The sequence below is a fragment of the Pongo pygmaeus genome, chromosome 2, assembly GCF_028885625.2.
Source record: "Pongo pygmaeus isolate AG05252 chromosome 2, NHGRI_mPonPyg2-v2.0_pri, whole genome shotgun sequence".
Taxonomy (NCBI): domain Eukaryota; kingdom Metazoa; phylum Chordata; class Mammalia; order Primates; family Hominidae; genus Pongo; species Pongo pygmaeus.
Window position 1 is genome coordinate 121,356,046 of NC_085930.1, and position 266,051 is coordinate 121,622,096.

The window sequence follows — 266,051 nt, forward strand, 5'->3', positions numbered from 1 at the left end:
CAGGAGCAGGCGCGTCGCGCGCGGGCTCCTGCAGCCACCTGCGCGGTGGGTTTTGTTTTCGCTACAGGAGAGCTGTGTCCAGCTGGGAGGAGTGGCAGCAGGCACAGCTGTTGGCCGGGGACCCCTGGGGCTCCCCAGGGAGGGCCTCCGCCCAGCGCGCTGCCCCTGGGTTCGCTAGGAAGCATCTGCCAGACCGGCGGGGCCCCGACTTCCCGGAGAACTGCCAAGACCCTGGGGCAAGGGCTTGAGGGCCCTCCCGGGCAGGATCGCAAACTGGGGCCGGCTGCTTCAGCTAGCCCCCAGCAGGTGTGTTTGGCCTGAAGTGTATCTTTGAAAAGATATTTGGCAGCATTTAAAAATCGGGAAATGTTTAGCGTGGAAATCCAGATGACCATTTATCTGGGTCACTTGGGGCACCTGGCAGCACTTGGCCAGCGGCTCGCTCCACACGCACCCCTGCCCGGCTGATGAGGTTTGTCACAGTTTGGGTCAAATCAGTATTCCTCGTGACCATTATTCTGGCTGTTATCCCTATTCATAACTGAGCCAGGTGGCACACTTCATGCTCTGGTAACATTTCCTTTTTTGCATAACTCTACGTGGAGTATTTTTTATTTATTTTTATTTTTATTTTATTTTTTTGAGGAGTTTCGCGCTTGTTGCCCAGGCTGGAGTGCAATGGAGTGATCTCGCCTCACCACAACCTCTCCGCCTCCTGGGTTCAAGCGATTCTCCTGCCTCAGCCTCCCGAGTAGCTGGGATTACAGGCATGTGCTACCACGCCCAGCTAATTTTGTATTTTTAGTAGAGACAGGGTTTCACCATGTTGGTCAGGCTGGTCTTGAACTCCCGACCTCAGGTGATGCGCCCACTTCAGCCTCTCAAAGTGCTGAGATTACAGGCGTGAGCCACCGCACCCGTCCTATGTTGTTTTTTATGTACATAGAATATGGCAATAAAACCCAAACAGTCCACCGGTTGTCGCCCCAGCCCTCCTCCAACCTGGGCCCTTTCCATCCACCTGGTGCCCAGTGGTTCCTGGCATCTCCCTTTATGTCAGTGGTTTCTGTCAGGCCTCTGAGCCCAAGCTAAGCCATCATATCCCCTGTGACCTGCACGTACACATCCAGATGGCTAGTTCCTGCCTTAACTGATGACATTCCACCACAAAAGAAGTGAAAATGGCCTATTCCTGCCTTAACTGATGATATTATCTTGAGAAATTCCTTCTCCTGGCTCATCCTGGCTCAAAAGCTCCCCCACTGAGCACCTTGTGACCCCCACTCCTGCCCGCCAGAGAACAACCCCCCTTTGACTGTAATTTTCCTTTACCTACCCAAATCCTATAAAACGTCCCCACCCCTATCTCCCCTCGCTGACTCTCTTTTCGGACTCAGCCCGCCTGCACCCAGGTGATTAAAAGCTTTATTGCTCACACAAAGCCTGTTTGGTGGTCTCTTCACACGGATGCACATGAAATTTGGTGCTGTGACTCAGATCGGGGGACCTCCCTTGGGAGATCAATCCCCTATCCTCCTGCTCTTTGCTCCGTGAAAAAGATCCACCTATGACCTCAAGTCCTCAGACCCTCCAGCCCAAGGAACATCTCACCAATTTTAAATCAGGTAAGCGGCCTCTTTTTACTCTCTTCTCCAACCTCCCTCACTATCCCTCAAACTCTTTCTCCTTTCAATCTTGACGCCACACTTCAATCTCTCCCTTCTCTTAATTTCAATTCCTTTCATTTTCTGGTAGAGACAAAAGAGACATGTTTTATCCATGGACCTAAAACTCCGGTGCCAGTCATGGACTGGGAAGGCAGCCTTCCCAGGGACGCCTCTCTGATTATTCACCCACGTTTCAGAGGTGTCAGACCATGCAGGGATGCCTGCCTTGGTCCTTCACCCTTAGCGGCAAGTCCCACTTTTCTGGGGGAGGGGCAAGAACCCCAGCCTCTTATCTCTGCACCCCGATCCCTTATTTCTATCTGGGACCTCTTATCTCTGTGCCCCAACCCCTTATTTCCATCTGGGACCTCTTATCTCTGTGCCCCATCCCTTATTTCCATCTGGGACCTCTTATCTCTGTGTCCCATCCCTTATTTCCATCTGGGACCTCTTATCTCTGTGCCCCAACCCCTTATTTCCATCTGGGACCTCTTATCTCTGTGCCCCAACCCCTTATTTCCATCTGGGACCTCTTATCTCTGTGCCCCATCCCTTATTTCCATCTGGGACCTCTTATCTCTGTGCCCCAACCCCTTATTTCCATCTGGGACCTCTTATCTCTGTGCCCCATCCCTTATTTCCATCTGGGACCTCTTAACTCTGTGCCCCCACCCTTTCTCCGTGTCTCTACTCTCTTTTCTCTGGGCTTGCCTCCTTCACTATGGGCAAGCTTCCACCTTCCATTCCTCCTTCTTCTCCCTTAGCCCATGTTCTCAACAACTTAAAACCTCTTCAACTCACTCCTGACCTAAAACCTAAATGCCTTATTTTCTTCTGCAATGCCGCTTGACCCCAATACAAACTCGACAGTAGTTCCAAATAGCCAGAAAACGGCACTTTCAATTTTTCCATCCTACAAGATCTAAATAATTCTTGTAAAATAGGCAAACGGTCTGAGGTGCCTGACGTCCAGGCATTCTTTTACACATCGGTCCCTCCCTAGTCTCTGTTCCCAATGTGACTCGTCCCAAATCTTCCTTCTTTCCCTCCCACCTGTCCCCTCAGTCCCAACCCCAAGCGTCGCTGAGTCTGTCTAATCTTCCTTTTCTACAGATCCATCTGACCTCTCCCCTCCTCACCAGGCCGAGCTAGGTCTCAATTCTTCCTCAGCCTCCGCTCCTCCACCCTATATAATCCTTTTGTCACCCCCACTCCTCACACCCAGTCCGGCTTACAGTTTCGTTCCGTGACTAGCCCTCCCCAACATGCCCAGCAATTTACTCTTCAAAAAGTGGCTGGAGCTAAAGGCATAATCAAGGTTAATGCTCCTTTTTCTTTATCCCAAATCAGAGAACGTTTAGGCTCTTTTTCATCAAATATAAACATCCAGCCCAGTTCATGGCTCGTTTGGCAGCAACCCTGAGACGCTTTACAGCCCTAGACCCTAAAAGGTCAAAAGGCTGTCGTATTCTCAATATACATTTTATTACCCAATCTGCTCCCGACATTAAATAAAACTCCAAAAATTAAATTCCGGCCCTCAAACCCCACAACAGGACTTAATTAACCTTGCCTTCAAGGTGTACAATAATAGAGTAGAGGCAGCCAAGTAGCAACATAGTTCTGAGTTGCAATTCCTTTCCTCCACTGTGAGACAAACCCCAGCCACATCTCCAGCACACAAGAACTTCCAAACGCCTGAACTGCAGTGGCCAGGCGTACATCCAGAACCACCTCCCCCAGGAGCTTGCTACAAGTGCCAGAAATCTGGCCACCAGGCCAAGGAATGCCCGCAGCCCAGGATTCCTCCTAAGCCATGTCCCATCTGTGCAGGACCCCACTGGAAATGAGACTGTTCAACTCACCTAGCAGCCACTCCCAGAGCCCCTGGAACTCTGGCTCAAGGCTCTGACTCCTTCCCAGATCTTCTCGGCTTAGCAGCTGAAGACTGACACCGCCTGATTGCCTCAGAAGCTTACAGGACCATCACAGACGCTCTAAGTAACTCTCACAGTGGAGAGTAAGCCCGTCCCCTTCTTAATCAATATGGAGGCTACCCACTCCACATTACCTTCTTTTCAAGGGCCTGTTTCCCTTGCCTCCATAACTGTTGTAGGTATTGACAGCCAAGCTTCTAAACCTCTTAAAACTCCCCAACTCTGGTGCCAACTTAGACAATACTCTTTTAAACACTCCTTTTTAGTTATCCCCACCTGCCCAGCTCCCTTATTAGGCTGAGACACTTTAACTAAATTATCTGCTTCCCTGACTATTCCTGGACTAAGGCTACATCTCATTGCCGCCCTTCTTCCCAATCCAAAGCCTCCTTCGCGTCCTCCTCCTCTTGTATTCCCCCACCTTAACCCACAAGTATAAGATACCTCTACTCCCTCCTTGGCGACCGATCATGCACCCCTTACCATCTCATTAAAACCTAATCACCCTTACCCCACTCAATGCCAATATCCCATCCCACAGCACGCTTTAAAAAGATTAAAGCCTGTTATCACTCACCTGCTACAGCATGGCCTTTTAAAGCCTATAAACTCTCCTTACAGTTCCCCCATTTTACCTGTCCTAGAACCAGACAAGCCTTACAGGTTAGTTCAGAATCTGAGCCTTATCAACCAAATTGCCTATCCACCCCATAGTGCCAAACCCATATACTCTCCTATCCTCAATACCTCCCTCCACAATCCATTATTCTGTTCTGGATCTCAAACATGCTTTCTTTACTATCCCTTTGCACCCTTCATCCCAGCCTCTCTTCGCTTTCACTTAGACTGACCCTGACACTCATTAGGCTCAGCAAATTACCTAGGCTGTACTGCCGCAAGCCTTCACAGACAGCCCCCATTACTTCAGTCAAGCCCAAATTTCATCCTCATCTGTTACCTATCTCGGCATAATTCTCATAAAAACACACGTGCTCTCCCTGCTGATCGTGTCTGACTAATCTCCCAAACCTCAATCCCTTACAAAACAACGACTCCTTTCCTTCCTAGGCATGGTTAGTGTGGTCAGAATTCTTACACAAGGACCAGGAGCGCACCCTGTAGCCTTTTTATCCAAACAACTTGACCTTACTGTTTGGCCTAGCCCTCAAGTCTGCGTGTGGCGGCTGCCACTGCCCTAATACTTTTAGAGGCCCTTAAAATCACAAACTATGCTCAACTCACTCTCTACAGTTCTCATAACTTCCAAAATCTATTTTCTTCCTCACACCTGACACATATACCTTCTGCTTCCTGGCTCCTTCAGCTGTACTCACTCTTTGTTGAGTCTCTCACATTATTTCGGATACCACACCTGACCCTCATGACTGCATCTCTCTGATCCACCTGACGTTCACCCCATTTCCCCACATTTCCTTCTTTCATGTTCCTCACCCTGAACACACTTAGTTTATTGATGGCAGTTCCACCAAGCCTAATCGCCACTCACCAGCAAAGGCAGGCTATGCTATAGTATCTTCCACATCTATCATTGAGGCTACTGCTCTGCCCCCCTCCACTATCTCTCAGCAAGCCGAACTCATTGCCTTAAGTCAAGCCCTCACTCCTGCAAAAGGACTAAACGTCAGTATTTATACTGACTCTAAATATGCCTTCCATATCCTGCACCACCATGCAAGAGGTTTCCTCACTACACAAGGGTCCTCTATCATTAATGCCTCTTTAATAAAAATGCTTCTCAAAGCTGCTTTACTTCCAAAGGAAGCTAGAGTCATTCACTGCAAAGGCCATCAAAGGGCATCAGATCCCATCGCTCAGGACAATGCTTATGCTGATAAGATAGCTAAAAAAGCAGCTAGTGTTCCAACTTATATCCCTCACTTTCAGTTTTTCTCCTTCACCTCAGTCACTCCCACCTATTCCCCTGCTGAAACTTCCACCTATCAATCTCTTCCCACACAAGGCAAATAGTTCTTAGACCAAGGAAAATATCTCCTTCTAGGCTCACAGGCCCATTCTATTCTGTCGTCATTTCATAACCTCTTCCATGTAGGTTACAAGCCGCTGGCCTGTCTCTTAGAACCTCTCATTTCCTTTCCATCCTGGAAATCTATCCTCAAGGAGATCACTTCTCAGTGTTCCATCTGCTATTCTACTACCCCTCAGGGATTGTCCAGGCCCCCTCCCTTCCCTACACATCAAGCTCAAGGATTTGTTCCTGTCCAGGACTGGCAAATTGACTTTACTCACATGCCCCGAGTCAGAAAACTAAAATATCTCTTAGTCTAGGTAGACACTTTCACTGGATATGTAGAGGCCTTTCCTACAAGGTCTAAGAAGGCCACTGCGGTCATTTCTTCTCTTCTGTCAGACATAATTCCTCGGTTTAGCCTTCCCACCTCTATACAGTCCGATAGCAGACCGGCCTTTATTAGTCAAATCAGCCAAGCATTTTTTCAGGCTCTTAGTATTCAGTGAAACCTTTATGTCCCTTACAGTCCTCAGTCTTCAGGAAAGGTAAACGGACTAATGGTCTTTTAAAAACACACCTCACCAAGCTCAGCCACCAACTTAAAAAAGACTAGACAATACTTTTACCACTTTCCCTTCTCAGAATTCAGGCCTGTCCTCGGAATGCTACAAAGTACAGCCCATTTAAGCTCCTGTTTAGACGCTCCTTTTTATTAGGCCCCAGTCTCATTCCAGACACCAGACCAACTTAGACTGTGCCCCAAAAAACTTGTCATCCCTACTATCTTCTGTCTAATCATACTCCTATTCACCATTCTCAACTACTCATACATGCCCTGCTCTTGTTTACACTGCCAGTTTACAGTTTCTCCAAGCCATCACAGCTGGTATCTCCTGGTGCTATCCCCAAACTGCCACTCTTAACTCTTAAAGTAAATAAATAATCTTTGCTGGCAGGACTATGCTGAATCTCTTTAGGCACTCTCTAATTAAATGTCCTAGGTCCTCCCAATTCTTAGACCTTTAATACCTGTTTTTCTCCTCTTATTCTGTTCAGTTTTTCAATTCATACAAAACTGTATCCAGGCCATCACCAGTAATTCTAAATGACAAATGTTTCTTCTAACAGTCCCACAATATCACCCCTTACCACAAAATCTTCCTTCAGCTTAATCTCTCCCACTCTAGGTTCCCACGCTGCCCCTAATCCCGCTCAAAGCAGCCCATTATCTCTCCATACCATCCCCCAAAATTTTCACCGTCCCAACACTTTACCACTATTTTGTTTTATTTTTCTTATTAATATAAGAAGACAGGAATGTCAGGCCTCTGGGCCCAAGCTAAGCCATCATATCCCCTGTGACCTGCACGTACACATCCAGATGGCTGGTTCCTGCCTTAACTATGACATTCCACCACAAAAGAAGTGAAAATGGCCTGTTCCTGCCTTAACTGATGACATTATCTTGAGAAATTCCTTCTCCTGGCTCATCCTGGCTCAAAAGCTCCCCCACTGAGCACCTTGTGACCCCCACTCCTGCCCGCCAGAGAACAACCCCCCTTTGACTGTAATTTTCCTTTACCTACCCAAATCCTATAAAACTTCCCCACCCCTATCTCCCCTCGCTGACTCTCTTTTCGGACTCAGCCCGCCTGCACCCAGGTGATTAAAAGCTTTATTGCTCACACAAAGCCTGTTTGGTGGTCTCTTCACATGGACGCTCATGAAAGTTTCCACACTTTTTTTTCAGCAGAGAAGTCCCCCTTTTCAATCTAAATTACGCATGAAACTCCATTATGTCAAATGGGAAATATGGTATGAATATCAACGACTAATTTACATTGATAACATTTACTTATTATAAAGTCAGTGCATAGGTACAACGGGATTAATTTGGAAAGCCCATAATTTGGATAAGTAAGGAGATAGCTACAGCTGCAGCTTCACGGTCAGATTCGTTCCACTGCTGCATCTGGGTTGCGCAGGATGGAGGAGCCCCGGCTTGCCCAGTGAGGTGGTGGCGGGGTTTTTAGCAGCTTGCTTCACACTCTGGGTGGCCTTGCACTGACGGCGGCTGCACGAGGTGAGTTACCCTGGGCAGACGGCATGGAGGCCGAGGGGCTCCCAGTGTCTGTGTTTGCTATTGAAGGTTGGAGAGTGTTTTAAGTGTTTGCATATATTTTACTCATAAAATCGGGTATCTGTGAGTCTGAAGCACCTCTGAGAGTTCACAGGATGCAGTTCAGAAACTGCCACAAAGGAGGGAAGTGGTGGTTGCTGAGGAGGGGCCCCAAAGACCTGCTGTGTTTCCATGGCAACAGAAGTTTGCTTTTCATGCTAGTGTAGAGGCCTGCAGGTGGGTGGCCCAGAGAATGGGCCAGCTCTGGGTCTGTCTTCCGCTACCTGGGGCCTCTTCAGTGGCCTGGCTGGAAGCCAGGTTGAGCTCAGCACAGGGCTGTGGCACAGGGGGTGCCTCAGGCCGGGGTTAAGGGGGCCCCCTTCAGGAACACACTTGTTCTCCCTCTGGGTCTGTCTGCAGACATCCAGCTCTGGCCCTGCCCTGTCATCCCAGCAGCCCGCAGTCGGGTGGTCCCAGGCCACGCCCAGAAGACAGCCAGGCCTGGGCTCACACTGGGCTCCATCACTAATCTCCCTTCCACTTGGCTTTTTCCTCGGGTCTCCCTGCTACACTGTCCTCAAAGATTGGGGGTTCTATTGCCACAGGCCTCCCTATTACAGAAAACCCCACAGATGCGGTAGTCTTCCAGAGCCTCGCTGAGCAACAGTTTTCTGCCACTCTTGTGGGTAATGAGAAAACCTGGCAGAGGCGTGCCCAAGGGATGGCACCCCCCTCAGCCTTCCTCCCTCCCCAAGAGCAAGGCCAGGGAACTGGCTGCTTGTGGTGGGGGATGTGAGCAGATGGCCGTCGGCCTCATCTCCCAGTGCCCCTTGTGGCCACAGGTGCCAACACCCTTTCCTGGGGCCTCAGGTTGCCATGATGGCTCCCTGGCTCCCTGCCCCTCCCCCACGGGTGCATCCTTCCCTCCTCTCACATCTTTGCTTGGACCCGCCTGGCTGTAACTGCTCTGGGAGCAGAGGTGGTGGGTACACAGTTTGGGTTCCACAAGGCCCCTGGGTTGAACAGCTCCCAGAGAGCCTGGATTAGAGAAGACAAACACACCCTACAGCTGTGTTCTCCAGGACCCGTAATGCTTAGCTTTTAGAACATGGGGTGGCTGCTGTTGGGCTGTGGGTTGCCATTTTGGGTTGGTGTAATTTTTGCTCTTTCAGCTACTCAGGTGCCTAGACATAGGTCCTGAATTGGCTTTTTCTTTCTTCTTCTTCTTTTTTTTTTTTTTTAGACAGAATCTTGCTCTGTTGCCCAGGCTGGAGTGTGGTGCTGCGATCTTGGCTTACTGCAACCTCCACCTCCCAGGGTCAAGGAATTCTCGTGCCTCAGCCTCCTGAGTAGCTGGGACTACAGGCGTGCGCCACCATGCCCAGCTAATTTTTGTGTTTTTAGTATAGATGGGGTTTCACCATGTTGGCCAGGCTGGTCTTGAACTCCCGACCTCAGGTGATCTGCCTGCCTCAGCCCCCCAAAGTGCTGAGATTATAGGCATGAGCTGCTGAACCCGGCCCTGAATTGCTTCTTAAAAAATTATGGTGGCTGGGTGCGGTGGCTCACGCCTGTAATCCCAGCACTTTGGGAGGCCGAGGCGAGTGGATCACGAGGTCAGGAGATCGAGACCATCCTGGCTAACACGGTGAAACCCTGTCTCTATTAAAAATACAAAAAAAATTAGTTGGGCGTGGTGGCAGGTGCCTGTAGTCCCAGCTACTCAGGAGGCTGAGGCAGGAGAATGGCTTGAACCTGGGAGGCAAAGCTTGCAGTGAGCCTAGATCGCGCCACTGCACTCCAGCCTGGGCGACAGAGCAAGACTCCGTCTCAAGGGAAAAAAAAAAAAGGTAAAATAAATAAAATTGACCATCTTAACTATTTTTAGGTGTACAGTTCAGAAGCATTAAGTGCATTCATTCATACTGTTGCAGAACCACCATGACCATCCATCTCCAGAATTTTTCATCTTGCCAAACTGAAACTGTACCCATTAAATAATAACTCCCATTCCCCCTTCCCCTGGTCCCTGGCAACCACCCTTCTAGATTTTGTCTCCGTGATTTTGATCCACCCTAGGTACCTCCTATAAGTGGAATTATGCAGTATCTGTCTGTCCATGTCTGGCTTATTTCACTTGGCATAATGTCCTCGGGTTTCATCTGTATCGTACCATGTGGCAGAACTTCCTTCCTCTTTAAGGCTGTCTGTATTGCTTTTGAGTAGTGCTTTATGTATTGTACAAACAGTACAAAATACGGAAATCTCGAGATCAGTATCTTCTTCAAACTCTACTCTTCTTACCTCCAGTGGGGCACAGAAACTCAGGGGTTCCCCCAGGTAGCATGAAGCAGCCCCTTCATTTCCGCAGCTGCTCCTCCCTGGGGCAGCAGGAGTACAGTCACCCTCCTTCCAGTGAGCTCCCTCTTCCTAGTTCACAAAGCTCTGCGATATCTGGCCTCAGTGGGAGGGGAGTGGAGCACGTTATTTTCTCACCTGTCCCCTGGGGCTAGAGTGTGGCTGTATGTGCCTCACCCCAGGCCCCAGAGATCTGGCCAGCCTTCCTCAAAAGCTCCCAGGATCCAGGGACTATGCTGCTCCCCAAACCCTCTGCTCTGCTTCTGGGTCCCCACAGTGCCCAGAGGGGCAAGGGTCTCTGAGGGCTGAAGCCAAAATATGGGAAGGGTCAGGAATTCGAAAATGGCAAGACAGGAGGCAGTGGGGGTGCTTTTTAAATTTTTTTAATCAACTTTTAAGTTCCGGGGTACATGTGAAGGATGTACATAGGTAAATATCTGTTACATAGGTAAACGTGTGCCATGGTGGTTTGCTGCACAGATCAACCCATCACCTAGGTATTAAGCTCAGCATCCATTAGCTACTTCTTCTTTTTTTTTTTTTTTCTGAGACGGAGTTTTGCTCTTGTTGCCCAGGCTGGAGTGCAATGGTGCCGCAATCTCGGCTCACTGCAACCTCTGCCTCCCAGGTTCAAGTGCTTCTTCTGCCTCAGCCTCCCAAGTAGCTGGGATTACAGGCATACGCCACCACACCCAGCTAATTTTTGTATTTAGTAGAGACGAGGTTTCACCATGTTGGCCAGGCTGGTCTGGAACTCCTGACCTCAGGTGATCCACCCACCTAGGCCTCGCAAAGTGCTAGGATTACGGGCAGGAGCCACCGTGCCTGGCCCATTAACTATTTCTTAAAAGGAATCTTTTTTCCAATGCAGCTGTGGATCCGGTGAGAAGTAGGGTTTACTTCAGACACCCGCCAACTGACACCATTTCTCATCTCCTTCCCCCTTTGGTGAAATCAGCCTCAGGGTTGCGCCCACCCTAGAGCATCTTTGATTCCAACAGTGTCTCACAAATATTGCAGTGCACACACACCACTGGGACTCGGTTATGATGCAGATGATTCTATTTTAGTTGATCTTTGTGGGGCCTGGGATCCTGCAATTCTAACCAGCTGTCAGGTGATATCCACTTTGTGGACAAGGCTTAGGAATTCCTGGCTCCCATTTCAGACCTATTGCATCTCAATTTCTTGCAGGAAGGCTGGTCGGCTTCCCCAGGCCATGCTACATTGTGATGAGTTAATGCCTGGGTTTAGAGGCTGGTCCTCCATGGGGCAGCTGAATGGCACTGCTCCCCTGGCTTAGATATTCACTCCCTAGGGTTGAAGCTGTGTCCAGAAGGAGTGAGTCACCATAGGGAAACCAGGGGGTCTCCTTCTCCCTACTGTCAACAGCATCCTCAATTGCCAATGGAGAGCCAGCTGTGTGCAGAGGTTGCCAAGATGACAGGGGCTCAAAGGTGCTGGCCCTGCTTCTAGAGCATCCCTGAGCGGCTGGGGCACCACCGGGGCTAAAAGAGCTGGAGGAGCAGAGGATCTGAAGGTCACTGTCATACTTCAAAAGTGAAAAGCCAGTGTCCCCTTCGCCAGGTTAGACGAGGTTAGTGGGACTCTGGCAGGGAGGACCCCCACGACTCAGCTCAGAGCCGGCTGCTGGGGATATGTTCACCCACCCAGTTCCCTACAGGTGTCCATCTTGCCCTCTGTCCACCATGGGTCCCAGCGCCCGGCTGAAAACTGCCCTCAGCTTCCAATCTTGACTTTAACAAAATTTAAGGTCCAGGAAACTAAAAGTAAATTATGTTCTCCAGCTCCCTCGCACCCAGGTGAGTCAATCACTTTTGCAACATTAACCTGCTCATTTCCTGTCATTCTGGTACCTCTCTGGGGAATTAAGATTAGAAAGATAACGATAAGGTAAGCACGCTGCTATGTTACTGAATTCCAAGAAGGTCCAGACAGGCCAGGATGGGCTTATTCTCTCCGTTATACAAAGAGGGAACTAAGGTTCAGCAAGATGACCTGTGCCAAGTCGGGGGCTAGTCAATGGCAGAGCTGGGCTCAACCCCATGTCTGCGGCTCCCAGCCTGACTTTCTTTCCACCATCCTTAGCTCTTTGCTTAAACATTTACTCCCTGGTGCTGGAGATGTGGCCATTTAGAAGGGATGGTTTTACCAGACAGTTTTTGGGAGGTCACAGAAACCCCAGTTTCTAAAAAGGCCCTGTGGTCTCAAACAGCCACCCCTCAGCCAAGCCACTGGCTGCATGGTCCGCTGCTCACTGTCTGTGGAGGCCTCACTTGGCTCTGCGTTTTGCTTTCCTTCCTCACTGAGCAGACTCTGGCTCCTGCTACTATTCCTCCAACTGTCCTCCACCCACCTTTGCCCTCCTAGAGGGAGGTTCAAATGGTCAAACCCGGGATCCTCATTGCTTGGCGAGGCCTGCATTGTCACTACACAGGCAGGGGGCTCCCAGACCCACTGCCTCACCTGGACCGCACCCTCCTCAGCTGAGACTCTTCCATTCCATTGCCCTAGAGGAGCTGACTGTGCCAGGGTCAGCTCAGCCGTGTTCCCGCTACGGTCCAGCTGGTACACAGGATCCCCTCCCATCAGCAGCACTAGGCTCCAGATACACCACAGGTGCTGCTTCCTTAGATCATCCCAGACAGAACCCAATGCCCCGAGCTGGCCAGCACCCACAAGAGTAGCCCCAGAGCTCCAGCTCAAAGCCCACAGGGGCTGCTTCCATTTCCGGCAACACTCAGCAGAGGCAAAGATGGGGCTGGGAGTCAGGCAGACCTAGATCCTGAGCCCAGCTCCTCACTGGCTTGCCCTGTGCCTTGGGATGGAGCCCCGATTTCATTTCTAAAAATGTGATCCTATAACCTGCCCCCTTGCAGTCACTACCATCACTATTAGATGTGGTTGTGAATGTAGGTCCTTGCACACAGGGTTGCTCAAACATTGTTCCATCCCTCCTTTTTCTAGCCAACTGAGCAGCTCAAGATCAGGGAAACAGCGCATTTAGGCTAAGATCATTAATCATCATAGTGTAAACACAACCCTTAGCTTGCTCTAGAGCTCTTTCCAAAATGAGAAGATTGGTGTTGCAGGAGAAGGAGGACGTGAATATAAATGAGAACCTGCATGTTTACCTAAAACTCTGCCCTGCTATACTATCCCCCAAGATGGAGACAAAACCTGAAGTCCAGCAGTTCAGCAAGGGGCACACACAGAGCATGGGTGGAGGGCCACGGGCCAGACACAAGCTCGAATGGAAACTGTTTCAGGCCAGGTTTTACAGCCTTCATCTGGTTCAATAAGAAATCCTTGTGCAACTGGCCGAGTCAATATTTTATTAAAAAACACACAAACACATGCACAATGGTAACAAAGGCAGAGACGGAGAGGAGATGCAAGATCTTCTTGGGGACAGGCTGACCACATAGTGTTTCTACAGGCACGCCTCACTTCAGGAAAGAGGGTATCTCTAAGACCGGACTGACAAGCTAGATAAATTAGGAGGGGGCTTTGTTTCTTAAGGCGCTTCACTCCCCTGAGGAGTGAAGTAGAAGGGATTTAGGCAGGAGTATTCACAAACCCCTTCAGCTGTGCTAAGTGGGGTTCATCAGTACCTGAGGTGGTTCTAGAAGCAGGAAGGCAGAAAACAGATTTCCCTGGAGGCTGCTTTCCTTTCCCAGAAGGGGAGGAATGTTCTCCCTGGAAGGCTGGAGGAAGTTTCCAGCTGGCTCAGGAGCTCAGGGAGCTGGCTTCCTGGGAGAGCAGGAAGAGGGTGCAGGCCTTTCCTGGTGCCCACCAGCCTGACAGGACTTTGGCACAGGAACACAGGTCCAGAGGCCTCGCCTGGAGTACACGTCCTCCTCTCTGCAAAGCTCCTGAGGGGCCTAGGGGTTGTGGCCTCATCAGACGGCTGCATCTTGGGAAGGAAATGGCAGTCAGAACAGCTTGCCAGGGATGTGGCCCACCCACAAGCCACACTCCACAGGTTTGACTCCAAGTTCTGCTCGGGGCCGGGGGGGGGGGGGCGGGGGTGCACCTGTGTCCTCCACCCAGCACCGACTTTCACTGAGATTATTCCATTTTTTAAAAATACATTTCCAAACAAGAAAAAAACTTCAGTAGTGCAGAGGTGACTCCCATCCGCACTCCCCCCACCTCAGTCTTACTCCTCAGCAGCAACCTCCCTAAGCCCTTTAGCTGTTTCTTTTGGTGATTCTTCCATAATCTAAAAAACCAATTTATACCAATATTTATAGATTTATCCTGTTAGACACCACCTATTAACTTCTCTTTTCCCCTATATTCTCTACTTTAAAAAATCATTCTTTTTTTTCTTAAATAGCTTTACTGGGATATTTTAATAATTCACATACCATACAATTCTCCCATCTAAATATTTTTCAGTATATTCACAGGACTGTGCAACCACAATTTTAGAGCCTTTTCATCACCTCAAAAAGAAGCCTCATCCTCATTAGCAGTCACACCTGAGTCCTCTCCCCCCAGCCCCAGGCCGCCATGGGTTTATCTTGTGTCTCTATGAATCTGCCTGTTCTAGACGATTCTTCTTAGTGGAATCCTACACTACATGGGCTCAGTGTAGGATTCCATAAGTAATGCCCTCAAATAGGAGGCAAGTTAAATAAACTGCACAGTCATGCGATGGACTTAATGCTGCAACCCACGGAGTTGCTAAGAATTCCTAATGATGTTGGGAAAATGTTTGATCAGTGGCTAAGTAGGAGAAAAAACAGATTATGAAATAGCACATGAAGTTTGATCCTTTTAATAAAAGCAACAGATATATATATTCTCAGAGAGAAAATATCGAAAGGATACTACTTCTGGGTAGTGTGATGACAGATGGTTTTTTCTTATTTTTTTTTTTTTTAAGAGACGGAGTCTGACTGTGTTGCTCAGATTGGTCTCAAACTCCTGGGCTCAGGTGATCCTCTTGCCTCAGCCACCTGAGTAGCTGGTACTATGGGTACACACCACTGTCCCTGGCTCAGACGGTTTCTATTAAACATATTTTTTTATCTGTATTTTCTAAAAACCTACATTTTATTTTTGTCATTAGGAAACTTAAGAGAAAGCTGGCTGGGTGCGGTGGTTCATGTCTATAATCCCAGCACTTTCAGAGGCTGAGGTGGGAGGACTGCTTGAGCCCAGGAGTTTGAGACCAGCCTGGGCAACATGGTGAGGCTCCATCTCTTAAAAAAAAAAAAAATTGAAATTAGGCATGGTGGTGCACACCTGTAGTCCCAGGTACTCAGGAGGCTGAGGTTGGAGGATCACTTGAGCCTGGGAGGCGGAGGCTGCAGTGAGCTCTGATTGTACCACTGCACCAGCCTGGACAACAGGGCAAAAGCCAATCTCAAAAAAAAAAAAAAAAAAAAAAAAGAAAAGTAAAGAAAAAGAAAGAAAGAAAGAAAGAAAGCATGAAAGAGAAAAAGCTTGGCAACTCGAGCCTGAAATGTTAGGGCATCCTTGGATGTGTGGAGATGGGAATGTGAGGGGAGATTCTGGGGTTACATCTTCCCCTTCGCTGGCCCCTGTGCTCTAATATTACTTTTAAAGTCCCCTTGGGACACAGCCTTCTCAACAGCAGGGTTCGTCCCTATGGCTGAAGTCAAGAACAAGCTGTCCCCCTGTTCCTGAGAGATCCTCTGTGCACGGATAACCAGAACTCACCTGTGGACTGGGATACACACGAGATTTTATAGGATAGCCATATGCTTGCCATGCAGAGGAAGGTGGCCATGAAACCAAAGATCTGCAGTGGAGAGAGGGGAGAGGAAGTTCACGGGCCATAGGGCCAATTACTCGGGCAATCCTGTCTGCTTCTCATCTCTGTGCTTGTTCCTTTCATGTCTCTGGCCAGAAAGAAGCTTGGAGAGTCATCTAACCCAACCACCTCATCCTGGATCAGGTGCAGAGCGGAAGACCCGAGAGGCCCAGCCACTGGCCCCAGTCCCCCAGGTTGGGCCAGGTCAGGGCTGGCAGCCAGGCCTCTCGGTCTTCACTCTTGGCAGCTCCAGTGCCTGGTCTGGGTTTACATTTAAAAGCAAGCTGGGGCTAAGCCAATGGACTTTGATTATCCTGGACCAACACAGAAGAAAAGGATGAAATTTTAATTTGGGTTAAAAAAATCTGAACGTTCCCATGATTTGTGGTGTAGTGGCGTTGTTTGCATTTCATTTGTAATGACTTTCTGTTCCATTCTGGCTTTATAGTTGTATAAGAGCCAGAAGCCGAGGCCTTTACATCTAGGTTTACGTTTGTACATATTAAACAATATTAGACTAAACTAAGTCAAGGCAGCACCCTTTCCCTTTCTCAGCGTCATCCAGCGCTCAAGTGTGAGGAAGGCTGACCTAGCCCAGCCCCCTCACTTGTAGATGAGATTCGGGTGCTGGGAGAGGAAGAGTGCCTGTGGGAGGCTCATCAAATGGTCGAGGCAGTAGCTTCTTCTGGAATCTCTGGGCTTTGAAGCCTGCAGCCATTTTCCTTGCTTGTGAACAACACTGGCAGCTGCAGTGGTGAAAACGTAGTGACCACTTTACTACATCCCTACCAGGGTGCGAGGCCCTGTGGGTGTATTGATTCCTTTAACCCTCACAACTCTGCTGGGCGGGCGCTAGGATTACCCACCCCTGCTCCTCCATTTCACAGCTAAAGAAACAGAGGTAGAGGCGGTCAACTGTTTTGCCAAAGGCCACAGAGCCAGCAAGGGCCAGATATGGGAGCCCAGGGAGCCTGGCTCCAGAGTCCGCACTCTGCAGTACTGGGTGCCTATGTGTTCTCAGACCCACACAAAGGCCTCCACTTCACTACACCGCCACCGGTGTCTGGTGAGAATGGCGCAAGGGCAGCTAACGGGTAGGATTTTCAACAAGATTTGGTTTTCTTTTCAAGCCCAGATGCTGCTTTACATAAACAGCTGCCCCCACCAGCCCACACCCACTTCTTCCCCGGGTTTCTTTTCCCGGGCTCCTTTTGTACCAATTGTCTGCAGCACATAATTAGCCTATTAGAGCCTGTCCCGGCCTCTCATTGTCTGTTCTGCACAATTAGCACATTATATACCATCCCGGTCCCCAACTGTCTGCATTGCATAATTGAACAGTTTATTATATCACTACAGAATGCTATTCTAGACTACAATGCCTTGTTTGCTAATTGTTTCATGTGTCTTGTCTCCTAAGCTAGATGACCACTTTCTTATAAGCAGGGACCATATTTTAAAAATTTCTTCTAACTTCCTCATAGCCCAGGTTTGGTCCTAGGCACACAGACAGCATATGATGAATGTTAGCCATAGAGATTCCAGGGCTAAACAGTTATGTGCAACCTGAATTACCAAACACAGTGGGAATCTCCTCAAGCGGGCCCAGAAACACAGTGGGCGCAGGTCTCCTGTGTGCCTCTTCCAGCACCCTGCACTGTAGCTGGGCAGGTGTTAAGCTTCAGGGGGCAACCATCCCTCTCTTCAAAGATGGCAGAGAGAGGGGTGTGATGGTGGGCTGTGGGAGGGCCATGTGGAGCATCAGTGTTGGGAGTTTTGCCCACCCTCTACAGTGACCTTCTGCCCCCATGCTGACCTTCAGAGGAGAGACTCCATCCCTCAGTGGAATTCCAGGAGCCAACCCACTCCCAGGCCAAAGTCTGGAAAATTTTGGTAAATATGTGTAAGTGAAAGACAATGAATGTCAAATACAGAGAGCTTTTCTTTTTCTCTTTTTCTTTTTTTAAGACACAGGGTCTCAGTATGTTGCCCAGGCCAGACCGAACTCCTGGGCACAAGCATTCCTGCCGAGTGCCTGGGACTACAGGTGCATGCTAGCTACCACATCTGGCTTGAGAGAGCTTTTCTTAAAACTCATTTTTAAAATCTTGTCTGCTCATCAGTGAAGCAAATCAGTGTTGGGCCACAGGCCACTGAACTATAAGTAGTTAGCTAAATCAGAAACCAGATGACAGGAATCTATGAATCTTTAAAAAATAGTATATACATCTGTATGTATATACGTATATATGTATGTATATATCTCACAGGACTGTATTTTTGTATATTTCCATCTACTTCTATTTATGGCTATCAGATGGATCAATTTTTGCCTCTGAAAGATACAGGAGTATTATTTCCTGGCCTGAATACTGTTAAAAATCAGGAATGGCAAAGCTCAGGCTCATGGCATGTATCTCTAATTGATCACAGTACATTTCCCACTGGGCCCAAAAGAGGCCCCAGAATCTGTCTCTGCATAGTGCTGAGGCAGCCAACGAGCAAACGATCAGAGTGGGTGTGTGAATTAAAACCCGCCTGGCCTCCTGATTTCAGTAGTGGCTGTAAGAGAGGCCTGGGCTGCTGGGGCTCTGTGAATTTGCTGGTAGCCCTGACAATCCACCTTCTGGGACTGTACGCCTCTGCTTAAGGCTCTTTGGAGAGAGCTGATGGCTGGATCAAGGTAGGTATTGATTCTATGAAAGGAATGCCCCAGAAACCAAACCCTTCTCTTCCCCCAACAGGAAGAAATGAACATTTTAAATAAGAATTCATTCCTAAAGGCTCCCCAAAACATCCTCACCGCTCCGGCTACCAGTCCACTCTGGTTGTAACTCTTGGAAGCTGCCACAATGGAGGCGATGAGGAGGAGCAGGGTACCAATTAAATAGTGCAGAAGTTCCTGGGGGCAGAAACAAAGCAAATAAGTGGGTAGGGCGGTCCATTTCTGGTCTGGGAAGAGCAACTGGGCATCAGAAGAGAAGAAAAGAAAGGGAGAGAGTGACGCTTCCTCTTCTCCCTTGCAACACGCAGATGGGATGAGCAGTGCCGCTCGTAGGCAGCCAACATGGGGGCTGACCAGGAAGAGGCCAAGCAAGACAGAAGTGATGCCGGGCAGGCAGGAAGGGAAGAGGACAGAGAGAAAGGAAGCTTCTGGTGTGAGCAGAGATAGCCACTAAGGACTCCTCTACTCCTGAGAGCAATCTGTGGACAGTGCCTTAACCTCTGGCTAAAGCTACTAAAAAGCAAACGAGCTTCTTGCAACTTCCAGGTTGGAGAGTTTAAACAAAGCTCCAGCTCGGGGAAGCAAAGTGATAGCAAAGTTAAAGAGGTATTTGCCTTTCTCTTCTGCTTTGGAGAAAGTTCTGGGCTAACAATGTGCTGGTCTTGTGTGACTGACTGGAGTGTCTGCCCACTCTGTGAATGGCCCCAAGTGTGGACCTGAGAGGTATTCATTCCCAGGGGCCCGTCAGACTCAGACTCTAGAATGAGGTCAGTGGCACTTCTGTGAGGTGCCTGTGGATGTGTGGTGGCAGCTGGCTTTCTCACTCCTGAGCCTTCCTGCCTTTTTTTTTTTTTTCTGTCATTCCCTCTTCTCTTTTCTCCAGAAGAGTGCCCTCCCGGCCAAGCTCTGCCAATGAATCCACTGGCAGGACTGGTTCCACCTTTGCTTCTCGCCTTGGCCCATGGGCCGTGCATTTCCACCCCACTGACTCATCATGATGAATCAGCATCCTTGCAAGCCCTGGATGAGATGGGTCTTTCAGTGGCGAGGGAAAGCTTCCATCTCACCCTTTCTCTTCCCCATTAAACATCAGATCAGAGAAGAACTGAGGCTGGGGGCCACTTCCAGTGCTTGCTCTGAATCCAGGGAGCATCCATTTTCAGTTGTCTTCAATGAGAGTTTAGAAATCATTCCTTCATGAAGTTCTGCCCCTTAGGGCAGGCAGCTATTAAATTTTGGAAAAGCATTCCAATTTAAAGCTGTAGTTCCTCTCAAAGCTATGTAAAATCAAAGACCCTGGTTTCTCCCTTAGTGACTAGAAAGGAATATCACAAGATAGATCACAGAGATTTTAACTAAAGAGCAGATGAGTAACTGCAAGTTCCCCACCTCCAAGATTCTCAACTATTAAGACAGAGGAGGATGACATGGGGCAGAGAAAACCAACTTGAGAGAATCCTAACCAGAAGTACCTAAATAGTATCTCAGCCAAAAATGTGTGGCTGAGTCTGTCCTTCCAACTTTCACTCCCCATGCAGCCCATTCTTGTGCTTGTCCCTGAGCTTTTGTTCTCTCCTTTGCTTGTTCAGTATCTGCATCAGGTAAGCCCCAGAAGAATTTGTTCTCAAAAGAAGCAGAAAAAATGCCATAACTTTGAAAGGGGCCTTAGAACTTAGAAATACAAAAGAAATTTCTCTCAAAATAACAGTGGGTAATAATGTTAAGTGTGAACAATTAAACAATCTAATCAAGATGCAGAGGTGGTCAGATTGGATTAAGAAACCAAAGCAAAACAAGAAATAACTACAGTATGTGCTGTCTATGGGAGAGAGACTTTATACTCAAAGATAAGGATATGGCATGCAAACAACAACCAAAAGAAAGCCAGGGTGTCTACACTGCATCAGACGAAATAGAATTGAACACAAAAAAAAGTTACTAGAAATAAAAAGGGACATTTTATAACAATGAAAAGCTGAATCCATAAGGAAGATATAACAATTATAAATGTATATGCACCTAATAAAAGAGCCAAAACACACGAAGTGAAAAATGAAAAAAATGAAGGAGAAAAACAGACAATTCAAAAATAATAGTTGGAGAATTCAATATCCCTACTTTCAGCAATGTATAGAACAACCAGGTAGAAGGTCAACAAGGAAACAGAAGATTCAAACAACACCATAAAGTGACTAGACCTAAAAATCCTCTATAAAAACTCTATCCAACAAAAGTATAATATACAAATATACAATGTATAAAAGTACATTCTTCTCAGATGTACACAGAACATTGTCCAGGATAGACCATATATCAGACCATAAAACAAACTTCAATAAAGGTAGAAGGACTACAAAATATGTTCTCTGAACACAATGGAATCAAATTAGAAATCAACAGCAAAGGGAAATCAGGGAAATATATAGAGATTAAACAACATATTCCTAAATAATTAATGGATCAAAGAAAAAAAATCATAAGAGAAATCAGAACATACCTGGAGATGAATGAAAATGAAGACACAATAAACCAAAATTATGGAATACAAGTAAAACAGTTATCAGGGGGAGATTTATAGCTGTAAATGCCAATATTAAAGGAGAAGGAAGGTCTCAAATTAGATGATGACCTTCCACATCATCTTAGTCTGTTTTGCATTGTTTAATAAAGGAATACCCAAGGCTGGGAATAAATAAAGAAAAGAGGTTTATTTGCCTCATGGTTCTGTAGGCTGTACAAGAAGCATGGCACCTGTATCTGTTTCTGGTGAGGGCTTCAGGGAGCTTCTACTTCCTGAAGCAAAGGTGAAGGTGAGCAGGCATCACACAGCAAGAGAAAGGAAGCAAGAGAGAGGGGAGTAAGGTGCCAGCCTCTCTTTCATAATCAGTTCTCATGGGAAGTAACAGAGCAAGAACTCACTTATTACCACTAGAACAGCACCAAGTCATTCATAAGGGATCTGCCTCCATGATCCAAACACCTCCCACTAGGCCCCACCTCCAACACTGGGAATCAAATTTTAACATGAGATTTGGAGGGGACAGATATCCAAACTATATTATACATTAAGACACTAGGAAAAGAAGATCAAACTAAACCTAAGGCAAGCAGAGGAAAGAAAATAATAAAGATTAAAGCAAAATTTATTAAGATAATAGGAAAACAATTAAAAAATCAATGAAACCAAAAACTGGTTCTTGAAAAGATCAACAAGATTGACAAATCTTCAGCTAGATTGATCAAAGAGAAAGAGAGAGAGAGAAGATGCAAATGAAAGAGGAAACATTACTACTGCACTTACAGAAATAAAAAGGATGTAAGAAATACAATAAACTATTGCATGCCAATAAATTCAATGACTTAGATGAAATGGACAAATTCCTAGACATATATATGACTAAAATTGACTCCAGAATAAATGACACAATCTGAAAAGATGGTAAAATTAGAGTTTGAATTAACAATAAAAAAAATTACCCACAAGAAAAGCCCAGACCCAGATGGTGTCACTGCTAAATTCTACCAAATAGTTAAGGAATAATTAATACCAATTCTGCACAAACTCTTTCAAAAGATAAAAAAGGAGGGAATATTTCCTAAATTATTCTGTGAGGCCAGTATTACCTTGATACCAGAACCAGATGGACATCAGAAAAAAAGAGAACTGCAGACCCATATCTCTTTTAAATACAGATGCAAAAAATCCTCAACAAAATATTAGCAAACTGAATATACCAGCATAAATAAAATGGGTTATACATTATGGCCAAATGGAATTTACCCCAGGAATGCAAGGTTGGTCCAACATATGCAAACAAACCAGGCCAGGTGTGGGGGCTCATGCCTATAATCACCACACTTCTGGAGGCCAAGGAAGGAGGATCACTTGAGCCCAAGAGTTCAAGACCAGCCTGGGCAACATAGGGAGACCTTATCTCTACCAAAAACAAAAAAAAAAATTAGCCAGGCATGGTGGTGCACACTTGTGGTCCCAGCTACTCAAGAGGCTGAGGTGGGAGGATCGCTTGAGCCTGAGAAATAAAGGCTGCAGTGAGCCATAATTATACCACTGCACTCCAGCCTGGATGACAGACCAAGATCCTGTCTAAAAAAACAAAACAAAAAAAACAAAAAACAATGTAAGACACCATACTAATAATGGGAGAAAAACTCATCACCTCAGTAGATATGGAAAAAGCATTTGACAAAATCTAATACTCTTTTATAATAAAAACACTCAACAAAGTAGTGCTAGAAGGGAACTTCTTCAACTTGATAAAGGGCTTCTACAAAACACTCACACCCAATGTTATATTTAATGATGAAAGAAGGAATGCTTTCCTCCTAACATCAGGAAAAAGATAATGATGGCTGCTCTGCCATTTCTATTCAATATTTGTCTAATTTAGTCAACTAATTTCTTGCAATAAGGCAAGACAATGAAATAAATGGCATCCAGATTATAAAGGAAGAAGTAAAAATATCTCTATTTGCAGATCTTGTTTATATAATATCCTATGGAATCCACTAAAAATATATTAGAAAAATATATTAGAACTACTAAGTAGTTCAGCACAGTTGAGGACACAAATCAATACACAAAAAGTAACTGGATTCCTATGCACTTGCAATAAACAATCTGGAAATAAAATTAAGAAAAAAAATTGATTTAAAATAGCATCAAAAAGAATAAAATGCTCAGACACAAATTTAATTTAAAAAGTTCAGGCCAGGCACAGTGGCTCATGCCTGTAGTCCCAGCATTTTGGGAGGCTGAGGCAAGAGGATTGCTTGAGCCCAGGAGTCTGAGGATGCAGGGAGCTATGATCTTGCCACTGCACTCCAGCCTGGGTAACAGAGCAAGAACCTGTTTCAAACAAAACAACAAACAAAAAACACTTTTACTCTGAAAACTACAAAACATTGAAAGAAATAAAAGATTATCTAAAAAAATGGAAAAACTTCCCATGTTCATGGATCGTAAGACTTAATATTATTAGGATAGCAATATTCTCCAAATTGATCTATGGATTCAACATAATTCCTATTATAATCCCAGCTGATTTTTGTAGAAATTGAAAAACCGATTCTAAAATTCACATGGAATTGTAACGATCCAAATCAATCCTAAAAAAGAAGAATAATTGGGAGGCTGCATATTTGCTAGTTTTACAACTTACTACAAGGCTACAGTAATCAAAATAGTGTGATAATGGCATAAAGATAGACATATAGATCAATGGAATAGAATTGAGAGTCCAGAACTAAATCCATGTATTTAATGGTCAACTGATTTCAACAAGGGTGCCAATGCCATTCAATGGGGGAAAGAATAGTCTTTTCAACATATGATGCTGGGATAATTGGATATCTACATGCAATAGAATGAAATTGAATCCTTACCTCACACCCTTTGCAAAAAACATTAACTCAAAATGGATCAGATACCTAAATGTGTGAACTAAAACTATAAAACTCTTGGAAGAAAACATAGAAGTAAATTTTCACAATCTGAATTTGGCAATGGCTTCTTATATATAAGAAAAGCATGAGCTAAAAAAGAAAAAAAATAAATAAACTAAATTTATCAAAATTAACAACTTGTGCTTTAAAGGACACCATCAAAAAAGTGAAAAACAACAGAATGGGAGAAAATATTTTCAAGTCATATAGCTGATAAGAGACTTTTATCCAGACTATAGAAAGAATTCTCACAACTCAATAACGAAAAGACAAATAACCTAATTAAAAAATAGGCAAAGGACTCGAACAGACATTTCTTTAAAGAAAATATACAAATGACCAAAAGCACATGAAAAGATGATTAACATCATTAGTTACTGGAGAAATGAAAATCAAAACCACAGGAAGTAACACTTTACACTCACTAGAATGGCTGGAATCAGAAAGTCAGATAATAAGTGTTGGCAAAGATGTTGTGAAATTGGAATCTTCATACACTCCTGGTGGGAATGTAAAACAGTGAGCCACTCTGGCATACAGTCTGGCAGTTCCTCAAACAATTAAACACAAAGTGACCATATGACTCAGTAATTCCCCTCCTAGATATATACCAGAGAAAAATGAAAATATGTCCACACAAAAAACTTGTATATGAATGCTCATAGCAGCATTATTCATAGTAGCCAAAAGGTAAAGACAACTCAAAGGTCCACTGAAGATGAATGAAAAACAAAATGCAGTCTGGTCTGTCCATACAATGGAATAACATTTGGTTATAAAAAGGCTGGCATGGTGGCTCATGCCTGTAATCCCAGCACTTTGGGAGGCCAAGGTGGGAGGATTGCTTAAAGCCAGGAGTTTGAGACCAGCCTGGGCAACAAAGTGAAACCTCATCTCTGTAAAAAAACACAAAAATTAGCCGGGTGTGGTGGCATGCACCTGTAGTCCCAGCTACTCGAGAGGCTAAGGTGGGAAGATCACCTGAGCCTGGGAGGTTGAGGCTGCAGTGACTCGTGATCACGTCACTGCACTCTAGCCTGGGTGACAGAGTGAGACCTTGTCTCTAAAAAGAAAAAAAGGAATGAAATACTGATACCTGCTACAACATGGATGAACCATGAAAACATTCAGCTAAGTGAAAGATGCCAGTTACAAAAGACCACATATACAATTCCATTTACATGAAATGTTCAGAGTAGAAAAATTTTAGAGACAGAAGATTAGTGATTGCTTAGGACTGGAGGGATGAGTGGTAGGGAGGTGACAGCTAAAAGGTATGGAATTTCTTTCTGAAATGATGAAAATATTCTCAAAAGTTGACTGTAGTAATGGCTGGACAACTCTGGAAATATACTAAACTCCACTGACTTGTACCCTTGAAATGGGTGAACGATACGGCATATGAACTGCATCTCAATGAAGCTTTAAAAAATAATACAGTGGGAAGAAAAAGTCTGGCAACTTCTGACTGTCTCCTCAGCCCCCACTAGTCCCTTTTAGCAAGAAAATCCTATCATTCAAGCCGCACAACAGCGTCAATACCCATCATCTTCACCTACAATTTCCTTCCGTGTTCCTTTTCCCAACTCATACACACACAGCCATTCTCTGTTGTTTGAGAAAATAAGCATGGGGCAATAGCCACAGCCTTCTTGTAGCTGGAAAGTGAGTTTTAAGAACCAGCAGGACATCAAGCAGAGATGTCCACCAAATAATAGGAAATTCAGGGCAGAGGCAGCAAAGAATGGTTAAAGAGGTGAGACGGGCAGACGGGAAAAACTCTTGTCAGGTCTCAGTACTCCAGCTAACATCCTGACTTGTGCATGCGGAGGACAGGGCCAGGCCACTCTCTTACCGACAGGGGCCAGCTGATACAGGTGAGCATGCGGTAGAAGCGGAAGAGGTGGACCAGGTAAAAGGCGAGGATCATTATCAAGTCGCAAATGGTGACCACTTCAAAGTAGCTGTAGGCGCTGTAGTCGGTCCACAGGGAGCTCCGCACGCAGATGAAGGCAATCAGCAGGGTGACCTGCCACATAAATAGAGACATCAGAGAAATGCTTGCCCAAGACGGGCACCCAGGGAACAAACAACGGAAAACAACCAAGCATCCCCCAGCAGGCCCACACTGAAGAACTGCTATTAATACAATTCAGGTTATTTCCATACACACTGGCTGGAAGGTTGGAAGACTGCAATTTCATGTGGTACACACTTTGAAACTACTGTCTGTGAACACTGATGATGGCAGAGACTGACTTTGTCCTCTCTGAAGTTTGTTAGATTGTGCCGGCAGGAAGCCCCCTCAGAAGAAGCAGGAAAACAAGAAAATAACAAAGCAGAACCACCCCTCTCATCTGCTGGATATCCACAGAGCAAAGAAGACAGCGTGATGGTGACCTGGGGTTTACATATTAGGCCCAATTGTATGAAGTTGCCAATATTTGATGGTTTTTGACCTACAAAGATGGCAATTCATACCTTACAGCTATCAACTGACAGATAACAAGTTACCATTTACTGATGTCTGACATACGTGATCTCGCTAAGGCCATGCAGAACCCTGCCAGGTAGACAAAATCATCCCCACGTTCATAAGGGGAAACTGAGGCATGCAGGTTCAATCATCGGTCCAAGGCTATCTGGCTTGTAAGCAGAAGTGGGATTTGAATCCAGGTCTGTCTGACTCTAAGGACCATGTTCCTCCATGTCAGATGCAGTTCTACCTCCCAAAAGTGTAAGCTCTGATCATAACAAGCCGAGAAAGGTGGACGGGTTCTCAACCATGTGGGAATCCTGTTTAAGAGGTGAGGCTGCTCACCATCAGGGCATGTGGTGAGAGCTCACTAAGAAATATCGCAGCACGAGTGAACATGCTTAACGGCCTGCTACTGAATTAATAACCAGATGAATATTATTAGCAATGCATGAGTACAAGAGAGTAGAATGAGTAACAGTCTGAGCTTCTGTGAAGGCCACTCAAAGAGAAAACCTGTCTACTCCATGCAGGGAACAAACCAGTAACACATGGGGTTCAATGTGTGTAAAATCTTAGAATCTATTTAGTTATTTAGTTATTTCGTTTTTGTTTTTCTGAGATAGAGTCTGGCTCTGTCCCCCAGGCAGGAGTGCAGTAAACCAATCTCAGCTCACTGCGACCTCTGCCTCCTGGGCTCAAGCCATCCTCCCACCTTAGCTTCTTAAGTAGCTAGGATTACAGGCGTGTGCCATCATACCTGGCTAATTTTCATATTTGTAGTAGAGACGGGGTTTTGCCATGTGGCCCAGGCTGGTCTCAAACTCCTGAGCTCAAGCAATCCCCCCGCCTTGGCCTCCCAAAGTGCTGGGATTATGGACGTAAGCCATTGTTTCCAGCCAGGAATCTTTAAAATGCACAACCAATTTAGGAAAAAGATTATTTTATACACTGCCTCTTTCCTATGGAGCAGTGATTCTTTTTTTTTTCTTTTTTTTTTTTGAGATGGAGTCTCACTCTGTTGCCCAGGCTGGAGTGCAGTAGCATGATTTTGGCTCACTGCAACTCTGCCTACGAGGTTCAAGCGATTCTCTTGCCTCAGCCTCCCGAGTAGCTGGGACTACAGGTATGCACCACCATGCCCAGCTAATTTTTGCATTTTTAGTAGAGATGGGGTTCCACCATGTTGGCCAGACTGGTCTTAAACTCCTGAACTCAAGTGATCTGCCTGCCCCAGCTCCCCAAAGTGCTGTGACTACAGGTGTGAGCCAACGCGCCTGGCCAGAGCAGCAATTCTTAAAGTGTGTGTGTGTGTGTGTGTGTGTAGTGTTAGTGTATGGGTGTGTTAGTGTATGGGTGTGCGACTTTGTGTCCTATGGGACATTTGGCAATGTGTGTATATATTTTTGGTTTACACAATTTTCGGGGATGGGAGTTGCTACTGGCATTTAGTGGGTAGAGGCCCAGGGTGCTGCTAAACACCCTGCAATAAATAGGAGAGCTCCCGTAGTAAAGAATTACCCATCTCCAGCCCCAAATGTGGCCCCTCAATTACAGTACTACTGTTGAAAAATTCTGCTATAGAAAATGTCAGTCTACAATGAGAATTAAATCACAAAATGGGGCCTGGTGCACGCCTGGCATCCCAGGCTCACGCCTGCAATCCCAGCACTTTGGGAGGCCAAGGTGGGTGGATCACCTGAAGCCAGGAGTTTGAGACCAGCCTGGGCAACAAGCAAGACCCTGTCTCTACAAAAGATACAAAAACTAGCTGGGCGTGGTGGCATGCACCTGTGGTCTCAGCTACTTGGGAGGCTGAGGTGGGAGGATCCATTGAGCCTAGGAAGTCGAGGTTGCAGTGAGCTATTATCACGTCACTGCACTCCAGCCTGCAAGACAGAGTGAGAGTCTGTCTCTAAAAAAATAAAAATCAAATCAAATCACAAAATGGATCTAACTCCAGTTAAAACAGTTGATGCTGAAATGCTCTTATTTTCTAAAGCCTCTTGTTGCTAGCCCACTATCAAGATCCTCAGCAATAGGTACAACAGCTAAAAGAGAACTCTCAGCTGGAAGCATGAAGCAGGTATGGAGAGTGCTCTGCTTACCAGATCGAAATAGAAGAGTGTGGCTGTGACACAAAGAGTCCCTCAACATTTGTGTATTTCCCTTTGCTAATGAACAACGCAAGTGTTTTCATTTTTTCGGTTCCTCTGAAGCTAGTCAGCCATGGTGATATAATGATTCACACCTCTGCCTTACTCAGGAGTGTGCATGATCGCCAGGGCTTTGCTGCTACGTTAGTCTTACTTCCAGGCCACATCTACACGGGGAAGTCTAGGGGTCTTCCCAGCCCCACACTGACCTCCTCAAGAACTCAAGTATCATTATTCAAGGCATGACTGAAAATGCAGATAATGTGAGATTATGCAGCGTGATTCCTAGGTAGAAGAGGCAATTTTGCATCTAGTTTAATGCAGAGATTAAAATAATTTTCCAACTCTTCGTTGAAGACAAAGTTAGCTCTTCTTCATGGTGACACAGGGATGTGGAAGTTTCCCAGCCAACAAAAGGGGCCTGTGCAGGTCTTCCTGCTCTGAGCTTCCAGGGCTGAGTACTGTGTAGTAGGAAGTGCATTCCTGCTCTGTCAGAAACATCTCAAACCTTTCTGGGAAACTTGCTCATGAAATAACACCTTCTGAATTCAGTTCACTTGGCCTATGGCCGTCTACCATATGACTTTCTTTAGGAAAGCCCAATTTTAGAAAATCTAATTTAGCCAGAGTATGGTGTGTGCTTATGCGTGCTCCTAAAAGCTTCCTTTTTGCCCAGGGATTCATTCATTCCAACTTTAAATAGCCAGCATCTTAGCCAGCACATTAAGTTAAAAAAAAAAAAAAAGATTTGACGGACATCAAACTTTTCAGAAATTCTTCTAAAGCCAGTAGGTAACTTCTGCAAATGCTGGGGCCCCCTGAATTATTTAGAAGCTTAATTCCTGGGTGACAAAATAATCTGTACAACAACCCCTCCCATGACACGAGTTTACCATATAAGAAACCTACACATGTACCCCTGAACTTAATATATAAGTTAAAAAAAAAAAAGCAAAGGTGAAGTAGAAGAAAGAACAAGACAATAGTGGGAAAAGGCGCTGGGGTGTTTATCCCTGCCAACTCCAACCCTCTCAGGTGTCTCTGTGTTCCCAGCTAGAAAAGCAAATGAACAAACAGGCCTGAATTCAGAGAGGACTGGAGGTAGGGGTTCTGACTTCAGGACGGAGTAAAGCAGCTGGGAGGCTCCTGGAAGACAGATGTTTCTGTGTAGAGTAACTTCAAAGTGATACTGTCCAAAGGGTTCACTTGCCTCTTAAGGTGCCTTCTAGCTCCTCTTGTAACGGTTTGTTCTTTTATATTGAACTGTCATAAAAATAAAATATCTAACATAAATGTCCAGGGGTTTATTTTATTTATTTTATTTTTTTGAGATGGAGTCTCACTCTGTCGCTAGGCAGGAGTGCAGTGGCAACATCTCGGCTCACTGCAACCTCCAACTCCCTGGTTCAAGGGATTCTCCTACTTCAGCCTCACAAGTAGCTGGGATTACATGCATGTACCTTAATTTTTAGTAGAGACAGGGTTTCACCATGTTGGCCAGGAGGGTCTCGATCTCCTGACCTTGTGATCTGCATGCCTTGGCCTCCCAAAGTGTCGAGAGTACAGGCGTGAGCCACCGCGCCTGGCCTATTTTTTTCTTTTGAGACAGAGTCTCGCTCTGTCACCCAGGCTGGAGTGCAGTGGCGCTATCTCCACTCACTGCAGCCTCTGCCTCCCGGGTTCAAGCGATTCTCCCGCCTCAGCTTCCTGAGTAGCTGGGACTACAGGTGTGCACCACCACGGCCGGCTAATTTTTGTATTTTTAGGAGAGACAGGGTTTCACCATATTGGTCAGGCTGGTCTCGAACTCCTGACCTCAAGTGATCCACCTGCCTCAGCCTCCCAAAGTGCTGGGATTACAGGTGTGAGCCACGGTGCCCAGCCATGTCCAGGAGTTTAAAAGTGACACTGCAAGAGCCCTCAGCTCAAAGCAAGGGTCCCACAGACCAGCCATCATACCACAGACTCACTGGAATTAGAATTCCAGGTAAGAAACATCACTCCCTGGAACCTGTGTCCTTTCTGACTCCATTCTGTCCGAATTCTTACTAGAAAGAAGACACAATTTTTTGGAAGGAGCAGAGGGTTTAAATTTCACAAGAGATGAAGGAAGCTGACATGATCTGAGAAAAGTGACGGTCCCCTGAGGACTCTGGAACCAAACTAGTCTGGTTGCAGCTTGAGTGTACACCCGCAGCCAGCCAGGTGCCAGAAAGTTTGCCCAGGTTCTCAGCCTGGCTGAGCATCCTTCCAGAAAGAAATGAGATTTTGAGGTCTACGATGAAAAATCTCTAGAGAAAACTCAAGAGGCAGTTTTCAAGAGACGCCTGCTTCTGAGCTGGGCTGGGGAGGTGTCTGGTGGTCTCAGGACCCTGTCTCCTGCCACCCATGCTTGGGAACATTTCCTCAGCAGACCCGAGCCCTCGTGCCTCTGCCAAGTCTGGTCCACTGAGTGTGCCTGTGTCTGGCTAAAGATGGCACCAGACACCTTTCATTTTGGAAGCCCTAGGCTGCATGCTGGTAGGTCACCCAACCCCACTGTCCCTGCATCTGACCTTGGAATGATACTTCAGTGAGAGAAGGCAGGAGCAGGAGAAGTAACTGATGAAAGCTAACATCAAAAGTCTCAGACCCAACTCTAAGAGGCTTTCCAGGAAATCCCCAGGAGATGAAAGCCAGGCTTGTTCAGAAAGTCAGAGATGTGGATGAGAATGCAGTGCCTGGAACCTGCATTTGTAAATGCTAGTGGGCCCATAAATGACTGCTTGGCAGTGGCAGACAGGAAGAGGAATGTGGTATTCTCCCAACTTTGGCTGAATTTTGCACTGAGTGTAAGGAGATTCACCCGTGCCTCCCTGTTAAAGTCATCATCATCTAATAGCCTTTGTGCAATCTCATTGACACCCACTGGCTGAGAAACCTGCCCCGCGGCTTCCTCTAGGTCCTGTCTCACTCACCAACATCAGAATCTTGCTCCAGAGTCCTGCCCATGCTCCTATTCCCCCCAGCACATAGTTTTGTTTTGTATCTACAAATGAAAATGCCATAGAAACCCAAGGGAGGGAGAATAATCTAGGAAATATGTCTGGGGTCCTGAGCTCCAGGCCTTGGGCAGCTCAATGATGCACCACTGGTTTCTGAATGTAACCGCACAGCAGAGTCACCTGTTTGCAGCATACCGAAAACCAGATTCTATGTTTGTCCATGCTGGGGGTAATTCTGGAAGGACACATAAGAAGCTGGTAACAGCACTTGCCTCTGGGGAGGGGAAGTGATATTTAGTAGTTTTAAAATCCACTTGTTTTGTTTTCTTACATTGTAAGAATCACATATTAAGTTTCAAAAAAGCAGTTTTAAAATGATACATCTTAGAGATCTTTAATGTCATACAAATATAATTTTACCTTTTTCTTTTCGTTGGCTATATAGTATTCCCCAGTATGGCAGTGGCTTTATTTAACCCAGGGTTTCTCAACCTTGACATTACTGACATTCGGGGCTGGACAATTCTTTGTTGTAGGTGACTGTCCTATAGATGGTCTTATCACAGCATCCTGGCCTTTACCTACGAGATGCCAGCCTTTACCCACTGCCCCCTTGCAACAACCAAAAATGTCTCCAGACATTGCTGTAGGTCCCCTGGGGGGCAAAATTGCCTCTGGTTGAGAATGACCTACTTAATCTTTTATTGGTGGGCATTTAGCACATCTCCAGTTTTTCATTAATACAAACAACCCTGCAAAGAATTAGATGTACTTCTTTGTATCTGTATGAATATTTCTTTCTTTTTTTCTTTTTTCTTTTGAGATGGAGTCTCTCTCAGTCTCCCAGGCTGGAGTGCAGTGGCACAAGCTCCGCTCACTGAAAGCTCTGCCTGCCGGGTTCACATCATTCTCCTGCCTCAGCCTCCCATGTAGCTGGGACTACAAGCATGCACCACCACGCCCGGCTAATTTTTTTGTATTTGTAGTAGAGATGGGGTTTCACCGTGTTGGCCAGGATGGTCTCGATCTCCTGACTTCGTGATCCGCCCGCCTCGGCCTCCCAAAGTGTTGGGATTACAGGCGTGAGCCACCGTGCCTGGTCTCTGTATGAATATTTCTGATAGATTCCTAGAAGTGAAATCACTGAGTGAAAGCATATGCACATTTAAGATTTTGTTGTTTGTTACCAAAATGTTATCCAAAAGAGATACCTGTCTCCCTCCACAGGGAATCTTGCCAACACAGATTAACAGTATTTAAAAAGAATGGAAATAGTATCTTATTGTTTGAATTTTCATTTCCTTAATTACTAGTGGATTGGATATCTTTTCATATGTTTATTGGCTACTGTCTTTTCACATTCTTGGCCTAATTTTCTATTGCTTCTATTTTTATTATGGATTCAAAGAACTCTTTATATTCTAAATACTAACTTACTTAGTCTCTTATAGACATTGCAAATATATTCTTTCCATCTCTCATTTGCCTTTATTTTTAGTCTTTTGTTTGACTAAAGTTAAAAGTTTTTATACAGTCAAATCTATGCATCATTTTTTATAGTTTTTGGGTTTTGTGTCTTGTTCGCTATCTCAAAATTATTTTTTAAAAAAAGAAAAGAGGCTTGGTGCAGTAGGTGTAATCTCAGTGCTTTGGGAGGCCAAGACAGGCAGGAGGATTACTTGAAGCCAAGAGTTCGAGACCAGCCTGGGCAACATAGTGAGACCCGCATTGCTACAAAAAAAATTTTAAAAATTGGCCAGGCGTGGTGGTATGCACCTGTAGTCCCAGCTACTCAGGAGGCCGAGGCAGGAGGATCACTTGAGCCTAAGAGTTAGAGGCTGCAGTAAGCTATGATTGGGCCACTGCACTCCAGCGTGGGTGACAAAGTGAGAACCTAACTCATAAATAAGTAAAACAGTCTCCTACATTAAAAATAAATATTTGCTTCGTTTAAAAATATACATACAATTTTTAGCTCTTTAGTCATCTGGGATTTTATTATTATTATTATTGTTATTATTTTTTGAGACAGAGCTTCACTCTTGTTGCCCAGGCTGGAGTTTAACGGCATGATCTCGGCTCACTGCAACCTCCGCCTCCCGGGTTCAAGCAATTCTCCCACCTCAGCCTCCCAAGTAGCTCAGATTACAGGCGCCCACCACCAGGCCCAGCTATTTTTTTTGTATTTTAGTAGAGATAGGATTTCACCACGTTGGCCAGGCTGATCTCGAACTCCTGACCTCAGGTGATTCACCCGCCTCGGCCTCCCAAAGTGCTGGAATTATAGGTGTGAGCCACTGCGCCCAGCCTGGGATTTATTTTTGTAGATGGCATGAACTAGGGCATATAGTAGGGTTCTGATTGTATCCAATCAGTCAATCGATTGTAATAACCTATCTTCTGGACAGCTCACTCTTTCCCCATTGGTTGAAATGCCACCTTTAATAAAAACTTCTATCAGCTCACTTCCAATCCACTGTCCACACAGCAATCATCATCAACTTTAAAACACCTTAAAGTCTTAACGTAAAACCCTTCGATAGTCCCATACTCTTGAGTCAGTTCAGCATCCTCTAATGAGGCACAATGGAGCTGCAGGTTCTGATCCCAGCTACCTCTGCTTCTCTAAACACATGGGTTCCTAGAGTTCCTCACACCCTGCCCCTCAGGAAGGTCCCGAATATTCTCTTAGGGTACCTTTGCAACCTGTACTATATCTATGTTTGTTGGTTAACTTGCTCACTGCTAACCTCCCCACCTAGAATGCAAGCTCCACGAGTGCAGGGACCCTGTTGGTTTCATTTGCATCCTTTATGTGCCCTGCACATAGTAGGTGCTCAATTCAACACTGGGTGAATGAATGGTTCCTGGGCTCATCCTGCCATCCTCTGTGACAGCTCCATGACACTCTCTTGCATTTAAAAAGCCCATCTCCCTCCTTCACTGGTCTGTAGGCCTTTAGGAGAGAACCGTGCTGTGTTTTTGCCAAACATCAATTAGGGACCCAGCACAAGGTCCCTTGTGACTAGGAGAAGAGGTGACTTTTGGAGGCTGCCCTCAGAACATCTTTACACTTGGTAGAATGTACTCATCAAATGCCCCCGGAGGGTGCCATTCAGGCTCTCCAGGCAGACTACCAGGGTGTGGCTGTGATGCAGGGATTCAGGTTCCAGATTCTTGGCTCGTGATGGGGCCAGAACATTCTCTGCTTGTTATTCAAGCCAGGCCATGTTCTCTTCATCCCCAACCGATTTCTCACAACAGGTGCAGCCCAGACAGATGGTCTATACCACAATCACATCACTGAGTCACCACTGTACTTCACTGGCAAAGGTCATCAGGATCACATTTAGAAAGATCGGGATAGAAAGCTCAACTTGTCAAAAACGTCACTGCATCCAAAAGGGCAAGAAGCACCATTGACACTTACTGTGTAGCAAACCTGGTGGTTTGGTGCTTGTGTTGAACTGAACTGAAATCACAAATTTTGGTTTGCAACAAGCAATGGTTTTTCTCTAGCTTGTTTCTCTTTCAGTGTCTGACACAATTTCCTGGTTTCTTTTTGGGCTGACTAAATTTCAAGACAGCAAAAAGAGCATTTTCTCCTGCTCACTCTTGTCATCACTACAGAAGGACATACTTCTTTAGATAGGCATGGGAGCGAAAGGACGGGGATGTGGACGGTCATCTCCACAAGAAAATCCCTGGAGGAGTAGGTCATCAGAGGGGACCAAGGGCAGCTGACACAATGTGAGGATGGCACAGGGCATTGAGGGTTGAACCCCAAAGAGAAGGGTATCTGCTATGGCTATCAACATGAATCCTAGGATGACAAGAAGAGCAAAAGTAATCACTAACCCTGACTGTACGCTCACCGTGCACCAAGCTCTATGTGCCTTACATCTGTGTGCCCATCTTATCCTCACAAGTTTACAAGGTAGACACTATTACTCTCCTCACTGTACAAAAAGGAAGGTGAGACACAGAGACATTGAGTGATTTGAGCTTATCATACAACTAGTGCATCCAGAGCCAGAGCTGGGACCCAGGCAGCCCAGCTCAGCAGGCACCCTCTTCAGGGCTGCTGCCTCTTGTTGCCATAGCAATGATGTCCCGCGCCATAGAGGCTGTGGCTCCAAAGGGTACCCCAGCCTCACCACTGGTTATTGACATGTGGTCACCAAAAGTGAACAGCATAGAGAGGAATGGGCGGGGAAGATGTCTGGGGGTCAGGGCCACGGGAACCCCCAGGGGCGAAGGAAGCGCTCGCTGAGGCAGGGCAGAAGGTATGGAAGGCCAGGGAGTGATTTGGGAAGCCTGTGGTGGGAGGAGGCAAGTGGAGCGGCAACCATCTACTGAATACCTGCTAGGTACCAAACAGTGCAATGCTGGTACATTTAATCCTCACAACTGTGGCCAGGTGGCACTCTGCCCAATTCACAGATCTGAAGAAAGTGAGGACCAAGGGCAGGTCACTTGCCCAAGGAAGATCACCTAGATGGCAAATGGTGGAACCAAGAAGCAAATCCAGGTCTATCTGGATCCAAGGCTCAGAAGAGGGAGCATATCCCAGAGGGAGGCCTCAAGAAGTGAGCTTGGGCTGAAACAACTCAGTGGTTTGAGCTTGTACCCACCCCCAGGGTAGGAGGTGTCTCCTCTGAAGTCAGCAATGTTGACCAGGCTGGTCTTGAACTCCTGGTCTCAAGTTATCTGCTCACCTCGGCCTCCCAAAGTGTTGGGATTACAGGCGTGAGCCACTGTGCCCGGCCTGAAATTTTTAACTAAGTTCATCACAACAGTCCTAGGAGGTAAGTACTCCTATCATCTTTTTATGTGGAAACTGAGGCACAGAAGGTCAAGTAACTTGCTCAAAGTCACATAGCCAGGTTAAGGAGCCAGGCCTGGGACCCTAGCCTGCAGCTGCAGAGTCCTTGTTCCTAACCACTATGCTGCTCCATTGCAGGCTGCACTTGCTTGTATACAGAGCCGCCTGTCCCAGCTTCTGGCCTCTGTTTTCGGTCGAGGGCCTAAATTCTGTCTGGTCCCACCTGGGAGTGAGCACTGAGAGCTGGGTGACAGAAGGCAAGTCCATAGTTTAACACTGCCTCAGATTCCCTCACACTGGCCAGCAGGGCTCTGGGACTCCAACTCACAAGGCTCAGCCCATTAGATATGTTGCTCATGTCAAGTCTCTTGCTTAAAAAAAAAAGTGTTATTCTAATTATAGAATCAATACTTGCTCATTATAGAAATTAATTCAGGCAGGTGTCTATTTAAGAAAACAAAAATTACCCATAATGCTACTCCTCAGAGATAACCACCTCCCCTGGCATTTCAAGGTATTTCTTTCCATGCATGTATGTTTCAAGCACATATGTACTATTTCCTCTTTTCAAAAATGGGATCATACTGTACATATAGTTTTACCTCTGCCTCTTAAAAAGATATTTTCTTATTTGTAGATGCCACTCAATTCAATCGTTCTGCTTCAAAGCCCTTATCACTGCCCAGGAAGTTGTATATTTTACCTGTCTGCTTACTGTCACCCCTGAACGTAAGTCCCATGATGATCTGTTGTGTTCACTGTTGTTTTCCCAGTGCCAGAAACCTTGAATGGTATATTGGTTCTCCATAGATATTTGCTGAATAAGTGAATGAATGAACAAATGCAATTTTATATCCTTTTATGGCCCAGGCATTGTGCTAGGCCACGTTCTTACTCCCTCTCCACGTACTGTCTAGAGGAAAGGTGAGTAAAGAAACACAAAACCATCACCCTGGTGCGAAGTCTTATCTCTAACACGTGGGATGAGAGCAGCATGTTACTCTCTCCTGTCCATCCTGAAACAAGTAGGGGCTTTACACTCAGAAGCAAAGGGTCATCAGGAGAGCTGTGTCTCACACACACACACACACACACACACACACACACACACACACATTCAGATGCAGATCAGGCCAGAATGATGCTTCGGTTGGAGACAAGCAGCCTACTAAGCGCACATCCCATCGAGGCTGCCTCTGACCACTGCATCATCAACTGTGTGTATAGTCTGACCTTATGTGCACACAGCAGAGACTACATGGATTCACTGCTGTGTCCCTAGTGCCCAGCACATAGTAGGCTGTCAGTAAGTCATGTAGAACTGAATCTGGGGTTGAATCGAATTCTCAACAGTAAAAATGGCCAGCAGGCTGAGTGCAGGCTCTCTGGGGTTTGTAATAGGGAGCAGCCCTGAACACATGTGCTTTTATAAAGGCATGAGCAGAATGGGGACTGCCTGAGCAGGCACCGCCATGACAAGCAGACATGCTGGCCAGCAATTTAGACACATTATGTAATGATTGCAGATGAGATGAAACAGCGCAGGATCTGCTTCACAACAATATGGGAGCAAACGAGTACGAGGGATCTTTTGGGGGGGTGACAGAAATGTCAAAAATTGGATTACAGTAACGGCTGCACAGCTCTGTCAGTTTACTAAAAATCACTGAATTGCAAACACTTAAAAAGAATTACTCTTTTGATATTAAGTTGTATCTCAATAAAGCTGTTAAACAATAACATGGCAGTGGAACCACAGCTCCACAAGGACTGACCATGAATTGGTGATTGTTGCAGTCGGATGACAGATACACAAGTGTTCACTGTGCTATTCTCCCTACTTTTGTGCATAGCTGAAATTTTCCATAAAACATTTCTTTAAAAATACACTGCTCGGCCGGGCGCGGTGGCTCACGCCTGCAATCCCAGCACTTTGGGAGGCTGAGGCGGGTGGATCACAAGGTCAGGAGATTGAGACCTTCCTGGCTAACACAGTGAAACCCTGTCTCTACTAAAAATACAAAAATTAGCCGGGTGTGGTTGCGGGCGCCTGTAGTCCCAGCTACTTGGGAGGCTGAAGCAGGAGAATGGCGTGAACCCGGGAGGCGGAGCTTGCAGTGAGCCAAGATTGCGCCACTGCACTCCAGCCTGGGTGACAGAGCGAGACTCTGTCTCAAAAAAAAAAAAAAAAAAAAAATACACTGCTCCAGCCAGCCGTGGTGGCTCACACCTGTAATGCCAGCACTTTGGGAGGCCAAGGCAGGTGGATCACTTGGTCAGGAGTTTGAGACCAGCCTACTCAACATGGTGAAACCCCATCTCTACCAAACATAAAAATTAGCTAGGTATGGTGATGCACGCCTGTAGTCCCAGCTACTCAGGAGGCTGAGGTGGGAGGATCACTTGAACCCAGGAGGTGGAGGTTTCAGTGAGCCGAGATCATGCCACTGCACTCCAACCTGGGTGACAGAGTGAAACCCTATCTCAAAAAAAAAAAAAAAAAAAAAAATACACTGCTCAATAAGCTTAGAGAAAGAATTAACAGTCATTAAGACAAAAGAGGGGAGGGGGAAAAAAGGATTCAGATTTGCAGTCATCACTCTTCCCATAAAGGTATGAGAGGAAGTTGTGAAATTATTCTTTTTATTTTTAAAACTATAAAATAATAATTCTGTTTAATAAGCAATTCGAGCAGTGTGATACACAATGGGGCTTCACTCAAGAGTAGACAACGATTTTTGGTTCCTTTCGATAAACTGAATGAAAGTGCAATAGTTCACATTCTGACCACAGCCAGACCAAACAATGAGGCTCTACGTTCACAAAAGTCACCAGTGCAAATACCAGCGCAGAGCCTCGGTGGGAGCAGGTCTGGTGCAGTCAAGCAAACCTTGGCTGGTGTCTGAGTGGGGCCAGGTGGGCCACAGGTGGGCAGCTGTTTATCTGCGGCTTTCCACGACTCTCAGGTGCAAGGTGGGCTGAACACAGCTCATCTAAGTCTCTGTGAAGAACAGAAGAAACCTTCTGGAGCAATGACGATCAGGATTGGCTGGAAAAACAACCAAGCTGCTTGGATCAACTTGGCAGAGAAAAGAGCCTGAGGTGTCTGGAAATATGTCTGGCATGGTATAATTTTACAAGCCAAACAAAGATGTTATGTAAGCAGAAAAAGGAGCAAAAGGGCTCACACCAAGATGAGACTGACTCCTTACAGCCAAAGCCCAGGCCGGCTTAGCCCCCAGCAGGGAAGCCACCCCACAACACCTCAGCTTCGCTCCTTTCTAAACCTCTCACCTGCCTGAATCTCACAGACACCCTTGACTTCCTGCTCTCTAGAGGCTCAGCAGACACTTAAACCCCTTCCTAATTGACAGTTCATTGAAACTCCTGTTTATTTTACATTTCTCCTCCATGAGGTATCCTGATCTGGTTAGTATTGAGATGAGGAAATGAAGGGAAAATTCAAGGTCAGGCAGGTGGCTCCAGGAGTCGGACTCTGAGGCGGCAGGGAGGACTGAGGCTGCACTCTGGCCACCTCTGGCAATGGGGTTTGTTGCAAAGGGCCTGGGGAGCCCTCTCAGCACCTCTCAGGCAGGCTTTGGAGAGAGCTGGCGGGCCTTCCTCACTGCTCAGGGTATAGCCACAAGTGGGCATCCTTCTCTCCTGCTCCTGTGTGTCCCTGCCATGTATTCTGGGACCAAGCCCCTCTCACAGCACACTCTCCACAGGAAGGACCGTATTTACCCGTCACTTCATGGGCCTCAGACCTTCCTTGTGTCCAGACTATGGATAATGCAGTCTCTGCCCTAGCCAGTTTGGCCCAGGGTTAGGTGATGCCACATACTGGCATAGCTTCCTCAGAAGAGGCTATGGGCATGATAGACACTTAAGAGTTTGATCTAATGAGACTTCCTATTCTAAACACTACAGAGGTCTAATACAAAGTCCACACAAAATGAAGCTCACAGATCACGCCAAGGAATAGCCCCAAACTCCCTTTCCAACGTCTGCTTCTACTTTCCCATGCATGACCCATGTCCAAATTGAGGTAGACTACAGGTCATTCTCCATCCTTTAATCTGCCCCCTGCCAAACTCCTGCTTCTAGATCAGATTTCCAATAGAACTTTCTGTGATGATGGAAATGTTCTCTACCTGTGCTGTCCAATATGGCAGCCCATGGCCTCCTGTGTCTACTAAGCCTTTATAATGGGCTAGTGTGACCAAAGAACTGAATTCTTAATTTGATTTTCATTAATCTAAATCTAAATAGCCCTCATGTAGCTAGTGGCTATGGTATTATACAGTCCCAGACTGTCTAAGAAGCACTCTCTGCCCTCTTGGTCCCCATACCGAGGGCACCTCTCCCGCCCACCCTTTCTCTAGCATCTGCCACAGCTCCTTCCAGTCTCATTCTCATGCCCTTCATGAGAAGAAACTTCCTTCAGATCCAGGCAGGGTTTGGGTTTCTTTGGATCTCACAAGGCAGCCACTCAATAAAAGAACTCACTACATGTTTGACCTACTCAGTGGGACCAGACCTTTGTCCCTCCTTAGATTAAGTACTGGGCTTCTAGGAATGGCTACTCAGAAGTCAGTAACCTTTCATAGATAGCAGCCAGGGAGTGGTCCCTCCAGCCATGCCCTGAGTTCATTTCTATGTAAACCCAGTTGTATTTCCACTCAGTTCAATGGCTGGTGACATTTTCTAGTGGTGTGGCCTTAACTTTATCATGTCTCAATTTCTTCACCTATGGAATAGAAGTGATCATATACTCTATTAGGAAGTTATGAGGGTAAAATCGGTCAATACATATAAAGCACTGTGCTTGACACAAAGTAAGTATATAATATAGCCCATAATAAAGTATATAATAAGTAGTGAAATAACCACTAACGTTTAAGGGTTGATGGTTGATCTTGGGTCTAAAAGGCACCTCTGGACTTAGCATGAAATTATCAAATAATCTTAAAAAATGCATATCCTTTGATCCAATAACTTCACCTCTAATCATTTTAAAACACTCATGCATATTGGCCAAGATTTAGTTACAAGAATAGTCATGACAGTGTTATAAAAGTGGAAAAATTACAAAACCTTTAGATATCAAATAGTACTTGCTAATTAGATAAATTATAGTTTAGCCTTATGACAAAATACTATGTAGCCATTAACAAAAATGTTCACCTAGCAAAGAAAAAAAAATCAGGCATAGAAGTTGTAACTCCACCCCTTCCACCACCCTAATAAAACCACAGACAATATATTTAAAGAAAAATACTACAGACAAAATGTCAACTGTGACTCTTTGGGGGTCATGGCATTATGGGTGATTATTTCCCCTTCATGCTTTTTCTGTGTTTTTTAAACTTCTGTATTAAAAATATTACTACTTTTGTAATTATGAAAAATGTAGCTTTAAATAATCTTGCTTTCATAACATGGGAAAATATTCATGACATAAATATTAAAAAGGTTAAGAAAGACTCATGGTGTGAAAATATAACCACTGAGAGAAGAAAATGGAAGCCAAGTGCCTGGTGTGTTAACTGTGGTTAGCTCTAGTTTTAACTCAGGGTTTTAGGTTAGGGGAGCAGATATTCTAGTTTGCTCAGGCAAATCCCAGTTTTTGTTTTGTTTTGTTTTGTTGCTGTTTTTGAGATGGAGTTTCACTCTTGTTGCCCAGGCTGGAGTGCAACGGTGTGATCCTGGCTCACCGCAAACTGTGCCTCCCAGGTTCAAGCAATTCTCCTGCCTCAGCCTCCCGAGTAGCTGGGATTATAGGCGTGTGCCACCATGCCTGGCTAATTTCATATTTTTAGTAGAGATGGGGTTTCTCCATGTTGGTCAGGCTGGTCTCAAACTCCCAACTTCAGGTGATCCGCCCACCTCGGCCTCCCAAACTGCTAGGATTACAGGCGTGAGTCACCATGCCCAGCCAAATCCCAGTTTTATGCTTGTGACCAGGTGCCAACCGGTGTCCTTTCCTGCTAAAAAATATCCTGCTAAAATTACACACTCAACCTAATTATAAGGAGTTCTAAGGTGTTTTTCTAGACTTCTAAATCCTAGTGAACTCAATGTGTTTCCTTAATTCCAATTTGTACCTTTCTACATTTTAATGTTGTTGAGATTGGAATGTACTATGCAACAGATTGGCATTCTTCCCCCACCAACCTAACAAGTTACAAAAATCAATGGTGTTAAGGTTGGTGGGAGCTTATATTGAGGAAACAGAGTATGTTAATTTACAAATGGGAAAAATTTAGAAAATACATTAAATGCTCTTTTTTTTTTTTTTCCTGGAAAGTCAAGATTCTAAGACCTGGGTAACTAGATAAAATCAGACAGATGAAATCCCTATATACAGCTAGGGCCTTACTGGGATTAGGAGCTCATGTTTCCCACAGGCTCCCTGATGAGGTCAATAACAAAATAAAAGGGTGTGACTGCCACAAAATCTTCTCCAGGACTGGCACAGGATCTACAGCCCTTGCTGAGACATAAGCTTTTTTTATAAGGAGCCGAAATAATATCAATAATGATAATTATTTTCATAAATGGCTAATACTCATTAGGCACTTATGTGCCAGGCATAGGGCTGTCAAATTATTATGACAACCCTATTATGCCCCTCATTCTACAGATGAGGACACTGAGGCACAGAGAGGCACCTGCTCTAGGCCACAGAGCAGGGATTCAGTCCTTTCCATCTGGCTCCAAGGTCTGCTTCTTAACCACTGACACTGCTTCCTGCCTCTTCTGTGTTTTCTCTACGTTTTTTGTCTCCGGCCTCTCTTTTCAGCAAAGCTCTAACTATAAAGGTTTCCCAGGACAGTGGCTCATGCCTATAATCCCCGCACTTTGGCAGGCCGAGGTGGACAGATCTTTTGAGCTCAGGAGTTCGAGACCAGCCTGGGCAACACGGCAAAACCCCATCTCTACAAAAAATTGAAAAGTTAGCTGGGTGCAGTGCACACACCTGTGGTCCAGCTATTCAGAAGGCCGAGGCTGGGAGGACTGCTGGAGGCCTGGGAGGTTGAGACTGCAGTGAGCCATGATCACGCCACTGCACTCCAGCCTGGGCGACAGAGTGAGACCATGTATCCCCCCAATCGCAAAAAAAAAAAAAAAAAACCTTTCCCCAAGGGCTCAGTGGTCTGGGAGAGGGGGCAAGAGGCTTAAACAAGCTCCCTGCAACCAGATATTCTGAATCCTTCGGCCTTGGTAATGGGATATAAAAGAACACCCAACACTGCGTTCATGTGCTGTGGCTGTGTTTTCCAAAAATGGCCACAGTGATACTTTTAGTCTCATATGTTCTTGCAGAAACTTGCCACTCCCCATCAAGAAGTAGAATCTGTTTCCTCTCCCTTTGAAGCTGGGCAGGGCTTGGTGGCCGCCTGTAATGTGATGGAAGTGACACGATGTGATCTGCAAGGTGAGGTCGCAGCCTACGATACCAGTTCTTTCTGGTCCGCACTCTCAGGCTGCTCGCCCTAAGAACCCTGGCACCATGTTATGAGAGGCTTAGAGCACTGAAGAGGCCATGTGTAGGTGTTACGGCCCATAAGGCCCCCAGCCAGCATCAACTGCAATGTGAGACAGTAAGTCTTCAGATGACTCTGGCCCCAGCTTTCAAGTCTTCCCAGCCAAGGCCTCAGACATTGTGGAGTAGAGATAAGCCTTCTCCACTGTGCCCTGTCTGGATTCCCTACCTGCCGAATTTGTAAGAATAAGTGGTTGTTTTACACCATTAAATTGCTGAGTAATCTGTTACAGAACAAGCACTTCAAGAGAAAAAGGTCCTATCTGGCCTCTATTGAAAGTAACATATGCACTGTTCTGGGTTTCATGTTTTGATTCTTTGCACAGGGAAGCCGAAATCTATCCAGAGGACAGTGACGGGCACAGGTGAGAGAGACACCATCTGTGACCTGCACCTGGGGGGCTGGCTTAAAAATGCGTCCTCAGCAGATACTCTTAGGATGGCTCAGCTAAAAGGCAGCTGTCACCTCTGAGAAGCTTGTTACTGAATATTATAGAATGAAACCACCCTGGTGGCCAAACCTTGAGAACAGCTTGATAAACCCCCACCTCCATACTACATCACTGCAGTTCTGCTCATTCTGAATCCTCTGCAGGCTAGAGGCTCTGACGGGGCTAACTGCTGGGCCTGGGGGCTCCACGCTCTCCTTCAGGTCAATGAAGAATGTCAGTGACAGAGACATTTTTGAGAGCTCTTGGTTTTGGCTTCCCAGTAGCCACAGAAACCGAGAAGGAGCAGTAGGAAGACGCAGAACTTCTGCCTCCACCCTCCTCTCGTCCCCTACCCCTGGGCAGCTTATAAGAATCATTTACTCATGTTCTCTGTAAGATTCCATTCGAAAAGAGAGTTCTACTAGCAAATATATCTACATATTGATTTTTCTTGAAATGGAATGTGGCCACTCTTCAGTGCCACAGCAGAGGCAGGTCCTTTTGAGTTTGGTGTGCTCATACCAACCAATGTGTGCTTTGTGACAATGCAATTATCTGACCACTTTTCTCTACTCAAGCTACTAGCCTGCTGGCCTCAGAAGGATGAGAGGCACGTGGACAGTGCTGTCACTGCAGTTACCCCAGCTGAAGCCAGCCCAGATCAGATGACAGCAGCCAACCCCCAGCCACAGAAGCAAGCCTAATTTATAATGAGCAGAGCCAATCCCCAGCTGACCTCAGTCATGTGAGCAATGAACTTTTATTGTTGTATGCCACTGAGGTTTTGTGCCTACAGTTATGATGGCTGGACTTACGATAGTTCAACTTATGATTTTTCAACTTTACAATGGTATGGAAGTGATATACATTCAGTAGAACATCAATAAATTACGTGGGTAATTCAATACTTTATTACTAAATAGGCTTTGTATTAAATGATTTTGCCCAACTGTAGGCTAATGTAAGTGTTCTGGGCATGTTTCAGGTGGGCCAGGCTAAGCTATAATGTTTGGTAGGTTGACGGTATTAAATGCATTTTTGACTTAACAGTACTTTCAACTTGCAATGGATTTCTCAGGAGTAACCTCACCATAAGTTGAGAAGTGTCTGTATTTGTTATCCAACAAAAGCTAACTGATACATCTGTTTTCAGAATTTTCCTGGTTTCCCAGTCAGGAAACCCTAGCTTTTAAAAAGGAAAGGAGAATGAAGTTATCCATTCAAGGATTATTTACTGATGGCCAAATACATGTCCAGCTCATTGCTTGGCATTAGGGCTACGAGACGACACTGGTTGCCATTTTGCCAAAGATAATCCTAAGGAACCTTGACACAGAAGAAATAGTTCTGCTGCTGAGTACTTTGGCCACTATCCTGGGGAAATAAATATTTGGAGAAGCTGTGGGGCCAGTCCCAGCAGGAGGCCTGGCACCCAGCCCTGGGCCCATGCCAGAAGTGAGTGCCTGTTGAGTTTCACAATGTGGGTGTAGGCCGCCTTGATTAAAACCCCAGGCAGCACAATGCCAAATAAGTGCCAGCCTGGGGAAGAAGAAATTAGTCTGGGATAAAAAACGACAAAGCAAGAACACAAAATCCATTAAGGGATTTGTAAGCACGTGTCACGGATGAAAAATCACTATTGTTGAGAACGTGTGATCATCATGTTTTGCCCTGTGGGGCCTGGGGAAGGAAGTCTGAGTGTTAGCCAAACGCTGGCCTTCCATCAGAGGAAGGAAGGCTGAACAGGAGCAATAAAGCATGGCTAGCAACCCCCACAGGTCAGTCACTCAACACAGCCAGTAGGGGCTAGTTCACCCTGTTGGGCCTCAGTTTCCTCATCTTTGGCATGAGGGATAATAATCAAATATACTACAAAGAGTTAATGAGTTAATACAAGGATTAAATGAACTTATTCAGGCAAAATATTTACAACAGCCTGGTACTGCTCCAGTAAATGCTCAACAAATGTTAGGTATTAAAACTCCTTTCAGAAGTTTCTTGGGAGGAACAAATAGGATAATGTTTGAGGTCTTGGCACAAAGTAGCACAAAAATGATGATTCCTCTAAGTGCAGTGTGTTGTCACCAGGAGATGAGCAAGATATGAGGACAGCTTAGACACGGACCCTGTCCTAAAGGGTAAGGAGCTTAACATCCAGACACAAGTAACGGCAACAAAACAGGATAAATACCACCAGAGAGCTACAATTTGTGAGGAATAGAGGAAGGAGAAGGTTAGGCATGTCCCCTATGAAGAGTAGACGTGGCCCTGGTGTGGACTCCACAAAAGCATTCCAACACACAGAGAAGGGGAATCAGAGGCTTCTGGCAGTGGGAACACAGCCACAGAAGGCATAGGGGTGGGAAAGCACAAGAGTATATTTGGGAACAAGAGGGTTGTTGTCCATGTTAGGCAAACTGCACAGGTATGTGAAGAGGTGTGATGGGAAGCAAAGCTGGCAGGATGGGGTGGGGATCAAGATTGCAGGCTGAGGAAGTAGATATGCTAGGTGGGCAATGGGGAGCCAGTGAAGGTTATTGAGCAGGGAAGAGCCACAGCAGAACTGTTCCTCAGGAAAATGAATCTAGTAGCGGGTGGACTGGAGATGGGAGAGAAAAGACACAGAAGTCAGTTTGTAGGAGGCTGTGTCAGTTCTAGCAAGGTAACGGGGACTGAAATCAGAATAGTGGCCAGAAGAAAAGGGAGAGGAGCTGGGTGGGAGAGGAGGGCAGCAGGTGGCAGGAATGTCCCAGGGAGCCTCCAGGGAGCCAGGCTGCATGGTGAGGCGGGGAGCAGGGTCGCCTCCAGTGGGAGGGTCCAGACAGCAGGTGAGACCAACAAAAAAAACTTCCCCGGCTGGCTTGGCTGCCTCAGATTGTTGACAATATGCTCAAGCGATTCCGTCTGTGCAAACTCTTCCACAAACTAAACCGCTGAGTCAAGCAAGCAGGCAGCAGGCCTTGCCACTTCTGCAGGCCATTAGCTGGCCCCCTCTCCTGCCCCCAGACCCAGTTCTGAGGAACAACTCCCCAGAGAGGGCCTCTCCCACCTGCTCTCTGGCCGCTGCATTTTTTAGGGAACAAAAAGCCAGCTGTGGTAAACCACCCTTCGGTCAGGCAGACAGTGGGACTGTGGCGTGGACACCTTGCCCCTTTCTTCCTCCTCCAGCCTTTTCAACCATGTCCTCAGTTCAAAGACATGATCATTGTGACCTGCAGGCCCAGGTACAGCTGAAGTCATTTCAGAAGGCTGGCGTAGACTCAGCCCTCCCCTGCTGCCTGCATTCTCCTCTGCTCTCTCACTTTTGAGTCATCTGAGTGCCAAGTGAAAACAAAGACCTCCCTTCAGAAAGTTCCCCACCTCATTGGGCTTCACTTTTTAAAAATAACCTGTTAGGCTGGAACCTGGCCACTCCCCACATTTCCCCTCGCCCGGCCTGCAGGGTCATTCTCAGGCCTCCTTGCCACTGCAAAAGCCTCCTGGTGGAAAGACAAAGAAGGCCTTTCAGTCCCCATGAAGCAGGCTCTGCTTCTGCCCTGATCTGGATGCCTCTGGAGGAAACAGGGAGGCCACAAAGAGACATGGACGAAAGGTTCATCCTCAACAACACCTTCTCTCATGTGCCTGCTAATGGAGAACTAGACTGCTCAGATAAACACAAATAAACTGTTCTTCTAAGGTGACAACAGGGACCCAGCACTTGGTAGGACCTCAGTAATGTGAGGCAAACCAATTTGAATCTAGCTACTGGACTCAAATACTTCTTCCTACATCCTGTTCCTGAATTGAGTTGCATAACTTCATCTTTTTCTAACATGTAGGCAAAAAGGAGAAACAGATAAACCCAAAAGAACACCAACCACACAGAGAGGAAAGAGAGACCAGGATTCAGAATAACCCACACTAGACTATGAATACATGAATATCTCAAAAGGAAGGATGCAAAGTGGGTTGAGTCATTAACAAGCTTACAGAGAAACTCCAGGCTATCAAAAACCCTCCATAAAATATTAGCATATCATATCCAACATATATAAGAAATATAAATGTACCACAGCTAAGGTTTATCACAGGAATGCATGAGTGGTTCAGTACTTCCAAATGTTTCAAATGTATATGCCTTATGAACAGACAAAACAAGAAAAGCCATATATTCGTATCGACTGAGACAGAAAAAGTGGCATTTGACAAAATTCAATATCCAGTCATGATTAAATAAACAAAACAAAACTTTCAGCAAGCAAGGATAGGAGGGAACTTCCTTAACTGAGAAACGGCATCTACAAACCAACCCACAGCTAACATGATACTTGGTGAGATACTGCATGCTTTCCCCCAACATAGGGAACAAGGAAAAGATGTCTTTTCTCACATTCTTATACTACTGGAAGTTGCAATAAGGTAAGAAAAAGAAATAGAGGCATATGGATTGAAAAGGAAGAAACAAAACTACTTCATTGGTAGACAACATAATGATCTATGTAGAAAATCCCAAAGAATCTACTAAAAACCTCCTTAGAACTAATAAATAACTTTAGTAATGTCATGAGATACAAAATCAATTTACAAAAATCAACTGCATTTCAATATCTTAGCAATGAACAACTGAAGTTAAAAATTAAAAACAAAGGAGAGGACTACTTACAATAGCAGCAAAAAGGGAAATATTTATTAGGTATAAATCTAACTTTACAATATGGTGAAAACGATAGAACACTGGTGAAAGAAATCAAAGACCTAAATAATTGGAAGGGCTCGCCATGTTCATAGATTGAACAACATGATATTGTTAATGAGCCAATTCTCCCCAAATGGATATGCAGGTTCAACATAATTTCAATCAAATCCCAGTGATAGGCTTTATTATTGTTATTTTTGTAATATTGGAAAACTGATTCTAAAATTCATATGAAAAGGGCAAGGAATGAGAATAACCAAAAACAATTTTGCAAAAGAGCACATCCAATTTCAAGATTTACTATTGAGTTACAGTAATCAAGACAGTGTGGTACTGGTGAAAGCTTAGACAAATAGATCAATGCAGCAAAACACAGTCCAGAAATAGACCCATATGAATATAATCAGCTGGTCTTTTGAGAAGTGTAAAGTAATTCAGTGGAGAAAGGATATCCTTGTCAACAAGTAGTGCTAGAAAAACTCGATATCCATATATAAAACAACGACCCTTGGCCCATACTTAACTCCTTATGCAAAAATTAATTCAAAACAGATCACAGACCTAAAATATAAAACTGTAAAACCTCTGGAAGAAAACATAGGAGAAAATCTTCGTGACTTGGATTAGGAAAAGAGTTTTTAGATAAGATACTGAAAACACAATCCATAAGGAAAAAAACTGATAAATTAGACTTTATCAAAGTTTACTTTTGGCCTGCTCTTTTGAGAGACTAAGAGAAAGAAAAGGCAAGATATAGAGTAGTGGAAACATTTTGTAAATCACATTTCTGACAAAGAACTTTATCCAGAATATACAAAGAATACTCAAAACCTAAAAATAAAAAACCAACAAGCCTATTTTTAAAAATGGGCAAAAAATGTGAATAGATACTTCACCAAAGAGGCTATGTGGATGGCAAATAAGCACATGAAAAGATGTTCAACATTATAGTCTTTAGGGAAATGGAAATTAAAACCACAATAAGGACAGGCGCGGTGGCTCACAACTGTAATCCCAGCACTTTGGGAGGCTAAGGCAGGTGGATCTCTTAAGCCCAGGAGTTCGAGACCAGCCTTAGCAACATAAGGAAACCTGGTCTCTACAAAAAATACAAAAATTAGCTAGGTGTGGTGTTACACGCCTATAGTCCCAGCTACTCAGGAGGCTGAGATGGGAGGATTGCTTGAACCCAGAAGGTGGAGGTTGCAGTGAGCTGAGATCGTGCCACTGCACTTCAGCCTGGACAACAGGTGAGAACCTGTCTAAATAAATACACAAATAAAAAACCAAAAACAAACCAAAGTAAGATATCATTACATACCTATTCGGATAGCTAAAATTAAGCAAAACCCAAACTAGAAAATACTGATAATATCAAATGCTGGCAAGTGTGGTAAACAACAAGAACTCTCATACACTGCTGTGGGAATGCAAAATGGTATAGCCACTGTAAAAAACAACTTTGCAGTTTCTTATACATTTGAATATATACTTAACATACGACCCAACAAAACTACGGATAGGTATTTACTTAAGATAAATGGAAACTTACATTTATACACACAAGAAAAACCTGTAAGTGAATGTTTATAGCAACTTTATTCATAATTGCCAAAATCTGGAAACAGATGTCCTTCAACTGGTGAACAGACACATATCCATATAATGGAACACTACTCAGTAATAGAAAGAATATTTTTATTATCCATGTGATAACATGGATTAATTTAAACCCCTTTTCCTAAGTGAAAGAAGCCAGTCCCAAAGCTACATGTTATATGATTCCATTTATACGACATTCTGGAAACAGCAAAACTATAGGGATGGAAAACAGATCAATGGTTGCCAGGAGTTACAAGGTGGGGAAAGGGCTGACTACAAAGGGGCAGCATGAGGGAACTTTAGGGTGATGGAACTGTTCTGTACACACTGTGGTGATGGATCTGTAACTCTATGCATTTGTCAAAACCGACAGAACTGTCCTAAGTGTTCTGAAATTGATTGTGGTGATGACGGTACACACTCTGTGTATAGACCAAAAACTTCTGAATTGTCACTTTGAATAGATGATTTCTATAGTATGTGAATTCTATCTCAATAAAGCTCTTATTTAAAAAACTTAAAAGAAAAAGACATCTGCTGAGAAATGGCACAATGACACTGCTGTGGAATGACAGTTAGATTGTGAAGAAGAGATGAAATTCAGAGGTCCCAGCCCTTAGTACATTTTGTAAAAAGTTCACTTCATTTCCATAGAAATGACTTTCTCTGCCCTGGAATTTCTTAATACCAAAAGAAAAACCTTCCAGCAATGCCACAGCCCCCAACACTCACAGTTCATCTACACCAGAGCCCAGGCTTTTTTGAGCTTGCCCAGCAATTCATTCTTAACAAGTACATATGGTTGGGCATGGCAGCTCACGCCTGTAATCCCAGCACTTTGGGAGGCCAAGGCAGGCAGATCATGAGGTCAGGAGTTCGAGACCAGCCTGGACAACATGGTGAAACCCCATCTCTACTAAAAGTACAAAAAAAATTAGCCCGGATGGTGGCGCACATCCGTAATCCCAGGTACTCGGAAGGCTGAGGCAGAATTGCTTGAACCTGGGAGGTGGAGGCTGCAGTGAGTCGAGATTGCACCATTGCACTCCAGCCTGGGTTACAAGAGCAAGACTCTGTCTCAAAAACAAAACAAAACAAAACAAAACACAAAAAAGTACTTATGTGCACATATATCCTAATTAGAACAATGCTGATCTCAAAAACTTTCCCCCTACTTCACAAGAGAAAATTGAGACCAAGAGAAGGGACGTGATTTACCCAAGATTACCTACCCATGTAGTGGGCAGCAGAGCCAAGAGCCAACCCAATACTCTTTCTTCATCACCTTGATGTCTATACTAAAGTCAAAAACACAAGCCTGGCATGTATGACATGCTCTACAGATGACAGCAAAATGCAAAATGAAACGTCCGAAATACCTTGAACAAAGACCAAATGGGCTCTCTCCTCATGCAGACACAGACCTGTGCTAATCTAATATTCTTATCAAAGGGACTAGCATAGATTTGCAGAGGCAAGTTGGAGATGTGCAAAGGGAAAAAGGAAATGAAGGCCTTGTAAAAAAATATTATGAATATGGAATAGCAAGAACAGACCCAGCCAACTTCTGGAGAAAAGATTAAAGATCTCACTAGACTACTGAAAGGAGGTAATAAAAAAATGACTAACATTCACTCAGAGCTTAAATAATTCAGAGAAGATCTGCACAGTAACCCTGAGCAGGTAATATTATCACCCCTATCTCACGGAAGAGGGAACTGAAGCATAGAGAAGGCAGGTAAAGTACCCAAGATTTCACTGAGGAGTATGAATCCAGCAGTTCCACTGCCTCAGTTTCCCTCCCTTATCAGGAGATGAAGAGTAGCATGAAAGAAAGTACTTAATCCCAACAGGAGGGCCTACTGAAAAGGCAGCATGACAGTGGAAGATGACCTGCAGGTGTCACAAAGGTGCTGATGGTCTCAGGTTCCTGCTGGTTTGCTTGACACAAGGCAAGGGAAGTTATGAAGGTGGCCTGTGATCTGTATGGCAGTGAAAAAGTCACTACTTGACATTCTCATCCTTTAGAGAGTGTATCCACAAGGGGATGTGTTAAAATGCAGGTCCCTGGGCCCCTCAGCCAGAGTTTTTATTATTATTATTACTATTTTGAGACAAAGTCTTGCTCTGTCACCCAGGCTGGAGTGCAGTGGCGTGATCTCGTCAGCCAGAGTAGTTTTTAATCCAGTGGGTCTGAGCTGGGGCCCAGGAATCTGCATTTTGAACAGGTTTACTTCCATCCCTAGCTAAAGTACTTTGGCTGGTCCCTGGGCTGGACTGTGGACAACCTTGGCCTCTACAGAAGAGAGGCAAGACAACACAGATTAAGAGCTTGGCTTTGGAGTCAAACAGTTCTGGGGTCAAATTCCCATTGCCTCTTAGCTGTGTAACCTGGAAAGGCTATGTAACCTCCCAGGGCCTGTTTTCCACCTGGAAAATGGGGGTGACAAATAGGACCCCACTTAGAGAGTTAGCTCTTCCAATACCTGAAAAGCACTACACACAGTTCCTGGCATGCATCACATGCTCTGCCCACAAGAGCTAAATGCAAAAGTAAAACTCTCACTGGGTCCCTGCAGCACTTCCGTTGTCGTAAAGAATTGGCAGGCTCCATATCATAACACTCTTGGGTTATCATTTCCTCTACCTTAGCTGAATTTTCTGGAAGGAATCTCTTCCTGTGTATGAATCAGAAACTCAAGAGAAGCCACACTTCCCCAGCATCCCTTTTCCTCCCATGAAGCTTCAATGGTAAAGTTTCTTCACCTCTCCCCTTGCCCCAGGGATGGAGATTGACATTGACTTAGAGTGGACATCTGTTCAGGGGCAGATGGTCTGTGCAGTTTGAATATTTATTATCTTGATAATTTGTACTTCACCTCTTCCTAAAGTAATGAGGCAATAAAAGGAGCCTTAGTAAGAAATGTCAAAGATGAGGGGAAGAGCAGAGACTTGCACCAAACAGAAGCTGTGAACGCAGTGCTGAAATAACAGCGGTAAAGAAGGTGCAAACTTTCAAAGTCAATGGAAAGTGAAGAATGAAAACTGAACCAAGAAAATGTAGCTTGGTCATTTGGGCCTGGGGTGGTGGAATTCCCTGGAAATAGACTCTGAGAAAGAGATCTGCATGCAAAAAGTGAACTGGGGAGTGCTCTCCAGGAGATAACTGTGGGAGAGTAAGCAAGACAGGACCAGGTGGAGGGAGGATTTGAGCAGTCATAACAAAGGCCTTGGCTGATACTCTGAGGAGCGCTGAAGCTAGGACTGCTCTTCAGAGTTTTCTCTGTTGAAGCAAGGCTGACTCTCCACTGACCACTGGACACAGGCTGCCCCTCCACTGACCACTGGATACAGGCTGCCCCCAGGGAGAGGTTAGGCATCATCTTGGGTGAGGTGAGTCCCTTTGGTGGACATCAATTTGTGGGGAGGGACTCAGCAGGCCACATTCTTGGAACCTGCGGGGGATGAATGCCTCAGCAATAAAGGGGATATTTGGGCACACACCAGTATGGCCACTGCAACTGTTTAAGTGGGCTCTTTCCCCAAAAAAGTAGTTTAAAAAGAATAGAAAAATCTTGGCCCAAACTTGAATAGCCACATAGGAAAAAAGCTGCCCACTGACCACGAACCCCCATGCTGGGGTTCCTAAATGGCTGAGGGAGAAAGTTATTGTGTCAAATCAGTAACGTTTGAGAGTTATTTGTTACAGCAGCTAGTGTTGCACTAACAAAAAAATTTAAAACTATGAGAAACACTGTGAATGAAAAGAACTGGCCTCTCCCCCTCCCCCTCCCCCTCCCCCTCCCCCTCCCCCTCCCCCTCCCCTCTTTTTTCGGTCTCCCTCTCCTTCTTTTTTCGGTCTCCCTCTGTTGCCGAAGCTGGACTGTACTGCCGGGATCTCGGCTTGCTGCAACCTCCCTGCCTCGGGCTCCTGTGACTCTCCTGCCTTGGCCTGCCGAGTGCCTGGGATTGCAGGCGCGCGCCGCCACGCCTGAATGGTTTTTGTATTTTTGGTGGAGACGGGGTTTCGCCGTGTTGACCGGGCTGGTCTCCTGCTCCTGGCCTCGAGTGATCTGCCTGCCGCGGCCTCCCGAGGTGCTGGGATTGCAGACGGAGTCTCGCTAACTCAATGCTCAATGGTGCTCAGGCTGGAGTGCAGTGGTGTGATCTCGGCTCTCTGCAACCTCCACCTACCAGCCTCCTGCCTTGGCCTCTTAAAGTGCTAAGATTACAGCCTCTGCCCCACCGCCACCCCGTCTAGGAAGTGAGGAGCGTCTCTGCCTGGCCGCCCATCGTCTGGGATGTGAGGAGCCCCTCTGCCCGGCCGCCCTATCTGGGAAGTGAGGAGCGCCTCTGCCCGGCCGCCCATCATCTGGGATGTGAGGAGCGCCTCTGCCCGGCTGCCACCCCGTCTGGGAGGAAGTGAGGAGCGCCTCTGCCCGGCTGCCCCGTCTGGGAGATGAGGAGCACCTCTGCCCGGCCGCCCCGTCTGGGAGGAAGTGAGGAGCGCCTCTGCCCTGTTGCCCTATCTGGGAAGTGAGGAGCGCCTCTGCCTGGCCGCCACCCCGTCTGGGAAGTGAGGAGCGCCTCTGCCCGGCTGCCACCCCATATGGGAAGTGAGGAGCGCCTCTGCCCAGCCGCCCCTTCTGGGAGGTGAGGAGCGCCTCTGCCCAGCCGCCCCGTCTGGGAGGCGAGGAGTGCCTCTGCCCGGCCGCCCCGTCTGGGAGGTGAGGAGCGCCTCTGCCTGGCCGCCACCCCGTCTGGGAGGAAGTGAGGAGCACCTCTGCCCAGCTGCCCCATCTGGGAAGTGAGGAGCGCCTCTGCCCGGCCGCCCACTCTGGGAAGTGAGGAGCGCCTCTGCCCGGCCGCCCACTCTGGGAGGTGAGGAGTGCCTCTGCCCGGCCGCCCCGTCTGGGAGGTGAGGAGCGCCTCTGCCTGGCCGCCACCCCGTCTGGGAGGAAGTGAGGAGCGCCTCTGCCTGGCCGCCACCCCGTCTGGGAGGAAGTGAGGAGCACCTCTGCCCAGCTGCCCCATCTGGGAAGTGAGGAGCGCCTCTGCCCGGCTGCTACCCCCTATGGGAAGTGAGGAGCGCCTCTGCCCGGCCGCCCACTCTGGGAAGTGAGGAGCGCCTCTGCCCGGCCGCCCACTCTGGGAAGTGAGGAGCGCCTCTGCCCGGCCGCCCACTCTGGGAGGTGAGGAGTGCCTCTGCCCGGCCGCCCCGTCTGGGAGGTGAGGAGCGCCTCTGCCTGGCCGCCACCCCGTCTGGGAGGAAGTGAGGAGCACCTCTGCCCGGCCGCCCACTCTGGGAGGTGAGGAGCGCCTCTGCCTGGCCACTCCGTCTGGGAAGGGAGGAGCGCCTCTGCCCGGCCACCCCGTCTGGGAGGTGAGGAGCGCCTCTGCCCGGCTGCCACCCCGTCTGGGAGGAAGTGAGGAGCACCTCTGCCCGGCTGCCCCATCTGGGAAGTGAGGAGCGCCTCTGCCCGGCCGCCACCCCATATGGGAAGTGAGGAGCGCCTCTGCCTGACCACTCCGTCTGGGAGGTGAGGAGCATCTCTGCCCGGCCGCCCCGTCTGGGAGGTGAGGAGTGCCTCTGCCCGGCCGTCACCCCGTCTGGGAGGAAGTGAGGAGCACCTCTGCCCGGCTGCCCCGTCTGGGAGATGAGGAGCACCTCTGCCCGGCCGCCCCGTCTGGGAGATGAGGAGCACCTCTGCCCGGCCGCCCCGTCTGGGAGGTGAGGAGTGCCTCTGCCCGGCTGCCACCCCGTCTGGGAGGAAGTGAGGAGCACCTCTGCCCGGCCGCCCCCTCTGGGAAGTGAGGAGCGCCTCTGCCTGGCCGCCACCCCGTCTGGGAGGAAGTGAGGAGCGCCTCTGCCTGGCTGCCCCATCTGGGAAGGGAGGAGCACCTCTGCCCGGCCGCCACACCGTCTGGGAAGTGAGGAGCGCCTCTGCCTGGCTGCCCCATCTGGGAAGGGAGGAACACCTCTGCCCGGCCGCCACACCGTCTGGGAAGTGAGGAGCACCTCTGCCTGGTCGCCCCGTCTAGGAGGTGAGGAGCGCCTCTGCCCGGCCGCCCAGTCTGGGAAGTGAGGAGCGCCTCTGCCCGGCCGCCCTGTCTGGGAGGTGAGGAGCGCCTCTGCCTGGCCGCCACCCCATCTGGGAGGAAGTGAGGAGCGTCTCTGCCCGGCCGCCCCGTCTGGGAAGTGAGGAGCGCCTCTGCCCGGCCGCCCCCTCTGGGAAGTGAGGAGCGCCTCTGCTCGGCCGCCCCCTCTGGGAAGTGAGGAGCGCCTCTGCTCGGCCGCCCCGTCGGGGAAGTGAGGAGCGCCTCTGCCCGGCCGCCCCGTCTGGGAGGTGAGGAGCGCCTCTGCCCGGCTGCCACCCGGTCTGGGAGGAACTGAGGAGCGCCTCTGCCCGGGCGGCCCCGTCTGGGAAGCGAGGAGCGCCTCTGCCCGGGCGGCCCCGTCGGGGAAGTGAGGAGCGCCTCTGCCCGGCCGCCCCATCTGGGAGGAGAGGAGCGCCTCTGCCCGGGCGGCCCCGTCTGGGAAGCGAGGGGCGCCTCTGCCCAGCCGCCCTGTCTGGGAGGTGAGGAGCGCCTCTGCCCGGCTGCCCTGTCTGGGAGGTGTACCCAACAGCTCCAAAGAGACAGCGACCATCGGGAGCGGGCCATGAGGACGATGGCGGTTTTGTTGAAGAGAAGGGGAGGAAGTGTGGGGAAAGGAAGGAGAGATCAGATTGTTGCTGTGTCTGTGTAGAAAGGGGTGGGCATAGGAGACTCCATTTTGTTCTGACTAGGAGAAATTCTTCTCCCTTGGGATGCTGTTGATCTATGGCCTTTCCCCCAGCCCCATGCTCTCTGAAACATGTGCTGTGTCAACTCAGGGTTAAATGGATTAAGGGTGGTGCAAGATGTGCTTTGTTAAACAGATGCTTGAAGGCAGCATGCTCTTTAAGAGTCATCACCACTCCCTAATCTCAAGTACTCAGGGGCACAAACACTGCAGAAGGCCGCAGGGTCCTCTGCCTAGGAAAACCAGAGACCTTTGTTCATGTGTTTATCTCCTGACCTTCTCTCCACTATTATCCTATGACCCTGCCATATCCCCCTCTCCGAGAAACACCCAAGAATGATCAATAAATACTTCAGAAATTAAAAAAAAAAAAAAAATAATAATAATAATAATAATAATAATAAAAAACAAAAAAACAAAACAAAACAAAACAAAAAAAAAAAGAAAAGAACTGGGTGCTATTAGAGGAGTTATAATGGAGATGAAGATTAGTTACCTCTGAGTACAAATGAAATGGACCAAAGGTGTGTTAATAATATCTTCTAATCACTCTAATCTTATAACAGTTAATAAATGAATGTATCCATGAATCAGCTAATTCATTTGTTCTGATATGTCACTGTCTTTAAGGTCATAATCATGTTACAAATAGAGGTTATTTTGAAATCAGCAAACTAAGTTATATATCCTGTGAATAAATATCCATCTCTCAGAATTTATCTTAAGGAAAATAATCTAAGTCAAAAGAAAACTCTACTGCATACCGTAAAACAGGGATTGGCCATTTCTTTTTGGTAAATGACCAAATAGGACATATTTTAGGCTTTGCAGGCCACACAATCTTTACTGCAACTCCACTCTGCAGTGCTAGTCTGAAAGTGACCATACGTAATACATGAAGGAATGGGTTTGGCTGTGTTCCAATACAACTTTATTTACAAAAACAGGTGGCAGGCCAGATTTGGTCTGTGGGCTGTAGTTTGCCAACCCCTGAAAATGTTCAATGTAATATCATTTATAGTAGCAAACCTACATGTTTTAAAGTGAGTGGTCACATAAATTTAAAAATATCCACTTAGATGACTGTACATATTATGTGCAATTATGAAGCTTTTATAGCAACAGGGACATTACCAAATATTAAATTTTGTAATAGAAAAATAAGCAACAAAGCAGAATCTATTATTGTCATCAGGGTAACAGTCCTGCAAACTTCACACATATTCTTAAACAAGGGCCAAAATAACATTCTAGAAACTGTGGAATGGTGGGCCCATGGGTGAATTTAGTTGTTTCAAATAACTTTCAGATTTAATTATATTAATATTTCCCTATTCATATTTGTGTAGTAATATAAACATCTCAAAAACTTAAAAAAAAAAAACTAGGTCTATAAAATCCCTTCAACTTAAGACCCAGATGAAAAAAAAAACTGCTGGAGGAATTAATGATGCAGTGTGTGTGCGTGTGTGTGTGTGTGTGTGTGTGTGTGTGTGTGTGTGTGTGTCAGTCTCAATCTGTTGCCCAGGCTGGAGTGCAATGGCATGATCTCAGCTCGCTGCAACCTCTGCCTCCTGGGTTCCAGCAATTCTCCTGCCTCAGCCTCCCGAGTAGCTGGGACTAGAGGCGCACGCCACCATACCCGGCTAATATTTTTGCATTTTTGGTAGTGATGAGGTTTCACCATGTTGGCCGGGATGGTCTCAAACTCCTGACCTCAGGTGATCTGTCTGCCTCGGCCTCCCAAAGTGCTGGGATTACAGGTGTGAGCCACCACACCCAGGCTGCAATGAATATTTTAATTTAGGTATATTAACATGCCCACTGCATCATTAATTCCTCCAGCAGCTTCTACGAGACAGTTAGCTATGGTGGGGATGTTGGCAAAGCCCAATGGAACCACTAACATTTTTGTGGCTAACAGATCTTCCATACTTCACCACTAGCAAAAAGCCTACTTTATGAACTGACCAAGAAGATCGCAAACCCTGTATTTTCTCTCCCAACTCTGGGACTTTGCAGAGACTGTTCTCTTCTCCAGGACACCCTTCCACCTTTTCCTCCTGCCTTGCCCCTTCCCGTGCATTACGTCTCAGCCTGGAGCTTCCTTCGAACTCCTGACCTCAAATGATCTGCCTGCCTCGGCCTCCCAAAGTGTTGGGATTACAGGCGTGAGCCACTGCGCCTGGCCAAGTCGGGGTGTTTCAATGGCCACTGGAAAAACAGTTGTGTAGTTATCACTGCCTATGCATGTGGCAAGGTCAGACACACCAGCATCAAAACGTGTGGCACAGGTGCCAGCAGGAGGAAGAAAATCTCAGAGACAAGAGTAGAGCATCAGTGTGGGACTGATGGCACAGACAGTGACTCAGGGGTCACTTAGCATCATTCCCAAAGTGGGAGTCAAAAGCCAGTGCACAAACCCAGCACTGATGGCTTTTAGTTTTTGTATGGATTCTTCTGAGAAATGCTGCATGGCTCACACTCTTGATAGCATAGAGGACAATAGCTTGTGTAGGAATATTCTAAAAATAAAAAGATTTAGAAGAGGAAGGCTCTGACTGTAAAAAAAGTTTTAGGGATATCTTAACCAATTTATTTTTCTTCACCTATTTTCCTTTTTATATATTCACAAAAATATATAAAATCTATATTTAATTAAATCTAAAAGAGTTCTTTCAATAAGCATAAGACAAAAATCCTAAACGATAAGAGAGATTTGTGTTACCACATAATTAATATTTTTCTTTGTTTCTTAGGGAGTGCCTAAAACAATGGTGCCTTCGATGTGATGAAATACCATCCTTGTTTAGGGTCTTGATTTTCAGCGACTGGGAAGCTGGCTCTGCCTCATTCACAGCTGTATCCCCTGCGGCTGACACAGAGCTGGGACAGAGCAGCCATTCAATAAACATCTGATGAAGTGACTTAAGGTAGCGCCTCTGCCAGGCAAAGGGCCACACCAAATGGCTAACACTCGAGTGAGGAATGGCATCACAAACTGAGCTTGCCACTTCTGGCATTTGATTCTTTTAGCCTTTAATCCAATATAGTAATGCCACTATTCAGTGTTTCCTGGTGTTGCTTTAAATTAGAAACCCTGCCCTGAGAGCTTGATGAGCTGACAGACACTCTGTCATCCCTCTGCTTGTCTCTGCTTCTGTTGTTTTGATTGTGAGTCTGCTGAAACCTGTCAGCTCAACTAAAGAAAAAAGAAAGGTGCTATCACAACAGGCTAACAGCTACTATGGAAACTGCATCTCTGTCGCAAACTGTGGGGGGTGCGGGTGGGCTGCTCCATTACAGGCATCCTAGCCTCTCTGTGCCTTCTCCCAGCTTCTTGGCCCACAGGCTTGAAGACATGTGCCCCAGGCCCCATGGCCTGTTCTGGGCCTGGCACAAGGGCTCTTTCCACTGCTGGGCCCAAACCCCAGCCCCCTCCCTCAGCAGGTGTCTGACACAGCATTATTTCCTCTTCTGGAGAAGACTCAAGTCTCTCAAGCACTTCATCCATGCTGACTCTTTGGAAAGGAGTGCTATTACCAAAGGGTTTGTCAAAGAAAATATGCATGTGTTCATTTGAAAAAGATTATGAGTATTTCCTGTGTTCCAGGCACCACCTTAGGAACTGGACACCCTGTGGTGACCTGAACAGAAAGGTGGCTGCCCCTCTGCAGCTCAGGTCTTGGTAGAGAAGATCCACCATAAACAGGTAATCAAGTGAACAAAGGGATTCTGGCTGGCAAAGTGCTGTAATGAAATCAGAACTGGGAAACAGGATAGAGTGATGGTAGCAGGGTGGTGCAGGGGACTACTTTAGCTGAGGGGCTGAGGAAGGCCCTCCTGAGGTAGGAGAGGGGGCAGTCCAGAGGGGAAGCAGAGCACCCTAGACCTGGGTTTGTTTTTGTTTCCTCACTATAAAATGCGCAAAATAAGAGTACCTAAATGATAGGGCTATTGTGAGGATTAAATGAGGTGATTCACATCAAATTCATACAATAAGACTTGGTAGTTAGCCACTGTCCCAAGGAGGTGACATCTGAGCTAAGGCTTTTTAAAAGAACAGGACATCCAGCAAAGCTCAACTTGAACTATTAACTATTAACTTCAGATAAGACATTTGCAAAAGGGACTTTTGTGAAGACAAAAGCATTCAAATTGAGACAAGTTATGCCAAATATGATTTCTTTTCTTTCTTTGTCTTCTGCCTCCAGTGTAGCTACAAAATGCTGAGAATCAGAGGGTCCCACCAAACTGACTTTGATATCCAATGAAGGGACCACTCTGTCCTGGACTCTCCACAAATGTTGAGGTCATGAAGAACAAGAAAGACTGAAAACCTGTTCCAGATTGAAGGAAATTAGAGATGTGACAACTGAATACACCTTATGATCTGGGATGGGATCCTAGACCCAAGGACATTAGTGGGTCAGTGGCAAAATCTGAGTGAGGCTTGTAGATAAGTTAATAGCATTTGTGTCATTAATTTCCTGATTTAAGTAACTGTACTGCAGTTATGTAAGAAAGGGTCTTTCTTCTTACAAAATGCATGCTGAAGTACTCATGGACAAAAGAGCATGATGTCTGCAACTCACTCTCAAATGGTTCTGAGAAAAAAATAATAGCATGCATACAAATGGAAAACGATCAAACAAATGTAAAATGGTAACAAACGGAGAACCTGGGGGAAGGGGATATGGGGAGTTCTTTGTCCTGTTCTTCAAAAGTTTTTGTAAACCTGGGATTATTTATAAATAAAAAGTTACGGCCCGGGCGCAGTGGCTCATGCCTGTAATCCCAGCACTTTGGGTGGCCCAGGCGGGCGTATCACGAGGGCAAGAAATGGAGACCATCCTGGTCAACATGGAGAAACTCTGCCTCTATTAAAAATACAAAAAATTAGCTGGGCATGGTGACGCGTGCCTGTAGTCCCAGCTACTCGGGAGGTGAGGCAAGAGAATCGCTTGAACCCCGGAGGTGGAAGTTGCAGTGAGCCGAGATTGCACCACTGCACTCCAGCCTGGCGACAAGAGCGAGACTTTGTCTGGGAAAAAAAAAAAAAAAAAAAAAAAAAGTTACAAAAATATATAAGAGACTTAAATCATCTGATACTTCTACAAACACTAAAAAGATAGCAACCAATTCACAAGTAGTAGATTAAGCAATGCTAATTTGACCACTTTAATACATATGTTTTTGGGCTGCAGTAGGTCATCTTTAAAGATTCTACTAGGATGCAGTAAGATTTATTTGGCATTCTGATGGTTTGGGGGAATCTGGGGATACTTTATTCATCGTCTGTGGAAGGCTAGAAGCATTGCTTCTTTGGAACGTCCTTTCCATCTTTTGCCCTCACCCTGCCATCTGAGAACCACTCTCTGATGTTTTCTTCTGTCTTTATTGTTCCGTTTTTCTCAGCAGAAATTCAAGGACTGCTTCTCTCATTAAATAAGCTATCAAGGAAAAAGATGTACTCAAAGTGGATGAGATGTCATTGCCATTCTGAGAGGCAGACAGCGTGGCCATCACCTCTCCGAAAGTTAATTCCTAGAAATGAGCAAAGCACCTCTAAAAGGAGAAAATATTAAATGTCTACAGTCTACAACGTTGAAGATTTTTAGAATCTGATTGTAATGGAAAATATTTAATTGATTATATTAATTTCTTGTGGCTACCATAGCAAGCGCACAGATTTGGTGGCTTAGAACAACAGAAATCTATTCTCTCACAGTTCTCAAGGCCAGAAGTCTGAAATTGCTATCACTGGGCTAAAGTCAACGCATCAGCAGGACAGTGCTCCCTCTGGAGACTCTGGGAGAGACTTCCTTGCCACATCACCACTCTCTGCCTGGCCTTCACATCACCATCACCTTCTCTGTGTGTGTCTTACAAGGGCACATGTCACTGGATTTAGGGTCCACCCATATAATCCAGGGTGATCCCCTTATTTCAAGATCCTTAACTTAATTACACGTGAGAAGACTGTTTTTCCAAGTAAGGGAACATTCTCAGGTTCTGAGGAAGTAAGATACATATTTTGAGGGGCCATCACTCAACCCACTACATCTGGAAAATAATCTTTTATCCTTAAACTACAGTAAGGCAACTATAAGTTACGGTAGTGATCACATCCATAAATTCAGGATATACGTCATCACAAACCTAGTAGACTTCCCGTCAGCACGCAGACCCCCATCAGGCCCAGGGGATGCATGTGATGCTACAGAGTTCTTTCCTTTGCTCAACATGGTACCAGAAAACAAGACGCACTGCTTGATAATGGGGACACTGAGGAACCCTTGAAAAACCAATGTCACATTATCAACACAAGGGTCTGTGTTGCCTCTTTCACCTTTCCCAGGTGAAAACAGTATGTGTCATGAAGGCCCCCACTCCAGAAATCAAATATCTGATCTGCAGGAAACTTTTTCTGTGGTTGTGGCCTTAGGGCTTTCCAAGGAGTTACAAAAGATGTGGTCGAGTTATTTGTGTTACTGTGACATTTCTTGTAACTCTCCTGTAAAAGGCTGCAGAAATAATTTTGCTTCCTATTAACTTTTATTTTCTGTTCAGTAAACATTTTTTTCCCTTCCCTTGTTTCAAATGAGAGTTGAAAAATATAACACAACTCTTTCAGTGGACAGGAAAAAGTAACACCAAAAATCTTATGAGATCTGTAAGGCAGCTGCCTGGCATGGCAGATCCAGGGGCATGCCTGGGCAAGAAAACAAATAAGCCAGGTTTGCAAGCAGAAGGAAGGTGCGGTCAGATTTGTATGTCCCCAAAGTACATCAGCTTAAAGCTTTGGCAGACACCAGATAGATGGGAGGCTATTCTACAATTCAAATGGTTCCTATGGAATATCAGCAGGGACTCCCTTGGTGCCCTGTTCAGATTCCCAGGTTCCCTTTCACCAGGTCTGTGCATCCATCCCCCAGCTACTGCGGGTGCTGCTGCTAACGCGTTATGCCTGCACCCTTCTGCTAGTGATTTCCCTTTGACAACTAGAGCTGTCTGATTCAGAGATCCCTGGGAGTTTATGTACCCTCCTTTCTGGTCTGTAGGCAACAAAAGGTATACAAAAGCCCAGCTCCCTTGCCTCAAAACAGGGCAATCTTTGTGGTGCAGTTCACTCTCCAGTGTTCCCCATAGAATCAGACTGAGGCTGGGCTTCTGAAACTCTTCTTTGTCTTGTTCTTTCTACCCTTGCTTATTTTCCTCGCTCAATAAACCAGCTGCACAAGAATCCCCATATCTACTAGTTCTGCTTTTAGGGAAGCTAACTTGAACACTCCCTGTAACGAACGTTGGGAAACACTAAGAAAAATGCTAGTCAAGCAGGTCTTCTTGTTCCCTACTTACACTCCGCTGGTTCCTAATATGCTAAAGAAATTTGAGTGGGATATGAGAGCAGTGGAACTCTGAACACTGTCTCAACACTAAGTAGAGTCCTTCTCCATGACAGCAGACATGGAAGACCCCTAAAGCCCACTAGGAGATGATCACAAGTTGATGTTTGAGAAGCTGAGTTTCAGAAGACATGAAAAAATGTTCAAAAGCATGCAACATTGGGTGCAGGTCCTCTACTTCCAGGAGTTGCTCCTTCTCATATTCTTGTACATACACAAGACTATGATATGTACAAGAGTAACCATTACAGCACGGCTAGATAACAAAAGGGAGAAATACCCTAAATGGCTGTCAGTAGGGGACTAGTTAAATAAATACAGTAAATCCATTCTCTGGAATACAATGCAGCTATAAAAAAGGAGGAAAAGGAGGACACTTTCTGAATGGATATGGAATTACCTCCAAGTCAGAAAGTTAGGTAATAAAAGTATAGAGCAGTGGGCGTAGGTATGCTCTTATCTGGCACAGGAGGAGAGGCACACACAGAAGTGTGAAATAACTCCTAAAGGTTACACAAGAAACTGGTATCACCAGTAGCCTCCTGTATATTTCCAGAGAGGAAAATTGATAATTGGGGGACTTTTGGTACATTCTGAATCTTGATCGTGTAAACATTATCTATTCAAAAAAGTAAATACAACTTAACAATGTACAACCATAGTTACTGTTGGCATCAGGATTTTGCTTTGGACTTGCTCCAAGAAAACACCACGGAGAAGAGGCTGACAGCTTGGAGATGGAGTCAGTTTGTATAACTTACAAGATATTTATTTGTTTGTTTATTTAATTTTTCAAGAAATGGGTTCTTGCTCCATCACCCAGGCTGAAGTGCAGTGGCATAGGTCATAGGTCACTGCAGCCTTGAACTCCTGGGCTCAAGCAATCTTCATGCCTCAGCCTCTTGAGTAGATAGGCCCACAGGAGCGCGCCGCCACGCTTGGCTCAGACAAGATATTTAAACTCCCTGCCTCAGTTTCCTCATCTGTAAAGTAGGAATACTAACATCTCATAGGGATATTGTAATGATGAATGAGCTCTTGCACGTAAAACAGGCCACAGGATGCCAAGAGCAATAACTTAACACATGGATTTACTCCACAGGAATCTAATGATATGTGACCATAGCCCAGTGATAAACATGGCCACTGCACCTGCTGCCCCCTGCACTGCTATTGCTCCATCTTCCCTTGCTAAGGAGCAGCCATCAGAGATTCAGCTTTGATGCAGGATAAAAAGGCTTTTGTGAGTCCATTAGTTATCTACTGCTGCACAACCAATTACCACAAACTTGGCACCTTAACACAACGTTCATTTATCATCTCACAATTTCCACGGAGCAGGAGTCTGGGCAGAAGTCCACTGTTCAGGGTCTCACAAGACTGCAACAAGAGGATGGCCAGGCTTGGGGTCCTCTTCTGAGCTCACATGGCTGTTAGTGGCTTTCAGTTTCTTGTAACCATAGGTCTGAAGGCCCATTTTCTTGCTGGCTGTCAGCTGAGGGCTGCTCTGGCTTCTAGGCATGACCCTTGGATGCTTGTGATGTGGCCCCTCACAGGCCCTCTCTCAACAAGGCAGTTTACTTCTTCAGAGCCAGCAGGAGACTCTCTCCCTTTGGGAAGGACCCAGTACTTCTTTTAAGGCTTTTACCTGATGAGGGCAGGCCCACCTGGGGAAAATCTTTTAACTCAGAATCAACTCCTTTGGGACTCTAACTGCATCTGCAACATCCCTTCACCTTGGCATATGACATCCTGCCACCTGTGCCATATTCCATTGGTTAGAAGAAAGTCAGAGATTCCACTCACACTCAAGAGGATGGACTTATACAGGATGTGACTGACTGGGAGTCACCCTCAGGTGTGCGTACCATGGTGGGCTAGTGTGGGAGACTGCTTTCCATACATGGAGAGACAGCACACCACAGTGGAAAAAGAAGACTTGCTGGACCTGGGTTCAAATGCTGGCTCCACACTTAACAGATGTATTCAACTTTGGACAGCTATGTATTTAACTTTTAACCTCTCAGCTTATGTTCAACCAAAAGGAGGAAAAACTGAATACTCCACAGAGTCATTAGAAGAGTTAAACAGGCCGGGCGCGGTGGCTCACACCTGTAATCCCAGCACTTTGGGAGGCCAAGGAGGGGGGATTACTTGAGGTCAGGAGTTCGAGCCCAGCCTGGCCAACATGGTGAAACCCTGTATCTACAAAATTACAAAAATTAGCAGGGCATGGTGGCGTGCAACTGTAATCCCAGCTACTCAGGAGGCTGAAGCAAGATAATTGCTTGAACCTGGGAGGTGGAGGTTGCAGTGGGCCGAGGTCGAGCCACTGTACTCCAGTCTAGGCAACAGAGTGAGACTCTGTCTCCAAAAAAAAAGAAGGAAAGAAAAGGTTAAACAAAGGGAAATTGCATGTAAAATCAGCAGACATAATAGAGCAGGAATTGAAACTTTAGATCCCCTCTCTCTTCCCAGTCCTTCCTGGAGGAACTTAGAACTTAAAAATGAAGATAATAATTATGTTGGGTAATGTGAAAATGCTTCCTAAAATATGGCATATACTTAGTCCGTTCAATACTCCAGTGAGGAGTTTTCCCCACTCCAGCTGAATTCATCTCTGGCAAAGGATGAAGTCATCACTAGCACCTGCTGTTATGTCCCATAGCACCTCCTTCTAGATCTGCCACAGCCTGCCCATCAAGGAAGAGCCAAATGAACAAATTATATAGTACGACCAAATAATGGACCGAATGCAGTGATCACAACACCATTTTCAAACAGTGTTTAATGACACAGGAAAATATACACAACATAATGATCATGAAAAAAAGACCCCAAATTGCCCTTTTAAGAGCTCAAGTGGTGGACTTGGACCACCTGGCCCCAAATCCACCTTCGGTATTTATGACTCTGTGCCTCAGTTTCCTCGGTGAGTTGGGGATAATGATTCGACCCACCTCATAATATTGTTGTGAGGATTAAACAAGGTAACACATATAAAAAACACCTAGCCCGGCCAGCACCATGGCTCATGCTTGTAATCCCAGCACTTTGGGAGGCCGAGGTGAGCTGATTGCTTGAGCCTAGGAGTTCAAGACTAGCCTTAGCAACACGGCAAAACCGTGTCTCTACAAAAAATTAGACAGGCATGGTGGCCTGCACCTGTAGCCCCACTTGTTAATACTTGGGAGGCTGAGCCGGGAAGATCGCTTGAGCCCAGGAAGTCAAGGCTGCAGTGAGCAGAGATAGCACCACTGCACTCCAGCCTGGGTGGCAAAGTGAGACCCTGTCTCAAAAACAAACAAGAACAACAAAAAGCAAAACAAAACAAAACAAAAACCACCTAGCCAAGTGGCTGTCACCTAAGGAGGTCAAAGTGCTATTATTTAGTTAAGTACCACTCTCATAACTTAAGAGGAAACGTTTAAAGAGTAGATTTTTTCACAAACAATGTTGAGAGCTGACGCTGGCTTCTCAGGGAACAAGGAAATCTGAAGAGGAAAAAGAGACTGAAAGTATTCAGAAGTCACGATACAGTAATTCTCTCTGCTTTCCAGAAGGCTCCACTTCACTCTGTACCCAAAAGCATTTAATTAACTTCTCCTTTTCCCCTTCCCATTTATTTCAGAAGGATCTTCATTTTTCTCTTTAAAAAAATGAGTGGCTGGGCGTAGTGGCTCACGCCTGTAATCCCAACACTTTGGGAGGCCAAGGTGGGCGGAACACAAGGTCAGGAGTTCGATACCAGCCTGGCCACATGGTGAAACCTGTCTCTAGTAAAAATACAAAAGTTAGCCTGGCGCAGTGGCGGAAGCCTGTAATCCCAGCTACTTGGGAGGCTGAGGCAGAAGAATTAATTGCTTGAACCCAGGAAGCGAAGGTTACAGTGAGCCGAGATCGTGCCACTGCACTCCAGCCTGGGCGACAAAGCGAGACTGTCTTAAAAAATAAAATAAAATAAACAAAATAGAATAAAATAAAATAAATGAGCATGACACAGCTTTTTTTCTGAAGCTTCAGGGCAACGCTTTGGGAGTAGTAAGTGGAAACTGCGGGTTACCGCCTCTCTGGTTATCAATCGGTCTTTCTAACCATCTAAAGTAAACTGGCTGGGCGCGGTGGCTCGTGCCTATAATCCCAGCACTTTGGGAGGCCAAGGCGGGTGGATCACTTGAGATCAGGAGTTCGAGATCACCTTGGCCAACATGGAGAAACCTCGTCTCTACTAAAAATACAAAAGTTAGCTGGGCGTGGTGGCGCGCGCCTGTAGCCCCAGCTACCTGGGAGGCTGAGGTAGGAGAATCTTTTTAACCCGGGAGGAGGAGGCTGCAGTGAGCCAAGATTGCACCACTGCACTCCAGTCTGGGCCACAGACTTAAGACTTTTTAGACTCCGTCTCAAAAAAACCAAAACCAAACAAACAAATAAACAAACAAAACCTTTGCTTAAAGTAAACTAAAGAGAGCGGGCTCAGCAGAGGGAGGAGAGTGACTGCCCCAGGAAAAGGAAGAGGCGCGTCACTGCCCTTGCTGATTTAAACACAAGCCAGGTGAGGCGCGTTTTCTGCAGGAGGCTGAGACGGGCTCTGCTCGCGATTTCCGCCCAGGAGCGCGGAGTGGCTGGAGCAGTGACCGCGTCCCAGCCCCCTTTCCCCTCCGCAGCCCCCGGGCTGCTGCCGGCGCTGGGCTCGAAGCCAAGCCCTTGCCGATCCCAGGAGTCGCCGCGGACGCCGCGAGCCCTGCCAGGGAATGAGCAGCGAGCCCAAGAAACCACTGAGCCAAAGTAGTAACAAAGAAGGCCAGCGTGCGCGGGCGGCGGCCGAGCCAGGCTTCCAGGGCCGCACGCTGGGCCGGGCGCGAGGCAGATGGCAGAGGGGAGGAAACAGATGGCTGTCCAGTGGCGCTGCACAGGAAGCGCCAGGGCTGGCAGGAAGGCAGAAGGGCGGCCTTCGCTGCAACGGGAATTTAAATAAATACACCGGCCCACACAGGGAATCCCCTAGGATTCCAGGGCCCTGGCGTGCTGGCGGGGGCGGGGGTCTCTAGGGCCCCTGCAGTGCCAGAAAACCTATGGGGCGCACACCGACCCCGAACCCCTCCTCTACCCCATTACGCCCTGGCTGCCTGCAGCCTGGAGGACTTTGGGCTGCTGTTTCCATCCCTATCGCCTCACTCTGGCCAGTGATTCCCAGTCGGGCTGTTAAGTGTTTATTTGAGGTGTCCTGGATGGGAATTCTTGCCGGTGATTACAAAAGCCTTAAGCTCTGCAGCCTGAATAGATAAGGTCTTCCACAAGAGTGGAACTTCCATTCTTCAAATATATGCAGATACTGTGGCCATTACTTAAATACAAGAGCATTTAAAAGCATTTTTGAATTTTCTAGTCTGTCTGTCATCTAGATCTGTCATTCTAAATCATCAGACACCAAAAATACGATTACAGCTTAAATACTATTACTATCACACTTGGCTCCTTGAAACTCTTGGATGATAAAGGGGCACTCATTAATTTCTAGATGTTAAAAAGTCTAGAGAATTGTTTTATGCCAGCCACCTGAGAAGGGCAAGAGGCACTTCATTTCTCTCTCTGCAAAAGGTCAGTGCCATTTATCTTGAAGAATTATTTACAGATCTGTACACCAGGATTCTCTACATGGAGGTTCATCACAGCCTCCTTTGTATGCAGGTAGAACTGGAAGCTCCCTGAGCCACAGTGTACCATGGTACACACAACCACGGTACCTCCATGACTGGCTATGACAGCACTGTTAGAAACCAAACTACAGACGAACAAAATGCACCACATACTAAACAAACTGCAAGAAAAGCATTTACAGCCAGGCATGGTGGGTCACACCTGTAATCCCAGCACTTTGGGAGGCCGAGGCATGTGGATCACGAAGTCAGGAGACTGAGACCATCCTGGCTAACACGGTGAAACCCCATCTCTACTAAAAATACAATAATTAGCTGGGCATGGTGGCGCATATCTGTAGTCCCAGCTACTTGGGAGGCTGAGGCAGGAGAATCGCTTGAACCTGGGAGGTGGAGGTTGCAGTGAGCCCGTGCCACTGCACTCCAGCCTGGGCAACAGAGTGAGACTCCACCTCAAAAAAAAAAAGAAGAAAAAAAAGAAAAGCATTTAGAAAATATGTATAGAATCATCCTAGTTTTGTTTAAAGAAAAACACCACCAGCCGGGCAAGGTGGCTCACGCCTGTAATCCTAACACTTTGGGAAGCCAAGGCGGGTGGATCACCTGAGGTCAGGGGTTTGAGACCAGCCTGACCAACATGGAGAAACCCCATCTCTACTAAAAATACAAAAATTAGTCGGGTGTAGTGTCACATGCCTGTAATCCCAGCTACTTGGGAGGCTAAGGCAGGAAAATCACTTGATCCTGGGAGGCAGAGGTTGCAGTGAGCTGAAACCGCACCACTGCACTCCAACCTGGGCAACAGAGTAAGACTCTGTCTCAATTAAAAAAGAAAAACAAACCACCACCAAAATTATGTGTATCTACTATAAAATAGTTTTACTTTTTAATCTTGGGAAAGAGGGAGTGGGTGAGTCTATTTTCTTCTTGTGCTCCCCAAAGTTTCCATAATGAACAAGTATTACTTTTGTTAGGAATAAAGCCAGTAACTTATTTTATTATATTTTATTTTTGCATTTGTTTGGTCACTGACAGTAGTTTCTTGTCAGGAATGGGCTGAGGTCAAAGAATCTTGGCAGTGAGGTTCTTTGCTGCTTGTTACTCTCCAACTTCCAGGAAGTAGGACATGGGTGTGCAGACTGCACTTGGGAACCAAACTAGACCCCTCCTCACCCCCCGCCATACAGGTCTAAAGCAGAACATAAAGGGGTGGGCCCTTCTGGATGATGCTGGGCTATTCTGTGCTAACAGGTCTATTCACAGCTAGACCAGAGGCTGACATCCCTCACAGCTGAATTCCACTTGGCACCTAAGCTGTGAATTCTCAAAGTGAAGCCTGGAGTTGCCCAGGCCTCTTAGAGGGTCTCTAGGACCCACTCTCCTGCCAAGAAACCTTAGTGTACTCCCCCTAGCACCCAGTCTGGGAAGGCTCCTTCAATCTTATTTCAGACAAAACATCCTTTTAGGATATAAAGTATTTTGCACTGTCAAAATTGCACTGTCGAAATTCCAGTTTGTATTACTATTCCGAAATGAATAAGATGTATATGTAATATAACCCTAATTCCTGTGACAACCAAAAAAAAAAAAAAAGGTTCCTTAAAATTCCAAAATAACCCCTAGGGGGCGGTACAGCCCCTAGTTAAGAGTCACCTCATGAATGGTGAGTTGATATGATGCTTTGCCGATTTTTCTTAGACTAAGGACTATATATTCACCAAGATTTGGCAGACCCTGGGGTCTGGTCCCTGCATACCTCCAGTCTCATCCCCAATACTCCTACCCTGTTCTCTCCCCTCCAGCCCTAGAGATACTCCTCCCTCCACTAAGAGCCAGGGTCTGTGCTCTTTCTTTTCTTTTTTGGGGGGATGGGAGGACAGGGTCTTGTTCTGTCACCTAGGCTGTATGGAGTGCCGTGGCGATCACCACTCACTGCAGCCTACACCTCCAAGCGATCCTCCCATCTCAACCTCCCGAGTAGCTGGGACTACAGGCACGTGCTACCACACCCATCTAATTTTTGTATTTTTTTGTAGAGACCGGGTTTCACCTTGTTGCCCAGGATGGTCTCAAACTCCTGGGCTCAAGCCATCCACCCGCCTCGGCCTCCCAAAGTGCTGGGATTACAGGCATGAGCCGCTGCGCTGGCCAATGCTCTTTCTTCTGCTTGTGATGCAGTTTCCTCATGCTCACATCAGATGTTTCTTCCTCAGAAACGCCCTTCCTAATCCCCAAAAGGTCATACCTCCTAGTATATGCTCTATACCACTGAGTACTTCTCCTTCATAATTTTGAACCGGTTTGTAATTACATATTCATAACCATTTTGATTAATGTTTATTTTCTCTATTTGAGTATAAAGAGGCAGGGGCTCATCTGTCTTCTTTCCACAGTTCCCTAGCACACAGTCGTGATCACCTACTAGTTAGCTGATCACAGTAGGTGATCAACAAATATTTGCCAAATAAATAAATGAACCTCCCAGAAGACATTTAGATTTCCATCATTGCCGCTTGTGAAATACATTCTGATTCTCTGTCCATGTTACGGTTATGTAAATGTCACAGTCTGTTTTTCTGCACAGGCAGAAAGAGTCTATCTTGTTAATAGCTGTATTTCACATAGCGTAAGATTAACAGCATAGCAGATGCTCAGTGAATAAGATGGCACCCATTTCTAAATGTCTGAGGTGAGAAGATTAAGATAATTACCCCAATTCTGGCTCATTTCTTGCTACATCTTTTTCCTTCCCAACCCTAACATATCACTTATCTCTAACTTAAACATATACTGAATAAAGGCACTAAAGGGGTAAATGAGCCACTCCCAACCTGAAAACTTAGACTCATCTGTCAAGATGCAATTTAAATATCACCTTTGCCCTCTGATCCTCTTCCATAAGGTGGGCAACTATCAGAACTTTTACCTTCCTGAGCAGCCAATTTTGGTACTTGTTCATCCCCTCAGCTTGTCAGAGGCATCCTAACCAGAGTGACTCCATCTTGAATAAAGGCCGAGAGAAAGCCAAATCTGCTGGGTTACATTCCCAGGGGGTTGGGCACTCTTGGTCACAAGATGTTCATGGTTGAGGGAATGAGTTAATAATTTTTTTTTTTTTTTTTTTTTTGAGACAAGTCTCACTTTGTTGCCAGGCTGGAGTGCAATGCCGCTATCTCGGCTCACCACAACCTCTGCCTCCCGGGTTCAAGCAATTCCCCCACCTCAGCCTCCTGAGTAGCTGGGAGTACAGGCATGTGCCACCACGCCTGGCTAATATTTTGTATTTTTAGTAGAGACGGGGTTTCACCATGTTAGCCAGGATGGTCTCGATCTCCTGACCTCGTGATCCGCCCACCTCGGCCTCCCAAAGTGCTGGGATTACAGGTGTGAGCCACCACACCCGGCCCGAGTTAATAATATTAACTAACTAAATAAAGATCTAGAACTTATGGAAATGTCCCAGTTCTTCAAGAAGAAAAAGTATTCTTAAAGAATAGGTTCTGCTTTTAAAATAATGGTACACTCGTAAGTTCTTGCTAAAATCAATAATCACATAGGAAAGTAACAATATTAATAGCTTGTCACAAGCTGACCACAAGCTTTTGTAATAAAGTACACTATTTTTAATAACCTATATAAGCAAGCATTGTATTTGCAATGGGTGCGTTCCTCCTCTTGCTTTCTGAAGACTCTCTACTCTGTAATTGAGTAGTGTCTAGTAAACTGCCTTGACTTCACTATACTCTACAACTTGCCCTGAAGTTTTTTCTGCACAAGATCCAAGAACCAGCTCTTGGGGTCTGGGACAAGACCCTCTTCCCATGACAAGCTGAACCACAGATTACTTGAGGGCAAGAACTTTGTCACAGTCATCTGCTTCTGCACAAATGGAGATGAATGTGGCAGTTATAAATGTCTGCTGAATGAACAAATAGATAGGAAGTGTTGGTAGGGCCACAAGCCCTATCCTGGGGTCTCCTTAATTCCACAGCAAGGATATCTAGACCCCTTCAGACCCCAGGGCATCCCTTTCAGCTCAGACCCTTCAGGCACTCAGGGGATGCCCTTCAGCCCAGCTTTTGTGACTCCTGCAGGGGACACTCCTTCTTCTAGGAGTGGATGTGGTGGGAACACCACAGGGATTTCCTGAAGTGTAGCTGTGGCCTCCCCACACCCAGTGGCTGCATGCAGAGCACCTTGCCCCCTCACACTCATCCACAGGTCTATTTACATAATTATATACCATCCAGTTACTTATTTAAAGTGTAAATCTCAGTGGTTTTTAATATATTCACAGAGTTGTGCAACTATCACCATCACCAATTTTTTTTGTTGTTGTTGTTTTTGAGACGGAGTCTCGCTGTGTCACCCAGGTTAGAGTACAGTCACGCAATCTCAGCTCACTGCAACCTCTGCCTCCCGGATTCAAGCAATTCTCCTGCCTCAGCTTCCCCAGTAGCTGGGATTACAGGCGCCTGCCACCACATCCAGCTAATTTTTGTATTTTTTAGTAGAGACAGGGCTTCACCATATTGGCCAGGCTGGTCTCGAACTCCTGACCTCAGGTGATCCACCCACCTCGGCCTCCCAAAGTGCTGGGATTACAGGCATGACCCACCGCACCCGGCACCATCACCAATTTTTTGAACATTTCCATCACCCCCAAAAGAAACCCCATACCCATTATAGCAGTCACGTCCCATTTCCTTTCAACCCCTGCTCCCTGACCTAGGCAACCACTAATCTATTTTTTGTGTCTACGCATTTGCCTATTCTGGACATTTCATATAAATGGAATCATATAACATGTGGTCTTGTGGTTGGCTTTTTTTCACAGCTTAGTGTTTTCATGATTATCTATATGGTTACATGCATCAGTACTTCATTCTCTCTTTTTATGACTGAATAATATTCAATTGTATGAATGTACCACTTAGTTTTAGTTGCTGTTTATACATTGATCATTTGATGGGCAACTGTGTTGTTTTCATTTTCTGGTTATTATGAATAATGCTATTATGAACACATATGAACATGTAAGTCTTCATGTGGACATCTGTTTTCATTTTTCTTGGGTAGAGCTGGGAGTAGGATTGCTGGGTCACATGGTAACTTTTGAGAAACTGCACAGTTTCCCAAAGTGGCTGTACCATTTTGCATTCTCATCAGCACTGTATCAGAGTTCCAACTTCTTCACATCCTCCACATCTTCATCACTTGTTATTTTCTATTGTTGTCATCTCCGTAGGCGTGAAGTGTTATCTCACTGTGGCTTTTATATCCCTAGAACTATGAACAAGCAACAATTCTGCCAGAGTTATGGGTTTTGGAGATCAGGCCATTAGGCCTGGATCGATTCCACCACTACTGCTAAGAGCTGTGTGACTTTAGTATCTCTTTAACTCTTTAGCCCGTTTCCTTACCTATCAAACATGTTACTTCACTGGATTCTTAGAAACATTTAACGAGATTATACACACATGGTATATAGTATGTAGTTACTAGAACATTATCAAGAACAATAATAGGGCTAAAAAAAATAGCTATTAAAAAAAAGAGTCTCATGCAGGCGCAGTGGCTCACGCCTGTAATCCCAGCATTTGGGGAGGCCGAGGTGGACAGATCCCTTGAACCCCCAAGTTCAAGACCAGTCTGGGCAACATAGCAAAACCCCGTCTGTATCAAAAAATACAAAATTTAGCTGGGCATCGTGGTGGGTGCCTATAGTCCCAGCTACTCGGGAGGCTGAGGTGGGACAATTGCCGAGCCCAGGAGGTCAAGGCTGCAGTGAGCCATGATAACACCACTGCCCTCCAGCCTGGGTGACAGAGCAAGACCCTCTCTCTCTCTCTCTCAAAAAAAAAAAAAAAAAAAAAAGAGTCATTTAGCCAGGCGCAGCAGCTCACACCTGTAATCCCAGTGTTTTGGGAGGCAGAGGCGGGGGCGGATCATGAGGTCAAGAGATCGAGACCATCCTGGCCGACATGGTGAAACCCCATCTCTACTAAAAATACAAAAATTAGCTGGGTGTGGTGGCGCGTGCCTGTAGTCCCAGCTACTCGTGAGGCTGAGACAGGAGATTTGATTGAACTCGGGAGGCGGAGGTTGCAGTGAGCCGAGATCACGCCACTGCACTCCAGCCGGGTGACAGAGCAAGACTCCCTCTCAAGAAAGAAAGAAAAAAAAAGAGTGCTTTAAAGTCAAAAGTCAAAACCTGTGACTGTGTCTCTACTCTAAAAAGGAAGACCAAAGAAACTGAATTATCACGGCCAGAGGATTATAAAAATTACACATGTATAAATGACATGTCAAGTACACACATTCACTTAGAAACTCATTTTCTAGTAATGGGGGACCCAGAAGAGGCCAAGACAAGGGAAGCCATTCTCCAGTGGAACAGCCTTTGCAATGATTTCTTAAGACAATGTGTTGGCAGATTTATTGATCAGATCATGATGAAAACATTTCATGAGAAGCTGAGGACAAAAGGGTCAACCTGTTCAGTATGCAACTGAGAAATCGATGGTCAAAATGAGAGATCCATAGAAAGAGAGCCCAATGGGTGGCATTAATTTAGCTGCTTCTGCCCTTCCCCAATGTTAAAACTTAGCTAAACAAGCATTTTCCAGCAAAGAAGATAAATGAACCTCAAATGCCCAAGCAGAGTCTTAGAAAAGAGGAGAAGTGGGAAAATAGGGAGGAGTTAGATAAGAGGCCCAAGTAGATAGCCCTAACTAGGACTAATATTGCCATCCTGCAAGGGCAACTTTGCTCCCAGAGGGTCTGATCAAACAAGCCTGCAGCAGTGATGGGGAATCTTCCAGGGCAGGTGTAAGACTCTTCAGCATGGTTTTAAGAGGAGCACATAGAGAATAAGCAGCCAGATAAAGAAATTCTTCAAGTCTTTGTTCTCTTTTTTGGAACAACAGGCCCCACTCTTGCCACTTGCAAATTGGCCCAAGGACCACAGGCCAGAGGCTAGCTGAGGAGCTTAAAATGAGATGGAGATTTCTCATCTCCCAGTATCTTTATTCATCAAAATCATGGACCACATGAAGGCTTCTCATCTCCATTACCTTTTCTTTGTACCTTTTTTTTTTTTTTTTTTTTTGAGACAGGCCTCCTTCTGTCATGCAGACTAGTGCAGTGGCACAGTTCACTGACCTTCTCCGCTCAATCAATCCTCTCACCTCAGCCTCCCAAGTAACTGGGACTAGAGGCCCATGCCAACCACACCAGGTTTTAAAATTTTTTTTGTAGAGATGGGGTCTTGCTATGTTGCCCAGGTTTCATCTCCATTATGTTTGCGTACCAAACTCATAGATCAACAAGGAGACTTTTCATCCCACAATATCTTTGTCTAGCAAACTCATGGGCCAAGATGGAGGCTTCTGATCCCATTCTCTGTCTACCAAACTCATCCCTTCCAATGCTCAGGTAGGATATGTCTCACCCCAACCCATCTTTTAAGGATGGTGAGATGGGCTGGTCTCGTCTACTTGGCTCATCAAATCTCTTAGCCTGGGCCAAAAAATGCCCTGCTCAAACCCAACAATGCTCAGCACCAGATTTTTTTGTACGTTGCTGAAATGCCTCTACATTCCTAACTTTTGGTCTATCTAGACACCATTCTTAGGGAGGCAGGAACTCAGCGCCCCTTCTCTTTAGGTCTGGCCCAATCAAGACATGATGGCCACCTTATGCACACTCAGTGTCTGGAATGGCAGTGCTATAGATGCACAGACGTCCTGTGCCCAACCCCCTAGGGCCAGTCCACCTTAGCAGGCCCCAGCTTCTGGGTCTGTGACCTTGTCCTAGCCCCACACTCCTTTCCCCACACCTCTTTTTGAAACTTACCGCTCCCCTCCCCACCATTCTTGGTGCAAACATTACAATGGTGGAGAGTCACAAACAGCCCAACCCAGTTTCAAAACACATCATACAAACGGAAAAGGTGTTTCAGATTACAAACTTTTAAAGAAGAAAAAAACGGGAGGGGAGAAAAGAAAAGAGTGGGGAACAAGAGAATTGGCCAGGCAACGTCTGCCCTGGCAGAAGGCCCTTGTGCTGAGTTGGTCACAATCCAAGCCCAGACACTCATCCTGCCTGGCTCCACGGGTGACTCCCATTCAACAGTCTAGCTCCCTCACATGAGTACCAGCCCCTGAGAACAGGCCTTTCCCAACTGACCACCTGCCCTCCAGAGCCCCCGAGACCCGGGCCCTCCCTCGGAACTTGAGGGCGCAGGGGACCAGGACGGCCGTCTCAACGGTCCCAGTTCTTTTTCCCCACTATGGAACGCGAGACCCTCTGACCTCCTCCTTCGAGCGAAACTGCACACAGAGCAGGGAAGCCCTGCCGCGCTGGGTTCGGAGGAAAGAGGAGGCCGTGGACGGGGAGGAGGTCGGGTTTCGCTGCCTCAGCGCCGCCGCCTGGGCGACTCTTCCACCCCCGACTCGGGTTCGAAGCGGCGCGGCCCAGAGAAGAGGAAGAAAGACGAAAAGGAACTTTGCCCGTGGTTTCAGTCAGTAGGCGGGTCAGGCTCCGCAGGGGGGTAGCCGGAGAAACTTGCGACCCTGGCGACCTGGGTCCGCGGGAGCAACGGCCGGGGCGGCTCTGGGGACTGAGCTCCAGCGCGGGGGACTGAGCTCCTGAGCGGGGGCTGCGGCAGCAACTTTCCCGGAGGAAGCCTGCCGCGAACTTTAGCGACGCGGTCCCCCGCCCGCTGCGCGATGCTCCCTGGGCTCCGGCCGGGTCCAGCCGCCCGGCGCGTCTGCTCCCGGACCCCTGCTTTCCCGGGACGCCCTGTAGGACCTCGGCCTCGCGCCCCGCGCTCACTTACCATCTGCGCCACTTTCAGCAGGGCCGCGTGGGTGCGGGGGTAGCTGGGGTCCAGCAGCCCCTCCAAGGGGCTCGCGCTGGGCTGGGCCGCGCCGGCCCCGGGTCCGAGCGCGCTGCCGCTGCTGCACGTGGTGCGGACGAGCCCGGCTCCGTGCGACATTGCGCGGCCCCAGCTCGCTGGCCGCCTCCCGGGGCAGCTGCCCAGGGGCCAGATACGGAGGGCGGGCCGGGGGCGGGCGGGGGCGGGGGCTGGGGCGGGCGCTGGCGAGGGCGGGGCGCCCGGGTCCCTGCCCCGCTGCTGGAGACGCGGAGCCGCCTCTGGAGGGATCCAGCCGGGGACTGGCCGGCCGGCGCCTTCCAGAAAGGTAGCGGCAGTCCCGGCCCTCGTAGATGCGCGGAAGTTGGAATGGAGCGAGAGGAAACCGGATGCCTTGGGTCGTGGCCTCTCCGAAGTGGGCAAGGCCCGGACCACAGCTGGTACTGAGCCTCCTGGGATTTTGTGTGGGTGCGGCTGCGGATGTGTGCTGAGAGCACTTTACTGAAGTTTAACTTACATACAGTGTGATGCCCAGACTTTACGTGTTCAGCTCCACTGATTTTTATATATGTGTACACCTGTGTAACCGTCGCCGAGATCAACAAATAGAACGTGCCCATGACCCCAGAAAGTTCCGTGGTGGGCCTTCCTATCCAGCCTCAGGCAACCACTACAGTGTATTCTGCTTTCTGTCACTGTAGGTTCATTTTGCCTATTCTTGGACTTCATAAACTTGAAGTAATACAGAATATTCTCCTTCAACATAACAAATTAGAAGATCCATCCCGTTGGGAATATAAGTAGTTCATATCAGTTCCTTCGTTTTTATTGCTGAGTAGTACTCCACTGGGCAAAGATACCGTATTTTTTAAAAGTTTACCCAGTTGATGGACACGTAGCTTGCTTCCTTCCTACCTGCTTCCATGCCTCTTTCCCTCCCTCCGTCCTTTCCTCCTCCCCCCTCCCCCATTTCTTTTCTGGCTGTAGTGACTATTCTGGTACACGTTTTTTTGGTGGATACAAACTCTCATTTCTCTGGGATAAATATCTGCAAGTGAACGTACTGGTTACAAGGGGAGCACATGTTTGCTTCTGTTAGAAGCTGTCTGTCTGGGCAACATGGCCAGACCCCATTTCTACAAAAAACAAAAAATAAAAATAAATTAGCTGGGCCGGGCGCGGTGGCTCACGCCTGTAATTCCAGCACTTTGGAAGGCCGAGGCGGGCGGATCACGAGGTCAGGAGATCGAGACCATTCTGGCTAACACGGTGAAACCCCGTCTCTACTAAAAATACAAAAAATTAGCTGGGCGTGGTGGCGGGCGCCTGCAGTCACAGCTACTCGGGATGCTGAGAATGGCGTGAACCCGGGAGGCGGAGCTTGCAGTGAGCAGAGCTTGCGCCACTGCATTCCAGCCTGGGCGACAGAGCGAGACTCTGTCTCAAAAAAAATAAAAACAAAAATAAATAAATAAATAAATTAGCTGGGTGCAGTGGCACATGCCTGTTCAGGAGGCTGAGGCAGGAGGAGCCTTGGAGCCCAGGAGGTTGAGGCTGCAGTGAGCCATGACAGCGGCATTGCACTCCAGCCTGGGCCACAGAGCAAGACCTTGTCTCAAATAAAAAAAAAAAAAAAAAAGAAAGAAAGAAAAAAAGAAAAAGCTGTCAAACAGCTATCCAAGTGACATTCTATTCTGTATCCCTTTTGGGTTGTTTTAAAAATGAAGAGGCCAGGCGTGGTGGCTCACACCTATAATCCCAGCACTTTGGGAAGTCAAGGCATGAAGATCCTTGGAGGCCAGGAGTTCAAGATTGCAGTGAGCTATGATCTTGCCACCGCACTCTTGTCTGCGTGACAGAGTGAGACCCTGTCTCTTAAAAAAAAAAAAAAAAGAAAAAGAAAAAAAACATAAAAACGAAGACAGGCCCTAACGGGACTACCAAAAAGAGGTATGTTATCAATGTTCCTTTTGAGCAGTGTCCCTGTGGCTATACTTACATTTATTCATTTGGAGATAACATCAAAAAATCTGGCTGGGCGCGGTGGCTCATGTCTGTCATCCCAAAGTCAAGCTCACAAGCCCAAGTTTGACACCAGCAAGGGCAACATGGCGAAACCCCATCTCTACAAAAAAATACAAAAATTAACTGGGCATGGTGGCACATGCCTGTAGTCCCAGCTACTCAGGAGGCTGAGGTGGGAGGATTGCTTGAGCCCGGGAAGTTGAGGCTGCAGTGAGTCATGATTACAACACTGTACTCCAGCCTGGGTGACAGAGCAAGACCCTGCCTCAAGAACAAAACAAAACAAAGCGAAACATAAAACTACCTTTGTGAGTTTATTCCCTGCCAGTGCTGTCTTGTCATCAGAAGAGTTTTTGATGTGGCCAAGTCCTAATAATTCTTGGTGGATGATACCCATGCAATCTCTGTTTTGGCAAGTCTTTTAGGTGATTCTGATGCACACTCAAATTTGAGAACCACTGTCATTGCCAGAGTCGACTGCAGTTGAAACATTTGGGAATTTATTACACTATTTATTCCACCCAGTCTGTGGTATTGTGTTATGGCAGCCCCAGCAAACGAATATACCATTTATGTTTTGCATTCAGAACCAATAAAGAATTCTTTCAGAAAACAAATCTCTTGATCATTTTCAAAATATCAAAAGCATTTGTTAAAAAATTAAAAACTGTTTTTATCCTTAAAACTTGGGAATACCTCTTTGCCTTATTTCTGAATGTAAATATATTAAAAAACTGTAAACGTTATAGTAACAATAAAAAGGAAACAAGCAAGAAAAATAAAAGCCTTTTAAATAAGGCTTAAACTTTTTTTTTCCCTGTCTATCTGAAACTTTGTGCCCTTGACCAACATTCCTCTCTCCTCCCCTCAGCCCCTGGCAACCACCATTGTATTCTGCTTCTGTGGAGTGTGACTTCTTTAGATTCCGCATATAAGTGAGATCGTGCAGTATTTGTCTTTCTGGTGCCTGACATTTCACTTAGCATGATGTCATCCAGGTTCATCCTTGTTGTTGCAAATGACAGGATTTCCTTCTTTTTTTAAGTGGAACAGCATTCCATTGTATGCCCACATTTTCTTTATCCATTTGTCTGTTGAGGGACATTTAGGTTGCTTCCACTTCTCGGTTATTGTGAATAATGCTGCAATGACTATGAAAGTGCAGATACCTCTTTGACATGCTGAGTTATTTTCCTTTGGGTATATACCTAGAAGTGAGATTGTTGGATCATAGGGTAGTTCTATTTTTAACTTTTTGAGGAATTTCCATACTGTTCTCCATAATGGCTGGACTAATTTACATTTCCACCAAGCGTGCAAGGTTCCCTTTTCTCCTTATCCTTCCCAATGCTTATCTTTTTTTGAGAATGGCTGTTCTAGTAAGTGAGAGGTGTTACCCAATTGTGGTTTTGATTTGCATTTCCTTGATGATTAGTGATGTTGAGCATTTTTTCATATACCTGTTGGCCATTCGTCTATCTTCTTTTAAGAAATGTCTGTTCAGGTGCTTTGCCCATTTTAAAATTGTGTTGTTTTTTTCTTGAGTTCCTTATATATTTTATTATATTTACCCCCTTATTAGATTTAAACTTTGCAAATATTTTCTCTCTAAACTTAAACGTTTAGTTAAGACCAAGTTTAAGTGCTCAAGCATTAAGGATCATGCCCTTAACTTGTAGGAGAGGCTGCCCTTCAGCGTGTGCCAGCTCTCATTTTATATACCATTCCAACGAGTCTGGTGAAAATTAAGAACACTTCATTAGAAGGGGGTAGGCTGCTGCAGAGGGGAGATGTATGATCATAAAAGACAGACTGTACTGTCAGTCTGGACAGTGAGGAAAGAGCCTATAAATCTATGAAAAGTAGACACAGGAATTAAGAATGAGGCCATTTGGGATGGGACTTTGCTGGATTACAGCACTATTCACAATGATCATCATCCCTTATTTTATTTTTTAAATTTTATTTATTTTTTAGAGACAAGGTCTTGCTCTGCTGCCCAGGCTGGAGTGCAGTGGCATGGTCAGAGCTCACTGCAGCCTCGAACTCCTGGGCTCAAGCAATCCTCCCATCTCAGCCTCTCAAGTAGTTGAGACTATAGGCATGTGCACTAGGCTAATTTTTCTGTTGTAATTTTTATTTTTTTTATAGAGACAGGGTCTTGCTATGCTGCCCAGGCTGGTCTCGAATTCCTGGACTCAAGCAATCCTCTCGCCTCAGCCTCCCAAATTGCTGGGACTACAGGCACATGCCATCATGCTCAGTTATCCCTTATTTTTAAAAAGTTAAAGTACAGTGCTATTTAAGAAATCACAGAAGACTATTACATGTTATACATTCTCTAAGTATGGTGAACGAATGTTCTGGAATTGTGTAAGACAGCAGAATAGTGTGAATGCAAGAACTTCTCTCCATGTAGGCTAGGAATACAAATGTAAATTCTCATAGTTTTTTTCCCTGCTATACGTAAGTATACAGATGTAAATTTTCACAATAATCTTGTTACTCAAAATTTGTAAATGAGTGACTTGCAGGCAGGCAGACTCTCTTTCTTACTTTATCCATGAAATCTTTCATAAATGAGATAAATGATGACCAAAGCTGACTACACTTCCTTCCGAAAAAAAGGCAAAGGCAACAGGTTCAGTCCTCTCAGTGGTCCTCGTGCAATTGCCCAGGCTGCTTGTTTGTCTTTGCAAAGAGGCTGGAAGATTTTAATTTTTCCACAAATAAGATACTGATCATTTCAACCTACTAAGACTACTGCTTTATCTTGTCTTTTAGTTAAAAATATTTATTTCTAGATTATGAATGTATTTTATGCTTACTGGAGAAAATTGGGAGAAATACAGAAAAACAAAATAAAAAATCACCTTGTGATCCTACCACTCTTTACTACTCAAGTTTGCTCTGCCTTTTGTAAATTCAAAGTTACACCATAAACATTTTCTACTAAAAACTCCTTGTAAACAGTTTTTAGTGCCACTGATATTTTTGTGTGCACAACTTTTCTCCATTATGTATTTTTAGAGAGACAACAAGTTAACTGATCTTCAATTTAATGACCAATCTAGCAACCATGGTTCAGCACTGCTTGAGAAATGTATCTGTTAAAAATACAAAGTGGAGTCATTAATAATGGTGTTGGCTGATTCTGATTCTCAATAATCTTGGGAGGGGATATTGTGAGTACATTAATTTCTAAAGGCTCACTGAGTAGATTTAACTACTTACTTTGGCTTTCTCCTACTGTTAGGGTTTTAGGCTGACTCCAGTTGTTTCCCTGGATTAAAGACAGGATTAACATTTTTGTGCATGAATCTTAAACTCCTGAGAGATACATCCCCAAATCAAGGGAACAAACATATATATGGCTTTTCATATATAATGCCACATAGATTTCTGGAAATGTACTACCTTATCCCCACACCTTGCAGAGTTTTCACCTGATTCCTTTCCTCACAGTCCAGATGTTTTCAGTAAACTAGGCTGGAGGAGTTGGGATGGAGTGAGAAAATCTCAGTGCCAGCCCAAGCTATTCTAACTGTGTAACCATGGGCAAGTCATTGACCACTCAGTGGAGCCTCCATTGTCTCTATGAGATAAATGGAGTGATGGACACCTGCCTAATGTAAGGCAAAGATTTTTTTTTTTCTTTTTTTTGAGATGGAATCTTGCTCTGTTACCCAGGCTGGAGTGCAGTGGCACGATCTTGGCCTACTGCAACCTCCGCCTCCCAGGTTCAAGAGATTCTTCTGCCTCAGCCTCCCGAGTAGCTGGGATTACAGGCGCCAAACACCACGCCCGGCTAATATTTTGTATTTTTAGTAGAGACAGGGTTTCACCATGTTGGCCAGGTTGGTCTCGAACTCCAGACCTCAGGTAATCCAACCGCCTCAGCCTCCCAAAGTGCTGGGATTTATGTGAGCCACCGCGCCCGGCCAAGGCAAAGATTTGAGGATCAACTGATATTATGTGTGAAACTCAAGTATAAAGTTGTAGGTTGAATCGTATGAAATTGCCATTTTTGTAGGACAGAGTCTAATAGTGACCATTTCACATGGCTCAACATAGTACCGTATCATTAAATGGCTGGAGGTTATTAGGCCCTACAGCTCATAAACAGTCATTTCTATGTTCCAGAAACCTATGTACTGGTTGTGTGTTTTCCCAGGTACCCAGTTCATTAGCCACTTGGTAGCTGCTATTTATCAAGCACTGTTCTGACAATCTATTTCTGGGCAACACAGATGCATCCACAGATTCAGCTCTTCACTTCCAGGTCCCTGCTGGCCTCATCACCCAGCTGTAGCCTCCTGCATCTCCCGGCAGTCTCCCATCCCCACAGCTCTCATTTTTCACAGACCTCTCTTAAGCTTGCCCTCTCTATTGGTTGACCTCTATTGTCTTCTAACTTGATAACCCTTCACAGTGTTCCAGGACTCTTCATTAACTTCCCAGTCTTTTCACTGCAGTAGACATTTAATTAAACACATACTACATTCCAGGCACTGTGCTGAGCTCCAGAGGGAAGATGGGGATGAAACCTCACCTTCCCAACTCTCCAAAATATCACAAACCAGATGGGATATAGGAGGTAATAAACAATTCAACAGCATGGCAGATGGGAGAAGGGCTACAGTGGACATTTTTAAATATTCCACTTTTTTACTTTTAAAATCAACTTTATCAAGCTATAATTTATATTGAAATACACCCATTTTACATAGTTTGTGAGTTTTCACAAATGTATACACCCATGCAATCCCCACCACAATCAAGATGTAGAATATTTCTGTCACCTCAGAACATCTCCGTGTGCCACTTTCTAAGCCAACTGCTCCATCCCTATTTCCAGGCAACCAATGATCTGCTTCCTGTCACTATAGCTTTGTTTTGCCTTTTCTAGAATTTCATATAAATAGAATCAAATGTTTTTTTGGTCTGGCTTCTTTTATTCAGCATAACGTTTTGGTGATTCATCCACATTGTTGCCTGTATCAGTAGTTTGTTCCCTTTTATTGCTGAGCAGTATTCCATTGTAGAGATACACAATGTATTCATTCACCATTTGATAGCCATTTGGGTTGTTTCCAGTTTGGGGCAACTATGAATACAGCTGCTATGCATATTCTTGTGTAATCTTTTTGTGGATATATTTCTCATAGGTGGATATCTTGGACTGGAATTGCTGGGTTACAAGTATTGTTTAACTTTATAAGTAATTATACCATTTTACACTCCCACCAGCAATGTATAAAAATTCCAGATGCTCCATAACCTCGCCAACACCTGGTATTTTTTTTTTTTTTATTTACCCCTTCTAGAGGGTGTGAAGTAGTATCTCATTGTGGTTTTAATTGCACCATATGTGATATCTAAGTTCTTTTTCCTAAATGCCAAGAGTTTAGGTCTAGTCCTCATTCTCAACGTTCTTTGGCACTTAATGCTCAACTTACCTAGAGAGAGAGAAGCCACCTCTCCAGTGACTATTTGCCTTTACGACAACACGGTGGAGTTCTCCTAAGTTAAAATGGCTGGAGGCCAGATGGTTCATGTTCCTCCTCCACACTCAGCTTTCCTATTGCAATGGCCAAAGACAGGTCATGCGGTACTCCTTTGAGTACCCATCCTCCCAGCTCTTTCTTTTTCTAGGATTTTCCCACGCTATTGCTACCTTCAGCAATAACTTTAGGAAGGCCCGTCACTCTCAAATGGGCTTTCAAAATTTCCCTTTTTCTACCCTTCTACTGCTAAATAGCATTGGTGCTAAAGTTGGCTCCTCTCATCATCACTACCATCTATACAGGCCCTTGTGGTGACTTGCTTGAAAGGTGTTTGCCAGGATGTCCTGTGTAATGGTTATGATGCATGTTGTTGCAAGTAATGGAAATTAGTTTAAGTGGGTAGAATTGCTCATGTAATTGCAAAGTCAGAGCTTGGTAGCATTCAGGGCTGAATTGATTCAATGGTTCAATGATGTTATCATTGATGAAGTTTCTCTCCACCTCTTAACTCTTCGTTACTGTTAGCCTATGACTGGCTCCCCCTTGTGGTCACAAAATTTTTGCAAACGACTTCCTGGCTACATATTTTTTCACCCAAGGAGAGGACTGTTGCTTCTAAGAGTTCCACCAAAAGAGCTGCAGGCCAGGCGCAGTGGCTCACATCTGTAATCCTAGCACTTTGGGAGGCAGAGGCAGGTGGATCGCTTGAGCCTGAGAGGTTGAGACCAGCGAAACCCTGTTTCTACAGAAAATACAAAAATTGGCCAGGCGTGGTGACACATGCCTGTAGTCCCAGCTACTTGGGAAGCTGAGGCGGGAGGTTCATCTGAGTCCAGGGAGGTCGAGGCTTCAATGAGCCGTGATTCTGCCACTGCACGCCAGCCTGGGTGACAGAGTGAGACCCTGTCTCAAAGGAAGAAGAAAAAAAAAAGAGTAAGCACGGATTTAATAATTCCACAATGTATACAAAAATCAAAACATCACATTGTGGTCAGGCACAGCTCATGCCTGCAATCCCAGCACTTTGGGAGGCTGAGGCACAAAGATCGTTTAAGCTCAGGAGTTCGAGACCAGCCTGGGCAATGTAGTGACACCTCATGTCTACGAAAAAAATAAAAAATTAACCAGGTGTGGTTGGTAGTAGACGACTGTGGTCTCAGTGGTCCCAGCTAGGCTGAGGTGAGAGGATTGCTTGAGCCCTGGAGGTTGAGGCTGCAGTGAGCCATTATTGTGCCACTGTACTCTGGGTAACAGATTGAGACCCTGTCTCAAAGAATATAAATAAATAAACAAAAAGTAAGAAAACCCCCCAAAGCCACATCACATTATACCAACAAAATACATGCAATTATTGTCAATTAAAACATTAAAAAAAAGAAGGGAAATCATTTATTGAGCACCAACTGTGTGCCAGGTGCTTTAAATACATAATACATTAACACCAGCAGTTAATATGTTTGCTCTCCACACTTGCTAGCTAGATGACTTTTATAACATTTTCTAAAATTGCTTAACCTCTTTGTACCTCAGTTTCCTCATCTGTAAAGTGAGGATAATCTAGTATCTACTGCGCAGCATTCCCCTTCTGAGAGTTAAATGAGATAATAGATGGAAAGCCCTTTAGTATAGTGCCTGGCATAAAGGGTCAATGTATATTAGGTAACACACACGTACACAGCATGCCCCTTTCCCAGAACTCCCGAGCAAGCCGTGGGTCACATGACCATCTCTGAACCAATCACTGCGGTGGAGGGTGGTCTCATGCTGATGAGCTGAGGCAGAGCCGTAGGCTCCATTCCTTGAGTCCTAATGGAGTCGGCCTCTCACAAAACACTGGGGCTATAAGAGGGTGGTCTGGATACTGAATAAAAACTAGGGCAGTTTGAGAATATGAGGAGGAAGAAAAGATGCTGGGGAGGGAGCCACAAGGTTCCCTATGCCCTGGGTTCATTTAGCTATTCTGAATATTCTAGCAAAAACAATTCTGCCATAGATAGGAAAGTTTTCTGAAAACGTATCTTCCGAATGGAATATCTTTTTAATCAACACCTTTCTTCCCACTTACCTTCCTAAGTTTCTGAAAAGTCATCACTCTGTGATGCCAAGCACTTTCTCCCAAACCCTATCTTCGTTTATATATACCAAAAACCCAAGTTTATATACCCCCCAACTTATAACAACATGCATTATAATCTTCCCCATTATTCTAGGTCATCATCAACACTGGAAGTTATCTTACCTTCCTTCACAGCTGTCTGCTTACAATTCAAATTTGGCAGCAGATGTTGCCAGCAGAACATTAATGTGCAGCCAAGTTAACAAATGCTCAGGCTGCTACCTTTCAGAGTGCAGGCGCTTGTGTGTGTGCGTGCATGTGCTTGCATGTATCATATGTCCAGATTTTTTTCTGTGAAAATTTATCTTTTCAATTAAATTTCAAGAAAACCAATTTTTTTCTGTGAAAACTCATCTTTTCAAAATAATAACTGTCTAGAGGACAAAAATATGGACTTTAAGTTGATTTTCTACCTTACAGAGCTGCATCTTCAGTTAGCATTTCTAAATGTCTACCTTCTATTATAGAGATATTTCATGTATTTATAATCTTTTGTGTGCTGATGCCCTGAAGGGATTTTCCTGTGAAGGGAGCAACTTAAAAATAAAAAATAAATTACTGATATCGAACATCCTCTTCTCTAGATTTTCTTGTAGTTTTCAAAGGTTGGCCAAATATTTATCTTTTGGGAGAAGTAAGTTGGAAATAGCAATAAAGAGAGATTAATTGCCCAAAGCATTTTATTGATTTGCCATGAGTGGGTAAATATATCAAGTTAAAAACTGACTCTGCTCCACCAAAGAGGACATGAAGGTTTTGGAATGGCTGAGAGGTGAATGCAGATGGCAAGCGCAGATGGCAGAGATGAATTTAAGTACCTTGTACACTATCGCTGTAATAATATTTTTCAAGCCCCTAGAAACCTATTTTTATGTTGACTGTCTTGTGTGTGGCTTTGTTTTCTTGTTTGTTAAGAGAAAAAAAATAAAGCAAACCCAATTCACAACTTACAGCTCCAATCTGAACAACGGAGAATCATTTTGTTGTCTAAAAACCTACACTTAAAGCTTATTCATGAATGAAGTCTCAGTATTCAAAAGATGAAATAATAATTTCTTTTCAGTGAAAAATAAATGCTTTTTGCTGTTATTGTTTTAGTGAACTCTCAGGGTAACACAAAGGATCATGCTTCTGAAAAAACACCAATAAAGACAAGACAGCAAGTGCCCCTGCATGGACACAAACTAGGCATTGTTCTTTTGAAACAGATGCCTTTGGTGCTACCAGTTCAAGAACTAAAATTACAGTCTACTTGAAGAACATTTCAAAGTGTGGTTTATGGCACTTTTCACCCCAGAAGTTACATTCTATAAATGTGGCCGTGATTATAGAAACGACACACACATGCTTGCGTGGAGCATAAAAGCAGGCTTCTTTCTGTTTCCAGAAGCAGGCCTCTGTAGGTTACTAGTTTTTTTCTGACTTTTATGGAGTGTTGTTTGCAACATAAAGTACTTGAAAAACCCACAGGGTATGTGGAAGGTGCACATGCTTTTATGAGTGTGAGAGGGAAAGCTGGATGGAAAGGCAGAGCATGCCAACTGTGACTAGTTATTTCAGCTTTTCTGCAAAATCAGTGATGACTGGGAATCAGCTCCCCAAAGATCACAGCACCAATTGCCTACAGGTCTGTGCTATGCAAGCTCAGCCTTCCATGGCTTGCTACATTTTGGGCACAGAGTGGCCTCCTGTGCCCCCCGACACCACCCACTCACACACATCTATACCCTACACTCACCTCTCATTTTTGGAGCTCCCCTCCCCACTACCTCTTTGGGCGGGCCTAGTCCACAACCCCAGAACATTCTTCATTGGTACTTTCAAAGGTCTGGGGTGGGTATGACTAGACACTGAAGAAATCTCAACTCTCCTATGTAGGGGTAATCAGAGCTTGGATGTGGAATTAGAATCAGAAAAAGAGAACCAGCACAAACAGAAAAAAACGGCACTGCTAAACAGGTGAGAGATGAAGAGGCAGAGGCCACGGGAGTCGTATCAACAGAGCGCACAGCTTCAGCTTTGTTCACTCTCATCGACTACACTAACGTTTCTGTGGTTTTTTGTTTTTCAAAAGCTCATATTGAAAAATCATCCAAGATACACTGCTGTACTAGCAAGCACCGTCCTACCTAAAAACACTTCCTCTAAGTACATACTGTCTTGCTGATGTGAGTTCTTCTCCTTACCTGATAATATCTAATAATGATGTTATAATATTTTTGCACTGGAGATTTGGAATATTGAAATCTTTTGTCCAGCAGTGTCTTATTATTAGTTTTTTTTTTTTTTTTTTTTTTTTTTTTTTGAGACAGGGCCTCACACTGTTGCTCAGGCTGGAGTGCAGTGGCATGATCACAGCTCGCTGCAACCTCCTCCTCCCAGGTCCAAGGGATCCTCCTATCTCAGCCTTCCAAGTAGCTGGGACCACAGGGGTGCACCACCATGCCTGGCTTATTTTTTGTATTTTTGATACAGGTGGAGTTTTGCCATATTGTCTAAGCTGATCTCAAACTCCTGACCTCAAGTGATCCGCCCACCTCAGTCAGGCTCCCAAAGTGCTGGGATTATAGGCATGAGCCACCGTGCCTGGCCTGGCCCAGTAGTTTTCACAAAAGATAGCACACATGTTACTGTGGTCAGCAATTTTTTTTTTTTTTTTGAGACACAGTCTTGCTCTGTCACCAGGCTGGATTGCAGTGGTGTGATCTTGGCTCACTGCAACCTCTGCCTCCTGGGTTCAAGCGACTCTCCTGCCTCAGCCTCCCAAGTAGCTGGGATTACAGGCACCTGCCACCACGCCCAGCTAATTTTTGTATTTTTAGTACAGATGGGGTTTCACCATGTTGGCCAGGCTGGTCTCGATCTCCTGACCTCGTGATCCGCCTGCCTCGGCCTCCCAAAGTGCTGGGATTACAAGGCATGAGCCACAGTGCCCAGCCAGCAAGATAATTTTAAGATATATTCAATATATTCAGATATTTATCCTTTTAATAGTTATATATTTTTTTATAATGCATATTAGAAAAAATTTCACAAGCACGTCAGTCACTGCACTTAGTAGCATAACTTCCCATGAGCTTATCACTGATGTCCAAGGCCAGGTCTGAATAGATGCTTTCTGGGGCAACCTGTTAGCATATGAAAATCATGAACACTGATCTATGATCCCCAGAATTGGGGAGATGAATCTCCCGCCTCTTTGCCCTGAGACTATGGATAAGTGTCACCTGACAATATCATACCATGCAGCCCTGTGAAGAGGGAGACTACCCAGCCTCCTGCCAGCCTTGACAGCCTACCCTCCGGCTTCAACAGTAGGTCTCCTTTCTCCAATCAAACACAACATTAGTTGGGATTTTGCAACATTTAATCAAAAAAGAATCTGGTATCTTAAAAGTTAGGTTTACAAACTTGACACATTCTCAATATTAGCAATTTATCTATTTAAACATTGTCTAAGAAAATATGATCTATGAAGACATTAATACATTAATAAGATACTTAAGAGTTCATTATAAGCTACAACACTTTGCAAATAAGTATCCAGTTTAATCGTAACAAACCACAATTTGTGAGCAAATTTAAGAATATAAAAAACATTAATTAGTTAAATACAATTCTCTGGGAATATACATTATACCTACAGCTGTTTTTACAGTGACAGTCTTCCTTTTTTTTTCCTTTTAATTATCAAAATGGTAAATCACTGTATGGTCCTGGATCTCCATGCTGTAAAGCTGAAATATGTATTTCCAGCGTAGCAGATGGTGACCAGGAAGGCAAAGAACTGGAGAAAACAAAGCATAATAGAAGTGGGGTTTAGGGCACATCCTAATTAGCAAAAGTTATCATTTCACCTCCATTGAATCATGCACTCACTACCTTCTCTTGATACCAGGCTTTGTCATCTAAAACTGCTTTATTGGTTCAATTACTATCCTTCTCAAATGATTTCTGGTCATGCTGTTTTTATTTCGGAGAACATCTGAAAGCCTGTAGTTTTGCTCAAATAACCTCAGGGAGTTCACTTAGGAGTGAATACGGCGGCAGTGCATCTGAGAAAAGTGTATCATTTCTAATTTAGCACAGGCAATCTAGGTCCGGGGTACAATCTTGGGTTGCTACAGTGTCAGTTCACATAAATGAGTCCAGTGGGCCAGAGTAAGCAATAAGCCCACATGGTATGTGAGGTGTGAACAGGGAGGAGGAAAATGCAGGCCCTTCTTAATTAATGGGGCAGCCTCCACCCAGTTCTAGTCCATTCTTGCTATGTGTTAACTTGAGCCCAGTCTTGACGAAGCTTGTGATTTTTAATGTCACCGGCATCCATGTGCTCTACTTTTATTTTATTTTGTTTTTTTGAGATGGAGTTTCGCTCTTGTTGCCCAAGCTGGGGTGCAATGGCATGATCTTGGCTCACTGCAACCTCTGCCTCCTGGGTTCAAGCGATTCTCCTGCCTCAGCATCCCAAGTAGTTGGGATTACAGGTGCCCGCCACCACCCCCGGCTCACTTTTTTGTATTTTTAGTAGAGATGGGGTTTCACCATGTTGGCCAGGCTGGCCTTGAACTCCTGACCTCAGGTGATCCACCCGCCTAGTCCTCCTAAAGTGCTGGGATTACAGGCATGTGCCACTGTGCCCGACCAATCTACTTTTAAATACAGATCTTCAAACAGAAATAAAAGTAAAGAATATGATGAACCCCCATGTACCATCAATCAGCTTTGACATAATCATTTTGGCATTTCTGTATAACTGCCTCCCTCCTTCCCCCGATAGCCTTCTTTTGGAGATGGGCTATTTTAAGGCCAATCTCACAGAGATTCTTAATAACAGTTTTTTTTAAATTAGAAAAATAATACACACTTATGGTTTAAAAATGCAAACAGAAGTACATAAATTAAAAAGTAAGGTCAGGCGCAGTGGCTCACGCCTGTAATTCCAGCACTTTGGGAGGCCAAGGCAGGAAGATCACTTGAGCCCAGGAAATCCAGACCAGCCTGTGCAACATAGCGAGACTTAGTCTCTACAAAAAAGTTAAAACATTAGCTGGGCACGGTGGTGCAGGATTCTAGTCCCAGCTATTCAGGAGGCTGAGGTAGGAGGATGGCTCAAGCTGAGGAGTTCCAGGTTGCAGTGAGCTATAATTATGCCACTGCACTCCAGCCTGGGTGATGGAGCAAGACCCCTTCTCTTAAAAAAAAAATAGAAGTTCCTTGTCCCACTCCCCTCATTTCCTGATCCCAGTCTCTAGAAGGAACCTCTACTGGTATATATTTTTCTAGGCATTCTCAATGCATAAACAAAACAAATATTTTCACTTAAAAAAAAACTAAATGGAATTATATTCTGTTCATTTTCTGCAACCTTCCCCCACTTAATACATTATAGGCAGTAGAATTATTCTTAGCATGCTTTAAACAGCTTTTCTCCCTTGAATACTTATCTTTTTCCAGTCATTCGGCATTCACTCAAGCAGTCTCCCAGCCTTTTCCCACTTCGGGCCAGGAGGGTCCCCTGCCCCCTGCCCCCTGCCAGTTTTAGATATTTTCAAATCAATAAGCCAATTGCTAATTTGTCACTACTGCAAGCGCTCCTTTTTCCTGCAGATGACTCTGTCTTCCCCAATCCCAAGTAAGCCTTGGAGACAGAAGAGGAGGATCATGTGGGGATGGAGGGCTACTCACCGATGAGGCCGCCCAGCTGTTGAAGTTGTGACTGTCCCTCTCAGGGGAGACGGAAGATGCATCTACAACAGCAGCAGAGAGGTACAAGACGAAGGCACTGCCGTTAAAGCACAGGCCCTGGGGGGACACAGGGGCAGAGTGTTTAGGGAGAGGGGAGGGTCTACACACCTCTGGACTTCAGAAGTGACGAGGGCTGTACCTCTGGTGTGGGAAGGGGCCCACGTGGACACCTGTGGGAGGGTGGGGGACAAGGCTGTGGGAAGGCAGCTCTCAGGGCCTTGGGGAGGCAGCAAGTTCAAGAGGAGAGGGTTTTACGGCAGCTCATACCAGATGCCACCCCCTGCCCCCACAAGACACTGAGATTGCATGCCGCCCCTTCAGTCATTTTGCTTCTTCGGTTTGCTCCTGAGCCTCATCTCATCCAGATGTCAGCCAAGCTGACGCTGTCTGAGGACTCAGTGGGCTCAGCCTCAGCCCCTGGCCCTCAGCCGCAGCTGTAGCCCTTGCATGTGTCCCTGACGTAGAGGCGCAATAGAGAGTTCCCCAAAACAGGCCCAGCTGACTCCCTAACCCCCCCGTTCCAAACAGGGAGGGATATTTAAATGAGCTCCTCTGTTCTAGCTGCAAGTTCTTAAAAAGGCGGTTACAGCCCTTTGGGAACTAATGTCACCCTTGGCTTCACCTTATTTGTTCCTATTTTTAGAGAAGATATGTAAGTCCTGGTAGGTATTTGGTTTTCAGTTATGTCTAAACTCTAAGAAACCATGCTCTGAACCATGCATAGGAAAACATGCAAAGCTGGGTCCTGCCTGAACACAGGGGAGGGGCAGGGGTGAGGTGAAACCAGAGCAGAAACCAACTGGGGAGGAAGGGGGATGCCTCTCAGGAGTGGGCCCTCTGTGGTCTAACATCTTTCCCTCAGTAACTTGGAGACAGAGGAAGGGGTAGGGGAAAGGGAGGAAGCAATCTCTATCTTCTCAGAGAAAAAAAAGCTACATAGAATTTTCCCATTGCAGGCCCTAGCATTGTGGCAGAGGTTGTATGTCCCTGTCGCCACCTCCACCTGTGCTCACACTGTCCCCAGCTCAGGGCACTTAACCTTTAAGATAAGGGCTTCATCACAGTCAGACCCAGGGTCAGGCTGCCGAAACTGTCCCCTAAGCAGCCCTGGTCTCACTAAATGACTCATTAGGAATGTTGGTTGTGTTTTTTTGTTTACTTTTTGGTCTAGAAACACATCTGTGCATTAACACACAAGCCCTTACTGGTATTTTTCCCCCATATCACCTCTTAGAATATAGAGTCACGCACATTTAGTACTTGCCAAGCCATTTAGTCTTGTCTTGCCACTAATACTTCATAATTTAATTTTCCCCTATTGATGGGCATTTCAATGTTGCTAATTTTTCCAGGATTACAAATGCTACTGCAACGAACATCTTTGAGGATGTGTTTCAGGGCTCTCATGCATGTCTAGTTCTTTATACAAGGAAAGAATGAGAATAAATGAAAGAGAATTCAGGGAAAGCTCAGCCTGGCCAGAAGTGCCCTGATGTCCTGGGCCTTGTGCATGAGCCCATGTGGACGAGGGGGCCAGAGAGGAGATGGGGAAAGAAAGACTCTCTGAGTCTACGACCTGTGAACATGCAATGACCCCATCTCTCAGTAAGTATGGCCCATTTTTTCTGAACTCTAAAGAAACAAGAAACTGCTATTTCCCTTGGAAAGAAATGGGGAAGGGGAAGAGGGTTGGTAGAGACGTGAGTAGAAGGCAGGGGCATTCTCCCGCTGCGCACCCCCCACACTGGGGGCTCTGCCAGGTTCTTACAAGCCTCTCTCAGGCACTATCTCACAGTGCCTAACTTTGTGACTTCCCTAGTCTTGTTTAACACTCCCAAAAGTAAACATGTCCGGGGAATGCCTGGGTTGGAGGAAATGTAGTGAAAATAGGTGGAGAGATGAAAGAAAAGAGAAGAGCAAAGAAACCAGGATCATCATAAAGGTTAAAAAAAGAAATCTGGGCTACAGAAATGAAGGAGGGATATGTGAAGCTTCAGAGGGTTCTAGAATGTTACTGAGCTTCATAGAAACATGAGATCTTGTTGCTATACAGAAATAGGCCCTGGATCAGAGACTCTTCAAGTTGAAAAACCTTATAGCTCCTCCAACTGAAATGCCAGTTCCCTGGGCCACGGTGAAAGAGAGCTACAAGGACAATATAGTAATTTAAAAATTCCGCTGGGTGCAGTGGCTCACACCTGTAATCCCAGCACTCTAGGAGGCCAAGGCGAGTGGATCACCTGAGATGTCAGGAGTTCGAGATCAGCCTGGCCAACATGGTGAAATCCCATCTCTACTAAAAATATAAAAATTAGCCGAGCGTGGTGATGGGCCCTGTAATCCCAGCTACTCAGGAGGCTGAGGCTCGAGAATCACTTGAACCTGGGAGGGGGAGGTTGCAGTGAGCCGAGATCATGCCACTGCACTCCAGCCTGGGTGACAGAGTGAGACTCCATCTCAAAAACAAAAACAAACAAACAACAACAACAACAACAACAAACACACAGAAAAAATCAGAAGGTTTTCAACTTCTTTTTTTGGAGGAATGGAGGAGAGAGAAGTCTACTCTTTTCTGAAAGTCAACCCCTCCCTTGGTATAAAAATGTTCTCTCTCTCTCTCTTTTTTTTTTTTTCTCAAATACTGGCTTATTTTTACGCAGCTATGCATAGTACTTGTGGACTATGCATATTAAGATAAATCTCAGATCTCAAGATAATGGAAAGAAGTCCTGAGATAATATACAGTTAGTAAATTTGGCTGTGGTGACATGACCCAAGATGGTGGCTTAGGAAAGAGAGTTTACTCCTATCTAAGGCTTAGGCAGCCAGAGCTGGTCTGGCAGCCTCAGGGTGACAGGGACACAGGCTCCATCCACAATACTTGGCCATCTCCAGGGTCTCACAATTCTCCGCATGGCCCAGGAGGTGTCCCACTACCACAGCAGAATCCCAGCTGCTAGGAAGGGGAGGAGGGGGAGGAGAAAAAAAGCAGCCCCACTTTAGGGCCACGAAGCTTCACACATCACTGCTGCAAACATACCCTCAGCTGGAACTCAGTCCCAGGGCCCACCCAGTGGCAGAGTGGCCAAGGCTCAACTGAAACTTCTATTACTACGGAAGAAAATGGATAGTGGGGGATAATGAGCAGCTCCTGTCCCTGGTGTTACATCTATTCAGACAGCTAAGAACGCAAGATTTTCAGGCATCTGATATTGGGTCCTCAAGAGTTTAAAGACATAGCTACCTAGGTTCACCATCTGGCATACCCAAACTGCCGAAAATTTAAGTGAACAGTTGGGAAGGATGGCTCCCCTGGAGCTTCACATGCCTCTCTTTTTAGCATTTATTTAAATATCCCTCTGTTTAGTGTAATCAGCCGTGTACACATCTTTTCCATCAGAGTCCATTTCTTTTCTGTCTTTTTTTTTTCTTTTGAGACAGAATCTTACTCTGTCATCTAGGCTGACTGCAGTAGCCTGATCTTGGCTCACTGCAACCTCTGCCTCTCAGGTTCAAGCGATTCTCGTGCCTCAGCCTCCTGAGTAGCTGGGACTACAGGCACATGCCAGCACGCCCGGCTAATTTTTTGTATTTTTAGTAGAGATGGGGTTTCACCAGGTTAGCCAAGATGGTCTTGATCTCCTGATTTCATGATCCGCCTGCCTCAGCCTCCCAAAGTGCTGGCATTACAGGCATGAGCCACTGCACCTGGCCTAATTTTTATTTTCAGTAGAGACAGGTCTTGCTATGTTGCCCAGGCTGGTCTTGAACTCCTGGGCTCAAGTGATCCTCCTGCCTTGGACTCCTAAAGTGCTGGGATTATAAGGCATGAGCCACTGCACCTGGCCCAGAGTCCATTTCTTAAGGGTGGTAGGGATGTCCTCTTCACCTGCGGCTTGCCTTTCTGGCTCTCTAGTCCCTATTACCATACATTGGTGGAAGAGACACTCATGCTTGACAGAAGAGATTGGGTCTGGGCAAAGGCTGAGGAAAAGGTACAGGCTGATGCTGGATAAGAATCCCCTTTTCCCTCCCCACCTTGTCTACAACCAGCTAGTAAAGGAGCTCAGTGCTACTCAAAGTGCAGGAGTGGTATCAGCACTATCTGGAAATCTGTCAGAAAAGCATGTTCCCAGGCCCTACCCCTGACACACTGAATCAGGTCTGTTGGGAATCTCCATGTAGGTTTCATCTAAAAAGCTATATTTTGAATCCACAACCAAAAAAGAAAGAAGGAAGATATGATAAGCAACTAGAAGAAGGGCTGCAGGATCCAGGAGATGGGCCAATGCAGTGCTCACAGCTATGTGGCTTTGGGGAAATAACCTCTTTAGCTGCTTCGTCTGTGGCAGAGCTGCTGGCTGTGCCCTGCTATGCTTCTCTCTTCTTATATGGTAACGGAGTTTCCAGCTGAGCACATGGCCACCTAAAGATTCCACCTTCCAGCCTCCTTTGGAAGGAGATGGGGTCAGGTGACCACATTTAGGCTAACAGAATGTGAGCAGATGTAACATATACAACATCAACACTGTGCCTTAAAGGGAAGAAGTGCCCTCCACTGCCCACTTTTTACCTTCTCTCCCCCTGACTAGGAATCTAGATGTGATGGCAGGTGCTGAAGCTGCCACCTTGGACCACAGGCCAACTGTTAAAGATGGCAGAGCCTCAAGAAAGGAGGAACCTGGGGCACAGGTGATCTTATAGAACAGGTGAGTTACTTCTGGACTATCACAGAAGAGAGAAATAAGTTTTAAACCAATGCTGTTTTGGACCTCTCTTATAGGGATTAAACCTACCATCAAACTGATTGTACTCAATTTACAAAATGGGAAAAACTATACAAGTCTCACCCATCTCAAAGGAGACCATATTGTTAAAGAGTTGTGTAAACTATAAAGTATACACAGTAACTTACTTTTCTTATTCCTGTTTAATGATTGTATCAGCTAGAGGCCGGAGGCAGTCATTTAGAAATTGACTGTGCCCGTCTGGCTAAGGCATTTGGATTGACTGGTTAAGAGGAGACAGGAAGACTCAATGGATCCTGGTTATAACATGATCCCACCAGGTGACAGCAGGGACTTAGGCCTGTAGGTTCAGGCAGGCTGGCTGGTGACAGAGCAACAGGAAGGTCCCATTTTCTGACTCTCAACCCCTGCCAATAAGTCATGTGCTCAGTTCTGGCACCATCATTAGAAGAAGGGTCTTTTGGAAGATTTACAATAAAAAATGGGACTCTTTAGAGCTGCTATGCTGAAAAGACTGCCAAGACCCAACATCTGGGCTGGCACTTCCTGCTCAGGATGGCACAGCGGAAATAGCTACTTCCAAGAGCAAGAGAAACTGGAATATCTGTGTATACTGGGAGCCAAACAGACTCCAAGGTTCACAACTGTGGTTGGTATTAGAGGACCTGCCTCCCATTCCTGGCTCTCAAGCATCCTCTCAGTGCCCCAGTTTCTTCATCTGCAAAATGGAAATAATGCATTCTATCTTTGCAGAGTTACTGTAAGGATTAAATGAAATGATGTAAAATATAAAGGACCCAGTGTGACATCTGGCACACAGTATGTACTTAAGAAATAGTAACTGCCGGCCAGGTGCGGTGGCTCTCGCTTGTAATCCCAGCACCTTGGGAGATGAAGGCAGGCAGATTACCTGAGGTCAGGAGTTCAAGACCAGCCTGGTTAACACGATGAAACCCCGTCTCTACTGAAAAAATACAAAAATTAGCTGGGTGTGGTGGTGAGCGCCTGTAATCCCAGATACTCAGGAGGCTGAAGCAGGAGAATTGTTTGAACCCGGGAGGCGGAGGGTGTAGTGAGCCAAGATTGCACCACTATACTCCAGCCTGTGCAATAAACTAAGACTCCATCTCCACAAAAAAAAAAAAAAGAAAGAAAAAAAAAAGAAAAGAAAATAGTAGCTGCTTTAACCGGTAAAAGGAGACAAACATCCCTGCTCTCTGGAGCTCACAAGGCTTGCAGTGAGGTCAGCAGGGATGAGCTACAGAGGACGAATCCTCAGGAAACACATGTATGTAGACCCTAGTGCTTGGTGCTATGAAGAAGGCAAATTTTATTGCTTTGAACTTTTAGCTTAAATCAGATTTGTTGGAAAACCTATCCAAGTCTCCCTGAATAAATGGTATCATAACAGTTGTGGCCTAGGAGCTCAGAGGTGCTAGTAGGAACCAGCTGTGGTTTCTGCTGCATATTAAAAATGGATATAGGTCACTTTCTATCTCTACAGACACATTAAGGGAATGAGCTATTGTTAAGATTCCAATGCAAAGTTCATGCCTTATCAATGAAGGCACTACACGTGAGATTATAAAACTCTGGTATCTGCAGTGGTCTCCCAGACAAGTTCCCAGGGGACTAAAACCAAGTCTACCAATCCTTTCTCTGCAATCTTAGATTCCCTAAATGCTCTGAAAAGCAAGAGTAAATTCAAAAGTCATTTGGTAGTTAAGAGCTGACCTGAGCTGACATGGGAGCAATGTGGTCTTCATTAGCCGTCTTAGCAGGAAAATCAATGTGTTCTTGCAGAAACATTAATTTGTCTCATTACAGTGCAGCCCCAGACTCAGGGGTACATGTCACATATTGTTGTAAATGCACCAAATTACCTTATTACCTTTCTAAAATTTGAAAAACAAACAAACAAACAAACAAAAAACTCTTAGGCTGGGCACAGTGGCTCACACCTGTAATCCCAGCACTTTGGGAGACCGAGGCAGGTGGATCACCTGAGTTCAGGAGTTTGAGACCAGCCTGACCAACATGGAGAAACCCTGTCTCTACTAAAAATACAAAATTAGCTGGGCGTGGTGGTGCATGCCTTTAATCCCAGCTACTCGGGAGGCTGAGGCAGGAGAATCGCTTGAACCCGGGAGGTGGAAGTTGCAGTGAGCTGAGATGGTGCCATTGCACTCCAGCCTGGGCAACAAGAGTGAAACTCCGTCTCAAAATGAAACAAAACAAACTCTTAATTCACATCTGACCTAAAGGTTTTGACTCAGGGATTATGAATCTATAACTATTTTCAAACCAGTGTTTCCCACATTTTAGATGCCTAAGAATTATCTGGAAATCTTGTCATAATGGAGATTCTGAAGCCCTCTACAGAATTTCTGATTCAGTCAGTACAAATCAGAATTAGAGTAGGGCCTAAAATTCTGTATTCCTAATAATCTCCCAGTGATGCTGCTGGTCCAGGGACCACACTTTGAGTAGCAAGAGTTTAGGCAGTCCAATTTGGCAGCAGGAGCCTGTCAGCTGCCTCAGCACAAAGTCCCAGCCTGACCCTTGCTACGCTCCTGATTTGTGCTGGGACACGACAGTTGGGCTGGCATCTGAATCCCCCACAGGCTGTTCTGTAAGAGATTCTGCTGGGCAGTGGAAAATATGGAAGTTTAGTCAGAGCCTTTAGTTGTTAACAGACGGAAACTTTTTCCAGTCTCTGCTCTGGATGTTTGGTTAACACCATGTACCCAACTCACAAATGCTTTGAGAAGTTACAAAGGTGTATTTAGTTGTAACAGTAAAAATAAACCCCAACCAGAAGTCAGACATGTTTGACCTGTAGCTTCTGCCAGCAGCAAAAGAATTCTAAGAATATGGCTGTAAGCATTTTAAAATTGGGAGAGTTCACACCAAAGCCCAGATTTCTAGATTGCCTTAGAAAACAAACAGAAAATTTGGCAATCCTGGGAGCACATTTCCAGCTTATTTATTTGTGAAGTGAAGAATATTCTCAAGTTGTTTAAGATGCTAAGAAAGTGTGTCTGGGTGGCAAGGTTCGATACCATGCTGAATTTACTCACTTGTACGACCTGACTGGTGCCTCACATATGTGAGTGTGCAACCCCTGACCTGGAGGCTGACAGCCTTGCTTAAGGGGGATAAATGATTAAACCCTTCTAAAGGGATTAGGAGTCCTGGTTTCCTGGTGTCTGGTTGCAGTTCTTACCTACCGCTCAGGCAGAGGAGGCCTGGAGCAGGATGAGATCAGAAAACAAATGCAGATGGAATTCAAGAGATGTGGACCCCTGCTGTGTGTAAATCTGTGCAAAGTCACAAGACTCCAAACCTCAGTTTCCTTATCTGTAAAATGGGGACACATCTTACGATAATAAATTCTGACAATGCAAATCAAAGCATTTTAAAGCCAGGGGTGCCGGAAGAAGGCATTGTTAATATTCTTTTTAAAAGTCCCATTAAAGGCAATATTTAAAAATTTTTAATGTAATAAATCAGTGAAGGAGTTTTAGGCTTGGAGAAGAGAAAGACTATATATGATCAAGACAAGAGGTCTGTAAACTATGGCCTGTGGGTCAAATCTGGCCCACCACTAGTTTTGTTTTGTTTTTTTGAGACAGAGTCTCACTCTGTCGCCCAGGCTGGAGTGCAGTGGCGTGATCTCAGCTCATTACAACCTCCGCCTCCTGGGTTCAAGCGATTCTCCTGCCTCAGCCTCCCGAGTAACTGGGATTACAGGCATGTGCCACTACGCCAGGCTAATTTTTGTATTTATAGTAGAGACAGGATTTCGCCATGTTGGCCAGGCTGGTCTCAAACCCCTGACCTCAGGTGTCTACCCAAAATGCTAAGATTACAGGCGTGAGCCACCGCGCCCGGACACCACCAGTTTTTGTAAATAAAGTTTTACTGGAACACAGCCATGCTCATTCATTTACAAATTGCCTATGGCTTCTCTCAATGCTGCAGGCAGAGTTGAGTGGCTGGGCCATAGGAGTATGGCCCAAGACGACTACAATACTTACTATCTGGTCCTTTACAGAGACAGCATGCCAATTGCTGATCTAGATAACATAACTAGAAATTGAGACTCATGCAAAAGAGGAAATAAGGGTACTGTCCATTCCTCCATCCCAACAATTTGCTCCCCTACTACACTGTCCAAGTTCCTCTTCTTCCAAGTTCACAGGCACTTTCTTCAAGATCCACCCTAGGACACAACTTTCTCCAAAATGGCATTCCTTAAATTCCAACCTACTTTGATTATTCCCTCATCCTGTGTTCCTATAGTTACTATTACTTCAAGGTGCTAACTTTTTTTGAATCCAGCATCTAAACGAGTCTTTCCCTCCTGATGCCCACCTGAGGCAGCAAAACACGAATTCTAACAAGGCTGCTTCCACCACCCTAGACAGTGATGAAGCACCGTGTTTGGAATTACTTTTCAAACTTGCAACGCTTTCTTGAAAACCTTAATAAAGAGTCCTTACTTTTGGATTTGGGGAAATGGTCAAGAGTCAGTCAATCTGCTTTGTGAAATAAAGTAAGACTTGTTTTCCTGGGGGACTTAGCAACACAGAAAGAACAAAGCCAGGTGCGTTTTGAACAATGATAGTGTTGTCTGAAAGTCTGCCAATTTAACTTAGTCTATAACCACAAATAGAGTATATTTCAAATTTGGTTCCTAAGTCAGTTATTTGGAACTAAATATTTTTTCTCACATATTGGTTGAAAACAGACAAAAAAATAGTATCACTGGAGAGCTGTTTTATACATAAACACATGTGGTACCACTGGGATTTTTTTTGTAAATCATTTAGCTACTTTGAATTTTCCAACCAGATTGTCAATGCTCTTAAGGCAAGGGGAACCCACTTTCCATCTCTGTGAATCCACTTAGGATGTCTATGTTCGATCTCCAGGATGAAGCTAAATGTCACTTCCTCTCTGAAGAGTTCCCAGCCACCCTAAGCTGAGGTGGCAGCCTCCATCACACTTTCTACACAGCTCCACTGCAGTGTGTGCCACAGGGTCTCGTATATACTCATTTTCTTATCTGTTTCCCCTGGACCACATGTTCACCATCCTGCATCCAGCATGGTGCCAGAGCCAGGATGAGAATCCAGTCATTCCTGACAATTCTCCTTTTCAAATATATAAGAACACCTATGTGTTCTAATGGCAATTTTCATTTGCCTTCTAACTCCATACACAATGTGCTCCAACATCAAAGAGCTGTGATGTACAAAGGGTTAAGGCCACAGCCCCAGGAGAGGTTTATAGGAAGCACGATCTGCAGAGGTTGGCGCCCTGACATATTTATTTCCAGTTGACATTGTTCACAGGGAAATAATAAAATGAGAGTCTAAAGGAGAGAACCTGGCTTTTCTTGATTCAGTCTTCTGAGAATTGGTTTGCAATTCTGCCTGAAAGGAATTTCTGGACCTTCTAATGTGCCCAGTTTCACACCCAGGTGTAAGCCACTTGAGAGGCAATTAGATGATGTTGAGATTATCTGCTGTGTTGGGTTCTCCATGGTATGGCCCACCTTTTCTGGGCAGAGAGACAGTCTTGGATTGACTAGTAGAGGACTAATGCCATCTACCGAGTGGGCACTGGACAAGACCACCACCCACAGCTTCCTTACCACTGTTGTCCAGGGCACCTGGGGAATCCTGGTGTAGGTCATTGTTATGTAGATAATGAGGAAGAAGACGGTGAGGACCCAGTAAAATACAGCTACAAACATGACCCAGCCAAATGCGGGGACCCGGAAGTACTCAGTTCCAGCGATAAGCGTCCATACCAGCAGCCCCAGAACCTGTAAAGTGGTAGAAGCAGTGGAGAGAGGAGGGGACGGTAGAAGATAAAGAAAAAGAAGGAAGGAGGGACAAAGAAAAAAAAATTATACAGAATGTCAATTACAACTTATTTATTTATTTATTTGAGATGGAGTCTCGTTCCCGTCGCCCAGGCTGGAGTGCCGTGGAGCAATCTCGGCTCACTGCAACCTCCACCTTCCGGGTTCAAGGGATTCTCCTTCCTTAGCCTCCCAAGTAGCTAGGATTACAGGTGTGCAGCACCATGCCTGGCTAAGTCAATTACAACTTTCATGCATATACCCCCACCTTCCCCTGCCATGACTTAAAAATATTACAGGGTTTGCAAACTCATGTGCCTACAAATGCCAGGAAGGTAACCATGGCAGTCCAGGCAGGGACCAACAATATATTGTTTTAGGGGGTTCTCTTAAAATTCAGCTCTAGCTGATAGTTGTGGGCTGGTTTTGCCAGGTCTTCTCCATCCCAGGAGAACACAGAAACTCAAGCTTGTACATAATAATCTTGATTTTAAATATTAGCACTAATCAGGGGTTTTTAAACACCACTTGGTGAAAAACAACATCCATGGCTGGAATTTGCTCCCAGGCTGATACTTGTCAAGGAAATAAGACTGCAGGTGCCCTTGGAGGTGGTCCCTGGAGCTGATCTCCTTTCAAGGGACGAAACTCTGGGCATTCCCTGCTCTTCTCACAGACGGCCAGTAACATGTGGTCTGAGACAGCTTTCAGAAGAGAGAATGAACAGCGGCCCAGTCCAGATGTGGACACTCAGTATTTTACCACACGTTGTGCATTTACCCCAGCAATAGTCATCCAACTGCTGACAAGTAAGACCATACCCAAAGCCAAATTAACAGTACTCATTGACTAAAGGAAGACTTCATCAAGGAAAAGGAAACTGACCGAAACTGTAGGTGTCTTGAGTCCTGGACAAAGGAAGGCTAGAGCAAGGTATGCACTCACATTCTAGCACCTTCCAGGTGGACTTTATTCCTAAGTCACAAAAAAGTTGAGATGTGAACCACATGCCCAGGACACAGCAACAGGAGTCCAGGGTGGGCTCTAGCCCTGCAAGTCCTGGCTTGCTGTGTGACTCAGAACAAAGAATTTCATTTCTGGTTTAGCTTTCTTTGTGGTATATGAAACAAAATACTAAAGTAACTGTAATCACCAGGCTTGGAAGACAGATTTCCTTTATTTGTTTAACACACAAGAGCACCTACAATATCTGGGCTTCCTGCTATCAGGCCCCAAGGACAGTGGTACACAAATTGTACATATCCTGCTTGTAGAGCACTAAAGTCTAGTGGAGGGAAATACCTGACCGATTACAACTGTGGCAAATGTTATAAGAAGGTAAATGGTATGATAAGGGTCTTTGATGAGGGAAATGACCTTGCTGGCAGGCACAGGAAGCACTGGAGAAGTCCAGGCTGAAGAATAACCAGAAGGCTGAAAGCACTAGCGAGACAGAAGCAGAAAGGCAACATTATAGGCAGAGGACACAGCGTGGGCAAAGGTCTGAAGGTGGGAAGGGCTCTGCTACCTTCTAGAACCTGTAAGAATGTGTAGTAAGTTAGGATATTGGTCCAAAATGTTAGAGAGCTGGGGAAGGTCAAATGATATGAGCCCAGGAGGCCTAGGGATTTTGTGCTTTATCCGAAGGGCAGTGGGAGAGTTTTAAGCAAGAGAATGTTAAGATTAGGCTAGATTTTTTTATAAAGCCACTCTGGCTGCAGGTAGAGAATGGACATGTGGAGGGGAAAGGGGGAGCAGTGGTGTGGAGACAAATTCAGAGAGCGTGCAATAATCCAAGTAGAAGAATATGAAGTCTTCAAGACCAATATGGTGGCAGTGAATATTGAGAAGTGAGTGAATTCAAGACAAATTTCAGCAGATGGGACTTTAATGGATTAGATATGGGGTTGGGGGAGGAGAAGGGAGAGGATACAATGGAATGATCCCCAGGTATCTAGAAAGATTTCTGGAGTAGATCAGGGTTTGACTTGTTCTGTTGGAACAATGGAAGAGGAACAGGTTAAGGGAGTGTTGTTCATGAGTTGAATTTTCAACCTACTCAGTCTGAGGTAGTTGGGGACCTTCAAATAGGGATTAGAAGAAGTGGATATTGAAGAGAGAAGACTTCAGGCCCTTCTTTAAGAAGAAGACTTCCTGTGAAGATCTTGAAGCCATCAGACAGGTTTCCAAGGGACATGTTAAACTGCTTCCTGAGAGAAGCCACTTTCCTGGTACAGTTTTGGTTCCTGTGCCAGGGAGCAGCTAAGACCCTAAATGTTGCTGTTTCTGCTCTTTAGAGTTGAGCATCTACATTCTTTTATCTGCTTGATGTTAGTATATTAATTCCAGAGGCAAGATGCTTAATGGAGATGTGCTTTTGTGTTTACATCTGTGGCAACAACATTTACTGAAAGTGAAGATACACAAAATGGGATATAATTCCAGAAAGTGCTAAGCCTCACACTAATGAGGTTTTTGGCCCGAATTGATTCTGACAGGTAATCTATACACATGTATTTGACATTCTGTTGGATCAGTAAGACTGGTAATAGATGTAATCCGGCATGGCAGCGTCTGAAACATTTCAGGCTTCTTGATTGAGATAGGGTCAAAACGGCCCTTTGTGGATGATTCACATAGGAAACATAACAGTGAGTGAAGAGGCACTGTAGATGTGTTGATAGTGTCTCTCTGCGTGATCACAAGGGCTTAAGAGTTTCCATCACAAGTCTGTATCCAGCTAAACAGGCTCAACTCACAGTTCTTGGCTCTGAATGCAAAAACGTTTTTCATTATTAACGCAAGTGAAGCCTGCTGTTCAGGGCTGCATTGTCTAGTTTGCTGGCTGTGGTTGTCTTTTACACAAAGGCACAATATTGTTAACTGAGCCGTCTTTCAAAGAACAGGAATACTTGACCCATGACCTCAAAAGCAAACAAAGTAAAAAGAATGTCTCTGTCAAGAAAAGAATTGTTCTACCCAAGTGAATTTCCTAGGTAACTGAAATATATCAAGAAGCAAACCTTTTATCTCCACTATAACCAATACTGATAAAAACCACTCTTCAAAAATGTTACTCATCTTTTGCTTTGTGTTTAAGATAAACCTGAATCTTTATTTGCTTAGACTACAAAAATACTGTTTGTTTTCCCTGATAAGCATTTTTTTTTTTTAGGCTAAGACTTTTTTTTTAATGGCAAAACTAAGACTTTTAAAATATTTCAAAGTGATAAATGCAGGTAAAAAATTAACACAGTGAGCCAGGCACGGTAGCTCACACCTGTAAATCCCAGCACTTTGGGAGGCTGAGGTGGGCGGATCATGAGGTCAAGAGATCAAGACCATCCTGGCCAACATGGTGAAACCCTGTCTCTACTAAAAATACAAAAATTAGCTGGGCGTGGTGGTACCTGCCTGTAGTCCCAGCTACTCGGGAGGCTGAGGCAGGAGAATCGCTTGAACCCAGGAGGCAGAGGTTGCAGTGAGCCGAGATCATGCCACTGCACTCCATCGTGGGTGACAGAGGGAGACTCCGTCTCAAAAAAAAAAAAAAAAAAAATTAACACAGAAGTATATAAAGAAATGACAACCCCCTTCCCTATCCGCCAGTTATAAAAATTCAAGAAAAACCAACATAAACAATTTTGTATTTACCCTTTCTGGCCTCTTTCCTTGCATTTATAACCATCGCCTGAACATCTTTCTCTTTCTCCCTTATAAATATGGATCACTCTGTTCACAGAGTCTATAACTTGCTTCTTTCAGTCAGTAATACCATGGAGGACAACCTTCCACACTACTACACACGCATCTCTGCCAATTTTAACAGTTGCTCAGTCTTCCATAATTCATGTAACCAATCCCCTATTGATGGAAATTTAGGTTGTCTTCTTTGTTTGTACAAAAATGCTCAGAAACATTTTTATAACCTATGCCTCTGTATACCTGAATTCCAGGACAGACTTCTAGGAGGAAAATTTCTAGAATACATATTTTAAGCTTTAGAGGTACTACCAAATTGTTCAGCAAAAGCTTGTACTAATTTACTGACCAGGCACAGTGGCTCACGCCTATAATCTCAGCACTTTGGGCGGCTGAGGCAGGCGGATCACTTGAGGCCAGGAGCTTGAGACCAGCCTGGCTAACATGGTGAAACCCCATCTCTACTAAGAATACAAAAATTAGCTGGGCATGGTGGTGCATGCCTGTAATCCCAGCTACTAGGGAGGCTGAGGCAGGAGAATAACTTGAACTGGGGAAGTGGAGGTTGCAGTGAGCTGAGATTGCACCACTATACTCCAGCCTAGGCGCAGAGCCTGGGTGCAGAGCGAGACTCTGTCTCAAAAACACAAACAAACAAAAAACCTTAGTTTACTCTGTTATCAGTATATGCATGCTTTTGCACCTTCACCAGACTAAATTTCTGTTTTAAATGGCTAAAAACCTGATTTAAAAAAAAAACAGAACCCATGTTTTAACTTTCACTGCTGTACTGAAATACAGCATAAAGAAAAGTATACAAATCCTAAGTGAACAGCTTGGGGAAGTTTCACTAACTGAACAAACCTGTGTAACCAGCATCCAAATCAAGAAACACTGCCAGCACCTGAAAACCTTATCCCCATTTCTAGTTACTCCTCTCCTCTAAGGGTGACAATTGCCCTGATCTCTATCATCCTTGATTAGTTTCTGCTTTTGATCTTCATATAAATGGATCCTATCGTATTCAGTCTTATGTCTGACATCTGTTGCTCAATACTGTGAGAGACTCATCGGCAATACCGAAGATAGTTCCTTCTTTCTCCTGGTTTCTCAAATTTGACCATCAGAATCACCTGGAGGGCTTGTTGAACCAAATGGCTAGGCCTACTGCTTGCCTGTGATTCAGGTCTAGGATGGACCTGAGAATCTGCACTTCTAACTAGTTCTCAGGTGATGCTGATGCTGCTGGCTCAGGGACTACACATGAAGAACCACTGATGAATAGCATCTTGTTTCTACTTTAATTTGCATTTTTCTTCATCAGTGTTGAGGACAGTAGAGCATTTTTTTGAATGCTTATAATGCTTATCAACCACTTAGAGTTCTCCTCTTATTTCTTGATAGTTTTTTTTCTCTTTTTTTTAATGAGTGTGTGTGTGGTTTTTTTTCAGACAGTCTCACTCCATCACCCAGGCTGGAGTGCAGTGGCGTGATCTTGGCTCACTGCAACCTCCGCCTCCCAGGTTCAAGCGATTCTCATGCTGCAGCCTCCCGAGTAGCTGTAATTACAGGAATGCACCACCATGCTCGGCTAATTTTTTGTATTTTTAGTAGAGACGGGGTTTCACCATGTTGGCTGGGCAGGTCTCGAATTCCTGACCTCAAGTAATCTGCTCGCCTCATCCTCCCAAAGTACTAGGATTACAGGTGTGAGCCACTGCACCTGGCCAACTACTGTGCCTGGCCTGATAGATTTTAAAAGTCACTTTCTGATTTGTAGAGATCTTTACATAAAAGAGATGGTAACCAACTATATATGTGGCAAATATTTTCCCCATCCAGTTTTATTTTTCAAAGTCATAGAGTCTTTTGTCTATGGAAGTTTTAAGTTTTTACATAATTTTTTTTTTTTTTGAGACAGGGTCTCACTCTGTTGCCCAAGCTGGAGTTCAGTGGTATGATCAAGAGTCACTGCAGCCTCCACCTCCTGGGCTCAAGTCATCTTTCTATCTCAGCCTCCTGAGTAGCTGGGATTACAGGAATGCACCACATCTGGCTAACTTTTTGATTTTCATTTCTTTGTAGAGATGAGGTCTCGCTATGTTGCCCAGGCTGGTCTCGAACTCCTGGGCTCAAGTGATCCTCCTGCCGTGGTCTCCCAAAGTGCTGGGATTATAGGTGTGAACCACCATGCCTGGCTGACATAATTGGTTTTCTTTAACTCTTTTATTTTTACCTTCTTAGCAAGGTCATTCTCAACAGAAGATTATAAAAACATTCTCCTGTATTTTTATAGTTTTGTATATATGCTTACATCTTTAATCCAACTAGCACTGAGTTATATATATGGGATAAAGAAAGGCAAATTTTATTTTTTTCTAGCAGATAGACAACTGACCCAATATCACTTATCAGTGTCTTCAGTGTCTTCCAATATATTGTGGCAGTTTCTGGAATCTTTATTCCATTCCATTCACCCATGTTCATCTGCTGTGTCAGTGCCAATGACTGTAGCTTCAACATGTATTTCATGTATTTTAGCATTATTGGAAAGTATATCAGACTGAACACCTAATTTTGCTCCCTCCAAAAACCCTTCTAAAATTTTCAAGAGGATGGGTTGAATAGGAAAGACACAACAGTAACATTTTTAGAAGCTTAGAACAGAGCCAGGTGTGGTGGCTCACGCCTGTAATTCCAGCACTTTGGGAGGCCGAGGCGGGTGGATCACTTGAGGTCAGGAGTTCGAGACCAGCCTGGCCAACATGGTGAAACCCCACCTCTACTAAAAATACAAAAATTAGGCTTGACGTGGTGGCTCACGCCTGTAATCCCAACACTTTGGGAGGCTTAGGTGGGCAGATCACGAGGTCAGGAGTTCAAGACCAGCCTGGCCAATATGGTGAAACCCCGTCTCTACTAAAAATACAAAAGTTACCCAGGCATGGTGGCACGTGCCTCTATCTAGTCCCAGCTACTCAGGAAGCTGAGAGAGAAGAATCACTTGAACCTGGGAGGCAGAGGTTGTAGTGAGCCAACATCACGCCACTGCACTCCAGCCTGGGTGACAGAGCGAGACTCTGTCTCAAAAAAAAAAAAAAAAAAAAAAATTAGCCGGGCCTGGTGGCACACACCTGTAATCTCAGCTACTCGGGAGGCTGAGGCAGAAGAATTGCTTGAACCTGGCAGGCGGAGGTTGCAGTGAGCTGAGATCACGCTGTTGCACTCCAGCCTGGGTGACAGAGTAAGACTCTGTCTCAAAAAAAAATAAAAAAAATAAAAAAATAAAAAGCTTAGAACACATATGAACAATGGATAACTGACTTAATGACCCTGAGAAAGCTGAGTTCTAAGGTGGTTAACAGGTAAGTCAAGAAACAAACCAACTTCACTGCAAGGTCTAAAAAGACTCAGGTAGTTCTAGGACAGGAAGCGAAGGTTGGGGGTGGGAGAGGAGCGGCTAAAATAAGGAGGATTGGTGGGAAGCTGTTTGAAAGTGGCTAAGTCCTTACCCTTTGCTCTACTGCAAGCTGCTGGGTGATTGCCCCACTTCTGTCATTAGTGTGAAAGTTTATTCTCTAGATTAGGATTCCTCAACCTCAGGCATATTGACATTTTGTGCCAATAAAATTCTTTTTTTTTTTTGAGACATAGTCTCGCTCTGTCGCTCAGGCTAGAGTATAGTGCCATGATCTTGGCTCACTGCAACCTCTGCCTCCCAGGTTCAAGTGATTCTCCTTCCTCAGCCTCCTGAATAGCTGGGATTACAAGCGTGCGCCACCACACCCAGCTAATTTTTGTATTTTTAGTAGAGATGGGGTTTCACCATGTTGGCCAGGCTGGTCCTGAACTCCTAACCTCCAGTGATCTGCCTGCCTTGGCCTCTCAAAGTGCTGGGATTACAGGCGTGAGCCACTGGGCCTGGCCTGGGCCAATAAAATTATTGATCTGGACTGCTGCCCCGTGCACTGTAGGATGTGTATAGCAGCTTCCTGTCCTCTACCTACTTGATGCCAGCAGCTGTGCTCCACCTCCCCACTCTTAATGGCAATTGAAAATGTCTCCGGATATTGCCAAATGTTCTCTGGGAGGCAAAATTACTTCTGATTGAGAAACAATGTAAAGAAGGTAAAACAAAATATTCTCTGGATTGAGGGGCACAGTTGAAGGTTTGAACATTATAGTGAAAACAAGGGGCTTAAATGACTAAGTATTCAGTATGAAGACTTCCTCATCTGTCCAATCCCTAACATTTCCCTCTGCTTGGATCTAAGAATACTGGCAGCCAGGTCTTCATTAGCATAAGAAAAAAGACAAAGATACTGATTTTCGGGACTCCCCAACACGCAGCCCAGCCAGGTCAATCTTCAATGAAGTTCAAGGGTCATAAGCCCCATCCACATGCTCAGAGCATCCAGAGAGCTTTGCACTCTTAAAACATAGGCAGATAACCAAGATTATTGGATCTATGAAGAAAGCAAAGCCTATATAACAGGGCAGAGAGCAAAAACCAAAAAACAAACTGGAAGAAAGTAACTTTGAAGGGGTAGAAGAAAACATTTCCCACCCCAAAATCATCAGTATCTTAGAGAGAAAAGATATTATAAAAGTGAAAAAGAAACAGAAGGCTGCAAGAAGGACAAAAAAATAGTCCTTCAAAACAAAAACTGTTTTTTAAATTAAAAATGGAATAGTAGAAATTAAAAACTCAATAGAAATGCTGCATGATAAAATCGAGAAAACTTCCTAGAAAAGATAACAAAGAAAAGAAAAAAAACAGGTGAGATAAAGTAAAAAAGTTAGAGGATGGGTTCAGAAGGTCAAACATCTGATTAAGAAGTTCCAGGGGCCAGGCGAGGTGGCTCATGTCTGTAATCACAGCACTTTGGGAGGCTGAGGTGGACGGACTGTTTGAGCCCAGGAGTTCAAAACCAGCCTGGGTAACACGGCAAAACCCCATCTCTACCAAAAAAATACAAAAATTAGCTGGGTGTGATGGCACGTGCCTGTAGTCCTAGCTACTTGGGAGGCTGAGGTAGGAGGATTGCTTGAGCCTAGGAGGTCAAGGCTGTAGTGAGCTGAGATCAGAGTCAGATCTTGTCTCAAAAAAAAAAAAAAAAGTTCCAGGAAGACAGAGTGAAGAAAATGGAGGGAAAGAAATCAGCTACTCAAGAAAACTCAAAATTTATGGATGTGAATTTCTATATAAAAGGACTCCTCTAAGTACCCAGCACAGTGGATGAAACAGACCCAAATCAAGGTACATCATGAAATTTCAGAACATCAAGTACAAAGAGAAGGTTCTTTAAACCACCAGAGAACAAACAGGTTTGCCTAATAAAAGAGGCAGAAACAAGAATGGCTTTAATCTTTTCTAAAAGTAAATAGAATGTTAGAAGACAATGACCAATGATCTCAAATTACTGAAAGAAAATTATTTTGATCTAGAAATTACCTGACAAAAATTATCAATGAAGGGCAAGTAGAGAATATATTTTTTTCAGATATGTAATATCTGAAAAATTTACCTTCCATGCACTCTTTCTTAGGAATCTACTGAAGGACATGACTCACCAAAAGGAGAGCATAAACTTTAAAAAAGGCAACATGGAATAAACCAACAAGAGAACTACAGAGAGAGGTGAAGGTTATCCCCAGGATGAAGGGAAATCCAAGCATGACAGGTGACTCAGACATAGAAGGTAACCAGATTGGAGTAGAGTGACTTGAAAGACAGCCAAGCCACGTTAAAGGCTCTCATCACCATGCCTGGTGTCATTTAACTTTATTTTTATCGATTGAAGCTATTAGGGAACTTGCTCCATCACAATGTGGGAGGAAAGCAAGAAAGACGACAATAAGACAATAAGGAAGATAAGAAAACAAGGAATTCAACCCAACAGAAAGGCAAAAGGAATTCCACAAATGACAGTCAAGGGAGGACCCCAGGAGAAATACATTCAAGATAAAAATGGGAACTCTGATTATATGATGTGATTGGTCTTGTTGGAAACTTCACTGAGAGGCAATTGGAAAAAATGGGAGACAAAATTAGCTACAAAGCCCGGCCCCTCAAGAGTACTGAAGCCCCGAGCCCCCCAGCACTTGTGTGTAAAGCCCCCGTCCCTGCCCCCTCCAAGCCCTGCCCGGCCGGACCTAACTTTTTTTATTGTCACAGCTGAGTGCTGTGCTGGGAGGTGGCCAAAGTACAGCCCACAATAGGCCTGTAAATAGTCCAGCCCCGTCAGCATGTGCTGGTCCAGCCAGCCAGCTGCAGGCGAGTTGTTTCTAGAAACAGAGTCTCTATAAAGAGAGAACTAACGCCAAAAAAAAAACAAAAAACAAAAAAACAAAAAACCTAAGCAAAAAAAAAAAAAAAGAAAACAAAACAAACCCACTCTATTATTAACCTTAGTAAAAACCAAAAGAAATCATTGTTCACTACAACACTCAGCTCTAATATTTATGTAAGGATAAGAAACACAGAATATTGACTTAAATCATAAACAAATAGGCTGAGCACAGTGGCTCATACCTTGGAATCCCAGCACTTTGGATGGCTGAGGCAGGAGGACTGCTTGAGCCCAGGAGTTCAAGACCAGCCTGGGCAACATAGGAAGACTCTGTCTCTGCATTAAGTAAATAAGCAAGCAAGCAAGCCAGGCATGGTGGTGCATGCCTATAGTCCCAGCTACTCAGGAGCCTGAGGTGGGAGGGTTGCTTGAGCCCAGGAGGTTGAGGCTGCAATGAGCTGTGATTGTGCCATTGCATTCTAGGTTGGATGACAGAGTGAGACCCTGTCTCAAAAAAAGAAAAAAAAAAAAAAAAAAAAAGAATTATAACATGGAGAAAGGAAGCTTCAATCATGTAGATGGTGCCACAGACCAAATGTGTGCTTCCCAAATCCATATGTTGAACCCCTAAATCCCAGTGTGATGGTATCAGGAGGTAGGGCCTTTGGTAGGTAATAAGGTTTAGATGCAGTCTAAACCTCTCATGATGAGATTAGTGCCCTTATAAAAAGGGACACCAGAGAGCTTCCTCTCATGCTTTCTCCACTGATATGCACCAGAGAGAGGCCATGTAAAGACACAGCAAGAAGGTGGCTGTCTGCACCCAAAGGAGAGAGCCCTCACCAGACACCTACCCTGCTGTCACCTTAATCTTGGACTTTGTCTACAGCACTATGAGAAATAAATTCCTGTTGTTTAAGCCACCCAGTCTATGGTATTTTGTTATGGCAGCCCAAGCTAAGAGAGAAGGTAACAAGAAGTGACTAGTTAACATGTAGAATTGAATCAGAAGATGGCAGCTCACATATTATTTATAACTATAGATACAGCTAAAGCCAGAGTAGCTGTCTCTGAGGAGAAACATGGGGAGTTATGGGAGTGAGAACTTCTGTTTTTCACAAGCCTTTTGGGTCTACAGGTATTTGACCACCCTACTGATGTCAGTTGATTTCTAGAATTTTCTTTTCTTTTTTTTCTTTTTTTGAGACAGAGTTTCACTCTTGTTGCCCAGGCTGGAGTGCAATGGCATGATCTTGGTTCACTACAACCTCCACCTCCTGGGTTCAAGCGATTCTCCTGCCTCGGCCTCCCAAGTAGGTGGGACTACAGGCATGAGCCACCACGCCCAGCTAATTTTGTATTTTTAATAGAGACGGAGTTTCACCATGTTGGTCAGGCTGGTTGGGAACTCCTGACCTCAGGTGATCTGCCCACCTTGGCCTCCCAAAGTGCTGGGATTACAGGCATGAGGCACTGTGCCTGGCCGATTTCTAGAATTTTCTGGCTAAGCCATCTGCAGTAACAGCAGCTTTGGTCCTTTCCAATATTTATATCACCTGTTTCTTTTTCCTGGATTATTGCATTGGCTTAAATCTCCAGAACCACCTTCCAGAACACAAGTGTGGTGACAATCCTTATTTTATTCTGTTTTATCATTTTAATGTTTTACATTTTTATGTGTTGTTGGTTTTTGATAGATGATGGATACCTTTTATGGAACTAAAAGTTTCTACTTTTTAGTGACCTAAGGTTTCTTTTCCAACCTCTCCTGTGAACAATAAGTTAATGAGCTCAATTAAATATATTTTCTGTATCTCCTTTTCAAAATTAAATACAGTATTACTAATACAGCTAAACCTTTTGATGACCCAGCATCATCACAAACATCAAATATTTCAATTGCTGCCTTGTGCTATAGAAGGAAATTGCTTGCTTCTATTTGCAATGGTACCAGATTATGTGTGTTTTTCTGTGAAGAAAAAAAAATTGTTGTCTTTTGAGACTGGTCTCATTTTGTCATCCAGGCTGGAGAGCAGTGGCGTGATCACTGCTCACTGCAGCCTCAACCTCCCTGGGCTCAGGTGATCCTCCTACCTTAGCCTTCTGAGTGGCTGGGACTACAAGTGTAAGTAGGTGAGACTACACCACCACACTCAGGTAATTTTTTAATTTGTAGAAACGAGGTCTTGCCATGTTGCCCAGGCTGGTCTTGAACTCTTAGGCTCAAGTGATCTGCCCACCTCGGCCTCCCAAATCCTATTATAGGATTACAGGCGTGAGCCACCATGCCCAGCCTAAAGAAATTTTTTAAATTGAAAATCAACTCACCTCTTGCAGCTCTCAGTGAGCTGATTTCAACTGCCCTCCTCTGTCCTTTGTGTGTACCCTCCTACCTCCACATCATCTTTATTGGAGTATTCTATGGACTAAGAAAACAAATGTCAGGTTTTTTGTTTTTGAGACAGGGTCTTGCTCTGTCACTCAGGCTGGAGTGCAGAAGTGCAATCACAGCTCACTGCAGCCTCGATCTCCTGGGCTCAAGCGATTCCCCCACCTCAGCCTCCAAAGTAGCTGGAACTACAGGTGCGTGCCACCATGCCCAGATAGGTTTTAAATTTTTTGTAGAGCCGGAGTCTCACTATGTTGCCCGGGCTGACTTCAAACTCCTAGACTCAAGTGATCCTACTGCCTCAGCTTTCCAAAGTGCTGGGATTACCGGTATGAGCCACTGATTCTGGCACAATTTTTAAAATCATCCAGAAAGACAATAAGTTTGTCCCTGAGGACTCCCTGTGGTGTCTATGAGCTTTGTGACAGCAGTTCTGCTCCTTAGAGGAATTATCTGATGGCAGTGTTAAAGAGTCTCATTTATTCAAATACCTACTGAGTATTATTGTGACACAGGTTTTCTAGGCACTGTTGGTGGGGCAGGAAATGCTACATTGCTATAGGACATAAGTTGGCTGATTTATTTTTGACTTTAGCCTTGACTGGCAGGAGCACCATTATTGAAAATGTACTCTAGCCTTGAAAACAGGTAACTTTTGACAATTAACTAGGCTAACCTAGAAGCAATGCACCAGCTGTTCCCACCTGGCTTAGCTCAGGGGATCTGCATTGTTCTGGTGAGATCTCAGCATACCTCTGAAATACACCTCATTAGATTTTAAATCATTTATCATACTAATTCCTTGCAATGAAGCGGCATTGGAAATAGTGATTACAGATTTGCTATTATGTGGCCTGCCAGAAGAGAACCAACCAATATTACCATACCTTGCTGTTCTACTTCTGGTGTACATTTAATGTGGCACATATGTGGCAACATTCATTCATTCAAAAACCTGAGGTCTTGGCCGGGCGTGGTGGCTCACGCCTGTAATCCCAGCACTCTGGGAGGCTGCGACGGGCAGATCACTTGAGGTCAGGAGTTTAAGACCAGCCTGGCCAATGTGGTGAAACCCCGTCTCTACTAAAAATACAAAAAATTAGCTGGGCGTGGTGGCACATGCTTGTAATCCCAGCTTCCTGAGAGGCTGAGGCAGGAGAATCACTTGAACCTGGGAGGCAGAGGTTGCAGTGACTTGAGATCATGCCATTGCACTCCAGCCTGGGTGACAAGAGTGAGATTCCATCTCAAAAACAAAAACAAAAACAAACCACCTGAGGTCTCAATGGCAGTACAACGATGGGGAAAAAAAGACATGGTCTTTGCCCCCAATTGATATTTAATTACAAGCTGTAATAAATCCTATGAAAAGAAACTATGGTGATACAAGAATGTGAAGCACAAGGACCCAACCAAGTCTGGAAGGTCAGAGGAAGTCAGAGACAAATAGGTGAATGAGAGTTAGCCAGGCAAAATTTGGGTGGTGGGAGGAATGCCAAATCTCTGAGACAGACACCCCAGCTGGTGACATGGCTCTTTGCAGGTCTTGACTTGACACATGAAGACTTTGCAGGTGGAAATCCACTTGCAAAGGAGGCCTGGCATCAGACAGCAGTCTCCAAGGATGGCACCTTTTCTTAAAGCCAAGACTTATCCCATAGTGGTTTGAAGGCCAGAGAATGTTAGTGTTGGATTGATTAACTCATTTCACAGATGAAGAGACGCTTACAAATGAAGAGAGGTCCAGGACACATTCAGAAGCAACCAGCCTAGGGTCATGGAGCCAGTCAGGGGTCAAAGCAGAACTAGCGTTCAGCGGCATCTTCCAATCTGGTGCTACTTTTATTTATCCCATAGTCTTCATTGTTTGATTCCCTGTTCCTTCCTTCTCTTTCCTCTCTGGCTGAGGTGACACTACCGCACATGGTAATAGCAGACTGAGAGGCAGAGTTTGCTTAGTGGGGAAAATCCTTACTGTGGAGTCAGTCTACCTGAATTCCATTAGCCCTCGGGCAAGTTACTAACCTGAGCTTCAGTTTCCTCAACTGTAAAATGGGGATACAGAGGCTTCCCTCCTAGGGTGTGGGAAGACAAAATGAGTTAATCAATGTATGCACAACAGTGCTTGCGAGGTGCTGTGTCAATTATTACCACTATGCTAATATTATTGCCAGGGTTTACAATGGCTCTTAGGAGGAACACCTCTCCTCTTTCTCAGGTAAAAAACCTACTTTTCTCTGTAACTGAAGCTTTTTACACTTGTGTGGAGCCAAGAAGTCTATTTCCAGCTCCCTGGATGTATGGACTGAGCTTGAGAGCTCTCTCATGAGTAATAATGCCAACACGATGTCAGGCTAAGTGAACCGTGAATGCATAACCCTGAAGCTCTGTCTTCCCTGCCCTGTGTGGACACCTGAATGCCACACGGTCCACCTCAATACCATAGTTAGCATGCCCCTGTTCCTGTTTGGTTAAGTGGTATAATCAAGGCCATCTGGCCTGGTAGGAAGAGCTGGGCTTTGAATTCTTACCACCTGTGTGACTAGGCAAATAGCTTTCATCTATTCAACCAATATTTATCGAGGACCTCTGTGCCCAAGCCCCAGTAACAGCAGAATATCTACTATGGAGTAAGGAAGCACTTCTTGTACCTTACCTCATTTGACCCACAGAGCTAGCCCCCTAAAATAGGTTTTTGTTTTTTGGGTTTTTTTGAGATGGAGTCTCATTCTGTTGCCTACGTTGGACTGCAGTGGTGCGATCTCGGCTCACTGCAACCTCCGCCTCCTGGGTTCAAGTGATTCTCCTGCCTCAGCCTTGCGAGTAGCTGGGATTACAGGCGCATGCCACCACGCTCAGCTAATTTTTATGTTTTTAGTAGAGACGGGGTTTCCCCATGTTGGCCAGGCTGGTCTCAAACTCCTGACCTCAGGTGATCCGCCCACCTTGGCCTCCCAAAGTGCTGGGATTACAGGCGTGAGCCACCATGCCCAGCCTTAAAATAGGTTTTATCATGATGATTTTATAGATAGGAAAACCAAGGCACAGTGAGTTAAGAAACTTAGTCCAAGTTTATTTATTTTTTTTGAGACAGAGTCTTGCTCTGTCGCCCAGGCTAGAGTGCAGCGGCAACCTTGGCTCACTGCAACCTCCAATCCCTGGGTTCAGGTGATTCTTCTGCTTCAGCCTCCAGAGTAGCTGGGATCAAAGGCACATGACACCACACCTGGCTGATTTTTAAATTTTTATTAGAGAGGGGGTTTCGCCATGTTGGCCAGGCTGGTCTTCAACTCCTGACCTCAGGTGATCCGCCTGCCTCGGCCTCCCAAAGTGCTGGGATTACAGGTGTGAGCCACCAGGCCCGGCCTCAAGTTTTTAAACTGTACTACACATCAACATCATGCCACAAGTAATTTAACTTTTCTGTGCCTCAGTTTCTTCATCAATAAGTAGAGATAATACATATTTTCTAAAATCCACATAAGACAATATGCCCTACAAAGGATAGTTGCTATTGTGATTAATACCTTAAAAAAAAGAGCAGTTTGGCAGACCATAAGCCTGCCTTAGAGGACTAGGCTGGTGTTTGAGACAGAGAAGCTGGCTCCTGACGTGTTCTTAGGGATGGGACATTACCTGGAATGCCACCAGCCAGTCCTTTCTCACATGCAAGATTCTGGGCATATGGAGATTCTAGAAAAGGCAGCAGAAGCCTCTATGCAAACCCACTCCCACATCTGCAAAACAAGATGCCCAGCAGCTGCCCACCACTGTTGGGCCACTAGGGAGTGCCATCTTCAGACTGAACAGGGCTGATCATGACAAGGCCTTTTGAAGTGCTGGTCTTTCACATGGCATCTTCGTTAAGGACAAGTACATGGAAAACAGGATGGCAACTAATCCTATTTGCTCTGATGGCTTAAACATCTAAGTTAGAGAGCATGCTGCTCTTAATTCAATGAATTCCAAGAAATCTTGCAAGAAAGGTGATATATTACAGAGTTTGACACAGGAGCCATATTGAGTCAGTAAACAGGCTATGGGCACCTGCCGCATGCTAGGCACAGTACTGAGTGCCCAGGGTACAAAGGGGAATGAGGCTTGGGTCTCTGCACAGGAGGAATTTGCCATCTAGTGCAAGAGACAAACACAATTCAGTTCTTTCTTTTTCACCAGGGGTTGGCAAACTTTGGCCCACGGCCACATGCGGCTCACTGTCTGTTTTGTATAGTCAACGAACACAGCCATGCTTATTCATGAATGTATTATCTATGGCTGTTTTCACACTACAACAACAGAATATGTGGCCTCTTGGCTACATAGCCTGAAATATTTACTATCTGGCCCTTTATAGAAAAAGTTTGCCAATTCCTGTTTACCACCACATACACTCTCTGCACTAGGAAATATACACACATGCACATATATGTGTACTTATGTTTTTGTTACCTGTTTTCCAAATCAGGTTATTAAATATATCAAGCCAGAGAAGATTATACAACGAAAGAGTATACCTCTTTCCTGGACCATCAAGGAGTTACATTATCCTCAAACTGACCTCTCCCTACATTTGCTTTCCAGAGTCACAGGGGCTCTTCAAGCCAGTCACCTCCACTCTCATCCCAGGTTCGGAGCCCTTCTGTTTAGCAAGCATGGCGACCATCTTCACTTATCCACTAGAGGGTATCCAAACACTGCTTATGAAAGACTAAGGTGATACAGCCAGACCCTGTTCAATGGAGAGAGATCAGAGTTTGCCATCTGGATGAGTTCCTACACTTAAAACGCCTTGCACAGAGGTGGCAGGGCATGGAAGAATAAACTGGACTCTCACCCATTAGTACCAGACATTGCCTGGAAACAGATCTGACAAGAAATGCATCAGCTGGCTGAGATAGGATGAATTAATACAAAGACTTGGAAGGGCAAATTTAATCCACAAATTCACAGCCTCCTCCTTCTACCCCTGCAAAGTTCTTTTTATTTATTTATTTATTTTTTTGAGATGGAGTCTCACTCTGTAGCCCAGGCTGGAGTGCAGTGGCGTGATCTCGGCTGACTGCAAGCTCCGCCTCCTGGGTTAACACCATTCTCCTGCCTCAGCCTCCCGAGTAGCTGGGACTACAGGCACCAGCCACCTCACCTGGCTAATTTTTTGTATTTTTAGTAGAGACGAGGTTTCATTGTGTTAGCCAGGATGGTCTTGATCTCCTGACCTCGTGATCCGCCTGCCTTGGCCTCCCAAAGTGCTGGGATTACAGGCGTGAGCCACCACGCCCGGCCTACCCCTGCAAAGTTCTCACTGAAGTATGTTTAATACTTTATAGGGGAACTGTGTGGAGCATCAACCAGCACAACCGAAGGGCTTCAGGCCTTGCTGCTTTCTCCAACAAGGCACTTGGCCTGTGGGCTAGAAAGGTAGTTTTTAATTGGGAATGGAGAGCTGGCCCTTAGCAGAAGCATGTCTGGATTGCCTGGGAGGATTTCAAACCATGTGGTCATCTTTCTGTTTTCAAACACAGCATGAAGATGGGCATCTCCTTCTGGTCCTCTCTGACCTTTTCTGAAGTCCAACTGTATAGGATTTCTTTGGGTACTCTAGAACAGAACAAAACTTGAGGCCTAGATGTTGCTAGTAATTTGTGAATTACCTTATTCTTGCTTAGGACTTTAGTCTTACGTTCTTCGATCAACTAAAGACCGGCACTGTGACAACACCACAGGACCCTGATTTTCCCAGCAGGCAGTGGAATGGAAATCGACTTACTGGGCTGGCTTTAAGATATGCCCACAAATTCTTTGATGCTCTTCTTGAAGGTAAGCTGGACTTACTGACTTGCTTTTGATGAACAGAATGTGGCAGAAATTATGCTATGTGATTTGGGAGGCTGTCTCATAAAAAGGAGATAGCATCCATGTTGTGAGGACACTCAAGCAGCCTTGTAGGGAGGTCAACATGGAACAGAAATGAAGTTTCCCACCAATAGCCAGCACCAACTTGCCAGCCACGTGAGTGAAGCTGATTCTGCAAGCTGAATCCTGGGAAGTGGATTCTCCAGCCCCAGTTAAACTTTAAATGACTGTAGCTCTGGCAGACATCTGATGGAGCCTCAGGAAAACACCTGAGCCAGAACTGCTCAGCCACGTTGATCCTGAATTCCATATGTACAGACACCGTGAGTGATAATGAATGTCTTCTGCTGCTTTAGGCTATGACATTTAGGGGTAATTTGTTACACAGAATTAGATGACCAATATACCAAGTACCATCCAATTTTGCCTTATATACAATAGGTAGTGTGTTAGGTGCAAAGCCTGGAAGACCTGGGTTTGTCACTAATTTGCTGTGTGACCACAGACATAACTATTTCTCCTGAGCCTTGGTTTGTACCTCCACAAGATGGGTACAGCACCACCTAGGTTGCTGCAGGGCCTTAAGGTGTTTTGTGATCGGCAAAGATATAGGTAAAAGCAGTGATATCAGTCTCATGTTTTTTCTTCCAGAGAACATGATTTAATGCTTAGCAGAGTTGGTTTATTAGCAGTAGTGGCCCTAGGGTATTCAGTCAGTGAAAGAAAGGAGTGGGAGGTGCCCCATGCCTGTAATTAGAACCACTGGGCTAAGAGTGCTGAGGAACCTCAAGGGCAGAGGTTGGCATGCTTTTACTATAAAAGGCCAGGCCGGGCACGGTGGCTTACACCTGTAATCCCAGCACTTTAGGAGGCCGAGGCGGGCAGATCACAAGGTCAAGAGATCGAGACCATCCCAACCAACATGGTGAAACCTCATCTCTGCTAAAAATACAAAAATTAGCTGGGTGTGGTGGCGCACGCCTGTAGTCCCAGCTACTCAGCAGGCTGAGGCAGGAGAATTGCTTGAACCTGGGAGGCGGAGACTGCAGTGAGCCAAGATTGCACCACTGCATTCCAGCCTGGTGACAGAGTGAGACTCCATCTCAATTAAAAAAAAAAAAAAAAAAAAAAGGCCAAATAGTAAATATTTTTGGCTTTGTGGGTCACATGATCTCTGCCACAACTACTCAGTTCTGCCACTGTAGCATGAAAGCAGCCATAGACAATATGTAAATGAATGGGAGCAACTGTGTTCTGGCTGGACTTGGCTGCTGGGCTGTAATTTGCCAACCTCTGCCTTGTAGCCTTGGATTCTCCAATGATGTCTGGTCCCAGGCCAGCAGGATCAGCATCCCCCAGAAGCGTGTGAGAAATGCAGACTTTTAGGTCACACCCAGACCTGCTGAATCAGCATTTCTGGGAAGGAGCCCAGCAAGGTGTCTTCCCAAGCAGCTCAAGTTTAAGAAGCCCTATTTTCTTCCCTCTTTCTCATGGGCTGCTCCACACACCAGGGATTTAAGAGGAATACTGGATGCTGATGACCCAATCCGAGATCTTCTCAGGACTCACAAAGAACACAAATCTTCCCCCAGAATCAGAGAAAAACACTTGGATCATGGTCCTGGGTCACCAATAAGTAAAGTTGCAGCCAGCCCCAGCCAAACAGCTTAGAGTCTTCAAGAACACTGAACAAACTGTGTGAAAAGACTCTTAGAGTGAGGGGATTGGATTTGGTGATATTCCAGGGCCACCTCTGTCTGTGCAGGCCTGGATGGTGTTGTCTGTGGTCAGATGCTAACCTGGCTCCCACATTTACTTACTTCTTTAAACACTTTTCCATTTCACATGTTGGTTTCCGCTGTGGTTTGAATGTGTCCCCCAAACTTTATGTGCTGGAAACTTGGTCCTCAAATGCAGCAGTGTTGAGAGGTGGGATCTTTGGGAGGTGACTGGATCATGAGGGCTCTGCTCTCACAAATGGATTAATCCATTCATGGATTAATGAGTTATCACGGGAGGAGGTTTGTTATCACAAGAGGGAGACTGTTTTAAAAGTCAGTCTGGCTGTCTCTCGTGAGCCTCCTTGCAATGTGATGCCCTGCACTGCCTCAAAACTCTGCAGAGTCCCCACCAGCAAGAAGGCCCTCACCAGCTGTGAACCCTTGGCCTTGGACTTTCTGCCTCCAAAACTGGAAGAAACAACGGTTTTCTTAATAGATGACCCAGTCTCAGGTATTCAATCATAGCAACAGAAAACAGACAATTTCCTTCTGTTTTGGTGAAGCATGGGGGAATAAAAGGCAAAGAGAAGAAGAAAAAAATGAATGCTATCTCCTAAGGAACAGAACTGAGATAAAGGCTTACAGGGAAGAGGCAAGAGTCCCTATAAAATCAGCTTCTTCCATTTCTGTGTGGGAGAGAGACGTTTATTGAATGACAATAAACGTCTTACCTCCAGCACCATCAGTATTTGTATAGGATATCACCAGTTACATCGCTCACATCTCATTTAGCCACACAACAGTTGTATGATGGAGATATGATTATCTTTATTTTAGAGAGGGAAACCGAGGCTCACAGCAGTGAAAGGCTATGTTCAAAACCATGTTCTGCAAAGCTGCTGGAGCCCTGGCTGAAAGCCAGGTCTAAGGACTCCTTTCTGCTACAGAGCCTCCCAGCACTGCCTCAGGTCCACAGCCCAGTTTGAGGTCAAGATAAAATCTTACATGTACAAGCCTTGATTTGTGCCGACTCCACTTTATCACAGGTCCCCTGAAGGGACTGCACAGAGCCTGAGAACCGGCTCTACTTGGGATAGCTCCACCTCTGTCCTTCTACCTTTAGGCACTAGGGAGAAAGGTGAGAGGAGGGAGGGACATCACACAAAAGGTTCAGATGCAGTTGTACAGCTGTGCATGTATCAAAAGTCACACAGCTACTCTTTAATGTCAATCTCAAAAGAAATGAAATAAAAATCAAACAAGGAGGATTATGAAATGCTTGCCTCCACCAAAGATGCCAAGCATTTGCCCCAGCACTGGCGTGTGTGAGAATCCATGCCCTCATGCTGAGAGTCGCTGCCCTGGAGGGCCTCTCCCACTTGGTCAGGGCTGCTTTCTGGAGTCTGTCATTCCCTCGGTCCACTTGCCCTCTGGATGTTTAACTTCCTCTGAGTGCAGGAAGTAAGACTGTGCGCTTCATCTTCGAGGGAGAGTTCTGATCTCCCGCCCTGCAAGTCTCCTTGCTTTTATGAAGCTGAAAGGGCCCTGGCAGACATACATGCCCTTTAGGAATCTGTATTCCTTTGTCATGTCCAGTCTTAATTCTGAAATTCCCGGGTTATCAGACCTTCTTTCAAACAGAAGAAAATTTGGGAGGGCCTTAAATCATAATGATCAGTCCAGGAAACACATGAGAACAGGTGACCTTCGACACATCTGTTCTACCCAATTAGCCTTTGCCCCCACGGCTGCAAGCTGCACCAGGCTCAGTAGGGTCCAATGGCCAAGGTCAGTAAACTCATGGCTGCAGAGATGGAGTTGACCACCTGGCCCCTGAAAACAAGTTTAGGAATGTCAAGCCCTCCGTGGAGGTGAGTCTGCCTGCACACATTTCCATGCTGCCTTTTCCCCAGGCTAGCCGGTCTGCTTCCAACCAGAGATGTATAGCTTACCAGAGAGTTCCACCACCCACCACCTAGTGCGTCTGACTCCAACATGCCACAGTGGTCCTTCTTTGTCTCCACCCGTCAGGAGATGAGCACAAATATGCTCAGGGTAGGGAGAATGACATGTACAGGAAGGCTTCATACTCTCTCAGCTCTCCCAGGAAAGGAGTGGGATGGAGGGCGCAGCCTGGTGTCAGCTTGGCAGACCCACTGGTGCCCCTGGAGACCAAGCCAGGTCCTTCCTTCCATCTCTGACAGAAGATCCCCGGCAGGACAGAGTTCTCGCCCCTGGCCAGGCCTCCCTACTTGGGCAGAGGATGTCAAAGGTATGCTATTACTAAGGGAACAATAGTAGGCACCGAGGCACTCAGGTAGACACTGAGAGACCCAGCCCCCAAATGTGCCAGCAGCTTCTCCCTTTCCTCCCTCCCTCACCAAGACGGCCCAGGGGCTAGGGGAGCAAGAGTGCAGGAGACCCTTGGCCTCACCTTCTGGAAGGTAGGAGTTGGCCTAGGATTGCAGTTTTCAACTGAGGCAGCGGAGGGCAGGCATGAGCGGGGGATGTCACAGGGTAGCAACAACACATCTTCCTGCAGCTTTCATTTTATACAATTTTTTTTAACTGGGGGAGGGGAGGTGAACTTTAAGTAGAAAGAAATTAAAATTGATTGTCACGTTAAGGCAAAACAATATGGCAAATACAAATTTGAATGTATTTTTAAGAGAAAACACGAGTTGGCTTCAAAAAGTTCAAATTGTGCCAAGTTGGGGAGCTTCTGGGACATGCTCCTTTACTTTTTTTTTTGAGATGGAGTCTTGCTCTGTCGCCCAGGCTGGAGTGCAGTGGTGCGATCTCAGCTCACTGCAAGCTCTGCCTCCTGGGTTCACACCATTCTCCTGCTTCAGCCTCCAGAGTAGCTGGGACTACAGGCGCCCACCACTACGCCCAGCTAATTTTTTGTATTTTTAGTAGAGACGGGGTTTCACCATATTAGCCAGGATGGTCTTGATCTCCTGACCTCGTGATCTGCCTGCCTGGGCCTCCCAAAGTGCTGGATTACAGGCATGAGCCACCACGCTCAGCCAATAGACTATTTTTTAGAGCAGTTTTAGGTTTACAGAAAATTGATTGGGCCAGGTGTGGTGGCTCATGCCTGTAATCCCAGCACTTTGGGAGGCAGAGGCGGGTGGATCACCTGAGGCCAGGAGTTTGAGACCAGCCTGGCCAAGATGGTGAAACCCCATCTCTACTGAAAATACAAAGTTAGCTGGGCGTGGTGGTACGTGCCTGTAATCCCAGCTACTCCGGAGGCTTAGGCAGGAGAATCGCTTAGAACCTGGGAGGCGGAGGGTGCAGTGAGCTGAGATTGCACCACTGCACTCCAGCCTCGGTGACAGAGGGACACTCTGTCTCGAAGAAAAAAAAAAAAGACAGGGGAAGATGGCTGCCCCAGCAGTGTCCGGGCTCTCCTGGCAGGTGGATGTTTCAGTACCTCTGTGGTCAGACCATTTGCCAAGCTTGTGAGGCCTCCTGTTCAGGTATACGGTATTGAAGGTCACTATGCCACCGCTCTTTATTCTGCTGCATCAAAACAGAATAAGCTGGAGCAAGTAGAAAAGGAGTTGTTGAGAGTAGCACAAATCCTGAAGGAACCCAAAGTGGCTGCTTCTGTTTTGAATCCCTATGTGAAGTGTTCCATTAAAGTGAAAAGCCTAAATGACATCACAGCAAAAGAGAGGTTCTCTCCCCTTACCACCAACCTGATCAATTTGCTTGCTGAAAATGGTCGATTAAGCAATACCCAAGGAGTCATTTCTGCCTTTTCTGCCATGATGAGTGTCCATTGCGGAGAGGTGCCTTGCACAGTGACCTCTGCATCTCCTTTAGAAGAAGCCACACTCTCTGAATTAAAAACTGTCCTTAAGAGCTTCCTAAGTCAAGGCCAAGTATTGAAATTGGAGGCTAAGACTGATCCGTCAGTCTTGGGTGGAATGATTGTGCGCATTGGAGAGAAATATGTTGACATGTCTGTCAAGACCAAGATTCAGAAGCTGGGCAGGGCTATGCGGGAGATTGTCTAGAAGTGTTGGTTTTCTGCCATCAGTGAAAATTCTTAAACTTGGAGCAACAATAAAAAGCTTCCAGAACAGAAAAAAAAAAAGGAAAAGAAAAATTGATTGGAACATGCAGAGTTCCCACATATCCCCTTCTCTCCTCCCTGAGCTCCCCTATAATTTATATAATTGATAAGCCAATTAATGACACATTATTATTGACCAAAGCCTATAGTTTACATTAGGGTTCACTCATGGTAGTAGGCATTTTATGGGTTTAGACAAAAGTATAATGACATGTATCCATCATCAGAGCCAGCACACAGTATTTTCACCACCTGAAACCATCCGTGCACTGCCTATTCATCTTTCACCTGCATCATTTCTAACCCTTGGCAACCAGTAATCTTTCCAATGTCTCTGTACCTTTTCTTTTCTTTTTTTTTGGTGGAAAAGTGAATATGTTAATACTGTGCTGCAGTTACAAGAAATGGATTAGATCTAGCAAAATGGTTCGGTCTTTAGAAGAGTGCTAAATGAGAAAGAATAAAAAAAAATGAAATGTAGCCCAGTGCTTCCCAAACATCAGTGTGTACACAATCACCAGGGGTCTTGTTAAAATGCAGGTGCTGACCTAGCAGGTCTGGGATGAGGCCTAAGGTCTGCATTTCCAACAAGCTTTCTGGTGATGCCCGTGCTGTTGGTCCGCAGAACATACTGAGCAGCAAGGAGCTAGATGAGGAATCACACAATTACAACCCAGTAGCCAAATCTGGCCACAGTGTTTTTGTATGGTCCACAAACTACAAGTGGTTTTAAACAGTTGGAAAAAAATCAAAAGAATATTTTGTGACATATAAAAATTATATGACATTCAAATTTCAGTGTCCATAAATAAAGTTTTATTAGAACATAGCCATGCTCACTCATTTGCATATGTCGTTGGCTGCTTTTGTGCTACAATGACACAGTGGAGTAGTTGCAAAAGAGTCCATATGGCCCATAAAGTCTAAAATATTTACTATTCTGGCCCTTTACAGTTTGCCAACTGCTGATCGAGACTGCTACCATCTATGTACATTAAAAAAACACACATTCCAAACCTTCCTGTTTTATAAGAATACATACAAACAGCATATACATCAAACACATATTAATAACGGTAGCCCATGGGAGAAGGGGAGGGGATAACAGTAAGAAATGAGGATAAAAGGCAACAAACCAAACAAGGGGGGCCTTTTGAGGACCAATGAGGGTACAGTGCCATGAACTGGGTGGGGAAGTTAACTCTTTTCCCAAGTCCAACAGAGTTTGAGAATCACTGACCAAGGCTGTCTCACTAAGCATCTCTCTCCTCTTACAGGAGGCCCCCAGAGGCCCCATCGAGTGGTCTCTATTTTCAGAGACTGGCTGCTTTATACAGATGCAAGAAGGATCGAGGCCGCTGAGCGTGCTAAGGACAGCATTAGAAGGCACTTCCCTAACCACCCCAAATTCATGTCTCAGCAACCTTGTTTCTCAGCCCCTTCCCATGAGGCCTTTACCCTACAAGGCCAGATCTCCTTTCCCATCGCCTCCTTCTGTGCCCTTCTCCAAGCTCCCCACCCCTCACCTCCTGACTCCTCTCTGCCACTCCTCAGGGATCAAAACCCACTGTGATTTTGCTTGAGATTCTATCCCAGCTAAGAAGCCCCCTCTCTCTTCCAGCTGGGTCTCACATGGCAGAGGTCACCTTCCTTATATACGCCTGAGGCTACTGATGCTCAGAGGTAACTGTCCCCACTGCAGGTCTGCAGCAGGTGGAACTAGCAACCAGCACCCCAGCTTTACATCTTGTTCTGCATCCACTGCGACGGGCTGCACCTAACCCAGCCTCATATGGACAATGCCTTGCTTTTCTAATTGTACTGTGCTTCTGTAGGATTTCAACTTTTCCATCCAAAATTTGCTTGAATCCTCATTTATTTTACAGTTGCCTCACAATTTAGGTGTTGCTTTTTTTTTCTTTTTATTCATGACTTACGTGTGTGTGTGTGTGTGTGTTCAAAAGAATGTAACATTTAATACCTTAATCATTTTTAAATACACAGTAGTGTTGACTGTCTGCAAACTGTTGTGCAGAAGATCTCTAGAACTTTTTCATCTTGTAAAAGTGAAACTGTAGATGCACTGAATAGCAACTCCCCCTTGCACCCTCTCTTTATCCCTTGGCATTCTACTTTCCATTCTACTTTCTAAGAGTTTGATTACTTTAGATACCTTATATAAGTGAAAGCATGCAGTATTTGACTTTCTGTGACTGGCTTATTTCACTTAGCATGATGTCCTCAAGGTTTATCCATGTGTAGCATATGACAGAATTTCCTTTTTTAGGCTGAATAATTCTCCATTGTATGCATATCCCACATTTTCTTTACCCATTAATCTGTTAATGTGCATTCAGGTTGCTTCTAACTCTTGGTTATTGTGAATAATGCTGCAATGAACATGAGTGTGCAAATATCTCAAGATCCTTTTTTTTTTTGCATGGTTTATTTGTTCAATGTTTTTTTTTTTTAAATCAGCTGAATTTAAGATTCAAAGATCCTGTCTTTAGTTCTTTTGGATCTATACCCACAAGTGGTATTGTTGGGTCATATAGTAAATTTTATTTTTAATTTTTTGAGGACCCCCCATACTGTTTTCCAGAGTGGCCTCATTATTTTACATTCCCACAAACAAGGCACAAAGGTCCCAATTTCACCACATTCTTGTCAATACTTGTTATTTTCTGTTTATTTGATAGTGGCCATCCTAACAGGTATGAGGTAATATCTCATTATGGTTTTGATTTGCATTTTCCTAATGACTAGTAATATTGCTCATATTACCATATGCTTGTTGGCATTTGCATATCTTTTTCTGAGAAACGTCTACTCAAGTCCTTTCCCCATTTTTACATTTGATTTTTATTGTTATTGTTGAGTTGTAGGAGTTCTTTATATATTCTGGATATTAACGTCTTATCAGATATATGGCTTGCAGGTATCTTTTCCCTTTCTGTAATGATTGTTTCCTTTGCTGGGCAGATGTTTTAAGTTTGGTATAGTCCTATTTGTCTACTGTTGCTTTTGTCATCTGTGCTTTTGGTGTCATATGCAAGAAATCATTGCCAAATCCAATGTCATGAAGATTTTCTCATTTTATTCTACGAGTTTGAGTTTCAGGTCTTACATTTAGGTCTATAATTTATTTTAGTTAAATTTTATGCATGGTGTCAGGTAAGGATTCATCTTCATTCTTTTGCATGTGGATATCCAGTTTTCCCAACCGTTTGTTGAAGAGACTGTCCTTTCTTTCTCATTGTGTAGTCTTGGTATGTTTGTCCATTTTTCCATAGACCATTTGGAAAATAATCTATTGTCCATAAATGACATATATTGATCATAAATTAGGAATGTCCATAGATCATTTGACTACATACATGAGCATATATTACTGGGCTCTCTATTCTGTTCCATTGCTCTAAATGTCTATCTTTATGCCAGTACCATACTATTTTGATAACTGTAGCTTTGTTTTATATACATATAAAACAAACATATACATATTTTTTGAAAGGGCCTTATTATGTTGCCCAGCCTGGAGTGCAGTGGTTATTCATAGGTGAGATTATAGTTCACTACAGCCCCAAACTCCTGGGCTCAAGAGAGCCTCCTGCCTTAGCCTCCCAAGTAGCATGCCATTGTGCCCAGCTTGTATCACCTTTTAAAATCAGGAAGTGTGGGGCCTGTGGCTTTATTCTTCTTTCTTACTACTGTTTTGGCTCTCTGGGGTCCTTTGTGGTTCCATAGGAATTTTAGGATTTTTTTTTCTATTTCTGCAAAAAAAAAAAAAAAAAGCCACTGGGATTTTGACTGGGATTGCACTGAATCTGTAAATCATCTTTGGTAATATGAACATTTTAACAATATTACATCTTCCACTCTATGAACATAGAATGTCTTTCTATTTATGTCTCCTTTAATTTCTTTCAGCAGTGTTTTGTAGTTTTCAGTGTAAAAGTCTTTTACCTAAGTGTTTTATTCTTTTTGATTCTATTATAAATATAATTTTCTTAACTTCCTTTTTTGATTGTTCATTGTCAGTGCAGAGAAATGCCAACTGATTTTTTTGTGTGTTGATTTTGTATCCTGCAACTGTGCTGAATTTATTAGTTGAACAGCTTTTTTTGTAGAATCTTTAGTGTTTTCTACATACTAGGTCATGTCATTGGTTAACATAGATAATCACTCTTTTTCCTTTCCTATTTGGATGTCTTTTATTTCTCTTTCTTGCCTGGATAGGACTTCTGGTCTTATGTTGAATAGAGGTAGTAAGAGTAGGCATCCTTGCCCTGCTCCTAGCCTTAGCCAAAAAGCTTTTTTGTACCACTGAATATGATGTTAGCTGTTGGCTTGTCATATATGGTCTTTAGTATGTTGAGGTAATTTCCTTCTATTCCAAGTGTGTTTAGTGTTTTTATCATGAAACGGTGTTGAATTTTGCCAAGTACTTTTTCTGCATCAATTGAGATGATCATGTGGTTTTATCCTTCATTCCGTTAATGTGGTGTATTACATCAGTCTTCATGTTGAACCATCTTTGCATTTCAGAAATAAATCCCAGTTGAACACGCATAATCCTTTTACTATGTTGAATTTGGTTTACTAGTATTTTGTTCAGAATTTTTTAACCAGGCCAGGCATGGTGGCTCACTCCTGTAATCCCAGCACTTTGGGAAGCCAAGGTGGGTGGATCACTTGAGGTCAGGAGTTCAAGACCAGCCTGATCAACATGGTGAAACTCCATCTCTACTAAAAATACAAAAATTAGCTGGGCTTGGTGGCGGGCACCTGTAATCCCAGCTATTTAGGAGGCTGAGGCAGAGAATTGCTTGAACCTGCGAAGTGGAGGTTGCAGTGATTGTGCCACTGCACTCCAGCCTGGGTGACAGAGCTAGACTCTGTATTGGAAAAAAAAAAAAAAAAGAATTTTTGAATCAATATTGATATTGGTTTGTAGTATAGCATCTTTGTCTACTTACAGTCTCTTTGTCTCATTTTGGTATGAAGGTAATGATGGCCTTGTAGAATAAGTTTGAAAGCATTCTCTCTTCAATTTTTTTAAGAGTTTTAGCCTCTCCCCTCTCCCCTCTCCCCTCTCCCCTCTCCCCTCTTTTTTCGGTCTCCCTCTCCTTCTTTTTTCGGTCTCCCTCTGTTGCCGAAGCTGGACTGTACTGCCGGGATCTCGGCTTGCTGCAACCTCCCTGCCTCGGGCTCCTGTGACTCTCCTGCCTTGGCCTGCCGAGTGCCTGGGATTGCAGGCGCGCGCCGCCACGCCTGAATGGTTTTTGTATTTTTGGTGGAGACGGGGTTTCGCCGTGTTGACCGGGCTGGTCTCCAGCTCCTGGCCTCGAGTGATCTGCCTGCCTCGGCCTCCCGAGGTGCTGGGACTGCAGACGGAGTCTCGCTAACTCAATGCTCAATGGTGCTCAGGCTGGAGTGCAGTGGTGTGATCTCGGCTCTCTGCAACCTCCACCTACCAGCCTCCTGCCTTGGCCTCTTAAAGTGCTAAGATTACAGCCTCTGCCCCACCGCCACCCCGTCTAGGAAGTGAGGAGCGTCTCTGCCTGGCCGCCCATCGTCTGGGATGTGAGGAGCCCCTCTGCCCGGCCGCCCTATCTGGGAAGTGAGGAGCGCCTCTGCCCGGCCGCCCATCATCTGGGATGTGAGGAGCGCCTCTGCCCGGCTGCCACCCCGTCTGGGAGGAAGTGAGGAGCGCCTCTGCCCGGCTGCCCCGTCTGGGAGATGAGGAGCACCTCTGCCCGGCCGCCCCGTCTGGGAGGAAGTGAGGAGCGCCTCTGCCCTGTTGCCCTATCTGGGAAGTGAGGAGCGCCTCTGCCTGGCCGCCACTCCGTCTGGGAAGTGAGGAGCGCCTCTGCCCGGCTGCCACCCCATATGGGAAGTGAGGAGCGCCTCTGCCCAGCCGCCCCTTCTGGGAGGTGAGGAGCGCCTCTGCCCAGCCGCCCCGTCTGGGAGGTGAGGAGTGCCTCTGCCCGGCCACCCCGTCTGGGAGGTGAGGAGCGCCTCTGCCTGGCCGCCACCCCGTCTGGGAGGAAGTGAGGAGCACCTCTGCCCAGCTGCCCCATCTGGGAAGTGAGGAGCGCCTCTGCCCGGCTGCCACCCCCTATGGGAAGTGAGGAGCGCCTCTGCCCGGCCGCCCACTCTGGGAAGTGAGGAGCGCCTCTGCCCGGCCGCCCACTCTGGGAAGTGAGGAGCGCCTCTGCCCGGCCGCCCACTCTGGGAGGTGAGGAGTGCCTCTGCCCGGCCGCCCCGTCTGGGAGGTGAGGAGCGCCTCTGCCTGGCCGCCACCCCGTCTGGGAGGAAGTGAGGAGCACCTCTGCCCGGCCGCCCACTCTGGGAGGTGAGGAGCGCCTCTGCCCGGCCGCCCACTCTGGGAAGTGAGGAGCGCCTCTGCCCGGCCGCCCACTCTGGGAGGTGAGGAGTGCCTCTGCCCGGCCGCCCCGTCTGGGAGGTGAGGAGCGCCTCTGCCTGGCCGCCACCCCGTCTGGGAGGAAGTGAGGAGCACCTCTGCCCGGCCGCCCACTCTGGGAGGTGAGGAGCGCCTCTGCCTGGCCACTCCGTCTGGGAAGGGAGGAGTGCCTCTGCCCGGCCACCCCGTCTGGGAGGTGAGGAGCGCCTCTGCCCGGCTGCCACCCCGTCTGGGAGGAAGTGAGGAGCACCTCTGCCCGGCTGCCCCATCTGGGAAGTGAGGAGCGCCTCTGCCCGGCCGCCACCCCATATGGGAAGTGAGGAGCGCCTCTGCCTGACCACTCCGTCTGGGAGGTGAGGAGCGCCTCTGCCCGGCCGCCCCGTCTGGGAGGTGAGGAGTGCCTCTGCCCGGCCGTCACCCCGTCTGGGAGGAAGTGAGGAGCACCTCTGCCCGGCTGCCCCGTCTGGGAGATGAGGAGCACCTCTGCCCGGCCGCCCCGTCTGGGAGATGAGGAGCACCTCTGCCCGGCCGCCCCGTCTGGGAGGTGAGGAGTGCCTCTGCCCGGCTGCCACCCCGTCTGGGAGGAAGTGAGGAGCACCTCTGCCCGGCCGCCCGCTCTGGGAAGTGAGGAGCGCCTCTGCCTGGCCGCCACCCCGTCTGGGAGGAAGTGAGGAGCGCCTCTGCCTGGCTGCCCCATCTGGGAAGGGAGGAGCACCTCTGCCCGGCCGCCACACCGTCTGGGAAGTGAGGAGCGCCTCTGCCTGGCTGCCCCATCTGGGAAGGGAGGAGCACCTCTGCCCGGCCGCCACACCGTCTGGGAAGTGAGGAGCGCCTCTGCCTGGCTGCCCCATCTGGGAAGGGAGGAGCACCTCTGCCCAGCCGCCACACCGTCTGGGAAGTGAGGAGCGCCTCTGCCTGGTCGCCCCGTCTAGGAGGTGAGGAGCGCCTCTGCCCGGCCGCCCAGTCTGGGAAGTGAGGAGCGCCTCTGCCCGGCCGCCCTGTCTGGGAGGTGAGGAGCGCCTCTGCCTGGCCGCCACCCCATCTGGGAGGAAGTGAGGAGCGTCTCTGCCCGGCCGCCCCGTCTGGGAAGTGAGGAGCGCCTCTGCTCGGCCGCCCCCTCTGGGAAGTGAGGAGCGCCTCTGCTCGGCCGCCCCGTCGGGGAAGTGAGGAGCGCCTCTGCCCGGCCGCCCCGTCTGGGAGGTGAGGAGCGCCTCTGCCCGGCTGCCACCCGGTCTGGGAGGAACTGAGGAGCGCCTCTGCCCGGGCGGCCCCGTCGGGGAAGTGAGGAGCGCCTCTGCCCGGCCGCCCCGTCTGGGAGGAGAGGAGCGCCTCTGCCCGGGCGGCCCCGTCTGGGAAGCGAGGGGCGCCTCTGCCCAGCCGCCCTGTCTGGGAGGTGAGGAGCGCCTCTGCCCGGCTGCCCTGTCTGGGAGGTGTACCCAACAGCTCCGAAGAGACAGCGACCATCGGGAACGGGCCATGAGGACGATGGCGGTTTTGTTGAAGAGAAGGGGAGGAAGTGTGGGGAAAGGAAGGAGAGATCAGATTGTTGCTGTGTCTGTGTAGAAAGGGGTGGGCATAGGAGACTCCATTTTGTTCTGACTAGGAGAAATTCTTCTGCCTTGGGATGCTGTTGATCTATGGCCTTTCCCCCAGCCCCCTGCTCTCTGAAACATGTGCTGTGTCAACTCAGGGTTAAATGGATTAAGGGTGGTGCAAGATGTGCTTTGTTAAACAGATGCTTGAAGGCAGCATGCTCTTTAAGAGTCATCACCACTCCCTAATCTCAAGTACTCAGGGGCACAAACACTGCAGAAGGCCGCAGGGTCCTCTGCCTAGGAAAACCAGAGACCTTTGTTCATGTGTTTATCTCCTGACCTTCTCTCCACTATTATCCTATGACCCTGCCATATCCCCCTCTCCGAGAAACACCCAAGAATGATCAATAAATACTTCAGAAATTAAAAAAAAATAATAATAAAAATAAATAAATAAATAAATAAAAAATAAATAAAAATAAAAAATAAAAAAATAAAAAGAGTTTTAGAAGGACTGGTGTTAATTCTTCTTTAAACATTAGGTAGAATTTTCTAGTGAAGCCATCTGGCCTTGGGCTTTTCTTTGTTGGGAGGTTTTTGATTACTGATTCAATCTTTCTACTAGTTATGGGTCTGTTCAGATTTTTCATGATTCAGTCTTGGTAGGTTGCATGTTTCTAGAAGTTTATCTATTCTTCTAGATTATCCAATTTGTTGGCATATAATTGTTCATAGTAGTCTTTTATGATACTTTAACTTTTTTTTCAGCAATCTCTTTTCTTTCATTTCTGATTTTTGTTATTTGAGTCTTTTCTCCTTTTTTCATAGTTGAGCTAAGGGTTTGTCAATTCTGTCAATCTTTTCAAAAAACCAACTAAGTGTTGCTTTTTTTTTTTCTTTTTTCTTTTTTGGTCCTGCTCTGTTGCCAAGGCTGGAGTGCAGTGGCACGATCAGAGCTCACTGCAGCCTTGACCTCCTGAGCTCAAGTGATTCTCCTACGTCTGCCTCCCAAGTAGCTGGGATTACTTTATTTATTTATTTTTTTTTGAAGACAGGGTCTCACTCCATCACCCAGGCTGGAGTGCAGTGGTGTGATCTCAGCTCACTCCACCTCCTGGGTTCAAGCAATTCTCATGCCTCAGCCTCCTGAGTAGCTGGGATTACAGGTGTGTGCCACCATACCTGGCTAATTTTTTGTATTTTTAGTAGAGATGGGGTTTTACCATGTTGGCCAGGCTAGTCTTGGCCAACCTGGCCTCAAGTGATCCACGTGCCTTGGGCTCCCAAAGTGCTGGGATTACAGGCATGGGCCACTGTGCCGTCACTTAATATTTTTTTTTTTTGTAGAAATGAGGCTAATTTTTAAATTTTTTTGTAGAGATGAGGTTCTACTATGTTTTCTAAGCTTGTCTCGAACCTCTGAGCTCAAGCAGTCCTCCTGCCTCAGCCTCCCAAAATGTTGGGATTACAGGCATGAGCCATTGCACCCAGCCAAGTATTGCTTTCTTGATTGCAAAAATCACATACCCTTATAGCACACAAATGTATATATGTATTCATGCATTCTAATATTCACTGATTATAAGTTCACCTGTTACTATAATAAAAAAAAATCTGCATGGAGAAGGTGGCCAATCTGCCATAATACTGAAGATGGAGCAGGCAGTTTCTCCTCTCACTATATTCTACACTTCAATCTTTTTGACCTGCCACATAAAAAATGAAATTTCTACCTACATTAAATACTAGGAGAGGCTGCAGCACAGTTTATACAATTTGGCAGATGGGAATGAAACCCTCCAGTTACCCTCTGAAAGCCCTGTATGCTGAATCTGGTATTTTGCAACTGAGAAAAATCCAATTTTGCTTGGGAGTCTCAAATTCAAATTCATTCCAAGAGGAGAAGAATCAAAACCTTCAGGCAATCAAAGTAGGGCAATTCCTTAAAAATAAAATCCTCCTTGGAGGATGATGAATTCTTGAGTTGTAGAAATATGTTTTATTTTTAAATTTAACAGCCATCAATATTGCCTTTCTAATATCTTTTAAAAATGCATCAACAACCACATTTTTAAATCTAGGTGAGCCCCAACATTTTAAGGGATTTTTTTCTAAAAGATGTTATCAAGTTGCTGTAAATCAAAATTTATTTTAAAAGCCTCGGAGAAGTACTATTCAGAAGAGAATGCATACAATCCTATTTGGAAGGACAATCATTTTCTAATTTAGTTTCCATGTAAACTTGAGTTTTCCTGGATTACACCTGTTTACAGCACCTTTGTGAAAAACTCCACTTTTTTTTTTTAACTCTTCTAGCCGCTGAATGAGGGTCACTAAGGTTACTGGACACCAGGACAACTAAGGAAGCCATGCACAAGGCCAGTGTATACAAGAAAGACGACATAGCCCCTTCCCTCGAAGAATGTTCAGTGTGGCCAGGGAGACAAATAGAAAACTAGCACTGCAAATGCAGCCAATGGCAAAGGCCCAGGAAGTGGAATCCCATCAAGACATGTTGAGAGATGCATTCTTGGGGTATCGGGGAGACTAATAAATGACTCTGGGTGCTCAGAGAGCTCACTGCCTCAAAAAGGCCAGACTGACTGTGCCTGGTGGCTCATGCCTGAAATCCCAGCGCTTTGGGAGGCCAAGGTGGGTGGATCACTTGAGGTCAGGAGTTTGAGACCAGCCTGGCCAAGATGGTGAAACCCCGTCTCTACTAAAAATACAAAAATTAGCCGGGCATGATGGTACACACCTGTAGTCCCAGCTACTTGGGAGGCTGAGGCAAGAGAATCACTTGAACCTGGAAGGCAGAGGTTGCAGTGAGCCAAGATCACGCCACTGCACTCCAGCCTGGGCGACAGAGCAAGACTCTGCCAAAAAAAAAAAAAAAAAAAGAAAGAAAGAAAGAAAGAAAAGTCAGGACCTTAGTGTAAGCAGTTGTACTCCAGGCTGGGATGAGGCTGGGATTTGGCACCTACCTGCTTTGAGGACAGGGTAAAAGGCCATAGAGTTGGCAACACTTTGGATGGTAATGTGAGATATAGAGGGAGAGGGTCGTTGGGGCCACACTGGAGTGCTCGGAATGGCAGGTTAAGGAGTTCAGATTTTATTCACTGAGCAGGCAGTGATAGAACTAGAGGCATTTTCAAAAACCTATTCTGGCATCAGTGTTTCAGAGTTGGCACATCTTCAAGATCTCCTTTGCCAATGGCTGTATGGGGAGACCCAGTCATGTGATCAAGTGTGATGAGTCAGCAGGATTTGCTACGACGCGATGTTGCCTAGAAGGCCAGTGGATGAGTGGTATAGTGGGGAGGGCCCTGCCAGGCTGGGTTCTGCACCTTTCCTGGCTGCCTTTGCCCCCTCTTGGGAGCAGACCTGCATTCCTGAGAGAAGGTTTCATGTCAGTCATCCTGAGCTGGCTGCTTCACAAGTCTCATTAATAAATGCCCCCATCCTGGTTGAAGCCACTGACACCACTGCTCCTGGGAGAGGAATATCCCTCCCCTTGGTGGGTTCGAAGGCTCCACTGGCATTTCACAGTTAGCTGCTCACCCCTTTGGGCTTCCTTTGTGACTACTGAGTGATGAGAAGGAAAACTGTGCAGTGCACAACTAATTTTGGAGATCTGCTGGACTATGAGGAATCAGTTTTATTCAAAAATTTGGGAGATAGGTAGGGAAGAAGCACTGTCACAGAGAAATAAATAAATACCTTTTCATTGAAAATCACAACCAGAAATATTGTAGGGGAGGAGACAGCTCACAGAAATTTAAAAAGTAAGACAAAACTTCAAACTAAAATTTAACCTGGGTAGTTTCAGGCCTCACCTTAAGACCCCTGAGAGAGTAAGTTCACTCTCAGAGGCGTGAGATAGTTTGGCTGAAAAGCTTAGAAAGTCCAGGCTTACGGAAACAAGACTTGTTAATTTAGATGCCTACTGTGACATTTCTGTTCCATTGAGTCTTATAAAAAGTGAAGTCCCCTCCCCTACTCTAGGAGCAAGTGATTATTCATGGCTCAGCATGGCCTTTTATCTGCACTGACAACTGTGGTGGCTTTTTAAGCATGCAAATAATAATGCATCTCTATTATTGGAACTTTCCCCCCTGTAACTGAGTTATACAGAAGCACCCCTTGGTCTATTTCACAATTTAAATAGGCATGTAATGACCCACCGGGGAGGGTCATAAATCAATGCCCCCACTAAAACTGGAATAAGTGCTGCTGCCAAAGGAGCTGAAATTTTAAATAGTTCACTGAAGGATGGCAGAATATGCTACCCTGAAATATGCCACTTTGGCATAGGATTAATTTGAGCTAAAGACACTTGAAAAACAACAGGTGCAAGAGGGGTGCTCTGACTGCCCCCTTTTCTTCCTGAAAGCAGGAGATAAAAAGATGCCCTCCCTGCACCAGAAGGAAAGGGAACATTCTTATCACCAGAAGTGAGGAGCTGAGGCCAAGAGAATTCTGTGCAAACAGAACTTCTTAACATAACTCTGATCTTCCTTTGGTCTCCCCTTATGTTACTTTTCCACGATTGCCTCTTTTTGTCCAACTTAGTATACAAGCACTTGGGCTTTGCCATTTCCTTGGGTCTTTGTTTTCCTATGGGGGCTCCCACATATGTGTAAAAATCTGTACACTTCCCTCCTGTTAACCTGTCTGATGTCAGTTTGATTCTCAGGCCCAGCCAGATGCAGGGGGTTGGCAGGTAATTCTGCCTCCTCTACATCACTGAGCTCCTTCCTGGGTAAGATGCTGCCAAAAGACGCTGCCATCTTTGTCCTTAGACAAGTTTAACAGTAATAATTCCCTAAATGAGAAAAAAAAGGACCATCTGCTACCTTTTCACCCTCTTAGAGAAGCATGGCATAGTTTTATGTAAGGGAAGGACATACCCAAAACAAGCCAATAAACCTGAGATAATTACACTAAATCAGCAGCTTGTGCACTGTAGACAAAAAACCTTCCTCTCAAATGTTAACAGACAGGTATTGATAATATTTATAACAAGTCTGCGTTCTCTTTTGGAAGGAAAGGCCCAGGGAACCCTTTTTCTCTGGGAATAACTTGAAAGCATTTTTGGATGGAAGCAGATTTTCCGAACTCACCAGATTCAGCTACCAGACTGGAAAAAGTTTTTTTTTTTATGTTATAAGCATACGACTTCACAACCAGACCTCTACTTTGTTGTTCTTAAATAAATGGGGTAATAGGTCATGTTGCAAACCACCAGTGAAATTAAAAGTCTGATAATTGTGAAAGACATGGAAATTAACAAAGGGGTTCAAATAGAAAAACAAAGCTCAGCCGACTCCACTAGCTGTAGAAACAGGAGGGCTGGCATATCAAAGTTTACCATCAATCTCCCAAATTCACTTTAACAGATTCAAAGCCATTTACTCCTTCCTTCTTCCACCCAATTTTTTACAGAGCTGTTGGCAACTAGCAGAACTGGTCAGTTTTGGCCCTGGCCTGCATCATTTTGCAGGGGAGAAAAAGAGAAACAGCTAACATTCTTCGAGTCCCTACCATTGGCTTCCTAAGTATCACCACTAATCTCTGCAACGACTTGATAGTGTTGATTTTATCCACGTTTTCAAAGTGGAGAAACACTTTGGCAACTTGCCCAAAGCAGGCAAGTAGAGGCAGAATCTGTACCTGCTTTTCTGACCTCCAGAGGTTTTACTCATTTATAAGATCTTTGGCCATCTATAGAGTTATGCTCAAAATGCCAAAGGAGATGCAGCAGTTCAAGGTCACAGACATCTTCTGTGTGAACCTGAGCAGGAAAGGGACTTTGCTACAAAGCTCTGGGAATCTCATAAGCTCCAAGGAAGCTTGTGATGATTCAGTCTCTGGTCCAAGAACAACAGGTAACTATTTATATGGAAAGACTATTGGAGGTAAAAGTTACAAGGTTACCTTATAGGTAGAAGTTACAAAGTATGAGAGCCAAAATCTGGCCATGCCCACATTAACTTAAAAAAATATTTTTTTATACATGGAGTAAAACAAGCTTGTTTTTGTTAACTACATAAGATAGAGATGGTGAGTTGGGGGAGAATGTGAAAACGGTTGTTTCACTGCTGCTGCTTGCTCCCAGAAATCCATGAAGGCATCTCAAGGAAGTGAGTGAACTGGGGACAGGAAGCTAGATGGATGCGTGGCTAGTAGAAAGCTACCCGAACAGGCCCTCAATAGCTGTCCAGCTGTCCCCATCCTTCCTTCCCCCAGCCAGGCTGGCCTCAGGAGCTCAAAAGCTGCCAGATGTGCAATTGGAAGGACTCACTCCCAGTCTTGTCATCAAAGCATCTGAATATCATCTCCCCTTGGCTGCAGCATCCCTGGTCCTCCAGCTGCTAGGCTGACCTCACTGCCTCCGTGCTCGTAGGAAAGGCCAGGCCTCAGGACTAGCACCTGGGCCAGGGTCTATGGCAAGAGCCTTTACAGCATCCCATGAGGTCTCACCCCACCCAAGCCATAAAATGCCTACTCTGGAGAAGCAGGAACCAGGATCTTCCAAGATGTCATGGGGAATGCAAGATGTCCCTCTCTGCTTTCTCTGTCTCTGGATTACTCTGTATCCCAGCCACATGAAAGAAAAAGGCAATCCAAATTGTAAATGTTAGAGCTCCGGTCACTCAGAGACAGACTTACAGCAACTCGGTCTCAGGTCTAATTTCCCAGGGAACACTATGCCACTACTTGCCCATCTTGGGCCAGGCACCCATTTTTGGACCAACCATCTATGCCATGGCTGGGGTGGGAAGGGGTGGGAAGATATCACAGTAAGTGAACACGCCCTTCCCACTGCCACCATACATGTTAGTCTGTTAGAAGGACTAACAATTCCTAGAAACACTGTGAACGAATAACTCAACAGGTATCCATTACCAGGGCAGCATGAGAAGCAGGCCAGCCAGGAAGCTACTTAGGTTATCAGTCCATGAGGAGATTACTCTCACCGGGAAACATTAAACTTGGTGTCATACAACTTCATCCTTTAGAAGCAAAATGTAAATTAGTCTCATGCCTGCTCCTCACTGACTCCAAATGCTCTTGTAATTAATAAACACACCACTAAAGAATATTTGAAAGATGACCAAATAATTACCTTCTTGACTACTCCAGGGAGGAAAAAAAACAAAAACAAGCCATCTAATGAATACACAGCCAATGTGCTGTGTCAGAATAATCTGAATTGGACTGCACACTCAGTTGGGTTCTTGAACCCCTAGGCATACAGCTCTGGGACCTGTGGTTTTCCTCACACACACAGTAGACTCAGATTCCAAGTACCACCAATAAAGGCCTCTTCAGGGACTCCCATGGGAAGGGAATTCCATCATTTAGCACTGAAGTCAGCAAACTTCCTCTTAGACAGGGCCAGATAATGAATGGTTTAGGCTTCACAGGACAGACAGTGGCGCTAACCCATCTCTGCTGTTGAGGCCCGAAAGTGGCCAACATATAAACAAATGGGCATGGCTGTGTTTGAATAAAAACTTCCAAAATCAGGGGCCAGTTGCCATGGCTCAAGCCTGTAACTCCCAGCACCTTGGGAGGCCAAGGCGGGTGGATTACTTGAACCCAGGATTTTAAGACAAACCTGGGCAACACAGTGAGACTCTGCCTCTACAAAAAATAGAAAAAGATTACCAGGTGTGGTGGCGTGTGCCTGTAGTCCCAGCCACTTGGGAGGCTGAGGTGGGAGGATTGCTTGAGCCCGGGAAGTCAGGGCTGCAGTGAGCCATGATTGCACCACTGTACTCCAGCCTGGGGGATGGGAGTCAGACTCTGTCTTTAAAAAAAAAAAATCTAAAAACTGGCAGCAGGCATGATCTGGTCCCCAGGCTGTAGTTTGCCAACTCCTGATTTAGCAGATTATGGTTGCAATTTCCCTTCACAGCAAATGGAGTTTGGGGGGTCCTAGGGTGGGGGCTCCCACTCGGGAGGGTACACTCCTCCTCAGCACAACATGGCACTGAAAAGGTCAGGCCTGCCCTCCCTGCTCCTCACAAGGCTCCACGGAGGCACCAGGGGTCCACGTGCACACCCAAGCCCCCGTCGCACGTGCACACCCGGGTGAATGTGTTCCTGCCCCTCTTGCCACCATAGTTTTCTACATTCAGCAGCTTTTCAAGTGAACAAGCTGACATGTGACCCGAGCCTCATCTAGTCAGTCCCCAGTGTTGTTTAACCAGCGTCGCGTTTCTCTGGGAAACAATGCTGGCCCCCCTGCCGCTTCACCCTAGGAAAGCACGCCGCTGACTTGGTGTTATTTTTAAACCCTGTCTGCTTGACAGGTCCTATAAATAAAAGGGCCTGTCTTTAGCTGATACCAATACTGTTTTTTGAAGACTAAAGCAATTTCTGACCCTGGAAAACTCCAGAAAAAGGAAAGTCATCGACTGTTGCCTATGAAGTACAAAGATGCTTTACATTTAGTTTGAGGGGAGTGGGTAGAGAAGGAAGGAGTTACTTTATTATCTGTTAAAGTAACTCCAAATGAAGAACTGGAAGTAAAATAAGATCATAGGGGCAAACAAAGTCACCACTGTTTCATGGGTGATTTTTGAGGAGAGACTCTAAGTTTACACAGAGTTTTAAAGATGAAAGGACACCAGTTTTCCTGCACCCTTATATTACCCAGCATACCCCCCACCCCGGTGCTGCACTGCACCCCAACTCCAAGAAAAAGATAAAAATAAATGCCAGTGAAGACCTCTGGGCATATCTTGAGGCATCAGTGTAAATGAATCCTATTTGTTACATAACAGTTTTATTGAGAGATAATTCATATACCATGAATTCAACCACTTAAAGTATACAATAGACTTTAGTATATTCATAGCCATCATCATAATCAACTTTAGAGCATTTTTATCACCCTAAGGAAATCTCTTCTGCATTAGCAGCTGTTCCCCATTCTCTCCCACCCCTATCACCCTCAGGCCAAGGTAACCACTCATCTATGGTCTCTATGGGTTTGCCTATCCTGGACATTTCACATAAATGGAATCATGCGAGATGTGGCCTTTTGTGTCTGGCTTCTTTCATACAGCTTAAAGTTGTCAAGGTTCCTCCTCGTTGTGGCATGTAACAGTGCTTCGATCTTTTTAATGACTGAACAATATTCCACTGTTTGGTATACCACGTTTTGTTTATAGATTCATCAGTTGACAGGCATGTGGATTGTTTCCACATTTTGGATATTGTAAATAATGCTGCAAAAGACACTTGTGTATAGTTTTTGTGTGAGCATATGTTTTCATTTCTCTTAAACCAAATACGCTTTCAAATGCACAAGGGAAGCTTGCTCAGGAGCTGAGGGAGTGGCCCAGCAAGGGGTCAATTTAGATTTTTAGATCATAGAATCATCAGGTCTCTAGTCGGAAGGAACACAAGTTTTTCCTGGTGCTGCCTCTCCTACAAGCTGCATGGAGCAGAGCATACCTACGTAAGAAAATACTGATGGGCCTCAAATTTCAAGTTCAATTTTTGCACAGTACTGACAGCAACCCCCAAAGACTTTTCTGTTAAGCATCCTGACATGAGCTGACAAACCAATACTTCCAAGGGTTGTTTCCTCAAGGGCTGTTTTGACATTTCTGCCATGCCTGTCTTCACAGCAGCACTGGTTTGCACAAATATCTGAATATTTTGTTGCCTTTCACCTTTACTAGCCTATTAAAGTGAGTGGAAGATGGAAAAGCAGAACTGCTGATGCTAGTGATAATATTGTTGATTACATGTTCACAGGATGAAAGTCACTGGACTGTTCAATTGAAAAGAACCACTTAACACGCAGGAAATGCTGGAAGTAATTCTCTAGAGAGCATCTAAAAAGCAAGGTGAAGTGACAGAAGTGAAGAAAACTTTAAAAGTATGCACTGAGGATTCGTATTTTAAAAAATAACCTAGCACGGCAAATTTTCAAGTATGATAGTATTGTGATTTTGTGGGGGCACAGGGAGAGAGGGAGGGGAGGAGGAGGAGGAGAGAAGTTAAGCTTAACTCAAAAATTTATATTTTAAGGCTAGATGTGGTGGCTCATGCCTGTAATCCCAGCACTTTGGGAGGGCGAGGTGGGCGGATCACCTGAGGTCAGGAGTTCGAGACCAGCCTGGCCAATATGGTGAAACTCTGTCTCTACTAAAAATACAAAAATTAGCCAGGCATGGTGGTGGGTGCCTGTAAGCCCAGCTACTCGGGAGGCTGAGACAGGAGAATCCCTTGAACCCGGGAGGCAGAGGTTGCAGTGAGCTGAGATTGCGCCATTGCACTCCAGCCTGGGCAACAAGAGTGAGACTCTGTCTCAAAAAAAAAAAAAATATATATATATATATATACACATATATATAAATAAATTTAATATTTTCAAAAAAGATTAAGGAAAATTCCTATTGTTTAGGGCTACTATGAAAATATTTATGGATGAAATGATATGCCATCTAGAATTTCACTTAAATCCTGCTGGAAGAAGAATAGGTAAGGACATAGATGAAACAATACTGACCATAAATTAATAATGAGTAGCCGGGTGCGGTGGCTCATGCCTGTAATCCCAGCACTTTGGGAGGCTGAGGTGGGTGGATCATGAGGTCAGGAGATCGAGACCATCCTGGCTAACATGGTGAAACCCCGTCTCTCCTAAAAATACAAAAAAATTAGCCAGGCATGGTGGCGGGTGCCTGTAGTCCCAGGTACTTGGGAGGCTGAGGCAGGAGAATGGCGTGAACCTGGGAGGCGGAGCTTGCAGTGAGCCAAGATTGCGCCACCACACTCCAGGCTGGGTGACAGAGTGAGACTCTGTCTCCAAAAAAAAAATAATAATAATAATAATGACTAAAGCTAAGTGGTGGGCAGATGTGATTTTATTGTGCGCAGTTTCACATTTCTCACAATAAGATAAAAATAAAACCAGCCATTCCTGAGACCTAAACACAGAAAGAAGCTCCCAGGGTCTCAGCCCTGCTAACAGGGCTACAGCTTGCTGCAAACATCTTTATAAGAGGAGGAAGGGTGGGTTGAATTCTTTCTAATTATTTTAATTCTTCAAATAGCTAACACACTGACCTGGTTAAAAAATGGAAAAGTATAAGAGGTTAGACAGGGAGAAATCTCTTTGTCCCTGGAATCACCCTTTGGGGTCTTCCTTGCCATGGCTTTTCCTGCCTACTCTCTAGAGGTGAAAATGTTCTTAGTTTCTTGTGTATCTTTCCAAAGTTATAATTAATCCCTGCTGACATTCCACAGGTTGCTTTCCTGATTTAACACATTTGCATTTGGGAGATCTTTTCTAAGAACTTAGAACGCATTCTTTTTTTTTTTTTTTTGAGACAGAGTTTTGCTCTTGTTGCCCAGGCTGGAGTGCAGTGGCGTGACCTGGGCTCACTGCAACCTCTGTCTTCCAGTTTCAAGCGATTCTCCTGACCCAGCCTCCCAAGTAGCTGGAATTACAGGTGCCCACAACCATGCCCGGCTAATTTTTTATATTTTTAATAGAGACGGGGTTTCACCATGTTGGCCAGGCTGGTCTTGAACTCCTGACCTCATGATGTGCCCGCCTCTGCTTTCCAAAGTGCTGGGATTACAGGCGTTAGCCAACCACACCCGGCCCTTATTTCTTTTTAAACTGCTACATAGTTGGTATTCCTGAGTATGACAGTGTGTCTACCAGTTTCCTATTGGTGGGCATTTTTGGTTGTTTCCAGTCTCCTCCTGTTGCAAACAGTGCTGCATACTATCACCTTTACACACGCCACTTTGTATGTGTTTAGGTTCACCTTAGGGTAAGTTTATACAGAAGTACTAGGTCAAAGGGTACCTGCATTCATTATTGTGATGGCTATTGTTAAACTGACTTTCATAAAGGTTAGGCCAATTTATTTTCCCACCACCAATGTGTGAATTCAAATATAAAATTCAAAGTTATGACCATTTACCTCCTTCCCTTTAGCAGTAAGTCTTTCTTCCAACATTAACGTTTATTTTCCTACTAAATGTCATTTCAAGTAAGATGGACCAAGGTCAATGTGAGGAATTTACTTTAGAAAAGTAATCACAATTGTCCATACTTACTGTTTAATCTATGTTTTAAGTATTTATATAAAAAATAAACTAACATTTACTGAGAAGTCCCTGTGGTCCAGGCAGCTCTGAGCCCTTTCCATGTATTGATAAACTTAATCCTAGCCTGGCCCTGAGGTCAATCCTACAACCAACTGTGATTTCAGATGAGGAAAGCAGCACAGATATGAGTCCCTGTCCCAGGTCCCACAGCTTGCAAGTGACAAGCAGATTTCAGATGCACTTCACCCTTTCCCTTGACTGCCTACCTGTGCAGAGCTCTCTGAAGCATTAGAAATTTAGATCCCAAGACACTTCCAATACTCAGCTCTCTTAGAGTAATATGTAAGTCTAGTGTTCAATTTCCAAACACTGGCTTGTCCTGCATTTTTAGGAATAAATTATATGCAAAAACAACCTCCTATCATAGGAAGATATCTACCATATTGGCAAATTGACTTTCAAGTCTGGACTTACAAACAGTCAGGGATTTGATCCTGCTGTGTAATAACTGGTTTCTAAAAACTTCACTGAAAAATTTAGCTTTCAACTCAAGTCATTCAACTCACCTTCCCATCTCACTCTCAAATATTATTTCCCCTGAATAAATCTGGAGTTTCAATGAAAATTGCTGCTATTTAAGGGGGAAAAAAAATCCCCAAACAAGCAGGATCTTTTATGTGCAGCTTTCATTTCATATTCAGGTAGCATAGAGCTCAACAATTGATTCAACATCTCCATCAGGCTCTATACATTTAGCCACAAACCTTTCAACAATAAAGGTTGCATTCTTGTCATGCCTTCTGTCAACCTTTTACTAAGCTGCTCTGAAAAAGTTGCCCATCTGTCAAGGCTCAGGACACAATGTGTAAACACTGAGGATCTGGGAAAGTTAGGATTATTCTCAGGGGAATTTTTTTTTTTAAGACAATGGCCAAAACTTCATCAAATCTGCTTAACTAGTGAATGGACTTGAGAAAGTAAAAAGGTGGAATCGGCTGGGCGCAGTGGCTCACGCCTGTAATTCCAGCACTTTGGGAGGCCGAGGCGGATGGATCATGAGGTCAGGAGATCGAGACCATCCTGGCTAACATGGTGAAACCCCGTCTCTACTAAAAATACAAAAATTTAGCCAGGCGTGGTGGCGGGCGCCTGTAGTCCCAGCTACTCGGGAGGCTGAGGCAAGAGAATCGCTTGAATCTGGGAGCCGAGATTGTGCCACTGCACTCCAGCCTGGGTGACAGAGTGAGACTCCAACCCCCCCCCCCAAAAAAAAGGTGGAATCACAGAAAAGATCAAGTAAAATTTTAGATCTTGGTAATTTTCTTTTGTAACTTTCCAGAGGATGTCTAGTTATTTCAAGGAGTACTAAGAGTTTCTCAAAATAGATCCAATTCATTAAAAACAGAGGGAATGAGAGGCATCTGGGTTTCTTAAAAGAAATAAAGTATAGGTTGTCAACTCTAGATAGTTTAGGAATTAGTATTTAATACTACACAAGCCACCAAAAAATATGCCATCTGCTCCATAAGTCACCTTTTTCAAAGCATGTTCTCAGAAATATTTTATGAAGCAAAGGTTCATGGTCAAATCTGGGAAAAGCTGGACTCAAGCCATCTCTTGGCAACGTGTCATATTAAAGCAAGGAGTCACATAATACAACATTAACTGTGATTAACCTGGCCTTCCAACCTTGCTCAACCACGGAATCTCTTTTGCTTTAACATTCCAGGGATCCCACTGTGGGTGCCTTCGCTGAGCACCTGGCCAGTGATGCCTCTATTCTAGCAACTGGTTCATCCTGCCCTGTTTTGTGGTTCAGTGTCCACATCTCTTCCTTGAACTGCAAAGTCTTTCAAAACAGGGCTGGGCGTGGTAGCTCACACCTGTAATCCCAGCACTTTGGGAGGCCGAGGTGGGTGGATCACTTGAGGTAAGGAGTTCGAGATCAGCCTGGCCAACATGGTAAAACCTCGTCTCTAATAAAAATACAAAAATTAGCCGGGTGTGGTGGTATGCACCTGTAATCCCAGCTACTTGGGAGGCTGAGGCAGGAGAATCGCTTGAACCTGGGAGGCAGAGGTTACGGTGAGCCGAGATCGTGCCACTGCACTCCAGCCTGGGTGACAGAGTGAAACTCCACCTCAAAAAAAAAAAAGAAGAGGAAAACAGAGGCTGTGGCTTAGTTACCTTTGTTTCCCCACAGCACTTAGTTCACCACTGAACTAATGACCAAAGCCTCACTGGGACACTCAAAAGTCAGGAAGTATGAACAGGGAAACAGGGACAACTGTGATGGGAGGTTTTTTGGCACTTATTAAGTTTTCACCTATGTTCACTAGAACGCAAAAAAATAAAGATCTGTGTAAAAGGCTATCAATATCTCCATCAACAAGGCCTCAACTAGACCCCTCCCCCTACCCTGAGCCCACCCTAGAAAATTTTCCTTCCTTACCAATAATGGAAAGAAAGAAAGAAAGGCATATTAACATTTCTAGCCCTAGCGTGGAGGCCTGCCATCCAAGCACTTTGGGAGGCCAAGACAAGTGGATCCCTTGCACCCAGGAGTTTGAGACCAGCCTGGCCCACATAGTAAAACCCTGTCCTACCAAAAACACAAAAATTAGCTGGGTGTGGTGGCGTGTGCCTGTAATCCTAGCTACTTGGGAGGCTGAGGCACAATAATTTATTGAATCCGGGAAGCGGAGGTCTCAGTGAGCTGGGATAGTGCCACTATACTTCTGCCTGGGCAACAGAGTGAGACTCTCTTTAAAAAAAAAAAAAAGCACACACACACATCAAATTTCTGGCTTACTCTGCCTACCCACCCTTCTCCCCAGTAGGACCTGCCTTCACACCCCTGGTGTCCGAAGGGCTGGCTCCTCTTGAACTAGGAACTTGCATCAACCCTCCCTCAATTTCTGCAGAGCAGCCATTGGTCAGGAGCTTCCAGCACTTACCAGCAAGTCCTCTGGTACCCCAACCAGCCCCCGTAGCCCTGATACACCCAACATTGCTCTCATGTCATATAACCACAGAATAACAAGGTTGCCCTTTTCTTAACTCACACTGCTCCCCTTTCTCCAGAGGGCCCAATGGTTGATGGAGAACAAAGTAATGATGCTTTACTTTTGTAGGGTGTAGTTGCTACTGCAGCTGTACCAGCCTCCAAAATGAGAAATAGATCCTGTAGAACCCTCTCCAGGAACTAGCCTCGACAGCTTCTCTGACACTGAGTCATCTTCCTTTATGATGCTTAGACTATTGGCATCCAAATCTTTTTTTCTGAGACAGGGTCTCGCTCTGTCACCCAGGCTTGAGTGCAGTGGTACGATCATGGCTCACTGTAGCCTCAACCTCCCAGGCTCAAGCAATTCTCCCACCTCAGCCTCCTGTGTAGCTGGAACTACAGGCTCATGTCACTATGCCCGGCTAATTTTTTGGCATTTTTAGTAGAGAAGGGGTTATGCCATGTTGCCCAGGCTGGTCTCGAACTCCTGAGCTCAAGCAAGGTGCCCACCTTGGCCTCCCAAAGTGCTGGGATTGCAGGTTTGAGCCACTAGGCCTGGCCCAGCACCCAAATCTCTTGGAGAAATTGTTAAAAATGCAGACATCTGGGACCCATCCCAGAACTACTGGGTCAGAATCTCTGGGGGTTTAGTGCTCTGGAATCCATGTTTAACAAGTTACAGGTAACTGATACACTTTGCAAAGCACTGCTGTAAAAGACCAGGTGAAGAGGGAAGAGTGGGAGGAAGAATGACTCATTGTGCTGTTATAGAAAAAATCCATGTTCTTGTCACACAACCAGGAAAGATTAGGCTCGTGGACACATAGAAGGGTGAGGAGTGGAATTTACTGTGTGAAAAGGAAAAAGGAAAAACAATTCAGCAAAGTCAGGTGGAGAGCCTGTTAGCAGGCTCTCCACCTCACTGACTGAATCCCAGCTCACTACGCAGGAATACGAAATGCCAGGCTCCCCCCTGCTGCAAATAGCGTGAACTTTCCAAGGCCCCACCCTGTTCTCCCAGTGCTCAGGTGGGCATTACTCAGAAAGAATCAGTTGGGAAAGAGCGGGCTTCATCCGGGACCAGCAGTCCGGTTTTTCAGCTTTCAGGCTGTTTTAGGCTTAAGGTGGGGTTTCACTGGGTGCAGGAGTTGGCTGCCTCCTGTCTCCATCGGTGCTAGGCAGAATAATGGCCTCCAAGAGATGTTCATGTCCTGATCCTCAGAACCCGTGAATATGTTACCTTACATGGTGTGATATTGTGATATAATAAGATATACATTTTGGTCTTCATCCACGGTTCTTGCCTTATAGCTCCTAAAACCCTTATAATTTCCTAAGTGATTAGAGCAATAGGAGTATCTTTTATTATAAGATTTGGTCTTTTGTCCTTGGTTCCTGGAACAGCACTGGACCAATAAAGGTGAAAAAAAGTCTTGTTATTTAATAACAAGCCCCTTTCAACCACACCTGAGTTTATGTTAATAAGGTGATTTCTGGAAAGCTACTAGATAACCACCATAGGATAGGGGGCGGTTGCTAGGGGGCACAAATCATGTGATTAGAGGGTTAGAACCTTCAGCCTGACATCCCAACCTCTGGGTAGGGAAGAGGGACTGAAGATTGAATTGATCACCAATGGCTGGTGATTTAATCTAGCGTGCTTCTGTCATGCAGCCTCCATAAGAACCTCAAAGGACAGAGTTTGCAGAGCTTCCAGGTTGGTGAGCAAGAACACGTTCACATGCCAGGAGGGTGGCGACCCCAACTCCATGAGGACACAGCTCCTGCTCCACGCCCCTGCCCACATGCCTTGCCCTGGGTACCTCAGCTTCTGGCTGTTCATCTGCATCCTTTGTAATATCCTTTACAGTAAATGTGTTTCCTGAGTTCTGTGAGCTGTTCTAGCAAGTGATTGTACCTGAGGTGGGGGTCACAGGAACTGCCAATTTGTAGCTAAGTCAGACAGAAATTGTGACTGGGGACTGAGAAAGAAAAGAAACTTTTTATCTGAGGGATGCGGGCCCCCTTTAAATTATCAAGCCTAGGGAGGCATTGAAATGAGACATTTCATTTCAGGGGTCACATCTTACCCCTCTGCCCTTGAACTAAGTAATCATCTCCGAGTTGCTTGCTATGAGGGCTCTAGACTGACGCCACAAATAGCTATAAATTAGCGTAACAATGCCATACACTGGATACCATAACCCATACCCTGTAGTTCAACAAAGTATAGCCAGTCACTCATCAATGTTACTTCTGTAAACCAAGGAGAATTCTTGAAAAACAATTTTTATAATCGCCCCTCCTCTGAGTCATCCTTTTTTCTTTAAAAGCTGAAGCCTCTCTTTTGTTCTCCAGAGGACTTCCCAGTGCTTCCCGGGCTGCAGTCATCAACTTATCCCAAACCAATTCTCTACTTGTGTTAATTTGGCTCAGTTTCTTCCTTTAGGTCAACAGGACCTACTACTTGCAACTGGCGTTTGAAGTGGGCGGAGGCAGTCTGGTGGGACTGAGACTTCAACCTGTGGGATCTGTGCTAACTCCAGTTAGTGTCAGAATTGAATTGATTTATAGGACATCCAGCTGGTGGAGAATTGGTTGGTGGGGGGGGCGGGGAAACTACACATGTGGCCAGAGAAGTGGGCTGATTATGAATACTAGATAGGAAACAGGAGTTTCACATGGCAAAGAGGACATTGCACATGTGATTAAGAATCTTAAAGTGAGGAAGTTCTCCTGGATTACGAGATGAGCCATATATAGTCACAAGGGTCCACAAAGGTGAAAAACGAGTCAGGAGAGTCAGATTTGAAGATGACTTTGAAGATGGAACAGGGAGCCATGAGCCCAGGAAGGCAGCTGGAGAGACAAGGGAACCAATTCTCTCCTAGAGCCTCCAGAAGGAGCGAAGTCCTGCCAGATGGCAAATATTTTAAGCTTTGCAGCCATACGGTCTCTGTCACAATGACTCAACTCTGTCCTTGGAGCACAAAGACAGCCATAGACAGTTCACAAGTGAATGGCTGTGTTCCAATAAAACTATTTGTAGACACTGAAATTTGAATTGCACATAATTTTTTACAAACTGCAAAACAGTATTCTTGTTTTAATTTTTTCCACAACCATTAAAATATATAAAAGTCATTCTTAGCTTGCGGGTCACACAAAAACATGTCATGGGCTGGGTCTGGCTTGTAGGCTGTGGTTTGCTGACCACCCCCGATACTGTATACACTCTTTTGTGTCTGGCTTCTGATTCAACACAATGTCTAAAATTCATCCAGGTCGTTTACATTAGTAATTTACATTGCTGTGCAGTATTGTTGGCTATGCCACAACTGTTTATTCATTCACCTGTTGAAAGAGAGATCCAATTGTTTACCTTGTCTTTATCATAATCATCATTAATTACTGAAATATTAAGCATATGCTCTAAAAATGTCCAGAATGAAAAGCAAAAATTATAGCAGCATAGGTGTTTAACATTTTTTTCCAACTTTGTATATTTCCAAATTTCTATGTTTTCCTCCAACTTTCTGCAATTCACAATTCTTTATACTTGTATAACATGAAAATGCAAACCAATCCTATAAAACAAGTCAGAGTATTTCCTAGTTTATTTAGACATTCAGAGTCGCACCTGGCACCACTCAAAAGCATGAGCCCATAGCTGACCATAAGGATAATCCTGGCAGAGAAATTCTCAGGTTCCTGGGAGGAAATGGCACACACGATTGCTGTGTTGAGCCTCGCAGTATGATTTCTTCCTCGCGCTGCAGGAAAATAACCCTAGGAGAAAGTAGTAAACGGCTATTTTTAAGTCCAGCCTAGTTTACTTGAACTCATTTCTTCCTTTGGCACCTCTCATTGGCAAGGACAAGGCCTCCCATTAAGATGTTATTTACTGGATGGGAGATTTCTAAAGCATCTCCAGACAGTGTATCTACAGCTCGGGTATATTTTTTTCTTGGAGCAAAAACACAGCTGAACTGTAAATTTAAGCCGAAGCCTGACAGTGCCAGCAAAATCCCTTTGCTCTAGAATTCTGCCATGCTGGAATCTGATGGGACCTTCCTTTGGAGAGCCATCTCCCAAATCTGCCCCTACAGTTGAGTACCTAATTTCAAAGCTACACTTTAGCCTTGATAAATTCGATTTACAGAAAAAAAAAAACCCACAAAATTTTAAAAATCATCCACAGCTCCACTACTCCTTTCTACACATGAGAACAGTAAAAGTCAGAATGGATGGATCTCCTGTGTTCACTTACTCTCATTTTGAGATGTCCTTAATTTGCTTCCTCTTTTCTAAAAACTGAGCTGTGAAAATAAAGACTGGCTGTGAGAACCTCAAATGGTCCTGCAGAAAGCAGGGCTGACCAGGCAAGGTTGAGGGTGACTGAACTCAGTCATCCGATGCCTGGGGGCAGTGAACAGACATTCCCATCGAAAGTTCAGGATGCCTGCAGTATGAGAGGGCCTCCCTGCATAAAGCTCCCATTCCCTACTGTGACTTGGGAAATCATAAACCCCAAGAGCACAGACAGGGCCAGCACAGTGTATGAACATCTGTTCTGGACTTCTGATGGACCACAGGCTCAATCAGAATAGCCAAGTTACTGAAAGCATGACCGACTTTGAGGAAAAGTGAGACACCTAGGTTCTATAAGTCTGGAACACTACGTGGACACAAGAGTCCAGTATGGGGGCATAAGAAAAAAATTGGTTGGCCGGGTGTGGTGGCTCATGCCTGCAATCACAGCATTTGGGGAGCCGAGGCAGGCGCATCACCTGAGGTCAGGAGATCGAGACCAGCCTGGCCAAGATGGCAAAACCCTGTCTCTACAAAAAATACAAAAATTAGCTGGGCGTGGTGGTGCACACCTGTAATCCCAGCTACTCAGGAGGCTGAGACATAAGAATCACTTGAACCCAGGAGGTGGAGGTTACAGTGAGCTGAGATTGTACCACTGCACTCCAGCCTGGGCGACAGGGCAAGACTCTGTCTCAAAAAAAAAAAAAAAACAACTGGTAAATTGGTTGAGAGCTCAGCCATGCTTGAGCCCTTCCAAGTTTAAACCCAAATCAGCTGGTCTTCCCACAGCACCAAGTCTAGAAAGGCCCAGGCAATGCTCTGCCCCACCCCCCCCACCCCCATTTCTATGAACCAGCAGTGAGTGCGTTAAGGATGCTTGTCTGGAGATGAGCAACTTGGTACACATGCGTACATATGACCCAGACTCAGCACTCCCCAGGACACCCAGTTCTCACTAAGAAACATTCAATGACCTTTCAAACCTCCTAATTCTCCCAACCTCATAATGCTATAACCTCAAGGACGATGGGTGTCTGAAGAGAGGGGCCAATCCCTTCCAGTCATGGTTGATACAGAGCTGCCACGATGACTTTCCAGCACAGGAAGGAGCATCTCTAACTGGTAGGGCTGCTGTGATGCCAAATTCTGAAAGAGTTTTGAACCTTAGGTTCCTAGAGATGTTACCACCTTATTTTCATGTAACAGCTGCACCATAGGATCTAATGGATAATGTATATTAAAATTCACTAAGCGTCATTGTGTCTATCAACCCATATTAAAATATATTAAGAGCAGATTATGTCAATTTTGAGTACTTCATACATAGCTTGCAGTGTTCTAAGGGCTTTCCATGTATTCTTATTTAATCCTTATCATGATTCTGAGGTAGGTACCATAATTAGTCCCACTTTACAGATGGAGAAACTGAGACACAGAGAGGTGAAGTCATGCTGAAGTCATGAACAATGATAGAGCCCCGATCTCCTCATGCCAGTGCCCTTTCCAACTCTAGTGCACCCTCCACTGTCCCATCCAAGTAGCTAAGTTCTGGAGAAGAAACTGTGGGCTGGAAATGCTTAGCTGTGTGCTCAAGAGCTCTCCTGCAAATCTGTTTTCTTTTAAGCATAACCATGCAGACATAGGGAGGGGGACTTCACATAATTGTTTTTCTCTATAAAGACAACTCAATATATTTTTCTGTAGCTTGATTTTTTATTTCTTCACAATATATCACTAGCATCCCTCACACTGTGGACATGAATCTGCTTCTACGTTTTCTGATGCTGTGGAAAGCAGGACCATTTAGTCTGAATGTCTCCTCCTCCCTGTGCTAAGTTAGAGACAAGGAGTCGGTAGAGTGTGAAGGAGGTGTGACTCTTTCATCCTGAAAGGATGCTTAAGTCTCTTATGATAACAATTAAATGGTAAGGAAGAATCCTCAACACCCTGTGGTGTCTTCTATTTTCTGCTCTCTTCTCCTTTTGAATTGAGCCGCTAAAAGGAATGGTCTTAACTGGGTATCTCAGTATTCTCTTGGCTTCTCAGAGCCTAAACTCTCTTAAATGCCTTTGCTGACTTATTTCCCTTTGCCCACTCCTTGAACACGGCCTGCCAGGGCCTTCTCCATTTGTACTTTTGCCCCAGACTGGCTCTCAAAGTGTGGTCCCAGACCAGCAACATCAACATCACCTGGAAGCTTGTTAGAATGCAAATTCTATGGCTCCACTCCAGATCTACTGAATCAGGAACTCTGGGGGTGGGGCCTGGGGAGCTATGATTTAACAACCTTCCAGGTGATTCTGACGCAGGTAAAGTTTGAGAACCATTGCCTTAAACAAACCCACCCCTAGCAGTCACCTCCTCCCATTGACTGGAAATTCCCACATCTTCATCTTTAACCTCAACTTCTCTTCAAGCTACGTACCTATACATGCAAGTATAGGTACTTGCTCTCTGGCCATTTCTGCCTTGCCACTCCACAGTCTCCTATACTCAATGCTGCCCAAAAAGGACTTACTTATCATCTCCCCGAGGATCTGTTCTTTCTCCCTCATTCCCAGCAACTCATGCCAACACCAACTCCCCAGCTATCCAAGACAGAAACCAGGAAGTCATCCTAGACTCCTGCTTTTCCCTCATCCAGTCAGTCACCAGGTTGGGTTGATTCTACCTCCTCTCTCTCTCTTTTTTTTTTTTTTTTTTTTTAAGATGGAGTTTCGCTCTTGTTGGCCAGGCTGGAGTGCAGTGGTGCAATCTCAGCTCACTGAAAACCTCTACCTTCTGGTTTCAAGTGATTCTCTTGCCTCAGCCTCCCGAGTAGCTGGGATTACAGGCATCCACAACCACACCCAGCTAATTTTTGTATTTTTAGTAGAGACGGGGTTTCACCATGTTGGCCAGGCTGGTCTCGAACTCCTGACCTCGTGATCCGCCTACCTTGGCCTCCCAAAGTGTTGGGATTACAGGCATGAGACACCGTGCCTGGCCTCTTCTCTCCATTTTTATGACCTTAACTCAGGTTCTCAGCTGGCCTAAGTCAGCTTCCAATGAGGCACCCAAGGACCTAATGTAGTACCCGTCTCTTCCAACCCTCACACTATTGCCAAGATAATCCCTCTAAAACATGAGTCTAAATGCATTAACCCTACCTAAAACTCAATGTTGCCCACTAAACCTTAGCACCAAGTCCCAACTTCTCAACAAGGAAGTCCCCAGTCTCATCTTCTGCTGTTCCTGTAGACATTCCAGATAGATGTAACCATTTGCCTCAGCAATCTTACTCCTGAGAATATAGCTTCCAAATTATCAAACGGCTCCATAAGGTGACATGTACAAAGATATTTATCACAGCATCCAGAGTTGGAATCAACTTTGGCTTCCATCATTGGAAGAGTGAATAGGTAAAAGGTGGTGGATGCATACTCTGACTAATCAATGGCTCTAATTAAACTCCCTATAACCATCCCTTTGCAATGTCGCTTTGCAGCTCCTCCCATCAAGTGGTGGAGTCTATTTCCCCACACTTTGAATCTAGACTGGATTTGTGGATTGGACTCGTGCCTTGGTTTAGCCAACAGAATATGGCAGAAATGACTGTGTTCAAGTTCCAAGTACAGGCCTTGCACAATTCTCCTCCCTTGGATTCCTGGCCTTGCCATCAGGTGACCAAGTTTAGGCCAAACTGATGAAGGATGACAACAATGTGCCATGGACCTCTTAAATCATGCAGTCTCCAGCAGATCACAGATGAATGAGTGACACCAGCTGAGATCAGCAGACCCAGACACAAATCAGCCAAACCACTCAACCAACCCCATAGACTCATGAAAAAGGAGTGACCATTGTTTTAAGTCACTAAGTTTGGGATGGTTTATCGCAAAGCATTCTAACTGCTACACACTCCAAGGAGTACCAGGAAAGCAATTCGAAGCACCAGAATAGATGGGTCCATAGCAATATGAATTGATTTTAATAGCATAGGGTTAACTGGAAAAGAACTGAATGAGATATCTTAACACAATTCCGTCTACATAAGTTATCTACAGTCAATACACATTTTATTTTTTAAAAACATGCAAAATTAAAGATTTCTATTATGTTTAACCCACGAATATGGTTGCCAATGGCATGGAGGAAAGGAGGCACAAATGAGGAAACAATAAGAGGCCTCCATGGACCAATGATGACGCTGTATGAACTGAAGAGTGGGATTTCTCAACCCTCCACACTTACTAATGCCTACTCATCTGGTAAGTCCCAGCCCAAATGGGGCTCCTATTTATAGCCTGCTGTGCCATCTTCTCTCAGATCATTAAGGCTTGTAGATGAAGAAGAAAGTGTATTTACCATAGTTTTGTGATTGTCAACAGCTGTGATATAACCAGCTTTGATGGCAGGGTCCAGGACTTCATTTTCTTGGAACACCCAGTATCTCATATACTGCACACATTTGTCAGTAAAATAACTTTCTATCCTGTAAAGCAGTTTTTCCAACCTTGCCATTAGTGACATTTTGTACCTGATGCCAATACCACCCTCCTAGTTGTGACAATCAAAAATTCCTCCAGTCGCAGGAGAATGGCGTGAACCCGGGAGGCTGAGCTTGCAGTGAGCAGAGATCACACCACTGCACTCCAGCCTGGGCGACAGAGTGAGACTCCGTCTCAAAAAAAAAAAAAAAAAAAAAGAAGCCTCCAGTCATTACCAAATGTTCCCTAGGGAAAAAAACCTGCACCCTGACTGAGAACCACTGCCTTAGCTGCTTGAGTCCGTAAAGCCACAACTCGAAGATGGCTTTGTAGAAACATTTAATATGTTTGAAACAAAAATGTTTGAGATTAGGAATTACATCACTCTCTACCTAATACTGCCCAAGGGAGATTTAGATTGCCAAAATATTTCTGTCTTAAAGAGATGGTTCTCAGCCACAGCCCAAAACTAATGTTTTAGTTCACTACCCTATGGGGAAAGATTAAATACAAAATTCACTTGAGCTTTCTCATCTAGGCAGAAATATTCCTCCTCATAAGCTTTAGTCAAACCTTTTATTTACAAAGTTTAAATCTGTCTCCTTAAGTCAATGGCATAGGCTGCTGATTTCTGTTATACTGCAGAAGCTGTTTATCTAGCTGGGGCTGCTAAAGCAGATGTTCCTACTCTGTACTATTAACTGGAACATGAAAAACCAACATGTAACCAAGCTGAAAGAATTCTGCCTCATTTATCTTGTGTGTGCCACCAGGGCAAACACCAGGCATTTTAATAACCTCATCTGGACCTTTGGTAATCATTGCAGGCTACTAACTCCAGACAAATATTTGCCTTGGAGGTTTCTCTATGGAGACACAGAAGGAAACTAAGCTTCTTTTGTTCATATAGATTGAGTATCACAATCTAGAAAATACAGAGCACTCACATCATTCATTTCTTGTAACTATACAAACAAAGGAGCAATGGAATTGATTCCACAAAGATCTGCTGGAATACATTTCCTTTATACTTTTCCTTTCCCTCATGCCATCTCCAACAACAAATCAAAGTACACACAGCTGAGAAGAACATCAGTGGATGTTACAATCAGAGAGGCCAAGGCTGTTGGGGGAAAATTCATTCTCCTTGTCTCAGAATAGGACCCCCATTTTCTCCCCCCTGCCAACACCCAAACTTTTACGTGAGCATAGGGTCCCTTTTATAAGACCTGGCAGATGCTACTGTAACTAAGTGACCAAACTTAGCAACACTGATTTTGGTACAACCAATTATCATGCGATCACAACCAGATACATGCCAGTACCACCTGGGCTGTATTCTTACCCAAATGGTCTAACACGCTGAGGATTTTTCTAGATTAAAGGTGACTAAAGAAACATGGCAACTAAAAGAAATGTTGATCCTTGACTGGATCCTCAAACAAAAGGCTGAAGTAAAGGACATTCTTGGGACAAAGTAGAAAATTTGAATATGGACTGCATCACATATTAGTGAACTGATGCTAAATTCCTTGAGTGTGATGAAGGTATTACAATTAATTTAAATAATTTAATAGTTATTTAATGATTTTTGGTAAATACATACTGAAATACCTAGGGAATAAATGTCAGGCCTGCAACTTCCCAGTGGTTTAACAACAACCACAACAAAAATAAGATCACACACATTCACACAGAGAGAGAAACCAGACGTAAAAAAATGTGAACTGGCAAATATAAGTGAGGACTACAAAATTTAAGCGAAGGAGTCTATATTGTTCTATTTTCCTGCAGATTTGAAATTTTTCAAAATTACAGTTGGGAGGGGGAGGGGGGAAGCTCAGTTGCCATCAATGTGTAAACAAACCAGAATGTTTCAGAAATGAAACATACGGAAAAAAATTATAAGAACCAAACAGTATTTCCTGCCTCAAATCTGAAGATAAGCGACCCAATTTACTTTTAAGTGTTTGGAGGCATAAGATAAAAACAAAAACGAAACACCTGAATCTAATCCAACACATTTGACCCTGTCACCACATTAAGAACGAGCTGAACTCAGACATTTTGATGCACCAGAGTTCTCAAAAATACTAGAAATATCTCACTGATATGATAATGGCCTTGAAGATTTATGCAGATACGAAATGAATTCCAAGCAGAGCATTAAAGTAATCTTCATAACTTGTTAACACAACTGCTCTCAAGAGAATGTTGAGAAATCTTGCCAGGAAAGGCCTACAGTTTCCAGCAAGCAGTAACTATCAGCAACTTAAGAAGACATCTTTTTTAAAAACCTTACTTATTTGCAACTTACATTTGTTTTGGATCCTAGACGCCTGCAATTTGGACATTCAATTTAGAGTTTATGTAATAGTGATCAAAAAGGATTTGCTTGAAGGAAGGGAGAAAGCTGTGCAATCGGGCATGTGATTGTAAGAGCTGGGGGTCAAAGAGACAAAATTGGTTTAATAAAACAAAATGGGGCCACCGAGGTATTTAAGTGTGAGACCAGGTCTCTCTCCAAAGACAACAAAGTTCTACATCTAATGCCCCAGGGTTCCTTTGTTCAAATTCAGCCAATCTCTTCACGCCATGGGTCTTAAAAGATCCTGAAGTTATAGACAAAACTTGGTGTGTATGCGCACAGGTTTCCAAGGAGAGAGACTTTAGCTTTCTTCTTTTCTCAACAGATCCCTTACCTCCCCAAATAGGTGAAAAACCCATGCCTTGTGAAATTTGCTCCAATCTCCTCTCTGGGCTTGAAAAATCCAGGGAATTCCGAGCACTCACAAGTTTACTTCTAAATTCAAAAGGGCCTCTGATTCCTTCTCTTCTACTTCCATCTGTCTCACCACTGTTCCAGCTTTGTCAGGGGGCCAGTCGCCTTTTGGGAGCCTTGTTTCATGTTATCCTCCCTTAGGCAAGGAACTCTTTGCTCTCAGACTTAAAACTAACTTTGAACTGGAAAGTGACCTAAGATGTCGGGAACAACCGTAAACTGAACAGCATACAGAGGCAGAAAATTCCATTTTGTGCTTTTCTATCCAATGCTGTGCTACTTGTTCCAATAAAGAATTAACTTCAAGGTAGTTATTTTGTGGGGTATTTTGTTTTGTTTCTGAGACAAGGTCTTTGTCACCCAGGCTAGAGTGCAGTAGTGCAATCATAGCTCACTGCATCTCCAATTCCTGGGCTCAAGCAGTCCTCCCACCTTAGCCCCCACCTCCAAGTAGTTATGACACGTGCCACATTCCAGCTAATTAAATTTTTTTTTTTTTTTGGTAGAGACAGGAATTGCCCATGTTGGTCTCCTGCCTTGGCCTCCCAAAGCATTGGGATTACAGGCATGAGCCACCATGTCTGGCCTATGCTATTCTTATTTAGAAAAAAAAAAAAAGTCAACAATCAGTGATCAGTCTTAATTCCACCAAAAGGAATTTGGGTCTATTCTACTTTTGTTGCAAAAATTTTAGCACCAGAAAGAATATTAATGACTATGAATTCAAGCTTTTCATTTGACTTATGCAAAAACAAAAGTACTTTGATTTACCCAATGTCACATGGTTGGTTAGCCAGACTTGAAACGGAAACCTCTTGACACTCAGTCCAATGTTCTCTGACATCACCTGCCTTTTCGCACTAATGCGCTCTGAAAAATACTATTTTTCTTTTTTTTTTTTTGTTTCATATCAATGATAAGAACTGCTGGATGGAAACCAAAATCATTCGTGGAAAACTGTATGAGATTTCAGGAATCCCCAGTGCAATGTCACCGATGCCGGGAGGAGTCACACTGCAGCTTGATCAAGTCCAGGTAGGCAGAGGACCCCTCCCAAGGGCTGTGTCTCCCCTATCCCTCTTCATCCACCACTCTCCCTTGACCACTTCCTGCACGACTGGTAGGAGGGAAAGATAAGGTGGAAGCCTTTTGCCCATATATTGAATGATTATTTAATTGCCCTGTTTCTAGTTTTAAAAACAAAAGGACAGAAATTTATATATTGTTATTTAAAATGTCTTATGTTGCTTTATATATATATATATATATATATATATATATATATATATATATATGGCTGTCAAAGAATTTTTTTTTTTGAAAAGGTCAGCTCTTGACTCTATATGCCAAAGTATGCATATGCCAAAGATTCTGTAACTTGATGAGTTTGTCAACGTAAGCAGAATGACAAAGCTGGCTCAAAGGTGGATGGCACAGAAACCTAAGTAGGGCAAAAAAATCTGTGGAAAGATGAATGCTGGGATAAGCCTGGAAACTTAGAAACAAACCTGGTTAATGTCCTACCTGGCATATAGCAGTACCCCTGATGCTCCTTTTCTGCCATAAGAAATCCTTCCCATCTTAACTGGACAAAAATCATTTGCAATTTATTAATCTCAGCCATTTGTTTTTATAAGACCTGCAAGTGAAGGATGATTTTTGTATTTTTAAATGGTTGAAAAAAATTAAAAGAATTTTTTTTTTTTTTAAGATGGAGTTTCACTCTTGTTACCCAGGCTAGAATGCAATGGCAAAATCTCGGCTCACCACAACCTCCGCCTCCCAGGTTCAAGCAATTCTCCTGCCTCAGCCTCCCAAGTAAATGGGATTACAGGCATGTGCCACCACGCCCAGCTAATTTTTTGTATTTTTAGTAGAGATGGGTTTCTCCATGTTGGTCAGGCTGGTCTTGAACTCCCGACCGCAGGTGATCCACCCGCCTCAGCCTCCCAAAGTGCTGGGATTACAGGTGTGAACCACTGCACCTGGCCTAAAAGAATATTTTATAACATAAAATGAAATATGAAATGCTATGAAATCCAAATTTCAGTGTCTTTAAATAAAGTTTTATTGGAACAGTGTTAGGGCTCAGAAGACAATACCCTAAAGTAAGGGCTCAGAAGCAGTTTTTCTCTGACCTTCTCCTGCTTGCCTCTCAGCCTCATTCCCCCTTTCCCCCAAAAAGGCAAGCACAGATATTAGAATCCCTCTTCCCCAGTGGAGATCATGGAAACCAAAACCCTTTTCCCCAAAGCCAGCCATAAAATCTAAAAATTTCCCCTACTTTTCTGTATAAGAATTGGCCACAAAGAAATAATCTGACCGACCTTGTTTGGTTGTAGTTCATAAGACCCCCATTCCAGAAAGGGTCCTGCCCCATAGCTGGAAGGAAATTATGCTGCAGAGAGTCCAAGAAGAATCTGAACAGACAGCCCTTGCTGGGTTTCCCCGCTCAGCCTATTAGCATTAGATCACACCCTTTTGGTCCAACCACAGTTCCACACAGCTATCTATTCATCATCAAACTTAAGCATAAAAATGGATAGCTTCCCCTGTATCTTTGGGTCTTCGATGTGAAGACTCCTGTGTCATGTAAAACTATGATCAAAGAAATGTGTTATGCTTTTGTCTGTTAACCTTTTTGTTATAGAGGTGCTGGCCATGATTTTCATGATGGAGAAGAAAGGCATCATCCCTTTTCAGCACCTACAGTGGCTGTATCCATTCAGTTATGTATTACCCCGGCTGCTTTCACACTATGATGGCAGAGTTAAGTAGCTACAGACAGTACATATTTTGGCCTACAAAGCCCAAAATATTTACTATCTGGCCGTCTGCAGAAAAACATTGCTACGTTTTTCCCTTGATTATCAGATGATCTTTGCTAGGTTTGTCAGACAATGTTCTAGTAGGATATTAAAAGGGCACTCAGTCATCTTCTTGAACTTTTTTCTAAGTTTCAAGTACATTTTTCTTGAAGACTATAGTCAATGATAATTTAATTATAAATTTAAAAATAAATAAGAATATAACTGAATCACTTGTAACTCAAAGGATAAACGCATGAGGGGATACCTCATTTTCCAAGATGTGATTATTATGCACTGCATTCCTGCATCAAAACATCTCGTGTACCCCATGTACATAAGCACCTACTATGTAGCCACAAAAATTAAAAAACAATTTTTCTTAAAAATGACCTAATACCAGTTTATATTTTCCTCTTGAATCAATGACTCCTATAAAAGGAAAGTTGATCTCTGGTGTAGAGACAGCTGAGCTAAATAGAATCTTGGCATTTCAATGGTTAAACCAAGTACTTCAACAAGTTTACAAAATACAGAGTAACCTAAGCCAATATTTTCATTGATTCAAACCAATGGTCCTTTTTAAATTCTTCTCCAAAAGGAAGGAGTAAAAGGAAGAAAAATTAACATTTTGAAATCGTGCCTTGAAGTTTTCTCACCTTACACTGTATGATAATACAGGCTCTAGGCCCATGGGCTGTTTTCTATGAAAATACGTCAGGACTCTTTGAGGTGTGATCCCAAGAGGGATCTGAAGCAGCAATCTGGGCCGGGCACAGTGGTTCGTGTCTATAATCCCAACTCTTTGGGAGGCTGAGGTGGGAGGATCATTTGAGCCCAGAAGTCTGAGAGCGGCTTGGGCAACATAGACTGGACCCCTGTCTCTAAAAAAAATATATATATATGTGTGTGTGTGTATGTATGTGTGTATATATATGTATGTGTATGTATATATGTGTGTGTGTGTATATATACACATATATATACACACACACGTATACATATATATTAGCTGGGTGTGGTGGTGCATGCCCCTAGTCCCAGCTGCTTGGGAAGCTGAGGTGGGAGGATTGCTGGAGCCCAGGAGAAGGCTGCAGTGAGCTGACTGCACCACTGCACTCCAGCCTGGGTGACAGAATGAAACCTGTCTCAAAAAAATTTTTTTTTAAAAGCAGCAATCTGATAAGGAGCTGAATGATAGGAGAGCAAGTGAAATATGAAGTCAGGATTGTTTCAATTTAATTAGCAGAAGCTGGATATAAGAAAAATATCTAGCAAGGATCGCCCTGGAAAGAAACCAAGAGTGTTCATTCTGACATTTTTTAAAGAGAATGAAAGATTTCAGAAAGTAAAAAAAAAAAAAAAAAGTGATATGTTTGTAGTATCTCTGTATTTTAGATCCTCAAATATTTATATAGAGTTTTTAATTAGGGCTGGATGTGATGGCTCACGCCTGTAATCCCAGCACTTAGGGAGGCCAATGTGGGTGGATTCTTTGAGATCAGGAGTTTGAGACCAGCCTGGCCAACATGGCAAAACCTGTCTCTACCAAAAATACAAAAATTAGCTAAGCATGGTGGTGGGAGCCTGTAGTCCCAGCTACTAGGGAGGCTGAGATAGGAGAATTGCTTGAACCTGGGAGGCAGAGGTTGCAGTGAGCCCAGACTGTGCCACTGCACTGCAGCCTGGGCGACAGAGTGAGACTCCAGCCACTGCCCCCACCCCCCACCAAAAAAAAAAAAAAGTTTTTAGTTAAGAGATTAGAGAGCTTTTGTTGGAGTTCTGAGCAATGGCTGCTGCTAACGACCATGAAACCTGTTGAAGAACACAAGCCAGACTTCTTTACCTTGGTCCTTGAGTTTCTCATCATCTCCAATTTTTAAAATGTTATTCTTATCCAGGGTTCCCTCATAAACACTTAAAGTCCTTAAATTAATACTCAGCCCATTTTCCCAAATCCTTCCCACACACAAACCTTATTTTCCCACCCACAGACCTGTATTTTAAAATGCCAAATCCCCCTGAGTTTAAGAACTTTATCTTTCCTTCACTTCCACAAGCTGGTAATTAACTTTCCAAATGAGGCTGGTGAACAATAGAAGAAATTGTTATCTTTCACCATCAATGTTTTGCACAAGATGCTGTGATGACACTGCTGGGATTTCAGACAGACAAAGCAGCCTGGAGTGTCTGCGCCACCCCAAACGGGGCTGCTGCTAGCCACAGCATTCTCTGTGCAAGGCTACCACTGTATTCCCCAAGGTGAGCTTTAGTCACAAATGTTGGTTCATAGATAAGAATGGCCTCATCAAAAGTTTAGGTACAGGCCAGGCACGGTGGCTCACGCCTGTAATCCCAACACTTTGGGAGGCAGAGGTGAGTGGATCACCTGAGGTCAGGAGTTGGAGACCAACCTGGCTAGCATGGTGAAACCCCACCTCTACTAAAAATGCAAAAATCAGCTGGGTGTGGTGGCGGGCACCTGTAATCCCAGCTACTCGGGAGGCTAAGGCAGGAGAATCGCTTGAACCCAGGAGGTGGAGGTTGCAGTGAGCCGAGATTGTACCACTGCACTCCAGCCTGGGCAACAAGAGTGAAACTCCATCTCAAAAATAAATAAATTAAAAAAATAAAGGTTAGATATCCCTAGACTGTGTACATTCAAGGTGAGGAAATGATGTTAATCTTTCTTCGAACCCAGAGGGCAATTTTTCTAAAATCATCTTTTTGCATCAACGAATCCTAAGGGGATGTTTTTCTCTCTGTTCAATGGCTAGACCACAAACCTTCCAGTAAAACAACCATCCTATGAGAGCAAACACATGGGGAGGGAGTGGAGAAGGCATCCTCAGGATCCCTTATTTACAGTAACGAAAATGTGGAGGTCATGGTGGGCGGCTCTGCTGCCCTCTACTGGCCATGTCAAGCATCATCAGCCACAATAACAGTCGGCCGCCCTGGTTTTTCCCTTTGTGGTTTAATTAGGCACTGCTCTTCCCAAGGAAAACCTGGGTGAGAGAGGCAGGAGGCCCTCACCCATGGAACCTCAGATCTGGATGGAACATCTAATGCAACATGGGCATATTACACAACCCTAAGGGGTGCCATTCCTGTGGAATACATCAACAGAGCCCTTGCACTTAAGCAATCCTGCAGCCCCAGTGGGTCATTTAATAAATGCCCCAGAATGGTAAGTGATCATTCCAGGGTCATCAGACCTGTGATGGACCAGAAACAGGACCTGTTGCTTGCCTCAAGGGAGTGGCAAAGGGAAACAAGATTCCTACAAAAGAAAACAGGTTCCGACTGGGCTGGCCCCAGTGAGGAGAGCCAAGTCAGAACATGTATCCACTTCCTATTCTACGCTTCAACTATCCATCTGTCTAGCCATAACTCATTGTGCCAGGTACTCATTGCAAATACATACCACCAGATGGGAGAGACATGCCTACTCTGGAGGGGGCTGAACAATTAGGGAGATTCAGACAAGTAAACCGGCAATTACCCTATAATGCTGTAGAAGTCTGGGTCAGGTGTGGTGGCTCATGCCTGTAATCCCAGCACTTTGGGAGGCCGAGGTGGGAGGATCACTTGAGCTCAGGAATTCAAGACCAGCCTGGGCAACATAGTGAGACCTCATCTTTATTTAAAAAAAAATAAAAAATAAAAGGCTGAAGCAAAGAAGTCCTGATTGTTACTGAGCACAGAGCTGGAGGGGCACATGACACAGACTGAGAGGTGGGAAAATCAAGGATGGTTTCCTGAAGACAGTGACATCCAAGAGAGAACAAAAGGATTTAAAGGATATATAGATATTAGCCAGGTGAGGTAGGCATGGAAACCATTACAGGCAAGTGGAATAACAGGTAGAATAAAGCAGAGATGAGACAGCATGGAGCATTCTAGGAACTGGAGGTCCAGTGGAGCTGGAACGTAGGGTGGATAGATATCCAGGCAACAAACAAAGCCAGACAGAAAGGCAGGCCCTGGACCACACAGGGCCTTGCAGTCCAGGAGAGGAGTCTGAACCATAGCCCGGAGGCCATGAGGAGCTGCTAGGGGTTTAAGCAGAGGGGAGACATTAATAGATGTGGGTTTGGGTTTCCTCCATCTTACTAGGCTCTGAAGAGGTTCCATGAAGGGCAGTCATCCTTCCTGCCCCCAAACTTAACAAAATGATATACAATAGTTGGATCTATGCTTACTACTGAATCATTTACTTCTATTCATTGGGTGTCTATCACACTAATTGAATGCAAGCTCCACAAAGGCAAGGATTTTCTCTTTCCACCGTTTTTTTTTTTGTTTTTTTTTTTTTTTTTTGAGATGGAGTCTCGCTTTATTGCCCAGGCTGGAAAGCAGTGTTGCAATCTTGGCTTACTGCAACCTCCGCCTCCCGGATTCAAACAATTCTCCTGTCTCAGCCTCCTGAGTAGCTGAGACTACAGGTGCATGACATTATGCCCAGCTAATTTTTGTATTTTTAATAGAGATGGGGTTTCACCATATTGCTCAGGCTGTTCTCGAACTCCTGACCTCAGGTGATCCACCTGCCTTGGCCTCCCAAAGTGCTGGGATTACAGGCATGAGCTACCGTGCCCAGCCTAAATCCTCAGTTTTGAGATCTATGCCTGGAACAAAATATGTGTTCAAATAATTGCTGAATAAATCACCATTCACTTCCTATAAAGTCTGTTGTTTTGTTTCGTTTTGTTTTATTTTTTGAAACAGGGTCTTGCTCTGTCACCCAGGCTGGATTGCAATGGCATGGTATCAGCTCACTGCAACCTCCGCCTCCCAAGCTCAAGAGATTCTCCTGCCTCAACCTCCCAAGTAGCTGGGATTATAGGTGTGCACTACCACACCCAGCTAATTTTTGTAGTTTTAGTAGAGATGGGGTTTTACCATGTTGGCCTGGTTGGTCTCAAATTCCTGGCCTCAAGTGATCCGCTCACCTCGGCCTCCCAAAGTGCTGGGATTACAGGTGTGAGCCACCGCATCCAGCCACAGTTTTGTGTTTTAAAGAATAGACACAATATCTTTATTCACTGCATGCAAGGGCACACGGAAGGTAGGGCAGAAAACAAGAAGACGGATCTGCCCTCGAGGAGCTGATGTTTATTAAATGCCTATCTGCTGCTGCATACTTTATACGGCTTCTCCTAGAGAAGTATAGTTCCCATATTATAGATGAGAAAACTGAGGCTCCAAGAAGAAATTTGACCAAGGATCCAGAGATAGTAAGTGGTAAGGCTGGAATTCAAACCAGACCTGCCTGACCGCAGACTCCCACCTGGCTCTGGGCAACAGCTATGTGAGTGGCAGCCACACAAGGCAGCAGCACTAAGCCAGAGGGAACGTGGAGAAGGACGAAAATGCAGCGTAAAGCATAATCGGAAAACGTTTCTTGGAGAAGAAGGCATCTGGAAGCCTCACAGGATGTGAAAATGTCTAAAGTGAAACGGAAGAGCATTCCTGACAGAGGGACAGCAAGCACAAAGACCTGGACACAGATGTGCACAGGACACTTGCCACTCAGGGAAAAGCAGACTAGGCTGAGTTCACTTAGCTCCTTGTTCACGATATGTAAGGCTGGATCAATGTTACTCAGGTTAAGAAACATGAGGCACTTCTCACCTATGGGATAGGCAAGAATTCAAACGTTTCACAATCCTGTTGGTGAGGCTGTGGAGAAACTGGCCTCTCAAGTCACTGCTGATAAGAGTACCAAAGGGCACGACTCTCATGGAGGAGAAATCTGGAGATGGCCACCAAAATGAGATGTATTTACCCTTGATCCTGCAACCCCAGTTCTGGGATCTAACCTACTGATACACCTGCACAACCAATACACCTGCACAACAGATACACCTGCACAAAGAAGAATGACACATGAACAGGCTTACTCACAGAGCACAGTTTGTTTGTTTATTTATTGAGGCAGAGTCTCCCTCTGTCACCCAGGCTAGAGTGCAGTGGCGCAATATCAGCTCACAGCAACCTCTACCTCCTGGTTCAAGTGATTCTTCTGCCTCAGCCTCCCGCGTAGCTAGGACTACAGGTGTGTGCCACCACACCTGGCTAATTTTTGTATTTTTAGTAGAGACGAGGTTTCTCCATGTTGCCCAAGCTGGTCTTGAACTCCTGACCTCAGGTGATCCACCCGCCTCGGCCTCCCAAAGTGCTGGGATTACAGATGTGAGTCACCGCACCTGGCCTATTTATTTCTTGAGACAGAATCTCACTCATTCTGTTGCCCAGGCTGGAGTGCAATGGCACGATCTTGGCTCACTGCAACCTCCGCCTCCCGGATTCAAGCAATTCTCCCATCTCAGCCTTCCAAGTAGCTGGGATTACAGGTGGGCACCACGCCTGGCTAATTTTTGTACTTTTAGTAGAGATGGGGTTTCGCCATGTTGGCCAGGTTGGTCTCAAACTCCTGACCTCAAGTGATCTGCCCGCCTCAGCCTCCCCAAGTGTGGGGATTACAGGCATGAGCCACCATGCCCGGCCTGAGCACAGTTTAATAGCTACAGATTGTAAACAAGTACCCAATTAACCACAGTGGACAAGTTCAATCAATGATGGCACCTCCACACCATGTACTGCTACACAGCCGCCAAAGTGAGGGCAGCCTCCACTGATTCAGAGATCTCTAGGATATCTATACACGTAAAAGTTAAATATGTATATATACACACACACATATATGCACATATATACACACATACATCATATATTCTGGGACACATGTATCAGGATATGGATAGATGTCTATCAGGATATGGATATACGTCTATCAGGATATATGCATGTCAGGAAGAGAAGCTATGTATATAGACTGCTCAAGGAAAAGAGTGAAAATCAAAATGCGTGTTCACATTTGCCTCTATTTGCATAAAGCAGTGGTTTTCAGCTACAGGTGATTTTGCCCTTCACAGAGCATTTGGCAACATCTGGAGGCATTTTTGATCACCATGACTCAGGTCAATGGGTTGCTACTACTGGCATCTAGTAGGTAGAGACCAGGAATGCTGCCAAGCATCCCACAATGCACACAACAGTCCCCTACAGCAGAGAATTATCCAGCCCAAAATGTCAACAGTGCCCAGGTGGAGAAACCCGGGCCTAAAGGATAAACAGTATCCTTTGTTTATCCAAAGAAAGAGAAATAAGAAACCTAAAGTTGTCATGTGTAAGAGGTAGGGTTAATGGCAGGAAGGCGGGGGAGAGCAAGATTTCTGTGCGTAGCTTTTCATACTTTTGAACCACGTAGATGGATTACGTAGTCTATGCCTATTTGAAAATTGAGTTTAATTGAGAAAAGAGAAACACAAAGTTGCAACATATGGGAAACAGGAGAGGCTTTAGATCAAGACTCAGCTGGGTTTCCAGAAACTTACAAAGTGTCCTTGTCTCTTGGCCCCTGTCTTATCTGTGAGGCATCTATACGAAAGGAGCTCAAGGTCCCTTTGAAATCTCCAATTTCGCAATCTCCTCTGATTTCAAGCTGCCCTGCATGATGAAGGTGGGGACAATCCAAGGTGGCGTGGGGGAGGCAGACATTTCTACCACACACAAACTCAAGCTCATGAATACCTGGATTCTTCTGAACGTTTTCTCCAATAATCTCTCCTTGAAACACAAAACATTCTGTTTCCAGGCCAGGTTGTTAAAACTCAAACCACAAGGTTGATCCGGATAGAAGGTAATGAGAGCTATAGATCTGTAGGAAGAGTTCAAGTAGATATAATCTCACCTAATTTATTTTTTCAACTTCCAAGAAAATATTTACATCCTATATGCAATCACCAAGTAATAAAAAACAACAGTAATACAGGCCATGAAACTAGTCACGACTAGTTATACAGAGTGGCAGGAAAGGACTCCCCCTCTAATCATACATTCTAGGAACTAGGTTTAAGGAGGCAGGGCTTGGGACCCAGCCATATAGTACCTAGATCACAGGCTTAACAGACCATACACCAGGCAGGTGCTGGGTATCTCAGGTTTTCTAGTGGGAAAAGGGCAATTCAAAAATAAGGTTTCCAGATTCATTCCTTTTTCTGGATTCCCCTGTGGCCATGCCAGAGTGGCTACTACTCATCCCTGTATTATAGCTTGGTAGAATGCAGTCTAAACTGACAAGCTACCTGCTTCACTTTCTAGCTATGTAGCTTTGGATAAGTTACTTAACATTTCTAAGGCTCAACTTCCTCATTTATATAAGGGAGAAATTATCTCATGGGGTTGTTTTGAGGGGAGTAAGTGCCTAATGACTTGTCAACAATTGACCTTCAATAAATTTTCTCCTCGGCTGGGCACGGTGGCTCACGCCTGTAATCCCAGCACTTTGGGAGGCCGAGGCGGGCGGATCATGAGGTCAGGAGATCGAGAGCATCCCAGCTAACACGGTGAAACCCCGTCTCTACTAAAAAAATAAAAAATAAATAAATAAATAAATAAATAAATAAATTAGCCAGGTGTGGTGGCGGGCACCTGTAGTCCCAGCTACTCAGGAGGCTGAGGCAGGAGAATGGCGTGAACCCGGGGGGCGGAGCTTGCAGTGAGCCAAGATTGCGCCACTGCACGCCAGACTGGGAAAGAGAACGAGACTCTGTATTAAAAAAAAAAATTCTTCTCTACTCAAACTCACCTTTGCCTCTCATCTCCCATTTATCCTACATATTGCTAGTGGTAAAATCTTGAAAATAAAATCGGCCAGGCACAGCGGTTCACGCCTGTAATCCCAGCACTGTGGGAGGCTGAGGTGGGTGGATCACTTGAGATCCAGAGTTCAAGATCAGCCTGGGCAACATGGCAAAACCCGTGTCTTGAAAAACTACAAAAATGAGCCAGGCTCGTAATTCTTCGACCATTTCACACTAGCTGCTACAAGCCTTTGCTGGGCTGTGAGATTAGTTGGCCTACACTTGGTCTAACCAGATGCTTATATAATCAGTCTGCCTTGTTCCTCTGTCATTAGCCCATGACAAATGATTGTAACTCAGTATAAATGTGACTGCAAACACAAACACAAGTGTCTAGCCTGAAATCACCCAGAAGCCCTTGGGCAAATTTTAAATTCCAGAATTTGCTTGTATTGTTAAAATAACAGAAAAAAATTGTTTTTAATACTTGAAAATACAAACACTGGCCCTAGCCTGAGAAACAGCAGCAGGTTGGATCAGGTCTAAACTCCATGTTCCAGCACCAAAGTCCTCCAAAGCTGGCCTTGGACTACCTGTTTCACATATAACACATTTTAGAAGTAGCTTAATATACATGTACATTATCCATACTCATACAAAATTGTGATTTGAATTATAATTACATTGAATGTGTTTATTTAGGAATTGACATCTTACAATACTGATGCTTCCCATTCATGAACATGGTACAGCTTCCCATTTATTTAGATCTTTATCTTTCAATGAAGTTTCATAGGTTTGCTCCATAAACGTAATATATAAAGTTTTAGAAATATTTGCAAACTGTTTATTGTTTGTGTACAGAAGTGGAATTGACTTTTGTATTATGATCTTATATTAAACAATCATGCTGAACACTATTTTGTAAATTCTCTTGGATTTTTGTTGTAGATAATACTGATTATGAATAATGACTGTTTGTTTTTCTTTTCTTTTTTTTTGAGACAGGGTCTCACTCTGTCATCCAGGCTGCAGTACAATGGCACAATCTCAGCTCACTACAGCCTTGACCAGGCTCATGTGATCCTCCCAAGTAGCTGGGGCTACAGGTGTGCACCACCACACCTGGCTAATTTTTGTATATTTTGTAGAGATAGGGTTTCACCATGTTGCCCAGGCTGACCTTGAACTTCTAAGCTCAAGCAATCTACCTGCCTCGGCCTCCTAAAGTGCTGGGATTACAGGTGTGCACCATCACGACTGGCCTCCTTTTTCCCCAATCCTTATATTTCTTATTCTTGTCTTACTAACTGGTTAGGGCCTCCAGGGCCTACGATGAATATAAATGGTAATAGGATCCTTATGTTCCTGATTTTATAGAAGAAAGCTTCTAATGTTTCATCACTAAGTATGGTATTTGCTGGAGGTTTGGGTGGCTGGTCCCACATTTTCTATGCATCTATTTCAGTTAGACTGGCTTTCTTGTTAATATACTGGCATACTGTCATCACTACTAATATTATTACCTCAGGTAATATTTCAGGTATTGTGCTCAGTACTTACTGTATATTCTCTCCCCTCTCCTAGCCTGGAAGGATCTCTCCTTTCTTTTCTACTATCCATCCTTCAAGGCTCCTTTCTGATCCCACCTCCTCCAGGAAGGCTTCTCTGACATCATGGCTCTCTGAAGCTTCCTGACTTCCTACTCATTTGGGGAAAAGCCATCGGAGTTTGTCTTAGAGGCCATAGAGTATACAGCAGAGTTCATTCTCAAACTTGAGGCCCAAAAGACAGTTTTGTTTAGCACACATAGTGTTGGTTAATTCAGTGTTTTGAGAATTTTTAAAGAGAAGGTTAATCAGGAGATTTTAAATTAAAATTCAGATTTAGGGCATCTCTGAACAATTAGATCTGTTATCATTGGGGCTTTCACTTCTTTATGGGCACAATCAGCTGTAGCCAAGTAGCAGTGCCCTCTTCAAACAGAAGTTTCAATCTCTGGTTCATCACAAACCCACTGCTCCCTGTTGCCTTATAATGTGCTTTGCTCATATATTCTGCCTTCCTGGCCCCTGTATGCAGTTGATTTTGTGACTTCTGGTACGAAAGAAACTGCCAAGACACAAAGTACCACACGGTGGCTTTGTCACTTACTGATATAATCTTAGGCAAGTCACTAACTCTTTGAGCCTTTTCATGGTTTCCTCACCATGAAAATGAGCTAATGGCATGTACCTCAGCTAATTCATAGTTATAGGAAATTCAACTGAGATAGCTCATTGGAAACCAAAAGGTGCTTTAGAAATGACAGCAATGGCCAGACACAGTGGCTCACGCCTGTAATCCCAGCACTTTGGGAGGCCAAAGTGGGCATATCACGAGGTCAGGAGATCAAGCACATCCTGGCTAACATGGTGAAATGCCATCTCCACTAAAAATACAAAAAATTAGCCGGGCGTGGTGGCGGGAGCCTGTAGTCCTAGCTACTCAGGAGGCTGAGGCAGGGGAGTTGCTTGAACCAGGAAGGTGGAGGTTGCAGTGAGCTGAGATTGTGCCACTGCACTCCAGCCTGGGTGATAGAGCAAGACTCTGTCTCAAAAAAAAAAAAAAAAAGACAGCTGTATAGCCTACTCAACACAGTGAGACCCCCATCTCTACAAAAAAGTTTTTAAAAAATTAGCTGGGTGTGGTGGGTCCCTGTAGTGCCAGCTACTTGGGAGACTGAGGTGGGAGGATCACTTGAGTTCAGCAGTTCAAGGTTACGGTAGGCAATCATGTCACTGAACTGTACCCTGGAGTGACAGAGTAAGTCCCTGTCTCTAAAAAATAAAGAAATGATAGCTGTATTTTCTTCTACTTACTCTCATATATGAAAGTCAGCTCCTCAATTAAGTTGTAAGCTCCTTGAGAGCAAGGACCCATCATCTAAAATCCTGTCAGCAGAGTCCTGAACACAGAGAAACAAAGATGTTGTCAAAAGACCATGGATTGCAAGTCAGGCCAACTGTGTTCAGATTCCAGGTCTACCTATGTGATATCTGGCAAGTGACTTAATCTTCCAGAACCTTAGTTTTATGATCTGTAATAAAACATGTCAAATAAATATAATGTATCATGTGAATTAAGATTTTGTAAATACTTTTTTTTAAAGCCATAAACGGATCATCTCTCTCTTGCCAAACTTCAAGCATGGAATACTGTCTTGTGAGGGGCAGCTGGCATATGAACATATTTCCAGATTCTTTAGTGGTTTTCCTTATAATCCTACCAGCAGCCTCCAGATAATTTTCCTATCTCCTTCACTCACAACCAAAGCCTGAATCAATATCTCTTCTGCCATCTCCATATGGTTGAGGGAATACATTAAATAATGGGGGACACATAAAACAATGTGCACTTTTATTCAAATAATAATTTTCTAAAATATTTATTTGGATTCTCACAATCTAATTGACCACAGAAGGCATTTATGTATTCTAATGAAGCCTTATTTCCCTAACTCTCATGTTTTCATTTAACTTTACTCTGAATTGGCACTTCCTTGTAATTCCTATTATACATAAAGACAAAATATACAACTTTTCTAGATTTCACCCAACCTATATTAAAATTTATTTGAACACTACAAAAATAAATCAGCTAGTAATAGTTTAATGGTATTAACAGCTGAAGGATTTCAAGATTTTAAGAGTGAGGGCAGTATCACATTGGTCCTTAACCTGTTTAGGAGCAAAATATCTGAGGGTTTTAGGTAAAACTTTGAAAACAAAATTTATGACTCTGTAACATTTTAATTCTCATGAAGACAAAAATTGAAGAAAAACTTCAAATTCAGAGAAGTAAATGGCTGTGTGTCTGAAAGAATGTAGATGATCTTACCTTATATAGATTCAAACATTATTAAGAAGGTGCCCAATAAAAATGATGGGTAAGTGCCAGACCCCTTAAATTGTTTCATTTTAGTCCTCAAAGCAACTTTGTAATAGATTGGGTCAGTATAACTACTTTAGACAAAAAAAGGAACAGCTATTAGCTAACCCCAAATTAAGCAAAGCAGCCACAAATAGGATGCCACTGCACCTCACCATTCCACCTTTAAAGCAGAAGAAACCAAGTGTCAGAGGGCCTGAGAGATCTGCCCATGCTCAGAGCTGAGAGGCTATCAGGCAGGGCTGGAGCCCACATCTATCTGCCCTTTCCCGCAGACAAGTGCACCTGGACAACACGCTACAGCAAGCTTGTCCAACCTGCGGCCCTTGGGCTGCATATAGCCCAGGATGGCTTCGAATGCAGCCCAACACAAATTTGTAAGCTTTCTTAAAACATGAGATTTTTTTGCGCCGTTTTTTTTTTCAGCTCATCAGCTACCATCAGTATTAGTGTATTTTATATGTGGCCCAAGACAATTCTTCTTCTTCCAGTGTGGCCCAGGGAAGCCAAAAGATTGGACAGCCCTGCTCTACAGCAAGCTGCCTAGAGCTGAGAACATGTGTGTTACGCCTTCCTATGGGAAATGGTGCCAATCCTATAAAGCCTCCCATGCAAAATGCAGGCTGGGTTTATCTGGGCCACAGGAGCAGCCTTCCTCCCAGCCCAGAGAGAAACTCATTGCACAGATCTGGTTTTGTGGGGAACATTAACTTTGCCACCAAATTATATAGTTTCCACAGCTTCTTCGTTTACCCCAGTGGCCAGCAGTGTGGAGAAGGAGCTTGCCAAAAGTGACAGTGCCCATCACAGTGCACAAACTGTGGACCTGAGGCCACATCTAGCCCACCACCTATAAGCTAAGAGAGATTTTTATATATTGAAATGGTTGGAAAGAATTCAAATTTCAGGTTCATAAACAATTATTTTTAATTTGCAATTTAAAAGATTTTAAGTTGCATTTTTAAATGCACCACACTCATTCATGTACCGATTGTCTCTGGCTGCGTTTGTGCTACAGTGGCAGAGGTGGACCGCTACAATAGAGACTGCATGCTCTGCAAATCCCAAGCCACTACTATCTGACCCTCGACAGGAAAAGTCTGCCGCCTCCGGGAGTTGAGTGTTTGCTTGCAGAAGGCCCTGAGCTTTAGCTACATTATACATATTTAATTCTCCCATCGTCCTGAGAGGGAAGTATTGACCTAACTGCAGACCGCCTGAGAGAATTTAAGTCACCTGTGTCCAAAGTTATTCCTTCATCCAAACATCTGACTTCAAAACACAGGTGCCACACACTGTGCTAGGAGACAGAGAATTTAGCAGTGAACAAAACAGACTCAGCTTCTGCTTTCTCCTGGGGGAGAAAGGCAAAGAGCAAATAGGTAGTTAAGAATTATGTTAAGTGCTAGGAGAAAAAAGTCACCTCTCAGCTGGGGTAATAGGGGATTCAACACAACTCTGTTGCCAATGCCCTGCTTTTTAATTTTTAATTATAGACTCATAAACAGTGCAGAGAGGTGTTACACATCCATCACCCAATTTATCTAATTAGTGGCACCTTATGTAACTACAGTACTTTATCACAACCAGGAAACCGAAACGAGCGCAATACACTTCACATAGATTTCACCCATTTTTACATGTACTACTACTATTATTATTAATTTTATTTTATTTTTTTTGAGACAGAATCTCGCTCTGTCACCCAGGCTGGAGTATAGTGGCATCATCTTGGCTCGCCGCAACCTGCCTTCCAGGTTCAAGCAATTTTCATGTGTCAGCCTTCTGAGTAGCTGAAATTACAGGTGTGTGCCAACACGCCCAGTTGATTTTTGTATTTTTAGTAGAGACAGGGTTTCACCATGTTGCCCAGGCTGGTCTCAAACTCCTGGCCTCAAGTGATCCATCCGCCTCGGCCTCCCAAAGTGCTGAGATTACAGGCATGAGCCACTGCACCCAGCTATACTTTTTTGTGGTATATTTTTTGTGTATAATTCTATGCATGGTCCCTGCTTTTTACTACTATATTACATAATCCCAAATTGAACCACCTCTAGCATGTACCCAAAGTGGTCCTGAAAGCAGTAACATTTAGGGACTGTTCTCTACCCTCCCTGAGGAATTTCCATTTGCTCTTGAACCAGGTCATATGACGAAAAGGTGTGTACCTTGATCACCTTCGCCGGGGCCTCTCAGAGTCTGCATTAAACTGCTCATCAAAGTCAGGACTTCAATTTTCCCCTTTACAAGGAAAGCCACATGAATCCTGTGTCTGCATTTCTCCCAATTTTCTTGAGAACAAGACCCAGGACACCACTCAAAATTCCTAATATAACCGCCCACATGAGAGAACTCTCAAAATAGAACCAGGAAAAAACAAAAACAAAAACTTTTCCCTCAAACAACTGACAGGCTTCTTCCTTTCTTGTAAGAAGAACTGTAAAGCCATTCATTTATACAGTAAAATATTTATTGAGTTCCTCCTGGCTTCCAGGTACTGGAGTACAAAGATGAATAGACACAGTTCATGCCCTCTGTGAGCTGTGATCACAGGCCGGTGCTGGAGACAGGCACCAGTCACTTAAAATGTCTACTCAAAGTCCTATGTCCACTTTTAAATGATACTATATAGTTGGCTACTCGGATTTTTCAATAGATAACCCAATGTGATGACTAAAGGGGAAAAATTATGAGATATAATGCAAAGGCTGGTAGAAGGTGAGGACAAGGTGAGGCAGCCCCACCTCGCTTCCCTGGGCACTGGGCAGGCAGAGGGCATCCAGCTGCATGTGATTCCCCTCGCAGATCCTGACTTAACCCTCAAGACTCCCTCACTGCTTCCTCCTGTTCTTTCAGGCCAGGTTTCTTGTTTTCCACTCTTGTTTTGTTAAATCTAAGTGTATATATTTTTTGTTATTGTTGTTTATTTTTGAGACGGAGTCTCGCTCTGTTGCCCAGGCTGGAGTGCACTGGCACAATCTCTGCTCACTGAAACCTCTGCCTCCCGGGCTCAAGTGATTCTCATGCCTCAGCCTCCCAAGTAGCTGGGACTACAGGCATGTGCCACCATGCCCAGCTGATTTTTTGTACTTTTAGTAGAGACAGGGTTTTACCATGTTGGCCAGGCTGGTCTCGAACTCCTGACCTCAGGTGATCCGCCCACCTTGGCTCCCCCAAAGTGCTGGGATTATAGGCGTGCGCCACTGTGCCCAGCCCTAAGTGTATATTTGTGTATGGGTTTATGTATACTCATAAAGCTACTTCAAATCCTTTTTGGAAAGAAGTGGGCTATAAATATTTACAAATGGAGTTTCAGAAAAGATACCACAGTCATCTGAACATACCTAGAGCACTGTTTTCTGGCCATAAACTAAGAGCACATCTGAGTGCCTGCCTGGATTGCCTCATTTCTTGCTTATTCCTCCTCGGGGCCTTCCTGACATCTTAGTTCACCAAGTGTGGAGGGTGGGACGGAGGGGAGGGGATGTAAAAAACTTGTTTTTTGTGTCAAGATAAATCCTGAAAGGCAGACACAGTAAACATCCTGCTATGTAGGAGAGACCCATATGACGGTCAACTGCCCGGCCTGAAATGCCTAGACGTGTCCCGGGATCAATGGCACCTCAGTAAACTGTCCCCATCCTGTTCCGCAGGCTCCAACTCATGCATGGGGAAGGAAGCTAACTCCCGGCCGACGTGCTGGTCACGTTACATGCGCCTGCGATGTGAGCTCCCTGACTGCAGCACAGAAGCCAGACAGCAAACGCTCAGTCTGAAGAGAAGAAACTCAAATGGCTTTTCCCCCAATTAGAGCCAATTCACAAAGTTTTGCTGTATGACACGTTATAACATGATAAAACGGACTATCCCAAGGTGGAAAAGACAGAGAAACGTAAATACAGTAACAACAGTAATAGCAGAGACAAGATGACCACATGCTTCCCAAGGCTAAAGCAGGGATTATCAACTTTTTTCATTATCATGCTCCCCCTAAGCATTTATAAACATTTCCTCCCCCTGTATGAAAAACTATTTTTCTTTCAACATTTATTTAGTGCCTGTTATGTGCAATTTAAGTACTAGGGATACAGCAATGAAAAATATAGTTTCTACTCTCACATAACTCATGTTCTAGTGGAAGCATCAGACCAAAAAACAGCACATACGTCAGATGGTAACAAATGCTATGGAAAAATATTAGGCAGGCTAAGGAGATAAGGGTTAACTTATTACATAGAATGTTCAGGGAAAGGAGGTGCTGAAATAAGACCTGGAGAAAGTGGGTTCTAGGCAGGGGGAAGAGAAAATACAAACACCTAGAGCTGGAGCATGCTTGCTGTGTCACAAAAGCAGCAAGGGGGCCAGAGCAGCTCACCCAGGAGTGGAGCGCAGGATATAAGGTCAGAGAGGTAAAGGAGGAACCCATGGGGTCTTGTAGACTGAAACTGAACAGACTGGTTCTCTCACTCCAAATGCAATGGGAAGTGGAATATCATGACACATCTTACCAGGATATCTCTGGCTGTTGTGCTGAGAGCAGACTGGTGTAGGGGGTCGGTTATAGGCAGGGAAATCAGCTAAGAGGCAATATAAAAATAATACAAGAGAGGATGTTAGCTTGGCTGAGGGTGATAATACTGCAGGTGGTAAGAACTGATAACATTCTGGGTATATATTTTTTTAACTTTTTTCTAATATTGCCAAATCACCATTCTCATAGCTAAAAATAATTAATGATAATATCCAATATCCAGTCAATATTCAAATAACCCTGATCATCTCATAATTATTTTATGGTTGCTTGGATCAATATCCAAATATGGTACATATATTGCAATGACTGACATTTATCTCTTAAATCTCTTTTAATTTATAGGCATCTCCTCTATTCCTTTTTCTTTAAAATTTGTTTTTTGAAAGAACTGGGTCATTTGTCCCGTACACACAATCTAGATTTTGCTGACTGTGTCCTCATGGGTCCTTTTAATATGTTTCTCTGTTCTCTGTATTAACCCAAAATTGATACTTAGCCTGAGCTGCCTATGAGACATATCAGAAGAGATGGTGAGTGGGCAGATACAAATCTGGGATTCAGGGGAGAAGCCTAGGCTGGGGCTAGAAATGAGGACCTATAGAGAGAGTTCAAACCCATGATTCTGAAGGAATGAGTGTAGACGGAAAAGAGGAATGTTCTAAGGCCTGAGCCCTGGCACTCTTGTATTTACAGTTGGGGAGATAAGGAGGCACCAGGAAAGAAGATGAGGTACACATCCAGTGAGATAAGAAAAAAAAATTAGGACAGTGACCTTTGAAGCCAAGAAAATAAGATATTTAAAGGATTGAGGGGAGGGGTCAACTGTGTCAACGTGGCCTTCAGGCTCAGTGTGATAAGCACTGAAAGTTGACCATTTGGCTTGGCAAAACAGACATCACTGGTGCCCTTGGTAAGAGCTGTTTGGGTAGACTAGTGACAAGGCTGATTGGAGAGGGTTCAGGAGCAGGTGGGATGAGAGGAATTAGGAAATAAAGACAACTCATTCAAGGAGTTTTGCTGCAAGGTGGAGCAGAGAAAAAAGGTGACAACTGTTGAAGAATGAGACCTGGAGGGAAGATCTGTTACAGTTTTCAAGATGGCATTCATCACAGGATATTATCTCCAGGAAATTTTAACATCACAGGTAAACTGTCTATTTAGATACTACATGTATATATGTACTTTATTCATTTAAAAAAGGTAAGATTTCCCTCCCTACCCCCAAGAACCAGTTTTTGCTCCCTTGCAAGCAGCAACGCCCCTTGATAAGAAGGCATGTGCTAAATTAACCAAAATGTTCCAACAGAAGAGACGAATCCGGCTGCCTGACTCTTCCAACTTTTATTAATGTAAAGAGTTCTTTTGATGGGTAAGAGAAATATTTTCAGGTACAGTGTAGCCACTAGAGAGGTGCCAGGGAAAACAGAGCTTACAGCTAAACATGGGCTCCTACACAAAATCCTGCCATGGTGGGCCTACAAGGTATCTCTACATACTAATAGTCATACACAGGAGCATCAAACCTCAGGATTGTCCCCATGCAGAGATGGGGGTTGGGGAGTTCCAGGATAACTCCCTTCAGAAATAGTTGGGTGCACTGAATTAACAGTCTACCATTTAGAGTCAGGAAGATCTGCTGTGAATCCCACCTCTGCCGCTTCCTGGTTGTGACCTTAGGTCACTATAATCTCTCTCACCCTCAGCTGCTTTATTTATAAAATGAGACAAAGGTAGTTCCAAATATAATTGTCACTTTTTTTTTTTTTTTTGCCTATTTTCTCTCGTGTTGGAGACCTACCTTTCCTTCAATGTAATTTGAGTAGGGTTGACTCCACCCCAGGTACCAGAAGTAGACAGATGACCCAGGTATGGCCAGAGTACTTATGTTACCAGTGACGGGTCTTGACTGTGAGTCATCCAGGTTCTTGGCACTTTGAGCAAAGAATTGGACAAAACACACAAATGAAGCAATGAAACCACAGATTTTTGAAACAAAACCACACTCCACAGCGTGGGAGTGGGCTCAAGCATGCTGGTTATGGAATTTTCTGGGGTTTAAATACCTTCTAGAGGTTTCTCACTGATTACTTGGTTACAGCCTATGTAAATAAAGTAGTGGCCCATGACCAGTCTGATTGATTGCGGAAGGCAACCAATCAAAGGCTGAAGTGAAGTTACAAAGTTATACCCCTATGCAAATGAAGACTAGGCCCACGACCAGTCTGATTGGTTGCAGGAGGGGATCAATCAGAGTACTTTCCATTTTCCATCTGCCACGAAGAAAAAGTGGGTGGGGGTGCAAAAGAAGTAGCCTCTGATCCTTTTGTTACTTGGGCATGGAAAGTTGGGGTTTTCCTTTTGATTCCATTCTACGAAATCAGCGCGAATCAGCCTTAGGTTCCCTGCTTCCAGACCCTATTCTCCCCCCTCATTTATGCCTGGCCACACTGACTGGATCGAGAATGGCCATGTGACCTCAGCTAGGTCAATCAGGGACTTCCTCCTGATTGGTGGCCACTACGAAGTGCTTGGTTACCACTATGAAGAAATAGATTTATGGTTTCTTAAAAAATCACTAACTATAAGAAAAATACAGAACCGTGGGTGGCATCTTTGTCATCATGCAGAGAAAGTCTTTCTAAGAATGAAGTTTATTCAGAAGAAAGCACAGCCAAGACACTGAGGAGAGAGACTGAGTCCTGCTATCTACTGAACTCCTGGTTCCAGCCATACCTGAGGCTTAACACATAGCTCAGCTTGTCAGATACACGAGCCAGTAAGTGCTCCTCCTTTTTGTTGTCATGGAAGCCAATTTAGCCAAGTTTCCATCATCTACAGCTGTACAGGCTGTGACTAATACACTATTTCACTGTTAAATATTAAAAATACTTTTAAGTTCTAGGAAGTGTCTTTCTCTGAATGAACACTCAGTAAACGGGACTGACCCTTAGTCTGTTATGTACCCAGTGCTGTTCTGGGCATCAAGTATATAAAGGTAAGTAAACTAAAAGGTATTACGTAAAATTGGCAGCTTATGTATTAGGATGTGTTAACAGAGATAACTCAGTTTGGGAAGGGAAACATGGGGCTGCGTTATCCTGAGAAGGAGTTTGCCAGGCCTGAAAGGGAGGCCAGGTAATTTTAAACAGAGGCGGCCACAAATATAAAAGCATGGAGGTGTGCTGAAAGAGATGATCAGGGCACAGCTGAGAATGCAAACTCAGATGCCTACAGGGACCAAGCAGGTAACATAAATGAGTGAAACACATCAGTTATAAGGCAATAAATGACAATGACTCTTGGCCTCAATTACAGGAAGACTGGAGAGAGCTGAGGATAGCAGCAAATAGGTGACTGCAAGGCCCCTCACAGCACAGAATATAGTTTGTCCATACCATCCGCTCTCAACTTCTGCCTTTAGTAAGAAGTGGGTTTTAACTATTCACATGGCCATGTAGATGAGGACCACATTACCCCAGCTTCATCTGCAGTCAGATGTGGCCACGCTGTACATTCTGACCAACAGGATGCCAGAGGAAATGATACATGTAACTTCCAGTTTGGATCTTGAAGAAAGGGATCCTCTACTTCTCCATCCTACTGAAGGCTGGAGCAGACAGGATGGTGGGAAATGAAGCAGTATCTTGGACCAGAAGATGGAACCCACTGCAGAGAACAGGGAAAACCAAGACAGAAGTGGGCGGCGTCTCTGACACCACGGAGCTATCATGTCTGCCCTCGGCAATTAGTGCTTTGACTGTCATGAGAGAAAAACAAGTTTCTACCTTTTTAAGCCACTTGTTTTGGTCTTTGTTACAACAGTCAAACATGCATCTTGACCAACACTCTTACATGCAGAGGGCAGCCACTTCTTGGCTCCAAAGGATCACTGCCATGAGGAACTATGGGCTCAGTATTGTGTATTTGTCCAATTTTCCAAGAGATCATGGAAATCTATATTTTCTTATAATATCTGATATTTACATACTGGCAACCAATTCTGATTTTCAACACTGTATACGACAACACAACTGGTCTGGGGCCCGGTATCATTTCTGGTCCACAGGCCTCTCCAAAATAAAGACTTCATTGGAACAAGTAACATAACTTAGGGTAATAGAGTCCTTTGAGTTTGGACAACACAACACAGTTCCTGCAAAATCTCATTACCCTCAAATGCAGTCCCATTCCCTGGAGAATAAGCCAGATGTGGTGGCACACACCTGTAATCCCAGCTACTTGGGAGGTTGAGGCAGGAGGATCACCTGAGCCCAGGAGTTTGAGTCTAGCCTGGGTAACACAGTGAGACTCTGTCTCAACAAAAAAGAAAATAAAAAAAGAAAGAAAGACAAAGGGAGAATTGGAAAATGGACAGACAAAGCCTCTAAGTCAGCAGCAGCAACAACCGTGGGGCCTTACTTGCCCACAGCCTCACCATGTAGGGCCTCCCTGGACACCAGTAGCCTTTACCAGGATTAAACTCTGTTCCTTTCTCTTCTCCCTTTCTCTCCTTTTCAAGACTAATTTCTCAGGGCTGGGTGTGTTGGAGCATACCTGTAGCTCCAGCTACGTGGAAGGCTGAGGTGGGAGGATTACTTGAGCCCAGGAGCTCAAGACTGGCCTGGGCAACATGGTAAGACCCCAATCTCTACAAAAAAATTAGTAACTTAGCCGGGGATGGTGGGATGTGCCTGTAGTCCCAGCTTCTTGGGAGGTCGAGGCAAGAGGATTCCTTGAGCCAAGTTCAAGGATGCAGGGCACTATGATTGTGCCACTGCACTCTAGCCTGGGCGACAGAGTGAGACCCCATCTCAAAAAAAAAAAAAATTTCTCAGGAGACAGGGCTAGATATTAGAATCATGAAGCAAAAAAACAGCAGGTGAAAAAGGCATCCCTCAGTTTGATATGGAAGGTCTGGCAGCCTCACCAAACAAGTTCATGCAGACAAACAGCTTCATGAAGGAGGAGTGAGAGGTGGCACAAAGGAAGACACAGAAGGTGCAACATCCAAAGCTCATTTTGTGGGAACCACTGACGACACGGGTTACAAGAAAACAACCAAAGTGGCATCAGCATTGCCTGGGGCCCCAGCTAATACTCCCCTCCAAAGAACAAAGATCTTGTGTGGCACAATTTCAGCTGAGCCCAGCTTTCTCCTCTGGATTCAGGTAAAGCACCCATGCAAAGGTCCACGGTTAGCCACAGGCAATTACTCTAATTGCCAGCCAAGCAGTGCCAGCATGAAGGTATTTCTCATACAAGTTCAAACCACTTGCTATCCTCTCAAGTCAAAATAAACATCAAGGAAATATCCACGGCATTGCTGTTGCACAATGAGAATAAAAACAATCATGTTACAGGAAAAGAAGTTCCTGTTTATAAGGCCCACTGCCCTCTAGGGAGCTGTTTCCAGTTTGGTGAGAAGTCTTTTCTCTGCAGCGCCCTCACTGAATTAAGATACACAGTTTGGAGGTAGGAGCTGGAGAGAGTTTCCCTGAACAACAGAAGGAGAAGGATTTGGAGAGGAGGAGAATGAGTAATCCAGGAGGGAAGGGAGATAAAACACAAGGGGAGGAGAATGGAATACGAGGTCGGTCTGCATTCTCTAAGAGCCTCTGTACCCGTCATTGGTCAACATCTAAAACCAACCCACCACTGGGACCAGTGAGCTTTTTACGGACACCAGAGATGGATGACAGCAAAGGATAAAGGAGGTGGGTGAGAAGGCAGAAAAGGGCAAGAGAATACGGGCTCTTTGGGAGTTAACTGAAGTACATAGGAGTGGTAACTCACGCCTGTGATCCCAGACTTTGGGAGGCTGAGGCAGGCAGATCACTTGAGGTTAGGAGTTCAAGACCAGCCTGGCCAACATAGCGAAACCCCATCTCTCCTAAAAATACAAAAATTTGCCGGGCATGGTGGTGCACACCTGTAATCCCAGTTACTCTGGAGGCTGAGGCATGAGAATTGCTTGAGCCCTGGAGGCGGAGGTTGCAGTGAGCTGTGGTCGCATTATCGCACTCCAGCCCGGGTGACAGAGCAAGACTCTGTCTCCAAAAAAAAAAAAAGCAGGAAGTACATAGGAGGCCTTTGTGCTCCTCACACAGATTCTGAGCGATTTCACCAATACCTTTGAGGGACGGAGAGGCCCCCATGCCATTTGGATACTCATCTCCCCCAGAACAAGAGTTATGAGTTCTTACAATGTGCCAGTGCTAAACAATTTACATGAATTTGAATTTGATTCTTTCAATAATCTTAAGAAGTGGGTATTATTAGACATATTTTACAGATGCTTTAACATGTTAAATAGTTAGTTCGCTTAGGATCACAGAGCTAATAGCAGCAGGGCCAAGACTCAAAGCCAAGTCTGTTTGGCTCCAAATTCTGTGTCATTCTGCTCAGAAAAAGATCACATTTAGCTTGCAGAAAAGCAGCACTTTGGGAGGCCAAGATGGGTAGACTGCTTGAGCTCAGGAGTTTGAGACCAGCCTGAGCAACATGGCATAACCCTGTCTCCACAAAAAAAAAAAACACCCAAGTTAGCCAGGTGTGGTGGTGCACACCTGTAGTCCCAGCTACTTGGGAGGCTGAGGTGGGAGGATTGCTTGAGCCTTGGGAGGTCGAGGCTGCAGTGAGCCATGATTGCACCACTGCACTCAAGCCTGGGCGAACGAGTGAGAATCTGTCTTTTAAAAAAGAAAAGTGATTATAGTTTTATTCACTAATCACAATATACACTGACATCCCAAGCCCCTTGATGTATGGTACTAAGAAGGACAAACATCACTTCAGTGGGATTTCTGCCAACAACACATAACCTGAATCTACTCATGAGGAAACACCACACACACATAATTTTCAGAGCATTCCCCAAACAGCTCACTTGGATTCTTCAAAATTGTCAAGGTCATGAAAGACAAAGACTGAGTATTCTAGACTAAAGGACACTAAAGAGACATGATGACTATATATAATATGTGATCTTGTGCTCTATGTTGGACAGGGAAAAAGAATATAAGGAACATTATTAGGACAATTTGGTAAAATTTGAGAATGACAGTTACACTGTGGTTATGCAGGAGAATATTTTTGTCCTTTAGAGATGCATGCTGGAATAGCTAGGGTATTTAGGAGCGTGATGTCTGCAACCTACTCTCAATTGGTTCCATAAAATATTAAGCAGACAGACAGGAAGGAGGAAGGATGAAGCAGGATATTTACATTTGAGAAATTACAGTGAATGTATGAGAAAGTTCACTACACTGTCCTTACAACTTTTCCTAGCACCTTGAACTTTTTTAAAATAAAAAAAATTAAAGGAATTCTGACTTCGATTTCTAACACTGTGACAGACTGGGTATCCTCCCAAATGAAACAAGTATGGGTAAAACATGAAATTTTTTTTTCGAGACAGGGTCTCACCCTGTCACCCAGGCTGGAGTGCGGTGGCATGATCACTACTCACTGCAGCCTTAACCTCCTGGGCTCAAGCAATCCTCCCACTTCAGCTTCCCAAGTAGCTGGGACCGCAGGCATGCACCACCATGCCTGGCTAATTTTTGTAATTTTTGTAGAGATTGGGTCTCGCCATGTTGCCCAGGCTAGTCTCAAACTCCTGGGCTCAAGTGATTCGCCTATCTCAGCCTCCCAAAGTGTTGGGATTACAGATGTGAGCCACCGTGCCCAGCTAAAACATTTTTAAACATGTTGCTGAGCTGGCATGAAAAAAAAATATCCCAAGAAGCCAAGAATTAAATAAAACAAGAATCCTAGGAGTCATCAAATGCCAAAACCAGTTTCCACCCTGAGAGTTTGTTAAACCTTGAGGACTCTTAAGCTTCCATCTTTTTTTTAAACCACTTCAAGATATAATGCATACATCATAAAATTCACCGTTTAAAAGTGTAGAATTCAGTAATTTTTAGACTATTCAAAGAGGTGTGTAACTACCACAACTATCTGATTTCGGGACATTTTTATCATCCCCAAAAGAAACTCCATATCTATCAGCAATAGCTCTCCATTCCTCCCTCTCCCAGCACGCACTAACGCACTCACCTACTTGCTGTTTCTACGCATGTGCCTATTCTGGACATTTCCCATAAATGGAATTTGACAATACGTGGCCTTTTGTGTCTGACTTCTTTCACTTAGCATAATGTTTTCAAGGGTCATCAATACTATAGCATATATCAATATTTTATTCCTTTTTATTGCCAAATAAGTTTCCATTGTATGGGTATTCTGTTTATCCATTCATCAGTTAGTGGGCAATTGAGTTGTTTCTACCTTTTGGCTATTATGAATAATGCTGCGATGAACATTTATGACCTTGAAAAAGCATGTGTGTGTGTGTATATATGTGTGTGTGTGTGTCATCTTGGGATACCTTCTTTTCAAGCCAGCTCAGCAACATGTTTAAAAATGTTTTAGCTGGGCATGGTGGCTCACATCTGTAATCCTAGCACTTTGGGAGGCTGAGATGGGCGAATCACTTGAGCCCAGGAGTTTCAGACCAGCCTGGGCACGTACACACACACACACACACACACACTTGTTCCAATTTCTCCACACCCTTGCCAATACTTGTTACTGTCTTTTTAATTATACCCATCCTTATAGGTGTGAAGTGGTATCTCATTGTGATTTTGGATTGTATTTCTCTGAAGACTAATGATGTTTAGCATCTTTTCATGTGCTTATTGGCTGTCTGTATATCTTTGGAGAAATATCTACTCAAATCCTTTGTCAAGCTTTCATCTAGGTACAGGGTGGTGGGAGACAAAGCAAAGGGCCCATTTAAGGTGAAAGTCTAACAGGAAACCACCCATGTAAAGCTGGGATCTTAAAAGGCCATCCCTTCAATGTGAGGATGGACAAGAAATTAACTCAGTGTCCAGAGGGAGCAGCAAATTAACTTGGGCATCTCAATCCTGGCAATGAGTGGAGGGTGAAAAGATCTCCCTTTCAATTTATAGCCACACGTATTCTCTCATTTGGGTTGGGTCTGAGTTTATGTAGGCCATAAAGAACACAGTAGATCTGGAAAAGTTCAAGAATTTCTAGAAATGTAAGAGAATTGAAATTCAAAATCCAATGATAGATTAAACAGCTAAAAAAAAGAATTAATAAAATTAAAGTTATATAAATAACTAAAATGCAGCCCAGGAACCCAGAGTTGAAAATTATCAGTTTAAAAGACATGGAAGATAGAGTCTAAAGATCTAATACACATTTAATTAGAGTTTTAGAAGTAGATGAAATAAAATGGGAAAGACAATATTCCCAATGTTTTAAGAGATAATGGCTGATAATTTTCCATTATTGTTGAAAGAGTAGTAATTAGATCTAAGAATCTCAAACAAACCCAAGGATAAATAAAAAGAAAACCTTAGCTAGACATATCATAATGAAGTTGCTGTATACAAAGACAAAAAATTTTTAAAGCTAAAGTAGCTAAATTTAAAAAAAGAATGGCAATCTGCAATTTTGACTGCCAACATCAACAACCATGGAGATCAGTAAGATAGAAGAATGATACTTTCAAATGCACTGAGACAAAAATAACTGCCAACTTAGAATTCTATAACTTGTATAATTATCTTTTAAGAATGAGGAAGAAAAAGATTTCCAGACAAAAATAGGTGTGAGGTGTAAGAAGGAACAATGAGCAAAGATATCAGGCAACTTTGTGGGTTGTGAGTAAAGCTAAATTGTTGACTATGTAAAACAACTAGAATGCCTAATTTGTAGGTAGAAAAGTAGCTAACACTAAACAACAAGAAAATACTACAAATTGTGAAGAATTTTATCTGATTTAGAGTTCTGAGGTCTTTGTATTTGTTTAGGAGCAGGATAAAAATACTGTTTAATTTTAGCCTGTATAATAGACTAAGTATGCATGTTAAGACAGCTAAAGATCTACTAAAAGAATACACCATAACTTCCAAACAAACAGAAGAAAGAGAATGAGAAACACAAAAGGGAAAATTTAATCAGTTCAAAAGATGGAAATCCAGGAGGCCATCAACCTAGAAGGGGCAAATTATGGCACATTCATAAAATAAAATATAGTAAAACTTTAAAAGTTAAGGAACAACAGCTACCTATGTCAATATGGAAAAAACACTCAATGATGAATGGAGGAAGCAAGTCAGAGAAGGAAATCCCATGTGATTCTATATTCTGTAAGGTGCAAAATGAGACAAGGTCAACAATACTTGGAAAATTTTGAACTTTATAGAATACAGAATGCAGCCGGGCGTGGTGGCTCATGCCTATAATCCCAGCACTTTGGGAGGCCTAGGCAGGCAGGCCACCCGAGGTCGATGAGACCAGCCTGACCAACATGGAGAAATCCCATCTCCACTACAAATACAAAATTAGCCGGGTGTGGTGGCGCATGCCTGTAATCCCAGCTACTCAGGAGGCTGAGGCAGGAGAATCGCTTGAAGCCAGGAGGCAGAGGTTGTGGTGAGCTGAGATCACGCCATTGCTCTCCAGCCTGGGCAACAAGAGCGAAACTCTGTCTCAAACAAACAAACAAATAAAAAAACAGGATAGTGGTTACCTCTGCAGAAGAGGGCAGGGGCTACAAGGGGCCTCTAAAATATGGTAATGTTCTATTTTTTACTTTTTTTTTCTGTATGATTTTATTTACATAAAAATAAAAACAGGCAAAACCAATCATTTTAGTAGAAGTTAGGATAGTAGTAGTGACCTTTGGGGAATTTGGAAAAATAATGTCTAAGAGAGCACTTAACGATGGTTTCTGGGGTGCGGGTAATGTTATGTTTTCTTTTTTTTTTTAATTATACTTTAAGTTTTAGGGTACATGTGCACAACATGCAGGTTAGTTACATATGTATACATGTGCCATGTTGGTGTGCTGCACCCATTAACTCATCATTTACATTAGGTATATCTCCTAATGCTATCCCTCCCCGCTCCCCCTATCCTACAACAGGCCCTGGGGTGTGATGTTCCCCTTCCTGTGTCCAAGTGTTCTCACTGTTCAATTCCCACCTATGAGTGAGAACATGCGGTGTTTGGTTTTTTGTCCTTGCGATAGTTTGCTGAGAACGATGGTTTCCAGCTTCATCCATGTCCCTACAAAGAACATGAACTCATCATTTTTTATGGCTGCATAGTGTTCCATGGTGTCTATGTGCCACATTTTCTTAATCCAGTCTATCATTGTTGGACATTTGGGTTGGTTCCAAGTCTTTGCTATTGTGAATAGTGCTGCAATAAACATACGTGTGCATGTGTCTTTATAGCAGCATGATTTATACTCTTTTGGGTATATACCCAGTAATGGAATGGCTAGGTCAAATGGTATTTCCAGTTCTAGGATCCCTGAGGAATCGCCATACTGACTTCCACAATGGTAGTAACGTTCTATTTCTTAACCTCAGTGGCTGCATATGGTTACTTGTTCGATCATGATTTAAATTCTAGGCCAGGCACAGTGGCTTACATCTATAATATCAGAGCTTTGGGAGGCAGGAGGATCACTTGAGGCCTAGAGTTTGAGACTAGCCAGGGCAACATAGTGAGACCCTATCTCCACAAAAAAAATTTTTTTTAATTAGCCAGGTAGCTTGGTACAGTGGCTTATGCCTGTAATTCCAACACTTTGAGAGGCCGAGACAGGAGGATTACTTGAGTATAGGAGTTTGAGACCAGCCTGGGTAACATAGTGAGACCCCCGTCTCAAAAAAAAAAAAAAATTAGCGAGGTGTGGTAGTGCAAGCCTGTAGTCCTAGCTACTCAGGAGGCTGAGAGAGGAGGATTGCTTGAGTCCAGGAGTTCAAGTTTAGAGTGAACTATGATCATGCCACTGCACTCCAGCCTGGGCAACAGAGCAAGATCCCATCTCTTAAAACAAATAAATTGTATACGGGTTTTAGTACTGTATGATATTTTACACAAAAAGTTTTAGTGAAACAAAGAAGGAATCTTAGTTCTGGGGGCATGCAGAAGACATCTCCCCACTTCTCAGTTATGTAAATCTGCAAACTAACTCTTGTGGACTGACCTTTTTCATACCTTGGGAGATTGGAAACAAAACCATCAGCTCCCATCTGAGCTCTTGTTCCACAGGCTAGCCGCTAAACTAGCCTGGTAGTAACCAGTGACCTAGTTAACTGAGCTTTGGTCTTCCACCTTTCACAAAAGCAACCTAATCACATAAAGGGAAGTTTAAAAATCCGACATTAGCTTCCCAGGAAGGTATGAACATTAGTTCATGATGTGAAATGTGAATGAAAAGGAAAACTGCTCAATATTCATGTCACAATTAAAAGGAATCTTAGACATAATTTCCAAAGTATAAGCTAGTAGAATATTAAATATAACTGTTATAGATCTCTTCAAACATGTCTCGCCCTGAGGAAATTCCCTGAGAACAGAAGAAGGTCAGAGCTTCAAAGCACACAGACATTTCTCCCCTCTAAAACTAAAGTTGAAGGGAGATTAGCTGACAAGTCCTCAGTATTGTTTACTCTGAGACTGCTGTGAACAGTGTCAGGCAACATAACTGCTTTCTGTCTCTAAAGTGACTTATCTGAGAATATCCCTTCAAGTCTGCTCAGTGTTTAGTGCTTCAAACAAAGAGATATTTGATGCTTTTCAGTTATTGATTGATGTAGATTTCTTGTTGCATCCTTTAAAACCTAAATTTAAAGATTTCTGTCCTACCTGAAGCCCTTTCTGGAAACAAGGCAGGTTATAAATACACAATAAAGATCCCTATTTTCCCCCCAGAAAGCGGCACCTGTTATGATTTTGAATAGATGAAGGAAAGGGCAAAGCAAGACAAGGAATGAGATCAGAGCTTTGCATGTTTTCCAACACAGGTCATTAAACTCAGACTTCTGGAAAATTGACCACCCCATAGCTTTTTAGGACTTCTTTCAATAAAGTCTATAGGAACATAAATCAGTGGAATCTTCCCACTCTACCTACAAAGCTGGAATCACTCATGATGGTGTCTAGATCATTCTACTAATCATTTACATAGACTAAATGAACTCGTCATGTTCAAAGTTCAAAGAAGCAGGTCTCTGTGTTTTGTTTTTTTTTATACTTTAAGTTCTAGGGTACATGTGCACAACATGCAGGTTTGTTACATATGTATACATGTGCCATGTTGGTGTGCTGCATCCATTAACTCATCATTTACATTGGGTGTATCTCCTAATGCTATCCCTCCCTGCTCCCCCCATCCCACGACAGGCCCCAGGGTGTGATGTTCCCCTTCCTGTGTCCAGGTGTTCTCACTGTTCAATTCCCACCTATGAGTGAGAACATGCGGTGTTTGGTTTTTTGTCCTTGTGATAGTTTGCTCAGAATGATGGTTTCCAGCTTCATCCATGTCCCTACAAAGGACGTGAACTCATCATTTTTTATGGCTGCATAGTATTCCATGGTGTATATGTGCCACATTTTCTTAATCCAGTCTATCATTGTTGGACATTTGGGTTGGTTCCAAGTCTTTGCTATTGTGAATAGTGCCACAATAAATATATGTGTGCATGTGTCTTTATAGCAGCATGATTTATAATCCTTTGGGTATATACCCAGTAATGGGATGGCTGGGTCAAATGGTATTTCTAGTTCTAGATCCCTGAGGAATCACCACACTGACTTCCACAATGGTTGAACTAGTTTACAGTCCCACCAACAGTGTAAAAGTGTTCCTATTTCTCCACATCCTCTCCAGCACCTGTTGTTTCCTGACTTTTTAATGATCGCCATTCTAACTGGTGTGAGATGGTATCTCATTATGGTTTTGATTTGCATTTCTTTGATGGCCAGTGATGATGAACATTTTTTCATGTGTCTTTTGGCTGCATAAATGTCTTCTTTTGAGAAGTGTCTGTTCATATCCTTCGCCCACTTTTTGATGGGGTTGTTTTTTTCTTGTAAATTTGTTTGAGTTCCTTGTAGATTCTGGATATTAGCCCTTTGTCAGATGGGTAGACTGCAAAAATTTTCTCCCATTCTGTAGGTTGCCTGTTCACTCTGATGGTAGTTTCTTTTGCTGTGCAGAAGCTCTTTAGTTTAATTAGATCCCATTTGTCAATTTTGGCTTTTGTTGCCATTGCTTTTGGTGTTTTAGACATGAAGTCCTTGCCCATGCCTATGTCCTGAATGGTATTGCCTAGGTTTTCTTCTAGGGTTTCTATGGTTTTGGGTCTAACATTTAAGTCTTTAATCCATCTTGAATTAATTTTTGTATACGGTGTAAGGAAGGGGTCCCGTTTCAGCTTTCTCCATATGGCTAGCCAGTTTTCCCAGCACCATTTATTAAATAGGGAATCCTTTCCCCATTTCTTGTTTTTGTCAGGTTTGTCAAAGATCAGATAGTTGCAGATAGGTGGCATTATTTCTGAGGGCTCTGTTCTGTTCCATTGGTCTATATCTCTGTTTTGGTACCAGTACCATGCTGTTTTGGTTACTGTAGTCTTGTAGTATAGTTTGAAGTCAGGTAGTGTGATGCCTCCAACTTTGTTCTTTTGGCTTAGGATTGACTTGGCAATGCGGCTCTTTTTTGGTTCCATATGAACTTTAAAGTAGTTTTTTCCAATTCTGTGAAGAAAGTCATTGGTAGCTTGATGGGGATGGCATTGAATCTATAAATTACCTTGGGCAGTATGGCCATTTCCACGATATTGATTCTTCCTACCCATGAGCATGGAATGTTCTTCCATTTGTTTGTATCCTCTTTTATTTTGTTGAGCAGTGGTTTGCAGTTCTCCTTGAAGTTGGATTCCCTTGTAAGTTGGATTCCTTGTAAGTTGGATTCCTAGTATTTTATTCTCTTTGAAGCAATTATGAATGGGAGTTCACTCATGATTTGGCTCTCTGTTTGTCTGTTATTGGTGTATAAGAATGCTTGTGATTTTTGCAAATTGATTTTGTATCCTGAGACTTTGCTGAAGTTGTTTATCAGCTAAAGGAGATTTTGGGCTGAGACGATGGGGTTTCTAGATATACAATCATGTCATCTGCAAACAGGGACAATTTGACTTCCTCTTTTCCTAATTGAATACCCTTTATTTCCTTCTCCTGCCTGATTGCCCTGGCCAGAACTTCCAACACTATGTTGAATAGGAGTGGTGAGAGAGGGCATCCCTGTTTTGTGCCAGTTTTCAAAGGGAATGCTTCCAGTTTTTGCCCATTCAGTATGATATTGGCTGTGGGTATGTCATAAATAGCTCTTATTATTTTGAGATATGGCCCATCAATACCTAATTTATTGAGAGTTTTTAACATGAAGGGCTGTTGAATTTTGGCAAAGGCCTTTTCTGCATCTATTGAGATAATCATGTGGTTTTTGTCGTTGGTTCTGTTTATATGTTGGATTATGTTTATTGATTTGCGTATGTTGAACCAGCCTTGCATCCCAGGGATGAAGCCCACTTGATCATGGTGGATAAGCTTTTTGATGTGTTGCTAGATTTGGTTTGCCAGTATTTTATTGAGGATTTCTGCATCGATGTTCATCAGGGATACTGGTCTAAAATTCTCTTTTTTTGTTGTGTCTCTGCCAGGCTTTGGTATCAGGATGATGCTGGCCTCACAAAATGAGTTAGGGAGGATTTCCTCTTTTTCTATTGATTGGAATAGTTTCAGAAGGAATGGTACCAGCTCCTCTTTGTACCTCTGGTAGAATTCGGCTATGAATCCATGTGGTCCTGGACTTTTTTTGGTTGGTAAGCTATTAATTATTGCCTCAATTTCAGAGCCTGTTATTGGTCTATTCAGAGATTCAACTTCTTCCTGGTTTAGTCTTGGGAGGGTGTATGTGTCCAGGAATTTATCCATTTCTTCTAGATTTTCTAGTTTATTTGCATAGAGGTGTTTATAGTATTCTCTGATGGTAGTTTGTATTTCTGTGGGATTGGTGGTGATATCCCCTTTATCTATTTGATTCTTCTCTCTTTTCTTCTTTATTAGTCTTGCTAGCGGTCTATCAATTTTGTTGATCTTTTCAAAAAAACAGCTCCTGGATTCATTGATTTTTTTGAAGGGTTTTTTGTGTCTCTATCTCCTTCAGTTCTGCTCTTATCTTAGTTATTTCTTGCCTTCTGCTAGCTTTTGAATGTGTTTGCTCTTGCTTCTCTAGTTGTTTTAATTGTGATGTTAGGGTGTCAATTTTAGATCTTTCCTGCTTTCTCTTGTGGGCATTTAGTGCTATAAATTTCCCTCTACACACTGCTTTAAATGTGTCCCAGAGATTCTGGTATGTTGTATCTTTGTTCTCGTTGGTTTCAAAGAACATCTTTATTTCTGCCTTCATTTCGTTATGTACCCAGTAGTCATTCAGGAGCAGGTTGTTCAGTTTCCACGTAGTTGAGCGGTTTTGAGTGAGTTTCTTAATCCTGAGTTCTAGCTTGATTGCACTGTGGTCTGAGAGACAGTTTGTTATAATTTCTGTTCTTTTACATTTGCTGAGGAGTGCTTTACTTCCAACTATGTGGTCAATTTTGGAGTAAGTGCGGTGTGGTGCTGAGAAGAATGTATATTCTGTTGATTTGGGGCGGAGAGTTTTGTAGATGTCTATTAGGTCCGCTTGGTCCAGAGCTGAGTTCAATTCCTGGATATCCTTGTTAACTTTCTGTCTTGTTGATCTGTCTAATGTTGACAGTGGGGTGTTAAAGTCTCCCATTATTATTGTGTGGGAGTCTAAGTCTCTTTGTAGGTCTCTAAGGACTTGCTTTATGAATCTGCGTGCTCTTGTATTGCATGCATATATATTTAGGATAGTTAGCTCTTGTTGTTGAATTGATCCCTTTACCATTATGTAATGGCCTTCTTTGTCTCTTTTGATCTTTGTTGGTTTAAAGTCTGTTTTATCAGAGACTAGGATTGCAACCCCTGCCTTTTTTTGTTTTCCATTTGCTTGGTAGATCTTCCTCCATCCCTTTTTTTGAGCCTATGTGTGTCACTGCATGTGAGATGGGTTTCCTACAGCACACTGATGGGTCTTGACTCTTCATCCAATTTGCCAGTCTGTGTCTTTTAATTCGAGCATTTAGCCCATTTACATTTAAGGTTAATATTGTTATGTGTGAATTTGATCCTGTCATTATGATGTTAGCTGGTTATTTTGCTCATTACTTGATGCAGTTTCTTCCTAGCCTCGACGGTCTTTACAATTTGGCATGTTTTTGCAGTGGCTGGTATGGGTTGTTCCTTTCCACGTTTACTGCTTCCTTCAGGAGCTCTTGTAGGGCAGGCCTAGTGGGGGCAAAATCGCTCACATTTGCTTGTCTGTAAAGGGTTTTATTTCTCCTTCACTTATGAAGCTTAGTTGGCTGGATATGAAATTCTGGGTTAAAAATTCTTTTTTTTAAGAATGTTGAATATTGACCCCCACTCTCTTCTGGCTTGCAGAGTTTCTGCTGAGAGATCAGCTGTTAGTCTGATGGGCTTCCCTTTGTGGGTAACCTGACCTTTCTCTCTGGTTGCCCTTAACATTTTTTCCTTCGTTTCAACTTTGGTGAATCTGACAATTACGTGTCTTGGAGTTGCTCTTCTCGAGGAGTATCTTTGTGGCGTTCTCTGTATTTCCTGAATTTGAATGTTGGCCTGCCTTGCTAGATTGGGGAAGCTCTCCTGGATAATATCCTGCAGAGTGTTTTCCAACTTGGTTGCATTCTCCCCGTCACTTTCAGGTACACCAATCAGACATAGATTTGGTCTTTTCACACAGTCCCATATTTCTTGGAGGCTTTATTCGTTTTTTTCATTCTTTTTTCTCTAAACTTCTCTTCTCGCTTCATTTCATTCATTTGATCTTCCATCACTGATGCCCTTTCTTCCAGTTGATCGAATCGGCTACTGAGGCTTGTGCATTCGTCACGTAGTTCTCATGTCGTGGTTTTCAGCTCCATCAGGTCCTTTAAGGACTTCTCTGCATTGATTATTCTAGTTAGCCATTCGTCTAATCTTTTTTCAAGGTTTTTAACTTCTTTACCATGGGTTCGAACTTCCTCCTTTAGCTCGGAGAAGTTTGATTGTCTGAAGCCTTCTTCTCTCAACTCGTCAAAGTCATTCTCGGTCCAGCTTTGTTCCGTTGCTGGTGAGGAGCTGCGTTCCTTTGGAGGAGGAGAGGCTCTCTGATTTTTAGAATTTTCAGTTTTTCTGCTCTGTTTTTTCCCCATCTTTGTGGTTTTATCTACCTTTGGTCTTTGATGATGGTGACGTACAGATGGGGTTTTGGTGTGGATGTCCTTTCTGTTTGTTAGTTTTCCTTCTAACAGTCAGGACCCACAGCTGCAGGTCTGCTGGAGTTTGCTGGAGGTCCACTCCAGACGCTGTTTGCCTGGGTATCAGCAGCGGAGGCTGCAGAACAGCGAATATTGGTGAACAGCAAATGTTGCTGCCTGATTGTTCCTCTGGAAGTTTTGTCTCAGAGGGGTACCCGGCTGTGTGAGGTGTCAGTCTGCCCCTACTGGGGGGTGCCTCCCAGTTAGGCTACTCGGGGGTCAGGGACCCACTTGAGGAGGCAGTCTGTCCGTTCTCAGATCTCAAGCTGCGTGCTGGGAGAACCACTACTGTCTTCCAGTCTCAGTTGGAAATGCAGAAATCATCCGTCTTCTGCGTTGTTCACGCTGGGAGCTGTAGATTGGAGCTGTTCCTATTTGGCCATCTTGGAACCGCCCTGCTCTGTGGTTTTTAATATAGCTTTTAAGCTTTCTTTAGTTACAGGTATGATCCTAATCCTAACCCTAGTATATACCAGAAAGGCTAAATTCTATGTTCCCGCTCACTGCTGAGTGTGTGAAAACTCACTAGAAGCTGATATGACCACTCATTCCAAATACAGCCCAGTCCAGGCGGAATTAATCTACAATATCTAGACCAGCTGATTAAAAAAGGGAAGAAATAAGCCTACAGTAACCCAAGAAATAAGCTAACATTTACCTCTGAGACAGAGCTTCGGTGTATTTTTGCTCACTTTATCTTCTACTAACATGTGACATCGTCATTATCTTTCTCATTATTACAGACGGAAGTTCAGGAAGTATCAGGTCAGTTGTAAAGGTTACATAGCTAGAAATCAAATGTGTGTCTTAACTGAAATAGGGCAAGTCCTTAGAATGTTTTAGAAGCACCACAAATCACAGGTGGCCTTCCACCTCCAACACAGTGACCTAGGTAGAATCCAATGAAGTGGATGTAGTAAATACTCCATGTGGATCCACTCACCTCTGCCACATTCCCCTTGCAGAGTGCCTTACTGCTCACTAGAGGCTGGAAAGCTGGACCACAGCTCAGGTTCCACACAATGATGTAGCTTCAGCAGACACACCCATCCTAGACTTAAAAAGAAAAAGACAATGCCATGGTCCAAAGGACATGCTTTGGATGCCTCTTTGTTCCTGCTGGCAGACATAGCCAAGGAGGTACTTGTTTTTCTGTGGCAGTCCACAGAAAACTGAAATCCCAGCATCCCATTCCTTGCTTCGTGGTGTTGAGAAGCAAGTCAGGGGGCAGCCATGTGATATCATGACTCGCAATGGGGACAATGGACATCCAGGACCCAGCGGACATGAGAGTAGATCCTGCTTCCTCGCCTTCCTTCTGATGCCAGGCCAGTTCCATGGTATGATTCCAGTAGGTGCTCCTGGAAGCTCAGCCTAGAGCCTGCTCCTCCAACCCTACCAAAAATTTTGGAAGCCAACTAATGATGCATAATAAATCCCTTGTGGCTTCAACCAGCTACAGTAGATTGTCATCTTCAGTTGAACTCTAAGACAATGAATATTCTACTTTCCCATGAAAGGGACATATGACTAGGCTGGCACCATGAATCTCATGGGTGTGTACAGAGGATGGACAAGCAATCAGATGGCATTTGTCTCACGCTGAACTCCACAAGGGTGTGGTTGACTCATTCATGTGTTATTTAAGAACTGTTTCCTCAAATCATGGGCTCAACTAGAAATGGAAATGAAAGAAAGGAGGGATTCCCCACAACCTGGGACTGGTTTATTATCAAGTGAGATAATGAACGTGAAAACCCTTTAAATGGTAGAGTGCTCATCTAAGGAAAAGTACGGGCACCTTCCTAGAAAAGTGCTACTCATAAATCTTAGCAAAAACAAACAAACAAATGGTATTTTCCTGTCAAATTTTAGATTTAACTCTCTCTATGGGGTGAATAAAGGACCAAATGCCTACAAGGAATAAATGCCTCTTGAATTTCACCTCAAATTTGAAAACTTGAGTTTTTCCTACTATAATTTAATATCTTTTAAAGTATATTTTTCTTTACATGTCTTAATTCCTATAATTGATCATCTGTTTAAATAAACATAGAAAGGTGCTATTTACCACTATATTCTAAGGGCTAGACACAGATCTGGCACACAGTAAATATTTAACACATTTTTATGACAATAAACAAGATACGTATTATTAACTTGCCTGTAAAACTCATAGCATTTTGTTTTCTTAGTTTTTATTCTTTTTTTTTTTTTTTTGAGATGGACACAGTCTCACTCTGTTGCCCAGGCAATCCTCTTGCCTCAGCCTCCCAAGTGTCTGGGACTACAGCCATGCACCACCACATCTGGCTCATTTTAAAATTTTTTGTAGAGACATGGTCTCGCTATGTTGCTCAGTGTGGTCTCAAACTCCTGGCCTCAAGCAATCCTCCAGCTTTGGCCTCCCAAAGTGCTGGGGTTACAGGCATGAGCCACTATATCCGACGTTCATAGCATTTTAGACTGGGAAAGACCTTGAGGAGCTTAAGAATCAATACTAAGACATAACCTGAGACAAAGAAATAGCTGAAAAGTTTCCCTCTTAGGAACTAGAGTAGTATAAAATGATTTTCCCAAAATTAATCTATGTGTTATATAAAAATCCAATATAATCTAACAAAGGAAAGGAGGCACCAGCAGTGACTGTGAAAAAAATTATAAAGGTCAACTTGAAGAAGAAACGTATAAACATGTGAAAATAGGGGAAAAAAAGAACTTTAAAAAAATCACAGCTAGGATAGATTATCCTATCAGATGTTAACATGTAATCTAGAACTACAGGTATTAAAACATGGAAACAAAGAGTAGAACAGACTAGAAAGTATACAGTTGAACCCAAGCACGTACAAGTAGTAAATGAAAAACAGAAAGCAATCCAGGTAAGGGAATGTACAATGAATTTACCGATATGAAATGCTGGTACAACTGAGTAGACATTTGAAAACAAAATTAGAGCCCAACTTTATATTTCTGCTGAAATGCATTTCAACATTAAAGTTAAATATTTTAAAGCACAAGAAAAATATAGGTAAAATATTAACATATAGTTCATTATATTTAGCTTTGTTAGTGAGATAACACTTTTTTTTTCCAATGACCTCTGAACTTTTTATTGGCCTCCTGATCCCCAAAGGGTACCCTGCTTCTGCTGGCTTAATGTCTCAGAACTTTGGTGTCGTTGTTCTCAGACACCACTTTGCCATCCACTATCCGGCAGGTGGTGGTCTTTTGGATGGTTTGCATGGAGTTGCTGCTGTCCAGGGCATCACCAAGATTGAAGTCCTCGCCATCTTCCAACAGGCGATGGTAGGTGGCGATCTCAGCCTCCAGCTGATGTTCAGCAGGGCCTCGTACTCCTGGGCCTGGTGCTGTCCCTCTGCCTGGGTCAGTGCCAGCTCTGACTCCAGGTGCAGCAGGATCCCGTTGAGCTGCTCCATCTGCAGGGTGTAGTGGGCCTCCACCTCCCTCAGGCTGTTCTCCAGGCTGGCCTTCACATTTCTCATGGAGTCCAGGTCAGTCTCCAAGGTCTGGACTGTAGGTCTCGGCTCCGTGAGAGGCATCTCAGCAGCTCCAACCTCAGTGGACTGTGTGGTGACCACTGTGGTGCTCTCCTCAATCTGCTGAGACCAGTACTTGTCCAGCTCCTCTCAGTTCTTCCGAGCCAGCTCGTCATATTGGGCCCGGATGTCTGCCATGATCTTGGCGAGGTCCTGAGATTTGGGGGCATCTACCTCCACGGTCAACCCAGAGCTGGCAATCTGGGCTTGTAGGCCTTTTACTTTCTCTTCATGGTTCTTCTTCATGAAGAGCAGCTCCTCCTTGAGAGCCTCGATTTCTGTCTCCAGCTGCAGCCAAGTGACACTGGTGTCATCAATGACCTTGCAGAGCCCATGAATGTCATTCTCCACAGACTGGCACATGGCCAGTTCTGTCTCATAAAGTCATCAGCAGCAAGATGGGCATTGTCAATCTGCAGAACAATGTGGGCATTGTCCACAGTATTTGAGAAGATCTGAGCCCTCAGGTCTTTGATGGTCTTGAAGTAATAGCCCAGTCTCTGACCTGGGGTCCCTTCAGGGGATTTTGCTCTCCAGCCTCCGGTTCACGGTCTCCAGGCTCCTTACTCTGTCCAGGTAGGAGGCCAGGTAGTCGTTCAGGCTCTGCATGGTCTCCTTCCTGTTCTGGATGCCTCCCATTCCTGCCAGACCCCTGGCCGTCCCTGCGGCCAGGTCCCCGGACCCCATGCCACCCTGGAAGCTGGTGGAGCAGGACACGGCGATCCGGGAACCAGAGCCCCCCCGCCCTCCGGCGCCTGCATAGATGCTGGCTGCACTGCTGACTGGCTGGATGCCAGTAGCTGGGCCCCTGGACAGAGCCCAGGGACCCGTAGTTGGAGGAGAAGGTGGAGCGAGTGGTGAAGCTCACGCTGTCCACGGGTGGTGGGGTGGGGAAGCGAGGGGACAGAACTCAGGCTTTGCCGACATGTTAATGAGATAGTACTTTCTAAGGATGACACCCAATGTGGGGAAAACAGTAAGACTGAGAGATCTGAAGATAAACTTTAGATTTTGTAAATAAAGTCACTATGGCACTTTGGCAGGCCAAAGCAGGAGGATTGCTTGAGCCCAGGAGTTTGAGAACAGCCTGGGCAACAAACTGAGACCCCATCTCCACAAAAAATTTAAAAAATCAGCTAGGCATGGTGGCACGTGACTGTAGTCCCAGCTACTCAGGAGGCTAAAGTGAGAGGCTCACTTGAGCCTGGGAGGTCGAGGCTGCAGTGAGGTGTGATCATGCCACCACACTCCAGCCTGGGTGACGGAGCAAGACTATCGCAAAAAAAAAACAAAAAAAAAAACCAAAAACCAAAAACAAAGCACTGTAAATAAAACAAGGGATAAGCTAGAAAAAATATTCACAACACAGAAAGAGGGTCATTATTTCTTATATACATGTAAAATGTCTATAAGTGAATAACAAAACTACTGAACTTCTTTGTAGCTAGGACTTCTTTATCCTTCCCAAATTCCACTGAAACGTCTCCCACTCCCAAATTAAAAAAATACATAGTGCTGAAAAGCTAGAAAGTAGCAACAGCAGTCTGGAGCAGTGAGAACTTCCTGGAAGGCACTTGAGAACAAACTAATGATAAGCAAGGGAGTTTCTTGTCTGCAGCTCTGGAGCGGAAAATAGAGGACCTACTGAAAAAAGCAAGCCTCCAAACAGACCCCTAGATAAACCAAAGATTAGAAGCAATAACAAAAGTTGGAGAGGGAATGAGTTAAGGGTAATCTGCTAAGGAGTACATTTAAAGGCTAAGAAACTACCGAGTTAATTATCTTCCCCCTCCCTCCAGCAGCGACTTCTGGAAATAGCCCCTAGGATAAAGATTTGAGATTTCCAGATGCTTCAATAAGCTATTTGCACACATCTTAAGAAAGCCCATGCAGCCCCACTACCCCTAGTTTCCCCCTCCCAGCCCTGTCAATATTTCCCTTCCTCTGAAAAACCACCAGATGCAGATCACATGATGAAAACCTGTATTCACTGCCGAGGTACAGGGATTCTCACTTAAGCTGAGCAAACAGGCTCCAGTCATCTCATCTACTATTTACAAACATGGACAACCATTAATCACCAAATGACTGAAGAAAACAGTACAGGAGAAGCAACAGATTCAACAAGCAGAAGTGGTCTCTCAGTAAACAAAGAAAATACACTCAAGATCCTTAAAGTGATTCAATAAAAAAGAGATCAGACTAAAAGCAAACATTTTAGAATGACTAATTGTTGGGAATTAAAACTATCAAAGCCATAATAAAGCAATAGATGGGTTGAAAGGCAGGGCATATTTAACTGGAAATTTGAATTTGGGCTTAAAGTATAATTTTTCTAGAAAATTATACTCTTTGCAAAGTACAAAGAGAAATATGAAAGAAAAATTAGGAGATACTGAAGACAGTTTAATCTCTCCTGGAACTCCCGGATTGAATAAAGATTCCTTTAAAGGAGAAAACAAAGAACCAATGCAGAAAATAAGAGAAATCTCCCTAGGCCGAAGCTAGATTTTTATAGTACTTATAAAGAGCCCAAAAACTGGCAAGGAGGACAAATAAAGAATGCCTTTCCAGGCCAGGTGTGGTGGCTCACTCCTGTAACCCCAGCACTTTGGGAGGCTGAGGTGGGTGGATCACTTGAGGTCAGGAGTTTGAGACCAGCTGGGCCAACACGGCAAAAACCCATCTCTAATAACAATACACAAATTAGCCGGGCATAGTGGCCATGCCTGTAATCCCAGCTACTGGGACATAGAATTGCTTGAACCCAGGAAGCAGAGGTTGCAGTGATCCGAGATCATGCTTCTTCCAGACATATATAGTGGTATCTAGGGAGATATCGCCATAGATCCCTAAAGATAGGGAAACAATTTCAAAAGCTTCTAGGGAGGGAAAAAGACCATTTAGTTACTTAAAAGGAAAAGAGAACCTGATTCCCACAGAGGAGTGGATTTGAAGCCCAGTGAAAGCTAGCCCTCTGACAAACATTATAGAAGTTACAGTTTACTGTAATAGATGCAAGGAATATATTCTCAGCAGGGAACACCAGGAAATATCAGGCTAGAGCTGTCCTGAGAGAAGCACCTTTGTCTCCCTAAGTCCTCCCAGATTAGAGTGAGGGCAGGGAGAGATCCCACCAGGACTTGGGAAACTCCAAGGAAGGCCTTAACAATCTTTTATTCCAAACCACATCAACCAGAAGAAACTTCCCTATAATTATCTTACATAGTTACAAAACTGCCTTTCATAAGCCATTTCTCCTGTATATAACACTCCCATTTCACCTACAATTTATTGCTACACCACCAGTGCTACATTTGCGTGGGTAGTAATGCAAGACATCATTCACGCAAGACTCTACTGCAACGAAGTCTGTGGAAATGCACATTCATGAATGGACAAGGTCTGGAAGGTACTGAGCCTAACAGGCCTGTTTAGATACTACCAGACCATCAAGTCTCTTATTAACAACACTGAATGCAGCCAGGTACAGTGACTCACACCTGTAATCCCAGCACTCTGGGAAGCCGAGGCAGAAGGCTTGCTTGAGCCCAGGAATTGGAGACCCACCTGGGCAACAAAGTGAGACTCCTATCTCTACAAAAAATAAAAAAAATTATCCAGGCATGGTGGTGCACACCCGTGGTCCCACCTACACAGGAGGCTGAGGCTGCAGTGAGCCATGTTTGAGTCATAGCATTCCAGCCTAGGTGACAGAGTGACACCCTAATAACAACAAAACAAACCAAAAAACAAAAAACATTGGGTGTTAGAAGACAATGGAACAATATCCTCAAAGAATTAATTTAAAAAAATTTTCTTGGCTGGGCATGGTGGCTCATACCTGTAATCCCAGCACTTTGGGAGGCCAACACAGGCGTATCGCTTGAGCCCAGGAGTTTGAGACCAGACTGGGCAATGTGGCGAAATCCTGTCTCTATAAAAAATACAAAAAGTTAGCTGGGCATGGTGGCAAGTGCCTGTAGTCCCAGCTACTCAGGAGGCTGAAGTGGGAGGATCACCTGAGCCTGGGGATGTTGAGGCTGCAGTGAGCCAAGATCATGTCACTGCATTCCATCCTGGGTGGCGGGGTGAGATTCTGTCCTCACCCCTCCAAAAAAATAACTGAGTAAAAATTAATGAAAAGAAATTTTGAGATCTATAGCTTTATACTAACCAAATTATTATTCAAGTATGAAAGTAAAAGAAAGATGTAATGGATGTGCAATGATTCAAAAAGTTTACCACTTTCAAACGCGTTCTAAAATAATTACTCAAAAAGGTACCTCCAGCAAAATGAAAAATCAAGAAAGTACGTGACACAAAAAATAACATGAAAAGTAATAGTGTGAACAAATTTAAATTTGTGGCTAAGTCTAAATAGTTGTTCAGTAGTATGGGTGGGAATCTTAAGATGACTGCCAAGCAATGATTCCTAAGAAATCATTTTTTAAAAAGTAATACAGGGATTGTAAAATGGCACACATACTTTGAAAAATAGTCTGGCAGTTCCTCAAAGTTAAATGGAGAGTTACCATATGATGATAGCAATTCCACTCTTAACAGCATGAAATATATTCAAGAGAAATAAAAATATATATCCACATAAAACCTTCTACATAAATATTCTTAACAGCATTATTAATAACAGTTAAAAGGCAGAAACAAACAAATGTCCATGAACAGATGAATAAAATGTGGTATTTCTACACAATGGACTATTAGCTGGTTAAAAAAAAAGAAATGAAATACTGATACATGGCACAACATGGATAAATCTTGAAAATACTACGCTAAGTGAAAGAAGCCACAAAACTAAGTCAAAGAAGACCATATATTATAGGACTCCCTTTATAGGAAATGTCCAAAACAGGCAAATTTATAGAGACAGACAGTAGATTAGTACCTGACTAGGGCTGGTGGAGGGAGGATTTGGGAAGAAATGGAGAATATATGTTAGTGGGTATGAGTTTTCTTTTTAGGGTAATGAAAATGTTCTAAAAGTAGTTGTAGTGATGACTGTACAATGCTATGAATATTCTAAAAGCCACTTAGTTGTATACTTTGAATGGGTGAACTTTACAGTATGTAAACTATATCTCAATAAAGCTGTCATTTTTTTTTTTAATCCAGAGAAAGTTGGCTGACACAAAGTACATGGCCAGGAATAGGTAAGGAGGAAAGTATTGTCTTTTGAATGGAATCATATAATTACATATCTTGATTAATTATCTGGATATTTAGAAAAATATTAGCTTAAAATTTGGGGTAAAAATTTTAAAGTAACTCCAAACAAAATAGAATTTATAACTTTCAATCACTAGAAGAAAAAATAAGGAAAACTAAGAATTCTAAATAATCACAATAAATATAAATGTGTTAAATTCCCATATTGGAAGACAAGTTCTCAGACTGGGTATACAAATAAAATCTAACTATATGATATATATAGAAGATGTATTTATAACAAGATGACAAAGAAAGGTAAAAAATAAAAGGGGTGTCTCCTTTTGGAGAGCATGAAGTGTTTTGGAATTAGAAGTGGCAATTGCACACATTGTAAATGTAGTAAATGCCACTCAATTGTTCATTTTAAACTGGTTAATTTTATGTTATACAAATCCCACTCAATTGAAAAATAAAGGGACAAGGCCGGGTGCAGTGGCTCACGCCTGTAATTCCAGCATTTTGAGAGACTGAGGCGGGTGGATTACCTGAGGTCAGGAGTTTGAGACCAGCCTGGCCAACAGGGTAAAACACCGTTTCTACTAAAAATACAAAAATTAGCTGGGCATGATGGTGTGCGCCTGTGATCCCAGCTACTTGGGAGGCTGAGGCAGGAGAATCACTTGAACCCGGGAGGCAGAGGTTGCAGTGAGCTGAGATCGTGCCATTGCACTCCAGCCTGGGCAACAAGCATGAAACTCCAAACTCCCCCCTGAAAAAAAATAAAAACATAAAGGGACAAGCTGGGCACATTAGTGCTCACCTGCAGTCCCGGCTACTTGGGAGGCTGAGGTGGGAGGATTGTCTGAGGTCATTAGTTCAAAGCTGAAGTGTACTATGATCTCACCTGTGAACAGCCACTGCACTCCAGCTTGGGCACATAGCAAGACCTGGTCTCTTGAAAAAGAAATTGGAGAAATGCATGGTGAAAATAAATTACCACGATTAGTTTAAAAAGATGAAGAGGCCGGGCATGGTGGCTCACGCCTGTAATCCCAGCACTTTGGGAGGCTGAGGCAGGTGGATCACCTGAGGTCAGGAGTTTCACACCAGCCTGGCTAGCATGGTGAAACCCTGTCTCTACTAAAATAAAAATACAAAAATAATTAGCCGGGCGTGATGGCAGACGACTGTAATCCCAGCTACTAGGGAGGCTGAGGCAGGAGAATCACTTGAACCTCAGAGGCAAAGGTTGCAGTGGGCCAAGATCGCGCCAACTGCACTCCAGCCTGGGTGACAGAGTGAGACTTTGTCTCCAAAAAAAAAAAAAAGATAAAGGGACAAGAAAATAAATAAATGCTACAAAAAAAGCTGGTCTGACAGTATTAGAATCAGACAAAATGGAATATAGCACAGGAAACTAAGGCTGATTTTACATATGCACATAGCCATGATATCCCTAGATGTGATATTAATAAATCAAATCCAAGAGTAAAAAACATTTAAATTCAATAGTTTATCAAAATAATACAACTAAGTAGAGGTTACCCCAAGAGTACAAGAATAATTCAACATTAGGTTTCCTAATACAATTCACTACATTAGCCAATTGCAGTAAACAAACCTCAAATGATCACCTCAATAAAAAGCACTTCCCCACCAAAACAATCCTATCTCCTAGGTCCATTCCCATTCATACTGCTCAAATCATTCCTAATTAAAAAGGGTACACAGTTAACTTCCCTTCCTTAACTCAATAAAGAATAACAGACCCTACAGTTAAAACTGTACTATCATAATACTGCAAATATCCAATTAAAGTTATGAGCAAGCCAAGGATATCTACATCATCCCAATTATTTGACATTATACTGGCTATCTTAGCCTATGCAATAATGGAAAAAAGTATAAAAAGAAAATGAAAACCACCCATATTCAAAAAGTATGAGAATAACTCAAGATAGCTACACACAAGACCAAAATTTAAAAATTAACAGCTTTCTTATAAATCACAAATAATCAGAAATGAGTGAAATCCAATTCATTTTTGACAAATCCCATTTATCAAAAATTGAAAATACTTAAAACTGAGTAAGAAATGCCTAAGATTCATCTGGAAAAAACTCAGCACTTTAAGAACATAAAATAACCTGAATAAATGAAGAGATACAACATTCCCAGACGGTAAGATTTGGCATCAGAAAGTCAACTCCTCAAATTAGTTTATAAATATAATGAAATCACAATCCAAGTTGAAATGGAATTTAAGAAACATTGATTCTAAAAATCACCTTGAATGTTAGTATAAGTATACAGCGATAGCAAAGAATTAGAAAATTGTGTATGGCTTACCCTATTGGAATATTAAAATACATGATAACACTATAATAACTAAAAGGGCCTGGGAATTCACACAGGAATAGAACAAAACAGGGTTAAGAAATAGTTCTGCATATAAGGAAATAAAATATGATTAATAGTGATGCAACTGGATATCCACTTGGGTAAAGAAGTAAAATTCTTACATTATACACACAAAAAGACTTCTTAAAATTTAAGACGGTAAATATTTTTTAATTTTTTCTGAGACAGGGTCTGGCTCTGTTGTCCAGGCTGGAGTGCAGTGGCAGCACGATCACGGCTTACTACAACCTCCACCTCCTGGGCTCAAGCCATCCTCCCACCTCAGCCTCCCAAGTAGCTGGGACTACAGGCACACGCCACCATGCCCAGCTAATTTTTGTGTTTTTTGTAGAGACGGGGTTTCATCATGTTGCCCAGACTAGTCTCGAACTCCTGAGCTCAAGCCATCCGCCTGCCTCAGCCTCCCAAAATGCTAGGATTACAGGTGTGAGCCACCACACCCAACCAAAAAAGTAAATATTAAAAAAAAAATTCCCCTATATTTTCTTCAAATATTTGTGTAAAGTTGGGGCTGGGGAAGCCCTGTTTAGCTAAGTAATGCCCAGAAGGCTAAAGGAAGATAACAGTTTAGATTTCATACAAATTAGAATTTCTGACAAAAAAAAGTGGCATGAATAATAATAAAAAGCAACAGATGTGGCTGGGCATGGTGGCTTAGGCATGTAACCCTAGCATTTTGGGAGGCCGAGGCAGGTGGACTGCTTGAGCCCAGGAGTTCAAGACCAATCTGGGCAACATGGCAAAACCCTGTCTCCACCAAAAATACAAAAAATTAGCGGGGTGTGGTGGCATGTGCCTGTAGCCCCAGTTACTTGGGAGGCTGAGGTGGGAGGATCACCTGAGCCCAGGAGGTTGAGGTTGCAGTAAGCAATGATCACACCACTGCACTCCAGCCTAGGCAACAGAGTGAGACCCTGTCTCAAAAAAAATGAATTAATTAATTAAAAATAGATGTCTAATAAGCATATTTAAAATGTTCAACTTTAATGATCACAGAAATGCAAACAAAAACAATTTGCTCTTTTTCACATGTTCAGGCTCCCCTGAATATTATTTATAGCTGGTGTTCTCTCTGACTAGTTGGTGCCCATGCCAAATTGGTTTTGATTATTCCAAATATCTCCCACCCCAAACAAGCTGGCAAATATTAAAAGAAAATTTGAGTATTTGCAGAAACAAATCTTGTTATATGCTGAAACACCATTAGGATGCAAACTGGTATGAACTTTTTTGCATAACTTTGGCAGCAACACCAAAAGCCTTAAAAACATATGTCGAACCACAAAATAATTATTAGAACTAGTAAATTAGGTCAACAAAGTTATAGAATACAAGAGAAAGGATATAGAACTCATTTGGAGGCTGGGCATGGTGGCTGACGGCTGTAATCCCAGCAATTTGGGAGGCCAAGACAGGTGGATCATTTGAGCTCAGGGGTTCGAGACCAGCCTGGGCAACATGGTGAAACCCTATAATTTTTTTTGTATAAATTTTTTATATAAAATAAAAGAAAGAAATAAAAAAGAACTCAATTGGAGTTCTATAATCTGGCACTGAACAATCCAAACATGAACTTAAGAAAATACTGCCAATTGTAATAGCATCAAAAAGAATAAAATACTTAGAAATAAACTTAACAAAAGAAGGCAAGACATGTATACTGAAAACTACAAAACATTGTTGAAAGAAATTAGAGAAGACCTAAATAGATATAAAGACATCCCATGTTCATAAATTATAAGACTGGATTTTGTTATGATGGCAGTACTCACCAAATTGATCTATAGATTCAACAGAATCCAGACTGAAATCCCAGCTGCCAGGTTTTTGGTAGTTTGTTTTGGTACTATATGACAAGCTGATCCTAAAATTCATTTGGAAATGCAAGGGGCCCAGAATAGCCAAAACAACTTTGAAAAAGAACCAAGTTGGAGGACTCGCATTTTTAATTTCAAAACTTACTACAAAGTTACAGTAATCAATACAGCATGGTGCTGGCATAAGAGTAGAGATGTGCATCAATCAAATATAACTGAGAATCCAGAAATAAACCATTATATTTATGATCATTTGATTTTTAACAAGAGTGCCAAGATAATTCAATGGGAGAAAAACAGTCTTTTAATAAATGGTGCTGGGACAATTGATATCCATACGCGAAAGATTGAGGTTAAACCCTTCCCTCACATTATATACAAAAATGAACTCAAAATGAATCGTAGACCTAAATATAAGACCTACAACTTTTAGAAGAAAATAGAGAGTATATCTTTGTGACCTTGGATTAGTCAAAGCCTTCTCAGATATGATATCAAAAGCACAAATGACAAAAGAAAAACTATAAAAATTGGACTTTTTCAAAATTAAGAACCTTTGTACTTCTAAGGACATCGTCAAGAAAAGTGAAAAGATAACAGACAGAATGGGAGAAAAATACTTTCAAATCATATATCTGATAAGGGATTTATCCCAGAATGTATAAAGAACTTGTACAACTCAACAATAAAAGACAAATTAACCCATTTTTAAAATGGGCAAAGGATTTGAATAGTCAGCTCTCTGAAGAAAATGTACAAATGACCATTAAGCACATGAAGATTACTCAATATCATTAGTCATGATGAAAATGCAAACCAAAACCACAATGAGATACGATCTCACATTCACTAGGATGGCCAGAATCAAAGAAAATAAGTCTTGATGAGGATGTGAAGAATTAGAACTCTCATGTTGCAGCAGGGATTGTAAAGCAGTACAGTCCCTTTGGAAACAGTCTAGCAGTGCTTCAGTTTTTTTTTTTTTTTCGTTTTTTGAGGTAAGAACTTACTCTGTCACCCAGGCTGGAATGCAGTGGCACAATCTCAGCGCACTGCATCTTCAACTTCCCTGGCTCAAGTGACCCCCCAACTTCAGCCTCCCGAGTAGCTGGGACTATAGGCATACACCACTGTGCCCAGCTAATTTTTTCTAATTTTTGTAGAAATGGGGTTTCACCATGTTGCGTAGGCTGGTCTTGAACTCCTGGGCTCAAGCAATCTGCCTGCCTTGACTTCCCAAAGTGGTGGGATTACAGGCGTGAGCCACCACACTGAGCCACTTCAGTATTAAACATAAAGATTCCACATTACCTTTGGGAGGCCAGGCCTGCAGTGCGGCCTGGGCAAAAGAGTGAGACTCCGTCTCAAAAAAAAAAAAAAAAAAAAAAAAAGATTCCACATTACCCAGTAACTCCATTTCTTGCTAAATGCTCAAGAGGACTGAAAACACATGTACACATAAAAGCTCATACATGGGCTGGGCAGAGTGGGCCATGACTGTAATCCAGTACTGTGAGAGGCCAAGGTGGGAGGATCACTTTAGGCCAGGAGTCCAAGACCCTGTCTCTACAAAAAATTAAACAATTAGCCAGGCATAGTGGCCCACACCTGTAGTCCTAGCTACTTGGAGGCTGAGGGGGGAGAATTGCTCAAGCCCAGGAGTTTGTGGTTACAATGAGTTATGATGATGCCACTGCACTACAGGCTGGCAACAGAGTGAGATCATGTCTCTAAAAAAAAAACTTTTAATTAAAAAAAGAAACTTGGGCCAGGTGTGGTGGCTCATGCCTGTAATCCCAGCACTTTGGGAGGCCAAGGCAGGTGGATCACCTGAGGTCAGGAGTTCGAGACCAGCCAGGCCAACGTGGTGAAACCCAGTCTCTACTAAAAAAACACAAAAATTAGCCAGGTGCTGTGGCGGGCGCCTGTAATCCCAGCTACTCAGGAGGCTCAGGCAGGAGAATCGCTTAAACTGGGGAGGCGGAGGTTGCAGTGAGCCGAGATTGCGCTACTGCACCCCAGCCTGGGCAACAAAGTGAGACTGTGTGTCAAAAAAAAAAAAAAAAAAAAAAAAAGCTTGTACATGGAAGTTCACAGCAGCATTATTCGTAATAGGCAGTATGAACATCCCATGTTCATAGGTTATAAGACTTCATTTTGTTATGATGGCAGTACTCACCAAATTGATCTATAGATTCAACAGAATCCAGATTGACATCCCAGCTGCCAGGTTTTTGTTTGTTTTAGCAGTATATGAATTTGGCATCCATTATAAGCTGCACCCTGATTCAGATATTAAAACATGAACACAAAGTACCTATTATAACTCCATCAACTGATGAGTAAAAAAAAAAGTATACATCAGTTAAATATTTGACAATTTAAAAATAATGAAGTACTGATACATACTACAACAAGGATGACCCTTAAAAACTTGATGCTAAGTGAATGAAGTCAGACCAAAAGGGCCACATAGGATTCCATTTATGTGAAATGTCCAGAATAGGCAAATTCATAAAGATAGAAAGTAACTTGGTTGTTACCAAAGGTTGAGGGAAGGGTGGAATGGGAAGTGACTGCTAATAGGGATGAGGTTGTTTTTGAGGGATGAAAACATTCTTTGAATAAGGATAGTGACAGTAGGAAGACATTTTTTAAAATTTTTAAAAGAGAAAATATTCAGCTGGGTCTGGTGGCTCATGCCTATAATCTCATCTCGGGGAGGCCTAGATGGGTGGATCACTTGAGGCCAGGAGTTCGAAACCAGCCTGGCCAACATGGTGAAACCTCATCTCTACTAAAAATACAAAAATTAGCTGGGCATGGTGGTGCACGCCTGTAATCTCAGCACTTTGGGAGGTCGAGGTGGGTGGATCACTTGAGGTCAGGAGTTTGAGACTAGCCTGGCCAACATAGTGAAACTCCATCTCTACTAAAAATTCAGAAAAAAAAGAAAAAATTAGCCAGGTGTGGTGGTGCACACCTATAATCCCAGCTACTCAGGACACTGATGCAGGTGAACTGCTTGAACCTGGGAGGTGGAAGTTGCAGTGAGCTGAGATTGTGCCACCGCCCTCCAGCCTGGGCGAAAGAGTGAGACTCCATCTCAGGGGAAAAAAAATTCTAAAATAAGACAGTGGTGATAATTATACAACTCTGTGAATATCCTAAAAACCCCTGAGTTGTAGACTTTAAAAAGGTCAATTTTATATGTAATTATATCTCAATAAAGCTATTTTTCAAAAACACAAATGCCAAAACTCATAGAACTCTACACTAAACAATGTGGATTTACTGTATATCTTAACAAACTTATCTTTTTTTTATTTTTTTTTTTGGGACGTAGTCTCACTCTGTCACGCAGGCTGGAGTGCAGTGGTGCGATCTCGGCTCACTGCAACCTCTGCCTCCCAGGTTCAAGCAATTCTCCTGCCTCAGTCTCCAGAGTAGCTGGGATTACAGGTGCCTGCCACTACGCCCGGCTGATTTTTGTATTTTTAGTAGAGATAAGGTTTCTCTATGTTGGCCAGGCTGGTCTTGAACTCCTGACCTCAGGTGATCTTCCCGCCTCAGCCTCCCAAAGTGCTGGGATTACAGGCGTGAGCCACCATGCCCGGCCAATAAACTTATCTTTAAAGAAGATTCATATACCCTCTTACCAATTCTAAGTAATCATCCTCAGAAAACACTAAAGAACATCCAGAAAGATTTAGCTTAAAAGATGTTATGGAACCGGTAAAAGGAGGAAATAAACATACATTGAACAGTAGGAGCCTGGATATTTATGGAATACTATGTGGCCATTATGAATGCCATGAGAAATTAATCATTGATGAAAACAGGTAATATATCAGGTCTCAGCAGGAAAGCAGGCACATTCAGATTGGGTAATCTGAGTAGGGTTTAATAAGGGTGTTGTTTATACAGCAGGGTACAGGAAAACCAGTAGCTATAGGGCAGTACTTGGCAATCAGAAGCAGGGGTGAGCGAATAGTTATCAAAGTCAGGGAAAAGAGCAGTGTGCCGAGAGCTGCTAGGTAGCTTGTCTTCTGTGAAGGGATGCAGACAACCAGCAGAGACCCAGCAGGGAGGAACCCTGGGGAATGAATGTCCAGACCTGCTCTCCTCTCACCCGACAGCCTCATGCTGATGACACCAGTAGATGCGGCCAGTGGGACATCAGAGGGCAGGGGGGCCCTTAATAAGTCCATGCAGGAGCAGGGTGGAGAGGGAATGTGAAGGACAAATGGAAGGTATCCAGCACAGATGGTCACAGCAGGAAACAAAAAGAGTAGTTTACAAGAGACTTATGCTTTAAAAAACAATTACAGATAATATATAACTTAAATTCTGGAACAATTGTGAGGCCAAGATGGGTGGATCATTTGAGGCCAGGAGTTTGAGGCCAGCCTAGCTAACTTGGTGAAATCCTGTCTCTACTAAAAATACAAAAATTGGCCGGGCATGGTGGCACGCATACCTGTAAACCCAGTTACTCAGGAGGCTGAGGCATGAGCATCGCTTGAACCTGAGAGTCAGAGGTTGCAGTGAGCTAAGGTTGCAGTGAGCTAAGATCACACCACTGCACTCCAGCCTGGGGGACAGAACAAGACTCTATCTCAAAATAATAATAATAATAAATGCTTTTTCTACAAATGTCGGGTATTGCTTTTATGAAATGGAAACTATGTTCACTATTTTTTGAAGGAATTCAACAGGGCAATACAATAATTAAAATTCCAACTCTCAGTAAACCCTATTTATCCTTCCCCAACTAAGTTTGCTCAAGACAGTAAATAAATAAAAGGTGATCTAACATTATTACATGGATACTATAATTCATTTTGAAGTCATCAATAACAGGAAGGGCACAATTTACTCAGATTCTTACAAATCACTTTCATTCTTCAAGTACTTGTAATAGTTATGAGATCACAGCATCCTACAATTCACAGGTCAAGTACTGGATTGCTTCTAGCTTGTTATAAAACTTTAAAAAGAAGGAAACTACCATGATTTGGTTTCCACATGATGTTACATTGGCACAGCCTTGAGTGTTTTAATAGGTACAGCTACTACCACTCACCCCCAAAGCCAGAGCAAGCGATTTTGACAAGTGATTTGAAAAAACACTGTTTTGTTCTCTGCGTAATTTCATTTCCCCAGGTTCAGGCAGGAAGTCAGGTTCTTAGTAATCCTTTGTCTCAGTATTTTGTTTTCACAAGGCAGAAAGTAGTATTTTTCTGGGGGTAGGTATATCTTAGTCTCAGGGATGGGACTGCAAAGGTTTGAAACAGACACACTCCTGTATCCCCAGATAAAGAATCAATGGGTCCATATTTCATGACATCCAAGAAACCATCAATTATAAGCAGTGTCCTGATTCAGATATTAAAACATGAATAAAAAGTACCCATTATAATCAATAAAACACAGTACATTATTTAAGGTGATCCTTAACATTTGGAATTTTTTAAAAGTATTTTTAGTTTAAAAGGCTCATACTACTGATGACAGTTTCAACCAGTAGAACTTTGGGGAAGGTAACTTCAGACTATGTCACAAAACCCTTAGATTTATATACCCTTTAGCCCAACAATTCTACCTCAAGGAACTTTTCCTCAAGAAAAGCACTGGACAAATGTGGAAAGACAGACAAAGAAAAAAGATTGCTACAGCACTGGTTATGCTAGTAAACCCTAGAAACACATTAGTTTTAAAATAGAAAACTGGGGAAACCAGGTATGGTACTTCTTTAAGACAGAAAACGGTAATAATTCAAAAGATCCAAGACCTTGAAAAATGTTCACGGCATAGTAAAAGCAAACAGCAGATCACAGATCAGTTAGAAAAAAATCATGAGAAAATATATGCAAAGAAAAAAGTATAAAAGAAGTTTTAGAAAGAACTGAGAAAATGAAAAGAGAAAATTCGAATTAAACAAAAATCTTCTGGCCGCAACGGCTCATGCCTGCAATCCCAGTGTTTTTGGAGGCCTAAGAAGGAGAACTGCTTGAGGCCAGGAGTTCGAGGCTAGCCTAGGCAACATAGTGAAACCCCCGTCTCTAAAAAAAAAAATTAGCTGGGAATTGGCGGTGCATGTCTGTAGTCCCAGTTCCTCAGGAGACTGTGGTGGGAGGATTGTTTGAGCCCAGGAGTTCCAGGTTGCAGTGAGTTATGATTGTGCCACTGCACTCTCCAGCCTGGGTGACACAGTGAGACTCTGTCTCAAAAAAACTCCTTAGGTAAGGTCTTGGTTTGTGTGCAGGGCAAGTGCAGGTGGTTCTGCAGCCAGAAACTATCAAACCTTCTAGCTCCCTGGACCTGACCTTCCACAGCTCCCTCTCTTCACATACTTGTCTGGGGCGGGGCAGGGGGCGGCTATGTTGATCAGGAGTGAATTCAAAGTTGGTCTACCATGAAATGGAAGATGCTCGAATACTCATCCCTGCTGCTATAATATCTTGGCAGAGAAACCATTAATTCTCTGTCTGGCATTTGCTGGAGTTAAAATATACCAAAGGAAAAGGCTGGAAGCAAAACAGCAAAACTGGAAGCTGAAGAGAGGCATCAATGAGAGAAGGAGATAACTGAAGAGTAATCCAGGGTATTTTGCTAAGCATTTCATGCACAGCTGTGTTGTTTGGGTCCTGACAACTCTATGAGATACTTTCAAATTGAAAGAATGGCTCACACTGTACATGGTGAAGAGCAGAACCAGAAACTGAACACAGGTCAAATGCATTCAACCACAGTGAGCTGAACTGCCTTCCTGAATTCGCAATGTAAAAGTCAGTCTGAGTGGACTGCAGCTGAGAAGAGAAGACAATTATCCAAAAATGTGTCCAAGGATACACTCCCAACCTATACTTTTAAAAGAATGTGATTTTTTTTTTTTTTTTTTTTTTTGAGACAGGGTCTCACAATGTTACCCAGGTTGGAATGCAGTGGCGCAATCCCAGCTCACTGCAACCTCGACCTCCTGGGCTCAAGTGATCCTTCCGCCTCAGCCTCCCGAGTAGCTCAGACTACAGATGCCCACCCCCATGCTGGGCTAATTTTTGTATTTTCAGTAGAGATGGGGTTTCGCCATGTTGGCTGGGCTGGTCTCAAACTCCTGGGCTCAGGCAATCTGCTGGCCTCAGCCTCCCAAAAGTGCTGGGACTGCAGGTGTGAACCACCATGCCTGACCAACAATGTATAAATGTTTATTTTTATAAACTTTTAAAACAGCTATCATTTTATTTTGGTTAGGTGAGGTGGCTCACACTTGTAATCCCAGCACTTTGGGAGGCTGAGGCAGGTGGATCACTTGAGGTCAGGAATTCGAGAACAGCCCAGCCAACATGGCGAAACCTTGTCTCTATGAAAAATACAAAAATTAGGTAGGCGTGATGGTGCACGCCTATAATCCCAGCTACTTGGGAGGCTGAGGCACCAGAATTGCTTGAACCCAGGAGGCAGAGGTTGCAGTGAGCTGGGATTGCACTACTGCAACTCCAGCCTGAGTGACATTATGAGACCCACTGCACTCCAGCCTGGGCAACTGAACCAGACTCTGTCTCAAAAAAAAAAAAATTGTATTTTGATTAATAAAATACCTTTGTAAAAATGGGGAGGAGTCTCCTGAAACTTACGTGAATTTTCCTTATTTGAGAGAACACACCAGGTGCCCAGTACACTGGGAGAAAACACACTCATATGAAGGCACATCATTGTGATATTTTAGATCTCTGTGAAAAAGAAGGTTCAACACATTTCCAGAAGTCGGGGGGTAGAGGGAGATAAATAATTGAAATAAAAATTTTTACAGCCGGGTGCAGTGGCCCACGCCTATAATCCTAGCACTTTGGGAGGCCGAGGTGGGCAGATCACTTGAGTTCAGGAGTTTGAGACCAGCCTGAGCAACATGGCGAAACCCTGTCTCTATAAAAAATACAAAAAAATCATCCACCAGGCATGGTGGCCCATGCCTGTGGTCACAGCTGCTTGGGAGGCTGAGGTGGGAGGATCACTTGAGCCCAGGAAGGGTAGGTTGCAGTGAGCTGTGATCATAAGACACCGTCTCAAACAAAACAAAACAAAACAAAATTAAATCAGAATGGCTAAAGGACAATAAAAGAATACATTTTAAATTCTGAAGAAAAACATTTTCAGTCTAACACTCTCTACCTAGTCGAACTAGGAATTGTGTACAGAATCGAGATACTCTGAAAGGTGCAAATTTCCATTTCCACATGCATGCTTTCTTAGAAAACTACAAGAGGCTGTGTGTCCCCCCAGTGGGAGCAAAGCAAGACAGAGGACACTGGACATGGGAAGCAGAGGATCCAACCTAGGAGAGAAAGGAAGAGAATCTTCAGAGTGACGGTGCAGGAGAGCCCAGTCGGCCAGCTGTGTGCAGGCCACCAGGCCAGAGGCTCCCAGAGAGGGCAGTCATGAAGATGATTCTGACAGAATACCCGATGTCTTTCAGCTTCTTGATAGACTTAAACAACTAGGGTTAAATTAGTGACTAAATATCTGGAGAAATTATGAAACGAGAAAAGAGAATTACTAACACCAGGGCAAACAAGAAATTGGGCAGGAAAGGAAAAGCATTCATAGTCTACTCAGTGGGTCAGTTGTAAGGAGTATTTATGGTGTCATAGGTCAACACTGGCTGCTGATCTAACCCAAATCACCTGAAGACTATACAGATGCCCCTGGACTTAACAATGAGGTTACATCCTGATAAACCCATCCTAAGTGGAAAGTATCCAAAGTCAAAAATGCATTTAATACCCCTAGCCTACCAAACATCATAGCTGAGCCTAGCCTATCTTAAACGTGCTCAGAACACTTAGGTTAGCCTATAGCTGGCAGAATCACCCGGCAGCACAGCATGCTGGAGAGGATGGGTGGTTTGCGCTGGTGATGGCGTGGGTGGTTGAGAGCTGACCAGCATCATGAAAAAATATCTACCGAATATCACTAGCCCGGGAAAAGACCAAAATTCAAAATTCGAAGTATGATTTCTACTGAATGCATACTGCTTTTACAACATCTGTAAAGCTGAAAATTCCTAAGTTGAACCATCATAAATGTTTGGACCTATATTGGGAGACAGGAAGAGGGTATGTATAATTGGAAGCAGGGAAGAGGGCATCCCTGCTAAAGCCTCATCTTTCAGAGTAGAAAGGCAATGGATAATGTCTATGACTGGGTGGGTGAGGGAACACCAAAAAACAGCATTATAAACACGTTGTTTAGAGCTCAAAGAGATGAAGACAGTGGGAGAAACTTATATTTCTGCCTGTAGGACCCAATCTTTAAAATATGTGCGTAAGGTGGGGCACAGTGGTTCATGCCTACAATCCCAGCACCTTAGGAGGCCAAGGCAGGAGGATTGCTTGAGCCTACGAGTTTCAGACCAGCCTGGGCAACACAGACAGATCCTGTCCCTAGACAAAAATTAAAAATTATCCAAGTGTGGTGGTGCATGCCTGTGGTCTCAGCTACTTGGGAGGCTGAGATGGGAAGATCGCTTGAGCCCGAGAGGTCAACGCGGCAGTGAGCCATGATGGTGCCACTGCACCCCAGCCTGGGAGACAGAGCAAAACCCGTCTCAAAACAAAACAAAACAAACAAAAAAGGTGCATAATTAGCTCTGTCAAAAATAAAAACTATAGTAGTAATAAGGGTGATTTTGCTTACATGTTTTCCCATCTTTTTAAAAAAACTTAATGAAATCTAAAAGGATACATGCTAACATGTCAACAGTGATTATTTCTAGTAATGGGATTGTGGGCCATTTATATTTCTCTCACTTTTGTATTTCCTGAAAAAGTGCAGTACACAGAGCATATTGATCATAAATCAGAAAAAAAAAAAAACAAAGGCGTTATACTTCATGCCTGGCCCAAATCCACCCCAAGGTAGAAGGCCCGTCTCCGTCATTTTAGCTTTTGTTTGCGCTGCTGAAGCAGAGGAGCCTGCCAACTCCTTCATTTGCACAGCAAATATTTGTTGAACTCCTAAAAGCCAGGCCCTGCAAGTCGATTCCAATACCTCCAGCTTTTGAGTCTCCTGAAGTCCTCAATACCCGCTGAGGGAACCAGCTGGGAGAGGAGCTAAGCCAACACTTCTCATACCTTATGTGTACTATGTGACCACCAGGGGCTTCGTAGAGCAGGTCCGGGTGGTATCTGAGACTGGGGGAGCAAGCAAGCTACTTGAGGTACACAAGATTTACTTCAGGTTTCTCAAAGGAACTGCCCAGGTCTTCAGTCACTTCTGCACCATGATGGCGTGCCCATTCTCTAACTCCCACATAGGCTCGATTTCAATTCCCAAATATTCAACAAAAGTCTGTGACAGATGACAGAGGGGCCCTGTCTCAACTGCTTGCAGTTATGAGCAGGGCCCTGCAGAAAGGCAGGCCTGGGTTTGAATCCATGCTTCACCATCCACCGGTGTGATTTACGTCCCCTCTCTAGGCCTTCACAGGGGAGGGTGGTCGTGTGGATTACACGAGGGTATGAGGACATCTAAAGGGCTTGACAAGATCCTGGTACACGAAGAAGACTCAAACAGTGACCACCTCTAGCTGCTGACAGGACTCCAGTCCTTTCTCAGCCATTAAGGACTGGCTGGGACTCCTGGGGAGATCACGTGAGTTTTCAGCCTCTATGCCCTCCAATGAAGAGAAGAACGCCCATGCCCTGCCTCATTCCCAGGAATGTTCTGAGCCTAAACCAGGATGTGCACAGCACCATGCAAAAGACCTCTTTGGTCCTAAAATACGTTATGGCACTCAGATTTTATTCAGTAAATTTTCCTGACTCACCTCAATGTTACTACCGGGGAGATAATTAGGAAAAGAAAGAATCCGTTTCCTCTTCCCCTTATCTTAGGAAGCTTTATTTTCAGGGAGGAGGCCATCCACGTGGAGATCAGGTGAGAAACGCACCAGGTGTCCCTGACACTCAACACAAACTCAATAGCCACTAAGCCAAGCATCCTGCTCCCAGGATCTGCCGCTGCCACCGAGAGGACCCAACAAGCTGAATTTCTCCCACAACAAGACATCCTGAGGATCACAACCCTTTCTTCCCAGGACAGCCCGAGTTTCTTGAACCTTGTTTAGAGTCTTGCACTTTGGGAAGAAGGCGAGGCTGAGCAAAAACGGTTCCCTAAAGCCCGCGGGAAGATCTGAGGAGGCTCCATCCTGAGAAGCACGGCGGAAGCACGCGCCGGGGCCCAGCTGAGCCCCCCGCCACCCCCGGCCAGTCGGCACTCACGATCTCGGCCACGATGAGGAGGCCGGGCAGGGTGCGGAGGAACTCCCGGTCGTAGGCGAAGCTGCTGCTGCTGGTGGAGAAGTTCTCTGCGAAGGAGCTGGCGGTGGTGGTGACGGTGTGCGACCGGGCGCGCTGCGGCTCCTCCATCGTCGAGCCACTGCAGGGCTGGCGCGTCCCCAGGGACCCCTGGCGGGTCTGGGGCTGGACGCGCGGCCCTGCGCCCTGGGGACACAGGCGCGGGGGAGGGGAGCGCGGCCCGAGCGGGGCAGGGGGTGCGAGGGGGCGCCCGCCGGGGGCTGTCCAGGCGCGGCGCGTGTCCCTCGAGTGCGCGGCGCCCCTAGCGCCTCGGTGCGCCGGCTCCCGAGCTGCGCTGGGGCCCTAGAGGAAAAGGAGAGCGAGCGACGGGAGGCTGCGGGGCAGCCGGGGAAGGCGGTGGAGGCCCGGAGGAGGGGAGGGGGCGTGGAGAGGGGCGGGCGGGAGGCGGGCAGGAGAGGGACCGCCCCGCGGAGGCGCCGCGGACGCCCGCCCTCTTCACCTGTTGCCCGACTCCCGGCGGCGGAGAAGGCGCCGCGTCGCACCCAGGGTGGCTGGGTTGGCAGCCTGGCTTGCGGCGCGGAGGAGAGGGCGCAGGGGTCCTCCTGGCCGTCTTCCGCTCCCCCTCCCGGCCTTTGCCTCTGTCAGGCCCCGCCTGGCCCAGGCCCGCAGCCTGTTTCTTTCCACCTGGGCGGGTCGGGGGCTGCGGGCATTGGGGCCCCTTAAGGAAACCCAGGCCTCCAGGGACTCCGCCGCTCCAGGAATCGGCGCGGAGGGAATGACTGAGCGACGACCCAGGCAGGGGGTGATGTGGTACCTTGAATGTTGGGGAAACGGCAGGAATGATGACCCGGCCGGACCGATGACCCGGCCGGACCGATGACCCGAGATCGATGAGAGGCCGCCAGCACTGCCCGGGAGACGGCCCGCGCTTCTCCCCCTCCTGCTGCGGCCGCCGCCAGAGCCCGGTGTTATTTCCTGCCCCTCCTGTCGGGAACAATTTGAGGAACCAACTTAATCGCTTGGCTTTGAGGGCGCGACGCTTCCAGGCGCTCTCCGCGGCTCTGTCCCGCGGACCCGTGGAGCCTGGGTGACGGCGCCTGGGCCGGAGGAGGGGAGATGTTTGGGGTCCCTGGCCAAGATGAATCAGCGTGACCGTCCCGTCACCCTTGGGGAAAAAAAATGTTTCAAGAAGGCTTGAAGGTGTGATTTGTGTAATGTTAACTTTAGGACAAATGAGCTGTGCTTTCCTGGCATGGGAAGGGGATGGGGGTCCTCATTTAGTGAGGCAGTTTGTAACAGGGTCAGGGAAGAACTGAGCTCGGCTGCTTGCGTTTATCGGCTGCATGACCCAGAGCGAGTGGCTCTAGTTTTTGGACCTCAGTAATGCCGTCTCTAAAATGCAGGCTTTGACAGATGGACCTCTGAACAAAAAGATTATCTTCCGCTTGGTCCCTCCTTCTATTTTGTGAAAGGGTAGCAAGGAACATTTTATCTGGAAGCCACCAAAATAAAAGGAAATAATCTTTGGCTATAAATCGAGGGTATCTTTGATTCACAGTGAAGGCATTTCTGCTGATCTGTTCCAAGACAGGTTAAAAACGAGATCAGAAGGGACATTTTCTTCACAGTGTCTTATCAAGTGTGCTGAGAAGAAAGCAAAAACGACAATCTAATAAAATAAAACAAGGAATTAGTGTCTTTTAAGTCTAGGGCCTAGCCAGGAAGACCTCCGGGAGTAAAAGTTAAGGCTTCAAAAGCATGGCAAAGATGTAGATTTGGAGAAATTCCATCCATGTGCATTTGGTAAGCACCTTGGGCTGGTGGGTAAATTCTTAAAATTTAAAATATAGCACTTCTCCCTGGAGCAGTAGTTCTCAAAGTGGTCCTTGGACCAACAGCAGGTAAGTTCCCTGGGAACTTATCAAAAATGCAAGTGTTCAAGCCCCACCCCCAGACCCGCTGAATCAGAAACTCTGAGGGTGGAGCCAGGAAGCTGTGTTTGAACAAGCCCTCCAAAAGACACTGATGCATGCTGAAGTTAGCTGCTGCTTTAGAGAAACTGTTAATGAGTTTGGGGAAATAAGAGATACATACATGAAATGACTGGAGGAGACTCAAGCATCATGCATGATATTTAGTGAAAGTAAAAGACAGAGTCTAGACAACTCTATTTCCATAATATTAACAAAGGACAATCCTCTCTTAAAATTCCTGGGGTCAGATGAATTTCTAAATTCAGATTTTGTTTTTCAATTTAGAAAGGTAAAATGTGCATGTACCATATATTACATACTACCTTTGGTAAGGTCTGGGGTGACACTCTAATATACTAATTTTCTGCAAGGAAAATCATGAATGACGTAAGTATATGCTTGGATTATCTACTGCAATGTAACAAATGTTCACAAAACATTAGTGGCTTAAAATCACCATTTTATTTGCTCAGAAATCTGTTGTCAGGAATTTGGGAAGGGCTTGGCTGGCAGGTTCTTCTGCTTTCATGGTGTGATTGGAGTCATTTACTCAGCTGCTTTCAGTTGGTGACTTGGCAGGGCCGGAAAGTCCAAAAAGTCTTCATTCCCATTTGAGCATTTCAGTGCTCTTTAAACTTGCCTCTCTCTCCGTGCAACTTGGGCTTTCTAACAGTATGATAAGCTCATGGTGGTTGGACTTCTACCTGGCAGCTGGCTACTGGAAGAGACTTTCTAAGAGGGGCAAATGCAGAAGCAGATCTCTTAAGGCCCAGCCCTGAAGGCTACACAGACTCATTTCCACCACATTCTGTTGGTCTAAGCCAATGAATGACAAGGCCAGCCAGAGTCACGCAGAGGGGAAACAGATACCACCTGTGGATGGGAGGAGCAGTAAAGAATTGTGGCTGTCTTTTAATCTAGGTGAGATAAAGACAATAAATAGCTTCACATCAGTTTAGGTTATGTTTTTCTACCAACCTAAACTGTGTTTTCTGCAAGCACAGGAAAAAAAAATTTGGTTTTCAGCTTTTGGGATTTCAGAATTACAGAGAAAAAATTATACACTTGTTGCTTGAAAACTAGCTGCCCCTTTCCAACTGCTGCGTACATTTGGGTGATTACCTTCCACCTGAAACTCTACTGATTGGTGCCCGTTCTTCCAATAACACCCTTATCCAGTTCACCTTCCATCTTCCTGCAAGAATTATTGTCCTGAAACCCCAGACTAAGGTACCGCTGTGCGCAGCATAAGGGCCTATATAAGATAGTTCAGCCCCTTTTCTCAACCACTCTAGAATGCATACTGTTTCAGCCCCAGATACACTTTGCATATATCTCTGTAAGTGTGACCACTTTATGCCCATAGCCAGCTTTTCTCTTAGCCTACAAAGCCTCCCACCTTCACACACAGCTCACAATCTGCAGTCTTCATGGCCCATTTTAAATGCCACCTTTTCTGTGGTTTCTTTGGATTTCCATGAGCTGTTGTTATTTTCTTTTTTGTTTTAGAATTCATTGACTTTATGCACTTCTTTTTACAACTTCTCAAGATATATGAATTACCCTTCCTTGTCTGCCCCCTGCTATAGGAGGTGTTGAACGAATGCTGAGGCCCAAACTTTTTTTTTTTTCGGAGACAGGGTCTTGTTCTGTCACCCAGGCTGGAGTGCAGTGGCATAGTCACAGCTCACTGCAGCCTTGACCTCCTAGGCTTAAGCAATCCTCCCCACTCAGCCACCTGAGTAGCTGGGACTACAGGCAGGCACAACTATATCCAGCTAATTCGTTTTTTATTCTTTTGTAGAGATGAGGTCTCACTTTGTTGCCCAGGCTGGTCTCAAATTCCTAAACTCAAGTGATCTTCCCACCTCAGCCTCCCAAAGTGCTGGGATTACAGGCATGAGCCACCATGCTGGCTCCAAGCTTCATTCTTAAGTGCAGAAAAATGTCAAAAGAAAAGCTAAGCCCTGTGCCCCCATAATGACTTAACGCAGAAGACAGCTTCAAACTGAGACTTGTGGGAAGTATTTGATTTGTAAAAATGGAGAAGAAAATGGAAACAAGTACAGCCCAAGTGATACCACATGTGCCAGGATGAGCAGGTCCTGTGCAAATTGGTACAGAAAAATCTAAGATCTGTTAGCATGGACTGTAGGGTTAAGGGTTTATGCAGAGTCTAAAATATGGATGCCACAAGGCCATATTACTCAACCAGCCAAAGTTATGAGACACAGCACTCTCAAAAGTCTGTAGGGCCCAGGCCATTCAGTGGAAGCCCAGGACTCATTAATAATTGAAAGACATAAATGGACAGCTTATGACTTCCACCTGCTCTCTGGGAAAGAGAGGACCAAGGGACATTCCCATTTTTTAGGTAATTTTCATAGGTTTATGTTTCTCTTCACTGTTATTCTAGTTTTAAATTATGGTAGTTTCATGCAAGAATCATCAATGGATGTTAAAATTAGTGGGTGAAAGTGTGATGAGAAAAAGGATATTTACATCATCTCTTAAAAAATAGAAGTAACGAAATAACAAAAAGATATATAATTTCAAAGTCTTCAGAAGATACTATTCTTCCTTTGAAATGCGTAACTGTACAGTGGAGAAACATTTGGGATATCACCAGACATTATGTACCTCCTAATATGATGTAGTGAGATGGATACAACATCACTTCTGTGATATTCTTACCAAATGCATAACCCGAATTTAATCATGAGGAGGGAGCAGAGAGACTGAAATTGAGGGACAGTTTATTAAGTGTCAAGTTCATGAAAGACAAACACTGAGGAACTGTTTCATACTAAAAGAGACTAAGGAGACCTGACAATGAAATGCAATGTGACATCCTGGATTAGAGCCTGGGCTGGAAAAAGAACAATAGTGGGACAATTGGTGAAATTAGAATAAATTGTGTAGATCAGATAAACGTTGTATCAGTGTTACATTGATACAATGTGTGGGGAAAAGCAAGAGAGATCAGATTGTTAATATGTCTGTATAGAAAGAAGTAGACATAAGAGACTCCATTTTATACTAAGAAAAATTCTTCTGCCTTGAGATGCTGTTAATCTGTGACCTTACCCCCAACCCCGTGCTCTCTAAAACATGTGCTGTGTCAAACTCAGGGTTAAATGGATTAAGGGTTGTGCAAGATGTGCTTTGTTAAACAAATGCTTGAAGGCAGCATGCTCCTTAAGAGTCATCACCACTCCCTAATCTCAAGTACCCAGGGACACAAAAACTGCGGAAGGCCGCAGGGACCTCTGCCTAGGAAAGCCAGGTATTGTCCAAGGTTTCTCCCCATGTGATAGTCTGAAATATGGCCTCGTGGGAAGGGAAAGACCTGATCGTCCCCCAGCCCAACACCCGTAAAGGGTCTGTGCTGAGGAGGATTAGTGTAAGAGGAAGGCATGCCTCCTGCAGTTGAGACAAAAGGAAGGCATCTGTCTCCTGCCCGTCCCTGGGCAATGGAATGTCTCGGTATAAAACCCGATTGTACGTTCCATCTACTGAGATAGGGAAAAACCGCCTTAGGGCTGGAGGTGAGACTTGCGGGCAGCAATACTGCTTAACAAAGCATTGAGATGTTTATGTCTATGCATATCTAAAGCACAGCACTTGATTCTTTACCTTGTCTATGATGCAAAGACCTTTGTTCACGTGTTTGTCTGCTGACCCTCTCCCCACTATTGTCTTGTGACCATGACACATCCCCCTCTCTGAGAAACACCGACAAATAATCAATAAATACTAAGGGAACTCAGAAGCCAGGGGGATCCTCCATATGCTGAACGCTGGTCCCCTGGGTCCCCTTATTTCTTTCTCTATACTTTGTCTCTGTGTCTTTTTCTTTTCCAAGTCTCTCGTTCCACCTAACGAGAAACACCCACAGGTGTGGAGGGGCAACCCACCACCTTCACAATGACATTGTATTAGTGTTAATTTTGTGATTTTGATTCTTATACTCAAGTAAGTGTTAACATTTTGAGTATCGGTAAAAGTTTATATAAAATCTCTTTACTATTTTCGCAACTTTTTTTTTTTTTTTGGAGATGGAGTCTCGCTCTGTTGCCCAGGCTGCAGCCTCCACCTCCTGGGTTCAAGTAACTCTCCTGCCTCAGCCTCCCGAGTAGCTGGGACTACAGGCGCCTGCCACCATGCCCCGCTAATTTTTTGTATTTTCAGTAGAGATGGGGTTTCACTGTGTTGCCCAGGCTGGTTTTGAACTCCTGAGCTGAGGCAATCCGCCCGCCTCAGCCTCCCAAAGTGCTAGGATTACAGGTGTGAGTCACCATGCCTGGCCTATTTTTGCAACTTTTTAAAGACTGAAATTGTTTCAAAAAGAAAAGTTAAGAAAATAAAAATAATTACTTATGATTGATTAAAAATAGAGCTGTCTAATCCGAACAGTAGTTCACACTCTCCAGGCACATTGGATTCTGTGGTTTATCCATCTTAGAACTTCCTGCCTCCCTTCATCTTGCTATTAATACTTGTCTTATAGCGAAAGAAAACAGGAGCTTGGCTGAGAAGTAAGAGTATTCTTCCCACTCCAGTCCCCAAAGCCACCAGTCAGCCTAGTCCATCTTCAATTTGAAAATAGGAAGAGATGGAACCTAAATCCATTCACTAATGAACTTTTGGATCTCGGGTGGGTTTGAGTTCCAAGAGGCTCTGTCAATTTGACCAGAGGTTTTAAGCCCAAATGACAACAGGGTTAGGCATATAAGGTAAGAAAATAAGTGAATTGGGCCAGATTGTTTTCAGAATGGCCTCTTGAATTGTATTCTTCTGAACCAGACACATTTGGGCTTACATATTAACTTTGTATCAAATTCTTCACTTACGCAAAGAGTACATTCATTTTATTTTTCTCAAAACATATGACCTCCTGGGTCTCACTCTCATTTTTTTCTTTAGTTTGAGACACAGGGACAAGAAATATTTCACTTTCCTCTTCCTATAAGGAAAATAACACTTGGAGAAACTGTGAATGTCATGAAATCAGCTCCAACATTTGAACTGAGTTGGGGCAGAATAGGGAGTTGGGGTGGGCTCAGGGGGGTTTGTGGCAAACAGGAGCACAAATGCTCAAAAGGGGCCATCTCAGTTTCTGCCCCACCTGATTATTGCCTTGTAAGAATTTGGGCCTAGTGTTGACAGAAATCCCAATTTTTATTAATAAATATTGGCAGTTAGTATCCTTTATTTTAAAACACAGTGTGTCGCCTTTGTGGGCCAAACAAACATATCTGAGAACCATCAGTTGATGCCTTCTGATTCAGGCAAAGCAAGAAGACTTTCTCTTCTCTCTCCAGCTGCCTCAGACCCCCACCTCCCTGCAAGGCCCTCCAGAGGCCTCAGAGGACACAAAATTTGGGTCAAGAGGGTGACGCTTAAGAGCAGAGTAGCTGGAGGAAATATTTAGAAGAGTGGTGAATAAAATGTGAAACAAATGGGATGCTGCTAATGGCAGGAGAGGGCTTTCTGAACCAGGGAAGTTTCAGATTGGAAGACTATGGAGGGACGTTAAGAATTAACTTATTTAGAAGTAGGCCTTCTTAGGAGATGTAATAATAACTAATTTATTGTTGGCCTATTTTGTGCCAAGCACTATCTTAACTCTTTGAATAATTTTATTAGGTCACTGATTTAAAAAAAAAAATTCTGTGTTGGGGCAGTGGCTCATGCCTGTAATGCCAGCACTTTGGGAAGCCGAGGTGGGCGGATTGCTTGAACCCAGGAGTTCAAGACCACTCTAGGCAACATGGTGAAACCCTGTCTCTATAGAAAATACAAAAATTAGCTGGATGTGGTGGTGCATACTTGTAGTCCCAGCTACTCACTTGGGAGGCTGAGGTGGGAGGATCGCTTGAGCCCAGGAGGTTGAGGCTGCAGTGAGCCATGATTGTGGCATTGCACTCCAGCCTGGGAAACAAAGCAAGACCCTGTCTCTTTAAAAAAAAAATCTTAGGAGTCTTGACCTTAATGAGAAAGACGGATTTCTCAAAGTTCTTAGCTGCATCCATTGGCTCAACATTTATTTATCTAATATGCTACTCACTATTAAAATACACAACTCAATACGACACTATCCCTTCCCTTAATGAATAGGTCATCAAGTGAATGAGAGAGACCAGTACATCAGTGATGGGTGGGACCCCTGCCAGGCCACAGGTGGGCCCAGGGCTACCCCCATGTAAGGAGAAGATGGTGAGGTCAGCCTGGGGCTCAGGCAGTTTCCTCAAGGAGCAGCCATTTGAACTATTTTCAAGGGCCATTCAAAGTTAGCTAAGGAAAGAACAAGGGGACAGAGGAGGAAATTCTAGAAGGAGGGACACAACCTGTCCCAACAAGACGCATTATGACCAGTGTGTTTGCTGAGAAATGCAGCTAGAGGGAGTTTCAACCCTCTACCCCCGCAGCATAGGAGACAATGGGCCATCCCTGTTCCCTCTCCATTCCTTCAATGAATGTTCACTAAATTGTACTTGGCAAAAGGCAAGACGTGGAGAAATTCCATCAATGAGCATTTATGAAGCTTGAGGTCAAACCATACTCACATCCTGTTCCAGATAGGGAAAGGGCACAGGGTATGTGTGTATATGTATGTACATATATGTGTGTGTGTGCGTGTGCATGTGTGTGTGTATAATCTTAGAAGGGTGAAATACTTCAGTCTTTTCCTGGTCTTCAGACTTTTTACTTTTTTTAGCAATTACTATGACAAATCAGTAGAAAATTTAAATTTTTATGTATATTTAAATGTATACACACATACATTTTTCCACAAAAATCAATAAGAGCACTGGAGGTTGGGGTGGGGGTGGGTGGATACACACAGTTAACTTTGTCCTTTGTAGGGTGGCTTAGTTCACCCCAATCAGGTTGCAGAGCAGAAAATAACTGAGGTTTATTGAAGAAAGGGCAAGTTTACCTGAAACATGTCTTGAAGGGGCCCATTCAAAGAAGGAAACAGCATAAATGACAAGCGGATGGAAACCCATGAATGACCGTGTTTGAGGATGAAGCCCAAGTGAGATGGACATTGGTTTTAGAGAAAAGATCATCTGAGTTTGGAGGAGCTGCCCTAGGAGTTCTGTGGAATGATGGGAAATCGCAAGGCAGTGGCTGCTAAAAATACCTTGTGCATGTTAATAGCACCTTGTCGAAAATCCATGGGCCAAAACCTACAGGCTTTATTTGTATTTTACTCACAAAAATTCTAGGCCCCCTTAAAAGTTCTTGGAAAAGGTGAATATGAAGGTCCTAATGCCAACACCTTTTTCTGCCCAAGGAGGAGCAGGAGCCTGTCCATCCAAAGCTGACAACCTCTAAAGAAGTGCCACGATAGTTGCAAATTGAAATCAGAAGCACATCAAAAAACTGGACAGCAGACGAGGCATGGCAGCTCATGCCTATACTCTCAGCACTTTGGGAGCCTGAGGTGGGCTGATCGCTTGAGCCCAGGAGTTTGAGACCAGCTTGGACAACATGGTGAAACACCCATCTCTACAAAAACAAAAACAAAAACCCCAAAAATTAGCCGGACATGGTGGCGCATACCTGTAGTTCCAGCTACTCAGGAGGCTGAGGCAGGAGAATCGCTTGAGCCTGGGAGGTTGAGGTTGCTGTGAGCCACAGTTTCACTACTGCACTCCCTGGTGACAGAGGGAGACCCTGTCTCAAAAAAAAAAAAGCCCAAAAAAACAGAGTAATTACACCCATAACATGCCTCACCAGAAGACTCTCCGAAAGGAACACATTAGGCAAGCAATTTATGGAGTGGTTATTTGCTTACCAGGTTCTTTTGCTTTAGAAGGAATTAATTGGAGGGCTTTTCTGAGCAAAAGGAGCCAACAAACATTTAAGTGTTTGTTTAAGGACAATAAACTATTTGAGGAGACAAGATGGAGCTGAGAAATTAAAAGGTGGCTAGGGTCTTTATCTAAAGAGTCACCACCAAGCAACATCAATATAACATCAACTTTGTACAAAAGATATATTTAAGTATGCATTCTTGAAGAGTTACTGGCAAATAAAAGGTAAAATGTATTACAGGGTTTTTCTGGAAATTCTATTGCCTATCTTTTATAATGCCAAGAATCACTCCTTTGTTTTTTAATTTCCATGTTCAAATCCACTTTGCTGGAAGGTAAGTAACTGGTCCTTCGGGCCCAGCCTGTGGTTGCTTTCGGAGCTGGGGGGGAGGCTTTGGGCTGGGGTAGCAAGGCCTCCATTGCACAAGCTGAAGTAATGTTAGCATTAGGTGTATGACTGCATGACAAAATGTTCCTCCCCTCCCTTGACCTGGTGAATCTGTAACCAGAAAAGCCAGTTAGATCTCCTGACACATTCGGAGGGTGGAGGCTGGTGGGGAAAGAGCAGGGGATGCCTTCATGGGAGCTGCGCTATCACAGTGGTGAGTCCTGATGCCTTGCCTGTGAGGGCCTTCACAACCTTCAGAGCATGATGGCACTGCCAGAGAGAAGAGAATTCACCATGGACACCTAGCCTAGTGCCCGGCAGATGGTAAGCATTCAACAAGATCTGGAGAGAGAATGGGGTTTAAAAACGTGGTACTTTTCATAAAGTCAGAATATTATGAGGCCTCCAAACATGGCATTGTGGACAGGTGAGATCCAGCTGGGCACTGAGCCTCACACATTGTTATTATTTTTCTTCTCTCAATCTCTAGGAATGGTGCACATTCGCTTTATCACACAAGGAGGAGTTTTATGTAGGGTTTTTTTGTTTGTTTTGTTTTTTTTTGAGACAGAGTTTCACTCTTGTTGCCCAGGCTGGAGGGCAATGGCAGGATCTCCCCTCACTGCAACCTCTGCTTCCCGGATTCAAGTGATTCTCCTGCCTCAGCCTCCCAAGTAGCTGGGATTACAGGCATGCACCACCAAACCTGGCTAATTTTTGTATTTTTAGTGGAGACAGGGTTTCACCACATTGGTCAGGCTGCTTTCAAACTCCTGACCTCAGGTGATCCACCCTCCTCAGCCTCTGAAAGTGCTGGGATTACAGGTGTGAGCCACCACGCCTGGCTGTGTTTTGTTTTTGTTTGAGACAGAGTCTCACTTTATTGCTCAGGCTAGAGTGCAGTGGTGCAGTCATAGTTCACTGTAGCCTCGACCTACTGGGCTTAAGCAATCCTTCCACATCAGCCTCCCAAGCAGCTAGGACCACAGGCATGCACCACCATGCCCAGCTAATTAAAATTTTTTGCTTGTTTGTTTTTTGTAGAGACAGGGTCTTACTATGTCACCCAGGCTGGTCTCAAATTACTGGCCTCAAGTGCTCCTCCTGCGTCAGCCTCCCAAAGCACTAGGATTACTGGCATGAGCCCCCATGCCTGGCCTTATGTAGGCTTTTTGTTTTTGTTTGTTTGTGTGTTTTGAGACGGAGTTTTCTCTTGTCACCCAGGCTGGAGTGGAATGGTGCAAGCTCGGCTCGCTGCAACGTCTGTCTCCCAGGTTCAAGTGATTCTTATGCCTCAGGCTTCAGAGTAGCTGGGATTACAGGCACCTGTCACCACGCCCGGCTAATTTTTTGTATTTTTAGTAGAGATGGGGTTTCACCATGTTGGCCAGGCTGGTCTCGAACTCCTGACCTCAGGTGATCCACCCGCCTCAGCCTCCCAAAGTGCTGAGATAAGAGGTGTGAGCCACCACGCCTAGCCTATGTAGGCTTTTTAATACCCGAATTAGAGATTACAATCACGTCCCTTCTGTAGTCTTTTCACTTGTTTTAACTACCCAGATATGGCAGAAACTCTGGTTGTTTGCTTGTGTCCACTCTTCCCTCCTTCAAATATAGAATTCTAAAACTTTAGCTGGACAGGCAGCCACCTGATTAAAGATATTTCCCAGTATCCCTCACAATTAGGTGTGGGTAAGTAGCTACACAAATAAAAATAATAATAGTTTATACTCTTATGTGTGCTGAGTAATTATCCTAAATGCTTTAGATTTACTAACCCATGTACTTTTCACAATAACTTCATGAAATGTTTAAAAATAGGAGCACAAATATGTTAAGTGACTTGGCCAAGGCCACACAGATAGTAAATGGTAGAGCTGGGGTTTCATCTGAAAAACCGGGCTGCCGCATTTGCAATTAGCTTACATTTAGCCCAATGGATGAGAGCAGAACTTCTAGGCCATGCCCTCAAAGACGAGAGGATTGCTGTCCATTGCCCCTTCTCTCTTTCCTCCTAGCTAAAAATCACCATCTTAAACTACAAGATGGATGCTCCATATTGAAGTTGGCAGGACCACACGATAGAAAGTGCCTGGGTGCAGTGGGGTGCAGTGGTCTGTAATCCCAGTGCTTTGGGAAGCTGAGGCAGGAGGATCACCTGAGGCCAAGACCAGCCTGGGCAATATGGGGAGACCCCATCTCTACAAAAAACAAACAAACAAAAAGTTAGCCAGGTGTGATGGCATGACCATGTAGTCCTAGCTACTTGGAAGGCTGATACAGGAGGATTGCTTGAGCCTAGGAATTCAAGGCTGCTGTGAGCCATGATCATGCCATTGCACTCCAGCCTGAGTGATGGCATGAGACCCTGTCTCTTAAAAAAAAAAAAAAGCCTAGGGTTCCCAAAGCCACAGAACTATCCATCAACCTGGATTCCCAATGTTCAGATTGTTACATGAGAAAGAAATAAATGTTTAGCTGATTTTAGCCATTGTTATTTGGAGAGGAAAGGTAGTCTTTTATCACAGCCATACTGTAACAAGGGGTATATCCTAACTAATCTAGGTCACAGAGGGAAGGGAAACATATCTTTGAACACCTACTGTATATCTGGTGTCTTCATACATTATCTCATTCAATTCCTACAAAAGCTCTGCAAAATAGGCATTGTTAAGTCTGTATCTGCAATGAGGAATCTGAGGCCCAGGGCGGTAATTCGTCTAAGATCACATAATTGGATAGTTGAATAGGCTGGGATTTCAATAAATCTTCACTAAAGGCCTCTTTTTCACTATTCTACAGCAATGCCTCCTGGAGATGGTGACTCATTCATAAGAGACACTTCCATGTCTGTATCATGATTCATAACCCTTTTATTATTCTTCAAAGCAATCTGATCAGATTGGAACTCTTAGTTCCAGTTCATAGATGAGAAAACAGGCAAGATATGCAATTATACACCCAAAGTCAACAGAGAGCCTAGATTTAGAAGTTGCAGCTGCAGAAATTAAAGACTGATGATTCCTTTACAAATAGAACCAGTTTGAGACCCCAAAAGCCCTTATTCTTGAAGCTTGCAAAATATCTGCTCATTTTTTATAAATTTTAAAGGAGGTGGATGTTGCTATGACACAGAAATGCTGTGTTTAATCTGATTTTTAGGGATCTTTCCTAAAAGGTTTGACTATTCCAGGTTTGTGGGTCACCTTAGACCTTCTAAGCTGCAGGGACAGTTGCATGAAGCCCCTCAGCCTGGAAACTGGCCCTCTTCCAGACAAAGGTGGTAGTTACTGAGATTCTCTCATACTCTGCCATGTATAACACCAAGGTGGGAGACCTGGAAACCTCCCCACCGCCCAGCCCGAGGTCCCAAGTCCCACTGTTTTTCTTCTTTGGATTCCTGTGCCAGAGCAGCTTTCTCTGTTATCAGTCTACTTGGGGGAAATGGTGACCAACTGCTCCCCACTACATATTTCCTGGGTTAACAGGATGATATGGTTTGGCTGCGTCCCCACTCAAATCTCATCTTGAATTGTAACTCCTACAATTCCCAGGTGTCATAGGAGGAACCCAGTGGGAGGTGATTGAATTATGGGAGTGGGTCTTTCCTGCACTATTCTTGTGATAGTGAATGAGTCTCATGAGATCTGATGGTTTTAAAAATGGGAGTTTCCCTGCACAAGCCCTCTCTTGACCTGCTGCCATCCATGTAAGATGTGACTTGCTCCTCCTTGCCTTCCACCACGATTGTGAGGCCTCCCCAGCCATGTGGAAGTGTAAGTCCCATTAAATCTCTTTCTTTTGTAAATTGCCCAGTCTTGGGTGTGTCTTTATCAACAGTGTGAAAATGGACTAATACACAGGAATAGCCAAATCAAGCTGGGTCTCACACCTAATTTCCCAGGGAAGGGGCACAATGTTGTAGCTTAAGCCCACTGCCTGCCCTTCATCCAATCAACAATGCCCAGTGAGAATATAGCCATGGGGATTTGGGAAAAGGGCTGTTCTGATAGAAACTGCAGGAGCCAATGACTTAGGACTTTGTCACAGGGACTTAGGACAGGGTTCTCAACCCTGGCTGCACATCAGCATCACCTGGGGAATCTTAAAAATCTACCAATGTCCAAGCCCTACCCTAGAGACTACGATTTTTTGGTGCTTTGTCAAAAGTTGCCCAGGTGATGATTTGTAGGCCATAGTAAGATGTTTGCAATGTATCTTAACAGTACAGAGGAATCCTCTCAGAAAGGTTTTAAGTGGGGAGCGGTGTGTTCTGAAAAGTGGTTTGCTTTGTTCTGTGACTTGTTAGTGGCTCCATTCCCTTCAGGTGTTAAAGAAACATCCGAAGGTGTTCCACAGACCAGTGACATCATCATCACCCGGGAGCCTGTTAGAAATGCAGAATCTCAGGCCCCACCCCTGACCTGCTGAACTGGAATATGCATTTTAACAAAATCACCAGGTGCTTTGTGTGCACGTTAGATTCGAGAAATGCCACCTTGAGACCCTCATTCTCAAACTTGGTTGCACACTGGAGTCATTTGGGGAGTTTTTTAAAACACTGAAGCCAGATCCTATCTCCAGGGATTCCAATTTAATTGATCTGAAGTATAGTCTGGGAATTGAGCTTTTTTGTTTTTCTTTTTTTTCTTTTTTTGAGACGGAGTCTCACTCTGTCGCCCAGGTTGGTGTGCAGTGGCATGACCTTGGCTCACTGCAACCTCTGCCTCCAGGGTTCAAGTGATTCAAGCAATTCTCCTGCCTCAGCCTCCCAAGTAGCTGGGATTACAGGCACCCGCCACCATGCCCGGCTAATTTTTTTGTTAGTAGAGATGGGGTTTCACCATGTTGGCCAGGCTGGTTTCGAACTCCTGACCTCAAGTGATCTGCCCACCTCGGCATTCTAAAGTGCTAGGATTACAGGCATGAGCCACTGCGCCTGGCCGGAATTGAGCTTTTTGAGAGCTTCCTGGGTGACTGTAAAAGGCAGCAAAATTTGAGAACCATGGCCTTACGGGTCTTCCCTTCCCACACCCTCCACTCCACTTCTGTCCCTGCCCCCAAATTAACTAGAGTCAGTCCTGAGAATCTCCTTTCTGTTAGGACAGTGAATTCCAAGAAAGCAGTATCCTAGTTATCCTATTGTGCTATTTGATTTAGGTTTAAGGTAAATAGCTCCAGGCAAAAATACAGCCCTAAAGATTCTACTTGAATCTTTTGAAGAATTGATTGAAAAATTTTATGCCTGTCTGTTTCTCTACCCCTTCTGTCTCCAGAACCACACCCCTAGGCATCAGCCTGGACTTCTCTCTCTCTTCCAAGCCACTTTTTGAAGGCAGGGAACGGAAAAAAATATTAGGCTTCCTGATGCTCACCTTGGTGTCGACAGCACAGAATGCTATTTGTTATTGATTCGGTGTCTTAACCTGGGGAAGTTTTCCATTTTGCTTAACGTCTCAGCCTTCTGGGCTGCTCAATTTATGCTTTGCCCCTGCTGTGAGCAGCTAAACTAAAAAGCTCTCCAGAACCCGTCAAAGCCAGTTCAGGTTTTCTTTAGCTAGATAGCATCAGAGGGAAATAATTGAAAGCTGCTGCAGAACAATTGTCCTTTTATGTCAAGGCAGCTTTCACGGAGGGAGGGGACCCCTTTGCTTTATTATTCTCAAAATTTGCCTCACGGAAAAGGGTCTGTGCTCTCTCCCCGAATGTCAATCATCACCCCAGTCCAGAGCTTTTCAATGTCACCTCTCAATCTCCCCAACTCCTTTATTTTTCTTTTCTTGAGTAATAATAATCATGTTTCCTAAAATTAATCGAGGGAGATGTTGAAACTCAAAACCAGAGAACTTAAAATCTGTGGGAGGTAGGAGGCTTTTCAGCAAGCAGTGACTGGTGAAATAAGGCAGAGTCAGATATAGAAGACTGAACCAACCAGGACCTTGGTCATCTCCTCAAATCTAGGGAGCCACCAAATCAAACAAGCAGCCACCTGGAACTATGAACACATGCCACAGTTCCTCAGAGCCTCCTAAACCACATCTTGAAGTTGAAAGATGAGTTCCTGTATGAAAAGAGGGATTTGATAGCCATTGAGATTTCTTCCTCAACATCTATCAACCCCTCCGCTATGGGGGCCATCATGGAAGAATGAGTTTGATCCCACCCCCAGCTCCATGGCGGGACCATGATTGGTTCAGGACAATTGGGGGTTATCCCACTTCCCTTTGCCATCGTGATTGGTATGGAGAAAGCTGATCTGAGGACCAAGCCAGTATGTTGGGGAAAGATAGAAAAATGGAGATGCAGCCCTCAACGATAACTCTCAATGCTCAGGAGTCAGTGTCTACATACCCTAGCTTCATTATCCTGGAGTGAGATAATTCTGAGCCACGTGTTGTACATCATTTCCCAGAACTTCCTCGTGGGTTAACCTCCAGGTGCCCAGTGTCTGTAAGTAATTTAGCAATGCCCCCTCTATTGGCTGCCTTCTATACTCCTCATTACTTCACAGTTCTCTTCCCATACTCCCTTCAGATCCCCAAATAAATGACTTATGCTCAAATCCTTGATGCAAGTCTGCTTCTAGGGGAAGTCTAAACTAAGACAGTTTTGTTGAAGTTGAATTTTTAGACTACATGTGTGGCTTTCTCTTTGTGGATGCCAGGATGTTTGCTGGCCCTTTGCCTGTCTCACCCTTTCTCCCTGGTGTCTGCCAGACAAACTCCTACTCGTGCTTCAAGACCCAATTCAAGCCTATCCTTCTCTGTGGGTTCTTCCTAGGTCACCTAAGAAAAGTTAGTCATGGCATCCCTTAGATCTTCATTGAACGATGCACAACACTTCAGTTTTGAAGTGATCTTATTAGAGTTAGGTGTTTACCTGGTGATGTTTCTTCTGGTCTATGGGCCTTAAGAGCAGACACCTCTGTTCCCCTAGCACAGGGGCTTAGCACAGAGCTTATCACACAGCTGACACTGAACAAATGTTGGTTAAGTGGATAAAAGAATAATCTAAATAACTAGAGACCTGACTCGAGTCTAATTAGAGATTGACATCCAACTCTCTAGAATTCAGAGGTTAGACTTCCTGACTTTTGAAACTGGCACTCTAAAGCAGAGGCTCTTAACTTGCATGGACACATGAAATCTGGGGACTCCCAGAAACTGTCTGCAAAACAAGGCCTGTGCAAGTATTGATCTGAACAGGAGGTCTCTGCTGTCATCAGATTTTTAAGGAAGTCAGTGATTCAATTCATTCAATGACATTTGATAACTATTATATGCCTATTACACACTAAATATTGTGCTAGGTGCTGAGGATGAAGTAGTAAAAAAAAAAAAAAACCAGACAAAATCCCTTCCATACAAAGGGGGAGACAGAAAATAAATCATAAATGAAGATAAGTGCAATGTAGAAAGACACAACTCAATAAGGAGGAAAGGTTAAAGGAGGCCTGTGCTGTTTATCTGGGATGGCCAAGAAAGGCCTCTCGGCAGTGGCAGTAGGCAACGGGGCAGGAGGCAGGGAGACCAGTGAGGAGGTGACTGCAATAATCTAGACAAGCGGTGATGGTAGCTTGATCCTGGTGGTCACAGGGGAGGAAATAAGAAGTGGTTACATTCTGGATATATTTTCAAGATAGAGTCAACAGGATTTGCTGATGGATTGGATGGGGATATGAAAGAAAGGATTGGCAATGACTCCAGAGTTTTTGGTCTGAACATGAGGATGAATGGAATTGCCATTAACTGAGATGGGAAGTCAGTCTGTAGGCAGGCAGTAAAGGGCACTTTAATCACTGTCCCAGAGAGACTTCACAACTGGTGACAAACATCTCTCTTTCCCCAGCTGCTTCCTGTCTTTTGTGAACCCCAGAGAGATACAACCAACAAACAGTTTTTTCCAAGACCTTTCTGAAGCTGAGGCTTCAGAAGCTAGGCCACATGTAGGTACCCCACTCAACTGTCCCAGTAGAGCCCAGGCTTCCAGCCATCTCCACCAAGGTGCCAGACATGCGTGACACCATCTTGGATTCTCACAGCCAATCCATCCGCCAGCTGTGCAACCTCAACTGACACCACAAGGATCACATAGATGATCCAGCCAAGTCTTGCTCAAGTCCAGCTTCTGGTGGTGGCTGCTGGAGTCTAGCTCTACAGCCTGTGGGAGAGGTATTTGTTTTCATAATTAATTATCTTGGGACCAGCCTGACCCAGACAAAAGCATGAGAGACATTGCTTCTCCTTAGCATTCTGCAGATTTTTCATCCAGGTTCTCTCTTGCCCATCAGAAGGAACATGTGTTAGTCAAAGCAGCAGAGATTGCCTGCTCAAAAAGATCCGAGTTATAGCCCTAACTATCAGCTGGCCAGTGCTAGGCAAGTTATTTAATTTCTTCTCCCCTGGTTTCCTAATCTGGAAATAAGAATGATTGTCATAAAGATTACAGGAAATGAAGGCATGTGTTCCATTACACTTGCTGCATGACAAACTACCCCAACAGGTAATGACTTAAGACAACCACCATTTTATTAAATCTCACAGATCCTGTGGGTCAGGAATTTGAGCAGGACTTGGCTGGATCATTTATGTGATCCTTGTGGTGTCAGTTGAGGTTGCACAGCTGGTGGATGGATTGGCTGTGAGAATCCAAGATGATGTCATGCATGCTTGGCACCTTGGTGGAGATGGCTGGAAGCCTGGGCTTTACTGGGACAGTTGGGAGGGGTACCTACATGTGGCCTATCTGGAATGACAATCTTAGTTGACTTTTTCTTTTTTTGGGATGGAGTTTCACTCTTGTTGCCCAGGCTGGAGTGCAATGGCGCAGTCTTGGCTCACTGCAACCTCCTCCTCCTGGGTTCAAGCTATTCTCCTGCCTCAGCCTCCCAAGTAGCTAGGATTACAGGCATGCGCCACCATGCCCAGCTAATTTTGCATTTTTAGTAGAGACAGGGTTTCTCCATGTTGGTCAGGCTGGTCTCGAACTCCCAACCTCAGGTGATCCACCCACCTCTGGCTCCCAAAGTGCTGGGATTATAGGCTTGAGCCACTGCACCCAGCCCTTAGTTGACTTCTTACGTGGCAACTGGGTTATCCCAGAGCAAGCATCCCAAGAGAACCATGTAGAAGCTGTACGGCCTTTTCTGACCTAGGCTGGGGAGTCAGATGGCATAATTTTCTTCACATCCTTTTAGTTGCAAGTGAGTTGTAAAGCCAGCCCAGACTAAAGAGTATGGGAATTAGACCCCAGCTCTCATTGGAAGAGTGACAATATCAGATTGTACAAGAGCATATGGGATGGGAGATAATGTTGTCGTGTCTTTAGAAGTGTTAAATGAAATGAGGAAAATAAAGCATCTGGCATAGCCGCAGGCTCATAGTATGTCTTTTAGTGGTGGCATTTCCTCTCCCTTGACCTTTTTGTCCTTGTCACTTAAGCCCCTTCTGTTTCCCAGCAGGGTTTTGCCTTAAGTCATGCCCTAAGGAGGAGAGACAGGTAATTGTTCATACTCATCTTATGCTATTTGCACACCGCCAAAAGCAGTGATTCCTTCCAAACCCACAGGAATCAAACTTTAATTGTTAGAAGAGATGTTTTTGAAAAGTGGTTTAACTGGAGCCTCTGAATCACAGCCCAAGCTACTTGCTATAGTCAAGACCAGTGTTTACAGGAGAGAGCCGTGGACTTGGGTTCGGGAGGTCAGAATTACTAGCTATTTGGCTTTAGGCAAGTTACTTAAGTCTCAGAGCTGCTTTAGTTTCCTTAACTGTACAACAGGGATAGAAATACCAGCATAAGTTTCACAAATCAAGCAATTGATTTGTAAAGTGTAAAAGACTATACAAATCTCAGGTGCTGGATTATATTTTTTAGGTCATTCCCAATGAAATGGTGGCTAAACTGAGGCATTGACTAGGGTCAAATTTGTGTTTCACTCTGATGGTTTTTAAACATGGCTGCAAATTCTTTGACCCTCCCCCCATCAAGATGTGAAGTCTATGTCCTGTCATGTATATTGTACCCTTGAATGTGGGCGGAAGTGATACCATGTGACTTCAGCTAGATCATAAATGGAGATAATGTTTTTACCTTATTCACTGGAATAGTCACTCCTAAAGCCCTGAGCTACCATGTAGGAACTCTAACTACTCTGAGGGTCTCCATGCTGTGAGGAAGCCCAAGCTACATGAAGAGGTCATATGCAGACACTCTGGTTGGCTGTCCTAGTGAAGCCCAGATGGTCAAGTCATCTCAGCCCAAGTGCCAAACATATGAGTAAGAATGCCTTCAGATTATTCTAGCCACCAGCTACCCAAGTCTTCCCAGCTGATAGCCGGACATTATAGAGCAAAGACTAGCCAGTTCTCTGGAGTCCTTGTCTGAATTCCTGACCATTAGAATCCCTGAGCACAATAAAATGGTGGTTGTTTTACACGAGCAAGTTTTGAAGTGGTTTACTACACAGCAGCTGATAACCAGAACAGCCACTATTAGAATTTTTTGCCTTGTGCATGCTACTTACACACTCAGATCCCTTGTCTGAAAAATGGGGATGTAATAATAGTACTCACCGTCTAACTGGGTTTTTGTGAGCATTGGATAAGTTAAGAGACTTGTGTCTGGCATAGTAAATGCCCAAGGAATACTTTTACTGTTGTTCTTACTGACATTCAGACACTTAAGGCTGTGATCTTGTAGAGCTGTTTGAGAATGAACACTGTCGGTTTTCAGGTGGGATCATTTTAAGCAGCTTCACATCTAACATTAATGCCTCTCCTGGAGGCCCTGCTCCTCACCTGTCACAGGTGTGTTACATCTGCTGGCTTGGGGACTCAGTGATGGTGCCCTTGGGAAGTCTGGGCTTCAGGGGAGGGGCTTGTGGCAGATGTGCTTTTCCCTCTCCCTACTGAAAGCCCAGCTGGCTCACTTTAACTATCAGTAGAGAAAGCAATTTTCCAAATTTCCTTTCTCCCTAATTCTCACAACATCCTAGTTATTAAGATATCTATATCAGTCAGGGACCCTCCCAGAAATGGATGGTACCCTCATATTGGGTGATTTGAGAAGGATTTAATAAAAGAACTATTTGGGAAGTTATGGAAAGGGTGGAAAACCACATGGGGTGGGGGGCGTGCAGTGGCCCAGGGATTTTGCTCCTAGGTCTGGAGGGGAGAGGACACAGAAAGGCTGTGTGGTGGCACTTCTAAGAGATACTGTCTTACAAAAGCTGAAGCAGCCACTCTTGCAAGGAGGAAGTTGGAAGAATAAACTCCCTGACCTCCAATTTCCTGCTGAGGCCCCAACTGGCCAAAGAGGGCTGTCTGGTACCCAGAGCAGGATGGGAAAGCATAGAGAGGAGATCTGCAGGAGCAAAGGGAGCTCAGCCAGCCCAGAGTCATCATCCTGATTTAATTTACAGAGGAAAAACGTGAAGGTTCAAACAGGTTAAGTACCTTTCCCAAGGATATAAGGAAATGGATGCCACTTCCTGGAGGGATGGCCCAGTCATTTTCCGTATGAGTAGGTATTTGAATCCAAGTTCCCTGATATTATTGCAAGATGTGGGTGGTGGTGGTGGTGGTGGTGGAGGAAGTGGAATATGACCAAAATGCATTTGAATTTGAATCTTTTAAAATTATTTATGTCAAGTGGCTTCATTGGGAGAAAGATTCTCTCACTAGGCTGGGCTAATGGCCGCAGGCTGTGAGGAGAGCGAGTGATTAAGGTAACTCCTTCTGAACCCTAGGAATCATCATCTTGAATGGAAAGACATCTAATGTTTTTTTTCGTTTTTCCACTGGGTTTTCAATGTGACTTCAACTCAGTTCTTCCTTTTCTCTTATGTTTCAGCGAAGTCTGGGTTCTAATGAAGACTGAGCTGAGAAGTATTTGCTTCCCATGCTAGTAAGCAGGCAATATTTGTGTTACCTAAGAAGTGTATACCAGCCGGGCGCAGTGGCTCATGCCTGTAATCCCAGCACTTTGGGAGGCAGAGGAGGGTGAATCACTTGGGGCCAGGAGTTCAAGACCAGCCAGGGCAACATGGCAAAACCCCGTTTCTTCTAAAAACATATTTAGCTGGGTGTGGTGGCGTGTGCCTATAATCCCAGCTACTCGGGTGGCTGAGGCATGAGAATCAGTTGAACCCTGGAGGCGGAGGTTGGTAAGCTGAGATTGCACCACTGCACTCCATCTTGGGTGACAGAGCAAGACTCTGTTAAAAAAAAAACAAAAAACAAAAAAAACCCAACTGTGTAACATAGGCTAATGCAAGAGAGATTTGGGCTGATTTCAGGCATGAACAAAGTTGACTTTTCACTGAATCTCTCTGAGCCTTATCTAGGAGGCTGGAGTGTGGTCAGAAGGACAGATTCTGAAGCCAGACTACCTGGCTTTGAATACCAGCTCTGCCATTTCTAGCTATGTGACCATCAGCAATGGACTTAACCTCTCTGTGCCTTGGATTCCTTATCAGGAAACCAGGAATTGTAATAAGAGCACCTGCCTTCTAGTGCTCTTGTCAGAATTATACTGCTAAATATTGTAAAGCACCAAGAGCAGCCACTGCTTGCCACCAAGTAGCAATAACTATTAGCAATTTTGATCTCATAGTATGGTTGTGAGTATCCAATGAGTTTATAACATGTACTCAGCATAGTTCTTGAGACATAGAAATGTTAGAGTTTGTTTTTACTTGTCATTCATTTATGCAACAAGTATTTATTGAACACATAGTAAGAAGCAGACTTACTGTGAAACTAATTTTGCTTAATCTATAAGCCCCTCAATTGCACAGCCCCTTCCAAAGGCCCTAGGAAGACCCCTAAGGATGTCTCTATATTTTTTTGCCTAATTGTGTATTCTCTTTCTTAAAGGAGACTCTCAAAACTGCAAAACTTTCTGACCCTATAAAACCTGGGTCTACCTTCTTAAAGTTTATTATTAGGAGTAGTAATTATTATTTGGGTGAAAATCACAATTATTTGTTGGAAAATTAGGTGTTGTTATAGGTGACTTATGAGGTCTTATTTTATTACCCGGAATCTTTATGCATTTAAATATCCCAAAGAAAGCCAGCCGTGGTAGACTCACAGGCCAGTGGCAGAGCCCTGTGTATTCAAACGGGGATGACAGCATTTCCTCCTTTGTCACCTCCAGCTTCCCCTTTGGCACATTGGCACATTGTCATCATGGTTGTCCCATCTTGTTAAGCCTGAAAGCTTATATGAAACAAAAATGGTTTGCATCAGCTGCTCCCTCTGATGCATTATCTCAAGGCTATGGACTGGGCTAGGATTCTTTTGGTAGGGAGGAGGCTTAGAGAGCGTGGAACCGCAGACCTTTGATTCACGGATACAAGAACAACCTGGATAGATGAGTGCTCAAAGTTAGGACCTAAGCCCAGCACTCCTTTCCCTACAGACAAGCAACGATCCATATTTGTCCAAATACCACGTAATGGGTGTCCAGATGTTTTTTCACAATGTACCGACTGTTCAGGTATCTGCTGCACACACGCAAATGTCATTTCCAGCCTGCCCTGGTGGAATGGCCTGTTTGGATGGTAAATAAGACTTTGCTCCCTCTGAAAGCCTCTGTACACAGAATGTGTGCAGCCCACCTGACCCTAGGCAGCTGACTTGGGAAAACAAACAAATTTGTCAACAGGGACAGACATTAAAGACACACAGAAAATTTATTTTACATGGTTATAAGTCCCTCTAGAAAAACCTGTGCTTTTGTGGACTAGAAATACTTACGTGAGTAAGCTAAAAATAATTAGACATTTTAAACCATAGCAAGGTATCTTTTCATATATATCTAGTGCTATTTATTGCCATTCTGGGGGAAAAAAGTATAAAATAGAATTGCCCATCATATAGGTCATTGTGGGGAATTACATGCAAAATTAATTTATTCCTTATGCCAGACAAGCACATATAATTATCTGCAGTGGCTCGGATTGAAGTTTTAAACAGTGCTGGGAATGGCAATGGGTAAAAAAGGAAAGCTTCGGATGGGAGCTTTCAAATAAATATTCCGTTAGAACCAGTTTATTAACTTTTGATATTAAATGAATATATCTATGACAGACTTGTTCTGGGAATAAATTATCTTTAACCTTCTCCGTGTACCCAAATGTCCGTACAACTTTCAAAAATTACACTGGGCAACCTTGCTTTTAATAGTGCCTTTTATACATGGCCATTTGAAAAATGGCTCTTCATAAGTTAGATAATTTCATTGCACATTATTTTTAAAAGCCTAGCTTTAAAAGTACTAGGGGATTGAAATGGATGGTGATTTTTATTTCAGTTGTTTTTTCATCCAGTTTCTTCCTTTTTGTTCCTATAACATATTATATAAACTTTCATTAGAGCCAGTGACAATCTGAGTGTACATGTTTTTTCCAGCTGTCGTATCCATAGTTTCTCCTCTGACTCTTAAAACTGTCCCACCTTGGGGACAGTTGCCTGGTTGTTCTAATTATAGCACAGGTCACACTGAGTTGTGGCATCTCCCTACTGAGATTGTGGGTTCCTTGAGGAAGGGAGCCCTTTATTTTCTTTTTATCTTTGTGTCCTTGGTGCCAAGAACAGAATCCGAGACATGGTAGGTACCCTGGAAATGTTTACTGAGGGAGTAACAGCCAGTCACCAAAGGATTGATATTTCCCACTGAGATTTTTTGATTAAGCCCAGTCTTAATTATTTAATTCTAGTTACTGCATTGTGCTTGAGCCTACTCACTAATCACAATTGGCCACTAGTAATGACTGAAAAAGAAAAAATGAATTGACTTGAAATCCCTTTGATTGAGTGATAGAAGAAGACACGAGGCAGAGGAAAACAAAGGAGGAGGTAAGTATCACCCAAGGCCTGGGAGTGTTCCACAAACAGCAATGATTTCAAAATTTTCTTACGGAACAGGATCTGCTACTCCAAAACCAAAGTTTGGAAAATGAAATCTCCCTTGCAGTCGACAAGTATTAAGGTCTTTCAATATTTATAGTGATATCACATGCTAAAAAGAAAATTATTTATAGTGCCTGACTTGCGTGTGGCTGTAGAATAATATGTTTTAATCTTGAAAACATAAAAATGAGAGTTTATAGAATTATAATAACTAATCCTTCCTGAAAAGGTCTAGAATCCTTAGGGAAATGCATGTTAAGATTCAGTTTTAATATCATGTAGTTCACTTTTATTTAGTAGAGTAGAAGAAATAGTAGTTTTGATTTATAAATCTATTCATCTGCTGAAATTATTCCCAAAACATAAACACCAGAACCAATTAAAAGGGAATAAGATTTCCCTCGGATAACAAAGGATATTTAGGAAAACTGTCACTGGATAATTTGAGTCTTACAGCTGTTTAAGGAAATGTCTGCTGTAAGCACTTTTTACCACCAAATTGTGAAAGCAGTAAGAACTCATTGTCTAACAATAAAGAAATCCAAGAAATGAAAATTGCTTCTTTTCTATTCTTCTCTCTGGAAGTAACAATAATTTTATTTATTTATTTATTTATTTATTTATTTATTTATTTTTTGAGACGGAGTCTTGCTCACTTTCTAGGCTGGAATGCAGTGATGTGATCTTGGCTCACCAGAACCTCCACCTCCCGGGTTCAAGTGATTATCCTGTCTCAGCCTCCTGAGTAGATGGGATTACCGGCACCTGCCACTACGCCCAGCTAATTTTTATATTTTTGGTAGAGACGGGGTTTCACCATGTTGGCCAGGCTGGTCTTGAACTCCTGACCTCAGGTGATCCACCCACCTCGGCCTCCCAAAGTGCTGGGATTACAGGCGTGAGCCACCGCACCCGGGTAATAATTTTATTTTTTAATTTAAGCAAGATTTAAAAAGGTTTTTGGCCAGGTGTGGTGGCTCATGCCTGTATTTCCACCACTTTGGGAAGCCAAGGAGGCTTGAGGCCAGGAGTTTGAGACCAGCCTGGGCAACATAGTGAGACCCCATTTCTACAAAAAATAAAAAATTAGCTGGGCATGGTAATGTGTACCTGTAATCCTAGCTACTTGGGAGGCTGAGGTAGGAGCATCACCTGAGCCCAGGAGACTACAGTGAGCCATGATTCGACCACTGCACTCCAGCTTGGGTGACGAAGTGAGACACTGTCTAAAACAAAACAAAACAAAACAAAAGAAAAAAAAACCCAAAATGATCCAGGCATGGTGGTGTATGCCTGTAATCCCAGCACTTTGGGAGGCCAAGATAGGCGGATGGCTTGAGCCTAGGAGTTCGAGGGCAGCCCTGGGCAATATGGCGAAACTCTATCTCTATCAAAAATAAAAATAAAATTAGCTGGATGTGGTGGCACGTACCTGTAATCCCAACTACTTGGGAGGCTGAGGTGGGAGGATCGCTTGAGCTTGGAAGGTCGAGGCTGCAGTGACTCTAGCTGGGGTGATAGAGAGAGACCCTGTCTCAAAAAAAAAAAAATTTAAAAAGATTTAAGTAAGTGTGCTTTGTACACACACACACACACATACACACACACAAACGCATGCATACATCAATGCAAAGATACTTTTTCTGGAAGTCAATGTCACTATACTTGTTAATGGAGTATAAATCAGTTACCAGTTATAATCCTAAAATCCAATGATCCAAAAGAGCCTTTCTTTATTTTTAATTTTAAAGAAAAGAAGTTGCAAACACAGTACAAAGAGGTCCTTGGAACCCTGAAGCCAGCTTCCCCCAATGGTTACATCTGGTATAACCATAGTATACTATCCAAGCCAGGAAAGTGTTTTTTTTGTTTTTTTGTTTTTTTGGTTTTTTTTCTCACTTCTTTTTGAAACATCAAGTCATCATTTTGGGAAAATCCTGCTGTAAATATGACAAGAGGCCCTTTGAATTATTTATACCCACATAAAATTTTTCTACAAGGTTTCTATATAGTAGAGGGACCTATTAACAGCTTTAATTAGTGAAAGTAACAAGATACCAGGTCACAGGCCTGGGTAGATGTCAACAACATAACATGTAATGGGCTTTGACGGACAATATTGTTTTAAATTCTACACCCTCCTAGTTTGAATAAACTGAATTTAGAGTAACAAACTGTATTGATGGCCCAAACAGATTTATACTTAGTGGTAATGAGACTGAAAATAAATTTTTCTTAAAGTACTAGGTACTTCATAGTACATCATATATACTTTGGAGCATTGCTCCAAACAGCAATCAGCAGCATCTGTAACAATCATAAGAACGATGGCACAAGTATATTTTACTTGGAACTTAAAAACTTGCCTTCAAGGCCTCACCCACGTTAGTTCCTCAAAAGCTGTGTGTTTTATTTTGGCACCTTCATTTGGTATCTCATTCTCTTCACTCTTGAGGTTGCATTTAGCAAAATCAAAGAATGCAAATAACACAGTAATAAGAGTATTCCCAAAATGCAGTTTCATCATTATTAAGCAGGCGCTTTGGGGCTTGGCAAACATAATGACTGTGTATTTCATAAGCTAGAACTACGAAGCAGAGCACAATAGCAAGTCAAAAGAATCTGTAAGATAAAAAATTAATTTATTTATTTAAGAAATACTTACCGAAGGTCACCTGGTGGGCAGGCACAGTCCTGGGCACTGGGTATACAATGCTAGATTAGACTTTTTCCCCCAACAGTTTGACATCTCAAAAGTAGAGAAGTAGCTAATGGTGTCTTAAAAGCACTATTGGGCCAGGCGCGGTGGCTTACACCTGTAATCCCAGCACTTTGGGAGGCCGAGGCGGGTGGATCCCAAGGTCAGGAGTTTGAGACCAGCCTGGCCAAAATGGTGAAATCTCGTCTGTACTAAAAATTCAAAAATTTAACTGGGCATGGTGGCACGCGCCTATAATCCCAACTACGCGGGAGGCTGAGGCAGGAGAATCACTTGAACCTGGGAGGCAGAGGTTGCAATGAGCCGAGACCACACCACTGCACTCCAGCCTGGGGCACACAGTGAGAGTCCATCTCAAAAAAAAAAAAAAAATTTAAAGCACTATAGTCCAGATAGTAGTTGTCACTGCCTACACGTTTGTGAATTTAGTTATAATTCCTTTAATGTTTTGGTCAGTCTTAGTCCATTTTGTACGCTATAACAGAATACATAAGACTGGGTAATTTATAATGAACAGACATTTAGGCCCGGCACGGTGGCTCATCCCTGTAATCCCAGCACTTTGGGAGGCCGAGGCAGGCAGATAACTTGAGGTTAGGAAATCGAGACCAGCCTGGACAACATGGCAAAACCCCGTCTCTACTAAAAATATAAAAATCAGCTCAGCGTGGTGGCAGGCACCTGTAATTCCAGCTACTCAGGAAGCTGAGGCAGGAGAATCACTTCAACCTGGGAGGTGGAGGCTGCAGTGAGCTGAGATCATGCTACTACACTCCAGCCTGGGCAACAGAGGGAGACTCCATTTCAAAAACTAAATAAAATGAAAAATAAAAATTTATCATTTCTTGGTTCTGGAGGCTGGGAAGTTCAAAATCAAGGGGCCAGCATCTAGTGAGGGCCTTCTTGCTGCATCATCTCATGGTCTAAGGGCAAATAGAAGGTGAGAAGGAGAGAGTGGATAGAACTCATAGCCTCAAGCCCTTTTAGAATCGGCTTTAATCCATTCTTGAGAGCAGAGCCTTCATGACCTAAGCACTTCACATTAGGCCTCACCTCCCAATACTGTTGCATTGGGGATTACGTTTTCAACACGTTTTTTGGGAAGACACACTCAAATTATATCAGTCAACAAATCATTTAAAAAGCATTTAAAGAAGGAATATGAGTCCTGGTTATTGTCTAAAACCCTTCTATTGACCCAGAAAAATCATTAAGACTCACAAAATGGGTGTCAAAGCATTGGGAAAAACCTGGAGACAAGAATGGAGCACTTTCTTAAGAGATCCTGAATATATATGATACTCTTGATGTCTTAGAAGACAATATGATACATATACAATCTATACATTGTATATGTATTAATAAACATATTTTCCTTTTACATATACACAAGAGGAAGATATGATAAAAATTTGTGTAAATAAGTTTACTAAAAAGGCCAAAGTAATCCAATAGGAAAATAAAAATCTTTCAATGGATGGTGCCAGAACAATGGATACCAATGAGGAAAAATAATTTGCTCTCTACCTCATACCATATCCAAAATTAATTTGAAACCTTAAGGTGGTGGATAATTGGGTATAAAATTTCAACTTTTTTGTATGATTGAAAATTTTCAAAATAAGATGGTGGAAAAAATTTTTAAAAAGAAGTCCAGGCTGGGCACAGTGGCTCATGCCTGTAATCCCAGCACTTGGGGTGGCCAAGGCGGGTGGATAACGAGGTCAGGAGTTCAAGACCAGCCTGGCCAAGATGGTGAAACCCCATCTCTCCTAAAAATATGAAAATTAGCTGGGCTCGGTGGTGGGCGCCTGTAATCCCAGCTACTCAGGAGTCTGAGGCAGGAGAATCACCTGAACCCGGGAGGCAGAGGTTGCAGTGAGCTAAGATTGCGTCATTGCACTCTAGCCTGGGCGATAGAGTGAGATTCCATGTCAAAATAAATAAATCAAAATAAAAAATAAAAATAAGTTCAAAAGAGCTCTTTCAAGAAGTACGAAACAAAAATTTTAAGTGATAAGGAGTCATTGTCTCATAGTTTAGTTGACAGGGTTTCTACTTTATTAATTGTACACAAAATAACGATATATCTTACAGTTGATGAAATTTTAGATTTGAAGAAATATAATGGTTCATAGGGTGGAAGAGAATACAGTCGTCCCTGACCTTTAGGAGCTTACAGTAGAGAAAGGAACATGAATCTCAGAGTGGGTGGCATTGAGTGCTGTAATGGGACTGTAGGAGCGTACCTACAAAGCAGCCCTTATATTTTAGAGCTTTACAGCTTGCATTGGGCTTCCACGTTTATATTTATGACATCTCCTTAACCATCCTGTAGGTAGGCCACATGATTAGCCCAACATACACTGGTTTAATGAACCCATAAAAAGAGTGAGGCCCAAAGAAGTTAAATAACTTAACCAGAATCATTTGGCTAGTAAAGGCTCAGTCTCAGACAAGATTCTTCCAATAATTCTTCCTCCTAAGCCACATTTCTTTTAGGTTGGGTTCCCTAGAAGCAGAGCCTGAGATGGGGATGTCTTTGTGCAAGTGATTTATTGAGGTTGTGATCTCAGGAAAAACCCGTAAGGGACTAACGGATGTAGGATAGAGCCAGGGACTGAAGCTAAGTGAAGATGTAGGTTCAGCCCAAGTCCAGCCTCAGTCTGATCTCATGGGCAACCCTGGAGAGGGAGTTTTCCCACTTTGGGGTAAGAGGCTGGGCTTACATACCCCTCTATCAGTCTGTCAATGGCGTTGGGTGCCACACCTTCTCATGTTGGGAATATGCATCTCTGAACAAGGTGGTTCTGAGTGCAGTTATCTGTAGAAGGTGGGGAGCTGTGACCCATTAGCAGCCAAAAGTCAGCAGCAGCTAGGGAATGGTTCTGCCAGCCAGGTAAGGCGATCTTGGTGGGGCAGCAACCACATCTACTACACCACCGCCACTCTCTGCGAGAATTCTATCAGAGACATAGCCTCACATATTATCTTAGGGGAGGGTCATTGTCCTCGCTAATGACTTCCCTGTGAGATATTTTGAACAGGTAGCGTTTAGCCATTAAGCCTGCTCTGAGAGTTAGACAATGTTTACTGCAAAATAGATATTCCCGTGACATTATGTTCTGCTGGTCTAGAGGTCTTAGTTCCAGGGGGAGGAATGCTGCTATCAAGAGACACAACGATTCCATTAAACTGGAAGTTAAGATTGTCACCTGGTCACTTTGGGCTCCTCCTACCTTTAAGTCAACAGGCTAAGAAGGGAGTTACAGTGTTGGCTGGGGTGATTGACCTGGACTACCAAGATAAAAATCAGTCTACTACTCCACAATGGAGGTAAGGAAGAGTATGCGTGGAATACAGGAGATCCATCAGGGTGTCTCTTAGTATTACCATGTCCTGTGATTAAGGTCAATGGGAAACTACAATAGCCCAATCCAGACAGGACTACAAATGACCCAGAACCTTCAGGAATGAAGGTTTGGGTCATTCCACCAGGTTAAAAAAAAAACATGACCTGCTGAGGTGCCTGCTGAAGGCAAAGGGAATACAGAATGGGTAGTAGAAGAAGTTAGTCATCAATACCAGCTACGACCATGTGACCAGTTGCAGAAACAAGGATCGTAATTGTGAATATTTCCTCCTTATTTTGTTAAGAATATGTTTGTGCATGTATACACTTGTACTAAGAAAATATCTTCATTTTAAATTTACTTTCTTTTTCCTTTATCGTGTGACATAAGATTTTTTGACTTTATATCAGCATTTAAGTGTTGTTAACTTTATGTAAAAACATTTAGGTTAAGGATTAGTGCGCTTCCGGTTGTACGAAGGATAGCTGTATTATGTTAGGTGTAATTATGACCTTATTATTGTCTTTATTTGGAAATTATGTATGATTTCAGGAAATGTGTATGGCTTCAAGTTGACAAGGGGTGGACTTGTGATCGTTAATATTGTCAACTTGATTGGATTGAAGGATGCAAAGTATTGTTCCTGGGTGTGTCTGTGAGGGTGTTGCCAAAGGAGATTAACATGTAAGTCAGTAGACTGGGAGAGGCAGACCCACCCTCAATCTGGGTGGGCACCATTCTCAACAGCCACCAGCCTAAAAGCAGGAATGGAAAGGGCAGACTTGCTGAATCTTCCAGCTTCCATCTTTCTCCTGTGCTCCTGCCCCTTGAACATCTGACTCCAAGTTCTTCAGCTTTTGGACTCTTGGACTTACACCAGTAGTTTGCCAGGGGCTCTTGGGTCTTTGGCCACAGACTGAAGGCTGCATTGTCAGCTTCCCTACTTCTGAGGTTTTGGGACTCGGATTGGCTTTCTTGCTCCTCAGCTTGCAGAGGGCCTATTGTGGGGCTTCACTTTGTGATCCTGTGAGTCAATTCTCCTAATAAACTCCCCTTTATATATACATCTATCCTATTAGTCTGGTCCCTCTAGAGAACCCTGACTAATACAATAAAGTTAAAGACAAACTCCTTGTACTGCTTTATCTCAGCTTACTGTAGAGGTCATAAACCAGGGTCAACAGGCAGGATTTGGCTCACAGATGCATTTCATCTGGACAGTATAGTATTTAAATGTTTTGAAAAGTTGGTTGCCAACATTTAAAAATTTGGAGATTCCAAATTGTGGGCTCTCTTGCTTTCACTGATAACTTGAAAGGGCTGAGTGGCTGTGCCAACATTCCAACATGGCAACAATTTGAGTCTCAACGTAAAGCAAGCTGAGCAGTGGCCTCCTATTGCAGACAGGTGTTCTCCCACCTGGTGGGGTCCACCTCTCACTTTCACTGTGTCTGCCCTGAGGGTATTGCAATTAGTGACTCCAGGTATAACCTCCTTGCAAACCCTTGGCGTGTACTTTTAAGAAAATTTTATGAAAAGTCTATATACTTGGCCCAGTTCTCCATCTACACAGTATAATTACTTATTAAACTTGAAGTATAATATACATATAAAAAGTGCATATTTCACAGTGTACACCTTGATGAGTGTTCACAAATTAAACATATCTGTGTGATAATACCCAAGTCAAGAACCAAAACATTTCTAGCACCACAGAAGCCCCCTTGTGTCCCCTTCTGGTTACCCCTGCCCCTGGGTCACCACTATCCAGATCTCTAGCAACATAGATCAATTTTGTCTGTTTTTGTAGCTTCTAAAAATAGAATTGCCTATCTAGTATAACTTTAGAAACATTTTCGATACAATATGTTTGACTCCAGTTTGTAATAAAGTGATACACTTTACTATCTTGCCATACACTTTGCAGAGCCTACTGCCTCAGCCATAGAATAACTGCATTTCCAGGTGAGCTGGGCACAGTTTAATTCCATTGAGTTTTTCCGTACACTCCTGGGAAGAACTTGGTCAAGAAGACATTGTACACGAAAAGGACCTCTGAGTGTTGGCACCTCGGGAACTGAGTTGTGCTCTCCAGGGAAGATAATAAAGTTTTACCTACAACAATAGGCTTTGTTTTCAGGCTACGTGTAATTAACAAATCCCCTGCTCAATGCCAAACTCTGGGGATATATACAAGAGAAACTTCTCCTTAAGATCTCGTAGTCTGGCCTGGATAGAAACACGTGGCTGCTATTTCTAGTTCAGGATGATAAATGAGTGCATGACTCTGGAGTCAGACTGCCTAGGTTTAAAATCATGTCACCACCAATCAGCTGTGTGACTTTGGCTCAGCTCCTTAAGCTCTCTGTGCTTCAATTTCCTCACCAGTAAAGATTATTAATAGTACCTGCTTCATGGGTCTGTTTTGGGGCTTAAATGAAATCGTTTGACTGGGTGTGGTGGCTCACACTTGTAATCCAGCACTTTGGGGGGCAATGTGGGAGGATTATTTGAGGCTAGAAGTTCAAGACCAGCCTTAGCAATACAGTGACAGCCTCCCCCCACCCCCAGCCCCTTGTCTCCACAAAATAATAATAATAATAAAAAGCCAGGCATGGGGACACATGCCTATAAACCTGTACTCCTAGCTACTTGGGAGGTTGAGGCAGGAGGATCGCTTGAGCCTAGGAGTTCGAGGTTGCAGTGAGCTGTGATTGTGCCACTGCACTCCAGCCTGGACAAACAGAGTGAGAGCCTGTCTCTAAAAATAAAAAATTTAAAACATTTAAAAAATAAATATGAAAGAAAAATGTCAAAAAAAAGACCAAAAAAAAAAAAAGGAAGTCATCTAAGTAAAGCACTTAATACAGTATCCAGAACATGCAGACAGCTCAGTAAATGTCATGATTGTTGTTATAGTAAAGGAACACAGAAACATATGAGGCATAATGAGGAGGGATTCTAACCCAGGCTGGATGGAGTCAGGGGCTGGGGGAGATAGAAAGTGGAGAGGAATGGAAGGAGATAGAGGAATAATCAGAAAAGCCTCAGATTAGGTGATCTCTTGCTTGAGTTTAAAGTTGCCTTTCAAGAGTTAACCAAATATTTTCCAAGTTAACCAAGGGGAGAAAGGACCGGAATGTGGCAGAGAGAGGAAGGGTGTTTAGGAAGGAGGAACAGCCTGTGCAAAAGAAAAAAGGCACGAGTGAGTATTACATGTTCTGGGCATTACACCCCAAAGTGTTTTCCTGAAGAAACCAAGAAGTGGCAGGAAATGAGTTTAGCAAAGTGCATAAGGGTCAGATTATGCAGACTGTTAGGAAAAATTAGAGAAAAATTAGAAATAAAACCAAGTGATGATGACTGCATATGACTGCAATGTCATACTGAATTTCTGAGTAAAGAGCCCACCCAAGGGCTATTTATTTCTCTAGGCGAATGTACCATTGTGAGATTTTGCTACTTTTTTTTGGAGACAGAGTCCCGTTCTGTCGCCCGGGCTGGAGGGCAGTGGTGTGATATTGGCTCACTGCAACCTCCGCCTCCTGGGTTCAAGTTATTCTCTTGCCTCAGCCTCCCATGTAGCTGGCATTACAGGTGTGTTTCACCACACTCTGGTAATTTTTGTATTTTTAGTAGAGACGGGGTTTTGCCATGTTGGCCAGGCTGGTCTCGAACTCCTGACCTCAGGCTATCTGCCTGCCTCAGCCTCCCAAAGTGCTGGGATTATAGGCATGAGCCACCATGCCCAGCCTTTTTTGTTTCTTGAGACAGAGTCTTGCTTTGTCACCCAGGCTGGAGTGCAGTGGGGTGATCTCGGCTCACTGCAACCTTTGCCTCCCGTGTTCAAGTGATTCTCGTGCCTCAGCCTCCTGAGCAGCTAGAATTACAGGCGTGTGCCACCATACCTGGCTAATTTTTGTATTTTTAGTAGAGACAGGGGTTCACCATGTTGACCAGGCTAGTCTCAAATTCCTGGCCTCAAGTGATCCACTCTCCTCGGCCTCCCTAAGTGCTGGGATTACAGGTGTGAGCCACAGTGCCAGCAGATTTTGCTACTTACTATTAATTAAGGACTCAGACTTTGTGACATTCCATGTAAATTAGTAGATTTGTTTCTAGCAGAGATGTAAATAATTTCTGTCTGGTAGAAAAATAATCCCAAAGGTTACAATTTTATTGCCTTGCAGGATATTAACCAGCTTTATGTCTAACCTCGCACACTTATTCTAACCTTTTTTTAAAGGACCATATAAATCCTAGTTCCCTAAGCAGTCCAGCTCTATTTTCTGATTGGTTCCCTCGCTAATTAATGAATTCAATAAATTTTAACCTTTTTGTTCTGTATTTGTAAGAAAGTCTAATTTTTTCAGCTTTCAAAATTATACTTTGATGAAGGCCATTGCATAGCATGCTAAGAGGTATGGAATTTATCCTTAAAAGAGGAGGAAAACTTTGAAATATTTATGCACAAGAATGACATGATTATATTGGCATTTGGAAAGGTCATTTTTTCAGCAGTGTCTAAAGCGAGTGAGATAGTCATTCATGTGAAATTTAATTCTGAAAACCAGTGGACATTTGGTGGCAACAGTAGTGATAAGAATTTCTGAATATCCTGGGAGCAGGTAGTAATTTCTATATGGAAATTTTATCATGTACAGAATCAAGGAAGAATAGTATTTTCACTATAGTTTAGGAGATGTCCTGCATATTAATATCTATTAACAACCACTATGGTAGTCAGAGGTCATAAATATTTTAAGTAGATAAAAGAAGTTGTGCTCTAGGGTTACCATCAGAAGCACATTATTAACGTACCTATGGATACGCAGTTAGAATAATGAGTCATCACTTGCCTTCAGCTGGGAAGAAAGCCAGTTTATCTGATGCGAAGCTATCTCTAATACCTTTTTTTCTTCTGCTTTTCTCTAAACCCAAGAGGTGAAGTAGAATAAGGCAACATCTTGGGAAGCTCAAATTCTCTGGCAACACTGCCTCTGGTCAGTGAAACCAGGGAAAGGAAGGAGACACACTATTCACATGCCTTTGTGTTTTAAACCATTGGAATGAATGCACTGGTGTTCTGCATACTGCTGTACTCGTTGTGCCACCCTCTGTGGGGGCACCATTCATATTGTAGACATTGGAAATCTGGATAAATATGCCTATTTTTTGGTAGTTGTCAGTAAAGTGTCTTGGATCAGGATTGCGTTTTTGCACAAAGGCACCAAATGGGCTAGGAGTGGCCTCATGAATGACTAACTTTTTCACATGTATTTAAAAATGATAACAGGTCAGATTCCTAGGATTTGGGGGGCTGACATTCTGAAGTGTTTTTCTCATGTTACTCATTATTGTACCACTGTTTCTCCCTTAAGATGGACATATTTCTCCAAAGTTCTGGAAGGTAAGCAGAAGGCACAAATTCTTCACCCTAATGAGCATGATCTTTCTGTTTTGTGTTACTTTCACATTTAGAATCCTTTCTACAGATGACACTTGTCCATCTATCATCTATCTATCTATCTATCTATCATCTATCTATCTATCTATCTATCATCTATCTATCTATCTATCTATCTATCTATCTATCTATCTATATCTATCATCTGGACAGAATCTTGCTCTGTTGCCCAGGCTGGAGTGCAGTGGCACAATCTGGGCTCACTGCAACCTCCATCTCCCGGGTTTAAGCAATTCTCATGCCTCAGCCTCCGGAGTAGCTGGGATTATAGTCACGTGCTACCACGCTCTACTAAAATTTTGCATTTGTAGTAGAGATGGGGTTTTGCCATGTTGGCCAGGCTGGTCTCGAATGCCTGGCCTCAAGTGATCCACTCTCCTTGGCCTCCCAAAGTGCTGGGATTATAGGAGTGAGCCACCATGCCCAGCCACACTTGTCATTTTAAAAAGCTGCTTAGCATCTACTCTGCCATTAAGACATTACTTTGAATTTAAGGCATTACTTTGAATTTCCTTTGGGAAACCACTCTTTCCTCATTCTCAGCCATGTGGTTTAGATGGGACTGATTCTAAGGCTGAGCCCTGACTGGCCTAAGTCACCATCCTGGCCACTTGACTGGTTCAGCAAAGGGAATATATCCCAATCAGAACTAGTGAGACAGGAAGGTGTTTTCTGGGGGTATTTTGCTGCCACACAGGCGAGAGTCTGACGCTGCTGGAGGGAGAGCAGCTGGTATAGTATGAGAAGAAATCTAAAAGCATAGAAAAAAAATTCACCCATGGAGACATCATTTGAGTCTTGGATCACACTGATTCTGAAGCCAGCACTGCCTTTGGATATTGTGGTTATGTAAGCGAATGTAGTCCATTTCTTGTTCAAGCAATTTGAGGTTTTTTAGGGAGGTTGGTTTTGTTTTGTTTTGATTTTGGTCACATGAAACACACACATCCTTAACTAATCCGTTCTATTTCTTATGTGATTTGGATTTAACCATTTTCAGACTAATGACTTAAAGGATGACTCCAGGCTACAGCAGATCATTTTAAAAGTAACTACTTGCTATTAAAAGCACTTAAGGTCAGGCGCGGTGGCTGATGCCTGTAATCCCAGCACTTTGGGAGGCCCAGGTAGGAGGATTGCTTGAGCCCAGGAATTCGAGAGCAGCCTGGGCAACATAGGGAGACCTCATCTCTCCAAAAAGTTAAAAAATTAGCTGGGTGTGTTGGCACACACCTGTAGTTCCAGCTACTCAGGAGGCTGAGGTGTGGGAGATCAAGTTTGCAGTGAGCCATGATTGTGCCACTGCACTCTAGCCTGGGTAACAAATGAGATCCTGTGTCAAAAAAACAAAAAACAAATCAAAAGCAGGGTGTGTGGGGGAGGCACTTCAGCACTTAACACAAATTGCTGATGTGAGAGCCTCATATTATTTGAAATTTACAATTACTTTTTTTTTTTGCTCTTAAGCAGAAATGATTACCCTGACTACTCTTTCTTGATGTTTTGCTTTGGATAAATGAACTGTAACATCATGCGTTTCACAGTATGGGTCCATTCAGGAGAAAGAACCACACCATAGGTGAAATAGAGGAGGCTTTATATAAAGAAGTATTAACTATGCTAAAAGAGTAACAATAAGATACAAGAAAACGCTATATGGTACCCTAGGCTGAGGGAGAGTACTAAAGGAAGCACAAATTTGGAAGAGGTTCACATCTCACTGGAGAAGGTGTGGTTTAGCCCACCAGGCAGCAGAGTGGTTTCCAATTCTGTTGGGCCAAAGCTGGCCTGCAGCTGCTGGAAAGCAAAAGGCCACCTTCCAGAGTGCAGCCTGGGAGCTGGGCTTGGGTGAGCGTGGGAGTCCGCATGGCGACAGGAACCCCTCACGGCACATAGGCTGCACCGGAGCTTTGGTTTCCATGACAAGAGGGCCATGGAAAGGCTGTCGCCAGGCTGAGGCTGTAATGTCACAGAGGGACTGTGTCATGGGCTGGGGCAGGCTCTACTGGATGTCCCGGGACCCATTTCCACTCGGGAACTGACAGGAGAGTCTCTTCCTCCTGCAGTTTCCTCCAGCGCCCTGCACAGAGAAGTTTAAGTAACATCATGCCCTACTTCAACAAGAAATGCTTAAAAGAATTCTAGGCTGATCCCAGAGCATATACTGAAGGTTGCATTTGGAGCTGAGAAGCAATAAATTGTGTTTTTCCAAGAATACAGCTCTGTCCAATTCATTAGGGACTGTTTGGGGGGAAAGAATGACAGAAGTTGCCTAATCTTACATACTCATATTCCGAGTTGGGTTAAGGGTTTCCTGAAGGGGTGAACTTAGTCCAGGCACGTGTCCACTAGAGTGTTCTATGGACTAGCATGAAGCAGAAAAAAATGGAGATATGCTGTGCTGAGCAAAGTCATAAGACTGACTTACTGTTGGACACTCCAGAGCTTTAATATGCTAATGTATAATAACTTCTCTCCAAATTATTCAAACTGATACTCTTTTTCCTTCAGGGTTATGTGCAAGTTGCCTATAGCAGATTTTTTTTTATTTTTCCAAAATTCCCACATCTTCCCACATTCTCTTCTTACAATGTGGTATTAAAACTCTTCCCATTGAGAATTTGGATCTGTTTTTCTTCCTCTGAAATTTGCGTGAGCATATGACTATGTTGGAAGTGATACTACATGGCTTCCAAGGCTAGATTATAAAAGACAAAACAGCTTCTGCTTG

General features: G+C 44.3%; 2 protein-coding genes and 2 pseudogenes across 6 annotated transcripts; 1 reads left to right on the top strand and 3 right to left on the bottom strand.

The window, feature by feature from the left end:
- Positions 1–13,407: 13,407 nt before the first annotated feature.
- On the bottom strand, positions 13,408–79,862 carry CMTM7 (CKLF like MARVEL transmembrane domain containing 7). Of its 3 annotated transcripts, XM_054482600.2 has the most exons (5): positions 79,462–79,862; positions 25,924–26,097; positions 18,684–18,782; positions 15,787–15,868; positions 13,408–14,008 (listed from the first exon to the last, which is right to left on the bottom strand). In XM_054482600.2, the coding sequence occupies exons 1-5, from the start codon at positions 79,618–79,620 to the stop codon at positions 13,995–13,997; spliced, it is 528 nt and encodes a 175-aa protein (XP_054338575.1). In that variant the 5' UTR covers positions 79,621–79,862; the 3' UTR covers positions 13,408–13,994. The 3 variants fall into 3 exon arrangements, with proteins under 3 accessions (XP_054338575.1, XP_063518157.1, XP_054338577.1); XM_063662087.1 differs by lacking the exon at positions 15,787–15,868 and having other exon boundaries at positions 79,462–79,831; XM_054482602.2 differs by lacking the exons at positions 15,787–15,868; positions 18,684–18,782 and having other exon boundaries at positions 79,462–79,731.
- A 12,632-nt stretch (positions 79,863–92,494) lies between these two features.
- Positions 92,495–227,562, bottom strand: CMTM8 (CKLF like MARVEL transmembrane domain containing 8). 3 transcript variants are annotated; one of them, XM_054482603.2, is made up of 5 exons: positions 227,491–227,562; positions 226,641–227,018; positions 105,304–105,477; positions 94,834–94,950; positions 92,502–92,932 (listed from the first exon to the last, which is right to left on the bottom strand). In XM_054482603.2, exons 2-5 carry the CDS (start codon positions 226,785–226,787, stop codon positions 92,849–92,851), a joined length of 522 nt encoding a protein of 173 aa, XP_054338578.1. In that variant the 5' UTR covers positions 226,788–227,018; positions 227,491–227,562; the 3' UTR covers positions 92,502–92,848. The 3 variants fall into 3 exon arrangements, with proteins under 3 accessions (XP_054338579.1, XP_054338578.1, XP_063518158.1); XM_063662088.1 differs by lacking the exon at positions 227,491–227,562 and adding an exon at positions 227,176–227,238; XM_054482604.2 differs by lacking the exons at positions 105,304–105,477; positions 227,491–227,562 and having other exon boundaries at positions 92,495–92,932; positions 226,641–227,089.
- Positions 128,862–129,568, top strand: LOC129033693 (ATP synthase subunit O, mitochondrial-like; annotated as a pseudogene).
- LOC129033694 (keratin, type I cytoskeletal 18-like) lies at positions 205,546–219,569 on the bottom strand (annotated as a pseudogene).
- Positions 227,563–266,051: the final 38,489 nt, after the last annotated feature.

Excerpts from the sequence above, each read along its gene's own strand:
- CMTM7 (XM_063662087.1), bottom strand. The coding sequence starts at position 79,620 with ATGTCGCACGGAGCCGGGCTCGTCCGCACCACGTGCAGCAGCGGCAGC. Across the intron at positions 26,098-79,461 it reads TGCTGAAAGTGGCGCAGATG|GTCACCCTGCTGATTGCCTT; the intron begins GTAAGTGAGCGC and ends TTTATGTGGCAG. Across the intron at positions 18,783-25,923 it reads GTATCAGCTGGCCCCTGTCG|GAACTTCTGCACTATTTAAT; the intron begins GTAAGAGAGTGG and ends TTCTGCCCCCAG.
- CMTM8 (XM_054482603.2), bottom strand. The coding sequence starts at position 226,787 with ATGGAGGAGCCGCAGCGCGCCCGGTCGCACACCGTCACCACCACCGCC. Across the intron at positions 105,478-226,640 it reads TCCTCATCGTGGCCGAGATC|GTTCTGGGGCTGCTGGTATG; the intron begins GTGAGTGCCGAC and ends ACCACTTTACAG. Across the intron at positions 94,951-105,303 it reads AGGTGCCCTGGACAACAGTG|GGCCTGTGCTTTAACGGCAG; the intron begins GTAAGGAAGCTG and ends GTGTCCCCCCAG.